The following is a 288,358-nucleotide window of genomic DNA, read 5'->3' as shown; positions in this document are numbered from 1 at the left end:
TTGAAGTAAAAATGTTAACGCTGATTCTGTTATAAGTAATGACGGTTGATAAAGTTTATGTTCTTTGTTATTTAAAGAGTTGCGGATAGTTTGTGTTGATGTATTTAAAGCCAGTTGATGGCGTAAGTAGATTCTGACTGTATGTTGTGCTTTAATGTAATATAGTTTCTTGTATTTTTACTTTTACAAGTACTTATGATGTAAATGCGATGCCAAGAAGGAAACAAATACTGTATATATTTTGTATTGTTTTATCAACAGTTTACACCATACGTTAATGTGGAAGAGTGAACAGTAAACGGTTAATCTTACTGGGATCGCGCCTCATTGACTCCGCTTTATACTTAGTGTTTAGATCAGAGTTTTTATACCTGTGCGAGAATATATTGTAGTCATATAAATAGTTGGTGAGGCTGCACAGACTATTATGTATAGTTGTGTTCACACTACTATAGGAAAGATATTATCAATCTAGAGACGGTGCAGAACAGATTGCTGAAGATGCTGCCTGGACTAGAGGGGCGAGTCATAGGAAGAGGTTCGCCAAACTGGATCATTCCAGAGGAGAATGGAGGTGACATTGTAGGAGTTTTTAAAATCAAAAGGGAGTTTAGATAATGTGGTTGGTTGTGGTATTTTTCCCAGGGTTTATGATTCAAGATTGTTTAAAATCATTCCAGTACACTGGTGTATAGGAGAACGAAATAATTGTTACTCTGGGTCCAAAGCAGGACAGGAAAAAGGAAACAAAATGATAGAGACCACAATAATAAAAAAAAACACGGTATATACAGTATGATTATTTTAAAAAAAGCATTGATTGTATGTCCATTAAATGATGTTAGGCACAGGAGAGTCTGGACATTTGAGACTGACATTTATTCTATGTCCATAAAGTGACGTTAGGCACAGGAGTGTCTGGACATAAGTTGATTGATAGGGAATGTTAAATTAGTGGTGAGGGTGTGGAGGGGTGGGCTGGTGAGTGTGGAGGTGTTGATCAGGTTTATTGTTTAGGGGAATAGCTGTTCTGAGGCTGATTGTCCTGGTGTGGATGTTATGTAGCCTCTTCCCTGATGGGCTGATGTGAGTGGGACAAACAATCCCTGATTGACCCTTGATGATGGCACTTTTCCAGCAGCTTTATGTTGGGTAGGCCTTACTCGGGTGTTTGGATTTGCAATCGCTTGTGAACAGAGTGTAGAGCAATGGTCTCAGCACAAGGCTGAGGGTCACACAGGTTGACAATGATGGGAAGGGAGGACCAGTTGTGCACCCTGACTGTCTGTCGTCTATTGGTTAGGAAGTCCACCACCCAGTTGCACAGTTTAGACAGAGGCGTGGGAATTTGTTCACCAAGGTTTGTGGGAAAACAGTGTTGAATGCCGAAATGAAATCCAGAAACAACATTTGGACCTAATTGTCTCTTTGTTAGGCATGTCAGGCCAAGGGAAATGACAGATGCAATGTCATCTGCCACTTAGCGATTCAGTCGGTAAGCATATTGGTGAGTGCCCAGTGAGCGAGGATTGGAGTTTTTGATCCGTGCTGTTATCAGCCGTCAAAGCACTTAATGCTGATTGGCGACAGCACCACTGGGCAGTAGTCGCGTTGTTCTAAATGTGTAGAGTTCTTTGGTGCAGGGGTGATGGTGGATGTTTTAAAGCACGTGGGAACAGCAGCCTGGATGAGTGAAGTGTTGACGATGGCTATGAAGACATCAATGTGCATATGTACACTCTTTCTGCAACCTCAGCCTGGATGCTTTCTGGCCAGAGTCCTCATTACCTTTGCTGTTACAGACAATGGATGCTCAGCTCTGCAGGGACTAGCTTTCCTGGCTGGCTTGTGTTGCAGCTATATAGGACCCTGGTCTGAACCCACTTGGAGTACTGTGCTCAGTTCTACTCAACTCACTACAAGACGGATGTGGAAACCATAGAAAGGGTGCAGAGGAGATTTACAAGGATGTTGCCTGGATTGGGGAGAATGCCTTATGAGAATAGGTTGAGTGAACTCGGCCTTTTCTCCTTGGAGTGACGGAGGATGAGAGGTGACCTGATAGATGTGTACAAGTTGATCGTGTGGATAGTCAGAGGCTTTTTCCCAGGGCTGTAATTGTTGCCACAGGATGACACAGGGTGAAGGTGCTGGGGAGCAGGTACAGAGGAGATGTCAGGGGTTAGTTTTTTTTTACTCAGAGAGTGGTGAGTGTGTGGAATGGGCTGCCGAAAACAATGGTGGAGGCGGATACGATAGGGTCTTTTAAGAGGCTTTTAGATAGTTACATGGAGCTTAGTAAAGTAGAGGGCTATAGGTAAGCCTAGTAACTTCTAAGATAGGGAAATGTTCGGCACAACTTTGTGGTCCGAAGGGCCTGTATTGCGCTGCAGGTTTTCTGTTTTCTATGTTAATGTTATGCTGAACCAGCTAAGAAATAAATCAACCCCCCCCCCCTAAAATCTAATCCATCTTGTTTGCACAATGTCCATATCCTCTCAATCTTCCTCACACGCATGTGCCTATCTAAACGTGTCTTCAAAGACTCCGATGTATTGGCTTCCACCACCATAACAGACAGCTCATTCCAAGCATTCATCACTCCCTCCCTGAGTAAAACAACTTACCCTCACATTCCCTTTGCAACCACCCCCTCACACCTTCATTACATGTCCTCTGGTATTAGAAATTTCTAACCAGCGAAAAGATGCTCCCTGACTACTCTGTCAAAGTCATTCATAATCTTACAAACCTCTAACAGATTTCCCCGCAGTCTCCGCCGCTCAAAGTAAAACAAGACAGGATTTCCAGTAAAAGCCGGGTAATATTTGAATCCATTCTTACTAAAGGTTAAGAAACCGAATTGTTAATTCTGTTCCTGTCCCATGGCAACATTTTAATCCTCCTGCGAATGGAGCAGTGCATCGGCGCTCGTTTTGTGATAGGCTTGAACTGTGCGCAGCTGTCCTGGCTGTGGAAATCGCGGATCTTATCCAGGACGAGCTAGTCTTAGAGCTGGACGATATCAAGTTCTACACAGATAGCAAAGTAGTGCTTGGTTATATTTACAACGAATCAAAACATTTCTACGTGTACGTTCATAATAGAGTTCAACGTATCCGCCTGTTATCAAAGCCTGAACAATGGTATTATGTACGTACAGAGGATAACCCTACAGACCATGCATCGAGATCCTTACCTGCATCCCGTCTGGCTCAGACATCCTGGTTCACCGGACCCCCCTTTCTGTATCAGCCACCAACAGAAAAAAACTCAAATGAGCGAGACATTTGAGCTGATCGAACCCGAAAGAGACTCGAAAATTCAGCAGCAAATACAAACAAGAGTCACCGATCTTGAAGAATCAATACGTACTAATGAGCGCTTTCAGCGGTTCTCCACTTTGAATTCTTTAGTGAGAGGACTTGCGTTCCTCATTCACATGGCCAGAATCACTGCCACGTTCCCTGGTAGGGATGGACATGTCAGCAAGGTTGAGTTGAAAACTTCTGACCAAGGTGATGTGAGAACTTACCAAAGGCCAGTTGCAGAAGTCGTTCTACTTCTCCCTAAGGACTGATTTAGAGACTGAAGTTTTGTATTCTCTTTATTGTGACCTTACGAAGGTCAGGCGTGTGTTGCCTTTAAGGCGTTCATTTAGTTTATTATATTTTCGCTTTAGTAATTTGTTTGTAATTATTTTTTAGTTAAAGTTAAGATTGTTGAAAGTAAATTCGTAGTCTGTGATATATCGCGGCATGCGATGACGTCACACCCGGTTTCGCTGCGTCTTGTTGGAAAATACCGGTTTGGAGAAACGGGAAGGAGGGGGCTTGTGTGTGCAGGATTAGCGCGAGAACAGTTTCATTCTACGCACTAGAAACATCATAGAAGCAACGCCGTAAGTTTATAAGATAATTGATATGTTGAAGTAAAAATTTTAACGCTGATTCTGTTAAAAGTAATGACGGTTGATAAAGCTTATGTTCTTTGTTATTTAAAGAGTTGCGGATAGTTTGTGTTGATGTATTTAAAGCCAGTTGATGGCGTAAGTAGATTCTGACTGTATGTTGTACTTTCATGTAATATAGTTGCTTGTATTTTTACTTTTACAAGCATTTATGATGTAAATGCGATGCCAAGAAGGAAACAAATACTGTATATATTTTGTATTGTTTTACCAACAGTTTACACCATACGTTAATGTGGAAGAGTGAACAGTAAACGGTTAATCTTACTGGGATCGCGCCTCATTGACTCCGTATTATACTTGCTGTTTAGTTCAGAGTTTTTACACCTGTGCGAGAACACTACAATTACCACTCCTAAAAAATTTGTTTCCGATAGCTTATCGTTTTCAACATCATTTATTCTTAGTTTACTATATGAATTTGGTGCACAGTTTCCAAATATTATGACAAATACCTCGGCAGACACCTTGAATCTGCAGCGATCTCGGCCCCGGCCCTGAAGTGTGATTACATAATAATCGATGCAGAGTGACAGTGAGAAACGGGACTGGTTATTCATATTGTCACTTGTTGTCGCCAGTCAGTTCATTGTGTGTGACTGTGAGTGAGTCGGGAGCAGCTTATTTATTCCCGCACGTCAGCAGCAAACACGTTATTAAATTTACATTTGTCATAATGTAATCAATAAACCGCTGTAACTTCCTGTCTTGGTGTCGGACTCCAGTTTTATTTGAGGTTTCTGCTGTCCCCCGCACCTTGTGCACGACAACAGTGGGTCGGAGCTCCTCACACTGACACAGTAGCGTTTCAGCTCCAGGCTGAGGGAGGCCGGACTCGCAGAGTCTGGGTGTCCAGGATCTCATCTCTACCCAGCCCCCTTCCTGCCTAACTGCCCCCCCCCTCCTGCCCCCGCAGACGGTTAAAATAGACTACAACATCAGACGTGATTCCACCAAGGTCAGGAGTACGAGACGGATGGGGGATGGAATACCGGCGTTAAGTATGTGGTGAAGATCCCTCCATACCATCCCAACACACACACCCGGGGTCAGACACGGGGTTATTCTGCCCCCACACCGTCCCATCACACACTCCCAGGGTCAGATACCGAGAGAATCTCCTTCCACACAATCCCATTTCACAATTTTGGAGTCAGACACAGAGTGAATCTCCCTCCAGACCATCCCCTCACGGACTCCAGGGGCCAGGCACAGAATGAAGCTCACTCTGCGCAGTCCAGTCACGCCCTCTCGTGCCCAGACACGGAGAAAATGTATCTGTAGAGTGAGATATATCAGCTAAATTCCTGAGTTGAAACGAATTAGAGAGGACAGTCTCCGTTTGAAGCTGTAGCACAAGGAACCCCACAACCTCTCCCCCCACCACACACACACACACACACACACACACACACACACACACACACACACACACACACACACACACACACACACACACACACACACTCACACACACGAGATGAATCTCTGTCGAGGAGGTCAGAGAGACGAGGAGAGAAGTAGTGGAACGATGGGGAGGGATGCAGGGTGGACGGTTCGGCGAGGGTGTGAGGGCGCACACACGGCCAGGGGAATACGGATGGATATCAGAACCCTAGTGGTTAACAATCACATCTGATTTCTGGGATTGTGAAGTCGCCGAGGGTGAAATCGAATATGAGGATAATTTTGCAAAAACGGGACTTCACCTCTTCCCATCTTCTCCCGCCGTGGGCACTCGTAAGATGGCGCTGTTCTTTCGAGTCATCTCACACGGGCCGCGCTTCCAATCAAACTCGCCCGAACTCCCAATGGACCCCACCTCTTCTCGTTCCCTCTCATCTTTCGCACTCCCAATGGAACCCAGCGCTTCCCATTCACTCCCACCGTCCGCACTCTCAATAGACCCCTTCCCTTCCCATTCGCTCCTACCGCCCAGGCATTCCAACTGGACCCCTTTCCTTCCCTTTCACTCTCATCGCCAGACCTCCCAATGGACTCCACCCATTCCCGTTCACTCCCAATGGGACCCAGCACTTCCCATTCACTCCCACCATCTGCATCTCAATGGGTCCCCTTCTAGTTCATTTCCAACGGGAATGGGATCTGGGAAGTTGGCGGGAACGCCTGAATTCTGTATTTGACAGAACACAGAGTGCGGTTTACGAAATTTGACGATAAGTCCAACGGGTTTATTAGCTAACAAGGAAAGGTCGGGTCTCTGTATCGACACCAGGAATATTACAGCAGATGTTTCCTGGTGTCTGTATCCTCCTCTCTCTACGACATTTTGAGAGATAACGCACAGAGTCCGGAGATGAGGATGTCGGATGGGTGTCTATTGTTTGCGATATATTTATTATTAGTGATAAACAGTCTGCGCAATCAAGTGGAGGGTGGTCGAGAGTGGCTGTCCTGCGAGGGGCTCCTGATTGAAAATGGTGAATAGGGAGGGAACGACAGAAGGATTTAGAATGGTCACTAGAGAGGGAGTGAAAGGTTGACTGAAAATTGTCTGCAGGGAGAAAGTGATGGGCTGAGTGACAATGAACGCCATGGAGGGGGCGATGGGCGGAATTAAGATGGCCGAGGTCACCTTGTTCCTCAGGGAAGGCGTGACACACTGACAACAGATTGGGAGTGACCGGCAGAGTTAAAATGACCGACAGGGTGGGGATGACACACTGATTGAAAATTATAACTGGGAGGGGGTTTATGTTCCGATTAAAAATAGGATTCTAGATTTAAGCCAGAATACAAAATTATCACCAGGTAGGAAGCGACGCGCGCATTGAAAAATGTCACCGGGGGTGGGGGGAGGGATGCACCGATATAAAAGAGACTCCAGGAAGGGAGTAACACACTGACAAGTCCGAGGGAGTGGCTGCCCGATCTGAAATAGTCCCTGAATCCTTTGTTACAATGGCCGACAGGGAGAGAGTGATGGACAGACAACAGAGAGGAAGAGACGCAACGGGTAAAGTGGCCGAAATGGAGACAGTGGCACATTGAGAAGAGGGAGGGGGTAATGGGTCGATATAAAATGATCTATTGCTCTGACAAAAATTGGCAGCTGATTCGCTTAATCTGTCTGACGGGGCAGTTTCCGATTGTGATACCTTGTTTAGAGTGAGCGCCAGGAAGGGAGGAGCTGAGACACCGATTGAAAACGGACGTTAGCTTCGTTAATTCTGTTGAGGAAAAGGGAGAGATGTGGTGACTGAAGGAGACCCCGTTCGGCCGGGTTGAAACGGGACCAAGGAGGGAGAGATGTGGTGACTGAAGGAGACCCCGTTCGGCCGGGTTGAAACGGGACCAAGGAGGGAGAGATGTGGTGACTGAGGAGACCCCGTTCGGCCGGGTTGAAACGGGACCAAGGAGGGAGAGATGTGGTGACTGAAGGAGACCCCGTTCGGCCGGGTTGAAACGGGACCAAGGAGGGAGCGATGTGGTGACTGAAGGAGACCCCGCTCGGCCGGGTTGAAACGGGACCAAGGAGGGAGAGATGTGGTGACTGAAGGAGACCCCGCTCGGCCGGGTTGAAACGGGACCAAGGAGGGAGAGATGTGGTGACTGAAGGAGACCCCGTTCGGCCGGGTTGAAACGGGACCAAGGAGGGAGATATGTGGTGACTGAAGGAGACACCGTTCGGCCGGGTTGAAACGGGACCATGGAGGGAGAGATGTGGTGACTGAAGGAGACACCGCTCGGCCGGGTTGAAACGGGACCAAGGAGGGAGAGATGTGGTGACTGAAGGAGACCCCGCTCGGCCGGGTTGAAACGGGACCAAGGACGGAGCGACGCCTCGGTTAAAGTGAGCGGCAGAGAAGGAGTGAAGGACACCTTGACTTCAAACGGCAGACGCTTCACTTGAAATGGCCTCTGGGGAGATAGTGATGGATTTGGTAGAAGTGAGCACAAGAGAGGGAGGGACGCGTCGATTTAAAATGGGTGAACCCTTGGTTAATGTGGCCGCCAGGGATGGAGTGAGACACTGACTTACAATGGCCACTGTCACACACAGAATCTATGGCGAAGGAGCATGTGGTGCCCATGGAAACAGTCCGGGGATCAAATGTGTAATTGATTGTAATAGCAGTATTTTAATTTGTGTCTTATACCATCCTGGGCGTTGTATAAGTGTTTAAAATCCAATAAATTTGTCATAGAATAAACTAATGTATATATCTCAGATATTCACACATACACATATACATGTGGGTTTTGGGGAGGAGGGGTGAGGGGTTTGGGAGAAAGAGGAGTGACGGGACGAGGAGTGGACTGATGAGACGGTGAGCGTGGCGAAGTCACTGACTCAATAGGGGACGGAAAGGGGAGGGGCGGAATTTCCTGTCACAAACTGGTGACGACATGGAGAAGATAAAGACGGGGTGAGGATGAGTGAAACGACAGGAAGAGAGGGGGAGTGCTGAGACGGGGAGGGAGGGGAAGTGATGGGACGGGGAGGGAGAGGAAGTGATGGGATGGGGAGAGAGAGGATGTAATAGGACGGGATGGAGTGGGTAGGAACAGGATGGGGAGTGTGGGGCAGTGACTTTTTCAATCGTGGAGTAAGGATGGGTGGTAACATTTCCTTCGCAAATAAAGACGAACTACAAGAAAGGGGGTTGTGGACGGGGGAAAGGGGGAGCAAGGAGTCGGGACGCGCGGTCAGAGCTGATTGGACGGAAAGTTGAGTGTCGCAAAAGAGGGAGAGGGGAGCGATTCACTCAACGACGGAGGGAAGGGATTGGGTGGGGGAGTGAAATTTCCCAACAGAAAATGTTCACCCCTCAGGATTGGTGGATGACGAGAGAGAGGACAAGAGGACAGAGAGGGGAGGCGAAAATTGACTCGCAAAATGGCAGGCAAACAGCATAAGGTGCACAACATCAGGGTGGCGGGGAGAGGAACGTGATGGTGAGTGTGAGGGAGTGACACACTTAGTGGTGGAGGAATTGGAAGGGAAGGTTTCACCCTGCCACAAAATGTCTCTCCGCAGAAGGCGAGTTTGGAGAGCGATGGGGGGTGGGGGGCAGGAGGAGAGGAGGGACGAAGAGCTGAGATCGAATATACAGGGAAGGAAGTGAGTGGAAGGTGAGGAAAAGTGTATGACTCATTCTACGATGCTGAGAGATCGGTTGCCAATTGTAACCATTGCAAAATGGTCGCCAGCCAGGGTGAGAAGGGCTGGTGACAGAGTGGAGAGCGAGGGAACAGAGAGCGAAGTGTTTCAGGAGTGATGGGACGGCGAGACGGGACAGGGCGACTCGGAACACGGGAGCTGTAACTGGGCGGCACCATGTGGAGGAATGGTGGCTAGGGGAAAAGGTTGATACCGTTAAACCGCACAGCCCCACCACCACCGTCTCCAAAATCCCGTCTCGATGATTTTCTTCCCTGCTCTCCTCAGGTCGCTTGGCCCGAATCCTTCAGGCTGTCCCGTGGAGTGGGGAGCGTGTCGTCACTGGGGCCCGACAAAGGCAGGAAGGGGCACGGGCTTGCCGGAGAAGATGGAGGCGAGGGACTGTCAGTGCGGGCTGGTTATCGCGGATCACCACTATTCTCTGCGGGTGGGGCGGGGGGTGAGCGGGAGGTATCAGGTTGAGGAGGAGAGGGGAGAAAGAAAAGGTGCGGAGAGGAAGTGAGATGAGTAAAACCATAACAACACACACAAAATGCTGGTGGAAAGCAGCATGCCAGGCGGCATCTATAGGGAGAAGCACTGTCAACCGTCCTGACGAAACCGTCTCGGCCCGAAACGTCGACAGTGCTTCTCCCTATAGATGCTGCCTGGCCTGCTGTGTTCCACCGGCATTTTGTGTGTGTTGTTTGAATTTCCAGCTTCTGCAGATTTCCTCGTGTTTGCTGAGTAAAACCATCATCGCTCCTCCGTCTTCCATTCCTCACACCCTCAGCCTCTCTCCCCCTCACTCCCCTCTTTCCCCCTGTGTTCCCTTTTCTCTCTTCATCTCTCTCCTCCACCTCTCTCCCTCACACTATCCTACTCTCTCCACACCCTCACCGCCTTTTTCCCTTTCTACCCCCTGTTCCTGACACTCTCTCTACCCCTCCTGCTGTTCTGTTCACACACGTCTCTTCCTACCCTCTTTTACTCTCCAGGCCCCCCAGTCTTTCTATCCCCACACCCCCCCTTCTCCGTCTCAGTATCCTCGGTCTCATCCCAAATCTCTCCCTCACCTCGCTAATCTCTCATATACAATTTTTCTCCCTCTCCCCTGGTCTATCTCCCGTCTTGGACTCTTCCTCTCCCTCACTGTCCTTTCTCTCAGTCTCACTCTCCTCCCTCCCAATCGTTCTCATCTCCGCCCTCCCAGATTCCCTCTCTCCAACAGTCTCTTTCAAAGGTAAAACAAATTTATTATTAACTATATCTACGGTCACCACATACAACTCTGAGATTCATTTTCGTGCAGGCGTACACAGAAAATCAACATAAAATTATAACCATAATAGAATCAATGAAATATATCTGCTGATGGCAATTGGGCAGGGTTTTCTTCCTCCAGTCTCCGGGCATCCGGACATCGTTCCCTTCTCCACTCTCTCCTCATCCCCGACTTTCTGCCACCGACACTCAGTCCCTCTCCAGACTCTTTCGTTCTCTCTGTCTCTCCCGTCTACCTCTGGCGTCTCCCCCTCTTTCCCCATCACCTAGACTTGGTGAAGTTGTGTGTGAGGTGTGGAGGGATAAATCTCTCTCTCTCCTCTCTCTCTCTCTCTCTCATCTCTCTCTCTCTCTCCTCTTTCTCTCTCTCCTCTCTCTCTCTCTCTCTCTCTCTCTCTCTCTCTCTCTCTCTCTCTCTCCTCTCTCTCTCTCTCTCTCTCTCTCTCCCCCCCCCCCCTCTCTCCTCTCTCCTCTCTCTCTCTCCTCTCTCTCTCTCTCTCTCTCTCTCCTCTCCTCTCTCCTCTCTCTCTCCTCTCATCTCTCTCTCTCTCTCTCTCTCTCTCTCTCTCTCTCTCCCCCCCCCCCATTCTCCCTCTTCCCGCAGTCCTTTTCTCTCAATCCCAAACCTTAGACTCTCTTTCTCCCACGGAAAGAGGTGCGAGAAGAGAGAGAGAATGATTGTTATAGAAAAGCATTTAGAGGCAGTTGGAAAAAAAAGAGAGGGACAGTCAGAAAGCCAGAAAAATACGGAGAGACACAGAAAAAAGAAACAGAAAGCAAATCCGAAAGGGAGAGAGTGAGAGAGACAGAGATAGAAAGACACAGAGAAATCAAGTGAATGGGGGGGGGGGCGGAGAGAGAGAAAAAGTAAGAGTAAAAAAAGAGAGTGATAGATAAAGAGAGAGAGGGAGAGATACAGAGAGAGACAGTGAACATCCGGATCTCTGTCAAACGGAGACGAGATTCGAACGGAACTGCGACGCGTGAAAGGCTCAATTCTGAGCAGCAGAAACTCGAACCACAGCTCGGGAACAGGAGGAACTGGCGAACAGAACGAGAATGGGAAACTTCAGACCGCTCCCCTTGTGCTGTCTTGGTTACTGTGTTTGGGGTCAGAGAGAATGGAACTTCCCAATCCCCTGTCTGAGTGTGTGTAGCTCCCTCACCTTCTTCTCTCCTCTGTCCACACGCCTCAACTACTCCATCTCCTCCTCACCCGTCACCATCCTCACACTCCAGAATGTCAATAAATCTCCAGAAAAGCTCAATACTGACAACCATTTAAATAGTCGGAAAGTTCTGAGCAATTGAGAAATGAGTGTGCCCGGACCTCTGGTTTTATCAGCTTGAGCCGAGAAAAACAAAATAATACATGTTGACGTGTATAACACACATATCACATAATATCCCGGTCTGAAAACCGATCTGGAAAACTTACAAAGGAAAATAAGGACTGAAATGAGGAATTTTAGAAAACACCATGTACACTCTAACCCATTTACATTAACTCCCACCTGGGAAAGAAGGATGAACAGAATTAGACATAAATACTTTACACAACAGTCAGGTAAAACTTCTAAGGATATATTTTCATTAATGGAAACATGATTAACCACTCCAACGAACATATACTATTCTGATAAGAAGTACACGGAACTGAAATTAAATGAAAGCACAAGGATGAAAAAATGAAGGAAGTATCACGACAGTAGACACTGTTAACCAATGGAAGAACATGAACTCCAGACCTGGCAACATCCTTGTAAATTTCCTCAAAATGTATCACACTACTTCAGCGTGACGTCCCATCTCCTGTACTTAACTCTTTGATACATGGCCAATGTGCCCAAAGCTTTCTTTACGACCCTATCTACCTATGACGCCACTTCCAACAAGTTATGGACCTGTATTCCCAGCTCCCTTTGTTCTACCGCACTCCTCAGTGCCCGACCGTTCAACCTCCCCTGGTTAGTTCTACCGAAGAGCAGCACCTCGCATTTGTCTGCGTTAAATTCCTTCAGCCATTTTCAGCCATTTTCCCAGCTGGTGTGGATCCCGATGTAAGTCATTACAGCCTTCTTCGCTGTCCACTACACCTTCAATCAGGTTGTCATTAGCAGATTTCCAGTAAACCACATTATCATTCAGATGGGGTGATATAGACGAGAAACAAAAACGTACCCAGCGCTGCTCCCTCCGGCACTGTAGGAGTCACAGGCCTCCAGTCAGAGATGCAACAATCTCCCTCCACTCTCTGGCTTCCACGACAAAGCCGATGTCTGATCCCATTTACTACCTCATCGTGAATGCCAGAGCGACTGAACCTTCGTGACCAGCCTCCCGTGCGGGAGCTTCTCATCTGGTTACTGACACGGACACAATCACGGGCAAACAATCATTCACCGAAATGTTTGCTCTAAAACAGAAAACTCATAAAAGGTGCCATACATTACTATAAATACAATCTTCGTCCTGTTTTAGAATCAGAGACCTACAATAACATGACGAGCGATCCAGTATTGCGGGTAGGGCAATCCATAATGCATGAGATATCACACCAGGACACCCTGTCGTGCGCAGGAAGTAGAGGTGAGAATACGTGTGGAATTCGGAGATAGGTGTACGAATAATAATCGCTATAATAGCAATAATGATAGAAGTAGTAGCAATACTTGAAGAATTCCTCCCAAATATTGCCCGAGACTGCCGAAGTGCCACCAATGTAGATCGGGTCAAATGTGTTATGTGACTCCGGGACCGCTTTGAGAAGTGAAATGAAGATGATACTGAAAGTCAGACCGTTACACTCGATCAGTTGTGAGGGGACGAGACTTTTCACGTCGCTCCTGTGTCAGTGGGGAATTCATTCGTGACCAATGACCATCACTCCACTAGTTTCCAGGTTGTTAGACAGAAGAGAGAGAACAGACATTTCAGTCAAAAATTTAATAGGTGTGAATCCTACTTTCGGTGGCATAGGGAAGGAGCAATGGGTCAACATGCACGAAACAGCGCCCCCTAACGCCCTTCACCGGCGATTTGGGCGATGTTAACCAGGCCAGTCTGAAAAAAAATCACCAAGCAATTACCATCAACAGATCACTTGCGGTACCAGCGGAAAGCACACACTGGACCAGTCTGACACCACCATCTACCGTGCGGTTTCCACTCCCTCACTTCGGGAAGTCTGATCACCTGGCTGTACTTCTGCTCCCTGAGTCTAGGCCGAGACTGAAGACCGCAGCACCAGTAGTGAGGACCAAGAACGTTTGGACCAGGGAAGCACAGGAGAGCCTAGAGGACTGCTTTGGATCGGTGGGCTGGACTGTATCCAGCGATTCATCTTCCAACCTGGATGAGTATGGTGTAGCTCTTACGGACTTCATTAAAACCTGCGTGGATGAGTATGTTCCTACAAAGAATTACTGTACAATCCCAAACCAAAGGCCGTGGATGAAACAGAGGGTACGCCGTCTGCTGAAGTCTAGATCAGTGGCATTTAAATCTGGCCTCCCGCGCCTGTTCCAGAAATCCAGGTATGATTTTCGGAGGGCCATTTCAAGGGTCAAGAGGGAATTTCGAACGAGGTTGGAGGCGACATCGGATGTACGACAACTCTGTCAGGGTTTGAAAGACATTACTTCCTACAAAGCGAAACCAAATAGCATGAATGGCAGCCATGTTTCACTACCAGATTCACTACCAGATGCGCGCTTTGAAAGGGAGAATATAACTACAGCTGTGAAAATCCCTGCTGCACCTGGTGACTCTGTGATTTCTGTCTCAGAGGCCGATGTTAGGCTGTCTTTAAAGAGGGTGAACCCTCACAAGCTGAAAGGTTCTGATGGAGTTCCTGGTAAAGCTCTGAAAACTTGGGCCAACCGACTGCCGGAAGTAGTTACGGACATTTTCAACCTCTCACTGCTGCGGGCGGAAGTTTCCACTTGCTTCAAAAAGGCAAAAATTATACCATTGTCTCAGAAGGTTAATGTGAGCTGCCTTAATGACCATCGCACGGTAACACTCGCATCTACAGCGATGAAATGCGTTGAGAGGTTGGGCATGACCAGACTGAACTCCTGTCTCAGCAAGGACCTGGACCCAGTTCAGTCTGCCTATCGCCACAACAGGTCAACGGCAGATGCAATCTCAATGGCTCTTCACACGGCCTTAGACCACCTGGACAATGCAAGTTGCTGTTCATCGACTATAGCTCAGCATTTAATAGCATCATTCCCACAATCCTGATTGGGAAGTTGCAGTGGTCTGGGCATCCGTACTTCCCTCTGCAGTTGGATCCTCAACTTCCTAATATGAAGACCACAGTCTGTGTGGATTGGTGATAACATCTCCTCCTCTCATCCCGTCTTTCCCATGTCTATGCCCGACCATTTCCCTCTCTCTCCACCCCAGTCTGACTCTTCCACACACTTTATCTTCTTTCTCTACTTCTCCCCCCGTCTCTCTCCTTTCTCTCTCACTTTCTCTCACTCTCTAATGATATTCCCTCTCTCACATCCAGTAGCTGTCTCACTCCCATTTCTTTCTTTCCCCCAGTGTCTCTCACCCAGTCCCCGCTGCACATGCCTCTCTCCTCCTGGGTCCCTTTCCCTTTCGTCACTTTTCCCCGCGTCATCAACGCACAATCTCTCTCCCTCTCTCTCCAATTTCACTCTGTCTCCCTGTGTCTCTCTCCCGTGTTTCTGTTCCCAGTCTTTCTGCACTGACTCTTTCACCACAGTCTCCCTTTCCCTTCTTACCCTCTCTTTCTCTCAGTTTTCCCTAAGTCTGTCTCCCTCTGTTCTCCCTGTCCCCTCAGCCTCTCTCCCTGGTCTTTCTCGCTGACGCGTCTCTCTCTCTCTCCCCCATTTCTCTCTCTCCACCAGTCCCTCTCTCACGCAATCTTTCCAACAGTCCCGCTCACCGCCAGTGTCTCTCTCCCCAGGCCCTCTCCCTCCACCAGTTCCTCTCACCTCCAGCGTCTCTCTACTCAGTCTCGCTTCCAGTCTCTCTCTGCCTCCCTCTCCAACAGACTCTTTCCCCAGTTACTCTCTCTCGTCTCTCTCCCCCAGTCTCTCACTCACTCACCCTCTCTCTCCCTCCAGTCTCAGTTTCACCAGTCTCCCTCCGCAGTCTCCTTCCTCGCAGTCTCTCTCTCTTCCTAGCCTCTGTCTCCTCACTCTCTCTCTCTCCTGTCTATCTGTTCCCTAGTCCCCGTCTCACCTGTTTCTCTCTCTACCCATTCACTCTCTCCCCTGCATTTCACCCCAGTCTTCCTCTCTCTGCCCCCGTCTCTCTCTCTCTCTCCCTTAGTCTCTGTCTCACCAGTCTCTCTCTTCCTGGCTCTCCTGTTCACTCTCTCTCACCATTCTCTCTCTCCCCAGTCATCCTCTCTCAAGTCTCTCTCCCCTCAGTCTGTCTCCCCATAGTCTCTCGCTGCACGTAATCTTTCTCTTCTCCAGAATTTATCTCTTTCTCCCCAAGTCTCTCTCAGCTTATTTCCTCTCTCTCCTTCCACTCTCTCTCTTTCCTCACTGCTTCGCTCCCAATTCTTTCCCTCTGCCAATGATCCTCCTCCAGTCTCTCGCTCCCGTATTTCCCTCACACTCCTTCTCTCCTCATTCCACTCTCCCTTCTTTCTCTCCTCTCTCTCTCCTTCCGATTCTGCCTCCCACTACCTGCGTCTTTCACCGTCTCCGCGTGACTCTCTTCCCCCAGTGTGTCGCTCTCCGTTTATTTCTCACCCACATCCATGAGGTTTCCCGCAATTCCTTCCCTGCCTTTTCACCTCACCTGCCTCTCTTCCCCGTTTTCCCTCCTGACACTCTCTTTCCCAAACTTTCACCCATTCCTCCTTTTTCTCTCTACCCCTCCCACTCTCAGTCATTCTGTACCACCATCCAGTCTTCCTCTCTGGTCCCGCTGTCCTCTTTCTGTTCGCCCGTTTCTCTCTGTCCACAATCGGTATCATCCCAAAGCCACTACACAATGACTTTAAACAATTACGCCCGCCCGGCGCAATGTAAATCTCAAGAAAGCCACAATAGGAAACACCGCTAGAATGGTCCGAAAGTTTATAACACTTGAGAAACCGGTGTACTTATCTCTGTCAATCTCTGAAGTTTTACCAGCTTTAATGAAAATAATATATCTGATAATAAACATACCATTGTACTGAGGTGAATGCAGAGGAGATTCAGCATGCAGTTTGCTCGGACGGAAATTTATTACAAATCAGGAAGTGAGAAGACATTCCATCCTTGAAGCAGAGTTCGCATTATGAAGCGAATGCACCTGTTCTCTAGTGTTAAACATTTCTTCATAACAGGTCTCTCTAATGCGAAGGGCAAATGTAAGGTTTTCTGTAAGTTCGTGCAGACTGTTAATTGACTTTTTCATTTCATTATAGTGCAAAAGACTAAAGTAACAATTTTCAGAAGGCATTTGATAAGGTCTCACATAGGAGATTAGTGGGTAAAATCAGAGCTCATGGCATTGGGGGGAAGATATTGACATGGATAGAAAACTGGTTGGCGTATAGAAAGCAAAAGGTAACGGTGAATGGGTGTTTCTCGGAATGGCAGGTGGAGACTAGTGGGGTGCCACAGGGCTCGGTATTAGGACCACAGCTGTTTACGATTTACATTGATGATTTAGATGAAGGCATTGAGAATAACGTCAGCAAGTTTGCTGATGATACTAAGCTGGATGGCAGTGTGACATGTGATGAGGATGTTAGGAGAATTCAGGGTGACTTGGATAGGCTGCGTGAGTGGGCAGCTACTTGGCAGATGAAGGTTAATGTGAATAAGTGTGAGGTTATCCATTTTGGGAGTAAGAACAGGAAGGCAGACTATTATCTGAACGGTGTAGAGTTAGGTAAGGGAGAAATACAAAGAGATCTCGGAGTCCTTGTTCATCAGTCACTGAAGGTGAATGAGCAAGTGCAGTAGGCAGTGAAGAAGGCTAATGAAATGTTGGCCTTTATTACAAAGGGAATTGAGTATAAGACCAAGGAAATCCTCTTGCATTTGTACAGAGCTCTGGTGAGACCACACCTGGAGTATTGTGTACAGTTTTGGTCTCCAGGGTTAAGGAAGGACATCCTGGCTGTAGAGGAAGTGCAGCGTAGATTCACGAGGTTAATTCCTGGGATGTCCGGACTGTCTTACGCAGAGAGGTTAGAGAGACTGGGCGTGTACACGCTGGAATTAAGGAGATTGAAAGGGGATCTGATTGCAACTTACAAGATTATTAAGGGATTGGACAAGATAGAGGCAGGAAATATGTTCCATATGCTGGGAGAGTCCAGTACCAGAGGGCATGGATTGAGAATAAGGGGTAGGTCATTTAGGACAGAGTTAAGGAAAAACCTCTTCTCCCAGAGAGTTGTGGGCGGCTGGAATGCACTGTCTCGGAAGGCAGTGAAGGCCAATTCTCTGGATGCTTTCAAGAAGGAGCTGGATAGGTATCTTATGGATAGGGGCATCAAGGGATATGGGGACAAGGCAGGAACCGGGTATTGATAGTAGATGATCAGCCATGATCTCAGTATGGCGGTGTAGGGTCGAGGGGCCGAATGGTCTACTTCTACACCTATTGTCTATTGTCTATTCTAACAAATGAGCTGCTTTTTCACCGATTTGTTCTCAGATGTCCTCAGATCCCGAAGCGCTCCGTCATTATGGAAACTGGTGTGGCTGTGACGGAAGCGGAGATGTAGTGAAACAAATAAAAAATAAATAATAGTTTGAGTTTAATAATTGGTAGGAGGTGGATGTCTCGGGCTGCGGGTGACGTAGGGTCTGTTCACGTGTTGTGTTTCTCTCGGGCTCTAAACCAGATTTATTCTCCCTGCCGCCACGTTCCCCGTTGAATTGTGAAGATGGAGAGCTCTCCGACCCCACTGAGAAGAACTTATATATTACGTTTGTTTATTAGTTGAGTAATTGACGTGAGCGGATATTTTACTGCTCTGATGAACTGCTCTCTGAACTTGGACTGAGTTACCCCATAAATAAACGTGTTTGTGCAGCAACTTAATAGCATCAGCATATATCCGGTGTGTTTAAATATGAATTCTGTTTCGTTGTAATTACTTTGATTCAATCCCATACTGATGTAGTAAAGGAATTCAGCAACATTCACCGACCAGAGGATGATGAAGCTTCCGGAGATGGAGAGAAGTAAGATCACAGACCTCCGCCTGCTCTCCATCTCCGGGTCACTGCGGTTCGCCGCCTTGTTCTGGCCCCTCAGCCCCTTACGGACGCGACTCGTCACTAAAATGTGTCTGACTGTCAGAGCGTTGAACAGTAGTATTAACACAAACGGGAGTAATGGCATTAGAACAGTACAAAGCCAGCTATATCCCACCCAGCCGGGGTCAGTATAGTAGTTCGGCTTTATAAGACAGTCCCAGGGTATATTGTCAATCACTTTCAGAGGACGATATCTAAAGAATTCGGGCACATTTTTAAAACAGAGGAGAACGCCGGTTGTTGTCAGAACAACAACCCCAGTTTTCCCGGTGCAATACTTTGCTTTCCACTTCTGGCAACAGATGGCGACAAACCGATCAAATGTAAAAGTGACGGTGAACCAGACAGAACAGTGAGTGGCTGACTCCCCCACGGCAGCGATCGCAATGCATACGGGGGTGATGTCCAGAAAAGTCCCGGGGAAGTAATAATAACTGAGACGCCACAGTATGACATCAAAGATGATGGTCAGTAGATCCGCCGCTGCCATGGCCACCAGGTAGCGAGTGGTGCAGGTGGAGAGGCCGCACTTTCCCCGGGACAGGATGACAATCGCCACTAAATTCACTGGGGAAACAGCAAACAGAATGAGTGAATTACTGTCTCACCACTCTGTGGGTCTCTGAGCAAAGCTCAGCAAAAAATTGAGAACAATCAAACTTCGCAGCCAGCTCATTTTTGGAGTTTTAAAAGGCGTAAAGCACGAGACAGAGATGCCTCAACCGCGTGCATGTTGGGTGAAAGGGAGCGGTGAATCGGTACTGGAAATGGAACTGTGTTTGGGAAGGACACACTGTCAACTGGTCACCGAGAGCGTTCTGGAGAAATCAATTAAACCCTCCTAGCATCAGGTTTCGACTGACGTGTAAAGGCTGCATATATCGGCAACTTTTTCAGCGATGGTTATGGCCGCGTTCCCGACACTTATGTTTTATCACTCTCCCCGTACAGCGAAGCCGCTCCTCTGCCCAGTTACATAGTTCAAAACAATTCATTTCCCTCATTCGCCTACCTCGTCTCCTCCAGGACTCCCCGCTCCTCACCTGTCCACGGAGGTCCCATTTGGCTCGCTTCTTTTACATTCTGAAACCACTCTGGACACCCCGCTCCTCACCTGTCCACGGAGGTCCCATTTGGCTCGCTTCTTTTACATTCTGAAACCACTCTGGACTCCCCGCTCCTCACCTGTCCACGGAGGTCCCATTTGGCTCGCTTATTTTACATTCTGAACCACTCTGGACTCCCCGCTCCTCACCTGTCCACGGAGGTCCCATTTGGCTCGCTTCTTTTACATTCTGAAACCACTCTGGACTCCCCGCTCCTCACCTGTCCACGGAGGTCCCATTTGGCTCGCTTCTTTTACATTCTGAAACCACTCTGGACTCCCCGCTCCTCAACTGTCCACGGAGGTCCCATTTGGTTCGCTTCTTTTACATTCTGAAACCACTCTGGACCGGAGTTCCTTCGCAGCATTCGGTCAGAAACTTCCAATTTTCGCTCTTAGAAATTTTTGCCTGATTCGCAGAATGTTTCATGGATTGTGCGTAATCGTCCCAATATGCAAAGGAAATACAATGCAGGTACTTTAAATAATCTGCATTTAGTGGTTGTTCCAAGCTACTGCATCGTTTTTTTTTTTCTGAATGGTTTTGATGCATATCATTCCAGGGCGGAGATTCGCATGAAACTTACCCCACCCAAATGACCTCTATTTTGTTTATTAATTAGTTGAATAATGGACACGAACGCCTATTTCGCTCCGCTGATGAACTGCTCTCTGAACTTGAACTGATTTACCACATAAATAAACATGGTTATGCAGCAGCTTAATATCAACAGCATGTATCCCGACTGTTGAAATATTAATTCAGAATCGGTATAATTATTTGGATTCAATCCGGCAGTGGTGCAATAAAGGAATTCAGTAACATTCACAGACAACAGGATGATGAAGCTACTGGAGATGGTGAGAAGTAAGATCATAGAACTCCTCCTGCTCTGCGTCATCGGGTCACTGCGGTTCGCCGCCTTGTTCTGACCCATCAGCCCCTTACGGACGTGACTAGTCACTAAAATGTGTCTGACTGTCAGAGTGTTGAACAGCAGTATTAACACGAACGGGAGTAATGGCATTAAAACGGTAGAACACCAGCTATATCCCGACCACCCGGGATCCGTACAGTAACCGGCTTTCCAATACAATCCCAGGGGATATTTTCAATCGCTTTCAAAGAATGATATCTCAGGAAGTAAGGCACATTAAATCGAGTTTAAAGCTTGTTGCGTTATCGATGCGGAATAATGCTAGGGTGTCCAGCGCGCTGAACTATCGGAATTTCGTTTTCCATTGATAAATCCAAACGGCCTGCCATGAATCCGCAACATGGATCAATCTCCTCGATCTTCCACTTCACTTCTGTTTCAACTACAGGTTTATTTACAGCGGGGGTGGGGGAGGGGGGCGGTCACGAATTAAAATGCAAGGGAACTTCGGAACAAGCAAAGAGTTTTGCCACAACGTCTGCACCGCACTCTCTGATACCCTGGGATCACAGCGCGTCGGTCACTGAACGAGTCCGAAGACTGTGCACACGGAAAAACAAATGTTCGTTCGCCTCAGTTCTTACCGGGAAACCAATAACGGCAATGATCATGAACCATATCTTCCTCACACGGAAAAATATCTGAAGCATGTTGTGTGAGATTCAGCCTGTCTTCCAGCTGCCCGCGATCTCGCTGAAGAAACTCTGAGCTGATGAATCTCCACGGTCATTCATTTATACTCACTCCAGCACACGGAATATTCAGATCTACACAGGGCTGACGTGTCTTCCAACAGCTGGGGGTAAAAATAAACATGAGTTAATTCAATTAAAATCCCAATTGTGATGAGGTATGGATAACTTGACACGAAATTGCAAAATCTCAATGACGAAGAAACGACGATTCGAGAAGTCAGTGAATGTTGTTGTGAAACGCTGTCATGCTCACCTCTCGAATTCATGATTTTTATTATTGATCTTGTCCATTCCGAGACTCCATAGACTTTGTCATCATAGACTAATTCCGCACTGTTATTGGCTGCTCTGTTTCACTTTTCGAATTTTCTCTGTTATAAATCTTGAAATAGAAATTGAAAAAAATAAACAATATGTTGTTTGCACGTTCCTGGAATATCGCAAAAAGCCTTAAACTAATATCGCATCCAGATTGCTAACTACATTAATTGGAACGCACACAAAATGCTGGACGAACTCAACAGGTCAGGCAGCATCTATGGAAATGAATAAAGTGTCGTCGTCTCTGACCGAGACAACGAAAAGTAGATATTCCCGGTGGCCAAACATTTCAAATCATAATCCCATTCTCTGTCCGGGATGTCGGCCAATGGCCGCCCTCTCTGTCACGGCGAGGCCACTCTCCGGCTGGGGGAATAACATCTTACTTTTCACCTGTTGACGGGGAACGGCCCGAAACGTCAATTCGTTATTCTTTTCCATATATGCTGCCTAACCCGCTGAGTTCCTCCGTGTACATGACATAGATTATTATTTATTGTAAATAAATGTTGACGTTTATTATTTATTGTAAATTGCAAATGCCTGCACTGTTTTGTGCACTTTATGCAGTCCTGTGTAGGTCTGTAGTCTAGTGTAGCTTTCTCTGTGTTGTTTTTTTAAATTACGTAGTTCAGTCTAGTTTTTTCTACTGTGTCATGTAACACCATGGTCCTGAAAAACATTGTCTCATTTTTACTATGTACTGTACCAGCGGTTATGGTCGAATTGACAATAAAAGTGACTTGACTTGACTTGAAGTATAATGCAGTCTCTCACAAGGTAAACCAGCTCCCATCAAATTTCGTACCCGTATGCAGCAAAGTAACTCAATCAGCGTACACATGACCTTCGAATCCGACAGGGCGCCTGCATTCATTACATCTGTACCAGCAATGAGAATTGATTTGCGGATACACTTATTTGGTAACGATATAAGTAACGCGGTGATAGTCGTATTGACTTGTTTAACAATCTGAACTGCACTTCCACTGGAAATATAACACAACATTCTATTTTCTGCTTTAATTTCCCGTGTTGCTACCTCAGTGTGCTTATGCTTTGAACGGATTGAACTAAACAGCACACAAGTAGATCCTGTCACGTGTCGCGATACCGGTTGCAGGAAAAGCCAATGGTTTGCCAACAGCCAAGCAGGCTCGATGGGCTGAATGGCCTAATTCTGCTCCTAGGTATTCTGGTAATATGACTGATTTGGCAAATGAAGGGCGAAATCGGGTCTTGGTAATTATCGAGATACATTGTGGTTGTCTTCCGTAGGTGAGTAGGGCTGGGATGTTCACAAAGTGTGACGGGGTTCACCACAGTGCTGATTAGAGACGGACAAGGAAATGGAATTTCAAACATCAATGAGGGCGAGGATGCGGATTGATAATGTGGTGACAAATACATTGGAAATACCTGCCTTCACTGACGGGAAAGGTCCCGATGTAACGATATATAATTTTGGTCAGATTCGAGTTTTTCAGCATTTGTTCGGCTCCCCATCAGTAAATGATATGGATGCAGTGGAGCCGATGAAGAGGGATTTCCGCAGGAAGGTGCCGGAAAAAAAACATTGTGGAGATCAGTGGAGAATCCGTCATTCTGTCCTTGAAGAGGAGAGAAAAGGATTTCATGCAGAAGGTTTTATTTGGTCAGCGGTGGTAACCGTTTCCCCACATCAGGTGCATCTGAAGCGAAGAGCACAGGTTTAGTGGAAGGGCAAGTTTGAGCGCGCAGTGTTGACGTTCCCGATGTTAGGAAATGACGCAGTGATTGAGTTCCAAACCTGCCAACATAGGCTGCTGCACTTTCAATATTCACAGTGATGGCACCACGACATCAGAGGGAGAGAGAAAATATCAACCGAATTTGCATGCGCGGACGACCGATAATTTTCCCACAGACCACGTGGTTGATCCTGTGTTCCCTGGTTCATCACACGTTGTGATTAATCTACTGATACTCGGTGACATTTTCCCCGTCTACGGCCTTCTCCCCTGCCATCGTGAGGCAGAACAAAAATGGGAAGAACGGGCTCTCATCTTCCAACTGGATGCCTTCCAATAATGAATTGCACTCCAGTACACCGGCTGAACTGCGCTCTCTGGTGAGGTCCTCGCACTTTCTCGCCTCTGTACAATAAAATCCTGACGAACAGTCAATATTTCACGCTCCACAGAATAAACCCCCATGGTCTAATTTATCTTTCACCGCCCCCCCCGTAATCTCCATGTTAGAAATTGACACGCTTGCGTTTCTGACCCAGTTCCGAGGGTGAGTATTAACCACTTTCTGTCTCGATGGTGTCTGTTTCACTGGATGAGTTCTACCAGTCTATGTTTCTCTTTCAGATTTTGGAATAATATCTGTCACGCGGCTCACACCGGATAGAGCAATGGATCATAAATGTCTAAATGCCTACGGCCAGAGCAGGCCGGTCTATTTAAAGGAATAAATGGAGCCACTGCTATACGTGGTCCACTGGCTGGTGAATCACATATAAACAACATCCGAGAGTTCTTCGAGGATGAAGTTCACCCGGTGGAACGCGGCCGAGTTACAAATGTGGAGTAAATCCCTGCAAGTACTCCCATCAGCTTCCCAGTACCCTCCAGAAACAGTCAAATAATAGGAATGGTAACCGCTGGGAAAAGGAGACTACGTTGGCCAGGCGTTCCTCTCGATCCTGATGTAATCTTAAACTTTCCGACTTGAGGTTATCCATTCCTGCGGTGGTTGGTCTCCACAAAGTTGCCGCCGGCTGCTGCTGAAATCCTCTGTTTCGATCTCTTTCCTTATCAGATCTCTCTGTTAAGTTTCAATTTTGTTAGTTCAAACTTTATGCTTCTTTGCTCCAGAACTGTGATCTGGACAGCTGTTTGTTGTCACATCGAAATCAGACGGGTTCAAACCAAACATTGTGCGCAGACCACCAGACCACAATCTGTTCTGTCCACAAGTCTGCCATTTTAAATTTCTCTTGTCTGAAAATGACCCAGGTTTCGCAGATCGCCAACAAATCTAAAACCGAAACAAATTGTGCCCATTTGTCGCTGCTCTGATTAATCAATTACTGAATAAGAACCTGTATTCCTACGAGCACATGGCAAGAACAAATATCTTTCTTTGTTTTGACAGTTCGGCTGTCTGTCTATCTAACTGTCCATCTAGCTTACTGTCTAACTATTCGCGTTTCAGTCTGCCTGGTTCTTTGTCTGTCTCTTCACCTGCTGCTATGACAGATAATGCGACTTCCATCGAGCGGATTGCACAAGGAGATGGACAATGAGAAGCAGTTATAAAGATGGAAATGCCTCTTTTCTCAATATTACTGCATCGATATCCACAAGATAAATACTCTGTGACATGGGAATGACCCCAGTTTACCATCTCATTGTTGCTTCAAGGGTATTTACAAAGGCGACTGAATTTCATGATCCATTAGCCAGTGAGTCAGTGGATGGCAATCTCTCACTGGGTGTCCCAGTTTTATCTGCATTGATGATATATTGTTTGCTGGACATGGAGTGCAAAAACTAATTGAAGACTCCCGTGAACTGGCTGAGAAAATGAAGCACTGTTATTTGTAAATCTACTCAAATGAAAGCCAATTCTCAATATGGCGTTTGTGCATAAAACGCACTAATGGAAAATAATAATAATAATAATAATAATGATGAGAATGAGGATCAATATCAAGCACCCTGCAGTCCACAACCAGGGAAGACCTCCACTGTCATTGTCCAGGCTGAACAGCGGTCGGCATCGAGGTTTCGGCACTCCAGTTCCCTGGAGTATGGTGAGATGCCGCTGTCCCTGACTGCCAGTTATTGACCGCCGCATTCATTCGTAGAAACTCTGTATTTAAAGGCCCCAAGCTGAGCACTCAGTGCTCAATAGTAAGAGTTAAATTTATAGTCCTACTGTCTGTGAGTGACATTTTGGAATGGGTTGCTGCTATCTTGCTAATTTCTCGCCTTAGTCTGAGTTAATTCTGGACCTTACACTGCACTTTGCTTCATCACCGTCCGGAGATCTCTCGCTACATCCACAAGATCATCAGGTTCCGATGTCAACCAATCACAAGATCCGCGTGACGTTCTTCTGACAAATGATGCAAAATTTGATCAGGAAACGGTGAACTTTTGAATGGATCGCGACCAAACACCCGATTGTGGCCTCTAACGAAAGAACCTTGAATGAATCCCAGCACGTCTTTTGAATATTGGAGGAAAATGCAACACCCATCGGAAGCACGGAACATCGCATAACGAAAATGGTGAACAACGAAACTCCGGGGTCAAGATCCAAGGTGATCGCTGAAACTATGTTGTCGCGTTTTCACACGCTGCGACACCCCGTCTCCATTTGCAATAATATTGATTATTCATGATAATAGACACACACACACACACACACACACACACACACACACACACACACACACACACACACACACACACACACAAATACATGGTAGTTGAGGCATTTTGCATTTTTAGCTTTTTCATTGTTGAACATGAATTATTTTTACACATTCAATTGCATACAAATCTTTCCATCAAAGGGATTTATTTATATTTTACAGAATATGAGGACTTCACGCACTGACATGCCGAGATTCACTTTCAATCGTATTAGGTCTGCAAACTCTGTTTGGTGTTACTCTTCTTGGAGCCTTATGACCCGCCACGAAGAGTAAATAAATAAACGTGGCAAATGTGCAGGCGATATAATCGTAGAGTTCAACAGAGGTTCTCCAATGAGACAGGGAAAGGATGTTAGAGTACGGGAACCATGGTGTGCAAAAACTCTTGAAAATCTACTCAAGAAAAAATTAAGAGCATACAGAAGATTCAGAAAACTAGTCAATCAGAAAGATCAAGAAGATAATGCGGCTAGCAGGAAGGAGCTTAAGAAACAAATTAAGAGAGCCAGAAGGGGCCATGGGCAGGCCTTGGCAGGCAGGATTAAGGAAAACCCCAAAACATTCTACAAATATATGAAGAGCGAGAGGAAAAGACGTCAGAGAATAGGACCGATCAAGTGTGACAGTGGAAAAGTGTGTCAGGGACCGGAGGAGATAGGAGAGGTACTTAATGAGTGCTTTGTTTCAGTATTCACTACGGACAAGGATCTTGGTGATTGTAGTGATGACTTACAGCGAACTGAAAAGCTTGAGCATGTAGATATTAATAACGAGGATGAGCTGGAGCTTTTGGAAAGCATCAGGTTGGATAAGTCACCGGGACCGGACGAGGTGTACGCCAGGATACTGTGGGAGGCGAGGGAGGAGATTACTGAGCCTCTGGTGATGATCTTTGAATCATCAGTGGGGACGGGAGAGGTTCCGGAGGATTGGAGGTTTGCGGATGTTGTTCCTTTATTCAAGAAAGGGAGCAGAGGTAACCTAGGAAATTATAGGTCAGTGACTCTTACTTTAGTGATTGGTAAGTTGATGGAGAAGATCCTGAAAAGCAGGAGTTATGAATATTTGGAGCGGCATAATATGATTAGTAATGGTCAACATGGCTTTGTGAAAAGCAGGTCGTGCCTTACGAGCTTGGTTGAATTTTTTGAGGATGTGACTAAACACATTAGAAACATAGAAACATAGAAAAACTACAGAACTATACAAGCTATTCGGTCCACAAAGGTGTGCCGAAAATGTCCCTATCTTAGAAATACCTAGGCTTTTCCCATAACCCTCTATTTTTCTAAGCTCCATGTAGCCATCCAGGAGTCTCTTAAAAGACCCTAATATTTCCGCCTCCACCACCGCCGACGGCAACCCATTCCACGCACTCAGCACTTTCTGTGTAAAAAAACTTAACCCTGACATCTCCTCTATACCTACTTCCAAGTTCCTTAAAACTATGCCTTCTCGTGTTAGACATTTCAGTCCTGGGGGAAAGCCTCTGACTATCTACATGATCAATAATCTCATTATCTTGTACACCTCTATCAGTTCACCTCTCATCCTCCGTCGCAACAACCTTGTAAATCTCCTCTACACCCTTTCTATGGTTTGCACGTCCTTCCTGGAGTGAGGCGATGAAAACTGAGCACAGTACTCCAAGTGGGGTCTCACCAGGGTCCTATATCGCTGCAACATTACCTCTCGGCTCTTAAACTCAATCCCATGATCTTTCCAGCTACTTCCTTCCGAACCCGAGGGTGCATTCCATCAGGTCCCGGAGATTTATCCTCCCTCAGACCATTAACCTTCCCGAGCACCTTCTCAGTCGTAATTTTCACTGCAAATTCATCACTTCCCTGACACTCTTGAATATCCGGTATACTGCAGTTGACTTCCAATGTGAAGGCTGATGCAAAATAAGTGTTCAATTCTTCTGACATCTCAGTGTCTCCCATTGCATTATCTCCAACATCATATTCCATTGGTCCGATGTCTACCCTCGACTCTCATTTACCTTGCATATACTTTAAAAAACGTTTTGTATCTTCTTGTATATTAATCGCAGCTTATATTCATAATTTATTTTTTCTTTCCTAATGACCTTCTTAAGGCCAATTTATACTTGTTCGTCAAATTGACGCCATATGTACGGCGTAGCCTCGTACCCTACGCCATACCCTACGTAGTAGCCTCAGGCGCACCTCCCCAACAATGTAAATATGCGTGGCCACCACGCAGACCGCAACAACTGTGATTGGTCCGTTTGGTAGCATCTCATTTCCTCCTACGCTGCAGTAGCATCCCATTGGGCGACTGAAGGGCAGGGAGGGAACTCTGGCTGCAATGCTTCCCATAAAGCTCCGAAGTTGGACCTCCGAAGTTATGGAGGACCCTGTGCTTAACGCTAGTTTGTAGCTGGCCGCTACAGCCTGTTGACTTCCACCTGAAGCTAAATCTCGAATGGTGATTGCCAGTCTCTGAGTATACTGTGCGTACACTGATACGAACTGATCGTATCATTTGATGGTGATCGGTTGGAGCTTAAAAGAGTTCAGAAGGAACTCAGAGTACAGATAAGGGGGGCAAAGGAGCAGTATAGGAGGAAGCTAGAACAAAAGCTGCAGAAAAAAAGCATGAAGGAGGTGTGGGATGGGATGTAGATCATCACCGGATACGGTGCAAAGCGGGGGGCAAACATAAGTGGAGATGTGGAGAAAGCGAATCAGCTGAACAACTTCTTCAATAGGTTCGACAGCACAATCTCATCCTCACCGCAGAACTCCACACCAGGCTTACTTCCCTCACAGGAAAATAGCCACTCACAGGAGACCTTGCCCACGCCCAGGATTAAGGCTGCATAGACGGAAGGTCAACTGAGGAAGATCTGTACCAGCAAGGCGGCTGGACCGGATGGAGTTACCCCACGATTACTGAGGGCCTGTGCGACTGAGCTGGGAGAACCACTACAGCGCATCTTCAACATGAGCCTAGATCAGAGAAGAGTACCCAGACAGTGGAAAACATCCTGTATTGTCCCGGTACCGAAGAAACCACAACCAAAGGAGTTGAATGACTTCAGACCTGTTGCATTGACGTCGCACGTGATGAAGACCATGGAGCGGCTGATAATACAGAATCTGAGGCCACAAACCAGGCACGCCCGGGATCCTCTTCAGTTTGCGTATAAGGAGAAGGTGGGAGTGGAGGATGCTATCACGTATTTGCTGCACAAATCACTCTCTCACCTAGATGGGGTCAGTTGTGCTGTGAGGATTACATTCCTTAACTTCTCTAGTGCCTTTAACACCATCCAGCCCATGATCTTAAGGCACAAACTAACGGAGATGGGAGTAGACTCTCACATGGTGGATTGGATAGTGGACTACTTGACAGATAGACCTCAGTATGTGCGGTTGGGAGACTGTAGGACTGACACGGTGGTCAGCAGCACAGGAGCGCCGCAGGGAACCGTACTCTCTCCGGTCCTGTTCACGCTGTACACATCAGACTTCCAATATAACTCGGACTCCTGCCATGTGCAGAAGTTCGCTGATGACACGGCCATAGTGGGGTGTGTCAGGAATGGACAGGAGGAGGAGTATAGGAAACTGATACAGGACTTTGTGATATGGTGCAACTCAAACTACCTGCGTCTCAATATCACCAAGACCAAGGAGATGGTGGTGGACTTTAGGAGATCTAGGCCTCATATGGAGCCAGTGATCATTAATGGAGAATGTGTGGAGCAGGTTAAGACCTACAAGTATCTGGGAGTACAGTTAGACGAGAAGCTAGACTGGACTGCCAACACAGATGCCTTGTGCAGGAAGGCACAGAGTCGACTGTACTTCCTTAGAAGGTTGGCGTCATTCAATGTTTGTAGTGAGATGCTGAAGATGTTCTATAGGTCAGTTGTGGAGAGGGCCCTCTTCTTTGTGGTGGCGTGTTGGGGAGGAAGCATTAAGAAGAGGGACACCTCACGTCTTAATAAGCTGGTAAGGAAGGCGGGCTCTGTCGTGGGCAAAGTACTGGAGAGTTTAAGATCGGTAGCTGAGCGAAGGGCGCTGAGTAGGCTACGGTCAATTATGGAAAACCCTGAACATCCTCTACATAGCACCATCCAGAGACAGAGAAGCAGTTTCAGCGACAGGTTACTATCGATGCAATGCTCCTCAGACAGGATGAAGAGGTCAATACTCCCCAATGCCATGAGGCTTTACAGTTCAACCGCCAGGACAAGAACTTTTTTTATAGCTATTAGTAATGCTTTTTGAGATAGTGATTTAGATGCATATCATATTTTTACTGAGTTAAGTATTGTATGTAATTAGTTTTTGCTACAACAAGTGTATGGGACATTGGAAAAAAGGTTGAATTTCCCCATGGGGATGAATAAAGTATCTATCTATCTATCTATCTAAATAAATAGTTGGAGACGATGAACCAAATCGTCAAATCCACCAGCCGACATCCGAAAATATTTGAAATGCATTGCCTCGTCCATGTCTCTCAGTGGTCGGACAAGCACAGAAAATTCACCCTCATTCAGTTTCAGTCGCCATTGTTTGAAGTTTGAGTTTCTTCCTGTTGAGTTTCAACACGAAGAAACTCAACACAGTGGCGTAGAAAACCCAGCGCCAACTAGCGTTTTGGCAGTGAATTGCAGAGCGACGCAGAAACCGCAACGCACAAGTATAAATAATCCTTTAGTTTCCCTCTAAAAGTTTTTAAAAGCTTCCCAATACTCTACCTTCCCACTAGCTTTGGCTTCCATCTATGCCCTCTCTTTTGCTTTTACATCGGCTCTGGATTCACTTGTCATCCACGAGAGTGTCCTTCTTCCATTCGTAAATTTATTCTTATTTGGAATATATCTGTCTTGCACTTCCCTCATTTGTCGCTGAAACTCCAGCCATTGCTGCTCTGTTGTCTTTTCTGCTTGTGTCTCTTTCGAGTCAACTTTGTCCAGTTCCCCTCTCATGCCATTGTAACTTTCTTTATTCCACTGAAATAGCGATGCTTTTGATTTTAGTTTCTCCCTCTCTGACTTTACAGTGAACTCGATCATATTATGATCACTGCTTCCTAAATGTTCTTTAACCTGAAGCTCTTTTATTACCTCCAGATCATTGCCCAGTAACCAATCCCCACATTTGATCCCCTGCTGGGCTCAACAACAAGCTGTTCTCAAAAGCAATCCCTTGGACATTCTACAAATTCTCTGTCATGAAGTCCAGTACTGACCTAGTTTTCCCAATCCACTTTCTTGATAAAATCCCCAACGATTATCATGACATTTCCCTTCTGACAGGCCTTTTCTATCTCCTGCTGTAATTTGCAATCCACATCCCGGCTGCTGTTTGGAGGCCTGTGTACAGCAGCCATTATGGTTCTTTTAACCTTGGCATTTCTTAACTCAACCCCTAGAGGCTCTGCAACTTCCGATCCTATGTCATCCTTTCTAATGATTTAATATTATTTCTTATACACAGGGTCACACCACCTTCTTTGTCTACTAACCAAACTTTCCATTACACCGTATATCCTTCGGCGTTCAGCTCTCCATGGCAACCATCCTTCTGCCATGTTTCAGAGCACGTAGCATGTAGCACAGTCAACAATCCTGAGATTACTACCTTAGTGTTCCTGCTTTACAGGTTTTTACCCAATTCCCTGAATCCTCTCTTCAGGAAGTCCTCCCGTTTTTCTACCTATGTCATTGGCACCGACGTGTACCAGGACTTCTAGCTCTTCACTCTCTCCGTCCATAATAGTCTGCACCCGATCGGAGACATCCCGTACCCTGGCACCTAGGAGGCAACACACCATGCGGGTATCTCTATCGGGCTGACAGAACCTCCTGACTGTCTCCCCCACCATGGAATCCCCTATGACTACCGCATTTCTCATTTCCTTCTTTCCTTTCTGCACCATATGTCAATGATATTGGTGACGGGATTTGTGATTTTGTGATTTGGGACGATAGAAATTGTGCTGAGGAAACAAGGACTCCGTGGAAGGACTAACACAGCAGAGGAGAACAGGCAAGTAATTGACTGATGGTATATAGAGCAGGGAAGAGCGTTGCCATGCACTTTAATACAAGGAATAAAAGTGTAGACAATTTCTTAACGTGAAGCTATTCAGAAATCAGAAATGCAGTAGGACTGGGGGAGACAATATCGCAGAATCTCCATCACAGATCCTGCACATTAAAGCAATCGAGAGAGCATGCCAGGTGCTTTACAACATTAGCTGCTTCATTAAATACAGCATATTACGGATATCCGAAAACAGTGAAGCTCTCTCGACACTGTCCCATCACACACTCTCCCGGGGTCAGACACAGAGTGTAGCTCCTGCCTCACTGTCCCATCACACACTCTCCCGGGGTCAGACACAGAGTGTAGCTCCTGCCTCACTGTCCCGTCACACACTCTCCCGGGGTCAGACACACAGTGTAGCTCCTGTCCCAATGTCCCATTACACACTCTCCCGGGGTCAGACACAGATTGTAGCTCCTGCCTCACTGTCCCGTCACACACTCTCCCGGGGTCAGACACAGAGTGTAGCTCCTGTCCCAATGTCCCATCACACACTCTCCCGGGGTCAGACACAGATTGTAGCTCCTGCCTTACTGTCCCATTATACACTCTCCCGGGGTCAGACACAGAGTGTAGCTCCTGCCTCACTGTCCCGTCACACACTCTCCGGGGGTCAGACACAGAGTGTAGCTCCTGCTTCACTGTCCCATCACACTTCATAAAAAATGCAGGACACATTTCTGTCCAGTATCAGAGTTAAATTGAAATGAATTTGATATTATTTATGAATGGGACCGCTGGAATAGATTGATACTCTGATGCACATGGTGGAAGGGATAACAACACAAACATAAGAGTGCAGAGATACACGGTGAACGTAGCAACATAGAATTGCTCAGAGGAATGTATTCATGTAAATGCTGCTGGAACATAAACGCGCTGTTTCTGAGAGTTTTATTCGTTCAAATTATGAATTCACGCAGTTATTCATTTAAATTAATCAATCTCATTATTTTGTTTATTTCCATTCAATATCCAAGAAGTTGTGTTGCCAAGCCACAGAAAGTTACAGATCAGGCGTTTTTCAGTTGGCTCTTTGTGATTGAGCAACGAATAGTGTGCACAATGAAGTCGGGCCGAACGGTCTGTTTGCCATATGACTCTATTCCGAAGGATGTGCTGCTCCATACAACCATCATCATTCATCAGTGCACTGTCCATCTCACAATTTTAACATAAACCAACTGCAGAAGACTTGTTCTAATAATATCTCAGGAATACAGAATCTATTTTAAGAATATTTACTCGATTTGAGGAACAACGAGAAAAATATAGAAAAAAATTACACCCGCTCACAATGAATCAGAGTTTCACAGGTGCAGTACTGATACGACACACTGAACGCTCTATTAGAGACTGCTGATACAGAATGAACCCCGCACTCTCACACTGAACCCGAGAGTAACACCGACAGAAGCCCACACTCTCAGTCTGTACCAGAGACTGATTTCTACATAATGAACCCCACACTCTCATATTGCACCCGAGACTTGTGGATAAAAATGAACACTCCTCTTCACACTATACTCGCGACAAGTAGGTACAAAATAAAATACACAGTCTCATATTATCCGACTGAATTTCTCCCGTTTGTTGATTGTCTCTGACGCCGTCGTTCTCTATCTCTAATCTGTATTTTATGTGAATTATAATTCAACCTTCTCTTCATTTTCGGCTTGAAACGTACTGCATCCTGAAGCCTCTGTTCCCCAACACACTGATCATTTTTCTTTCATGCTCCTTTGTATGTCGCTTTCTGCAACGTGTCGCTTCTCTTTTTTTCTGTCCCTTAATCTATCTGCAGACTCTGCCGTAAAATATGTTGTTTAGCGCGTTCAGTGACGGAAGAGAAAGTCATGAACTGGGACATCAGCAAAGAATTCAATACATTTACTGCAAGAGATCGAAAGAAGAGTGAGAGCTCGAGAGAAGAGAGTGAAAGAGAGGGGGGAGAGGGAGAGAGAGTCAGCGAGATAGAGAGATGGAGGAAGTGCATGTGAGCGAGACAGATAGAGAAAGTGTGTGTGTGTGTGTGTGTGTGTGTGTGTGTGTGTGTGCGTGCGTGCGTGCGTGTGTGTGTGTGTGTGAGTGTGTGTGTGTGTGTGTGTGTGTGTGTGTGTGTGTGTGTGTGTGTGTGTGTGTGTGTGTGTGTGTGTGTGTGTGTGTTTGAGTGTACCTCTTGTAATTTATACGTATAAAATTTCCTACTCGTGCTGTGGATTTTGAAACGGTAAGATGATTGATTGAATGTGTGTGTGTGTGTGAGTGTGTGTGTGTGTGTGTGTGTGTGTGTGTGTGTGTGTGTGTGTGTGTGTGTGTGTGTGTGTGTGTGTGTGTTTACTATGGTTTCTAAATTGAATTTACTTGATGTGTGACCTTATTTGGCGATCCTGCATTTATTTCTAACAGGGCACTGCGCAGGTAATCCCAAATACACAGGTAATTTATGTTAAAGCAGGAGATGAAGACATCTGTTTACCGAGTTAATCTATAAAAGACTGAAAATATCATGCCAGTATTTACACCAGAGTCAAACGTGTTGGTGGCTGTGCTCGTAGCCCACAGGACAGTGAATGGCAGCCTTATCAGCCCATTATATTCCAACAGCGAATTGAACACCACAATATTTCAGCATCTTACTGTTGGTCAGGTGGATTCAACAGCGGCTTTGTCCGTCACTTCACCGTTTCAACATCCACAGCACGAATAGGAAATTGTATTCATATACTTTATAAGACACGCTGTATAACAGGTATTTCAGTACACACACACGCATATACATATACACTCTCACACACACATGCACACACGAACAAACAAATGAACACACAGACACACAGAAATAAACATACCCACGCACACACAGGCACACACACCTACTACAGATATGGAGAAGATATTTTAAGAGTTGGAGGGAACTGCAGACAGCTCTGGAATTCAAATTATCGAAAATAAGTATTATACAGAGAGGCTGATCGAAATGAAGTAAACGTCGATGTCGTCCAGGGCTGATGGAGAACTGGACAGAGTGTCTGTGTACCCAGCGGGTATATTTTATATCTGGTGGCACATAGTGGGATGGGGTGGGGTGTTTTTTTGGTCTGAGTGGTGACGACAGTTTCTCAGTTTTTCATCATTCCAGCTGCATGAATCATTTTGGAACATTGGATTATTTCCTGACCTTCCCTCACACCATACTGACAAACTCTCTCACTGCTGCACAGAACAAGGCTGTCTCTACTTTGTCAGTAAAACATGTGCGGCGTGATACAGACCAGTCTGAAGTTCACATCAGAAAATCAAAATGATTATTACATTATTTATGAGTGGGACACCATTCTAATAATCTCACACAGTTCTGCACATTAAAGAACGGATAAAGGAATCGGTAACATTAAGAGAGCAGAGATAATCGGTGAATGTAGCAATTTTGAATTATTGAGGGAAATCTATTCAAATAAATGCTGCTGGAACATGAAACATTCTGCCCCTGTGGGTTTTATTTCTATAACTATTTCTATTGGCGCTGCCAATCCATAGAAAATTACAGATCAGGTGCTGCTCGGATCGCTCTATGTGACTGAGTAACGAACAGCATGCGCAATGGTTCCGGGCTGAATGGTCTGTTTGACCAATGACTCTATTAAAACTGTTGGACAGACTTGTTGCAAAAATAGCTCAGGGGAGACAGTAACTATTTTAAGAAGTACTACTTTAAAGTAGGAGAAGTAAATACACCCGCACCCTTTGAATCAGTGGCTTCCGGGTACAGGACTGAGACAACACACTTAACGCTCGAGCAGAGACTGACAGATACAGAATGAAACCCACACTCTCACACTGTAGCAGAGACTGGCAGATACAGAATGAAACCCACACTCTCACACTGTAGCAGAGACTGGCAGATACAGAATGAAACCCACACTCTCACACTGTAGCAGAGACTGGCAGATACAGAATGAAACCCACACTCTCACACTGTAACAGAGACCGACAGACACAGAATGAAACCCACACTCTCACACTGTAACAGAGACCGACAGATACAGAATGAAACCCACACTCTCACACTGTAGCACAGACCGACAGATACAGAATGAAACCCACACTCTCACAGTGTAACAGAGACTGACAGATACAGAATGAAACCCACACTCTCACACTGTAACAGAGACTGGCAGATACAAAATGAAACCCACACTCTCACACTGTAACAGAGACTGGCAGATACAGAATGAAACCCACTCTCTCACACTGTAACACAGAGTGACAGATACAGAATGAAACCCACACTCTCACACTGTAACAGAGACTGACAGATACAGAATGAAACCCACAGTCTCATTGTGTGTGTGTGTGTGTGTGTGTGTGTGTGTGTGTGTGTGTGTGTGTGTGTGTGTGTGCGCGCGCGCGTGTGTGAGTCTGTTGATTATACTTTTTAATATGGCCTTATTTGATGACGTGGCCTGATTTGACGGTCCTGCGAAAGGCACTCCAAATCAAATATAATCATATAACAATCACAACACGGAAACAGGCCATCTCGGCCCTCCTAGTCCGTGCCGAACTCTTAATCTCACCTAGTCCCACCTACCCGCACTCAGACCATAACCCTCCACTCCTTTCCTGTCCATATACCTATCCAATTTTACTTTAAATGACACAAATGAACTGGCCTCTACTACTTCTACAGGAAGCTCATTCCACATAGCTATCACTCTCTGAGTAAAGAAATACCCCCTCGTGTTTCCCTTAAAGTTTTGCCCCCTAACTCTCAAATCATGTCCTCTCGTTTGAATTTTTGCCAAAGATATGCGAAAGATGGCATTTTTATGTTAAACCATGAAATCAAATCGGAATGGAATCTATACAGGGCAGAAAATATTTTATTAAATCATGCCGGCATTTGCACCATGGAGAAACCTGTTGATGGTGGGGTTGTAACCCACAGGACAGTGAATGGCAGCCTTATCAGCCCATTATATTCCTACAGCTAACTGAACACGACAGTATTTCAGTGTCTAACTGTTCATCAGGCGGATTCAACAGCGGCTTTGACCGTCACTTCACCGTTTCAAAATCCACAGCACGAATAAGATTTTTTATGCATATACATTATAAGATATACAGGAGTTACACACAGAGATACACATGCGCACACACACATTAAAACACACACATGCACACATAAACACACGCGCGCGCATATACGCACAAATACACACACACACACACACACACACACACACACACACACACACACACACACACACACACACACACACACACACACACACACACACATACTACAGATGTGGAAAAGGCAGTTTAAGAGATGTAGGGAGCCGTGGACAGTTTTGAACTTATGGAGGGTGTCGATAATAAACATTATACTGGGAAAGATGATCATAATGACGTAAACATCGATGTCGTCCAGGGCTGAAGGAGAACTGGACCGAGTGTCCGTGTACACAACAAGTATGTTTTGTATATGGTGACACATAGTTGGACATGGTGGGATGGGTTTGGTGTCTGAGCGGCCAAAGTGGAACCTCTGAAATAAGAAATGTGAAAGATATTAAATGAAAGTCTGCAGGAGGAGACCGAGAGGAGTTTTCATGTGTCCCTGGATCCAGAGCACACTGAAGGGAAACCGGATCTATTTCTAGATGAAACAGTAGGCGTGACAGTGAAAAGTGCAAAAAAAATGCTGGAAACATCGATTCCGGAATGCTTGTGGAAAGAGAATCACGTTGAAAGTTTCAGATTGTTAAATGGGAACAGTCGTGACCGCTGCCAATACAACTGTGGAATGTTGTAAATGAAGCCGCTCATTGCTCACTTACTGGTCTCATTACACATTTTGGTCGAATTACACAGAGGGATCTGACTGAGGTGACCAATGATATTGACGTGTTCGTGTTACATGCCATCAGCATTCACACCTGAGACACTGCCGGTGATGTAATTTGTTTGTTCAGTAACAATGGTGGGAGGTGGGACCTTGTCACTGGAGATCGATCCCCTGTATAAATCAGAGCCTGTTGCAGTACGTCAGCCCAGAGTGTCTTGCCGAGCTGCGGAATTCAGAGCAATAGCGTTCACTACGTCACTCAAATGGGATATCCAGTAATCTGGCGGATAGAAGTCATTTACTACCCTGTTATTTCAGCCGTTGGAATTCCCGGTAAGCCGCTGTCACACCTGCAAACGGCAGAAACTGAGAGTTAATTCCGATATTCTGAAATGTTTCTGTCGCTACTTGTTTCCACAGCCACCTGCAGCAGGCAGCGTTCCCGATTGGAGCCGAGATGCTGCCTTTAACTGATATCCTCTCCGCTGTCTCGGTATCATGTAATAATTGTGAATCGAAATGTCTGCACAGGGGGACACCGGGCTAAACTGCATCCGTGGGAGCCAGCCGACCTTCTGTTCTGTCCGTATAAATCGACTGTGAATTGCCTGACTGGGTGATGGAACAACGCGAATGGCTCATTTATGTTAGAAATATGAGCAGAGGGAACCGCCGATGTGGATTTCATTTCATTCCTGTGCGGCTCAGACCAGTGACGTTGGTGTATCATACCCATTCCTTACTGCGGTCAGGAAGCGTTTAACCAGCTGTCATATGGTCGGTTTGGGAATTCACCCAGATTGAACCCATTTACAAAACTCGAGGAGAGTTCTCTGTCACGCCGATATGGCACACTGTCAGGGGGTTCATATGTTCTGAGTCCAGTTTCCACCATTTGAAGCAGAAATTAAGCCAAGGTGAAGTCTAATAATAATAATTTTGCTCTTTTGCCCTGACGGGTCAGCAATTTCTCTGCTTCTTTCCCTCTCTCTTGCAGTTAACCTGGTGGCAATTGCTATCCTGTCCCGAGGAAAGTGCGGTCTCTCCAAATGCATCACTCGCTACCTGCTGGGAATGGCAGCGGCCGATCTCCTGGTCGTTATCTCTGACCCTCTGCTGAGATGGACTGTTGACATATACTTTATGTCTTCCTTCCTCAATCGGACACCCGTTTGCAGGGTCGCCCGTTGCCTGCTTTTAGCAAGCACCGGGGTCTCTGTCTGGCTGACAGTCGCGTTCACCTGTGACAGATTTGTAGCCATTTGTTGTGAAAAGCTGAAAACAAAATATTGCACCGAAAGAACGGCGGCTGTGGTTATCGGGACAGTAAGTGTTCTGGGCTGTTTAGAAAGTGTCCCTTTCTACTTTACATTGGAACCTTTGATGATAATTAATGGAGTTTCCTATGGCTGTGTGTCAACAAAGAGTTTCTATACGTCGCCCTCCTGGGCCGCATTTGAGATGATTCGTCGCATTTTCATGCCTTGTCTCCCGTTTGTTCTGATTTTATTGTTCAATGCTCTGACAGTCAGACGGATTTTGTCCGCTAATAAAGTCCGGATGGGGCTCCGGGGCCGCAGCACCGGAAACAATGACAAGGACCCGGAGATGGAAAACCGAAGGAAATCGGTCGTTTTACTATTCAGTATAACCGGTAGTTTTATATTTCTGTGGATAACACGGGTGGGTTTTGATATCTGCCGACGGGCTGCAAATATCCCTTTCTACTCGTATACGGATCCGATTTATATCGCAGATGGCACGGCGACGATGCTGCAGATCCTCAGCTCCTGCACCAACACATGTATTTACGCCGTGACTCAGAGCAAGTTCAGAGAGGAGCTGAAAAACGCAGTGAAATACCCGCTGAGACTGTTAACCAATTTCGTTAAATCATAGAGCGACCAGCTAGTTTCAGCAGAAGAATTAAATCAATCGCCATTTCCCTCCTTAAACTATCAGCTTTCCGATATGTAGAACCACGGCCAACAACTGAGCGCTCTGACATACGCATGTATTTACTGTAGATATATTTCACTCGTTCTCTACTCTGTGCAGGTGAATTTTTCTTTTCATCAGATTCTTCTCAAATATGTACGACGTGCTCCAGCTTTAATTCCCTCAGAAGAACGCTCGGTCGAGCGCGGGAACTGTCGGGGAAAATCCACTGATGTCCCGCCCGTTTTTTTCTTCATTCCCTCCGTTACGCCTCGTTTTTCAATTTCTTGATGGGAGGATCGTTTTACTCTGCTTTGTCCAGTCAGGATGGATCCGACCCCGTTTCTCCACCCTGCGCCATCTCCGCTATTAATCAGTCTTCCATATAGTGAAGTTCACGGTGTTTCGCTCCCAATGTCCCTCACAATGCCCTCGATTCCACTATAAATGCCCCGCTTATTTCCTCTCCCACGCCGGTACCACAGATTCGATTTCTGAGTTTCACCGTGAGGGGAACATGATCGGACTGGAACATGGCGGAGTCGTGTGTGTTTTATGTTTCTTTTTCAACTCAGTCTCCAACACCGGACCGCTCCCTCTTTGTCCCTGCATATCTGCATCTTTATCCCTGTTCACCTCCCGAGGCCGCGTCATCATCTGCTTCCTTCCCCGTCCACCATCTGGTCCGCTACTCAGCAAAATAAATCTCACTGCAGTATGTAGGAACATATACTGACACTGATGATAAATGTACGCTGACCTTTAAAGAACTTCCAATGCAATAGATTAACTTTCTCTATCTGGAACTGAGATCTATCCGAAAGTGCAGTCGATTTTTTGTAAAAGAAATTAGAATAATATTGGAAATCGAAATAAAAACAAAAATGACTGAAAGCGCTCAGCTGGTAAGGTAGGATAGATTAAAATATTTATTTATATTTCAGGTATCTCTGCTTCCAGCTCATCACAGAGTGAGTATAATCAAACACCTCTGTGGATGCGAGGACTGTATCTTTCACATCGCTGCGGCAAGCCACACATAGAAATATCGCAGATTGCTTTAAATGTTGTCGAATGAGGTGGCATTTGCAATTTTCCAATCATTTGCAAAGACATGCCAGAATCTATTGATACTTGACGGATCAGTACTAATTCATCCGCAATCTCTTCCGCCGCCACCTGGAGAACCCTGTGGTGTATTCTCATCATTTTTATTTTCTGGACACCTTTTCCTCAATCAAAGCAACAACACTCACCTCTGCCCACTGGCAGTTTGCAACTCCCTGGCGGACCAATCGAATCGTAGAGACAGAGAGAGTTTCCCAAAGGTCTGGAGAAGAGTTTTTAAAAACGAGTTTAATGCGGCTCGGCGCTTTGGAACAGTGGGTATGACTGCGAGGCAAGTTTCCTGCTCTGACCGTCAGATGTGCGATGTCCGGTACACTTTCAGCCTCCCTGACGGCCGGATATGCACCACGTACATCAACCTCCAGCTCCTTCCAGACCGACTTAGGGAACTGGAGCGGCAGCTCGATGACCTTCGGCTCGTTAGGGAGAGTGAGGAGGTGATAGACAGGAGCTACAGACAGGTAGTCACCCCGGGACCACAGGAGACAGATAAGTGGTTGACCATTAGGAGAGGCAGTGGAGGGCGTCAGTTCGTGGAAAGCACACCTGTGGCTGACCCCTTAAAAATAAGTGCTCCATTTTGAGTGCTGTTGGTGGGGGGCGGGGGCGGGGTGGTGCTACCTACCTGGTGGAAGCAACAGTGGCCGTGTTTCTGGCACTGACCCTGGCCCTGTGGCTCAGAATGGTAGGGAACTGATGAAGAAAGCAGCGGTAATAGGGGACTCTATAGTTCGGGAGACGGATAGGCCATTCTGTGAAAGTGAAAAAGAAACAAGGATGGTAGTTTCACCCCAGTGGCCAGGGTTCGTGATGTTTCTGATCACATCCGCAATATCCTGAAATGGGAGACTGAGCAGCTATGGGACATAGCACATGCTGGCAACGACGTAGGGAGGAAAAAGATGGAGGACCTGAAAGCAGAATTAGGAACGAAGCTGAGAAGCAGGACCTCAAGGATAGTAATTTCCGGATTACTGTCTGTGCCACCCGACAGTGAGTATAGGAATAGAGTTAGGTGGAGGATAAATGTGTGGCTAAAGGATTAGAGCAGGGGGCAGAGATTCCGATTTTTAGATCATTAGGTCTACTCCTAGGGTAGGTCTGAACTGTACAAAAAGTACTGGTTGCACTTGAATACGGGGGGGGGGGGCAATATCCTGGAAGGGAGGTTTGCTAATGCTATTGGAGAGGGTCTAAAATGGATGTACAGGGGGTTGGACACGAACTGAAGAGACAGAGGATGGGGAGTTTGCAGCACAAGTAGATACGGCTTGTAGGGCGTTTGTGAGCAAGGATAGGCAGATGATAGAGCAAGAATATACTCAGCGTGATGGCTTGAGATGTGTCTATTTTAATGCAAGCAGTATCATATACAAGGCGGATAAACTCAGGACGTCTATCGATACGTGGAACTGTGACATTCTGACCATTACAGCGACCTGGATGTCTCAGGAACAGGAATGGCTGCTGAGTGTGCCGGGGTTTAGGTGTTTCAAATAGAACAGAGAGGGAGGCAAACGAGGTGGATGCGTGGCATGGTTCATTAGGGATATTGTCACAGCTGCAGAAAAGGAGAAATTCATGGATGCATGGTCTACTGAGTCAGTGTGGGTGGATGTCAGAAACAGGAAAGGAGCAACAACTCTTCTGGGTGTTTTCATAGCCCCCCCCCCCAATAGTCACAGTGATATCAAGAAGCAGACAGAGAGGCAGGATCTGGAATGGTGCAATAATAATGGGGGTATCGTGATGGGAGATTTTAACTTTTATAATATTGATGGGCATCTCCGTAGCGCAAGGGATTTAGCGGGGTGGAGTTTGGTGTGTGTGTTCGGGAAGGAACCCTGACGCCAAATGTGGATAGGCCAATTAGAGGAGAGGTTATACTTCATCTGGCATTGGGAGATGAATCTGGTCAGGTGTCAGATCTCTTGGTGGAAGCGGATTTTGGAGGTAGTGACTACAACACTAGCTCCGTCACCGTAGCGCTGGAGAGAGATAGGAAAAGACAATTTGGGAAAACGTTTAATTGCGGTAGCGGAAATTATGATGCTAGTAGGCAGGAACTTGGGAGCATAAATTGGGAGCAGATGTCAGCAAAATGTATTGTAGAAACGTGACAAATAGTCAGGGAATATTTGCATGGAGTTCTGAATAGGAATTTTCCATTGAGACAGGGAACGGCTGGTGGAGTTAAAGAAACATTGTACATAAAATAGGGAAGTAGAAAATATAGCTGTGAAGAAAAGAAAAGCTTACGAAAATGTTCAGGAAACTGGCTACTGTTAGAGCTCTAGAAAATTACAGGGTTGCTCTGAAGGTGCTTAACAGTGGAATGAAGAGAGTGAGAAGGGTCCATGAGAAGGAAAATCCCTAGACATTCTACAAGTACGTGACGAGCAATCGGATGAGTCATGAGAGAATAGGACCAATCAGGTGCGATAGAGACAACGTGTGCATGGAGTCGGAGGATTTAGCGGAGGTACTTAATGAACGCTTTGCTTCACTATTAATCAAGGGAAAAGGCCTTGGCAATTGTGGGGATGACTTCCAGCGGACTGAACCGCTTGAGCATACAGACGTTAAGAAAGAGCATGTACTGGAGCTTTTCGGAAAGCATCAGGGACGGATGAGCTATACACCAGGGTACCGTGGGAAGCAAGGAAGGAGATTGATGAGCCTCTTGCAATTATGTTCGTGTTATCAATAGGGAGTGGAGAAGTACCGAACGATTGAAGGGTTGCATGTGTTGTTCCCTTGTTCAACAAAGAGAGAGGAGATAACCCAGGAAATTATAGACCAGTTATTCTGACTTCAGTAGTGGGCAAGTTGCTGGAAAAGATCCTGAGTGGCAAGATTTATGCGCATTTGGAGAGACATAACACCCTTAGGGATAGACAGCATGGCTTTGTAAAGTGCAGGTCCTGCCTTACTCGCCTGATTGAATTCATTGAGGATGTCCCAAAAGACGTGCTGAAGGTGGAGCACAGCATGTTATATACATATGGATCTCAGTAAGCAATTTGATAAGGTTCCCCATGAAAGCCTCCTTCAGAATGTAAGAAGGCATGGGATTCCATCCGATGTTGCGTAGTGTGTTCCGAATTGGCTTGCCACGGAAGTCAAAGAGTGGTTGCAGACGGGCCATATTCTACATGGAGGCCGGTGACCAGTTTGTGCCTTAGGGATCTTTTCTAGGACGCTTACTCTTCGTTATTCTTTATATAAATGACCTGGATGAGGAAGTTGTGGGATGGGTTAGTAAATTTGCTCATGTCACAAAGGTTGGGGTGTTCTGGATAGTGTGGAGGGCTGTCAGAGGGTACAGCGGGACATTGATAGGATGCAAAACTGGGCTAAGAAGTGGCAGACGGAGTCCACCCTGATAAGTGTGAGATGGTTCATTATGGTCGTTCAAATATGATGACAGAATATAGTTGTAATGGTAAGACTCTTGTCAATGTGGAGAATCAGAGAGATTTTTGGGTCCGAGTCCATAGGACACTGAACGCTGCTCCGCATGTTGACTCTGTGGTTAAGAAGGCCTTCATCAACCGCGGGATTGAGATTAGGAGCCGAGAGGTAATGTTGCAGCTATATAGGACCCTGGACAGAGTCCACTTGGAGTACTGTGCTTATTTCTGGTCGCCTCACTACAGGAAAGATGTGTAAGACATAGAAAGGGTGCCGAGGTGCTTTACAATAATGTTGCCTGGATTGGGCAGCATGCCTTATGTGAATAGTCTGAGTGAACTCGGCCTTTTCTCCTTCGATCGACGGAGGTTGAAGGGTGACCTGATGGGGGTGTACAAGAAGATGAGAGGCAATGATCTTGTGGATAGCCTGATCTTTTTCCAGGGCTGAAACGGCTGACACAAAAGGGTGCAGTTGAAAGATGCCTGGAGGTAGGTACAAAGGAGAGGTCAGCGATATTGTTTTTTATGCAGAGTGGTGAATGCGCGAATGGGCTGCCGGAGACTCCTAGATAGGTACAAGGAGCTGAGAAAAAATAGAGGGCAATGGGTAGCCCTAGGTAATTTCTAAAGTAAGGTCATAGCACAGATTTGTTGCCCGAAGGGTCTGTATTGTTCTGTGGTCTTTCTATGTTTCGATGTTTCTAAGTTGGCTTGGCAAGTGGCTCTTCGACGCGCTTCATCAGTGTTAGATATTCACTCAGAATTTGCACAGAACGACAAGGGAAACTAAATATTGCTTGTCTCCATGTATTCCCGATGAGCCTAATTCTCCCGTCCAATTCAGCATTGCTCAGTTCCCACACTGACCGTCGCCGTTGTTATGACACATTTCTGTGTATCCATTCGATTATCTGTGCCTGTTGCTCAAACTCAGTCCTCGCTATCGTGACTTTAGAGGTTTCTGACTGCTTGCCAGTGGCAAAACAGTGGTATGTTTAAGATGCAGGTAAGGTTATTCTGTCCATCGTCTCCTAACCCATATTTCTCTCACTTGGTCCCATAAAATTCCAGACGCGACTCCTTGGGGCTGATGTGGTTTGGGCTCGCAGTGCACATTCTCGTAGTGTGCTCCAGAACCTGTTCGCCCTCCGCTTGAGGAAGGGTTTCGGACATTAATTATTACAACGTCTACCCTTTCCCCTGCAGAGATACTCTCTGACTCACTGAGCTCCTGCAATAGGAAACTATAATTTCACTATACATTTACTTCGAGAATGCCCGTATCTGAATTTTGAGAGATACAATGACCGCCAACACTAGAATCTGCAGCATTAAACAATGGAGGAAATGAACGACTTGGACAGCATGTGGAGTGGATTGTCCACGCTTCGGTTCAAGATGTCTTATCTGGCCTTAGTTAGTGAGCATTCGGACGGTACATTCACAGATTAGTCAAACAAGGGGATCAGTACATTCCATATGGATAGGTCAATACAATTAAATTAGCTAAATTGTGTGTAAAATAATACATTTAGAGGAGAATCTGAAGGAATACTGCTGTGTTGCTTTCTGGGCTATGTATTCCCATCATCTCTCTTCAATCAATGACGCGCATCCGCTGGTATTATTGACTGAAATTCGTGACAAATAGGAGGACTGAAGTAATCAGCAACATTCTTTCATCAGCATCAACACTAAACTTGTCATTGTTGTATGCTTACTATACGGGAAGCGATACAGTTGATTTCAGGTGCTAAACGGTAATATACCGGTCCAGAGCACGCCCTTGAGGAGGATGAGAAATTCAAGAGAAAGAAATCAGGATGAAAAAACCCTACATGTTAACTCAGAAGACATGAGTTTGCTCGAGCTAAAGGAGAATGCTAAGTGCTTCTACCGATCTGTTAGGAGCAGAAGGATTGCGGGGGACAACCTTGGTCCGCCGGAAGATCAGAATGATGTTCTATGCGTGGAACCAAAAAAAGGTGGGGGTGATTTTTATTTGGCATCTGTATTTACTCGCGAGACTGTCACAGCGTGTAAGGAGTGAGACAAAGCAATGGCGAGACCATGGACCCGATGCAGATTACAGTGGATGAGCTATTTTGCAGTCTTCAGGCAAATGACGGTGGGCGAATCCCCAGGGCCTGACAACGTTTTCTCTCGGACCCTGTGTGGGGCAAATAGGGAAAATTGCCGGACCATTACTTTCTGCACAGCAAGCGCTCCTTTCTGCAGACAGTCAGGAGTGCCGTGTTTCCTGGGGTGCACATCACAAGTGATATCACATGGTTCCTCAATACCACGTGTTTAGTTACGAGGGCACCGAATTGCCTCGAGTTCCAGGGGAGATTGAGGCAAGAGAAGCTTCCCGCCTCCATTCCAACCAAACCTAAGCGGAACACAGTCGGCAGTGTCCTTAGCAGCTGCATAACCGTCTCACACGGGAATTGCAAAACATCTGCACACGAACATTGTAATGGAGTGTGAGAACCGCTGAGAGAATCATCAGGGCTCCTTCGTCCACATCCCAGAAGCGCTGCGTTCACAGAGACCTCAACATTATCAAAGGCAACTCCCATTAGTTCTGCTGAACCACAACATCATCGACCTCATACCGTCAGGAGGAACGTACCAAGGGATAAGAACAAGGACTGTTGGGTTGGATAACATCTTCCTCGTTCTTTGAGACTTCTGAACACCTGACATCCGTTAATCATTACTTATGGCAAAGTCTGTAGAAATACACATATATATTTAACAATATGTCCTACTGTATATGTATGCTTGCTATCTTGTACGTCTCCAGAATATATTCAAATCTCTGTTAATATTGTTGTGTTAACAATATTTTATGTGATATAGATTTTGTGTTTCACAGCTTGGTTCCAGATAATTAGTTGATTCATTTAGATGTATACATGTTTATGGTTGAATGACAATAAATTTGAAGCTGAATTTGAATGATAAGTTCGAAGAGGTTTAAGTGAAAATGCAAGAGATGGTCCCACAAAACAAATGGCTAACGACACCAATGGTATTCGGATGCACGTTTCCAAAGCAGAATGGATTACCAGTCCATCGCTTTAACTTCACCACCACCTCGTCGGTTATTCAGGGTCTGTATTTCTTTGGAGCACACACAATCTCTGTTTATGGTCCACACGTTTGCTTTATGTTCTATTTCTATTGATGTTGCTTGTCCATGCTTACCGGTATTCACGGACATGGATAAGGAAGGGTTGGAAGGATATGGGCCAACCACAATAGAATGCAAGTAGTTATCATAGCCCCCATAGACTTTATGGTCATGTTGAACATAAGTGTTCTATTCTATGCACAGTAACTCGGAGAACCTGTGAGTATTCTGTATAGTGGAAAAAGATAAAATTATTTTGAATTAACAATGTCCAGTTGTTTCCTTATCACGCTGTTTAAATTGAAGTAAACGGATGTTATAGGAATTCACCACCTGATTCTAAAATAGTAACTTTTCATGTCTTGGGCAATCACGATAACACGGCAGCTAAAGACCCTTGGCCATTTCTAAACAATCTGACCATGTGGCCTAATGGATAAGGCGTCTGAGTTCGGCTCTTGATGTGAGACTATCAGAAGATTGCAGGCTCGAGTCCGGTAACTGTGGCTAACCTGAAGCTCATGGCTTCATGCATCGATTTCGAAGTGTCCGGCGCCGCGTATAAAATGACCGGATTACTCCGCCTTCTTGGGGAGCATAACCTCATCTTGCGTCTTCGTTTCACACAACATTTAAATTTATATTTGTTGTCTGCGATGTATTTAGGAAGGCAAGCTCATAAACAACACGTTAGAGCTTCCCCCAACTGCTGATTGGAAGGCGAAGTGTGCTTCACATTCACAGGTCAGGCCGCACTAGAGGAAACAGTTGAACTTCTTAACAATTGGGAAAAGAGTTTTAACCCACGTTTCCCTTTCATCAACAACATGTGCGTGGTCTGTCCTGATTAGGACCCAAAGTATCCTCACCGGAATCCGGAAACATGACTATTTTTCAAGGAAGAACGATGGGCGATGACAGCCTGATAGCGTTGGAGATGTCAGATTTCAGTCTGAGGTGTGAGAACGCTGTGTTGTCTTGTACCCTGCCCAGTCCCACTGTGAATCTTTGAGAAGTATCACTTTGTTGAGCGTATTTCAAGCAACGATAATACGGAACTAATTGTGTAAAATTTGTTCACACCATCTACAGTAGTCATGTTGACTAAAACAGTAGTCAACACCGTCGGCAGGATCTTTCAAAACATCTCATCTTCAATGTCCGCAATCCTAAACTAGACTAATCCTATCTGCTCGTACCAAGTCCATATAAATCTATTCTCAGCTTCTCTGTCAAAACAGACAACGCCTCCTTCTAAACAGCAGCAGCAAGCTGGGAAAATAAATCTCCGACCCCATCCCCGGAAACTTGAAATCACATTAATCCTGTGATTGGCTGCAGCAATGAAATTAACCACAAGATCATCCACCATGGCCGGGATAGATTAGTGATGTAAGACTTTGTGTTTAGGTAGTTACCCATCCAGTCCATGACAATTCGGCATTCTTCCTCCCTTTCGTTCTTTGTTTTCTACATTCTACACCCGGTTTTGCTGAAGAAAAGTTTCTGTCATTGAGCAAACATCCCCATCCTGTTGTCTTTCACGATTTTCTCCTTTTCCCCTCGACTGTCAACAGGATGTGAATCATCCTTTACACACACTCTCTCATTCCATCTCCATACCAGTTTTTACCGAAACAGCAATGTGGTGACGGCATCGGCGATGGCGATCATACTGGACGTGGAGCGGGGGAATGTGGATGATAGGTTGCACAGTTTGAATGGGAATCCTCTTGTGAGTTTCGACGTAGATGCACCGAAAAGAGGTAAATACAGATAGTAAAGTCGGAAGGTGACGTGACAGGAGTTGGAAGGTCACGTGATGGAACAATGCTTGTCGGTGAAAGGATAATCAGCGGAATGTGAGACGAGCTTGCGAAACACACACAACATGCTGGAGGAACTCAGCAGGCCAGGCAGCATCGACGTGTGAAAATCCGTCCTGAATAAAGTTCTTATTGTGTGCCTTTCATCAAACGTCTCTACTGGTCATGGGACAAATACTTCTGTACACCCGCCTGAAATCATTCTAATTATCCACCGTCCAACAGCCGCCGGGACAGGAAATTTCTGAGAAGCATCACCCTATGCGAGAAAAATATGCTTGGAATTGCGTTTTGAACTAGTGTCCCATGTTTGGGTCCCTTCCATTGCCAAGCGCATTCTAACGTGCACTAGATCAGGGTTCGTTATATTCTTATTTTGAATGAATCAAGTAACGATTACACTTGTAATCTCAAAGGAATACGGGCCCAACATATTTCGATATCAGACTCTCCTCTCAACAACGGAAAGGATAACGGGTTTTCCACCAATTAACTTTAAATGGCTTCGGAGTTCAGTTGTGACGCAATCTGCGAATGCGGGCTCGTTGGTCTAGTGGTATGATTCTCGCTTCGGGTGAAAAAGCACTTGCGAGATGTCCCGGGTTCAAATCCCGGACGAGCCCCATTATTGAATATTATCAGCGATTTGCTTCAGAATGTTTGCATTGACGCGCATAATTGGCTGTATCAAACAGAAACACTGAAGGAGGAATTAGAAAGCAGGTAAGCTTTAAGTGTCACATTTTGGCATGTCAGGCCAACAGAGTCTGAATGATAGAGCACCGGAAGTTCAAATCAGCAGGGAGAGAGAGACGTAGAAGGACATAGTTTGCTTAAACCCCTTCTCATATGCAGACACACTGTAGGATAGGTGTTCGGCACGCTGTCCTTAGGAGGTCAGTGTAGGAGTTGGGAGACTGTGTTGTTGTTGCACTCTGTTATGGAAATGCGTGTAAAATGGAAACAACGCAGCAATATTTGAAAAACGATGGGTCTGCATGCTGATGAGCGCTGTAGACATTACTGTGGAAGAACGAGAAACTGGCAAGTGAACTTATATAGTTTAACCTCTTCCGTTTTCACGACCAGGACACAAGTGCCTCTAACTTGCATAGAATATCGGCTCATACATTTCATAGGGTTGCGTTTCGGTGCGGGATAAAATTAGGTGACAAGCGAAACTGCTCACTCCGGTCAGATTGTTGCGCCAAACGCTTGTGATTTGGAGAGGCGGAAGTTTACCTCTGAACTCATTTTCTGCTGATCCAGATTGAGTCTCAGTTCCGTTCTTCACCAATATCTGTCTTATGGATGTGACTCACTTCAGAATCAGAATCAGATTCGGCTTTAATATCTCCGACAGATGTCGAGAAATCTGTTAAATTAGCGGCAGCAGTGCAATCAATACATGATACATACAGAAATAAAAATCAGTCAAACATTCAATTAGAGTAAATATATGCATATTAATTTGTTAAACTAAATTAGAACAAAGACAGATAAAAGAATGAGATTGTGTTCGTAGGTCGAATGTCCATTTAGACGTTGGATGACAGAGGGAAGAATTTGTTCCTGAATCACTGAGTGTGTGGCTTTAGGCTTCTGCACCTCCTTCCTGATGGTAACAGTGAGAAGAGGAATGTCCTGGGTGATGAAGTCCTTAATGACGGTCGCCGCCTTTCCGAGGCACCGCTACATGAAGATTTCCTGGATACAACGGAGACTTGTCCCCATGGCGGAGCTGAGTAATTTCATAAATTACTACCAGTCTTCCCGCTGTCTTTTAGAGTGCTGTCAAAGAATCAGATGAAGTTCAATGGACGTACGTGAACATCACTGTCAGTTGTTGCCTCACAGTCTGGTGTGGGGCGGGGCTCCAATGCACAGGATCGAAAGCAGGTACAGAAAGCTGTGGTGGCGGGAACGCCTCGCCAATATCGAGGATATGTTCGCAATATGGTGCCAAAAGAAGGCTGCATGCATCATTCAGGACCTTCGCCAGACCAAACATGCCCTCTGAACATTCCTAACCCCTGGGGTGGGGTGGGGGATTGTAGCGTGCTGTGGTGGATGTAGAGGAGTCTGAAAATAGAAAATCACATTTTTATCAAGAGCCACTTCTTCCATTCAGTTTATTCGTTTCTCAACACATGAACACATGAACTCTCCCAGACAATTCCCTTTTAAAATTTCTACTTATTTTATTTATCGCAATTTATAGTGCTGTACAGAAAATAAAAATAATGCTTAGTGAGAGAATAGGATCAGAGGATGGGAGTTACATACAGTCCTCTAGCAGTCGACGTTAAGTACAAATGACAACGGGAGATGCACAAGGCATGTGAAAATGGCAATACTACGGTGGTCATTGTAGGATCTCAATATGTAGGTATTTTGAGAAAGTCCAGTTGTCGCTGGATACTCAGAGAGGGAATTTGTGTAATGCCTTCTGAATGGATTTTTAGAGCACGTTTTGGTTGAGCCCATTAGAAAAAGTCAATTGTGGATTGTGTACTGTTTTGTGTTTCGACCAGGTAGATTAAGATACAGGAATGCTTGAGAGGCAGTGATTGTAATATGATCGAATTTGTCCTGCAGTCTGAAAGCGAGAAGATAAAATCAGAGTTACGAGTATTTCATACAGTAAGTGGAACCGCAGTAACACGAGTGAGGAGAATATAAAGGTTGAAAGGGTTAATTTTATTGTCAAAGTCCGCATGTGCAATACAACTCTGAGATTTGTCTGCTCCAGACAACAATGAAATACCGAGAGACCATCGGTTTTCATGAAAGGACAAACATCAACTCCGGCACGAAAAAAGAAAAGAAAGAAATCTCGCAGACCGCAAAATGCCCCCCCCCCCGAAAAGAAAACAGCGACTATGAAAGTACCGGACCACGTCACTTGCAGAAATAAAGTCAGGAATGATAGGAATGATAACAGCCCTCGACCCCCTCACTCGCATGGAAAAACAAAAGCAACAACAGTCGCAGACCACTTCACTCGCAGAAATAAAATCTGGGACCATAACTGTCCTCGACCCCGTTACTGGCCGAAAATAACAGGGAACTAAGTCTGGAGCCGTCCAGGCGGATTTGAAAAGGGCACTAGCATAGCTGACGGAAAATCCACAATGGCGAGTTCTTTTGGGGGGCAATTGGAAAGGTGCATCCCAAATAAGAATAAATATTCGAAAGGGAGGATGAGGCAACCATGGCTGATACAGTAATGTAAAGACAGAATAAAGGCAAAAGTGAGGAGTTATAATGTAGGAAGCATTAGAGGGAAGCCCGAGGTTTGGGACGCTTTAAAAATGGCTAATAATAGAGAAAATACCATTTTTTCAGACATATGAAGATCACAGGGGATGCGAGTGGATATCAGAAAGCTGGAAAATTAAGTGGAAGAAGCGGTAAGGGGGAGAAAGAGAAGGCGGACAAACTGTATGAATATTTTGCGCCAGGCTGCTCTGTGGAAGACACCAGCATAATGGCACCGAGAAACACGTGTCAGAGGGCACCAGTGAGAGTGGATGCTGTGACCTGGAGGAGGTGCCTGTGAAGCTGAAAGGTCTGAAGTTAGATGTCATCGGGACCAGTTGGACTACACCCAGGATTCTGAAAGTGGCAACTGGAGAGATTCTGTAAGCGCTCCTTCACGTATCATTATATGTACACCAGCTCCATGGCAAAGAAAGCCCAGCAGTGTCTCTACTTTATTGCAAAGGCTGCCACCCCCCATCCTCATCACATTCTACAGGGGTTGTATTGACAGCATCCTGAGCAGCTGCAACACTGCCCGGTTCGAAAATTGCAGCATCTCAGATCGCAAGACCCTGCAGCGGATCGTAAGGTCAGATAAGACGATCATCGGGGTCTGTCTTCCCGCCATTACAGACATTTACATAACACGCTACATCCGCAAAGCAAACAGCATTATGAAGGACCACACTCCCCCTTCATACGAACTCTTCTCCCACCAGCCGTCTGTGAAAAGGCACCGAAGCATTCGGGCTCTCACGACCAGACTATGGAACAGTTTCTTCCCCCAAGCTACCAGACTCCTCAATACCCAGAACCTGGACTGACGCCTTACTGCCCTATTGTCCTGTTTATTATTTATTGTAATGCCTACACTGTTTTGTGCACTATATGCAGTCCTGGGTAGGTCTGTAGTCTAGTGTAATTTTTTTCTTCTGTGTTGTTTTTTACGTAGATTTGTCTAGTTTTTGTACTGTGTCATGTAACACCATGGTGCTGAAAAACGTTGTCTCGTTTTTACTATGTACTGTACCAGCAGTTATTGTCGAAGTGACAATTAAAAAGTGACTTGACTTGATATTCTAGAATAGATCCGGATGGTTGGAAAACTGCGATTGTCACTCCACTCTGAAGGAAGTTAGGCTAAAGAAAGGAAAATATAAGAAATATAGCCTGACTTCAACGTGTTCAAAAACTCAAAAGATTCAAAGCACATTGAAGATCAAAGACAGTTGACGAGAAAGGGAAAAGATTTATCAAATAGATCATCGTGTGGTACGGTGATGCACCTTGGAAGAAAGGATAAAAAAGTCTCTACATGGGGAAGGTTTCAGAAATCAGAGTTGCAAAGAGACCTTGTGCAATATTCCCTAAATGTTTACTTCCAGGCTTAGTCGGCGGTAAAGTAAGGCAAATGCAATTTTAACATTCATTTCGGGAGGAGTAGAATATAAAACAACAATGTAATGTTGACATATGCCCGTCCTTATAAACCAAATTCTGATCCTGATCTTTATCCCTAATACTGGAAATCTCCTTCATTTACGATACTGACGGCAGGGTTACCCCTCCACACTCCCGTTCTGACCTAACGGTGTTGAAACAAATTCCACAGCTGTCCAATTATACTATTTGTATTGGAATAATGATTCACCTTTTCCATTACTAAGCATAAATCAAGTAAAACCCTCACTTCAGGGGCAGTGCTACGGTAGGTGCTGAACATTGATGCGATGCTGAACATTCTTCAGCTGCGATGGCCGAGTGGTTAAGGCGTTGGACTTGAAATCCAATGGGGATTCCCCGCGCAGGTTCGAACCCTGCTCGCAGCGCTCACACCAACAATCCCACTGCCAAAAAAATTTAACGCCCTTGATACTGTCTGAGCGCTGCACCCTCTGTGTTCAGTTGAGAACTGCGTATTTTTACACTCTTCAATACAATACATTTCTACTCAATGTGCAATGTTCATTTCTATTCCGACTCTGATCAATCCACTCGAGGCAGCTTAAACTCTCTGCAGTTCGGAATTTTACTGTCTTGTAAAACTAAAAGAATCAAACTCGGAGAACGGATATTTCAGCGACAGTGTAAAGAAGTGAACTCTGTCCTTTCGCTCTACGATTCGCATGGCGAGGCATTTTCATCCTCTGTCAGATTCTAATCGCACTCAATTCTTGTGTTAATGTAGTTGTGGCAGAGTCCACCCGAGAGCATTAGCGTCTCCCTCAGCAGTAGCTGGAGCTTTCCCCTGATCAAATCTCCGGTACGTCTCTGCAGCTGGAGATGTTGCAGATCGCAGGCAGCAAGCGGTAGAAGCGAGTAATGTATGGCGAGTAACCCACAGTGTCATTGACTACAGATCCCCAATCCCTGAGTTTCGATGTAGTACAGTTCCCGGCAGTGAGACCATTCGTCAGGCCGACCCACAGTGTCATTGACTACAGATTCCCGATCCCTGAGATTCGATGTAGTACATTTTAAGTCGTCGTTCTGTATGCAGGTCAGCCGGGAGACCAGTTCCATGGGTTTACATTGTTGCTGAATAGAACATATCGAAACGTTACTCCCAGTGTAAGGGGACAATGTCAGTTACTGATGGCTCCCGTCCGTTTATGTCATATGATCACGGCTGCACTTCCCCACGTTTCAAACTATCTTCTTTGGCTGTTTTGCAACCCACAATTTCCTTAATATTTTTTAAGCGCCCATATCCTATTTGATTCAGCCCTGTGCTGTAACATCCACAACCCTGCCTCGTCGAGTAGTCTCTGGTATCAGGAATGTATGTACAGATATTCCGCTTTAATTCGTATTTAAACGATAATTCCTCATCCTGGAAATTTTCCTCGGCTCTATGCCTCATCCATCGCCTTAGATTCAGCCCTTATTCTATATTCTGCAGTGTACTGTGTTAACTTCAGTTGTTCGTCATTCATACATTCATCACGGGAGGTGAGTCAGTTAAATTGTTCCGAGCTTCTCCAGTGCTACTGTACCCTTCAGCATATATGGGGAGTGAAATTCCCGTCACCGTATCAGCGCCTACCACAGAAACCTGCACAAATATATTACAATGCTTTATCCATTTCTAATTTCCAATCCAGTTGCAAGAAACTACAATCTGCAGTTGCCTTGCAAAATACCTGATCCACCCATCGGCTCGCCATCTCTGTTTCGTGAACAGTTTCCTTTGACAGTCTCACCGCAACCGATCGTCTTTCATTTAATACCAATCCCAACGAAGTACATGACCTCACACATTCCGGCAATAAACACTTTTGTCCAGTTTGCGCCCTCACTGAACGGACCAATTGCGGCCTAAATATTCTCATTGTAACCCGTTGTCCGGCTACGTCAGGTCATCTGCTCACACAGTAAGGGCAGCTCATTAATGAGGGACGATAATAGACCGTCATGACACTGCCGATGAAAATTCTTCCAATCTGCAAAGGAGCAACGTCCACACAGATGGCACCGGATATCAGGTTTGAACCTGAGTGTCTAAGGTTATGAGACAGAAACACACACTCAGCAGTTCAGGAACAGCTTCTTCCCCTCGGCCATCAGAATCCTGAATGGACTTTGAAGCTTTGAACACGACCACTCTTTTTGAATATACAGTATTTCTGTTTTTGCACATTTTTCATAATCTATTCAAAATACGTAATTGATTTAGTTGTGTATTATTATTATTATTATTTTATTATTATTTTCTCTCTCTGCTAGATTATATATTTCATTGAACTGCTGCTGCTAAGTTAACAAATTTCCCGTCACATGCTGGTGATAATAAACCTGATTCTGATTCTCTGTTCAACGCGGTACTTTCCCGATTCGATTTTCATTAACGACATGGATTCCGATGTACTGAGTTCTGGTACCGTATCCGACACAGATCCGGAGCCAGTAACACGTTCTTCTATAAATCCTGTTCCCCTGGCTGGGGAGATTCGAGAATTTGTGAAGCTGACATCCCATATTTCTGTCAGTTCAATTCTCGCAGCATTTTTAGCTGAAAATATATACCAGATTAGGAGGTCCTGATTCAGTATTTCAACGCAAAGCATTGACACTTTATTCCACCACACTGCCCCTCACACCCGCATATGCTGGTCGACGTCTTGAGGTTCTACTGCGCGAAACCAACTGACAGTGATTCAATTCACCTTTATCTGGTGACGGATCTAACCGAGGGGATCATGCATTATACGCAATTGGTGATTACGTCAAAGTGAACTCAAATTTATATTTATGCGCACATCTATGTGCACACACAAGCGCAATGAAACATGCACTTGCTGATGGGTGGGGACAGGTGGAAACTAGCCAAATCGACATGCCAATACAGACTTTTTAGCTACGATATGTTCATTTTGCAACCGAGTGTCTAACAATAGATTCTGAGTAGAAACAGGGCGATTGATGCCGGTGTGTTCTACAACTGTACGGATGCCGAGCGCCTCGCTTCGTTCACCAACGTACTTCCTTAAGTTAGACAGCGGACAATTTATCGCTCTGAGCAGAATCCTTGCGTCCAAATCAGACAACAACACACACATATTTGAGAGCGAAAAGAGCAGGAAGTCCTTCTCGGAGGTAGAGAGGCTACAGAAGGTTGGAGAATGGACAAAGAAGTGGCAAATGGGATGCAGTGCAGGGAAATATATTGGCACACACTTTGATATCAGAAATGAAGGAGCAGACTTTCTAAAAGGAGAGAAAATGCAAACAAGAAGACTGAGGCGCTATGAGCCTTGGGAGTCCGTGTACACGCCTCCCATTGTGACGTACACAACGGCACCATAATGTCCCAAAGGTTAATTTGCAGGTTGGGTCTGTGATGAGGAAGGCAAGTGCGATGCTCGCATTCATTTCAAGAGGACTGGAATATAAAGCAAGGTTCTGATTCAGAGACTTTATAAAGAACTGGCGAGGACTCGCTTGGAGTATTGTGAGCAGTTTTAGTTCCTTTACCTGAGACAGTATGGCTGAAGCTGGAGAGTGTTGAAAAGAGATACAGAGGAATGATGCTGGGATTGAATGGCGATTGATCTGAAGAGCGTTTGATGGCGCCGGGCCTGCATTCACAGGAATTCAGTAGATTGCGCGGGACCTCATTGGAAGCTGTCGAATGGTGAAAGGCCTTGACAGGGCGAATGTTGAGAGGATGTTTCCTATGGTGGGAGAATCTAAGACCAAAAGGATGCAGAATTGAGATAGAGGAGCTTCATTCACCAACGTACTTCCTTAAGTTAGACAGCGGACGATTTATCGCACTGAGCAGAATCCTTGCATCCAAATCAGAACTAACTATGGAATTTTAAGAATTAATGGCGCTAATTTAATATTAATTGCCTTTATAATTGAAGAAACTGGAAGAATGGCATCAAGAAGTATATAACTTGTGCCCTCTCTTGCTCCCTCTGTTGAAGGGCAATGTGTAAACGCAAGATCCATTTCTCCTCCTCAGTCCAAACGGTGATAATACTTACCAGCTCTGCAGCGTTCGAGTTTAAATGAAGGGACGGAAAGATCCAGGTCGTTTTGTCGGTGAGGTGACTTACTCTGTGGTCAAGAAAGCACTGGGAGGAAAACAGTGGCCGAAAGTGAACATGAAATTGGTAAATTGTCGTGTAACTCTCTCCCTCCAACTGCCTTTCAAACTCCCCCGTTTATTTCTCTTGCCCTGTCAACGATGTGACTCTCTCTCCCTCTCCCCATCCTCTTCCTCCTCCTCACAAGTTCAAGCGAACGGGTGTAAGCTGGTGCTGAAATGTCGGGTTGAACAGGTAATATGACATGAAGGAGTGGCGATTTTTCAAACAAATCTGCTCCTGGACTTTGTTTCAGTGCTCCGTTAAGACACGACCACCATGTGAAATTTCGATTAGCTGAAAACACTTGAATTTTCAACTTATAAAAATATTCACATATTCAATAAGAAATGTTGTTCAGCCGCGGCTGGGAGAGGGGAGATTGAGATTATGACTGTTTCTCTGAAATAGGCAGCACGGTCTCTGAACGCCAAAAGCTTTCGCCGTTTCATATCACTCACTGTACAGACTCCCCATTGCTCTCTTGTCTAGCGAGCGATCCCGCCTATTGCCATAGACAAATCGGTTCGCTGACCTTCCGTCAAAATCATCCTCGCCGATTGTCACTGACACGGTGTAATAGTCCGACATCAACCAATCTCGTCAAACTACGTGCAACCTACCTAGCTCCCATTCGTGTATGCTGTTGTCAATCCAACGTGTTATCCAATTGCGGAAAGGGTTTCATCCTGGAGCTGTTCCCTCCCACAGACTCTGACTGCTTCTGCCTCCCCAAAGTCCCGTCAATACTGAGCAAAACTCAGGACAATGTCCCATTATATAACATTCATATTCATATGCTTCTGATCGAAGCTGGGGGCGCTGTCAGGGCGTCGAAATAAAGGCGGGCGACAGAAGTTTATCTCCTCTCACCTGGGGAGACGGTAGAAGATTTGGTGGAGGACACCGGCCGACTTTTGTCCGGCAACTGCTGTATGGGGAGTAGAATTGAGAAAAAGTCTGGGCCAGCCTGATCTTATTGAATGCCAGGGCTGGCTGAAAAGGACTAGAGACTCGCCCTTCTTTCTGTTGTCTGTCTGTTTAAAGAAAAGTAATAAACAGCCTTTATTGGGCGTGCATGCTCCCCCGTGGGTATAATAGTTCGCAATCTATGTCATCAGTTTGCCTGAGGAATCATTTCCAAATCGGAAACTGGCACGAGATTTGTATCTATTTTTTGTTAATGATGCAGAATTGTACAATTTATGTTCTGCGTACTGTCTGTCTTTTCGAGCCTGCAATGACGCTGCAAGTGTTTCATTGTACCTGTCCCTCACCGTCCCTGTGCACACGGCAATAAACCCGACTGGACCTGACAATACACATTGAGATTTGAGCAGTGATGACCCCGGGCAGATGAGTCAAGGTGATGTCGGCAAACTGAGTGAGTAGGACCAGAGTCCAATATGGGGAATGTATGGTCACCCTCTTCTACAGAGAGACAACATCTCTGAGTGGATTGAGGTGCAGCGAGTAGTGAAGATCAAATCTACATTGTATCGATTGCAAGTTATTGTCTGTAAGACCTCGCACAGTTATTTCCAGCTTTATTGAGACTACACCTGCAATATTTTTTCAAAGTCATGTTTTAATTGTCTAACAAGTGTCAGACAGAACAAATAACGAATCGCTGCAGGAACAGTGGACAGCGGGTCAGGCAGCATTTGCGGGCGGAGAGAGATAGAACACATTTCCGATACACACACTGACGCTGAGCTAAACGTGGAGAGCAGATGACCAGTATGGAGAGTTAAGAAATGGACAAGAGTTGGGCGGGTGCAAGTGAGGGTGTGTGGTAGTCAGCTCGATATGGGAGACTTCTGGTATGACACCGCTCACCATATGCAGAATTCTCAGAGCGAAAAGAGCAGGAAGTCCTTCTTGGAGGTAGAGAGGCTACAGAAGGTTGGAGAATTGACAATGAGATGCAGTGCAGGGGGATATATGGTCACACGCTTTGATATCAGAAACGAAGGAGAAGAATTTCTAAAAGGAGGGAACATGCGCACAAGAAGACTGAAGCGCTAAGAGCCTTGGGAGTCCGTGTACAGGCCTCCCATTGTGACGTACACATCGGCACCATCATGTCCCAAAGGTTAATTTGCAGGTTGAGTCTGTGATGAGGAAGGCCAATGCGATGCTCGCATTCCTTTCAAGAGGACGAGGATATAAAGCAAGGTTCTGATTCAGAGACTTTATAAAGAACTGGCGAGGCCTCGCTTGGAGTATTGTGAGCAGTTTTAGTTCCCTTACCTGAGAACGTATGGCTGAAGCTGGAGAGGGTTGAAAGGAGATTCAGAGGAATGATGCTGGGATTGAATGGTTAGTGATACGAAGAGCGTTTGATGGCGCCGGGCCTGCATTCACTGGAGGTCAGTAGATTGCGAGGGACCTCATTGGAGGCTATCGAATGGTGAAAGGCCTTGATAGGGCGGATGTTGAGAGGATGTTTCCTATGGTGGGAGAATCTAAGACCAAAGGACGCAGCCGCGAGATAGAGGAGCATCCTTTTAGAAGAGAGATGAGGAGTGAGTTGTTCAGCCAGCGAGTGGCGAATCTGTCGGATTCGTTGCCACAGGCCCCTGTGGAGTCCGAGTCTCTTTGTATATTTGTCAGAGATCGATAGATTCTTGATTGATCAGGGCATGAAATTCTACCAGTAGAAAGCAGGAGAATGAGGCTGAGAGGAAATGTCGAAGAAAACCCGATGGGCCAAAAGGCCTAATTCTTTCCTATACTTTGTGGTCTTACGTTGCTGAATCAGGCGGATGCAGGTTAAGCACAGACAGGAATGGGGTTGTAGTGGCAGCAAGTTAATACACACGATAATTCAAAATAAGCGCATTATCCAGTTCGCCTACCAGCCCCAACTAGGAGTTGAGGATGCCATCGTCTACTTACTGAACCGTGTCTACGCCCATCTGGACAAGCCGGCGAGCACGGTGAGGGAGGGTCATGTTTTTTGGCTTCTCCAGTGCGTTCAACACCATCCGCCCTGCTCTGCTGGGTGAGAATCTGACAGTGATGCAGGTGGATGCTTCCTTGGTGTCATGGATTATTGATTACCTGACTGGCAGACCACAGTACGTGCGCTTGCAACACTATGTGTCAGACAGAGTGGTCAGCAGCACTAGTGCTCCACAGGGGACTGTCCTGTCTCCCTTTCTCTTCACCATCTACACCTCGGACTTCAACTACTGCACAGAATCTTGCCATCTTCAGAAGTTTTTTGCTGACTCTGCCATAGTTGGAAGCATCAGCAAGGGAGATGAGGTTGAGTACAGAGCTATGGTGGGAAACTTTGTCACATGGTACGAGCAGAATCATCTGCAGCTTAATGTGAAAAAGACTAAGGAGCTGGTGGTGGACCAGAGGAGGGCTAAGGCACCGGTGACCCCTGTTTCCATTCAAGGGGTCAGTGTGGACATGATGGAGGATTGCAAACACCTGGGGATACGAAATGACAACAGACTGGACTGGTCAAAGAACACTGAGGCTGTCTACAAGAAGGGTCAGAGCCGTCTCTATTTCCTGAGCAGACTGAGGTCCTTTAACATCTGCCGGACGATGCTGAGGATGTTCTACGAGGCTGTGGTGGCCACTGCTATCATGTTTGCTGTTGTGTGCAGGGGCAGCAGGCTGAGGGTAGCAGACACCAACTGAATCAACAAACTCATTCGTAAGGCCAGTGATGTCGTGGGGGTGGAAATGAACTCTCTGACGGTGGTGTCTGAAAAGAGGATGCATGCCATCTTGGAAAATGTCTCCCATCCAATCCATAATGTACTGGTTAGGCACAGGAGTACATTCAGCCAGAGACTCATTCCACCGAGATGCAACACCGAGCGTCATAGGAAGTCATCCCTGACTGTGGCCGTCAGACTTTACAGCTCCTTCCTCGGAATGTCAGACACCCTGAGCCAATAGTCTGGTCCTGGACTAATTTCCACTTGGCATAATTTACCCATTATTATTTAATCATTCATGGATTTATATTGCTATATTTCTACACTATTCTTGGTTGGTGCGACTGCAACGAAACCCAAGTTCCTACGGGATCAATAAAGTATATGTGTCTGATTAAATTACAGCAGGCAATATTTTAATTCCCTGACCGGGAATCGAACTCGGGCCGCGGCGGTGAGAGCGCCGAATCCTAACCACTAGACCATCAGGGAATCTGACGAAACATTGCCTACAGCAATAGACAACTATCAAACCCAGCAAAATGTAAAACAAAACTTGCAGAGAAATAATAATAATGAATAAATGTGATAAATATTGCCACGTATCTACTGCTCAGCACTTTGCAGATCTCTTCTTTACCCAGTGCTTCTGGTTAAAGAACACTCTGGGCTCTGAATTAATCAGTGGGAAACACTCGTTGTCCAGTGTTTTTATGAAGATGGTGACATTCATTTTCTCCTATGAGCCCTCAGTCATTTTTGTTTCCGTCTATCGCCTCGAAGCAGTTCAGTAGTTGGCCCTCCGATTCCCGCGATTTTGTTGCCGATACATCTGTTGTCTTGTTCCTTACCCTCCGCCTGGGTGGAGGTAGGAGAAAGAAAACCAGACGTTCATAATGCCCGAAATATGTTCTGAGGGTGGAATGGTTGGCTTTCCTGATCTTGCTCTAGCAGTGGTCGAGTGTGTGGGAACCCCTGGTACTGAGGATGACGTGCTTATGACAAATGAGCTTAGAATTCATTAAATAAGCCTGATAGAAACCCCGCAATGATTTGAAAGTCCTCAGCTTAGGCAGTTCCTTGTTTGCTGGTCGCGGCACTCAGTACATGGTATGCTTGCTTAACATCTGCTCTGGCGGTATGTGAAGTGCCGTCCGGATCAATGAGGAGAAACTCTCGGTAGCAGCACCGACAGAACTCAATCATTGGATGTTGTGATTGGGAGAACAAGGGTGCGGCAAGACCGCTATATACGGAGAGCATGAAGAATTTATCACGAAACAACACCGCCGTTCCAGCCCCCGCCCACCCACCAGCACCACAATACCTTCTTATCATCTCCGAACGGTGGATTGAGCCACCGAACTGAGCCATGTCTCCATGAAACAGAGAAGACAGCAGTCCCTCATTTTCCTCCGAAACTGCAATGTTGTGCTTACGTAATGTATTGTGTTTTCAAGTAATTCGCCTTTGGCTAAGAAGATGCCGGGTAAAGGATGCTTCATAGCCCGGCGATTTAGTCTGGCTTGAAGTCTTCCGAACCGACCTCTTTTCCGGCAATGGTAATAGCTGACCTTCGCTGATCGCTGAAAGGTGCCGCACCTGCATTCCCGAGAGTCAAGTCCATCTGGTCCTTCAGCAGCTCGTTAAACTGCTGAGTAATTTAGACAGATCAACAGTACGTTTCTTAAAGGGAAATTAGGGGTTTCACATTGCAGCGACAATGGTTCAGCTGATATAAATCTAGACATTTTGCGAGCTGTCGGCAATACGTCACGTGTATCGCCAGTGCCATCGTGGATCTTTGGATTTATAAACAATTCTCAAAACTACTAAATCCTTATCAATAATGTAGACATCCTGCTCTTACTTGAGTCTACAAAACGCATCACCTCGCAGGTCATCTCTCTCCCGTCTATCCCCCTCCCGCTTTCTACCGACACCAAACACGCGACTCCGATCTCTCTCCCCATCGAAAATCTTTCAGCAACCCCCGATCTCTCTCCACACCAGATCCCTCGACTTTCCCGGCCTCCCTCCCCATGGTCTTTATCTACCCACTTCTTTCTCTCGCTACCTCACCAGTCTCTGTCCCGGTCTCTTTCTCCCCAGTCCCTCCCTCCCGTCACTCTGGCCAGAGTCGACTCCTTTCCCCGGTAATAACTTTTCTCCTCATTGACTGCTCGTGGAGTGTCATGGAGTGAAGATGGCGGCTGAACCTACGTGCATTCTGGTTGAAATAATTAAATTTACTTGCTGATCAATGCAGATTCTCGGTACCTCACTGTTCATTATTATAACGGATGATTTTTGTAACAGTAGCGTCCATCATTAAAGTTGCCCACCAACAGGACACGCCCTCTAAACAGTGTTACCATCGAGAAGGCGATTAATTGTACTGTTACCGTCAAGTTAACAAGTTTGACGACGTATGCCTGTGGTATTAAGTTTGTTTCTAATTCTGATTCAGTTGCAGCAGGGATGTGTCAGTTTGAATTAGTTGAAAGCCTGTCAGAAACTCATGAGACGATGGGCTGTACTGTACTGTAATATTCTATATTCTATGCTCTATCTCGTGTACCGCATCTCACTATTTAAGTCCAATCGATTAATTATTCTTTAGTAGTTAATTATTAATTAACTACTCTCAATACGCCTGATAATATTGTAGGATAATTTAACAACAATAGGACATAAATGTAAATACCGGCCACAGGATGATAATGATAATTTTGCTCAGAATGGACTCGTCAACTATTATGTAATCAGGAATTGTCCTCGGTGTTCAGACTACGCTGGTCATGCTACCCACCCACACACACACAGCCGGGTCTCGGGGTCTCCCCTTCCGAGTTCTCTTCCAATCTCCCTCCTCACCCCGATTCCCAAATATCTCTTCTCACCCCAGATCTGTCGACATCCTCCGCCCCTTCGTCTTTCTCTAAACCCTCGACCTCTCTCGACTTCCCCGGTCTCTCTTCCAGAGTCTGTCCTCAGACCCTCCGTCCCAAATCTCTGCCTTATCTCTCTACCCTTGCTCTGTCATACAATTCTCCCTCTACACTGTCCACTCTCTGTCTCCCTCCGTTTCCCTCTCCCTCTGCCGATTCTATTCTCCGAGAATCTGGGCTGCATCTCTCTCTATCTCTCCTGTCCTTTTCTCAGACTCTCGCCATCGTCTCTTTACATTTCCCAGTCTCTTTCTCCCCAACCTGTCTCCGATATTCTCTCTATCCGGTCTCTCCGTAACCCCAGCCTCTCTTTCGCAGCCTTTCTCTCTACCTACGCCAACCCCTCGCCCTCCTCTGGACTTTCCCTCCGCCATTCTGTTTCTCATCCAATCACTCCATCGGCTCCCGCTCTCTGCACAGTTCCCCTTTCCGTCCGCGTTTCTCTCTCCCGGCTATACACCTCCCGCTTTCTACCGACACCAAACTCCCGAATCCGATCTCTCTCCATATCTAATATCATTCTCCAGTCCCCGAACTCTCTCCACACCTGATCCCTCGACTTTGCCGGTCTTCTCTACCCTCATCTTTCGATCGCTACCTTATCAGTCTCTGTCCCCGTCTCTTTTTCCCCAGTCCCTCCTTTCGCCTCTCTGACCAGCGTCGACTCCTTTCCCTGGTAATGCCTTGTCTCATCATTGACTGTTCATTGGAGTGTCATGGAGTGAAGATGACGTGTGAACCTATCTGCTTTATAGTTGAAATAATAAAAGTTTCTTGTTGACAAATGCAGATTCTCGGTTCTTCACTGATCATTATTACCAGGGGTGATTCTTGTAACAGTGGCGTCCATCAGTAAAGTTGCCCACCAACAGGACATGCCCTCTGCACGGTGTTACCATCAGGATGGAGATACAGAAGCCTGAAAGCTCACGCTCAGCGAATCAGGAGCAGCTACTTCCCCTCTGCCACCTGCAACTCAGGTTTGTTTGTTTTTTCTTTATATATATATATATATATATATATATATATATATATATATATTTAATTATCCTGCATTTCATTGTACTGCTACAGTAAAGTTCACAAGTTTCACAGCATATCCCGATGATATTAAATCTGGTTCTGATTCTGATTCAGACGCAGCGGGGATGTATTAGTTTGAACTTAAATTAGTTGAAAGGTTATCAGAACCTCGTGAGACGATGGGCTGTACTGTACTGTAATATTCTATGTTCTATCTAGTGTACCGTATCTCACTATTTAAGCCCAATCGTTTCATTATTTAAAGCTACGACGCCTTTCTTTTCCAGATTACTCTCAATGCGTCTATTAATACTGCAGGAGAATTTAACAATGCGTCCGTTGTTGTTTGTCATCTATATCAATGACTGGACAATAATGGCGTTAACTGGATCAGCAAATTTGTCGGTGACACCAGCATTGCGGGTGTAGTCGACAGTGAGGAAGAGTACCGGAGAATGAAACGGGATCTGGACCAGCTGGAAAAATGGGCTGAAAAATGTCAGATCGCATTTAACGCACACAATTGTTAGATGTTGCCCTTTGGGCGGACCAGCCAGGGTTGGTCTGACACAATGAGAAATAGGGCACTGAGGAGTTCGATAGAACAAACGAATCTGGAAATGCAGGTCGATAATTCAATGAAAGTTGCGGCGCAGTTACACAGGGTCGTAGAAACAGCTTTTCGCACTTTCGCCTTCCGAGACCAAAGTACTGAGTACAGGAGTTGGGATGTCACGTTGCTGTAGTTTAAGGCTTTATTGGGGCTCAATTTGGAATATTGTGTGGGGGTGGGCTCAACTGCCTGCTGGAAAGATGCAAATTAGATTGAATGAATGAGAAAAAAAATCTAAACGGCTATTGCCGGGAATGGATGTTTTTTAAATAAAAGGAAAGATTACATATGTCAGCACGTTATTCCGTGCGGGTAGAAGACTGAGGGGAGATTTGACAGAGGTATACAACAGTATGAGGCGTATAGAGAGTGTAAATGCAAGCGGGCTTTCTCTGCTGATGTTGGGCGACAATACAACTGGAGATCATGGGTGAAGGGTGAAATGTGAAATGTTTAAGGGAAACATGAGAGGAAACTTCTTCACTCAGAGGGTGGTCAGAGTGTAGACAGTGCTGTCAACACAAATGGTAATTGAGATTCCGATGTCAACGTTTAAGAGATGATTAGAGAAGTACACGGATGAGAGGGATATGGATGGCCACGGTCCGGGTGAGGTCGATGGGAGTAGGCAGTTAAATAATTCCTCACTGACTGGACGGGCTGAAGACCCTGTTTCTGTGCGGTGGTTTCCTATGTCTGTCTGATGTGTATCTGGGTTAGAGCGTTAATGTCTCACAGCACCGACCAATCTAGAAAGTCGTTGATACTGTTCGATCCCTCTGTCCTTGCACACACTGAAGCATAGAGACTGAGTTAATGGATGGTTATAACATGAGGAGATGGAAGCTTTGGAAATTGTTTATTCTCTATTCTCCAACAGTCTGCGATGGTTTTCAAGAAAGACAAGTTTGAGACCGGGTACTTGCTTTGCCTTCGCTGCGTTTTTAGTTTGTGTAGTTTTATGTGTTTCATTTAAAACTGATTTCAGAGGGAGACACGGATTCCACACCGGTCATGTGGATTCAGGGTTAAATGGAGCGAAATATGAGCGTATCTACACCAGATACGATAAAACCACGATTCCGAGGTTGATATTAGGATAAAATGGTGTGTACTTGAAGTGGGAATTTGGAATTGGCATTTTGGAAGGCTGGTTCTTTTCATGAGCAGCAAGAGCTGCTGCTGATCAGTTTGAAATGCTGGTTTTAAGTTGTAGGGCGCCACTGGAAAAGATGCTTTGAAGTCATTGCAGCATTTGCCCTGCAATATGTAAATAACAGGTCAGTTCAGAAACGCGCTGGTCCAGTCAATCGCTCAGCGATTTGCTTACGTCATCAGCCCTAATTCCATTAATTATCCGGGTGCTGTAGGGTGATCAGATTAAATCGGTTATTTCCTCAACCCTATTTCTTGCAGCACTGTAACTGCAGACTCGCAATTGAGTTGTAAAGTGTACCGAAGTTTCGACTCTCCATGCGGAACACGGCTGCCCTTTGTCTTCCAGCCAGAATTCACTCTGTCTACTACATCATCCACCTTCTGTTAGGAAGCCAATTCTGAATCAACGCAGCCAGGTTTCCCTGGATCCCATGCCTTCTGACTTTCTGAATGAATCTACTATGGGGAACTGATCAAACGCCTGACCAAAATTAAATCACCCACATCGACTATTCTGATTCTTCTGTTTGTTTTATTTTCACTGTTTCAAATAATTCAATCTGACTCATTAAGGACAACATGCCATGTTGACTCTCCGTAGCCAGACTACGTTTCTCCAAATACTCTTAAATTCCCTCTTCAATACTCCTCTCCAATAGTTCAACCACTACTGATGTAAGACGCCCTGGTCTATAATTCCAAAAACTATCCCTATTATCTTTCATCAACAAATGAATAACATTTTTCACCCTCCAATCATTTAGTTCTACTTCCGTGGCCAGAGAAGACATTAATATCCTGTTCAAAAGCGCAGCAATGTCTTCGCTCGCCTTCCAAATTACCTGGAGTATATCCCCTCCGGTATCGGGGAATCATCTATTACCTGCACTATATCCTTTCCGGTATTGGGGAATCACCTATTACCTGCACTATATCCTTTCCGGTATTGGGGAATCATCTATTACCTGTACTATACCCCTTCCGGAATCGGGGAATCATCTATTACCTGCACTATATCCTTTCCGGTATTGGGGAATCATCTATTACCTGCACTATATCCCTTCCGGTATCGGGGAATCATTTATCATAATGTTTTCCAAGTTTCTATCGCATCCTCTTTCTCAGCGTCGGCTTGTTCGAGCATATCTGCCTTTTTACACTGTGTTCACATTGATCAATGTATTCAGTGAGGAGCTTCACTGCCTCAATTGGACTCCAGATACAGGTTTTCCTCTTTTACCTCTGATCTGCCCACATTCTCTCTAGTCATCCTTCTGTTCTTCATTTATCTTAGTGCATCTCTAATCTCCTTCTAACTTTGAAGTCCATTGTAAAATTATTTTTCTGTCTACATGCTGACTCACCATAACCCTATCTGATCCGTTCAACTTGAACCTGAAGTATCTTCCTTTCTTCACCTTGACGAGCTGTTCCATATTTCTTGTCAGCAAGGGTTACTTTACGCTATCACCCTTTGCCTGCCTCAATGAGACAAGCTTATACTGAACCCACGTAAGTGTTTTCTGAACAATTTCCACATATCTGTTGTGCATTTCCTTATTTAACTTCCCAAGTTCTGGACAGGAAGCACCACACATCGCAGATCTCCAGTTAAATACATCCCATGCTCCCTAGTCATATCCCCGTGTACGTTAAATAGAGGGGAGTTCTGCCCTATTGTTCTGACATGCTGACACTCGGAGAGACCTGTCACCTGATCCGTTCTCTTTTCTAATATTAGATCCGGTCTGGACTGTTCGCTAGACCGCCTTTTTTTTTATATTGACATGAATCCTTCCAGCACACAACTGAGAGATTATGCCAGAACTTTTACCCTGGGAAGGTGCCAATGAATATTGTGGAATTTTCACTTACCCGTGCCAATAACATTGCACATGTCCAAGATCCGCTTCCCGATTGGTTCCTCACCGTTCCCGTTGCAATTTGTTTTTCTTTTGTAAATCTAGTGGGCGGCTGTACAGAATACTCCAAATGGGGTGATCGCGCCGTTCATGTTTCTGTGTTCGTCTCACAGTCCATTAACAAACAAACGTTCCACGTTTTCCTCCCTTTCTGCAGCTGCGATACTATCCCTGGTTTCCTATCGCACTCACTTTACACTCTGTTATCCGGCCCTGTCCATTTTGAAACATCTAAAACCCGGAAATTCTTGAAGCCATCCCTGCCCTTGTGACAGTCGAGTGTCTGTGATAGTTTGGAAAATAATTCAACCAAAGTAACAATCACGCCAGCAGCACTGAGCGTTTGTATTGCTACCGACCTGAACTGTATGAGGTCAGCAATCTTCCGGCAATTCTGCAATTTCCGGATGGCCAGGCATATGATTGTTTGAATTAATGACATATTTGCCAAACCGGTTCATTGTAAAACGGCTTTATTTGAAAACTCCGCTGAATTGTCATTAGACGCGGGCGTTATCTACACAGATGGCCATTTAATGTAAACACATACTTCATTCCATTCCTCAACTCTTCTCTGAATTTCCTCTGTGTCAGTGTATAGATACAAGTATTGGTACACATGCTGAGAAATTGTAACATGTACCCAAATTGTTGTAGAATGTATACCGGGGAACTCAAATATCTGTCCTCGTAAAAATAGTTCTGCACTTGCCATTTTAGAGAACGGGCTACATAGGGCATCCACAATAATATGAAATTAGCTGATATAGAAAACAGCAAAATCATCGATTTTCTGCGTTTTTCCACCTCGGCATCTTTCTGATTGTCGCTGCTGTGCCGAAGCCTTCTACGGACTCTATTTGTCACAACGATATGCCTTACGGTTAACCCGTTAAACACCAGGATTAAGCCGATTGGTAGCAATGGTGTTAAAATGCTCTGCAGTAATGCGTATCCTCTCCACACGGCTGAAGTAGCGTATTCATATGTGAGGGCGCAACGCCACGGCGTGTTGTCAATGATGACGTAAGGTTCAATGGCAAAGTATAACGGGACACATTTCCCGCAGCTCACTATAACCACGGTCACAATAACCACCGTTGCTGTTCTCTCGATGCAGTATCGTTCCCGCAGCTTTCGGCAACATATTGCGATGAAGCGATCGAAGGTAAAACTGACCGTAAACCAAACAGAGCAGTCCTGCGTTATAGCCGCAAATACAAGTGTCAGAGCGCATACAGGAGTGATGAGCAGGGATCTGGAATAAATGTAGATATTGTTGGTCTGATCCACTAAAGCAACAATGATAACCACCATCAGATCCGCTGTTGCCATTCCAACCAGGTAACGGGTGATGCATTTGGAGAGTCCGCATTTTCCCCGAGAAAGGATCACAATCGCCGTTAAATTAACTGCAAGAAATTTGGAAACAAAATAGAAATACGGTCAGCTCCCTGAATGCCCCCATTCTACCGATGCTATGCAGGGTATGGTCTATTTGGAAGTGGAAAGCGTGAACCCAGTGCGTGCGGTCTCGGTCGCTGCACTCCGGCTGGAGGACAATGACGGATGTGAGTGTCAGTGGATTGTCGACCTTCCCACAGTTTAGAGCGAGGCATCCGAGTTCCACGGCTGACGTACCGGTGAGCTGTCGATCGCTCCTGTAAACAACACCATTTCCATTATTAAAGGTGAAAGAGTTGAAGGGATTGTTTGTAGCGGTGAGAAAGTGGAGTCAATGAGATATAAAGCACGAGTTCACATTACTGACTTACAGAAGAACAGACCTACGTGTCGAAAATAGACTGGACCGTCATATAAATAAGCTGCCACGTTGTTATAAGGTCGAAGTGTCTGCACTGATAGAAACTCGGACCTGGAAAAACAGATATCACTTCAGGAAGCCCAGCGAGGTGAAATTATGAAACAATGTCAATATCAGCACGAACATATTTAACAATAAAAGAGAACACTATGATCAAAGTATGGAAAATGGAAATAAAACCATTGGATGCCTGAATCCTCCATTCCAGAAACACGTTTCAGTCGACGGTAGCATCTGTGCTCAGTAACAGTGCGGATACCGCAGAAGAGTAACGACGCCACCATACATAAAGTGACCAGCTCCGGCATCTTACCGGGGACACCAACTGCTACAAATGTGGGATAGTAAATGGCCGCGATGTAGTAAATCGCTGGATATCCCATATTCCGTCAGAAGCAGCGTTCAGTTGTACGGAGCGTTTCAGCTGCTCAGCTGGACTGGTGATCGGTTTAGCAGACTTTTATTGAGGTGAGAGTAATTTCACTGAGGCAATTAGCGTGGTTGTCACGCCAGCGACATTAGTGACAACCAACTGCACAAACACTTACGTTAAACTATTTTTACTCACTGTTCCCCTGTCATGAATTACACTCCTCAAGGGATATTGCGATCTATGTCCAGGTACCTTACTACAAAATATTATGTGCTTTTTTCCAGGTTATTTTCCATTTTACCTTGCTTCAGCTATATCTGTGTTGCTTTTAAAGTAGGTATTTATCTTGAAGTCATTTAATTTGTAACATTTGCCGAAGCACATTCGCTTCTGAAATTGAGGGAAGGAGTTTGTTCTGGCGGGTGAAATTGAGAACACTTCTTTATTAAAGGGGAACATTCGTTCATTCTTTTCTTTCGTTCGTTCCAGTCATTCCGGGCGCTTTAAGTGTTGGAAATCACAGTGACTTCTGACATGTGTCACAATAAAGTACATAGCACTCATGTTCCTCGAAATAATTTAAAAGATCCACTGCGATATTCCAGAGTTCTGTGATCAAAAAGGGTACATGCCTCCGGGAGATTAGCGAGGGCTGTGGACAGTTTGAAGAACAATGTTTTCCAGCGCACACGTGGGCCGTTTGCAGGAACTGACCTGGGCCAGTGAAAGACCTGACCACCCCGTACCCGTGACATGCCATGCAGTCTATTTAACTTGAAAGATATTCGCAAACTTGGGACAATTCTACCACAATTTCTCCATCCATTCTCTGTCTGAACAAAAGCAGCAAGTAAAATCTTTGAACAATCCGCAGGTTCCTGATTTACTGTCGGGTATATTGACTTCCGATCGTCGCTATAAGTGTGTGCAGAACAGCAGAAGTGTTCAATCTCTCCTTTCAATCACATTTCTTCCTGCTTCTGCAATGCACCTCTCCTTGCCTATTGTGATACTCGTACCGATAAGCGGCCCTCGGCCTATTGGAGAAAGTCTCATCACTCTGTTTCCATTGTGGAGCTCGTACTAATGTGCGGCCCTCGGTAGAGTCGAGAAAATATCACCTCTGTCTTCAAATTCATCCTTCCAAATTGAATCACTTCGTACCTTTCCCGTTTGAGCTCCATCTGTAACTTCTCAGCGCTGCTCTGCGTCCTGTCACTGTCCTCTTGTAATCTGTGACTACCTTTTATGCCATCCATAATTCCATCAATCTCCACATCATTGCAAATAAGCGACCCCCTCCACCTCTTCATCCAAATCGTTCATAAAAATACAACAATCCGGGGGTCTCCGATCTGTTCTCTGCAGGACGCCACTGGTCACCGACATCCGGAGTGAAACCGCTCCATCCACAACTATCCTCTGCTTCTGTGGGAGTCATTTCTGAATACACCAGCCTACTTTCCCTCGATACCAAACCTTCTGACATCATGAATGGTCCTACCATGGCTAGGGTTAGGGTTATTAAAATGCATTTACACCAGATCCATTAACTCCCACTTTATTTGCAGAAGACCACGTAATAAACCCGTTCTCCCATCCGTTTCTCTCTCCCATTTTCCCCGCTTTGACTCGGGCGAGTGCAAACATGTGAACAATCCTTCTCCTCCGGGTACAAACCGGAATTAGTTGCCCAATTCACTGAGTGGACAACCGCTCTTAATCCGCATTACCGTCGATTGCCTGAAACGTGAATCTAAGAGTATGATCTCATCTCGGTCCAGAGCATCCCTTTGACAAGATGCTGTCTAGAACTGAGCTACTAGATGACATTGACTATCTCCAAGGGGTTTGCGTGGGTTAATATGATACCAGTCCAACTTGTTTGGAACAGTCTGAATTCAATATACTGGTGAACTGGCTCTGTCAGCGATACCACATGTCCCTACAAATCTCGAAGCTGTAAAGGGGCTTGGCTGATGGAAAGACATTATAACCTTCTGTCCGATTTCCAACTCCCGCGGTTCTGTTCGCACCTTGAAATAAGCTTTGCTCTGCTGTTTCTTCCGTCTCCATTTATGCGCAACGACATAATAGGCCTACTTAATAGAGTCAATTAATTGCTGGTAGCATGTGTCCTTTCCAATGCCAACAAACTCAGTTGATGATAAATCCAGGCAAAACAAGGATTCTAACCCTTTTATTTTCGCATTTCCTTTAAAGTCCCACTCATCCATTCAACAATTGCACTGTATTGTGGTCGATAAGGGATACCAACCTATGTTTTTCCCCAGACAGTTTCATTACATTTTGTATCGCCTGTGCGGTGTATCGGGGACCATGATCCGATTCTAGAATCCTCGGCAATGCACGACGGGTAAAAACTCTCTCCAAACAAAATCCTGACTGCAACGTCAGCGGTTTTCATTATCTAGTTGGGAAAGTCTCTATCCACTTGGTGAATGCATCCACTATCTCGGGGATATAGTTCAGTCTTCCAGGGATGGAGGTGAAGATCAAACAAAGCAAACCTGCAAGTTAACACATGGTCCCCCTATGGGGCGTATCCTGAAACTGCTTTTCTAGCCGATTTATCTGTGTTATCACTGTTCACAAATCAAACAATTCTTACAATAATGTACATCTCCTCGCAGTTTTGGCCACCGACACAGATTCTTCAACTGTTCCACAGTTCTATCTGATCCTTGATGCCCACAAATGTCATGGTGCCAATACATCATCTGGTTTCTTTCACAATTCCGCAACTCAAATTTACCACTATCAAGTATAATCCAAATCCGTGCCTGTATCCATCGATATTTCCCATAATCTTCAGAATCCTCTCCTGTGTGTATCTTTGCTAACTCCTGATCATGTTGCTGTGTCATGACTAAGTCTGTATGTGAACAGTATATGTACAGTATGTGTACAGGCTGGTTTTCTGTCATTCCTACCTCTATATCTGGATTCCATTTCACCACCCAAGTTTATTCCAGTTACGACTAGCTCACCAGCCCTCCTGTTCCTTTTTGGGGATGTCTTTAAGTTGCCCTCCACCTTTTTAAGCCATCAGTGTTTTCTTTTGCCTTCTCAAATATTTACTTCATCAAGGGAGGTGATGGCAAAGGTTCGCCTTCTATTCGGATATAACCTCTAGATTCCCATAACGGTAAATATTCGGTCAAAGCACATGAGCATCCAGTGAATGAAGGGAGATGGGTCATGTACAATAATCAGAATTTAGTCTCATTCGGTATCTTGTTCAGCGCAGGAGTAGTGATTCACAGGGCTTGTTCCTGTTCTCTGCTGTTCCATGAACCCAACATGTCCAGGTGATGTGTTCACATTTTAATGTGAATCTATTCGCCATCCGCTGTCCATTCACCTACTTTCAACTCGTTCTTCTGCACTGACGGGTGTAACATAGGACACGGTGTCTTGCATCACCGGAACAAGGTCTCCCGCCAGCCATGTCCCTGACGAGCGGAACATTCCCGGCTGTGCAGTGACGTACCAGTGACTGCAATTTCCCAGAGTTCATCAGTCAACCGCCTGCTGCAATGTGAACCTTTGGATAATTCCAGATGTCAAACTGGAGCTTCCCTCGAATTCCTGCTCCCAAACTCTCAGTGCTGCACAGAACAACGTAGTTGCAATTTTCCAAATCAAAATGCATGGCATATTGCAGAGGAGTCCGAAACTGTCATCAGAAAATCAAAAAGATTCTTATAAGGTTCATGAGTGGGATATAACTCGATTAGATTCACGCACCGGTTCACATTGAGGAATATGTGACAGATTCAGCAAACGCAAGAGTGCCGAGATACACGGTGAAGGCAGCAATTTAGAATTGCTGAGGGAAATGTATTCATATAAATAATGCAGGTATATGAGACAGGCTGCTTTGGTGGGTTTTATTTCGATCAATTTATGAAATTAATTACGCACTTATTTTTTAAAAATAATTAATATATTTATTTTGCTTATTTTCATTCAACGTTTCAGAAGTTGTGTTGCCGAACCACAGAGGTTTACGGATCAGATGTTGCTCACTTGGCGCTGCGTGGTTTAGCAGCGAATAGCAGGCAGAATTATGCCGGGCCGAACGGTCTGTTTGCCATATGACCCTATGACGCTGAATGTGCTGCTCAACACAACCGTCATTATTCATCAGTTCACAGTCCCTCTCACAATTTTAACATCTTCCAACTGCCGAAGACTCTTGTTCTAAGAATAGCTCAGTGAATACAGATTCTATTTTAAGAGTATTCACTAGATTGGTGGAACAGCGGGAAAGAAGGAGAAAAAAACCCACCGGCTCACACTGAGTCAGATATTCACAGGTACGGGAATGAGACAACATCCGTAACGCTGGAGCAGACAGATACAGAACGAAACCGAAACTTACACGATAGTAGAGACTGACAGATACAGAATAAAACCCACACTCCCACACTGTAGCACAGACTGACAGATACAGAATGAAACCCACAATCTCACACTGTAACAGAGACTGACAGATACAGAATGAAACCCACTCTCTCACACTGTAGCAGAGACTGACAGATACACAATGAAACCCACACTCTCACACTGTAGCAGAGACTGACAGATACAGAATGAAACCCACACTCTCACACTGCAACAGAGACTGACAGATACAGAATGAAACCCTCACTCTCACACTGTAGCAGAGACGGACAGATACTGAATGAAACCCACACTCTCACACTGTATCAGAGACTGACAGATACAGAATGAAACCCACACTCTCACACTGTAGCAGAGACTTACAGATACTGAATGAAACCCACACTCTCACATTGTAGCACAGACTGACAGATACAGAATGAAACCCACGCTCTCACACTGTAACAGAGAATGACAGAAACAGAAAGAAACCCATACTCTCACACTGTAGCAGAGACTGACAGATACACAATGAAACCCACACTCTCACACTGTAGCAGAGACTGACAGATACAGAATGAAACCCACACTCTCACACTGTAACAGAGACTGACAGATACAGAATGAAACCCACACTCTCACACTGTAACAGAGACTGACAGATACAGAATGAAACCCTCACTCTCACACTGTAGCAGAGACTGACAGATACACAATGAAACCCACACTCTCACACTGTAACAGAGACTGACAGAAACAGAAAGAAACCCACACTCTCACACTGTAGCAGAGACTGACAGATACACAATGAAACCCACACTCTCACACTGTTGCAGAGACTGACAGATACAGAGTGAAACCCACACTCTCACACTGTAACAGAGACTGACAGATACAGAATGAAACCCTAACTCTCACACTGTAGCAGAGACGGACAGATACAGAATGAAACCCAGACTCTCACACTGTATCAGAGACTGACAGATACAGAATGAAACCCACACTCTCACACTGTATCAGAGACTGACAGATACAGAATGAAACCCACTCTCTCACACTGTAACAGAGACTGACAGATACAGAATGAAACCCACTCTCTCACACTGTCGCAGAGACTGACAGATACAGAATGAAACCCACACTCTCACACTGTAACAGAGACTGACAGATACAGAATGAAACCTACACTCTCAGACTGTAACAGAGACTGGCCTGTACAGAATAAAATTCACACACTCACAGAGAACCAGAGAATGACAGAACCCCACACTCCCAGTCTGTGGTAGGGACTGCTATCCACAAAATGAATACGCCCCCCACTCTCACATTGCACCCGAGACCGGTGGGTAGAGAATGAAGCACCCTTTTCACTTTATACCGGCGACTAGCAGGGGAAAATGAAACACACATCCTCATATTATCCATCTGAATGTCTCTCCCTTGCTGATAGTCTCTGCACTGCTGTCGTTCTATCTCACTAATTCTACATCTTATGTGAACTACATATCAACCATCTCTTCATTTCCAGCTTGAGACCTACTGAATCAAGAATCCTTTTGCTCTCTGGCAGCCTGGGATATTGCTCTCTGCTCAACCAGTTTACACACACACACACACACACACACACACACACACACACACACACACACACACACACACACACACACACACACACACTTTTTCTTGGGCTGCCCATCAATTTTCTTTTTTTTAATACTTTATTTACAATTTTCAGTTTTACAAAGACAAAACATATTGAAGACGTACAAAACAATACAAAGGGAATGCAGCTCCAGGTGGAGCACAGACACAACAAATCAAAAACAAGAACAAAAAGGCTGCCAGACAATTTACAAGATTACATAAATATACTTTCAAAAAAAAGTTGAAAGAATAGTGGTATCACGGAAGCAATGTGAAATAAATTGAATAAAGGAATCCGGTTATGCACCACACCCACTCATGGGACTAGACAGGTCAAGGTCACAATGTATGTGAGGTAATATGACACTGAGCCAAGAAAGGTCCCCTTATTCTCTCAAATATATTCCGTGTATTGGGGTTGTGCAGATGCGCAAGTTCAACCTTCCAAATTCACAATTTTTCACTGTCTGCAAGTTAGACACTCGTTAAGGAAAAGTGCCCACACTTCGAGCCTATTTCCACCACACATCCCTTTCTCGAAAACCTCTTGCTCCCTCCAGACCCCAAACAGTTAATATCAAAATTTGTGAATTGTTTTACTCCTTTGGTTTCTACAGATTTTATTAGGGAAGCCTGGGCTAGGGACTTGAACTCAGAGATATCAGCGGAACTTTGGGAGGAGGTAATGTCCCGGGTTTACTGTTGTTCTATTAACGCTGCAGGTTAATCCAGTACAAGGTGATGCATAGATTGCATTATTCAAAAACAAAACTGAATCGCATCTTCCCATCTGTGTCTCCTGATTGCGACAAGTGCCGCTCTACTGAGGGCTCACGAGCACATCTTTTCTGGTTTTGCCCTACATTATACAACTTTTGCACTGCAATGTTTGAGTGGCTCTCAAAAGCCTCTTGTAGAGACATTCAGCCGAATCACGACCTCGCCATCTTTGGATGCTCTGCACTGACTCTTGAGTTGCCGCACGACATGCGGATTGCTCTGCATCTAGGAATGGTGGTGACTAAGAAACTTATTCTTCTGACCTGGAAGTCTACTACTCCACCCACCTTTGCACACTGGCTCAAGGAGGTGTCCATCGATTTTCGATGTTGACTGAGGCCTTCGCAAGTTTGTATGGGAGACCGGCAGTTGCCCATGCTGCAAGTCTCCCCTCTTCACGCCACCGATGTTGTCGAAGGGAAGGGCATTAGGACCCATACAGCTTGGCACCGGTGTCGTCGCAGAGCAATGTGTTGTTAAGTGCCTTCCTCAAGGACACACACGCAGCTAAGATCGAAACAGCGATCTTCAGATCACTAGACCGACTCCTTATCCACACACGCCGCCCACGCACGCACACACACACACACATTCACACATATGCATACACACAGAGATACACACTCACACAAATATACACACAGACATACATACACATCTACACATAAACACACAGATGTACAGACTCAAGCAAACACACACACACACACACACACACACACACACACACACACACACACACACACACACACACACACACACACACACACACACACACACACACACACACACCAGATGTAGAGAAGATAGTTTAAGAGATGGAGGGATGGAGAGATCCGTGGACAGCTCTGAGCTTCAAGATATCGAGAATATATATTGTACTGGGAACCTGATAAAAATGACTTCAACATCGATGTCGTCCAGGGCTGATGGAGAACTGGACAGAGTATCCGTGTACACAGTGGGGATGTTTTATATCTGGAGGCACATAGCGTGACGGGGTGGAGCAGCTGAATTTAAAAAAATGTGGAAGATATTAAACTGAAGTCTGTAGGAGGAGAGTGGGAGGGGTTTTCATGTGTCCCTGGATCCAGAGCACACTGAGGGGAAAGCGGATTTATTTGTAGATGAAACAGCGGGCGTGACAGTGAAAAGCGGCAGAAAATGGTGGAACCACAGTGAAAGTTTCTGTTTGGAAAATAGGAACAGTCGTGACCGCTGCCAATACAACTATGAAAAGTTGTAAATAGGGCGGCTCATTGTTCACTTACTGGTCTCATTACACGTTTTGGTCAAATTACACAGAGGGATCTGACTGAGGTAATGTCAATGGCATTGACGTGTTCGTGTTACATACCAACAGTATTTGCACCTGAGACACTGCCGGTGATGTAATTTGTTTGTTCAGTAACAATGGTGGGAGGTGGGACCTTGTCACTGGAGATCGATCCCCTGTATAAATCAGAGCCTGTTGCAGTACGTCAGCCCAGAGTGTCTTGCCGAGCTGTGGAATTCAGAGCAATAGCGTTCACTGCGTCACTCAAATGGGATATCCAGTAATCTGGCGGATAGAAGAGATTTACTTCCCTGTTATTTCAGCCGTTGGAATTCCCGGTAAGCCGCTGTCACGCCTGCAAACGGCAGGAACTGAGAGTTAATTCCGGTGTTCTGAAGCGTTTCTCTCGCTACTTGTTTCCACAGCCACCTGTCCAGTCCCCGCATTTCAGTTATGGGCGGAAGGCGCTGACAATATTAATCCCATTGCTTTCGTAGCAGACAGCGCTCCATATTGGAGCCGAGATGCTGTCTTTGACTGAAATCCTCTCCGCTGGCTCGATATCATGTAATAATTGTGAATCAAAATGTCTGCACAGGGGGACACCAGGCGACACAGCATCCGTGGGAGCCAGCCGACCTTCTGTTCTGTCCGTATGAATCGACTGTGAATTGCCTGACTGGGTGATGGAACAACGCGAATGACTCATTTATGATAGAAATATGAGCAGAGGGAACCGCCGATGTGGATTTCATTTCATTCCTGTTCGGCTCAGACCAGTGACGTTGGTATATCAGACCCATTCCTTACTGCGGCCAGGAAGCGTTTAACCAGCTGTCACCTGGTCGGTTTGGGAATTCACCCAGATTGAACCCATTTACAAAACTCGCGGAGAGTTCTCTGTCACGCCGATATTGCACACTGTCAGCGGGTTCATATGTTCTGGGTCCAGTTTCCACCATTTGAAGCAGAAAAAAAACACAAGATGAAGTCTAATAATAATAATTTTGCTCTATTGCCCTGACGGGTCAGCAATTTCTCTGTTTCCCTCCCTCTCTCTTGCAGTTAACCTGGTGGCGATTGTTATCCTGTCCCGAGGAAAGTGCGGCCTCTCCAAATGCATCACTCGCTACCTGCTGGGAATGGCAGCGGCCGATCTCCTGGTCGTTATCTCTGACCCTCTGCTGAAGTGGACTGTTCTCTTATACTTTCGGTCTTCCTTCCTCTATTGGACTCCCGTTTGTAGGATTGTTCTTTGCCTGCTCATAGGAAGCACCGGGGTCTCTGTCTGGCTGACAGTCGCGTTCACCTGTGACAGATTTGTAGCCATTTGTTGTGAAAAGCTGAAAACAAAATATTGCACCGAAAGAACGGCGGCTGTGGTTATCGGGACAGTGAGTGTTCTGGGCTGTTTAGGAAGTGTCCCTTTCTACTTTACATTGGAGCCTTTGATGATAATTGATGGAGTTTTCTATGGCTGTTTGACCAAAGAAAGCTTCTATACATCTCCCTCGTGGGCCGCACTTCTTATGATTCATCGCATTTTCATGCCTTGTCTCCCGTTTGTTCTGATTTTATTATTCAATACTCTGACGGTCAGACGGATTGTGTCCGCTAATAAAGTCCGGATGGGGTTCCGGGGCCGCAGCACCGGAAACAATGACAAGGACCCGGAGATGGAGAACCGAAGGAAATCGGTGGTTTTACTATTCAGTATAACCGGTAGTTTTATATTTCTGTGGTTAACTCTGCTGGTTTCTGATATTTACGTTCTGATTGCAAACATCCCTCGTTACTCGGACACGGGTCCGATTTATATCGCAGAATCCACGGCGACGATGCTGCAGATCCTCAGCTCCTGCACCAACACATGTATTTACGCCGTGACTCAGAGCAAGTTCAGAGAGGAGCTGAAGAACGCGGTGAAATACCCGCTGAAACTGTTAACCAAATTCCTTAAATCATAGAGCGACTCGTTGGTTTCTGCCAGACATTTAAGTCAAACACCATGTTTCCTTCATAATCTATCCACCTGCCGATATGTAGAACTAAGGGTAACAACTGAGCGCTGTGAAATACGCATGAATTTTGTGATGATATATTTCACTCGCTGTTTTCCCCGTAAAGGTGAAATGTGTCCTTCATCAAATATGTAATATGTAGCGGTCACCTCAGCTGTAATTCACCCCGATGGAGGGTCTATAGTCAGATCCCGTCCGTTTTACTTTAATAATCTCCATCACATCTGACAGCGTTTTACTCTGGGTTGGTCCAGTTAGGAAGAATCCTCTCCCTTTTCTCCATTCTCTCCGTTGTTTCTGATTCATCCTTTTCAGTGACGCTCACAGTGTTTTACTCCCAATATCTCTCACGTTGTCCTCGCTCACTCCTTCCCCCACGCCGGTGAGGGGAACGTGATCAGACTGAAACATAGCGGAGGTGTGTGAGTGTGTGTGTGTGTGTGTGTGTGTGTGTGTGTGTGTGTGTGTGTGTGTGTGTGTGTGTGTGTGTGTGTGTGTGTGTGTGTGTGTGTGTGTGTGTGTGTGTGTGTTTCTTTACTTTTCCACCTCCTTTTCCATCTCCGGACTGCTCCGCTTTGTCCTTTCATATCTGCCTCTTTATCTCTGGTCACATCCTGAGGTCCCGAGAAAATCTGTTTCCACTGTTTCCTGTTTCTCTCTGTCCGCACGTCCGGTCCCGTTCGGAACAGAATTTAATCTCCTTGCAGACTAGTGAGTTTCACTTTGAGGGAGACATGATCGGGCTGGAACATAGCGTATGTGCGTTCTTTTCCTTCTTTGTCAACTCCGTCTCCATCTCCGACCTGCTCCCTCGTTGTCCCCGCATATCTCCGGCATTATCTCTGTTCGCATCCCGAGGCCCCGTCACAGTCTGTTTCTTTCCCTCTGTTTCCCTCTGTTCTCTGTTTCTCTCTGACCACAACTTCCGTCCCGTCGTGTACTGAGCAAAGGAAATCTCATTGCAGGAACGTATGTTTATATTGATCATCAATGTACGCTGAAATTTAATCAGCTACCAGAGCCACGGGTAAAAAAAAAAGTTATTTGTTTATTTTTTCTCTCTCCAACTAACTATGCTCTACCTGGAAGTTTTATCGATGTATGAAAAATAAAAGAATGATACTGGAAATCCGAATTAAAATTAGTTTCAAAGACGTTGTACCGCTTTCTGACGGACCATTACTCACTCTGTTACATTTCCAGTTCCGTCTCACTGATGTCTGTCCTGCAACCGATCAGCGTTACACAACACCGGTGATTCTCCTCGCCCGGAGATGACGGAAGTAAGAGTCGACACGACAGATATCTTTTTGAGCGCACAATTGATTTATGCATCTCGCGTCGGTTATTACCAACTCAACGCTTTATCATAAATAATGTTTCCAGTGATACTTAAGGATTGTGTCCCATCTCCGGCCACCGTAAACACAAAAGCAGCGTGAATCCCAAGCGACGTCATTCTAGTCTTGTCCAATTTAACTCCCAATCAGATTGAGTGGCTTAAAGACTACGACATAATTGCCTGGCAAGATTAAATGACAAGGGCATCGCATTCCGGAGTTGGTAATGACCTCGGGTTAATTTGCCTCGTGTAGGCAGCGCAGTTTCCAATGTTGTTGACTGTTGTCCAAGTCTAATCGCAAACTGGAGAACATCTGCAGACGCTGGAAATCAAAGTAATACCCACACAATCCTAAGGAGCTCAGCAAGCCGGGCAGAATCTATGCAAAAGAGTAAACAGTCAATGTTCCGGGCCGACACACTTCATCAGGGAGATCCCATTTAATAGGATCGGACGTTTCTGCTATAGTTATATGTATAAGATGATGAGCGGCATTGATCGTGTGGATAACCCATGGCTTCTTTCCCCGGGACAAAATGACTAACACGCGGGGTATACTTTTAAGGTGCTTGGGAATAGGTACCGTGGGAATGTCAGAGTCCAGTTTTCACACAGAGAGTGTTGGGTGCGTGGAATACACTGCCGGCGGCGGTGATGGAAGCGAATACAATAGGGTCTTTAAGAGCCTCTCGGGCAGGTACATGGAACTTTGAAAAGTAGAAGTCTGTGCACCAGGGAAATCCAAGGCAGTTTCTAGAGTGAGTTTCATGGTGGGCACAACATTGTGGGCCGAACGGCCTGTAATGGGCTGTAGGTTTCTATGTTCTGTGTTTTTTAATTGTAGTGTCGGCGACAGACGTTAGACACCCAGACATGCCTCTTACAACTGTTGGCAATTGAGCAGAGCACTATGCATTGGGTTGTCTGCGGCCCCGTGTCGTTCTGCTAAATTGCCATCAGTAAACCCTTGACATGCTATCCTGCTAATCGCCCTTAAATATTTCAAAAAAAAAGTCACTCATTATCACAACCTGGTTTCGGAAATGGTAAAATAAGAGAATTCCAGGGACTACAGGTTGGTACAAACCCTTCCTGATCGAAAAGTGCTTTATGACAGGTTTCATTCTTTACATTGTCGCCAGTGACAAATCATATTTCCGTATAGAGGGTAGAATAGCATCGGTCTTCCCGTGTGGGGCAGAATGTATAAGTCCTTCGAGATTTTTGCTTATCGCCCACCGAGAGGGAGGTGCCTGCGAAAGCAATAAAACTACAACATACTCAGGCAAAACGGGTGGAGCAAACAGATCAATCTTTGTTTTAACGATGAAGAAGGAAATATTATACACCCAGCCTGAGGGGAATGAAGTTGTCGAGCAGCGTTAGTATTAGGCAGAGTTATACACCTGTAAAGTCTGAAGCGCGGGTCCGAGTAGTTCAGGAGTTGCAGGGGGTTTGATGGCAATTTAAATCGAAAACCCTTCTTCCACTTTGTCCTTTGGACCATAATAGATGTGTTCAGTTAGAGAAAGATTTTCTGCTCTGTTAAAGCACGGAAAGGACCTTTTGGTGATTGCTCGGCTGAGATGTTTCAGTGTATCAGGCGGTGCAGTGTAAATTCATCAGAGTTTGGCATGTCAGGATAAGCTGTCGTTGGTTAACATCTTAGTCCAGGTGTATTTTCAATTCTGTGTATGGCAAAGCAGAGCTTCTCTGCAAGTCTACTCTACCATGTGTCAGGGAAAAGGGAAATGAAGTTAGTTATATTGCCTCCTGATTTTTGCCTGCACCTGGTTCCCTCTCCAAAGTCACCCTGCTGACGGATTGCCCCACACGGGCAGACGAACACGGTCCCCTTTAACCACGTCTCCATGGTAACGGAATATCCATCATTATCGTTTCCCCCTCTATTCCCCTGGGGAATTCAAACGTTCTTTGTACTTCAGGCCAAGTGGGTTCCACACATCAACTTTCATAACATCTGAACATTTCCAGGCAAGGAGTTATAAATTTCACAATTTTGTCACATAGACCGAACTTCATACAGGGTCTATAGCCCAATTACTGCGGTGGTGCCAAACATAATCTTTTAGACATGATGTAACAGGATCGAGTTCTGAATTCGCTTCTTTTTATTTCTCCCCGTTTCCTGTTCCAATACGCAAATTAGTCATGTCCATTTTTTAAGACACATCGACGGTTCAGAAGCGGCCCTAAAAATGGGCTCATCTTTCCTTGCATAGTTCTTTGTCTTGCCGTTTGTCCCTCCCCTGCCCCTCTGCTTCGGTTGCCTAAGAGTTAACAGGCGGGGTCGGGGTGTTTGATTCTGTCGTGTAGCTTCTGCTGACATGAAAACTTTGTCCAGACCTGATTCCGGCCTGGGCACAGGCTGTCGAGGTGAGGATAGAGACTTTGAGATTCCTCACCTTTCTTTTGTTTGGACGTGGTCTGAACAGTCAGTCTATTTTTGTTGTTGTTGTTGTTGTTGTTTCGTAGGTTGGTGTCGCTCAGCTACCTCCAGCACTTATTCAACTCAAGTCGACTTTACTGTCAGTTAACAACACACATGCTCACCGACAAACACCACAATGTTTCTCCGAGCCGGGTTGTAAAGAACAGCAGCACAAACAACACACACAACACACAACCACTTATGAAAGAAAGGGCAGCATCCTCCGATGAGCCACGCACAAATAAACAAAGTTGCATAAATCAAAACACGTTATTATATAATCATAATCCCGCGTAGGGTCTCCGTCTCCGCTACCAGTTTCTTGTTTAAAATATTTAATTTTCTTTATCTCAAAAGGCCCCGATAGTGCCACCGCCCTTGTGTCCAATCGCACACGCTACTTGTAAAAGGAATCACATACCTACAATACAAACACGAGGAAATCTGCAGATGGTGGAAATTCAAGCAACACGCACAAAATACTTTTGGAACACAGCAGGCCAGGCAGCATCTATAGGGAGAAGTACTGTCGACGTTTCGGGCCGAGACCCTTCGTCAGGACCATCTGAAAGGAAAGATAGTAAGAGGTTTGAAATTAGGAGGGGGAGGGGAAGATGCGAAATGATAGGAACTGCAGAAGCTGCTTTTGCTAATCACCTTTCCAGCTCATAGCTTCAACCCTCCCCCGTCTCCTCCTGTCATTTCGTATTTCCCCCTCCCCTACTTTCAAATCTCTTACTAGCTTTCCTTTCAGTTAGTCTGACGAAGGGTCTCGGTCCGAAACGTCGACAGTGCTTCTCTCTATAGATGCCGGCTGGCCTGTTGTGTTCCACCAGCATTTTTTGTGTGTCACATATCTACTATATCCACTTTCCAACGAGACCTTATCAGCAGAGGAAGTTGGCGGCGTCAGCGGATCTCCCAGGGATTTCTTTACTAGTTCAAACTTATGGTGTTTCTTTCTCGGTTTCTTCTATACCTTTACAGAGACAACTCTCCTCGCATTTCACTCATAAACTTTACTATCATTACTTACTATCTTCCATCAATCTACTTACCTGGTTTTCATCTTTGTCTTTACAGGGAACTCTCTCCCCGCATTCCTGATCAACTTTACTCTTACTATATTCCATCCTTCTTAAATCCACTTACCTGCTCCTGCAAAAGAAGGACAGTCAGTCTCAAGCACAAGCGCGAATGAAATTTCGTTCCGTTCGCCTCTTGACGTCTTATTTATATTTACTACTTTTATTTACTAATCGGAGAAAATCTTAGGTGGGTCTAGGCCCCAGATCCGGACTTCCTTATTTCACACAACACTTCACATAATGCTGCGGTCTTTCCTACCTCGTCTCGCCGATCCCCTGCTTTCTACACGGTCATGGGCCAGGGTCATGACGAACTCGTTCTTGCCTTTGCTGCCCTCAGTTTATCTATCGTTCGGCCGTTATGTCGGAATCCTGCTCGACTACGCCAATTTGCCAAAAATTATTTTAAAATGAAATTCAGTGCCAGACTTAAATTGGGGAATCTTTCATGTCGTGGAGAGTCCGCGTCTGTGGAAATTTGAGGTACAATTGGAAAGCTTGTCTTTATAGCTAGTAGCAAAAAGCGCGCCAGACCTTCCCAGAACAGTGGAATTAGTTCATAATGTTCTTCTCGCGATTTGTAGTCCATCCGCTTACACTCTTCGCACTTGTGTAGCTCTGTTATCGTTCGAAGGTGTAGCAGTGCCAAGCACGATATTCACCTGGAAAGTCCGCTATATCACTGAGCTACAGCAACATACAGCCCTGTAAAACTTATATTCGGAAATTTCATCCACGTGCAGGGAGGTTGGAGGTCAGACAGTGAGGGAGAGTGATGGTGGCGAAGAAGGCTTGTAGGGAGGGAGATTGTGGATGCGAGTTGGAAGGAGAGGGGTCGAGGGAAAGAGTCACCGAGACGGGAAGGATTGTATGTTTCGGCAGCACTTTACAATGGGGGGACAGCAATCCCAAAATGCAAAGCATGAAGGAAAGCCCTCTAGCTCCTCACAGTACATTTTCTTCCTGGATTTTGAGACACTCCCTTACACACCCTCTTCCCAGGCACCCCGGCTACGGAACCTTTCTCTGCCCAGCCCCTGTCTCATTCTCGGACCAGTCTCTTTCGGTACACCCCGTCTATCTCTTTACCAGGCTCTATTACCCATCGCGCCGCACACTGAGTGCCCTCTCTTCACAGTGTCTGTTTCCCAACTCGTTCACTCACCGTCTCGATACCGTTCCTGTCTCTCTTCTCCATCCACCGGTGTCTCCTCAATCTTATCTTCGGACCCTCCCCCACTCAGATCTCTCTACCCATTCGAAATCTCTCTCATAACCCTGGCATCGCTCTCTACCAAATATCCCTCTCTCCCGATCTTTTCCTCATTGTTTTCCCGTCCGCACTCTGCCCGACAGTCGCTCTCTCCCAGGTTCTTCCTCTCCCCAGTTTTTCTACCCCCAGATCTCTCTCTCTTCACACTCGCTTTCTACCTAATTTCTGTCTTTCCCCACTTTCTACTCCTTCCCCATGCCTACTTCTTAACCATCACCTTCCCTCTCTCTCTGACCTCCAACTTCCTTCCCTGTGGATGAAATTTCCGAATATGTATGTTACAGGGCTGAATGTCTCTGTAGCTCAGTGACATTGCGGACTTCTGTGTTTTCCACCGGAATATCGTGCTTGGCACTACAGCTCCTCAGAACGATAACACGGCTGCACAAGTGAAGTGTATGCAATCGGATGAGCCACAGATCAGGAAAACAACATTATGAACTATCTCCATTGTTCTGGTAACGTCTGGCACGCTCTTTGCTACTAGATATAAAGACAAGTCTTTTGCTTATATCTCAGTTCCACACGTGTGGACTCTCTATGATATCATAATCAAATAAAAGATTCGCCAATTGACGTCTGGTATTGAACTTTATATTAAAACAATTTCTACCCTTGGCGTAGTTGAGGAGGATTCCTACAAAAGGAGGTCGAACGATGGCGTATCTGAGGGTCGTAAAGGCATCTTCGAGTTCGCTCCTGTTTGAACCTTCCTGAACTTGGGCCACGGACGGGAAGAAAGGATTGGAAAAGTGCTGGGGGTACAAAAGCGACATCAACATTGTTGACAGATAAAAATAGACTGTCTGACCAAACAAAGTCCAAACAAAAGAAAGTGGAGGCGTCTCAATTCTTCTATCCTCACCTGGAGAGCCTGAGCCCAGGCCGGATTCAGGTCTGGATAAAGATTTATTGTTAGCAGAAGCTGTACGACAGAATCAAACACCCCGACCCTGCCTTATTACACTCAGGCAACCGAAACAGAGGAGCAGGAGGGGAACAAACGGCAAGACAAAGATCTATCGAAGGAAAGGTGAATCTTTTTTTTCGGGTCACTTCTGCACAGGTCGAGGGGACTGAAAAATGGGACGACTATAATTTGCGTATTAGAACAGGAAACGGGCAGAAAGAAAAAGAAGTGAAATCAGAAGTCGGTCCAGTTACACAATACCCAAAAAATAAATTATGATTGGCACCTCCGCGGTAATCGGGCTGTGGACTGTTTCTGGAGTTCGGGCTAGGGGACAGATCTGTGACATTTGTAACCCCTTGTCTGTGGACGTTCTGAAAAGTGTGTAGAACCCACTTGTCCTGCAATACAAAGCGCGTTTGGATTCCCCAGAGGAATAGAGGGAGAAACGACAATGACGGATATAACGTCACCATGGGGACGTGGTTAAAGGTGACCGTGCTCGGCTGCCGATATGTGGCAGTCCGTCAGCAGAATGATTTTGGAGAGCGAACCAAGTGCAGGCAAAAATCAGGAGACAATCTCACTGACTTTATTTCCCGTTTCCCTGATATGAGTCAAATGTGTTATGTGACTCCATGACCGCTTTGAGAAGTGAAATGAAGATGATCCTGAAAGTCAGACCGTTACACTCGATCACTTGTGATGGGACGAGACGTTTCACGTCGCTCCTGTGTCAGTGGGGAATTCATTCGCGACCAATGACCGTCATTCCACTACTTTCCAGGTTGTTAGAGAGAAGAGAGAGAACACACATTTCAGTCAGAAACTTAATAGGTGTGAACCCGACTTTCGGTGGCATGAGGAAGAAGCAATGGGTCAACGTGCACAAAACAGCGCCCCCTAACGCCTTCACCAGCGATTTGGGGGATGTTAACCAGGCCAGCCAGAAAAAAAATCACCAAGCAATTACCATCGCTTACAGTACCAGAGGAAACCACACACTGGACCACTCTGACACCACCATCTACCGTGCGGTTCCACTCCCTCACTTCGGGAAGTCTCATCACCTGGCGGTACTTCTGTTTCATGAGTCTAGGCCGAGACTGAAGACCGCAGCACCCGCAGTGAGGACCAAGAACGCTTGGTCCAGGGAAGCACAGGAGCGCCTAGAGGACGGCTTTGAATCGGCGGGCTGAACTGTATCCAGCGATTCATCTTCCAACCTGGATGAGTATGGTGTATTTCTTACGGACTTCATTAAAACCTGTGTGGATGAGTATGTTCCTACAAAGAATTACTGTACAATCCCAAACCAAAGGCCGTGGATGAAACAGAGGGTCCGCCGTCTGCTGAAGTCTAGATCAGTGGCATTTAAATCTGGCCACCCGCGCCTGTACCAGAAATCCAGGTATGATTTGCGGAGGGCCATTTCAAGGGGCAAAAGGCAATTTCGAACGAGGTTGGAGGCGACATCGGATGTACGACAACTCTGGCAGGGTTTGCAAGACATTACTTCCTACAAAGCGAAACCCAATGGCATGAATGGCAACGATGCTTCGCTACCAGATATACCCAACGCCTTCTATGCGCGCTTTGAAAGGGAGAATATAACTACAGCTGTGAAGATCCCTGCTGCAGCTGATGACCCTGTGATTTCTGTCTCCGAGGCCGATATTGGGCTGTCTTTTAAGAGGGTGAACCCTCGCAATGCGAATGGTTCCAATGGAGTTCCTGGTCAGGCTCTGAAGACTTGTGCCAACTGACTGCCGGAAGTATTTAATGACATTTTCAACCTCTCACTGCTGTGGGCGGAATTTCCCACTTGCTTCAAAAAGGCAAAAATTATACCAGTGTCTCAGAAGATTAATGTGAGCTGCCTTAATGACCATCGCACGGTCGCACTCACATCTATAGTGATGAAATGCGTTGAGAGGTTGGTCATGACTAGACGGAACTCCTGTCTCAGCAAGGACCTGGACCCACTGCAGACTGCCTATCGCCACAACAGGTCAACGGCAGATGCAATCTAAATGGCTCTTCACACGGCCCTAGACCACCTGGACAATACAAGCAGCTGTTCATCGACTATAGCTCAGCATTTAATAGCATCATTCCCACAATCTTGATTGAGAAGTTGCCATTCCTAGGCATCTGGACCTCCCTCTGCAATTGAATCCTCAGCCTTCTAACATGAAAACCACAATCTGTGTGGATTGGTGATAATATATCCTCCTCTCATCCGGTCTTCCTTTCCCCGTCCCTCTCTCCCATGTCTTTTCTGCCGCTCTTCCCTCTCTCCGCCCCCAGCCTGATTATTTCAACACTTTCTTTTCTCTCTCCACTTCTCTCCCCCTCTCTCTCCTTTCTCCCTCACTTTCTCTCGCTGCAACTATACTTTCTCACATCCAGTAGCTGTCTCAATCTCCATTTCTTTCTTTCCCCCACTGTCTCTCACCCAGTCCCTCTGCACAAGTCTCTCTCCTCCTGAGTCCCTTTCCCTTTCGTCACTTTTCACCGAGTCATCCACGAACACTCTCCCTCTCTCTCCAATTTCACTCTGTCTCCCTGTGTCTCTCTCCCGTGTTTCTTTTCCCAGTCTTTCTGCACTGTCTGTTTCACCCTCTCCCTTCTTACCCTCTCTTTCTCTCAGTTTTCCCAAAGTCTGTCTCCCTTTGTTCTCCCTGTCCCTTCAGCCTCTCTCCCCGGTCTTTCTCGCTGACGCGTCTCTCTCTCACCCCCCTCGCTACATTTCTCCCTTTCCACCAGTCTATCTCTCACGCAGTCTTTCCCTTTCCAACAGTCCTGTTCACCGCCAGTCTCTCTCCCCAGTCCCTCTCTGCCCACCAGTGCCTCTCACCTCCAGCGTCTCTCTACTCAGTCTCGCTTCCCAGTCTCTCTCTGTCTCTCTCTCTCCAACAGACTCTCCTTTCCCGTTTCTCTCTCTCCTGTCTTTCTCCTCCAGTCTCTCACTCTCACCTTCTCTCTCCCTCAGTCTCAGTTTCACCAGACTCCCTCCGGTCTCCTTCCTCGCAGTCTCGCTCTCTTCCCAGCCTCTCTCCCCTATCTCTCTCTCCCCCATCTCTCTTCCCCAGTCTCTGTCTCTCCAGTCTCTGTCTCCCCATTCTCTCTCTCCGCACTCTCTCTCCCTCTTCTTTCTCTCTCCCCTAGTCTCTCTCTCTCTCCCCAGTCTCCCTCTCCTCCCGTCTCTCTCTCTTCCCTAGTCCCTGTCTCTACATTATCTCTCTCCCTAGTTTCCCTCTCTCCAGTCTCTCTCCCCTCAGTCTTTCTCCCTTTAGTCTCTCGCTGCAGGTCATCTTTCTCTTCAACAGATTTATCACTTTCTCCCCAGTCCCTCTCTCTCGTTCTAATCTCTCTCTTTCCTTGAGAATCAAGGAAAAAGCAATGAACTTTTGAGAATCGTTAAGGAAATTATATCCTGAGAAGATTCTCCCTGCATTACTCCCATTCTCCCAGTTTCACCTGTCATCTACCACTTCTTCCATCCCTCTCACCCCCACACTTCTTCCTCTGACGTCTCATCTTTTTTCCCCTGTCCTGATGAAGGGTCTCGGCCCGATACGTCGACTGTTTACTATTTCCCATATACGCTGCCTGGCCTCCTAGGTTCATCCAGCATTTTGCGTTTATGTTGCTTGGATTTCCAGCATCCACAGATTTTCTCCTGTTTTTGATAAAACAAAAGCGGTATCACGTAATATAGCAAGAAAACAGTGGGAAGTTAGAGGATTGGAAATTACATAACCAACAGGAGACATCGAAAAAAAGACGCACAGGAGAGACAAGATGAAAAATTAAAGTAAGTGAGCCAATAATGTCAGTTATCAAGAGCTGTTCATACATACAAATAGTAAAAGAGGGCGAGTTGATATTGTACCGCTGGAAGATGATGCTGCCGATCGAGCAAAGAAATAGCGGCTGAACGTAACAAGTATTTTGTGTCATTCTTCACTGTATAAGACTATAAGACATAGGAGCAGAAATTAGGCCATTCAGCCCATCAAGTCTGTTCTGCCGTTCTATCATGGATTATCCCGCTTCTCACTCAACCCCATGCACCTGCCTCCTCGGCATATCCTGTAATGCCCTGACCGATCAGCAAGCTTCTGGATTCTGCCTTAAATGTACTCACAGACGTGGCCCTCACCGCCGTCTGTGTCAGAGAATTCCACAGATTCACTGCTCTCTGACTGAATAAGATTCTTTTTAACTAATCTGAAAGGTCGCTCCTCAGTTTTGAGGCTGTGTCCTCTGTTATGGCTACCCCCACCATACGAAAAGTCCAGTCCTCATCCACCTTTTCTAGACTTTTCCCACATTCGGTTGGTTTCAGTGAGATTTGCCACCCCACCACCCGCATTCATTAAACTTAAGTCAGTGCAGGAGTACAGGCCCAAGGTTGGCAAACGTTCCTCGTATCTTAACCCCTTCATTCCCGGAATCATCATCTTGAACATCCTCTGGACTCTCTCCAACGACAGAACATGTTTTCCGAGATATGGGTCCCAAATGCTTTAAGTGTGGCCTAATGGGGTCTTATAAACTGCCGGCATTATCTGCTTGCTTATATCTTCCACTTCACTATAAATAAATGCCAGTATTGCATTTGCCTTCTTTACATAGGCTCATCCTGTAAATTAACCTTCTGGGAGTCTTGCCCGAGGACTCATATTTCCTTCTGTACTTCTGTTGCTTGAACCTTCTCCCCAATCAGATAATAGTTCACTATTGTTCCTTTTGCCAAAAAGCACCATCGTACATTTCCCAATATTGTATTCCATCTGCCACATTTTTGCCCATTCTTCACATTTGCCTGTGTCCTGCTGCAATCACATTGCTTCCTCAGCCCTACCAACGCCTCCACCTATCTTTCACAAATTTGTCCCATAGCCCGAACACCTATCCACGTCCGGATTACCTCGGTTCTGTCAATCATAATTTTTCAACAGTGCTAACCAGGATCTAATTCTAACTTCGCTTGTTTTTTGTTTCTCCGATTGGTCCAACCACAAAAGTTACCGGTAAAAGGAATCACCTATCTAGTATATCCACTTTCCAACCAGAACTGATCATCCGGGGAGACTGAGGGCACCAGCGGATCTCCCAAGAATTTCTTCACTTATTCAATCTTCTGGTGTTTAATGTGGAATCCTGCCGGACAGATCTTCTGAAAATTGTTAAAGAAGTTACACGCAGGTTAGATTCAGGAGAATCGTTGGATTTGTGTACTTGGATTTTCAGAAGGTCTTTGAGAAGGTGCCGCTCATGAGGCTGTTTAACCAGTTAATATTCAATGACATAAGACCATGAGACCATAATTGTAGGAGTGGAATTAAACCATTTGTTACACCGATTGTGCTTCGCCATTCCATCATGGCTGATCCAATTTTCCTTTCAGCTCCAGTCTTCTGTCTTCCACCCACATCCACTCATGTCCTGAACAATCAGGAATCTGTCACACTGTGCATTAAATATACAGAAACACATTTGTCTGCACTGATGACTGTGGTAAAGAATTCCACTGATTCACCACTCTCTGGCTGAAGGAATTCTTCCTCATCTCTATTTTAAAAGGATTGCCTTCCATAAAATCTTCTCCACACCCACTCTATCAATGCCTTTCACTATTCCATAGTTTTCAATGAGGCTACTCCTAATTTTTCTGAATTCCAGTGAATACAGACCCAAAACGATCAAACATTTTTCAGACGGCACGCCATCCAATCTTGGAATCACTTTCGTGAAACTGATCTGAGCCATCTCCAGTCAAACAAGGGGCCGGAAACAGCTCATTACACTCCAGGTGAGACCCCACCAGTTCTTTATAAAGTGTCCGCATTATCTTCTTGCTTTTATATTCTGGTTCTCTGGAAATCCACGCTGACATTGCACGCCTTCTTCACCGCAGACTCAACCTGCAAATTCCCCTTTATCGACTGTTACACAGGACCTCCCGTGTCCCTTTCCCCCTGAGTTTCTGTTTGTATTTTCCCTCCGTTTAGAAAAGAATCAATGCTTTCATTTCCCCTACCAATGTGCATGACCAGAGACGGTACTAACTTCCATCTGCCATTTCTTTACCCATTCTCTTAATCTATGTCGGTGCTTCTGTAGCCTCTCTACTTACACAAAGCTCCCTGCCCATCCACCTGTCTTCATATCATCTGCAAACATTGCAAATAAAAGCGATAAATTCCATCATTGAAATCATTGGCATAAAACGTAAGAAGAATCGGTCCCAACATGGAGCCCTGTGGAACCCCACTCTTCACCGGCAATCATCGTTTCGATTATTTGACACTTTTCCCAGGTTTATAGAAACTTAGTCGGCTGTGTACGTTCACGTGCTGATTTAGCTCAGACAATAAAGGCACTTATCAATAAATACAAACTCCTTCTGTACCTAACTGATCATTATTGCTGATGGGTAATCATTGTAACACATTCTCTCAATTGTGAAAGCTACATCTGACATCATCCGAAAGTCAGCACATAGCAGCATTAAACAATGAGGCCTACACAGCAATACTGATGTCAGTCTCCAGAACACCATGATAGTTTACACGAATAGAGTGGCACGGAAGTTCGCACGAATTGAGAAGTAGGTGTGTGAGGTTCGCTCGTGCCTCAGGGTTTAGCAGCCGGAGCTGAGAGCAAAAGGAAAAAAAATACCATTGATAATAATTTACCTGTTTAAAAGCAGGATATATAATTGTAGCATCATGCATCCCACAGCTATTTGACACTCACTGAGATAATCGCAATATACTTACAGAAGAGCAGAAAGTATGCCGTGAGGGTGTGAAAATATGTAAAGATAACTGATAATAGATTCTGTAATTCTAAATCAAGCCCGAATGAATATCTGAAAGCTTTCATGTGGTTATGTTGACTACCAAAAATCATTCAATTCTGCACCACACTAGAGAAACATGTCATTTGGACTGGACAACCACAGAACATTAAACATAATGAAAGGTGCAATAGAGCGAGTAGAGCAGCAAGTTCCGATACTCCCCATGGATGGAAATGAAACAGATAAACACCTGGGATATCAAAATGCAAGCAAATTAGATCATTGTGTGATAAATGGAAATAAACCACTTCAGGGCTTAAGAAAATTCGCCAGAAAGAGCTCAATAGTGAAAATATTACAAAGGCAACACACAGGTTTGCTGCAAATACATTATATTTGTTTGTCAAAACCTATCTGGAAAACTGATAAAGAAAAATAGCAACTGAAATGAAAATTTTAGAAAATACTACATGCACTTGAGAGCAGGTACCTCGGTCAGAGGCGGAAGAGAAATAACAGACGTAATAAGTTTACACACTACCCAGATGAAACTTAAAAAGGTAACTTTTCATCAAGGAAGACAAGCTTTAGTAATCAACGCGAACATGTGGAATTCTGATATGGAGACCACGCCATTAAACTTAAATGAAATTACAATATAGGAAAAATAATAAAATTGCCACTTCAGAACAGAAAGTTATCCGATGGAAGAAAATGACCTTCCACGGAGGACATCCCCACGATCTGAACAGAGTCGATGTCGACAAGGAAACGGCGAAGGTTTGGCTCAGAGTTGGAGTCCTTTTCCCAGGAACGGTGCAACACAAGGTGGTGAACTCTGAACCAATATTAAATACAGAAGAAGAGAACAACAATTTCAAGACGACAATGTCACGAGAAAGCAGAAACAATCGATCGCAGCACAGGATCCTGCAGCAGATTAACTCAGTTTAATTACTGATACAGGAGAAATCAGGTGGCAAGCGTCATTCACCAAGTTCTTGCTTTAAAATGCTAACTCCTAAAAGGCAGCGTACGTTACTACAAATAGAACCTAATCCAGTTTTAGAGTCGGAGTCCTACAATTACATTAAGGCTGGTCCATTATTACAAATAGGGCCAATACGTGACGCCCGTCCGTCAATCACCCCTCGTACCTCATCCTCAGCACGAACATTCCGGTTCCCACCCCCGCCAAATTAGTTTAAACCCTCCCGAACAGCTCTAGCATACATTGTCTAGTATACATTGTCCCAATAGTAATATTCACAACTGGTCTCATCCCAAACACACTATACAGTATTTTTAAACAGTTAGGCCTTCACAGCAATATTTATGTAAGTCTCCAGAAAGCCACAATAATAAACAACTCTAGAATGCTCCTAAAACTCCCCGCAATTAAGAAAATAAGTGCCCTCGGCTGTGGACATGCCGCAAGTTTGACCAGCTTGAGCTGAGAAAAAAAAAACTTAAATAGTAATCAGAATGAAAAGCTTCATTATGCGTGTGATAGACGGGGTTGGTAATGCTGATTAACTCCCACTACACAAAACATCTCTCAATGGCGTGTTTCTCACACACCGTCTGGGTTGTCTACCGCGTCTGAACAAGCCCAGCTCCTGACCTTCACATGAGGTTTAACTACTAAGTCCGGCGGAACCATTTCTATTGACAGGATGAGGAGCAAAGGCGGCTCACCATGGCTTCGGACGGATGGGGCTTGTCAGCCGGGGTTGGCACTCATCATGTGATGGAAAATTCTGTTCTCAAACCTACGACAAAACCCAGTCCTGGGGAAAGCTTCGGTAGCAAACTACGAGGAAATGTTGGGAACAACAGCTACGGGGCAACAACGTGCTTTGCGTGTCCTGTTGCAATGGCTTTGCATATTGGCTTGCGTATCAGGGAGACAACTCGGTCACATCAGCCACGGTCAACACTGGCCAACGGAGTGAATCATGAACAATGAAAAACAGTAAATGAATAAATAAATAAATATAAGTAGATAGGGAGTCGGATATACAGGGAAATAGATAACTTGATAGATGAATACATCACATCAATATTACGAGAACATGACTTTCAGAGCCATTGAAAGTGTGTCCATGGTTGTGGAATCGGTTCAGTATTGCGGTGAGTGAAGTAATCCGCGTTGTTTCAGGTGCCTGATGGTCGGAGTGAAGAACTGTTCCTAAACCTGGTCTTGTGTCTCTTTCCGATGGCAGTCGGGATAAAAGAGCATCACCTGGAAGGTGGGCGCCCTTGTTTATGCCTTCCGCTTCCTTGTGACGTCACACGCTGTAGATGTGCCGCTAGTTCCCTGTGTTTTCACCTGTCGGGTGTGTGGGGCTTTTCCTGTGATGGGATGGGAAGCATCCACTACCTTGTGCAGGTGTTTCCGTTCTGCGACATCGGTGTTCCCATACCGGGCCGCCATGCAACCGGATCAATACTGCACTCAGTGCGGAGATTTATAGCGCACTCCAAGCCCAGATTAGCAAACCAATGGCAAACGGCTCATTATTCTATAACTCAAAATAAAATTTCAACATGCTTTCATTATCACAATCTGCCGGCGTGTTGGTTCCGCCGCATTTGCGTCTGCCGAGGTCTGTCACGTGTCGGGTGCCTGAGAACTGGATGGTTGCTAATGAATTCTATTACCTAAGAAAGATTCTGGGACTAAGTCCTTGAACACGACGTCAGAAGTGGGAACATTATTAGCAGATTAGCTAAGGGATCGAATATGTAAATATTTGGTTAGACCGGGACTGATTAGGTCTGTGCGTGTTACGTAGTGCCTCACCAATCTTACAAAGTTTTTCGCGGAGGTGACCAGGAAAGCTGATGAAGGAATTGCAGTGGCCCATGTCCGCCTGGACTTTGGAAAAAGCCTTTGTCAATGTCGGGCCTGAAAAGTCGGTCCGGAATGTTCCGTCTTTTGGCACTGTGAATGCGGTAGTAAATTGGATGCAACATTGGCTTTCTGCAGGGGTTCCCTTCCTCGTATCCACGGACCCCTCGGTTAATCGTAGGGCTCCATGCAATAAAAATATTGGAAACCCTGTACTAGACGCAGAATGCAGAGGGTGGTAGTAGGTAGTGGCCTCTCTAACTGGAGGCCTGTAGTTACTGGTGTACCGCAGGGGCTGCACTGGGTCCATTGTTGTTTGTTAAAGATATCATTGATCTGACTGAAAATCTGATAAATACACTCTGCAGATTTGCGAATGATACGGATATTGGATGACTGGTAGACTGCGAGAGTGGCTGATGGTCTTGAATACAGGTCAGTGTGTGGTGTATCACTTAGGGAGGACAAACCGTGGTAGGACTTACAGTGTAAAAGGTGGTGGGGGGCATTGAGTACTGCGGTATGACAGAGGGACCTGGGAGGACTGATCCATAATCCCTTGAAGGTGGCGTCGCAGGCAGATAGGGTTGTAAAGAGAACTATAGGGACATCGACCTTCAGACATCGAAGCGACGAGTACAGGGGCTGTGATGCTATGCTGAAGTTGTATAAGTCGTTGGTAATGTCTAATATCGGGTATTGTATGTGTTCTGGTCACCAACCTGCATGAACGATATCAATAATTTTGACGGAGTACATAGAAAAATTAGAAGGATGATGCCGGAACATGAGGAGGGGAGTTGGAGGGAAGGTTTGAGTAGGTTAGGAAGAGGTTCGCATTCACCCAAGAGTTGGAGTGAGAGGAAAGGTTTTTAAGAGATGTTCCAATTTATGAAGGGTGTAGATAGCGTAGATACAAGCAGGCATTTTCCACTGAGGTTTGACTAGAGTAGTGAGCTACGGGTGAAAGGTGAAATATATCCGGGCAATATGAGGCGGGACATCTTCTTGAGGCAGCGAGAGTGTGGAACGGGCTTCCAACGGAAATGGCGGATGCGGGACCGATTTCAACATTGAAGAGGAAATTGGATCCGACACGAATGGGAGGGTTATGGACGACATGGTCCAGGTGCAGTGTCCACGGATCTAGGGAGAGGATCAGTTCGGCGCTGGAGGATGAGCAGAAGAGCCTGTTTCAGTGCCGTACTGCTCGATGACTCTGTGACCAAATGCCACTGCGGGATGTTCTCCAGCGGGGTATGGGTACTCCCGTCAGGCTGGGTGTGGCGAGGCATCGATATGGGACCACTGACCATTTCTCTCATAGTCTGCTGTAGGCAGAAATAATTACCGCACTTTTGTGTAATTCTAGTCAGTCTTAAGCAATGATTTGGCAAAACAACATATTATATTCCAAAAAGCAACTTGGATTTAACCTCTGAATTTGGCGACTCTTGATCTGGCCTTGAGAAAGCTCAGAAACTCCGGTGACTGAATCTATGAGCGACCGGCACGATGGTGAAAGAACTCCATGCAATAAAAACAATGGGAACCCCTGTCTTCGACACAGAATCCAGAGAGTGGTGGGAGACGGTGGCCTCTCTAACTGGTCCTGTAGTTACTGGTGTACCGCAGGTGTTGCACTGGGTCCATTGTTGTGTGTCATATGTATGAGTGATCTGACTCATGAGATGATAAACTGAATCTGCAGATTTGAAAATGACACAAATATTGGATGAGCAGTAAACAGCAAGAGCAGCTAATGGTCTTGAATACAGGTAAATGTGTGGTGTATCAGTTTGGGGGGGGGGGGTGGAGAGACAAACCGTGGTAGGTCTTACGCAGTAAAAAGTAGGGCATTGAGTAGTGTGGTATAACAGAGAGACCGGGAAGACCGATTCATAATTCCCTGAAAGTGGCTTCACAGGCAGAGTAATGTGTACAGGAGCTGTGATGCTATGTTGAAGTTGTATAAGGCGTTGGCAATGTCCTATATCGAGTATTGAATGTGTGTTCTAGACACGTACTTGCATGGACGACATCAATGTGCATAGAGAAGTTAGAAGGATGATGCCGGGACTGGAGGGCCGGAGTTAGAGCTAAAGATTAAGTCGGTTAGGAATAGGTTCGGGTTCCCTCAAGCGTTGGAGGAAGAGGGAAAGTTTTGGAAGAGAAGTTCCAGTTTATGGAGTGTATGGATAGCGTAAACATAAGCAGGCGTATTTCACTGAGGTTTGACGAGAGTAGTGAGCTACGGGTGAAAGGTGAAATATATCCGGGCAATATGCGGCGAGACATCTTCTTGAGGCAGCGAGAGTGTGGAACGGGCTTCCAACGGAAATGGCGGATGCAGGACCGATTTCAACATTGAAGAGGAAACTGGATCCGACATGAATGGACGGCATGGCCCAGGTGCAATGTCCCCGGGACTAGGGAGAGGATCAGTTCCGCACTGCCGGATGAGCAGAGCAGCCCGTTTCCGTGCCGGACTTCTCCATGATTCTGTGCTTTGTGACTCGGTTACCGAATACAACTGCGGGATGTTCCCCAGCGGGGTAAGGGTACTTCCATCAGTCTGGGTGTGGCGTGGCATCAGTATGGGACACTAACCATTTCTCTCATAGTCTGCTGTAGGCAGAAATAATTACCGCATTTTTGTGCAATTCTAGCCAATGAATTAAGCAATGAATGGGCAAAACAACATTTTATTCCACAAAGCTACTTGGAATTAACTTTTGAATTCGGCGGCTCCTGACATGGCCTTGAACAAGCTGAGAAACTCCTGTAAAAGAATCTATGAGGAACCTGCACGATGCTGGAGGAACTTGTTATGTGGACAGTGTCAGCTGAGGAATATGGACAGATGACCTTTTGGGTGGAGGCACCTTATCTTCGCATTCATTGAATCCATAGTATACCTGTCCTCGAGGAGGAGAGTGCTGCACACAATTAACCATTTCATTCTCATGCACATACAAAGGGGTTCGACAGTTAGTGCCAGAAGGCTCCCTGATATACCATTAATCCCCTTTCCCCGGCACTCAGATATAGAAACAGCTGTAATTCCAAACCACTGTACGGCCAAAATCTCAGTTATTGATGCTGGTTTCAGAATGTTGCTTTCTTTCGAAAGCGTCTCCCCGGATGTTCCTAACGTCCGGTAGCTGAATTGACGCAGAATTTTATTCTCATGCACATAGAAAGGGGTTCGACAGTTACTGCCAGAATCCTCCCTGATTTACCATCAATCCGCATTCCCCGGCACTCAGATATTTGCGGCGCTCTAATCTGAAGCCACTGCACGCCCGAAAGCTCAGTTACTGATGCTGTTCATAATGCTGCGTTCTTTCCAATGCGTCTCTCCTTGGACCGTCACTCTGTTCCTGATGTGCTGTAGCGGAAGTGACGCAATTGGCCTGTTGTAAATTATGTTTCATGAAATGTCAAAAAACCCCTGTCCCCTGCTTCTCCATATTTCTCTGTCTAAACACGAGAACAGCGTGTTTCAGGAACAGCTCTATTTCTATATCCTGATACTTCGCTGTGCACGCGTATTGATGTTCCACTGCGCAGTTCATCTCTGTTTAGCACCTCAATATGTACTTTTTCCCTGAATTAATTTCTTTCTGAAATCTAACTTCCAAAATCATCTGGTGCCTCTGTAATATCGTTACTGGTACTTATTTGCATAAAAACCGATGTTGACAGAATGTTTTCTGTTTTCCTCTGTCTGGTACAGCAGCGGACAATGTCTGTAATGCTGGGATCATTGATTTGCATTTCGCGCCGCATACTTGCCAACATCTGTGTTTGCGACTGACTCCGGTAACAGTGCAAACAGTGAGGGTTTGCGCCAGAAATCATTCATGTTAATGTCCAGTAAAAAATAAATCCCCACAAGCAAAGTGCAGTGAATCACATGAAAGGTGCGTCATCACGGCGATGTGACAAGACAGAGACTCCACTCGCAATGTGAGAGTGGAATCAGCGCTGATGAGGTGGACAAACCCACAGGATTACAGACTACTGTCGTCACCAGCGATGCGCAGATAATGTCCTGTCATTACACGGAGTAGTTTGACAACATCGCATCTGGTGTTGCCATCCCAGCATCGACCGTCTCTTGAGGCTTCATGACAGGTGTTGCGTTCAGTTCAATGAAATCAGGCGTGTTATTTCCCCAATGGCATTACGGTTCGTCAGAGCAGAGATATTTTTGCTAACTAGCGGTAATTAGCACCAGTCACTGTACAAGTTGTTTTCATTATTGGTGACCGATTGCTCTATAAAAGTACGTCATTCTGAGCTTCAGCTACATTGAGGACGGAAACATCCAGACGCGGTGGGCTCTCAACAACGTGTGATCCGTGAAGAGTTTTACCCAGTTGGCGCAAAGGAAATTTGCTCTCTGGGCGTTGTTATAACTGTTTGAGTTCATTTACTGGCTACTTACAACTTTTATGAAATTTAGAAATTGGGAACATTCCAAACGGAACAGCCTTGGATTAACAATGTTTCTAGAGAGTGCTATTTGTTACACAGTCATTGTAACTGTCGGCATCCCGGGTAAGTACTTTTTGATTGTTTATACGGAAGCACAGACCTCACGCCGCCCTCAGTTACTGCTGATGTGATTTTAATCGGTGTTCATTAAAAATCCTAAAAATGTTGTTCCGTTCCTCTCAACCTCCTGCCTTGTTGTTGTTTTAACCTGGTTCATGCATACTTGTCACTGGAACTGCTTTACCAATTTCTACTAAAAAAAAAATTCTCTTCCCTCTTTCTGAAAGTAAACTCATCTATTCCACTTCTATTCCTCCAGACACTGTTCATTTAATGGCCGTTCTACTTTCTATTCTTCGACAATTCCCATATTTTTTCCCGTCACCAAATTCTTATCTGTGTTCCTTGGTGTCAGCACCGTTCCCTCTAAGATGCGCGGGTGCACAGCCTCGCCATAATTGAGACTCCCCCGCGAACATGGCATTTGTGGACAAGCAGTTGGAATTTCTTTTACACCATGTTAACATCATTTTGAAATTATGCTAAAAATCTTTCGAAATCTTTGGTAATATAATTATGAAATTCTCTGAAATTAACTGTATTAATGAATATAATCCATAAATGTGCTAAACTCTAAAGGTACCACATTTACATTGAAAAATTGTAAGTTCAGCGTACTTGTATTTACATTGCTTCATGTTACAACACTGTCAAAAATGGTCACAATAAAAACAGAATGGAACTACCAACTACCAACGCCGTCCCGTCAGAACATTTCACTGTTGCATCCTCCCTGTCAATTGTGACTGTCTGACAGTGTTTATGTGTGTTGTGTGTTATGTTTTGTCATCGTTTGACTTGAATATTACAGATTTAAAAAAAACATTACAAGTGCCGAGCACTTTTAAGACCGTGTAACGATGTTCTGCTCAGAGCAATGGTTTGTCCCCGAAGCAGTAAAATAAAACAGAGGGAAGGTGGCTGCGGTGCAAGATCTTGTTTTCAGAATCTGACCCTGCAATCGGATAGTAACTCAGACTTTCGGAAAGAAGCGTAGATGCGCACTTCAATTACACTCCCCCTCTCCTTGGAGATACCGCGCTTGGAGTTCTGTGAACAGTCTTGGTCGCCCTGTTATAGGAAAGGCAGAAGTCCGCTGAAAAGAGTGCAGACAGTATTCACAAAGATGCTGCAGGGACTCTCGGGGTTGAGTTACAGGGAGAGGTTCGGCCGAGGGGCATTTTATTGAGGGGTCGCCCTGTTATAGGAAAGGCAGAAGTCCGCTGAAAAGAGTGCAGACAGTATTCACAGAGATGCTGCAGGGACTCTCGGGGTTGAGTTACAGGGAGAGGTTCGGCCGAGGGGCATTTTATTGAGGGCAGAAATGTAGCTGGATTACGAGCGACGTTTCCTCACATAGAACCTGCTCTGTGTATTGAACAGCCTGAGAAAGGAAATGGGAGAAACAGAGTCGTTAACAATATTTAAAGTACACATGGACAGTTTGACGAATCTGACCCAATCACGGACAACGGCATCAGATGACCATGTCGGTCAGCATGGAGATATTGGGCCGAAGGACCCGTTACTGTGCTCTATCATTCCTGGACTCCGCTCATCGCTGCTGCATCGGTGAACTTGAAGAGATTAATGTGAGCATGCGCTCCTGTAAAACGCTTTATGCTGCGGTCAGGTGCTCAAACAAAGTATCTTTTTACTTCCACTGCTAATGTCCAGCAGAGATTTAATTTCAAGAGACCAATTGACGGCTGTGTTTCTACAAAGAATACGTTTGCATTTCTTTATTCTTATTTTTGGTCTTTTTTGTCTCACTGTAGTTAACCTTGTGGCAATCATCATTCTCAGCCGAGGAAACTGCGGTCTCTCCAAATGTGTCACACGTTCCCTGGTGGCGATGGCTGCGGCGGATCTAATGGTGGTGATTATCGAAGTCCTGTTCTACCAAATGGGTCAAGCAAACAGACTTCACAGATTCCTGGACAACGCTCCGTTCTGCCTTGCCCACTACGTCCTGTGTCACGTGGCCGTTGACTGTTCCGTGTGGTTTACTGTCGCTTTCAATTTCGATCACTTTGTGGCCATTTGCTCCGCTCAATATAAAACAAATTACTGCATCCCCAAAACTGCGGGTAGAGTGATTGGCGCAGCATCTATCGGTTTCTGTTTAAAAAACATACCATTTTATGTCATATACATGGAAGGCGTTGTTGGTGAGGGGTATCTGGGTCTGTTTCGATAGGTCCGTACTTCTTTTCTCGGGATCGTTTGAGGGGTTTTATTGGGTGGACCGTCTGCTGAATCCGCTACTTCCTTTCTTCCTCATTTTGACCCTCAATGGTCTGACCGTCAGACAGATACTGGCTGCGAGCAGAGTCCGCAGGGGACTGAAGGGACGGGGAAATTGCGGGAAACAGGGGGATCCGGAGATGGAGAGTCGGAGACAATCCATCATTCAGCTCTTCAGCCTGTCGGCGAGTTTCCTTCCCTGTTGGGCGACAACCACTCTGGTCTTCATTCTCATGCGATGCCTCTACACCGACCTGGAAATGTCAATCTGGCTTTTTCAGGCACAGTTTTGGGGTTCTTTGATTCAGAATTTCAGCAGCTGCACAAATACATTTATCTACGGAGTGACCCAGACCAGATTCAGAGAGCAGGTGAAAGCTCTTCTGCTCTCCCCCATTACCTCAGCTTTGAATTTTTTTAGAAGTCTGTACCGCTCAGATGAACGCGTCAAATAATGTTCCAATATCGGAAGTAATCCCACACCTGATCCACAGGGATGGTAATAAATTGAACTCCCTGATATCGTTATTCTCAGTGATTACATTTCTTCCCAGCAGGACTGCATCGCCTTTCATTCAGACTCTCCTTTCCCGTTATTGATAACGGCGTTTGATTACATCCCTCCCGTAGCAATGTATGTTCCTTTGCAGATTAAATCACCCGGGTATCTAATACCGGGTATCTAATATTGAAAACACATATATCCATTCTCGAGGTGTGTATTACCTAAACGTTTGCAGAGTGCTGGTCGTGGCTGCCGAACCGGACACCCAACGTTCATTCTCTCTCTCTCTTGTTCGGTGTTTTCGCTAAATTTATTTCTGCAGGGTGATTGTTTTTTTTTCTTTCTCTGTCTGGCTGAAGCTCTCTAGTTTCGGCACAAGTCGAAGCCCACAGTATGAATGAGAAATCATTTTGCTTCGGCCCAACTTCGCTGTAATTTGACAACACATCGGGACACATTTCCCATTGGCCTGACAGTATTTCCATGCAGTAAATACAGGTTATCCTTGCTATAGTAGATTTGCAGCACCGGCCCTTCACAGTCATGATGTCGAACATGGGGAACGATCAGAAGCAAGTTTAAAGACCTTACGCTTTGTTCCTTACACTAATTCTAAAATGTATACATTCACATTGAGTTCGAGCCATTACTGCCCTGATCATTCAAGCTAATGTCCTGCTTTATATATTCCGGGTTTCATTGTTTCCCAGGGCTGTTGGACTGTGATGATATTGAACTGTGACCTCTTTGCAGTGTCATGTGTCGCACGCAAATGGGTTGTAAACAATTCCTGTGAATTGATGGCTCCGAGTCTGTATTCGCGGGGGTTCAGAAGAATGAGGCGGGATCTGATTGAAACATTTCGAATGTTGCAATGCCTCGATAGAATGGAGTTGAAAGGGCATTTTCCAGTAGTGGGGGAGATTAGGAGGGGAGGATACAGAATTGAGAGACGTCAATTTATAACACGGATGAGGATTTTTTTCCTTTAGCCACGCACGGTAAATCTGTGAATCGATTGGCACAGTCGGCGGTGCAGGTCAAGACACTGGATGGATTTAAGGCAGAGTTTTATAGCTTCTTAGTTAATCAGGGCGTCAAAGGTTAGGGGCGCGAAGGCAGAAAAATAACTATAAATCAACCATAACGGAATGGCGGAGCGGATTCGACTGGCCGAATGTCTAATACTTTTCAAGGGTCTTATGGTCTTATTAAATTTATTCTGATTCAAAGACACATCACACCGGTTTCTCAAGCCTTCAACGCCTGTTCTTAGATTTTAAAATGCAAGTTCAAAGTCAGAATCATCTGGCGACTTTCTGTCCGGTTTTCCTGCGGGACTGAATATATTCGTCATCATTCTCCAATTTCAAAAGAGCGCGATACGTCTGGAAATTCAGAGTCTGTCCTTGTCCCACTGACACGTTGGCAGCCGGTATATTAAAATAAGCACGAACAGTACAGATTATCTAATTAAGAGCGTTCAATTAACTATGTTTGACTCTACCTACCCGGGATTAACTCAATATAAAGCTGACGTGCTGATTTTGATCTCTGCCCGGTTTGCAGCATTTAAAGACACTCTCCGGAGAAACGTCCCAATCAGCGGAGCGACTTCATATCTCGATCGAGTCCCCGCCATTGAAATTGCTCCTTCGTCTGATTCGGGATTTCTGGAAACATACTACGCAATCCGATTTGGTGTATCACTGATAAAGCGTTAGGTCAATGAGAAGTCGTTTCTAATCACTGAAACATCAGAATTGTCTCGAAATTCCTGCACAGGTCGTGCCGCTTTGTTTCCCGTAACTTTTTCCGAGGAAAATTTTCAGAAAAGGTGGAGTTGCCGTATGTTCAGTTCAGTGATCCCCATTAGAATGTTTTAAACTTGATATGCAGCAAAATCCTGAATTCACTTCTACTCGCAGGTACCGGCAGAGTCTGATTACTGATTTAAAATTCAGACCTATTCCTTTGCGTATTTCGTTCCTGACCTGAGTGACCCCGTGTTTTCATTGCTTAGGAAAATAATTCTGAAATGCCGAAGCTACTCGAAGATGCTGGGTCTCCTTTTCTGATTCTACCTGCATGATCAGACGGTAAAATAAGCCGAACACAATCGATTATGGTGCTGTGTAACGGCCCAGTGGGGTTAAATGTCTTTCAGTGAAGAAAGCGCATTCAATGTTACACAATTAGAGCAAATGATCGTTCAGTGGTGATGCAGCCCCGCTCTGTGAGTTTATCCGTAGGTGTAGTGTTTGGAATTAGGGAGTGTCAGTGCGATTCCAATAAATGTAAACTCATTTCATTTCAGTGTTTTCCGAGATTAAAACGGACGAAAGATAAAACTTGAAGAATGTAGAAGAATAATTAATAGCAATGGAGATCTGACGTCATAACCGGCATTGTGGACAGAGGAAATGAGTTAAATCCAAATTTTCCGGAGTTGCTCGCTCTCCTGCAGTTCCGTTTCCAGCCCCTCGCTCTCCAAAGCCATCGTTTAACCCCTTCACACATTTCCCCTATCGCGTGGTGCAGGGTCGCTGACACAGTCGGCAACAACCACAAATATCAATTGTAAATGAACGGAATAAATTGCTTGTACATGTCAGTCGGCAGTGAGAGCGGTCTCGTTGTTTTTGCTCAGGAACAGGCCGGACGCTAACGTTCTTAGGCTATGAATGCATTCCCCATGCTCAATGCTGACTATATGACGGGAAATCATTTCCACCAGATTTCACGAATACCGCGGTCAATGGCGATTTCTAGATGTTTATATTCCGTGCAGGGAAGGTTTTAGAAGGAAGTTCGTGCAGCTGATGCACTTCTTGTCGAATTACAGGTTCCACACACAAAATTCTGGAGGAACTCAGCAGGCCAGACAGCATCTATGGGAAAGAGTAGAGTCGACGTTCCGGGCCGGAAGCTCTTGCTGGTCTACTGAGGAATAAAACATGAAATGAATTGGACGAAAGGGCATGCGTTACTCCAACCATTCCTGAAGGGGGCAGTCACGAGTCATTTATTGTTATGAAGCTGCCTGGTTTTCACCTTTGACATTATCTTCAGTCGGACTAATGTGTGTCGGGCCATTTTGCTTTAGTAAGGTCAATCACAGTATTTTTTTTATTATTTATGTTGTCTTCTTATCATGACAATCAAACGATAAACTTGCAACATAATTGCTAAGAGTGTTTGCTATCAGTGATACGGGTGATTTGCAGAGAGGGGTGAGATTATCCTTGGAAGACGGGAGGTTGTGATGGAATCTGCCAGGATGATATTGAGGTTTGAAGAGCAGTCAAATGCTAAGTACGTTGGCTTTCAGTTATATGGACGATTTGGAGAGTAGAACTGACAATAAATTATCCTTAGAAGAAAGAAGATGTGGAGCATCTGCCGGGATGATATGAGAATTTGGAAGGCAGAGTCAGAGCCGGAGTAAGGACTGTGGACGGTGGGTACCGGAAGAATACAGTGAATGTGTCTCGAAGAATCTAACCGGGAATCAAAACACATTCCACACAGAGGATGGAGATGCAGGGAAGGGGCTCAATTTGCATTCACGCGGACAATTGAGATATATGTTAGAACGAAGTTGTTAAAAATAATCGCTTCTTAGTTACACGGAAGAACCCTTCAGTGAAGCAGAAGATGCGCAAGCTAATGCAACGGGGCAGTTACTGACTCCCAAAAGCTGCTGGATAATCGGGTTGCAATGGAGATTTGATAACGTGCAATAACGGGGAGCGCGACTCCGTAGAATCAAGCCCTGAAATGTTGCTGTTTCTCCGGACCGGTGAAGGATTCACACTGGACTTCCTCAGATGTCAGTAGCATTTGCAAATTTTTATGATCACTAATGGAGAGCGGGAAAACTTTGGGAGAACATAACCGTGATATAGACTAGGAAGGTTAATGGGAAATATAGCAGATGAAATAAAATACTGAAGATAGTGACTCCCGATAATGAAACACGCCTCTTCCACGACACTCACTCACTGACTACGCGTCTCTCCAAGTAGCTACAGATACTGACCATCGGGATCGCTTAGCCCCCACAGACACCATAACTCCTCCTCTAACCTATTCCAATCACCCAGCGCCTTTTGTACAGGCTGTACCCACATCCCTCCACCAGAGACCATTCCCCCTCAGCTCGCCTGCTCATTAAACACACCTCCCAATACACACACGTCTCCCCCAATACCCTGTCCGAATGAGCCCAGTCCTCCTACACAGAAACCCCCCGAGTCCATTCCATCAGCACAGGCCCTTCGCATTGAAATCACCGACACCCACCGCACACGTTTTACACACATCCAAAGACCACACACCACCTCACTGAACCCTACTTCTGAATCTTCTTCTTCGCCACCGACACCCGGCAATGTCTCTGATCCTCCCCATCAGCTTGTGCCAGTGGGTGTTCCACCCTCAGACTAATGGGCAGGCTGAGAGGACGGACCCGGACCTGGAGCGAGCCCTTCTCTGCCTTCTGTCCGGGAATCTGTCCTCTTGGAGTGACCATTTAATCCGGGCCGAGTCCGCCCACAATACCCTTCAGCATTCACCGCTGGCTATGACCCTATTCGAATGTCAAATTGAGTTTCTGCCCGCTCAGTCTCCTGATCAGGAATTAGATGTCGGGGTCCCCTCCGCCGAGTAATTTGTTCAAAGGTGTCTCAAGGACAGAGACTCGGAAAGGAAGTTCAGCCGGGCTGCGGGCCAAGGCCAACAGACACAGGCGGCTTGGCCCTTCTTTCAATATTGACAAGCGGGTCTCTGTTCAAGTAAAGATCGTCCACTCAAAGTGGAATGGCGGAAACTAGCCCCTCGCTTTATCCGTCTCTCTAAAGTCATGAGGGAAACTGCCCCGGCAACATACACATCACATGTTCCCCGTTCTCTAAAAATTCATCCCGCCTTACATGTATGGGGATTTAAACTTTTACGTTGTCCCTACTTGGCCCCGAATCGGAAGCCACACATGCCTCTCCCTCCGCCCCTCACCACCGAGGATCATTTCACTTGTATGGGAGGGATGTGGTCCGGAGGAACCAGGGATATTTTGGATTCTGTCCTTTATTCAGAATTCCAGTGGACATTCCGGGCAGGACTGGGCCGTCAGATGCCGGCCATGGTGGTACGGGATTTGCCGCACCCTCGGGTCGGCGGCAGAGTATTCTCAGCTCTCTGTTTTTCCCTTTGCTGTTTTTGTAATCCTCTGCTTAGTTGCTGCCTGAACTGCAGAGTTCCTCCACCATTGTGTGTGTGTGCGTCTCTGTATTTCCAGCAACTGCAGAATCTCCTGTGTTTTATATCTGCCTTTGTGGATTGGACTTGGGCATTAGATTGACTTTGATAGTGAGTATATTGTTTATGGGAGCCGCTTTCTGCGTTAAAACAGCTCCTGAGTTTTCTATATACAAAAAAAACCTGAGGTTTGGAGATGGAACGGAGCTTGCAGAAACTTTTAACGGCACCTTGATTACCGATAATGCCCTGCATTAAAAATTTCGCCGGCGCTGAAGCATCGATCACATGCGCAGGCGTCAAGATTGATGACGTTTGCGAATATCACGCACGCGCGCAGTTCACCAAAGGCCTCGGGAGCACGGCTTCTGCATCGGACTCAGTCAGGTGATTATCTCCGGGCGACGGTCCTAAACACCGACTGAGGGACAATTGCTGTGACCTTCCGACACTGTACCCCGCAGTCCCGGGACGGTCCTGCTCACCTCCCTGTCTCTCAGCCCCACGATCCGTACACCGACTGATGAGGGAATGGGAACCGATGGATCTCTCAGACAGAGCTGAGCTCCAGCTATCTAAATGCAAGGATTAGGAACTCGGAGAAAGGGAACAAATTCGGGTCTTTTACATAACCAGTTGAGAAAATCACCAGAAACTCAGCATTAGTACACTTTTCCCTAGATGCTGCCTGGCCTGCTGAGTTCCTCCGGCATTTTGTGTGTGTTGCTTGAGCTACCTCCGTTTGTTCTGGACTTTTCTGCCCGTGACGACATGGTTTGACCCATTCTCTCTGGGAAGATAATGACATCAAAAACCTTTGTCCTTGACCAACAAGTAGCTTTCACATCGCAAATGTGCCAGACTCCAATGAGACAGACTACTGCCCTTCCCTTCATATTCATTGGCATTGCCATCACTGAGTTCACCACTGTCAGTCATTGGGGGAGGCTTCAGGGGAAATATTTATGTACAATACAGAAACTGATGTGTGTATTGTGGCGATGCAAACGTTGCTGGAGAATTTACAAGTGGGAAGAAGTGGAGTGATATTTGGAAATCTGTCTTTTTAAAGTGTAATTTAGCAGGCAAACCACATATAGGCAATGTGCAAATCCTTCATTACCCATTACAGGCCTGCTACATAGGTTCTGTGAGAGTGCAGATGAACTCGAACGAACCCAAAGGAGATCCAAGTTCCTACCTCTCCAGATAAAACTCACTGTGCACATGTCGTCACTGGGTGAAAGAATGCACAGTACATGGTTTATGTGCACACTGGTCATTACAAATTAGAGGGGACACTGGTGGGAGGGTGGGGAGACATCCAGTGTCCCTGATGCCCTCACCTACAAGATGTGTGTCCAGCTGCAATTTAAGGAGTTGGAGCTAGAAATGGATGAATTCTGGATCATCCAGGAGTTGGAGGGGGTGATGAATATGACATGAAGAGAGGTGAGTTACACCCAAGGTGCAGGACACAGGAAACGGGATGAGAGTCAGGAAGGGGAATGAGGGTAAATAGCCATTGCAGAGTACTCTTGCGGTCATCCCCAACAACAACAGGTGGACCACTTTAGAAACTGTTGGGGGGGATTACCTGGCAGAGGAAAGTCAAAGGGGTGATAGGGGATTCGATAGTTAGGGGAACAGAACAAGAGGGGACTAATATCCTAGTGGTAATGGTTGCTAGTGGTAGGGCGGGGTGAGGGGTAATGTGGTTAAAATAAGTTGTAGGGGGAATGGGTGCCAGAATGACAGAACAGATAGTGGAGAGGGTGAATTGAATTGAATTGACTTTATTATATCGATCCTCCCTATACATTATGTCTCCGTCTAAATTTGCAATGTGTAAAATATAGCATTTATGATAAATAGTTTGTACATATGACAGTTAATATAACATACAAATGCAACTGTATCAGCAGGAATTAATCAGTCTGATGGCCTGGTAAAAGATGATGTCCAGGAGCCTGTTGGTCCTTTTGCTGTGGTACTGTTTCCTGGATGGTAGCAGCAGGAACAGTTTGTGGTTGTGGTGGAATTGGTCCCCAATATCCTTTGGGCCCTTTTTACACACCTGTCTCTGTAAATGTCCTGAATAGTGGGAAGGTCACATCTACAGATGTGCTGGCCTGTCCGCACCACTCTGTGCAGGTTCCTGCAATTAAAGGAAGTACAGTTCCCATACCAGGCAGTGATGCAGCCAGTCAGGATGCTCTCAATTACATTCCTGTAGAAAGTTCTTAGTATTTGGGACCCCATCCCAAACTTCTTCAGCTGTCTGAGGTGAAAGAGGTGCTGTTGTGCTTTTTTCACTACACAGCCGGTACGTACACACGAGGAAATCTGCAGATGCTGGCAATTCAAGCAACACACACAAAATGCTGGTGGAACACAGCAGGCCAGGTAGCATCTACAGGGGGAAGCACTGTCGACGTTTCTGGCCGACACCCTTCGTCAGGGCACCATGTGAGATCCTCGGTGGTGTTTATACCAAGGAACTTAAAGCTCTTCACCTTCTTAACGACAGATTGATTAATGTTAATAGGGGTTAGTCTGTCTCCATTCCTCCTGTAGTCCACAATCAGCTCCTTTGTTTTTATGATAATGTGGGAGAGTTTCTTTTCTTGACACCAGTCAGATGTTGTTCAGACCTCAGACAGAGTCAGCAATCAAATGGTTGAGCATGGTGCGATGAATGTGCTGAGCTGTGTATATCACAATGCAAGAAGCATCTTAGGAAAGCCAGATGAGCTCAGGACAGGGAATTCTGATATTGTAGTCATTATTGGGACTTGTTTACACCCAACAGTCCGAGGGATTTAGAGAAACAAATTCGTAGAGAGATTGTAGACCATGTCAATAAACTTAGGTTTATTCAGTAAGTGGTTTTAACTTTACATATATTGACTGGGACTCCCATACTGTAAAAGGACTAGATGGGGTAAAGTTTGTCAAATGTGCCTTTAATCAGTATGTAAAATTCCCGATGTAGAAGTGTGCAATAAGCTGTTAGGAAATGATCCAAGGCTGGTGACAGAATTTAGTGATCATAATGCCATGAGATTCAAAATAAAGTTGGAAAAAGAGAGGTCTGGAGCACAGGATGAGATGCTAAATTGGAGAAAGGTCAATTTTGATGGTATGAGAAAGGATCTAACAAGTGTGGTTTGGGACAGGCTGTCCCCTGGCAACAGAGTACTTGTAAGTGGAAGGCCTTCAGAAGTGAAATTTTGAGGGTGTAGAGTTTGTATGTGCCTGCCAAAATAAAAGTTGAGTGATAACTGGTGCAGGGAACCTTGGTTTTCAGAGATATCGAGGCCCCAGATATTTTGTTCCTCTAAATCCCTCAGACTGTTAGGTGCTACCAAGACCCATTAATGACTACAATATCAGGATTCCACGCACTGAGCTCATCTGAGTTTTTTTAGTTGTCTGCCGTTGGTTGCTAAAAGTTTTTGCTCTATTATGTGCCCTCTATGTTGGCTTTATGTTGGCTTTGGCTTCTCATTTTAGCCACGGTTGTGTCCTCCTGTCTTTCTAATATTTCCACTTCTGTGGAATCACTCAGCTCCCGAATTACTCCCAGAAACTCCAGCCATTGTTGCTCCGTTGTCACTCCTACCTTTCCCTTCCAAACAAGTTTGGCCAGCTTCTCTGTCATAGAAACATGGAGAAGTTCAGTACGGAAATGGGCTATTTGGCCCATCTAGTCAATGCTGAAAAAAACATTTAAGCTGTCTAATGCAACCACCTGCACTGGGACCATCGCCCTTCATACCCCTACCATCCAGGCTCCCATCCAAACTTCTTGTAAATGGTAAAACCGAGCTCATATTCACCACTTGTGCTGGCATCTCATTCCACACTTTCACAACCATTTCAGTAAAGAGCTTTTCCAAATGTTCCCATTAAATATTCACCTTCCCCACTTACCCATGACCTGTGGTTGTAGTCCCAGCCAACCTCAGTGGAAAAAGCTGCTTGCATTTAGCCTATCTATACTCTCATAATCTTCTATACTTATAACAAATCTCCAATCCAATGTATAATTTCCTTCTTTATGTTTAGAGCCTTTTTTAGGTGTATAAGATGATGAGAGGCATTGATCTTGTGGATAGCCAGAGGTTTTTTCTCAGGGTTGAAATGGCTAACACGAGGGGGCATAGTTTTAAGGTGCTTGGAAATAGATACTGAGGGATGTCATGGGTAAGATTTTTACACGTGTGTGAAATGCACTGCCAGCAGCGGTGTTCCAGGCAGATACAATGGGGTCTTTTAACAGCCTATTAGAAAAGCTTAGAAAAACAGAGGGCTGTGTGCTAGGGAAATTCTAGGCAGTTACTAGAGTAGGTTACATGGTTGGCACAACATTTTCGGCTGAATGGCCTGGAATATGCTGTAGATTTCTATCTTCTATTTTGAACAGTGAAGTAACTACTCTTCTTTAATCTGTACAGGGTCCACGATTTTAATGCCATTTTCCACACTCCCATAGACTCTTTGTCCATCTCCTGAGTAAACAGAGATGAAAAAATATTTAAGAATTAAGATCTCCCCCTTCTGCTTTGGTTCCACACGTGGATTGCCATTCCGGTCTTCCAGAGGACCAACTTTGTGCCTTGCAATCCCTTTGCTCTTAATCTATCACTAGAATCTCAGAGAATTATCCTTCACCTTTTCTGTGAGGGCAACCTTATTCCTTCTTTTAGCCATACTGGTTTATTTCTTATGTGTTCTCTTGCATTTCTTATACTCCATAAGATTCTGTCTGCCTATACCTTTGCCATAAAGCAGACTGTCCCAATCCACAGTTGCTAGATTCTAGTATATTAATTCCAGCTGTTGATCCATACCCTGAACACATCCACCTTTCCTACAATGCTCGTTGTATTGAAATATACAGGGCTCAGCATATTTACTGCATCATGCTCAACTTTTTCATTCCTGACTTTGAGGACTGAACAACAACTATCTCCACAAACACTCCACTCTCTGTTCAGTTATTCGGGCTCCCATTCCCCCTGCAACTTTCTTTTAACCACGCCCCCCCCCTTACCCCCACCTCCCAGCATGCAGCTCTATCATCCCTTTGGCTTTCCTCTCCCAGATCAATAAAAAGGAGGTGCATACCAGGTACAGGCAGATAGGAACAAATGGGGTCCTTATGAAATACAGGAAATTCAAGTGAAAACTTATGAAAGAAATAAAAGAAGGCATGAGGTTGCCCCAGCAGACAAGGTGAAGGGGAATCCTCAGGGAATCTGCAGCTATGTTAAGAGCAAAAAATATTACATGGGAAAAAATTAATCCTCTGCAAGATCAGATTGGTAATCCATATGAGGAAACAAAATAGATGGGGAGGTCAAGGCAGTGGATGTTGTCTACATGGACTTTAGCAAGGCACCTGACAAACTCCCTAAGGGAGTTTGGTCAAGAAGGTTCAGTCACTCAGCATTCAAAATGAGATAGTAAATTGGATGATCAAACCTTGGCAACTCAAGTAATCTCATTTGAAATGTTGTCCTACACCCATTGATGTATTTTGTAAATCTTTTTACAGGTTAAAAATGAGAAGGAATTTCTCTCCAGGGATCTCAAACACGGCATGCCAGTTTTGCTGTCTCTGTCTAGAAGTCTAAAAAGTGGAGCAAGGGATTCAATCGACCATCCTTCCTGCTCAGACTGTGGGGAGGGAATCACTCGGGCACTTGACCAACTGGCATGCCCGTCATTTTACACAGGAAAAAGGCCGTTCACCTGCTCAGACAGTGGGAATGGATTCAATCGGTCATCTCAACTGAAGGTAAGTTCACACTGGGCAAGGCCATTCACCTGTTCTGTGTGTGAGAAATGATTCAGTCAGTCTTCCCACCTGTGGACACTCCAGTCAGTTCACACCGGGCAGAGGTTGTCATCTGCTGAATTTCTGGGAAAGAATGCACTGAGTCATCTGACCTAATGGCACACCAGTGAGTTCACATTGGGGAAAAGCCGTTCACTTGCTCAATCTGTGGGAAAGGATTCACTCGGTCATCCAATCTGCAGAGTCATCAGCGAATTCACACTGGAGAGAGGCCATTCAGCTGCTCAGTCTGCAGGAAGTTATTCACTCATTCATCTCACCTACAGAGTTACCAGCGAGTTCACACTGGAGAGAGGCCTTCACCTGCTCAGAGTGTGGGAAGTGATTCACTCGGTCATCCCAATTACTGGCACACCAGTTAGTTCACACGGGGGAAAAGCAGTTCACCTGCTCAGAATGTGGGAAAGGATTCACTGAGTCATCCACCCTACAGATACACCAGTGAGTTCACGCTGGGGAGAAGCCATTCACCTGCTCAGAATGTGGGAAGGGATTCTCACTGGCATCCCACCTACAAAGACACCAATCAGTTCACACTGGGGAGAGGCCATTCCTCTGCTCAGAATGTGGGAAGGGATTCACTAAATCATCGCATCTGAAGGTACATCAGCAAGTTCATGCCGGAGAGAGCCCATTTACCTGCTGAGAATGCGGGAAAGGATTCACTGAGTCATCCCAACTACTGGCACACCAGTCAGCTGTTATGAATCCCTAGGTTTTGTTTGCCGTGGACTGTCATTTTAAGAGAGAGAGAGATTAAGAAGGTGAATCAGTCTGACTTGCAGCTTGTTTACATCGCTCGCAGCTTGTTTAGTTTTAACCGAGGGCAAAGACACTCAGAGTCAGACTGAGATGAAGGAGGGAAAATAGGATCGAAACCAGGGAACTAGTGGCCAAGGGTCACTGATTACAACTTTCCTATGCCCACAAGGGTGGGTTAATTATCGATTCAGCATACATCGAATGCGTGGATGTCACCTCATTTGATCCATAGGAGTGGATCTGATTTGGGGTATCCTGTGAAGACCACTAATGTGTTAACCCTTGCCTGGGTGTAGTGTGGTAATTCACTTGAAGACGATACCCCTTGTGACAAGTCACTTTCGGTGATAATTCATATGTGGATTTGGAACGAAGACAGATAAAATCTACAGCAACTGTTGTCTCGTTTTACCACCATGAAACCTGTGGTATTAAACACAATTGCCTTCTCTCAACATTTACGCTGGATTACAAATATCTCTCTCATCACCTATTCCATGGTTGAACTGAACTTTCATACTTTGCCATCTCAAGACTCCAAGTCTTGTTTCTCCCGAGCTCAATAGTTTTGGAGTTATATTTACACATATATATACACATAACAATGTTCACTTTTGTTTATCTTGCTTGTTACTATGTTATAAGTATATTCTAATAAAGATTGTTTTAACTTCAAAAACAGACTCCAGGTGTAGTCTGTTGCTGCTGGTACGTTTCTAAAGCGTTATGATTCATAACAAAATTGGGCCTGCGTCCGAGATATTAACAGTTTTGGGGCATTGTCATTAATTATCAATTTCATTGAGGAAGTCCATTTGATTTATTTGTGTGTGGAAAATCAGCAGCAATGGATGTTGATAGATGTCAGGAAGCGCCAACCTCTGAGGCATTAGGGTTGAGTTGTTGGGTCTTGCTAGAAGGTTAAAACTTGCTAAGGTGAAATTGACAATGAGGAGGGCACAGATGCAGAGGATAATAGCTGAACATTATGTATCTGAGGGAGTGTTTAAAGTGGAGGAGTTGGAGGTGTTTCCTTAAAGTAAACCTCATGAGCTTGTGCTGCAGCACAAGTGAGAAAAATTAAAGATGGAGGCTGCGGAAGGCAGAGGCAGTTTGAGGGTAGGGAGGCAGAAAAACAGGGAGGAAGCAGAAAGACAGCGGCTGTTTGAGCTGGAAAAGATAGAGAGATTGCAGCAAAGGGGTCTAGAGTTAGACTCTAGTGTTAAGTTTAAGGCCAGTCAGGAAGTTAAATCGGTACCTCCATTTGACGAGGCAGAGGTTGATATATACTTTCAGCATTTTGAGAAGGTTGCTCAAAGTTTAAAGTGGCCAAAAGAGGGTTGGCTCTTTCTCTTACGAAGTGTAATTAAGGGGAAGGCTCAGCAAGCCTATTCTGCTTTGACAGTTGATGAAGCAGCTGATTATGACCTAGTGAAACAGTCTGTGCTCAAAGCTTACGAGTTGGTCCCAGAATCATACAGGCAAAAGTTTGGAAATTTGAGGGAATCTGTGAAACAGACTTATATGGAACTTGCTTATGAGAAGTTTGTGTGTTTGGACTGCCGGTGCCCATATAAAAATATAAATGATGATTGTAACAGCTTTAAAGTGTTGCTTTTAATTGAAGGATTCAAAAGGTGAATTCCTGATGACATAAAGACCTATTTAGATGAAAAGGATGCTGCCACTTTTCAGGAGTCTGATAGAATAGCAGATGAGTTTGTTTTTGCTCATAAGGTTAAGATTATCCCGAATAAGAGCTTCCAAAATAGTAGCAGGGATCACCAGGGTAAATCTGAAATTAAAGCTGGAATAGTGACAAGAGTAAGGATGAAGGGAAGCAGTTGAAGGAGAAATATTCTGGTCTCACTTGTTACTATTGTAAGAAAGCTGGTTATATGATGGCTAATTGTTCCATCCTGAAGAAGAAAAAGGAAAAGGAGTCAGTCCCGAATGCCTGTGTTCAGTATGTTGAAGCACCTATCAACCCACAGGGTTCTGAACATTCTGTTTCAGGCTGAGTTAAGGTCTGAGAGGTCTGAACGAGTTAAGAAGGGATTCGATCATTTTATGTCAGATGGGTTTGTATTAGTAAAGGAAGGGTCAACCCCGGTACCAGTGAAAATTCTTCGACTTACTGGGGCTTCTCAGTCACTTATATCAGACAGCGTTCTAAAGTTTGGTGATGAGACTAACACTGGTGAGGTAAATCTTATTAAATTCATTGAGGCGACGTGTTTTCCGTGCCATTGCACAAGGTAACTTTACAGTCAGGGTTGGTTTCGGGACATGTTAAGATCGGAGTATGCTCCAGTTTACCAGAGGAAGATGTTAATTTGCTGTTAGGGAATGACCTGGGAGATGGTAAAGTTGTTCCTGCAGTGCAGTTAACAACTAACCCAAACACTGATGACCAACAGATGGATTTTAACATTTATCCTTCCTGCACAGGAACTCGAAGTATGGCTAAAATGTCTGCCGACGCAGCCGAGTTTATCGCAGAACAGAACCAAAACCCTAAGTTTGAAGCTTTAAAAGAAACAGCTTTCTCAGATGATGAAATTAAGAAAGTGCCAGTAGGGTATTATCACAAGGATTGAGCGATAATGAGGACATGGAGGCCACCTGCTATACCAGCGAGTGAGGAATGGGCAATTGTTCACCAAGGTGTAGTTCCTAAAGTTTATAGGACTGAAATTTTAACTTTGGCCGACATTCTGCCCTCAGGTGGCCATTTTGGAGTGAATAAAACTGTAAACAGGATTATGAAATAATTTTACTGGCCTAATCTGAGGAAAGATGTTGTGACCTTTTGCAGAACCTGTCACATTGGTCAAGTTGTTGGTAAACCTAATCAGATCTCCACAGTGCCCCACTGCAGTCTATGTACAACTGCATTTGGTGAACCCTTTTCAAAATTTATAGTGGATTGTGTTGGCCCATTGCCAAAGACTAAATCTGGCCATCAGTATCTGCTAACTATTATGTGTATTGCATCCAGATTCCCAGAGGCAAAACCTCTCAGAAATATTAAAGCTAAAACTGTGGCGAAGGCTCTTACCGAGTTTTTTACTTTATTTGGTTTGCCTAAAGAAATCCAGTCTGACATGAAGTAATTTTACATCTGGATTATTCCAGCAGGTAGTTGATTAACTGGGTGCGAAACAAATTACATTGTCTGCGTACCATCCAGAATTACGATGGATTCTAGAAAGATTTCATTCTGCCCTCAAAACAATGATTAAGACACAATGTGTTCCACACTGTCTCTCTCTCTCGCTCCGTGCCTTGGAAAGTCTTGAAAAATACATCATCGGACGCACGCACCCACACGCCAAAAAAAAACATACTGTGTTGAAAATGGAAAGGACTGACATGAAGGAATATATTTGCTTTTGTTCGCAGTAAGAGAGTTGGTACAGGAATCACTGGGCATTAGTCCATTTGAATTTGTATTTGGTCATAGTGTGAGGGGACCTTAGACCTTGTTAAAGGAACAATGAATTGATGGGGATGTGCATGTTAACTTGTTAGACTAAGTTTTGAAGTACAACAATGAACTACTCCAGGCCTGTAGTCTAGCGAGACAAAACTTAAAGATTTCTCAAAACAAAATAAGTGTTTGTTTGATAAGCGGGCTTGCGAAATAAAATACCAGGTGGGGGATAAGTTGCTTACCTTATCTCCAATGTTGACGAATCCACATCAGGCGAAACTCAATGGACCGTATGAAATAGTCGTTCAAATTAATAATGTGAGTTATGTTATCAAAACACCCGACTGACGTAAACTAACACAGGTGGTGCAGATAAATATAATAAAGTCTTATTTTGACAAGCAGGCACCATCTGTGTGTGTTGTTGTCAAAACATATGAATCTGGTAACCCTGAGAATGAAACAATTGACTCGTCTGAGAATTTTCACAAGCAAAACATGGTCCCATTAAGCTAATGAACTCGGTTGTTCCAGAAAATATTGATAACAGGTTGGCTCATCTGCAGCCAGAGCAACAACAACAGCTGAAGAAATTAATTCTGAAGGTTAAAGATTTATTTCCCGATGTTCCCAAGCAAACCACGGTCGCAATACATGATGTAGATATTGGTCAAGCCAAACCGATTAAACAACACCAATATTGCATGAACGTAGAAAAGTGTAAATAAGTTGAGCAAGGAATTGAATATATGCTGGAAAATGGTATTATTAGTCCTTCAGCATCAGATTGGAGCTCACCCTGCGTTATTGTGCCCAAACCTGATGGTAGTGTTAGATTTTGCACTGATAAAAGGAAGGCAAATGTCCTACCCTAGGGTAGATGATTGCATCAATAAGGTTGGAAAATCTAAATTTCTTACAAAGATTGATCTGTTGAAAGGGTATTGGTGTGTTCCATTGACGGACAGAGGTAGAGAAATTTCTGCGTTTGTGACAGCATCTGGGTTGTATGAATACAATGTTTTGCTGTTTGGAATGAAAAATGATCCAGGAACATTCCAGAGAACGTTTGATTCTGTAATTCGAGAATTAAAACACACAGATGTCTATATTGATGACTTAGTCACAGGGAGTGACACTTGGGAAGAGCATATCTCTGCAGTAGAAAAGCTGTTTGACAGGCTTTCCCAGGCCAGCCTTACAGTTAACTTGGCTAAGAGTGAATTTGGCCATGACACTGTGACCTGTCTTGGCTATGTTGTAGGTCAAAGCAAGTTGGCTCCTGTTCGGGCAAAAGTCCAGGCAATTTCTCAAGTTCCTATTCTGACTGCTAAGAAGGCTCTTAGAAGGTTTCTGGGAATGGATGGATATTATCGTAAGTTCTGTAAGAACTTTGCTGCTATCGCTCTTCCTCTGACTAATCTCCTGAAGAAGGTTGAAAAGTTTGTTCGGACCGAACCTTGTCAGTCGGCATTTGATCGGTTGGAAGTTATTTTTTGAGATTAGACCTATCAATGTAGTATTGTCAGCAAATTTAATTAGCAGATTGGAGCTGTGGGTGGCAACACAAGTCATGTGTGCACAGAGAGTAAAGGAGAGGGCCAAAGAGACAACCCTGTGGGGTATGTATGCTGAGGGTCAGAGAGACTGAGGTGAGGGAGCCCACTCTTACCACCTGCTGGCGATCTGACAGGAAGTCCAGGATCCAGCTACACAAGACAGGGTGAAGGCCGAGTTCTCTGAGCTTCTTGTCGATACTTCATGCTTTGTATGGCTACTGCTCTGCCTATGACTGCAAGGAACTGCAGATAACTTTCGAGAGTAGAGAACATCAGAGAAACAAGCCTCAACTCCATGGACTCTCCCTACACTTCCCCTCCATCGGAAAAGCAGGCCATGTACACAAAGAAGCTCATAACCTGGACATTCTTGCTGCAAATCCGCTCCCACATTGGCGGAGAGATACAAAACCCTTAAAGTGCGGACCACCAGGCTGAAGGACGGCTTCCTGTCTGCAGTTATAAGCCAAATGAATGATAAAATGGACTCGACCTAACAATGTAACTCGACTTGACCCTGCACCATATGTCTATCTGCACTGCACTTTCTCTGCAGCCATAATGCTTTGTTACAGTTATTGTTTTGTCGTATATTAGCTCAATGTACTGTTGTAATGTATCTATCTGTGTGGATGGTACGTCAGGCAAGATTGTCACTGTAGCTCAGTACATGATGATAATAAACAAATTTCCCCATTTTAATTGTGTGCAAATATTAGACAGACTGAGCTTCTGCTCTGGAACCACAGAAGGAAACTGAACTGTTGTCATTTCTGAGGAAAGCAAATATATGGAAAATGCTTCAATCTCACATTACGATCTGCAGTAACTGGGATCTGGTGACCGGTGGTGGGTCTCCCATATCAATATCAGAATCAGGTTTAATAACACCGGCATATGCCTTGAAATTCTTTTTCTCTGCGGTAGCAGTAGAACCTAATTCTTAACAAAAGATTTTAACAATTGTGATTTAAAATAAGTATATATATAGTACAAAAATAAAAATGTAATAAACCATTTTAATTGTGTGGAACTATTTGACTGACTGCGTTGTTGCTTTGGAAATTCTGAAGTGAAGCTGAATTAAGGGGTACACATTTATGAGAAGCTCAGATAAATATAAATGGCTAAATTCTCACATAAATGGGTCATACACTCAGAAACATCGGCTGCACTTCAGCACGTTGAAACAGTGAATGAAACATGCAGAAAATATTGCAGGGAAAAAAAAACATTGTCCACCCACAACGAGAGGACGTGACAGATCCGGATCTCACTGCCTTGTCTGAACGGGGAAAGGTGAAGCTACACGGACACGTAGAGCAGTGACCCGCAGATGCTGCAGATCTGCAGAAAAACGTGAACAGGAAACGGGATCACGTGACGGGTGGAGGGTCTCCCACCTGAACCGGTGACTCTGCTCTTCGCCCATCACACACTGCCCGACCCATCCGCCGCATTCCCCACATTGTTCCATATTTACACCAGATACATGTCTACCTTTCCACACCATATCTACACCGATCCCTTTCCCTCCACCCCAGGTCACAGAGTCACGGGTTCGATTCCAATCCCGTTCCTAAACATAATTCAAGCCCAAACAGGAAGTGTTCACGTTTCATTTTAATCGGTTCTGTGTTTATAAACACTCATTTCTATTCACATTCCTCCGGCCTCAGTGGACAGGAACTCTGAAACATCAAGTGAGAAACAGCAGGAGGTGGCCATTCGGCCCCTCTAACCATCAACAAGATGGCGGCTGCTCTTCCATCTCAGCCACATTTTTCTCTCCGATCCTCATTTCTTCTATCCCTTCGGTCTCCACACATCTGCCGGCCTCTTTTCTACGTGATGATGATCACTGAGTCTTCACCGCCCTCTGTGGTGGGGATTTACAGACATTTACCACCCTCGGAATGGAGACATTTCCCCTCATCACAGTCCCGGACAGTCCACCCCCTTTTTCAGAGACTGGGATGCCTGGTTCAACCGGTAATGATGTTGTGCATTTCAATGTGTTCGCCTCTCAGTCCTCGATTCTCTAAATGAGATTTGGAGTTATCACATTTGATCGTTCTTCATATGATGACCCCACCGCTCCAGGGATCAGTCAGGTGAATCTTCATTGCGCTCTCTTTAACAAATACTCTCTAACCTCTTTGTTCATCCTCTATGGAATTAATTTCCATCTTCTGCAGCCCCGTGTTGCCCCAACCACTCACCTCCCACCCTTGTCACTATTTTCACCTTCCACATCCCCCCTAACCTGGATCCACATCTACATCCCCAGCTCTTGCCCCATCCCCACCCCTCACCTCTTTTCTCTGACTATTTCCCGTCCACTCTCAGTCCAGAGGGAGGGTCTCGGCCCGAAATGTTGACGGTCCATTTCCCTCCACAGATGCTGCCCGACCCACTGAGTTCCTCCGGCAATTTGTTCTTTGGTCAGTATAACCCGTGTTGGTATGGGGAGCGGGATTTTACACCATATTGCAGGGTTAGGGTTAGGGTTAATGGACTTTTCGGTGAGACAACAACATTAATCACGGGTTTCATCACTGAATCCGGTGTTGTGAGATGTAAAGTCCCCTGTTATGTGTCCAGCTGTGCCGTGTTGTTGGTGGAGTGGGCAGCGTGGTGTTTGTCTCGATTCGGGTCACAACACCAGAATTGCCAGCGGGGTCCACACACAGTGTATTAGTCAACAGAAAACCTCTCGTCCCTGCAGTCTTTGTCTCCTGGTAAACTCAACACCCTGACAGTGTGGATCATAGATACCCCTTCCTCTCAGAGTCAGGGAATCATTCAGACAGCTGATCGCTGAGATGAATTATATTTATTGGTCATTAAAGTTCCCCAGATTCGTTTGGACGGATTTGATGTGGGGTTCGGGGTGTCACAGTGAAAGGGCGGGACGACCGATCAATCTCCGTTGCTAAACCTCCTTCCAGGTGAGGCGACACTTCACCTGTGAATCTTCCGGGGTCGCCTATTGTGTCCGCTGCATCCGATATGGCCACCTCGGCACTGGTGACACCGGCTCCTCCTCAGTTGTTCCGGGTAGGAATGTTTTTTTTAACGAGTGTCGATATTTTTCTTCCCTTTTGTGCGGGAGGGGTGGGTTTTGTTGGTTGATGATCGGAATGCCGTCCTTTTTGATGCGGGGGATAGGGATGGAGTTTCATTTTTTTTTCTCTCTGAACGACTTTCATGTTTTCCTTGTTCCGTGGTTCTCTGGAGAAGGAAAAAAAACTCAGCGTTATTTATGAATACCTGCTTTGAACTTTTAACCTTTAAAATTAACCTTTGAACTATCCACTCCGAGCGGGACTTACTTAGTTAGTCACTCAGATAGGAACAGTCTGTGAATGCTCCCACCCAGTTCACCAATTCCCCTTACACCACAGATATATCTGTCCAGATACTCTCCACACAAGTCAGGCTGGAGCCAAAAATATTTACTACATTACAGACCCTAAAGACAAATTACAAAATAATCATAATGGCTTACACACACAGAACAGACAGAAGCTGTCCCATCTCTACACATGTGTGCACAAGGAGATAAGCATCCTGAAACCCTAGCTAGCTACCCTGAAGAAGAAATAAGGCTCAGCACGGCTTAGCACATTGGCTCATCATCAGAAGTTTCTTTCAGAAAAACAGGCTGCTATTGTTTAATGTAGTGTTAACCATTTTACATACTTTATCATTCCTTCCTTTAGATCATTACATGATCAACAAAGCAGTAACCTTTTACAGAGAAAGCAACCAAGTACAGCATTGACTTCTCAGTGGGTAAAAACGGCATACATCAGTAATTATAACAATGATATTTACAACCATTTGGACATAATGCAATATCATGCCCCACATATTACCGACAGGTCTTCGAAGATCACCATTTCGACCCTTCGGTGAACCCGTGTAAATCCTGCCCTACTCTCTTGATGCTGTCAGTCTCCTTGGCAGTGTGCTTGGAGAGGGATGTAACGTTAGTAGACCATTCAGGGATATAGGTGCAGCATTCTGTGTCAATAATAGCACAGGTTCCCCCTTTCTCAGCTGGGATAAAATCTAAAGCCGTACGATTCTGTACAACTTTTTGCCGGATTGCAATCATTTCAGTGGATATTTCTGTTACTTGGGCCTGTGTTTCTGTCAGGGCCCCTGCAGTATTGTGGCCAGCACCTCAAGTGCTGTATCCAAATTGATTATCACTCATGAATTCCTGGCTACTCCATAGGAGAAAAAAGCGATCATCCAAAATCGCTCAGTCTCAGTTATTCCTCTCGGCTGCTGGGTAACTGCGGTTCTGGCCAGGATGCATGTTTCCCAGTATAGGAAATTCAGTTTAGTGGGGGCCTGCGATACCATCCCTCAAAACACCGACAGCCACACTCATCTCTGACTGGACCACAGTTCCTCACTCTCTTCCCCAGGTGTTATTTGAGGAAGCCCAGGCTGAGAGTTCCTCACTCTGGTTGAGCAGGATTACAGACATTGGAATCATAGTTTTACCCAGCAGGCCCCTAGTTCTACCTGTTTGGCAAGGTGTGACAGAGAGAGAGAAAGGTGTTAACATGGGGGCCCCCAGAAAGACATAAACACGAACACCTCTGTTACATTCCTGTAACGGTTTAAATGAACCAGCAGCAATAGACCACACCTGGAGTGTGATTTTGATGTTAAAACCACTGTCTCTATTCGTATCTACTTATAATATAACAAATTAAGCAAAATAATCAAAAGCTAAAAGTGTTATGAGGACACACATGTGTACATATAACTCCCAAACCACTGAGCTCAGGGAATACCAAGCTTAAAGTCTTGAGATGGGAAAGTATGAAAGTTCAGTTCATCCACGGAATCAATGACGAGAGAGAGATATTTATAATCAAGGGTGAATGTCATGAGAAGGCAATTACGTTGAATTCCACAAATTCCACAGTGGTAAAACAGGATAACAGTCGCTGTAGGTCTTATCCGTCGTTGTTCTAAATCCACATACGAATTATCTCCGAAAGTAGCTTATCACAGGAGTTCTGTCTTCAGAAGGAACTACCACCCAGGCAAGGGTTAACGCACAGGTTGATTCTGCAATGTACTCCCAATCCAGACCCAACACACAAAGTAATACCGACAGTGATTTCCACAGAATATCCCTTCTCACTAGTGTTTACCACATAACACACCCGAATCAAGCTAAGGGTTAACAAAAGTGGTAGCCACGGGATACTCCAACAAAATCCCCATATGGATTATACGAATTATCACCAACAGTGATTGGTCACAGGGGTACCTCTTCAAGTGAATTACCACCCCCAGGCAAGGGTTAGCACAGGTGGTCCTCACATGATACTCCCAAACCAACAGATTCACTCCAATGGATCAAACAATGTGACAATCACACATTCGGTATAGGCTGAATCAATAGTCAACCCACCTTGTGGGCATAGGAGAGTCCAAACAGTGGCCTTTGGCCTCTAGGAACCTTTGTTTCGAACTTTCCATCTTCTTTCTTTCTCTCTGGCTGACTGTTTGTGACTGTCCTTGCTTAAATAAAACAAACTGTGAGCTATGTAAACACAAGTTGCAAGCAAGTGTAAACACGCTGCATAGTCAAATAGTTCCGCCCCTCTCTCTCTCTCTCTCTCTCTCTCAGTAAGAACCAAACAGGAGCCGGGAAAGCCAGGCTTGTATACACAGGAATTTAGAAGGAGAGTTTAGAATTTAGTATTTTCTCCGTGTGTCGCTTTTTTAGTTATCTTCTGTTGCTCTTTAAAAGTTTCCAAATCCTCTGGCTTCCCACTCATCTTTGCTATGTTACACATCTTCTCTTTTATTTTTATACTGTCCTTGACTTCCCTTGTCATCCATGGTCGCCCCCTACTCCCCTTAGCTGGCTTTTACCACAGAGATTGGGTGCGACTACAACCAGAGGCCATGGGGTAAGGGTGAAAGGTGAAATGTTAAGGTGAACATGGGAGGAAACTTCTTTACACAGACAGTCATCCGGGTGTGGAATGAGCAGCCAGCACAAGTGGTGCATGCGAGCATGTTTTCAATATTTAAGAGGTTCGTGTAGGTACCTGGATGGTAGGGATGTGGGAGTGGGCAGTTTAATTAGTTCAGCACAAACCAGATGGCCCAAATGGCCTGTTTCTGTATTGTAATTTTCCACAAGAACCTGAAGTAATACTAATATTCACTCTAAGTCCTTTTAACAGCTGTGCAGACCAACCATTCACCTCAGCAGGGATTTTTTATATGGCGTTAAAATTGTGGAACTTTAAGTTAATAATACGTCACAGAAAATCCCAGATGCACGTCAAGAAAGACAATTTGCATGAGAGTGTTTCAGTTACTGTGGGGCCAGGCACCCATGCAGCTCAGCCGGAAGATGGAATAATACAAATGGAGAGAGTCAAACTGAGCCAGGGTACAAATTACAGGTGGCAGAAATGCCCCATTCTTATAGAGACAGGAAGAGCATCGGGGAATTGATGGTCATTCCAGATACCAGCACTCTGCCAAGTCAGGAGATGATTTCTCTCAACTTGGGTTCAACCTCATTGTAACAGTGAGCAACAGCCAGATCAAAACTTGGCGACTCCAACAATCTCATCTGAATTGTTGTCCTACAGCCATTGATGGACTTTGTAAATCATTTCACAGGTTAAAACGAGAAGGAATTTGTCTCCAGGAATCTCAAACACAGCACGCCAGTTTTTCTGTCTCTGTCCAGATATTTAAGAAGTGGAGCGAAGGATTCTATCGACTATCCTTCCTACTCAGAATGTGGGGAGGGGGGAGGATTTATTCGGTCATCTGACCAACTGGCACGCACGTCATTTTACACAGGAGAAAGGCCGGTAACCTGCTCAGACAGTGGGAATAGATTTACTCGGTCCTCTCAACTGAAGGTACATCAGCAAGTTCACACTGGGCAAGGCCATTCACCTATTCTGTGTGTGAGAAAGGATTCAATTGGTCTTCCAACTGTGGACACACCCGTCAGTTCACACCGGGCAGAAGCTGGTGATCTGCTGAATTTGTGGGAAAGGATTCACTCAATCATCTAACGTAATGGCTCACCAGCGAGTTCCCACAGGGGAGAGTCCATTCACCTGCTCAGTCTGTGGCTCGGGCTTCACTCAGTCTTCCAACCTGCAGAGACACCAACGAGTTCACAGTGGGGAGAAGCCATTCACCTGCTCAGTCTGTGGGGAGAGATTCACTCGGTCAGACAACCTACAGATACATCAGCGAGTTCACACCGGGGAGAAGCCATTCACTTGCTCAATCTGTGGGAAGGGATTCACTCAGTCATCCACCCTACGGAGTCATCAGCGAGTTCACACTGGGGAGAAGCCATTCACCTGCTCAGTCTGTGGGAATGGATTCACTCAGTCATCCACCCTACGGAGTCATCAGCGAATTCATACTGGGGAGAAGCCATTCACCTGCTCAGTCTGTGGGAATGGATTCACTCAGTCATCCACCCTACGGAGTCATCAGCGAGTTCACACTGGGGAGAAGCCATTCACCTGCTCAGTCTGTGGCGCGGGATTCACTCAGTCTTCCAACCTATACAGACACCAGCGAGTTCACAGTGGGGAGAAGCCATTCACCTGCTCAGTCTGTGGGGAAGGATTCACTCGGTCAGACAACCTACAGAGTCATCAGCGAGTTCACACCGGGGAGAAGCCGTTCCCCTGCTCAGAATTACGGAAAGGATTCACTCAGTCATCCCAAGAACTGGCACATCTGTCAGTTCACAATGGGGAGTGGCCGTTGTTATGAATCCCTAGGTTTCGTTTGCTGTGGACTGTCATTTTAAGAGAGAGAAATTAAAAAGTTATTTCAGTTTGAATAGCTTGTTTACATCGCTCGCAGCTTGTTTAGTTTTAACCGAGGAGACAGGCACTCAGAGTCAGACGGAGACGAAGGAGGAAAAATGAAAGGATGGAAACCAGAGAACTAGTGACCAAGGGTCACTGATTACAACTTTCCTATGCCCACAAGGGTGGGTTAATTATCGATTCAGCGTACTCAAATATGTGGTTGTCACCTCGTTTGATCCGTAGGAGTGGATCTGACTCGGGGTATCCTGTGAAGACCACTGATGTGTTAACCCTTGCCTGGGTGTGGTGGGGTAATTAACTTGAAGACGATACCCCTTGTGACAAGTCACTTTCCGTGATAATTCGTATGTGGATTTGGAATGATGACGGATAAAATCTACAGCAACTGTTGTCTCGTTTTACCACCATGAAACCTGTGGAATTCGACATAATTGCCTTCTCTCAACATTTACGCTGGATTACAAATATCTCTCTCATCACCTATTCCATGGTTGAACTGAACTTTCATACTTTGCCATCTCAAGACTCCAAGCCTTGTTTCTCCCGAACTCAATAGTCTGGGAGTTATAGTTACACACATATATACACATAACACATTTGTTTATCTTTTTTAAGTTACTATGTTATAAGTAGATCCTAATAAAGATGGTTTTAACATCAAAAACAGACTCCAGGTGTAGCCTATTGCTGGTGTTCGTTTCTAAAGCGTTACAATTCATAACAAAATTTGGATATGCGTCTGGGATATGAACAGATTTGGGGGCGTAGTCATTAATGATCGATTTCATTGGGGAAATTCCATTTTGATTTATTTGTGTGTGGAAAATCAGTAGCAAACGATATTGATAGATGTCTCGAAGTGCCAGGCACTCGAGGACTCCAGAAGGGTTGAGTTGTTATGTATTGCTAGAAGGTTAAAACTTGCTAAGGGGAAATCGACAATAGGGAGGGCACAGATGCAGAGTGTAATAGCTGAACATTATGTATCTGAGGGTGTGTTTAAAGTGGAAGAGTTGGAGGTGTTTCCTGAAAGTAAACCTCGTGAGCTTGAGCTCCAGTACAAGTGAAAAAAATTAAATGCGGAGACTGCGGAAAGGCAGAGGCAGTTTGAGGCTAGAGAGGCAGGAAAACAGGGAGGAAGCAGAAAGGCAGAGGCTGTTCGAGCTGGAAAAGATAGAGAGATTGCAGCAAAGGTGTCGAGTGTTAGACTCTGGTGATAAGTTTAAGGCCAGTCGGGAAGTTAAATTGGTACCTCCATTTGACGAGGTAGAGGTTGATAAATACTTTCAGCATTTTGGGAAGGTTGCTCAGAGTTTAAAGTGGCTAAAATAGGGTTGGCCTATTCTCTTACAAAGTGTAATTAAGGGGAAGGCTCAGCAAGCCTATTCTGCTTTGACAGTTGATGAAGCAGCTGATTATGACATTGTGAAACAGGCTGTGCTCAAAACTTACGAGTTTTTCCCAGAATCATACAGGCAAAAGTTTAGAAATTTGAGGAAGTCTGTGAACTAAACTTATATGGAACTTGCTTATGAGAAGTTTGTGTGTTTTAACTGCTGGTGCACATATAAAAATATAACTGATGATTTTAACAGCTTGTAAGAGTTGGTTTTAATTGAGGAATTCAGAGGGTGCGTGCATGATGACATAAAGAGATATTTAGATGAAAAGGATGCTGCCACTTTGCAGGAGCCTGCTGGATGAGCAGATGAGTTTGTTTTTACTCATAAGGTTAAGTTTATTCCGAATAAGAGCTTCCAAAAGAGTAGCAGTGCTCAACAGTGTAATCCAGAAATTAAAGCTGGGACTAGTGACAAGAGTAAGAATGAAGGGAAGCAGTTGAAGGAGAAATATTCTCATGTTACTTGTTACTATTGTAAGAAAGCTGGTCATATGATGGCTAATTGTTGCCTCCTGGGGAAGAAAAAAGGAAAAGGAGGCAGTCCCGAATGCCTGTGATCAGTCTGTTGAAGCACCTGTAAACCCACAGGGTACTGAACATTCTGTTGAGGCTCAGATAGGAAAAAGGAAAAGGAGGCAGTCCCGAATGCCTGTGATCAGTCTGTTGAAGCACCAGTAAACCCACAGGGTTCTGAACATTCTGTTTGAGGCTCAGATAGGAAAAAGGAAAAGGAGGCAGTCCCGAATGCCTGTGATCAGTCTGTTGAAGCACCGGTAAACCCACAGGGTACTGAACATTCTGTTTGAGGCTCAGATAGGGAAAAGGAAAAGGAGGCAGACCGGAATGCCTGTGATCAGTCTGTTGAAGCACCTGTAAACCCACAGGGTTCTGAACATTCTGTTGAGGCTCAGATAGGAAAAAGAAAAAGGAGGCAGTCCCGAATGCCTGTGATCAGTATGTTGAAGCACCTGTAAACCCACCGGGTTCTGAACATTCTGTTTGAGGCTCAGATAAGGAAAAAGGAAAAGGAGGCAGTCCCGAATGCCTGTGATCAGTCTGTTGAAGCACCAGTAAACCCACAGGGTACTGAACATTCTGTTTGAGGCTCAGATAAGGAAGAAGGAAAAGGAGGCAGTCCCGAATGCCTGTGTTCAGTATGTTGAAGCACCTGTAAACCCACAGTGTTCTGAACATTCTGTTTGAGGCTCAGATAAGGAAAAAGGAAAAGGAGGCAGTCCCGAATGCCTGTGATCAGTCTGTTGAAGCACCTGTAAACCCACAGGGTTCTGAACATTCTGTTGAGGCTCAGATAGGAAAAGGGAAAAGGAGGCAGTCCCGAATGCCTGTGTTCAGTCTGTTGAAGCACCTGTAAACCCACAGGGTTCTGAACATTCTGTTTGAGGCTCATATAAGGAAAAAGGAAAATGAGGCAGTCCCGAATGCCTGTGATCAGTCTGTTGAAGCACCTGTCAACCCACAGGGTACTGAACATTCTGTTGAGGCTCAGATAGGAAAAGGGAAAAGGAGGCAGTCCCGAATGCCTGTGATCAGTATGTTGAAGCACCTGTAAATCCACAGGGTACTGAACATTCAGTTTGAGGCTCAAGTAAGGAAAAAGGAAAAGGAGGCAGTCCCGAATGCCTGTGATCAGTCTGTTGAAGCACCTGTCAACCCAGAGGGTTCTGAACATTCTGTTGAGGCTCAGATAAGGATTTGAGAGGTCTGACCCAGTTAAGAAGAGATTCGATCATTTTACGTCAGATGGGATTGTATTATTAAAGGAAGGGTCAACCCCGGTACCACTGAAAATTGTTTGAGATACAGGGGCTTCTCAGTCACTTATATGAGACAGCATTCCAAAGTTTGGTGATGAGACTGAAACAGGTGAGGTAAATCTTATTAAAGGCATTGGGGGCGTTGTGGTTTCTGTTCCATTGTACAAGGTAACTTTACAGTCAGGGTTGGTTTCGGGACCTGATAATTCGGATTGTGCTCCAGTTTACCGGTGGAAGATGTTACTTGGCTTGTTAGAGAATGACCTGGCAGATGATAAAGTTGTTCCTGCATTGCTGTTGACAACTAACCCAACCACTGACGACCCACAGATGGATTTTAACATTTATCCTTCCTGCGCAGGAACTCGAAGTATGGTTAAAAAGGCTGCCGACACAGACCATTCTGTGCAGCAAGATTCTGATACCCATGATAGCCAAAATCGGGATGCAGGTTATGATGAATGTCAGGGACTTTTCTGCCTTCATTGTTTCAACAGGATTCAGGTAGTAAGTCTGATGAGAAAGATTTATCCCTGTCCAGGAAGGAGTTTAAAGCAGAACAGAACCGAGACCCTGAGATTGAAGCTTTAAAAGAAACAGCTCTCTCAGATAATGAGATGAAGAAAGTGCCAGTGGGGTATTATCTCAAGGATGGAGTGTTAATGAGGAAGTGGAGATCACCTGCTATACCAGCGAGTGAGGAATGGGCAATTGTTCACAAAGTTGTAGTTCCTAAAGTTTATAGGGCTGAAATTTTAACTTTGGCCCACAGTATGCCCTTAGGTGGCCATATTGGAATGAATATAACTGTAAATAGGTTTATGAAATAATTGTACTGGCCTAATTTGAGGAAAGATGTGAGCTTTTTCAAACATGTCACACTTGTCCATGTGTGAGTAAACCCGACCAGGTCACCCCAGTGGCCCCACTGGGGTCTATATCTGCATTCGGTGAACCCTTTTCTAAAGTTATAGTGGATTGTGTTGGCCCATTGCCAAAGCCTAAAGCTGGCCATCAGTATCCGCTAACTATAATGTGTACTGCATCCAGATTCCCAGACGCAATACCTCTCAGAAATATTAAAGCTAAAACTGTAGCGGAAGTTCTTACCAAGTTGTTTTTTTTTTACCATTTCTGGATTGCCTAATGAAATCCAGTCTGATCAAGAAAGTAATTTTACACCTGGATTATTTCAGTAGGTAGTTTATGAACTAGGAACTGAACAAATAACATCATCTGTGCACCATCTGGAATCACAAGAGCTGTAGAAAGTTTTGATTCTACACTCAAAGCAATGATTAAGACATACTGTGTTGAAAATGGAAAGACTGGGATAAAGGAATATACTTGCTTTTGTTCTCAGGAAGAGAGTCGGTACAGGATCACTGGGCTTTAGTTCACGAACTATTTGGTTGTAGACTGACGGGACCTTTGACCTTGTTAAATGAACGGTGGATTGATGGGGATGTACATGTTAACTTGTTAGACTATGTTTAGTAGTTCAATAATAAACTACACCAAGCGTGTAGTCTCGTGAGCCAAAACTTAAAGATTTCTCAAAACAAAATGAAGTGTTGGTTTGATAAGCGGGCTTGCGAAAGAAAATACCAGGTGGGGGATATCTTATCTTACCTCCAAAGTTGACGAATCCACTCCAGGTGAAATTCAATGGACCGTATGAAATAGGCTCTCAAATTAATGATGCGAATTATGTTATTAAAACACCCGACTGACGTAACTAACACAAGTTGTACACATAAATATGATAAAGACTTATTTTGACAAACAGGCACCATCTGTGAGTGTTGTTGTCAAAACATATGCATCTGGTAACCCTGAGAATGAAACAATTGACTCGTCTGAGACTTTTCACAAACCAAACATGGTCCCAGTTAGGCTAATGAACTCGGTTGTTCTAGAAAACATTGATAACAGGTTGGCTCATCTGCAGCCAAAGCACCAACAACAGGTGACGGAATTAATTCTAATGTTTAAAGATTTATTTCCTGATATTCCCAAGCAAACCACGGTCGCAGTACATGATGTAGATATTGGTCAAGCCAAACCGATTAAACAACACCCATATCGCATGACCGTAGAAAAGTGTAAATTAGCAGAGCAAGAAATTGAAAATATGCTGGCAAATGGTATTATTAATCATTCAGCATCAGATTGGAGTCACCCTGCATTATTGTGCACAAACCTGATGGTAGTGTTAGGTTTTGCACTGATTATAGGAAGGTAAATGCAGCAACAAAAAGAGATGCCTATTCTATCCCTAGGGTGGATGATTGCATCGATAAAGTTGGAAAAGCTAAATTTCCAACAAAGATTCATCTGTTGAAAGGGTATTGGTGTGTTCCATTGATGCAGAGAGGTGGACATTCCAGAGAACGTTTGATTCTGTAATTCGAAGATTAGAACACACAGGTGCCTATATTGATGACTTAGTCACAGGGAGTGACACTTGGGAAGAGCATATCTCTGCAGTAGAAAAGCTGTTTGACAGGTTTTCCCAGGCCAGCCCTACAGGTAACTTGGCTAAGAGTGAATTTTGCCATGCCACTGTGACCTATCCTGGCTATGTTGTAGCTCAAGGCAAGTTGGCTCCTGTTCAGGCAAAAGTCCAGGCAATTTCTCAAGTTCCTATTCTGACTGGTAAGAAGGCTCTTAGAAGGTTTCTGGGAATGGTTGGATATTATCGTAAGTTCTGTAAGAACTTTGCTGATATCGCTCTTCCTCTGACTAATCTCCTGTAGAAGGGTGAAAAGTTTCTTCGGAGTGAACCTCGTCAGTAGGCATTTGATCGATTGAATGCCGTTTTTATGTTATTCACCTCTGCTCTGACTTTACAAAGCCATTTTCTATAGCTGTGGATGCCAGTGATGAAGCTGCCGGGGCAGTGATATTAAAAGATGATGGTGATGTTGAACATCCTGTAGCTTACTTTTCGAGAAAATTCAATGAGCATCAAAGAAATTATTCCACCTTAGCGGGTTATTTTTGACATTTAAAAAAAAACCTGGACAGGTATATGGATGAGAGCCGTTTGGGTTCATATGGCCCAGGCGCAGGTCAGTGGGACTAGGCAGAAAAATGGTTCGGCACAGCCAAGAAGGACCAAAAGGCCTGTTTCTGTGCTGTAATGTTCTATGGTTCTTAGAGAAAGAGTTGTTGTCACTCATCTTGGCTTTGCGGCATTTCGATGTCTGTGTTTGTCCTGAGAAGGAACCTCTTGCAGTTTATACTGATCATAATCTGTTGGTGTTTTTGATTCAAGTAATGGGCAAAACCAGATGATTGTTAAACTAGAGTCTGATTTTGCAAGAATATGGTATTGTGATAACGCATATGAAAAGCACGGACAATGTCATTGCCGATTGTCTTTCCAGATAAATGTTTTGTGTGAGGGGAAGTGTTATGAATCCCTAAGTTTCGTTTGCTGTGGACTGTCACTTTAAGAGAGTGCCTGAGTGAGGTGGGGACTAACAATGACGTCAGCCGCTGACTTTCTCAGGTCACTTTCGATTTTTACAGAGAGAGAGAGCTCAAGGAGGCGGGACTGTCTGACTTCCAGCTTGTTTACATTACTTGCAGTTTGTTTCGTTTTAAGCGAGGACACAGACACTCACAGTCAGAAGGACGCAAAGAAAGAGAACGAAAGGATTTAGACAAGGAAGCTAGTGGCCAAGGGTCACTGTTTGGAACTCTCCTGTGCCCACAAGGGCGGTTTGATTATCAATCCAGTGCACATCGAATGTGTGGCTGTCACCACGAATAATCCACAGGAGTGGATTTTGTTTGAGGAATCCTGTGGTGATCACTTACGTGTTAACCCTTGCCTGGGTATGTGGTGTGGCGATTCACATGAAGACGATATCCCCTAGGAAATCTGAAATTCAAACAACAACACAAACAAAATGCTGGTGGAACACAGCAGGCCAGGCTGCATATATAGGGTGAAGCGCTGCCGACGTTTCGGGCAGAGACCCTTCGTCAGGACAAACCGAAAGGAAAGATAGTAAGAGATTTGAAAGTAGTGGGGCGAGGGGGAAATGCGAAATGATAGGAGAAGACCGGAAGTGGTGGGCTGAAGCTAAAAGCTGGAAAGGTGATTGGTGAAAGTGATACAGAGCTGGAGAAGGGAAAGAATCATGGAACGGGAGGCCTCTGGAGAAAGAAAGGGGGGGGGGCAGATGGAGAACTGGTAATCAACTAAATATGTCAGGGATAGGGTAAGAATGGGAGGAGGAGCATTAACGGAAGTTAGAGAAGTCAATGTTCATGCCATTAGGTTGGAGGCTACCCAGCCGGTAGATAAGGTGTTGTTCCTTCAACCTGAGTTTGGATTCATTTTGACAATAGAGGAGCCCATAGATAGACATATCAGAATGGGAATGGGACGTGTAATTAAAATGTCTAACTTCCTTTATTGCTCCTCCTCCCCTTGTTACCCTATCCCTGATATATTTAGTTGATTACCTGCTCTCCATCTGCCCTCCCCCTTTCTCCCGAATCCTCCCGCCCCATGATCCTTTCCCTTCTCCAGCTCTGTATCACTTTCGCCAATCACCTATCCAGCTCTTAGCTTCATCCCACCTCCTCCGGTCTTCTCCTATCATTTCTCATTTCCCCCTCCCCCCACGACTTCCAAATCTCTTACTATTTTCCCTTTAGGTTAGTCCTGACGAAGGGTCTCAGCCCGAAACTTTGACAGCGCTTCTCCCTATAGATGCTGCCTGGCCTGCTGTGTTCCACCAGCATTTTGTGTGCGTTGTTGATCCCTGTGACAAGTCACTTTCGATTATCATTCGTATGTGGATTTGGAACGGCTGTTCACGTACTGTGAATTTGGGAAGCGATTCGCTTATTCATCTAGCCTTATGTAACTCTCGCTTCGGCTGGCAGCTTAAAATAGGAGGTGATAGTCCCCTCCCCACCCATCCAAACTTAAGAAATCTCATTTGCGTGGATGCTGCGTGATGTGTCCACTGTTACAAATCAGTATTGTACCCCGAAATAACAAATGGTACACAACATTTGATTAAACAATTGACTTTTATAATTCTTACTTTGACTGAGGCAAAGATGTACAGTGTATCGGTAAAGTTTCCTGTAACATTTGACTTCATTGTGAAGTCTTATCTTGCACCTTCTATCTCACTGAGTTTTCCAAAAATCAGTTTCTGTTTGCTAGAACGACAAAAGGTTTAATTGAATGCAGCACCTGGTGGGTTAAGAGTTATAAGCTACGATCGTAGGGCATGGCAGGATAGATTCTAGCATTTTGTTACGAACAGTAACACTTTAGAAACGAACCAGCAGGAACAGACTGCACCTGGAGTCTGGTTTTAGAAACATAGAAACATAGAAACATAGAAAATAGGTGTAGAGGTAGGCCATTCGGCCCTTCGAGCCTGCACTGCCATTCAGTATGATCATGGCTGATCATGCAAATCAGAACCCTGTACCTGCTTTCTCTCCATACCCCCGATCCCTTTAGCCACAAGGGCCACATTTAACTTCCTCAAATTTAGCCAATGAACCGGCCTCAACTGCTTCCTGTGGCAGAGAATTTCACAAAGTCACCACTCTCTGTGTGAAGAAGTTTTTCCTCATCTCGGTCCTAAAAGGCTTCCAATTTATCCTTAAACTGTGACCCCTCATTCTGGACTTCCCCAACATCGGAAACAATCTTCCTGCATTTAGCCTGTCCATTCCCTTTAGAATTTTATATGTTTCCGTAAGATTCCCCCTCAATCTTCTAAATTCCAGTGCGTATAAGCCTAGTCGATCCAGTTTTTCTTTATATGAAAGTCCTGCCATCCCAGTAATCAATCTGGTGAACCTTCTCTGTACTCCCTGTATGGCAAGAATGTATTTCCTCAGATTAGGGGACCAAAACTGCACACAATATTCTAGGTGCGGTCTCACCAGGGCCTTGTACAACTGCAGTAGAACCTCCCTGCTCCTGTACTCAAATCCTTTTGCTATGAATGCCAGCATACCATTCGCCTTTTTCACCGCCTGCTGTACCTGCATGCCTCCCTTCAATGACTGGTGTACAATGACACCCAGGTCTCGTTGCACCTCCCCTTTTCCTAATCGGCCACCATTCAGATAATAATCTGTTTTCATATTTTTGCAACCAAAGTGGATAACCTCACATTTATCCACATTCAATTGCATCTGCCATGAATTTGCCCACTCACCTAACCTATCCAAGACACCCTGCATCCTCTTACCATCCTCCTCACAGCTAACACCACCGCCCAGCTTCGTGTCATCTGCAAACTTGGAGTTGCTGCATTTAATTTCCTCGTCTAAATCATTAATATATATTGTAAACAACTGGGGTCCCAGCACTGAGCATTGCGGTACCCCACTAGTCCCTGCCTGCCATTCTGAAAAAGTCCCATTTACTCCCACTCTTTGCTTCCTGTCTGCCAACCAATTCTCTATCCACATCAATACCATACCCCCAATACCGTGTGCTTGAAGTTTGCACACTAATCTCCTTGTGGGACCTTGTCAAAAGCCTTTTGAAATCTAAATATACCACATCCACTGGCTCTCTCCTATCCACTCTACTAGTTACATCTTTAAAAAATTCTATAAGATTCGTCAGACATGATTTTCCTTTCACATATCCATGCTGACTTTGTCCGATGATTTCACCTCTTTCCAGGTGTGCTGTTATCACATCTTTGAAAACCGAATCGAGCATTTTCCCCACCACAAACGTCAGACTAACCTGTCTGTAATTCCCCGGTTTTTCCCTCCCTCCTTTTTTAAAAAGTGGGGTTACATTAGCCACCCTCCAATCCTCAGGAACTAATCCAGAATCTAAGGAGTTTTGAAAAATTATCACTACTGCATTCACTATTTCTTGGGCTATTTCCTTAAGCACTCTGGGATGCAGACCATCTGGCCCTGGGGATTTATCTGCCTTTAATCCCTTCAATTTACCTAACACCACTTCCCTACTAACATGTATTTTCCTCAGTTCCTCGATCTCACTGGACCCTCAGTCCCTTACTATTTCCGGAAGATTATTTATGTCCTCCTTAGTGAAGACAGAACCAAAGTAGTTATTCAATTTGTCTGCCATGTCTTTGTTCCCTATGATCAATTCACCTGTTTCTGACTGTAAAGGACCTACATTTGTCTTGACCAATCTTTTTCTTTTCACTTATCTATAAAAGCTTTTACAGTCAGTTTTTATGTTCCCTGCCAGTTTTCTCTCATAATCTTTTGTCCCTTTCCTAATTAAGCCCTGGTCCTCCTCTGCTGGTCTCTGAATTTCTCCCAGTCCTCAGGTGCGCCTCTTTTTTTTTTTGTTGCTAATTTATATGTTTCTTCTTTGGACTTGATACTATCCCTAATTTCCCTTGTCAGCCACGGGTGCACTACCTTCCCTGGTTTATTCTTTTGCCAAACTGGGATGAACACTTGTTGTAGTTCATCCATGCGATCTTTAAAAGCTTGCCATTGCATATCCACCGTCAACCCTTTAAGTATCATTTGCCAGTCTATCTTAGCTAATTCACGTCTCATACCTTCAAAGTTACCCTTCTTTAAGTTCAGAACTTTTGTTTCTGAATTACCTATGTCAATCTCCATCTTAATGAAGAATTCCACCATATTATGATCACTCTTACCCAAGGGGCCTCGCACGACAAAATTGCTAACTAACCCTTCCTCATTGCTCAATACCCAATCTAGAATGGCCTGCTCTCTAGTTGGTTCCTCGACATGTTGGTTCAGAAAACCATCCCGCATACATTCCAAGAAATCCTCTTCCTCAGCACCCTTACCAATTTGGTTTACCCAATATATATGTAGATTGACGTCACCCATTATAACTACTGTTCCTTTATTGCACGCATTTCTAATTTCCTGTTTAATGCCATCCCCAACCTCACTACTACTGTTAGGTGGCCTGTACACAACTCACAACGGAGTTTTCTGCCCCTTAGTGTTATGCAGCTCTACCCATATCGATTCCACATCCTCCAGGCTAATGTCCTTCCTTTCTATTGCGTTAATCTCCTCTCTAACCAGCAATGCTACCCCACCTCCTTTTCTTTCCTGTCTATCCCTCCTGAATATTGAATATCCCTGGATGTTGACCTCCCATCCTTGGTCACCCTGGAACCATGTCTCTATGATCTCAACTATATAGTATTCATTAATAAATATCTGCACATTCAATTCACCCACCTTGTTACGAATGCTCCTCCCATTGACACACAAAGCCTTTAGGCTTGTTTTCACAACACTCTTAGCCCTTATACAATTATGTTGAAAAGTGGCTCTTGTTGCTTTTTGCCCTGGATTTGCCTGCCTGCCATTTTTACTTTTCACCTTACTACTTTTTGCTTCTACCCTCATTTTACACACCTCTGTCTCTCTGCACCTGTTCCCATCCCCCTGCCACGTTAGTTTAAATCCTCCTGAACAGCAGTAGCAAACGCTCCCCTAGGACATTGTTTCCAGTCCAGCCCAGGCGCATACATACCGGTCCCACCTCCCCCAGAACAGGTTCCAATGCCCCAAAAATTTGAATCCCTCCCCCTTGCACCATTTTTCAAGCCACGTATTCATCTGAAATATCCTCCTATTTCTGCTCTGACTAGCACGTTTTTGATGTTAAAACCACTATCTTCATTAGTATCTACTTACAATATAGTAACTTAAGCAAGATATGTGTGTATATGCATGTGTAAATATAACTCCCAAACTATTGAGCTTGGTGGTGGGTGGGGGGGGGGAGCAAGGCTTAGAGTCTTGAGATGGTAAAGTATGAAAGTGTAGTTCATTCACGGATTAAGGGATGGGAGAGAGATATTTGTAATCCAGGGCAAATACAGAGAGAAGACAATTACGTTGAATTCCACAGGTTCCACGGTGGTAAAATGAGAGAACAGTCGCCGTAGATTTTATCCGTCAGCGTTCCAAATCCACATACAAATTATCACCGAAAGTGACTTGTCACAGGGATCAACAACACACGCAAAATGCTGGTGGAACACAGCAGGCCAGGCAGCATCTATAGGGAGAAGCGCTGCCGACGTTTCGGGCCGAGACCCTTCGTCAGGACTAACCTAAAGGGAAAATAGTAAGAGATTTGAAAGTCGTGGGGGGAGTGGGAAATGCGAAATGATAGAAGACCGGAGGGGGTGGGATGAAGCTAAGAGCTGGAAAGGTGATTGGCAAAAGTAATACAGAGCTGGAGAAGGGAAAGGATCATGGGACGGGGGGCCTCAGGAGTAAGAAAGAAGGTGGGGGGGGGGACACCAGAGGGAGATGGAGAACAGGCAAAAAACTAAATATGTCAGGGATGGGGTAAGAAGGGAAAGAGGGGCATTAACGGAAGTTAGAGGTCAATGTTCATGCCATCGTGTTGGAGGCTACACAACCGATTATAAGGTACTGTTCCTCCAACCTGAGTTTGGATTCATTTTGACAATAGAGGAGGCGATGGATAGACATATCAGAATGGGAATGAGATGTGTAATTAAAATGTCTTTCTGTTAATGTCCCTCCTCCCCTTCTTACCCCATCTGTGACACGTTTAGTTGTTTACCTGTTCTCCATCTACCCCCCCTCTTTCTTTCTCCCGAATCCTCCCATCCCATGATCCTTTCCCTTCTCCAGCTCTGTATCACTTTCGCCAATCACCTTTCCAGCTCTTAGCTTCATCCCACCCCCTCCAGTCTTCTCCTATCATTTCGCATTTCCCACTCACCCCACGACTTTCAAATCTCTTACTATCTTCCCTTTCGGTTTGTTCTGACGAAGGGTCGCGGCCCGAAACGTCGACAGCGCTTCTCCCTATAGATGCTGCCTGGCCTGCTGTGTTCCACCAGCATTTTGTGTGTGTTGTTGTTTGAATTTCAGATTTCCTCGTGTTTCTCACAGGGATATCGTCTTCAAGTGAATCGCCACACCACATGCACAGGCAAGGTTTAACACGTAAGTGGTCTCCACAGGATTCCCCAAACAAAATCCACTCCTGTGGATTATTCGAGGTGACAGGCACACATTCGATGTACACTGGATCGATAATCAAACCACCCTTGTGGGCACAGGAGAGTTCCAAACAGTGACCCTTGGCCACTAGCTTCCTTGTCCAAATCCTTTTGTTCTCTTTCTTTGTCTCCTTCTGACTGTGAGTGTCTGTGTCCTCGCTTAAAACGTAACAAACTGCAAGTAATGTAAACAAGCTGCAAGTCAGACAGTCCCGCCTCCTTGAGCTCTCTCTCTCTGTAAAAATCGAAAGTGACCTGAGAAAGTCAGCGGCTGACGTCATTGTTAGTCCCCACCTCACTCAGGCACTCTCTTAAAGTGACAGTCCACAGCAAACGATACCGAGAGATACATAACACTTCGCCCCCCACAAAGGAAATTTCTTTCTGAACTAAAAGAGAAAAATTTTAACTGCAAGCTACAGTATGTAAAATAATGCATGTATGGTTATCATGTAACACATTGCAGAATCGTATGCAAATACCAGATTCTGCTTCACTATTAAAACTGTAAGCTTCCATCTGGAAAGACAATCGGCAATGATATTGTCCGTGCTTTTCATATGTATTATCACAATACCATATTATTGCAAAATCAGACACTAGTTTAACAATCATCTGGTTTTGCCCTTTACCTTGATCAAAAACACCAGCAGATTATGATCAGTATAAACTACAAGAGGTTCCTTCTCAGGACAAACATCGAGATCAAAATGCCGCAAAGCCAAGATGAGTGACAACAACTCTTTCTCTAAGAACCACAGAACATTACAGCACAGAAACAGGCCTTTTGGCCCTTCTTGGCTGTGCCGAACCATTTATCTGCCAAGTCCCACTGACCTGCACCTGGGCCATATCCCTCCAAGCCCCTCTCATCCATATATCTGTCCAGGCTTTTCTATAATGTCAAAAGTGAGCCCGCTAAGGTGGAATAATTTCTTTGATGCTGATTGATTATTCCCGAAAGGTAAGCTACAGGATGTTCAACATCATCATCATCTTTCTGTAATATCACTGCCCCGGCAGCTTCATCACTGGCATCCACAACTATAGACAATGGCTTTGTAAAGTCAGGTGCCCTGAGCACAGGTTAATGACATAAAAATGGCTTTCAATCAATCAAATGCCTCCTGACAAGGCTCGGTACAAACAAACTTTTGACCCTTCTTCAGGGGATTAGTCAGATGAAGAGCGATATCAGTAAAGTTCTTGCTGAACTTCATCCAACCATTCCCAGAAACCTTCTAAGAGCCTTCTTACCAGTCGGAATAGGAACTTCAGAAATTGCCTGGACTTTTGCCTGAACAGGAGCCAACTTGCTTTGATCTACAACATAGCCAAGATAAGTCACAGTGGCATGGCAAAATTCACTCTTAGCTAAATGAAAGGCTGGCCTGGGAAAGCCTGTCAAACAGCTTCTCTACTGCAGAGATATGCTCTTCCCAAGTGTCACTCCCTGTGACTAAGTCATCAATATAAGCATCTGTGTGTTCTAACCCTCGAATTACAAAATCAGTCGTTCTCTGGCATGATCCTGGACCATTTTTACATTCCAAACGGCAAAACATTGTATTCATACAGCCCAGAAGGTGTCACAAATGCAGAAATTTCTCCGCATCTATCCATCAATGGAACACACCAATACCCTTTCAACAGATCAATCTTTGTTGAAAATTTAGCTTTTCCAACCTTATCGATGCAATCATCTATCCTAGGAATAGGATAGGCATCTGGTTTTGTTACTGCATTTACCTTCCTATAACGGTGCAAAATCTAACACTACAATCAGGTCTGGGCACAATAACGGGGGGGGGGTGACTCCAATCTGATGCTGAAGGACTAATAATACCATTTTCCAACATATTTTCAATTTTTTGCTCAGCCAATTTACACTTTTCTACTTTCATACGACATGGGTGTTGTTTAATAGGTTTAGCTTGACCAATATCTACATCATGTACTACGACCGTGGGATCATCAGGTAATAAATCTTTAAACTTCAGAATTAATTCCTTCAGCAATTTTTGTTGCTTTGGCTGCAGATGAGCCAACTTGTTATCAATGTTTTCTAGAATAACCGACTTCATTAGCCTAACTGGGACCATGTTTGGCTTGTGAAAAATCTCAGACGAGTCAATTGTTTCATTCTCTGGGTTACTAGATTCATATGTTTTGACAACAACACTCACAGATGGTGCCTGTTCGTCAAAATAAGGCTTTATCATATTTATGTGTACAACCTGTGTTAGTTTACGTCAGTCGGGCGTTTTAATAACATAATTCACATCATTAATTAGAGAGCCTATTTCATACGGTCCATTGAATTTCACCTGCAGTGGATTCGTCAATATTGGAGATAAGATAAGATAAGATAAGATATCCCCCACCTGGTATTTTCTTTCGCAAGCCCGCTTATCAAACCAAAACTTCACTTTGTTTTGAGAAATCTTTAAGTTTTGTCTCACTCGACTACACGCTTGGTGTCGTTTATTTTTGAACTTCAAAACATAGTCTAACAAGTTAGCATGTACATCCCCATCAATCCACTGTTCCTTTAACAAGGTCAAAGGTCTCCTCAGTCTACAACCAAGTACAAGTTCAAATGGACTAAATTCCAGTGATCCAGTACTGACTCTCTTACTGAGAACAAAAGCAAATATATTCCTTCATCACAGTCTTTCCAATTTCAACCCAGTATGTCTTAATCATTGTTTTGAGTGTAGAATGAAAACTTTCTACAGCCCTTGTGATTCCAGATGGTACGCAGATGATGTTATTCCTAGTTAATAAACTACCTACTGAAATAATCCAGGTGTAAAATTACTTTCCTGATCAGACTGGATTTCTTTAGGCAATCCAGAAAAAGTGAAAAAAAAACAACTTGGTAAGTACTTTCGCTACAGTTTTAGCTTTAATTTTTCTGAGAGGTATTGCCTCCGGGAATCTGGATGCAGTTTACATAATACTTTGTAGTTACTGATGCCCAGGTATAGGCTTCGGCAATGGGCCAACACAATCCACTATAACTTTAGAAAAGGGTTCACCGAATGCAGGTATAGACGACAGTGGGGCCACTGGGGTGACCTGGTGGGGTTTACCCACAACTGGAAAAGTGTGACAGGTTTGCAAAAGGTCACATCTTTCCTCAAATTAGGCCAGTAAAATTATTTCATAAACCTGTTTACAGTTATATTCACTCCAAAATGGCCACCGAAGGGCATACTGTGGGCCAAATTTAAAATATCAGCCCTATAAACTTTAGGAACTAGAACCTGGTGAACTATTGCCCATTCCTCACTCGCTGGTATAGGAGGTGGCCTCTACCTCCTCATTAACACTCCATCATGAAATAATACCCTACTGGCACTTTCTTAATCTCATCATCTGAGAGACCTGTTTCTGTTAAAGCTTCAGTCTCAGGGTCTCGGTTCTGTTCTGCTATAAACTCCTTCCTAGACAGGGATAAATCTTTTTTTCATCAGACTTACTACCTGAATCCTGTTGAAACAATGAAGGCAGAAAAGTCATCATAACCTGAATCCCGATTTTGGCTATCATGGGTATCAGAATCATGCTGCACAGATCCGTCTGCGTCGGCAGACTTTTTAGCCATACTTTGAGTTACTGCGCAGGAAGGATAAATTTTAAAATCCATCTGTGGGTCGTCAGTGGTTGGCTTAGTTGTCAACAGCACTGCAGGAACAACTTTACCATCTGCCAGGACATTCCCTAATAGCAAAGTAACATCTTCCACCGGTAAACTGGAGCATAATCTGATCTCAACAGATCCCGAAAACAACCCTGACTGTAAAGTTACCTTGTAGTACGGCACAGAAACAACACCGCGCCCAAAGCCTTTAATAAGATTTACCTCACCAGTTTCAGTCTCGTCACCAAACTTTAGAACGCTGTTTAATATAAGTGACTGAGAAGCCCGTGTATCTCAAACAATTTTCAGTGGTACCGGGGTTGAACCTTCCTTTAACAGCACAATCCCATTTAACATAAAATGATCGTATCTCTTCTTAACTAGGTCAGACCCCTCCGTCCCTATCTGAGCCTCAACAGAATGTTCAGAACCCTGTCGGTTGACAGGTGCTTCAACAGACTGATCACAGGCATTCGGGACTGCCTCCTTTTCCTTTTTCCTTATCTGAGCCTCAACAGAATGTTCAGAACCCTGTGGGTTTACAGGTGCTTCAACATACTGATCACAGGCATTCGGGACTGCCACCTTTTCCTTTTCCCTATCTGAGCCTCAACAGAATGTTCAGAACCCTGTGGGTTTACTGGTGCTTCAACATACTGAACACAGGCATTCGGGACTGCCTCCTTTTCCTTTTTCCTATCTGAGCCTCAACAGAATGTTCAGAACACTGTGGATTTACTGGTGCTTCAACAGACTGATCACAGGCATTCGGGACTGCCTCCTTTTCCTTTTTCCTTATCTGAGCCTCAGTCAGAATGTTCAGAACCCTATGGGTTTACAGGTGCTTCAATAGACTGATCACAGGCATTCGGGACTGCCTCCTTTTCCTTTTTCCTTATCTGAGCCTCAAACAGAATGTTCAGAACCCTGTGGGTTTACAGGTGCTTCAACAGATTGAACAGAGGCATTTGGGACTGCTTCCTTTTCCTTTTTCCTTATCTGAGCCTCAGTCAGAATGTTCAGAAACCTGTGGGTTTACAGGTGCTTCAATAGACTGATCACAGGCATTCGGGACTGCCTCCTTTTCCTTTTTCTTCCCCAGGAGGCAACAATTAGCCAGCTTTCTTACAATAGTAACAAGTATGACCAGAATATTTCTCCTTCAAATGCTTCCCTTCATCATAAGTCTTGTCACTAGTCCCAGATTTAATTTCTGGTTTACCCTGGTGATCCCTGCTACTCTTTTGGAAGCTCTTACTCGGGATAAACTTAACCTTATGAGTTAAAGCAAACTCATTTGCTAATCTAGCAGACTCCTGCAAAGTGGCAGCATCCTTTCCATCTAAATACCTCTTTATGTCATCAGGCGCGCACCCTCTGAATTCTTCAATTAAAACCAACTCTTGCAAGCAGTTAAAATCATCATTTATATTTTTATATGTGCACCTGCGGTCAAAACACAAAAACTTCTCATAAGCAAGTTCCATATAAGACTGGTTCACAGACTTCCTCAAATTTCTAAACTTTTGCCTGTATGATTCTGGGAAAAACTCGTAAGCTTTGAGCACAGCCTGTTTCACTATGTCATAATCAGCTGCTTCATCAACTGTCAAAGCGGAATAGGCTTGCTGAGCCTTCCCCTCAATTACACTTCGTAAGAGAAAAGGCCAACCCTCTTTTGGCCACTTTAAACTTTGAGCAACCTTCTCAAAATGCTGAATGTATTTATCAAACTCTGCTTCGTCAAATGGAGGTGTCAATTTAACTTCCCGACGGGCCTCAAACTTATCACTAGGGTCTAACGCTAGACCCCTTTGCTGCAATCTCTCTATCTTTTCCAGCTCGAACAGCCTCTGCCTTTCTGCTTCCTCCCTCTGTTTTTCTGCCTCCTCTCTGTTTTTCTGCCTCTCTAGCCTCAAACTGACTCTGACAATCCGCAGCCTCCGCATGTAATTTTTTTCACTTGCACTGGAGCTCAAGCTCACTAGGTTTACTTTCAGGAAACACCTCCAACTCCTCCACTTTAAACACACCCTCAGATAGATAATGTTCGGCTATTACACTCCGCATCTGTGCTCTCCTCACTGTCGATTTCCCCTGAGCATGTTTTAACCTTTTAGCAATACATAACAACTCAATCCTTCCGGCGTCCTCCAATGCCTGGCACTTCGAGACAGCTATCAACATCCATTGCTACTGATTTTCCACACACAAATAAATCAAAAGGAATTTCCCCATTGAAATCGATAATTAATGACTACGCCCCCAAATCTGTTCATATCCCGGATGCAGGCTCAAATTTTGTTATGAATTGTAACGCTTTAGAAACGAACACCAGCAATAGGCCACACCTGGAGTCTGTTTTTTATTGTAAAAACCATCTTTATTAGATTCTACTTATAATATAGTAACTTAAACAAGATAAACAAATGTGTTATGTGTATATATGTGTGTAAATATAACTCCCAGACTATTGATTTCGGGAGAAACAAGGCTTGGAGTCTTGTGACGGCAAAGTATGAAAGTTCAGTTCAACCATGGAATAGGTGATGAGAGAGATATTTGTAATCCAGCGTAAATGTTGAGAGAAGGCAATTGTGTCGAATTCCACAGGTTTCATGGTGGTAAATCGAGACAACAGTTGCTGTAGCTTTTACCCGTCATCATTCCAAATCGACATACGATTTATCACGGAAAGTGACTTGTCTCAAGGGGTATCGTCCTCAAGTGAATTACCCCACAACACCCAGCAAGGGTTAACACATTAGTGGTCTTCACAGGATACCCCAAATCAGATCCACTCCTATGGATCAAACGAGGTGACATCCACACATTTGACTACGCTGAATCGATAATTAACCCACCCTTATGGGCATAGGAAAGTTGCAATCAGTGACCCTTGGCCACTAGTTCACTGGTTTCGATCCTTCTATTTTTTCCTCCTTCGTCTCCGTCTGTCTTTGAGTGTCTGTGTCCTCGGTCAAAACTAAACAAGCTGCACGCGATGTAAACAACGTGCAAGTCAAACTGATTTAACTTTTTAATTTCTCTCTCTTAAAATGACAGTCTACAGCAAACGAACTCTAGGGATTTATAACAACGGCAACTCACCATTGTGAACTGACTGATGTGCCAGTAGTTGGGATGACTGAGTGAATCCTTTCCCACATTCTCAGCAGGTGAATGGCCTCTCCCCAGTGTGAACTCGCTGGTGTCTCTGTAGGTGGTCTGACCGAGTGAATCCCTTTCCACAGACTGAGCAGGTGAACGGCTTCTCCACAGTATGAACTCGCTGATGACTCTGTAGGTTGGATGACTGAGTGAATCCCTTCCCACAGACTGAGCAGGTGAACGGCTTCTCCCCGGCGTGAACTCGCTGATGTCTCTGTAGGTCGGATGACCGAGTGAATCGTTTCGCACATTCTGCACAAATGAAGGGCCTCTCCCAGTGTGAACCCGCTGGTGTGCCATTACGAACGATGATTGAGTGAATCCTTTCCCAAAAATTCAGCAGATCACCAACCTCTGCCCGGTGTGAACTGACTGGTGTGTCCGCAGGTGGGAAGACCAATTGAATTCCTTCTCACACACAGAACAGGTGAATAGCCTTGTCCAGTGAGAACTTGCTGATGTACCTTCAGTTGAGATGACGGAGTGAATCTATTCCCACTGTCTGAGCAGATGAACGGCCTTTCTCCTGTGTAAAATGACGGGCGTGCCAGTTGGTCAGATGACCGAATAAATCCCTCCCCACAGTCTGAGTAGGAAGGATAGTCGATTGAATCCCTCGCTCCACTTCTTAAATATCTGGACAGAGACAGCAAAACTGGCATGCTGTGTTTGAGATTCCTGGAGACAAATTCCTTCTCGTTTTAACCTCTGAAATGATTTACAAAGTCCATCAATGGCTGTAGGACAACATTTCAGATGAGATTACTTGAGTCGCCAAATTTTGATCTGGCTGTTCCTCACTGTTACAATGAGGTTCAACCGAAGTTGGACAGAGAAATCATCTCCTGACTGGGCAGAGTGCTGGTATCTGGAATGACCATCAATTCCCCGATGCTCTTCCTATTTCTATAAGAATGGGGCATTTCTGCCATCTGCAATTTGTACCCTGGCTCAGTTTGTCTCACTCCATTGGTATTATTCCCTCTTCCTGCTGAGCTGCATGGGCACCTGGCCCCACAGTAACTGAAACACTCTCATGCAAATTGTCTTTCTTGACGTGCATCTGGGATTTTCTGTGACGTATTATTAACTTAAAGTTCCACAATTTTAACGCCATATAAAAAATCCCTGCTGAGGTGAATGGTTGGTCTGCACAGCTGTTAAAAGGACTTAGAGTGAATATTAGTATTACTTCAGGTTCTTGGGGAAAATTACAATACAGAAACAGGCCATTTGGACAGGTTACTGTCGATGCAATGCTCCTCAGACAGGATGAAGAGGTCAATACTCCCCAATGCCATTAGGCTTTACAATTCAACTGCCAGGACTTAAGAACTTTTTTTAAAGCTATTATTAATGCTTTTTGAGTTAGTGATTTAGATGCATATCATATTATTACTGAGTTAAGTATTGTATGTAATGAGTTTTTGCTACAACAAGTGTATGGGACATTGGAAAAAATGTTGAATTTCCCCATGGGGATGAATAAAGTATCTATCTATCTATCTATCTGGTCTGTGCTGAACTAATTAAACTGCCCACTCCCACATCCCTACCATCCAGGTACCTACACGAACCTCTTAAATGTTGAAAACATGCTCGCATGCACCACTTGTGCTGGCTGCACATTCCACACCCGGATGACCGTCTGTGTGAAGAAGTTTCCCCTCATGTTCACCTTAACCTTTAACCTTTCACCCTTAACTCATGGCCTCTGGTTGTAGTCCCGCACCATCTCAGTGGTAAAAGCCAGCTAAAGGGAGAAGGGGGAGAACGTGGATGACAAGGGAAGTCAAGGACAGTATAAAAATAAAGGAGAAGATGTATAACATAGCTAAGATGAGAGGGAAGCCAGAGGATTGGGAAACTTTTAAAGAGCAACAGAAGATGACTAAAATGGCAATACTGGGAGAAAATACAAAATTCTAAATTCTCCTACTAAATTCCTGTGTAAACAAGCCTGGCTTTCCCGGCTCCTGTTTGATTCTTACTGAGAGAGAGAGTGAGGGGCGGAACTATTTGACTATGTAGCATGTTTACACTTGCTTGCAGCTTGTATTTACATAGCTCACAGTTTGTTTTATTTCAGCAAGGACAGTCACAAACACAGTCAGCCAGAGAGAAAGAAAGAAGATGGACAGTTAGAAACAAAGGGCCTAGTGGCCAAAGGCCACTGTTTGTACTCTCCTATGCCCACAAGGTGGGTTGATTATTGATGCAGCGTATACCGAATGTGTGATTGTCACTTTGTTTGATCCATTGGAGTGGATCTGTTGGTTTGGGAGTATCCTGTGAGGACCACTTGTGCTAACCCTTGCCTGGGTATGGTAATTCACTTGAAGAGGTACCCCTGTGACCAATCACTGTTGGTGATAATTCGTATAATCCATCTGGGGATTTTGTTGGAGTATCCCGTGGCTACCACTTTTGTTAACCATTAGCTGGATTCGGGTGTGTTATGTGGTAAACACTTGTGAGAAGGGATATTCTGTGGAAATCACTGTCGGTAATACTTTGTGTGTTGGATCTGGATTGGGAGTACCTTGCGGAATCTACCTGTGTGTTAACCCTTGCTTGGGTGGTAGTTCCTTCTGAAGACAGTATTCCTGTGAAAAGCTACTTTTGGAGATAATTCGTATGTGGATTTAGAACAACGACGGATAAGACCTACAGCGACTGTTATCCTGTTTTACCACTGTGGAATTTGTGGAATTCAACGTAATTGCCTTCTCTTGACATTCACCTTGGATTACAAATATCTCTCTCTCGTCATTGATTCCGTGGATGAACTGAATTTCATACTTTACCATCTCAAGACTTTAAGCTTGGTATTCCCTGAGCTCAGTGGTTTGGGAGTTATATTTACACATATGTGTATTCATAACACTTTTAGCTTTTGATTATTTTGCTTAATTTGTTATATTGTAAGTAGATACGAATAAAGACAGTTGTTTTAACATCAAAACCACACTCCTGGTGTGGTCTATTGCTGCTGGCTCATTTAAACCGTTACAGGAATGTAACAGAGGTGTTCGTGTTTATGTCTTTCTGGGGGGCCCCATGTGAACACCTTTCTCTCTCTCTCGGTCACACCTTGCCAAGCAGGTAGAACTTGGGGCCTGCTGGGTAAAACTATGATTCCAATGTCTGTAATCCTGCTCAACCAGAGTGAGGAACTCTCAGCCTGGGCTTCCTCAAATAACACCTGGGGAAGAGAGTGAGGAACTGTGGTCCAGTCAGAGATGACTGTGGCTGTCGGTGTTTTGTGGGAGGTTTCCCAGGCCCCCACCAAACTGAACTTCCTATACTGGGAAACATGCATCCTGGCCATAACTGCAGATGCCCAGCAGCCGAGAGGAATAACTGAGACTGACCGATTTTCGATGATCGGTTTTCCCTGCTATGGAGTAGCCAGGAATTCACGAGAGATAATCAGTTTGGCTACAAGCACTTGAGGAGCTGGCCACAATACTGCAGGGGCCCTGACAGAAACACAGGCCCAAGTAACAGAAATATCCACTGAAATGATTGCAATCCGGCAAACAGTTGTACAGAATCGTATGGCTTTCGATTTTATCCCAGCTGAGAAAGGGGAAACCTGTGCTATTATTGATACAGAATGCTGCACCTATATCCCTGATGAGTCTACTAACGTTACATCCCTCTCCAAGCACACTGCCAAGGAGACTGACAGCATCAAGAGAGTTGGGCAGGATTTACACGGGTTCACCGAAGGGTCGAAATGGTGATCTTCGAAGACCTGTCGATAATATGTGGGGCATGATATTGCATTATGTCCAAATGGTTGTACATATCATTGTTATAATTACTGATGTATGCCGTTTTTACCCACTGAGAAGTTAATGCTGTACTTGGTTGCTTTCTCCGTAAAAAGTTACTACTTTGTTGATCATGAATGATCTAAAGGAGGGAATGATAAAGTATGTAAAAGGGTTAACACTACATTAAAAAATAGCAGCCTGTTTTTCTGAAAGAATCTTCTGATGATCAACCAATGTGCTAAGCCGTGCTGAGCCTTATTTCTTCTTCAGGGTAGCTAGCTAGGGTTTCAGGATGCTTATCTCATTGTGCACTCATTTGCAGAGATAGGACAGCTTCAGTCAGTTCTCTGTGTGTAAGCCATTATGAATATTTTGTAATTTTTCTTTAGGGTCTGTCATGTAGTAAATATTTTTGGCTCCAGTCTGTCTTGTGTGGGGAGTATCTGGACAAATATATCTGTGGTGTAACGGGAATTGGTGAATTGGGTGGGAGAATTCACAGACTGTTCCTATCTGAGTGACTAACTAAGTAAGTCCCACTCGGAGTGGATAGTTCAAAGGTTAATTTATTATCAAAGCAGGTATTCATAAATAACGCTGTTTTTTTTTCTTCTCCAGAGAACCAAGAAACAAAGAAAACATGAAAGTCGTTCAGAGAGAAAAAAAATGAAACTCCCTCCACACCCCCCGCATCAAAAAGGACGGCATCCCGATCATCAACCCCCAAAACCAACCCCTCTCGCACAAAGGGGAAGAAAAATATCGACACCCGTTAAAAAACATTCCTACCCCGCACAACTGCGGAGGATCCCGTGTCACCAGTGTAGAGGCGGCCGAATCGGGAGCAGCGGACACAATAGGCGACCCCGGAAGATTCACAGGTGAAGTGTCGCCTCACCTGGAAGGATGATTGGACAACGGAGAGAGTTCGGCCGTCCCGCCCTTTCACTGTGACACCCCGAACTCCACATCAAATCCGTCCAAACGAATCTGGGCGAACTTTAATGACCAATAAATATTATTCCTCTCAGCGATCAGCTGTCTGAGTGATTCCCTGACTCTGAGAGGTAGTGGTATTTATGGTCCACACTGTCAGCGTGTTGAGTTTACCAGGAGACAAAGACTGCAGGGACGAGAGGTTTTCTGTTGACTAATACTCTGTGTGTGGACCCCGCTGGCAATTCTGGTGTTGTGACCCGAATCGAGACAAACACCACGCTGCCCACTCCACCAACAACACGGCACAGCCGGACACATAACAGGGGACTTTACATCCCACAACACTGGATTTTGTGATGAAACCCGTGATAAATGTTGTTCTCTCACCGAAAAGTCCATTAACCCTAACCCTAACCCTGCAATATGGTGTAAAATCCCGCTCCCCATACTAACACGGGTTATACAGACCAAAGAACAAACTGCCGGAGGAACTCAGTGGGTCGGACAGCATCTGTGGAGGGAAGTGGACCGTCAGCATTTCGGGCCGAGACCCTCCCTCTGGACAGAGTGTGGACGGGAAATAGTCAGAGAAAAGAGGTGAGGGGTGGGGATGGGGCAAGAGCTGGGGAGTGAGAGGTGGATCCAGGTGAGGGGGAGGTGGAATGTGAAAATAGTGACAAGGGTGGGAGGTGAGTAGTTGGGGCAACACGGGGCTGCAGAAGATGGAAATTAATTCCATAGAGGATGAACAAAGAGGTTAGAGAGTATTTGTTATAGAGAGTGCAATGAAGATTCACCTGACTGATCCCTGGGGTGGTGGGGTCATAACTTGAAGAAAGATCAAATGTGATAACTCTGAACATCATTACCGGTTGAACCAGGGATTCCAGTCTCTGAAAAAGGGGGTGGACTGTCCGGGACTGTAAAGAGGGGAAAAGTCTCCATTCCGAGGGTGGTGAATATCTGTAAATCCCCTCCACAGAGGGCGGTGAAGACTCAATGGTCGTCCTCACGTAGAAAAGAGGCCGGCAGATGTGTGGTGACCGAAGGGATCGAGGAAATGAAGATCGGACAGAAACGTGGCTGAGATGGGAGAGCAGCCGCCATCTTGTTGATGGTTAGATGGGCCGAATGGCCACCTCCTGCTGTTTCTCACTTGATGTTTCAGTGTTCCTGTCCACTGAAGCCGGAGGAATGTGAATAGAAATTAGTGTTTATAAACACAGAACTGATTTAAATGAAACGTGAACACTTCCTGTTTGGGATTGAATTATGTTTCGGACCTGGATGGGAATCGAGCCTGTGACTCTGTGACCGGAGGGGGGGGGGGGGTAGAGGGAAAGGGTTCGGGGTAGATATGGTGTGGAAAAGTAGACATGTATCTGGTGTAAATATGGAATAATTTTTGGAATGCGGCGGATGGTTCGGGCAGCGTGTGAGTGGAGAGGAGCAGTGTCACCGGTTCAGGAGGGAGACCCTCCACCCGTCACCTGATCCCGTTTCCTGTTCACGTTTTTCTGCAGATCTGCAGCATCTGCGGGTCACTGCTCTACGTGTACGTGTAGCTTCATCTTTCCCCGTTCAGACAAGGCAGTGAGATCTGGATCTGTCACGTCCTCTCGTTGTGGGTGGACAATGTTTTTTTTTCCTGCAATATTTTCTGCATGTTTCATTCACTGTTTCGACGTGCTGAAGTGTTGCCAATGTTTCTGGGTGTTTGACCCATTTATGTGAGAATTTAGCTATTTGCATTTATCTGAGCTTCTCGTAAATGTGTAAAGTTTAATTCAGCTTCACTTCAGAATTTCCAAAGCAACAACCCAGTCAGTCAAATAGTTCCACACAATTAAAATAGTTTATTACATTTTTATTTTTTCTATTTTTGCACTATATATATTCTTACTTTAAATCACAATTGTTAAAATCTTTTGTTAAGAATTAGGTTCTACTGCTACCGCAGAGACAACGGATTTCATGGCACATGCCGGTGCTATTAAACCTGATTCTGATATTGATATGGGAGACCCACCAGCGGTCACCTGATCCCAGTTACCGCAGATCGTAATGTGAGATTGAAGCATTTTCCAGATATTTGCTTTCCACAGAAATGACAACAGTTCAGTTTCCTTCTGTGGTTCCAGAGCAGAAGCTCAGTTTGTCTAATATTTCCACACAATTAAAATGGGGAAATTTGTTTATTATCATCACGTACTGAGCTACAGTGAAAATCTTGCCTGACGTACCATCCACACAGATTGATACATTACAACAGTGCATTGAGCTGATATACGACAAAACAATAACTGTAACAAAGCATTATGGCTGCAGAGAAAGTGCAGTGCAGATAGACATATGGTGCAGGGTCATGTCGAGTTACATTGTGAGGTCGAGTCCATTTTATGATTCATTTGGCTTATAACTGCAGACAGGAAGCCGTCCTTCAGCCTGGTTGTACGCACTTAAAGGGTTTTGTATCTCTCCGCCAATGTGGGAGCGGGTTTGCAGCAAGAATATCCAGGTTGTGAGCTTCTTTGTGTACATGGCCTGCTTTTCCGAGGGAGGGGAAGTGTCGGGAGAGTCCATGGAGTTGAGGCTTGTTTCTCTGATGTTCTCTGCTCTCCAAAGTTCTCTGCAGTTCCTTGCAGTCATGGGCATAGCAGTAGCCACCTCGGTTGTCTCTTTGGCCCCCTCCTTTACTTTCTGTGCACCCATGACTTGTGTTGCCCACAGCTATAATCTGCTATTTAAATTTGCTGACAGCACTACATTGATTGGCCTAATCTCAAATACTGGTAACAATCGATCAAATGCCTTCTGACAAGGCTCTGTCCAAACAAACTTTTCACCCTTATTCAGTAAATTAGTCAGAGGAAGAGCAATACCAGCAAAGTTGTTACAGAACTTACGGTAACATCCATCCATTCCCAGAAACCTTCTAAGATCTTTCCCAGCATTTCTAGAACAACCAAGTTCATTAGTCTAACTGGGACCATGTTTGGCTTGTGAAAAGTCTCAGACGAGTCAATTGTTTCATTCTCAGGGTTGCCAGATTCATATGTTTTGACAGCAACACTCACAGATGGTGCCTGCTTGTCAAAATAAGGCTTTATCATATTTATCTGTACCACTTTTATCCCCACTCATGGGGTCTCAGGTGTCAATCAGGTTTGACTGACGTAACCCATCAAACCAACCCACTCTGGCTGTCCCCTGAGGGATTTCAATGAATAGAACAGTACCAAGTAAGCAATCCTTCTCCAAAAGACAATAGCATTAAATCTCCTCTTTTGTCAGTAGGAGACGTTCCTCCTTAGCTGTGTCTCTCAGCTGTCTCTCTCTCTCTCTCTCTCTCTCGTTCCCTTTCATGAGCTGTTATCAATAACAACTGCCCTGGCAGATTTCCTTCTGTCTCTCTTACTTCCTTGGTAGCAGCATCGAAATAGTAGTGATTTGCGATTCTCCAAAAGGGGGGGGGGGCAGGGGCCACTCTGCACCCTTCTGCCCATCAGAGTTGTTCATTCTTCGTAACAAAACCAGCACTTCATTTTGTTTTGAGAAATCTTTAACTTTTGTCTCGCCAGACTACAGGTTTGGAGTAGTTCATTGTTGAACCTCAAAACATAGTCAATCAAGTTAACATGTACATCCCCATCAATCCACTGTTCCTTTAACAAGGTCAAACGTCCCCTCACTCTATGACCAAATACAAATTCAAATGGACTAAAGCCCAGTGATTTCTGTACCGACTCTCTTACTGCGAACAAAAGCAAATATATTCCTTCATCCCAGTCTTTTCCATTTTCAATACAGTATGTCTTTTTTTGGCGTGTGGGTGCATTCGTCCGATGATGTATTTTTCAAGCCCTTACAAGGCACGGACTGAGAGAGAGAGACAGTGTGGAACACATTGTGTCTTAATCATTGTTTTGAGGGGAGAATGAAATCTTTCTAGAACCCATTGTAATTCTGGATAGTACGCAGATGATGTAATTTGTTTAGCTCCCAGTTCATAAACTACCTGCTGGAATAATCCAGAAGTAAAATTGCTTCCTTGATCAGACTGGATTTCTTTAGGCAAACCAGATAAAGTAAAAAAAACTTGGTAAGAGCCTTCGCCACAGTTTTAGCTTTAATATTTCTGAGAGGTATTGCCTCTGGGAATCTGGATACAGTACACATAATAGTTAGCAGATACTGATGGGCAGCTTTAGTCTTTGGCAATGGGCCAACACAATCCACTATAAATTTTGAAAAGGGTTCACCGCATGCAGGTATAGACCGCAGTGGGGCCACTGGGGTGACCTGATTAGGCTTACCCACAGCTGGAAAAGTGTGACAGGTTCTGCAAAAGGTCAAATCTTTCCTCAGATTAGGCCAGTAGAATTATTTCATAATCCTGTTGACAGTTTTATTCACTCCAAAATGGCCACCTAAAGGCATACTGTGGGCCAAAGTTAAAATTTCAGTCCTATAAACTTTAGGAACTACAACTTGGTGAACAATTGCCCATTCCTTACTCACTGGTATAGTAAGTGGCTTCCACTTTTGCATTAACACTCCATCCTTGAGATAATACCTATCTGGCACTTTCTTAATCTCATCATCTGAGAGAGCTGTTTCTTTTAAAGCTTCAATCTCAGGGTCTCGGTTCTGTTCTGCTATAAACTCGTCAGCGTCGGCAGACATTTTAGCCATACTTCGAGTTCCTGCGCAGGAAGGATAAATGTTAAAATCCATCTGTGGTCGTCAGTGGTTGGGTCAGTTGTTTACTGCACTGCAGGAACAACTTTACCATCTGCCAGGTCATTCCCTAACAGCAAAGTAACATCTTCCACCGGTAAACTGGAGCATAATCCAATATTAACAGGTCCCAAAACCATCCCTGAATGTAAAGTTACCTTGTGCAATGGCACAGAAACCATGCCGCCCCCAATGCCTTTAATAAGATTTACCTCACCAGTGTTAGTCTCATCGCCAAACTTTAGAACGCTGTCTGATATAAGTGACTGAGAAGCCCCAGTAACTCGAAGAATTTTCACTGGTACCGGGGTTGACCCTTCCTTTACTAATACAAACACATCTGACATAAAATGATCGAACCCCTTCTTAACTCAGTCAGAACTCTCAGACCTTAACTGAGCCTGAAACAGAATGTTCAGAACCCTGTGGCTTTACAGGTGCTTCAACATACTGAACACAGGCAATTGGGACTACCTCCATTTCCTTTTTCTTCTTCAGGATGGAACAATTAGCAATCATATGACCAGCTTTCTTACAATAGTAACAAGTAAGACCAGAATATTTCTCCTTCAACTGCTTCCCTTCATCCTTACTCTTGTCACTAGTCCCAGCTTTAATTACTGGTTTAACCTGGTTATCCCTGGTACTGTTTTGGAAGTTCTTACTCTGGGTAAATTTAACCTCATGAGTTAAAGCAAACATCTGCTAATCTAGCAGACGCCTGCAAAGTGGAGGCATCCTTTTCATCTAAATACGTCTTTATGTTATCATGGGCGCACCTTTTGAATTCTTCAATTAAAAGCAACACTTTCAAGCTGTTAAAATCATCACTTATATTTTTATATATGAACCAGCCATTAAAACACACAAACTTCTCATAAGAAAATTCCATATAAGTATGGTTCACAGATTTCCACAAATTTCTAAACTTCTGCCTGTAGGATTCTGGGACCAACTCGTAAGCTTTGAACACAGCCTGTTTCACTGTGTCATAATCAGCTGCTTCATCGATTGTCAAAGCATAATAGGCTTGCTGAGCCTTGCCCTTAATTACAATTTGTAAGAGAACAAACCCTCTATTGGGCACTTTAAACTCTGAGCAACCCACTCAGAATGCTGGAAGTATTTATCAACCACCGCCATGTCAAATGGAGGTACCAATTTAACTTCACGACTGGCCTCAAAATTATCACCAGCGTCTAAGGCTAGACCCCTTTGCTGAAATCTATCTTTTCCAGCTCGAACAGCCTCTGTCTTTCTGCTTCCTCCTTCTGTTTTTCTGCCTCTCCAGCCTCAAACTGCCTCTGCCTTTCCGCAGCCTCCTTCTTTAATTTTTCTCATTTGTACGGGAGTTCAAGCACACTAGGTTTACTTTCAGGAAACACCTCCAACTCCTCCACTTTAAGCACACCCTCAGATACATAATGTTCAGCTATTATCCTCTGCATCTGTGCCCTCCTCATTGTCGATTTCCCCTTAGCAAGTTTTAACCTTTTAGCTCAACAACTCAATCCTTTTGGCGTCCTCCGATGCCTCAGAGGCTGGCACTTCCCGACATCTATAAGCATCCATTGCTGCTGATTTTCCACACAGAAATAAATCAAAAGGGATTTCTCCAATGAAATCGATAATTAATCAATACGCCACTAATCTGTTCATATCCTGGACGCCGGCCCCAATTTTGTTACAAACCGTAACGATTTAGAAACGAACTAGCAGCAATAGATATACGTGGAGTCTGTTTTTGATGCTAAAACTATCTTTATTAGAATCTACTTATAATATAGTAACTTAACAATGTTAACTTTTATTAATCTTGCTTATGTGTATATATGTGTGTAAATATAACTCCAAAACTATTGAGCTCGGGGGAAACAAGGCTTGGAGTCTTGAGATGGTAAAGTACGAAAGTTCAATTCAACAACAGAATAGGTGATGAGAGGGAGATATTTGTAATCCAGGGTCAATGTTGAGAGAAGGCAAATATGTCGAATTCCACAGGTTCCATGGTGGTAAAACCAGAGAACAGTCACTGTAGATTTTATCGGTCTTTGTTCCAAATCCACATACGAATTACCACCTAAAGTGACTTGTCAAAAGTGGTATTGTCTTCAAGTGAATTACCACACCACACCCAGGCAAGGGTTAACACATAAATGGTCTTCACAGGATACCCCAAATCAGATACACTCCCATGGATCAAAAGAGGTGACAACCACACATTCGATGTATGCTGAATCGATAATGAACCCACACCTGTGGGCATAGGGAAGTTCTAAACCATGAGCTTTGGCCATATTTCCCTTGTTTTGAACCTTCCATTTTTCCTCCTTTGTCTCCGTCTCACTCTGAGTGTCTGTGTCTTTGGTTAAAAATAAACAAGCTGCGAGCAATGTAAATAAGCTGCAAGTCTGACTGATTCACCTTCTTAATCTCTCTCTTTCTCTCAAAATGACAGTCCACAGTAAACGAAACCTAGGGAATCCTAACAACGGCCACTCCCCATTGTGAGCTGACAGGTGTGCCAGCAGTTGGGATGACTGAGCGAATCCTTTCCCACATTCTCAGCAGGTGAACGGCTTCTCCCTGGTGTGAACTCGCCGATGACTCTGTAGGTGGGATGACTGAGTGAATCCCTTCCCACAGACTGAGCAGGTGAATGGCCTCTCCCCAGTGTGAACTCGCTGGTGTCTCTGTAGGGCGGAAGAGTCAGTGAATCTCTTCTCACAGACTGAGCAGGTGAATGGTTTCTCCCCAGTGTGAACTCGCTGGTGTTTCAGTAGTTTAGATGACAAAGTGAATCCCTTCCCACAGTCTGAGCAGGTGAACGGCCGCTCCCCGGTGTGAACTCGCTGGTGTGCCATTAAGCTAGCTGAAACAGTGAATCCCTTCCCACAGTCTGAGCAGGTGAATGGCTTCTCTCCAGTGTGAACTCGCTGATGACACTGCAGGTTGGATAACAGAGTGAATCCTTTCCCACAGACTGAGCAGATGAACGGCTTCTCCCCAGTGTGAACTCGCTGGTGACTCTGTAGGTAGGATGAATCAGTGAATCTCATCCCACAGACTGAGCAGGTAAACGGCTTCTCCCTAGTGTGAACTCGATGGTGTCTCCGTAGGGTGGAAGAATGAGTGAACCCCTTCTCACAGACTGAGCAGGTGAATGGCTTCTCCCCAGTGTGAACTCGCTGATGACTCTGTAGGGTGGAAGAGTTAGTGAACCTCTTCTCACAGAATGAGCAGTTGAATGGCTTCTCCCCAGTGTGAACTCGCTGGTGTCTCTGTAGGTGTGATGACTCAGTGAATCCCTTCCCACATTCTGAGCAGGTGAATGGCTTCTCCCCAGTGTGAACTCGCTGATGATTCTGCAGACTGGATGACTGAGTGAATCCCTTCCTACAGACTGAGCAGGTGAACGGCTTCTCCCCAGTGTGAACAAGCTTGTGTCTCTGTAGCGTGGAAAAGTGAGTGAATCTCTTCTCACAGACTGAGCAGGTGAACGGCTTCACCCCAGTGTGAACTCGCTGATGTGTCAGTAAGCGAGAAGATAAAGAGAATCCCTTCCCACAGTCCGAGCAGGTGAACGGCCGCTGCCCGGTGTGTACTCGCTGGTGAGCCATTAGGTCAGATGACCGAGTGAATCTCTTCCCACAGTCTGAGCAGGTGAACGGCTTCTCCCCAGTGTGAACTCGCTGGTGACTCTGCAGGTTGGATGACTGAGTGAATCCCTTCCCACAGTCTGAGCAGGTGAACGGCCTCTCCCCAGTGTGAACTCGCTGGTGACTTTGTAGTTCAGACGACCAAGTGAATCCCTTCCCACAGTCCGAGCAGGTGAACTGCCTCTCTCTGGTGTGAACCCGCTGGTGTGCCATGAGGTCAGATGATGGAGTGAATCCTTTCCCAGAACTTCAGCAGATGACTAGCCTCTGCCCGGTGTTAATTGACTGATATGTCCAGAGGTGGGAAGACCAATTGAATCCCTTCCCACACACAGAACAGATGAATGGCCTTGCCCAGTGTGAACTCGCTGATGTACCTTCAGTTGAGATGACCGAGTGAATCCATTCCCACTGTCTGAGCAGGAAGGATATTTGATTGAATCCCTTGCTCTGCTTCTTAAATATCCAGACAGAGACAGCAAAACTCGCATGCCATGAGTGAGCTTTCTGGAGACAAATTCCTTCTCGTTTTGAACCTGTAAAAACATTTTCAAAATCCATCAATGGGTTTAGGACAACATTTCAGATGAGATTACATGAGTTGACAAGGTCTGATCTGGTATCACACTGTTACAGTGAGGTTCAACCCAAGTTGGACAGAGAAATCATCTCCTGACTGTGCAGAGTGCTGGTATCTGGAATGACCATCAATTCCCTGATGCTCTTCCTGTCTCTATAAGAATGGGGCATTTCTGCCATCTCCAATCTGTGCCTTGGCTCAGTTTTACTCTCTCAATTGGTATTATTCCCTGTTCCTGCTGAGCTGCATGGGTGCCTGGCCCCACAGTAACTGAAACAGTCTCACACAAATAGTCTCTTGACGTGCAGCTGGGATTTTCTTTTATGTATTATTAACTTAAAGTGCCACAGTTTTAATGCCATATAAAAAATTCCTGCTGAGATGAATGGTTGGTTCGCACAGCTGTTAAAAGGACTTATAGAGTGAATTTTTGTATTATTTTAGGTTCTTGTCACAGTCCAACACTGAAACAGGCTCTTTGGGCCATCTGTTTTGTGCTGAACTATTTAAACTGCCCACTCCCATACCCCTACCATCCAGGCACCTACACGAACCTCTTAAATGTTGAAATTGAGTTTGCATGCACCACTCGTGATGGCTGTTCATTCCACATCCGGATGACCGTCTGTGTGAAGAAGTTTCCCCTCATGTTCCCCTTAATGTTTCACCTTTCACCCTTAACCCATGGCTTCTGGTTGTAGTCACACACCATCTCAGTGGAGAAAGCCAGCTTGCAGTTACCTCCATCAAAATCAAGTCTCCCCCAAATCTCTAATTTTCCAAGGAATAAAGTCCTGACCTGTTCAATCTCTGCTTATAACCCAAGTCCTCCAGACCTGGCAACATCTTTGTGAATTTTCTCTGAACTCTTTCAACCTCTTTTACATCATTCCTGTAGGTTGGTGACTAAAACTGCACACAATACTCCAAATTAGGCCTCACCAATGTCTGCTACAAGTCAACATAACATCCACTTATTGTTGCCAGTACTTTCGTTCATGAAGCCCATTGGGCTGAAATCTTGCTTTCAATCACTATCTAACTGTGACACCACTTTCAGTGAATTAAGGACTTGTATTCCCAGGACTCTTTCTTCTACAACACTCCTCCATGCCCGACCAGTCACTCTGAAAGACCTCCCTTGGTAGGTCATACCAAAGTGCAACACCTCACACTTATCTGCATTAAATTCCATTTTCCATTTCTCAAACCATTTTCCCAGCTGGTCCAGATCGCACTGCAAGCCATGATAGTCTTCCTCACTGTCCACTACACCACCAATCTTGGTGTCATCCACAAATTTGCTGATCCAGTTAACCACACTATCATCCAGATTACTGATATAGATGACAAACAACAACAGATAAAGCACTGATCCCTGTGGCAACCACTGGACACAGGCCTCCAGTCAGAGAGGCAACCATCTGCTACCACACTCTGGCTTCTCCCAAAGACCGTGTCTCATCCACTTTACTATCTCATCTTGAATGCTGAGTGACTGAACCTTCTTGACCAAACTCCCAATGAGACTTTGTCAAGTGCCTTCCTCAAGTCGATGTAAACAACATCCATTGCCTTGTCTTCATCCACTTTCTTGATAACTTCCTCAAGTAGCTCCATGAGATTGGTTAGACATGACCTACCATGCACAAAGCCATGCTGTCTATCCTTAATCAGTCCACATCGATCCAAATACTTATATATCCAGTTCCTGCACATATGTTCTAATAACTTTCCCACTACTGATGTCAAGCTCACTAACGTAACATTTTCTCATTTATCCTTAGAGCCCTTCTTGAACAGTGGAACAACATCGGCTGTCCTCCAATCCTCCAGTACCTCACCTGTCACTAAGGATTATTTAAATATCTCTGCTTGGACCCCGACAATTTCTGCACTTGTCTTCCACAGGGTCCTAGGGAACAACTTGTCAGGCCCTGGGGATTTATCCACACTAATTTGCCTTAAGACAGCAAACACCTCCACCTCTGTAATCTGTACAGGGTCCATGAAGTTGATGCTGCTTTGCCTCACTTCTATAGACTCTGTGTCCATCTCCTGAGTCAATACGGATGCTAAACTACTATTTAAAACCTCCCCCATCTATTTTGTCTCCTGTATAGATTACCATTCTGATCGTCCAGAGTGGGCATGTTTCTGTTCTGACCTTCTCCATGTTTCTGTGACAGAGAAGCTGGCCAAACCTGACTGGAAGGGGAATCTGGTAGGAGTGACGATGGAGCAGCAATGGCTGGAGTTTCTGGGAGCAACTCAGGAGGTGAGTGATAGACACATCCCAAAGAAGTGGAAGCATTGGAAAGGCAGGAGGACACAACTGTGGCTGAAATGAGAAGCCAAAGCCAACATAAAAGCCAAAGAGAGGGCAAACAAAAGAGCAGAAACTATTGGGAAGCTTTTAAAAACCAAGAGAAGACAACTGAAAAAATTGTCCGATGAGCTCACAGTGTGGAACTATGATATTGTAGTCATTAATGAGTCTTGGTAGCACCCAACAGTCTGAGGCATTTAGAGGAACAAAATATCCAGGGCCTCAATATCTCTTGAAAACCAAGGTTCCCTGCACCAGTTACCTTTTAACTTTTAGTTTTGCAGGCACGTACAAACTCTACACCCGCAAAATTTCACTTCTGAAGAACTCCCACTCACCAAGTACACATTTGCCAGAAAACAGCCTGTCCCAATCCACATTTGTCAGATCCTTTCTGACGACATCAAAATTGACCTCTCTCCAATTTAGAATCTCAACCCGTGGTCCAGACCTCTCTTTTTCCATATTTACTTGGAATCTCATGGCATTATGATCACTATTTTGTGTCACCAGCCCTGGATCATTTCTTAACAGTTATTGCACACTTCTACATTGGGAATTCTACATCCCGATTAAGGGCACATTTGACAAACTCTACCCCAACGAGTCCTTTTACAGTATGGGACTCTCAGTCAATATATGGAAAATTAAAATCACTTAATATATCAACCTTTGTTTCTTGGCATAGTCTGCGATCACTAGAGAAAAAATTGTCCCTCTAAATTCCTCAGACTGTCGGCTGGAACCAAGTTCCGGTCATGGCTACAATGTCACAATATATGGTCCATACATACTGGTTGTGTGGTGAAAAAAAACACAACAGTGCCTCTTTCACGTCAGAGCATTGAAAAGTTTGAAATGAGGATCTAAATCCTAAGAACTTTCAACAGGGTTACAATTGAGAGTATTGTGACTGGCTGTGTCACTGCCTGGTATGGGGACTGTACTTCCCTCAGTCGCAGGACTCTGCAGGGAGTGGTGCGGACATCCCAAAGCCAGGACCAGCAGGCTCCGGGACAGCTTCTTCCACTAAGCCATCAGGCTGATTAATTCATGCTGATACAACTGTATTTCTATGTTATGTTGACTGTCCTGTTGTACATACTATTTATTATAAATTACCATAAATTACACATTGCACATTTAGTCAGAGACGTAATGCAAATATTTCTACTCCTCATGTATATGAAGGATATAAGTAATAAAGTCAATTCAATTCAATTCAATTCCATTCACCCCTCCATTATTTGTTCTGTCATTCTGGCTCCCTCCCTGCCTGCAACTTTAGTTTAACTTCCCCACTAGCACTTGCAAGCCTTACCACTAGGATATTAATCCTCTTTTAGTTATGTTCCCCTAACTATCGAATCCCCTATCACACCTGTGACTTACCTCTGCCAGATAATTCCTCCCCCAACAGTTTCTAAAGTGGCCCACCTATTGTTGTGTGGGATGGCCACAAGAGTACTCTGCGATGGATATTTAACCTCATTCCTCTTCCTGACTCTCAACCAGTTTAATGTGTCCTGCACCTTGGGTGTAACTCACCTCTCTTCATGTTGTATCTATCACCCCTTCCGACTCCCAGCTGAACTGGAATTCACTCATTTCAAGTTCCAGCTCCTTAAAGTGCAGGGTTACAAGCTGCAGCTGGATGCACATCTTGTAGGTGAGGGTATCAGGGACACTGAAGGTCTCCCCACCTTCCCACCAATGTTCCCTCCAATTTGTAATCACCAGTGTGCACAAAATCCTTGTGCTGTGCAAATTTTTGCCTAGTGACAACAATATGTACACTCTGAATTTTATATAGAGAGGTATTTATTTCTACAGCTAGCAAATCACTGTTAATAAGCACTTTGATCTCCTCTGGGTTTCACCGACTTCATCCGCACTCTAACACAGCCTATGTAACAGGCCTGCAGCAGTACTGAGGGATTTTCTCGCCAATGCTTTTGCACACCATATATACATTGGTAGGCAAAAGTTTGGGCACCCCGGTCAAAATTTCTGTTATTCTGAATAGTTAACTGAGTGGAAGATGAACTGATCTCCAAAAGTCATAAAGTTAAAGATGAAACATTCTTTTCAACATTTTAAGCAAGATTAGTATATTATTTTTGTTTTTACAACTTTAGAGTGAGAAAAAAGGAAAGGAGCACCATGCAAAAGTATGGGAACCCCAAGAGATTTGAGCTGTCAGATAACTTTTACCAATTACCTTTTTCATTACCTTGTTAGGGCTATGGCTTGTTCACAAACTTCATTAGGAAAAGCCAGGTGTTGCAAATTTCAAAGCTTTATAAATACCCTGACTTCACAAACCTTGTCTCAACAATCAGCAGCCATGGGCTCCTCTAAGCCCCTGCCTAACTCTCTGAAAGTTAAAATACATGATGCCCACAAAGCAGGAGAAGGCTATAAGAACACAGCAAAGTGTTTTCAGGCAGCCGTTTCCTCAGTTCGTAATGTAATTAAGAAATGGCAGTTAACAGGAATGGTGGAGGTCAAGTTGAGGTCGGGAAGACCAAGAAATCCTTCCGAGAGAACTGCTCGTAGGATTGCTAGAAAGGGAAATCAAAACCCCCATTTGACTGCAAAAGGCCTTCAGGAATATTTAGCAGACTCTGAAGTGGTGGTGACACCTGCACAAATATGACCTTCATGGAAGAGTCATCAGAAGAAAACCTTTCCTGCATCCTCACCACAAAACTCAGCATCAGAAGTTTGCAAAGGAACATCCAAGCAAGCCTTATGCATTTTGGAAACAAGTCCTGTGGACTGATGAAGTTAAAAAAAGTACTTCTTGGCCGCAATGAGCAAAGGTATGTTTGGAGGAAAAAAGGTTCAGAATTTCATGAAAAGAACACCTCTCCAACTGTTAACCATGGGGATGGATCGATCATGCTTTGGGCTTGTGTTGCAGCCAGTGGCACGGGGAACGTTTCACAGTTAGAGGGAAAAATGAATTAAATTCAATACCAGCAAGTTCTGGAAGCAAACGTCACAGCATCTGTAAAAAAGCTGAAGATGAAAAGAGGATGGCTTCTACAACAGGATAATGATTGTAAACAGACCTGAAAATCCACAATGGACTCCCTCAGGAAGCGGAAGCTGAAGGTCTTGCCATGGCCCTCACAGTCCCCCGACCTAAACATCAACGAAAATCTCTGGATAGACCTCAAAAGAGCAGTGCATGCAAGACGGCCCAAGAATCTCACAGAACTAGAAGCCTTTTGCAAGGAAGAATGGGCAAAAATCCCCAAACAAGAATTGAAAGACTCTTAGCTGGCTACAGAAAGCATTTACAAGCTGTGATACTTGCCAAAGGGGTTGTTACTAAGTACTGACCATGCAGGGTGCCCAAACTTTTGCTTCGGGCCCTTTAAATTTTTTGTTATTTTGAAACTGTAAAAGATGGAAATAAAAGAGTAATCTTGCTTAAAATATTAAAGAATGCATCATCTTTAACTTTTGCCTTTTGGAAATCAGGTCATCGTTTTACTCGCTTAGCTACTCACAGGAACAGAAATTTTGACCAGGGGTGCCCAAACTTTTGCATATCACTGTATGCAATTTTCTTGCTAAATGGTGTTTCAAAAAGTTGGACTTCCAAATATCACTCCTCTTCTTCCCACTTGCAAATTATCCAGCAACTTTTGCATCACAACAATACACACAGGTAACACCAGTTTCTGTACTGTACATAAATATTTCCCCTGAACCCTCCCCCAATGACTGACGGTGATGAACTCAGTGATGGCAATCCCAATGAATATGAAGGGAAAGGCAGTAGTCTGTCTCATTGGAGTCTGGCACATTTGTGATGTGAAAGCAACTTGTTGCCCAGTGTTTGATATCATTATGTGCCCAGAGAGAATTGGACAGAACATGTTCTCACCGGTAGAAAAGTCCGGAGCAAGCAACACACACAAAATGCCGGAGGAACTCAGCAGGCCGGACAGCACCTATAGGAAAGAGTACTAATGCTGAGTACATCCGTCATTTTGTGTGTGTTGCTTGCATTTCCAGCAGCTGCAGGTTTTCTCTTGCTGCGGTTGGAGATAGAGCAAAGGTGATTTTCTCAACAGCTGATAGAAAGATTTTGTTCTCTTTTTTCCGAATTCCTAATCCTTGCATTCAGATAGCTGGAGCTCAGCTCTGTCTGTGAGATCTATCTGCTCCCGTTCCCTGATTAGCCGGAAGCTCCCCGGGGCCGGTGTACGGATCGTGGGGCTGAGAGAGAGGAAAAAGACCTTGCCTGTACCGAGTTTACGGGCCACAGTTCTCACAGCAATTGTCACTCAATTAGAGCCAGAAAAGCCCTTACCTTTCCGCTCCTCCCGACATTTTGTATACTGCACGCATGCGTAGTTATCGGAGACGGCAGCAACCCTGCGCCTGCGCATTTGATCGGCGCTTCAAACGAGAGCGAAATTTTAATCGCGCGGCTTTATGGGTAATCATGGTGCCATTAAAAATGTCTGCACGCACCTGTTCCATGCCCATATCTCAGTTTTTTTTGTGTGTGTAGATAACTCAGCAGCTTTCTTAACGCAGAAAGCGGATCCCATAAACAAAACACTAAATATCAACAGGCATTTCGTGTATCTCATGCCAAAATACAATCCTCTTACAAATGCAGATGTGAAACAAAAGAGATTCTGCATTTGCTGGAAATACAAAGACGCACACACACACAATGCTGAAGGAGCTCTGCAGTTCAGGCAGCAACTAAGCAGAGGAGTACACAGTCTAGACATGCTGAAGGGTCTCGCATGAAATGCTGCCCATTTATTCCTCTCCACATTTGCTGCCTGATCTGCTGATTACCTGCAATGTTTTGTAGAAATTAACCATTCTGTTTTTCAATTAACCAGTTTCCAAATGTTTCTCATCTTTCAATCATAGCCACATCCTGCTGGTCTGGTTCCTCTTCCTCCTCCCACTCGTAACTCGAAAGACACTGCACAGATTGATCAGGTGGTTAAGAAGGCAAATGGCGTGGTTGTCTTTATTAGTTGAAGCATTGAGTTCAAAAGTCGGGAAGTTGTGTTGTGGCTGTTACGAGCCTACGGTCGAACTGTGACTGTTTCTTTAAGAGCGCCGGCGTGAGGAGGCGGGACTATGACGTCAGTCACAGGCTGACAGCGCTGACTGTGGACTGAACCATAAGAGAGAGAGAGCGATCTGCAGACAGGCAGTCGGCCAGTCTAAAGAGAGAGAGAGAGAGAGAGAGACTGGAAAAGCTGATCGCTTCAGTTAGTCGCAGCTGAGGCTTGGAACTCTCCTCTGCCCACAAGAGTGGGTTGATCATCGGTACACGGAACCACAACGAATGTGTGTGGCTGTCACTTCGTATAATCCATAGGAGTGCGTTTTGGAATATCTTGTATTAACCCTTGCCTGGGTATGTTGTGTGGCAACCCCCGGAAGACGGTATTCCTGTGACAGGTTACTTTCGCTGATAACTTGTATGTGGACGGATTCAACAGATAAGAACTTCGTCGACGGTTATTTTGAAGTAACGGCCTTTTCTCTACGTTTCACCCTGGATCACAAATATCTCTCTCCCATCATTTATGCCGTGGATTACTGAACTTTCCTACTTTACCATCTCAAGACTCTGAGCTTTGTTCCCTCAGTCTGTATAGTCTGGGAATTATAACACTGCTAACTTTTCTTTATTTCGTTAAGTTACTATATTATAAGTATATACGAATAAAGAGAGTGGTTTTAATATCAAAACCAGACTCCAGTGTGAACTCTATTGCTGCTGGTTCGTTTCTAAAACGTTTCAGTTCGTAACACAGTTTTATAAAACTAGTTAGCTCACATCTGGAGTGTTTCATACAGTTCTGGTCTCCCCCATTCTCGGAAGGATGTCGGGACTTTGGACAGGGCGCAGAAGAGGTTTACCAGGACACTGCCTGGATTAGAGGGCATGAGCTATAACGAGAGGCTGGACAAACTTGTGCTGTTTTCTCCAGAGCGGCGCAGGCTGGGGTGAGACTGGATGGACGTTTATAACATTACGAGAGGAATAGAGAGAGTGGACAGATTATATATTTTTCATGGGGGTTGAAATGTCTAATACATTTAAGGTGAGAGGAGATGTGAGCGGGAATTTTGCTTCTGTCCACGGAGTAGTGGGTAACTGGACATCTGACTGGGGGTGGGAGACCAAAGCGGCCACGTGATCCCGTTTCCTGTTCACTTATTTCTGCAGATCTGCAGCATCTGCGGGTCACTGTTCTACGTGTACGTGTTGCTTCACCTTTCCCCGTTCAGACAAGTCAGTGAGATCCGGATCGGTCACGTCCTCTCGTTGTGGTGGACAATATGTTTTTTCTGCAATATTTTCAGCATATTTCATTTCACTGTTTTTATCTGCTGAAGTGCAGCCGATGTTTCTGGGTGTCTGACCCATTTATGTGAGAATTTAGCCTTTTCTATTTCTCTGAGCTTCTCATAAATGTGTACAGTTCAGTTAAGCTTCACTCCACTACTACCAAAGCAACAACCCAGTCAGTCAAATAGTTCCACACAATTAAAATAGTTTATTACATCGTTATTTTTAATTTTGTACTATTTATATAATTCAACTATGTAATATTTATATTCTTATATTAAAACATAATTGTTAAAATCTATGGTTATGAATTAGGTTCTACTGTTGCCGCAGAGACAACGAATTTCATGACATATGTCGGTGCTATTAAACCTGATTATGATATTGATATGGGAGACCCACCACCGGTCATCTGATCCCAGTTACTGCAGATCGTAATGTGAGATTGAAGCATTTTCCATATATTTGCTTTCCTCAGAAATGACAACAGTTCAGTTTTCTTCTGTGGTTCCAGAGCAGAAGCTCAGTCTGTCTAATATTTCCACACAATTAAAGTGGGGAATTTGTTTATTATCATCATGTACTGAGCTACAGTGAAAATCTTCCCTGACGTACCATCCACACAGATCGATACATTTCAACAGTACATTGAGCTGAGATACGACAAAACAATAACTGTAACAAAGCATTATGGCTGCAGAGAAAGTGCAGTACAGATAGACATATGGTGCAGGGTCACGTCGAGTTACATTGTGAGGCCGAGACCATTTTATCATTCATTTGGCTTCTAACCACAGACAAGAAGCCGTCCTTGAGCTTGTCATTACTAATAACTCCAGCTCTTCTTTTTTTCTCTCACTTTCTCGTGGAACTAGACAGGGATGTCCATTAACCCCTTTATTATTTAATGTTGTATTGGAGCCTTTAGCTATAACACTACTTGAAGCTAAAAATATTCTCGGTATCTCTATGAATGGAACCATACATAAGCTTTCTCTTTATGCAGATGATCTTTTGGTTTTTATTTCAAATCTTGAGGAATCAATTCCTAATCTTTTGGAAACACTTAAAGATTTTAGTAAATTTTCAGGATATAAACTTAACTTGAATAAAAGTGAATTGTTTCCATTAAATGTCCCTGTTAGTATATATAATGATATTCCTTTTAGAATTGTTAATACCTTTAGATATTTAGGTATTATAATTACTAAAAAACATAAAGATTTCTATGAAGCGAATGTAGTTCCTTTAATGGACTCCATGAAACAACTATTTTCTAGATGGAATCCACGTATTTTTTCTTTAATAGGTCGTATTCACGCTGTGAAAATGATGATTTTACCTAGATTTTTATATATTTTCCAAAATATACCTATCTTTTTAACTAATTTTTTTTCGATCAAATTGACTCTCTTATTTCTTCCTTTATTTGGAACAATAAAAGTCCAAGAATTAATAAGTATCATTTACAAAAATCTAAAAAAATGGTTGACTTGAACTTCCTAATTTAAGACGGTATTAGTGGGCTGTGAATATTAGACTATTATGTTTTTGGTTATATTGGGTTGATAATAACCAAAAATCATTATGGGTTGATTTGGAATTAAAAGTTCTGAAACAATTTTATTTAACTTAAATTTTAGGAGCTCCATTACCTTTACAGCTCTCTAAAATTCCAAATTTAAATCTTTACCCGGTTATTAAACAACCCCTACGGATTTGGGTTCAGTTTCGTTTTTTAAAAATTTTTAAACAATTTAAGTTGTCTAGTTTTTATATCGAAACTTTTCATTTAAACCTTCAACAACTGACCCCATTTTTTCTCCTATGGAAAAATAAAAGGATCCTTTGAAGAGTTAACTAATAAATTTTCTCTCGCTCATGCACATTTTTTGCAATACGTTCAGGTGAAACATTTTTTACAACAATGTTTACCTAAGTTTCCATATTTACAAGAATCTGATTTGTTCGATATCATTTTGAAATTGAATCCCTTAGTGAAAGATTCCATTAGCAGAATTTATAATTTATTTTTATTACAAAAAGAGAACGTATCACTAAAGATTAAACAATATTGTGAGAGAGAACTTAATATGACCTTTGTTAATGAAGATTGGCTTCGAGTTTTGAAAAACGTAAATTCTTCTTCTGTATGTGCCAACCATTGTTTCATTCAATATAAAAATGTTCATGATTATTATTTAACAAAGGAGAGACTATCTGAAATATTTCCTACTATAGACCAATGCTGTGATAGATGTGAAACTAAAGTAGCTACTTTGTCACACATGTTCAGGTCATATTCTTCATTAAAATCGTTTTGAAAATCTTTATTTTGTACAATTTATAAAGCTCTGAAAATTAATTTACAACCTAATAGATTGACTGTTCTATTTGGAATAGTTCCACATCATATTCAGGGTATTTCATCTTCAGATCTACCTGTAATTTCATTTGTTACACTACTGACAAGAAGGGCTATTTTATTAAAATGGAAAGATATTTCTTCCCCTACATTAATTGAATGGTTTTCGCAAGGAATGTTATGTCTTAGTTTGGAAAAAATTAGAAGTAGAACTTTTGATCCTCTATTCGATTTTGAGGGAAGTTGGGGTTCTTTTGCCAAATATTATCATTTAATTTGAATTACGCTATATGGTTTCCTTCCAATTTTATTTTTTTTATAAATATGAAATGACGGTTGATGTTTCTTATTTTCATATTTAGATGATGGTCAAATGTGTGTTACTTATATAGTTAGTGTTTTTTTTTCCTAGTTAGATGGGGTTCTTTTTTTCCCTTTTATATATATATTTTTAATATTATATTTTACGATCAGTTCTTTCAGCTTTATTAAATGTATACATATTAATCTATTGAAGTTTTGTATCATTTTATAGCTGTAGAAGATTATGTACCTATAAAAAATTTATAAAAATGAAAAAAAATGAAAATGCCAAAACAATAACTGTAACAAAGCATTATGGCTGCAGAGAATGTGCAATGAAGATAGACATATGGTGCAGGATCACGTCGAGTTACATTGTGAGGCCGAGTCCATTTTATCATTCATTTGGCTAATAACCACAGACAGGAAGCCGTCCTTGAGCCGGGTGGTTCGCGCTTTAAGGCTTTTGTATCTCTTCCCCGATGGGGGAGGCGGGTTTGCAGCAAGAATGTCCAGGTTGTGAGGATCTTTGTGTACATGGCCTGCTTTTCCGAGGGAGGGGAAATGTAGGAAGAGTCCATGGAGGGGAGGCTTGTTTCTCTGATGTTCTCTGTTCTCTAAGTTCTCTGCAGTTCCTTGCAGTCATGGGCAGAGCAGTAGCCATACGAACGCGTGAAGTATCGACAAGAAGCTCAGAGATCTCGGCCTTCACCCTGCCTTGTGTAGCTGGATCCTGGTCTTCCTGTCAGATCGCCGGCAGGTGGTAAGAGTGGGCTCCCTCACCTCTGTCTCTCTGACCCTCAGCACACATACTCCACAGGGTTGTCTCCTTGCCCCCTCCTTTACTCTCTGTGCACCCATGACTTCCGTTGCCACCCACAACTCCAATCTGCTAATTAAATTTGCTGACGACACTACACTGACTGGCCTGATCTCAAATAATAACGAGGCAGCCTGCAGAGAAGAAGTCATCACAGTGGTGTCAAGAAAACAACCTCTCCCTCGTTGTGACAAAAACACAGGAGCTGGTTGTGGATCTCAGGAGGAATGGAGACAGGGACCAAATTCAACATTTCCAAGTCTGTTATTGACACAAAATGCACATTTTAATATTGATCATGACACAATGTATTTTATATATCGTTATTAACATAAACATATTTATAGATTGTTACTGACAGAGAATCGTATAATTTATGTTCCGTGTGTTATCTGAATGTACTTGCCTGTGATGCCGCCACAAGTCAGTGTTTCTCTGTACCTGTACCTTCCCGTACTTGTGCACTTGGCAATAAATTCAACAGGACCTGAGAAATCTCATTGAGATTTGATTAGTGATGATCATCTTGGCAGCTCGGTAGGTTGAATGTATGAGACAGTACACTGTTAAATGCAAAACCCTGAACAGTGTTGATGATCGGAGGGATCTTAGACTCCAAGTTCATCGCTCCCAGAAAGAGACTGCACAGATTGACCGGGAGGTTACGAGGGCAAAGGGCATGGTTGTCTTTATTAGTTGAAGCATTGAGTTCAAAAGTTGGGAAGTTGTGTTGCGGCTGTTACGAGCCTGCGGTCGTACTGTGACTGTTTCTTTAAGAGCGCCGGCGTGAGGAGGCGGGGCTATGACGTCAGTCACAGGCTGACAGCGCTAACTGTGGACTGAACCATAAGAGAGAGAGAGCGATCTGCAGACAGGCAGTCGGCCAGTCTAAAGAGAGAGAGAGAGAGACTGGAAAAGCTGATCGCTTCAGTTAGTCGCATCTGAGGCTTGGAACTCTCCTATGTCCACAAGAGTGGGTTGATAATCGGCACACAGAACCACAACGAATGTGTGTGGCTGTCACTTCGTATAATCCATAGGAGTGGGTTTCGGAATGTCTTTCGGAATGTCTTCTATTAACCCTTGCCTGGGAAGGTTGTGACAGGTCACTTTCGCTGATAACTCGTATTTGGACGATTCAACGGATAAGAACTTCGTCGACGGTTATTTTGAAGTAACGGCCTTTTCTCTACGTTCCACCCTGGATCACAAATATCTCCCGACGATCATTTATTCCGTGGATTACTGAACTTTCCTACTTTACCATCTCAAGATTCTGAGCTTTGTTCCCTCAAGCTCGATAGTCTGGGAGTTATATTTACACATATATACACTTAACACTGTTAACTTTATTTCATTTAAGTTTCTATATTATAAGTAGATACTAATAAAGAAAGTGGTTTTAACATCAAAACCAGACTCCAGTGTGAACTCTATTGCTGCTGGTTCGTTTCTAAAACGTTACCGTTCGTAACACAGTTTTATAAAACTAGATAGACCACATCTGGAGTGTCTCATACAGTTCTGGTCGCCCCCATTCTCGGAAGGATGAAGGGGCTGTGGAGAGGGCGCAGAAGAGGTTTACCAGGACACTGCCTGGATTAGAAGGCATGAGTTATAACGAGAGGCTGGACAAACGTGTTGTTTTCTCCAGAGCGGGGCAGGCTGGGGTGAGACTTGATGGACGTTTATAAGATTACGAGAGGAATAGATAGAGTGGACAGACGATATATTTGTCCTGGGGGTTGAAATGTCTGATACATTTAAGGTGAGAGGAGATCTGAGAGACAAGTTTGCTTTTTTCCGCAGAGTAGTTAGTCACCAATCCTGTCACGTGATCCCGTTTCCTGTTCACGTTTTTCTGCAGATCTGCAGCATTTGCGGGTCACTGCTCTACGTGTCCGTGTAGCTTCATCTTTCCCCGTTCAGCCAAGGCAGTGAGATCCGGATCTGTCACGTCCTCTCGTTGTGGTGGACAATATGTTTTTTTCTGCAATATTTTCAGCATGTTTCATTTCACTGTTTTTATCTGCTGAAGTGCTGCCAATGTTTCTGGCTGTCTGACCCATTTATGTGAGAATTTAGACTTTTCTATTTCTCTGCGCTTCTCATAAATGTGTACAGTTTAGTTAAGCTTCACTCCACTACTTCCAAAGCAACAACCCAGTCAGTCAAATAGTTCCACACAATTAAAATAGTTTATTACATCGTTTTTTTTTCATTTCGTACTATTTATATAATTTAACTATGTAATATTTATATTATTATATTAAATCACAATTGTTAAAATCTATTCTACTGCTGCCGCAGAGACAACGAATTTCATGACATATGTCGGTGCTATTAAACCTGATTCTGATATTGATATGGGAGACCCACCACCGGTCACCTGATCCCAGTTACTGCAGATCGTAATGAGAGATTGAAGCCTTTTCTATTTTTTTGCATTCCTCAGAAATGACAACAGTTCTGTTTCCTTCTGCGGTTCCAGAGCAGAAGCTCAGTCTGTCTAACATTTCCACACAATTAAAACGGGGTATTTGTTTATTCTTATTACGTACTGAGACACAGTGAAAATCTTGTCTGACGTACCATCCACACAGATCGATACATTGCAGCAGTACATTGAGCTGATATACGACAAAACACTCACTATAACTAAGCATTATGGCTGCAGAGAAAGTGCAGTGCAGATAGACATATGGTGCAGGGTCACGTCGAGTTACATTGTGAGGTCGAGTCCATTTTATCATTCATTTGGCTTATAACTGCAGACTGGAAGCCGTCCTTCAGCCTGGTGTTACGCACTTTAAGGCTTTTGTATCTCTCCGTCAATGTGGGAGCGGGTTTGCTGCAAAAATGTCCAGGTTGTGAGGATCTTTGAGTACATGGCCTGCTTTTCCGAGGGAGGGGAAGTGTAGGAAGAGTCCATGGAGTGGAGGCTTGTTTCTCTGATGTTCTCTGCAGTTCCTTGCAGTCATGGGCAGAGCAGTAGCCATACGAAGGCGTGAAATATCGACAAGAAGCTCAGAGACCTCGGCCTTCACCCTGCCTTGTGCAGCTGAATCCAGGAATTCCTGTCAGATCGCCAGCAGGTGGTAAGAGTGGGCTCCATCTCCTCTGTCTCTCTGACCCTCAGCACACATAACCCACAGGGTTGTCTCTTTTGCCCCCTCCTTTACTCTCTGTGCACACATGACTTGTGTTGCCACCCACAGCTCCAATCTGCTAATTAAATTTGCTGACAGCACTACATTGATTGGCCTAATCTGAAATACTGATAACAATCGATCAAATGCCTCCTGACAAGGCTCGGTCCAAACAAACTTTTCACCCTTCGTCAGGAGATTGGTCAGAGAAAGAGCGTTAGCAGCAAAGTTCTTACAGAACTTACGATAATATCCATCCATTCCCAGAAACCTTCTAAGAGCCTTCTTAGCAGTCAGAATAGGAACTTGAGAAATTGCCTGGACTTTTGCCCGAACAGGAGCTAACTTGCTTTGCCCAACAACATAGCCAAGACAGGTCACAGTGTCATGGCCAAATTCACTCTCAGCCAAGTTAACTGTAAGGCTGGCCTGGGGAAACCTGTCAAACAGCTTTTCTACTACAGAGATATGCTCTTCCCAAGTGTCATTCCCTGTGACTAAGTCATCAATATAGGTATCTGTGTGTTCTAACCCTCGAATTACAGAATCATTCATTCTCTGGAATGTTCCTGGAGCATTTTTGTATTAAGATATTGTATTCACACAAACCAGATGGTGTCACAAATGCAGAAATTTCTCTACCTCTGTCCGTCAATGGAACACACCAATACCCTTTCAACAGATCAATCTTTGTAAGAAATTAGCTTTTCCAGCCTTATCTATGCAATCATCCACCCTAGGGATAGGATAGGCATCTGTTTTTGTTACTGCATTTATCTTTCTATAATCAGTGCAAAATCTAACACTACAATCAGGTTTGGGCACAATAATGCAGGGTGACTCCAATCTCATTTTGAAGGCCTAATAATACCATTCTCCAGCATATACTCAATTCCCTGGTCAGCCAATTTACACTTTTCTACATTAATGCGCTTTGGGAGTTGTTTAATCTGTTTGGTTTGACCAACATCTACATCATGTTCTGCGACCGTGGTTTGCTTGGGAACATAAGGAAATAAATCTTTAAACTTCAGAATTAATTCCTTCAGCTGTTGTTGTTGCTTTGGCTGCAGATGAGCCAACTTGTTATCAATGTTTTCTGGAACAACCGAGTTCATTAGCCTAACTGGGACCACGTTTGGCTTGTGAAAAGTCTCAGACGAGTCAAATGCTTCATTCTCAGGGTTGCCAGCTTCATATGTTTTAACAACAACACTCACAGATGGTGCCTGCTTGTCAAATTAAGGCTTTATTATATTTATGTGTACCACCTGTGTTAGTTTACGTTGGTCGGGTGTTTTAATAACATAATTCAGATTATTAATTTGAGAGATTATTTCATGCAGTCTATTGAATTTCACCTGAAGTGGATTTGTCAACATTGGAGATAAGGCTAGCACCTCGTCTCCCACCTGGTATTTTCTTTCGCGAGCCTGCTTATCAAACCAACACTTCATTTTGTCTTGAGAAATCATTAAGTTTTCTCTACAGGATTGGTGTAATATATTTTTGAAATTCAAAACATAGCCTAAAAAGTTAATATGTACATCTCCATCAATCCACTGTTCCATTAACAAGGTCAAAGGTCCTCTCACTCTATGACCAAATACCAGTTCAAATGGACTAAAGTCCAGTGATTCCTGGACCAACTCTCTGACTGCGAACAAAAACAAATGTATTCCTTCATCCCAGTCTTTTCCATTTTCAACACAATATGTCCTAATCATTGTTTTGTGGGTAGAATGAAAATTTTCTACAGCACCCTGTGATTCCGGATGGTATGCAGACAATATAACTTGTTTAGCTCCCAGTTCATAAACTACCTGCTGGAATAATCCAGATGTAAAGTTACTTCCTTGTTCAGACTGGATTTCTTTAGGCAAACCAAATAAAGTAAAAAGCTTGGTACGAGCCTTCGCCACAGTTTTAGCTTTAATATTGCTGAAAGGTATTGCCTCTGGGAATCTGGATGCAGTACACATAATAGTTAGCAAATACTGATGGCCAGCTTTAGTCTTTGGCAATGGGCCAACACAATCCACTATAAATTTTGAAAAGGGTTCACCGAATGCAGGTATAGGCCAGAGTGGGGCCACTGGGGTGACCTGATTAGGTTTACCCACAACTTGACAAATGTGACAGGTTCTGCAAAAGGTCACAACATCTTTCCTCAAATTCGGCCAGTAAAATTATTTCATAATCCTGTTTACAGTTTTATTCACTCCAAAATCTCGACCTAAAGCCATACTGTGGGCCATGGTTAAAATTTCAGTCCTATAAACTGTAGGAACGACAACTTGGTGAACAATTGCACATGCCTCACTCACTTCTATAGCAGGTGGCCTCCACTTCCTCATTAACACTCCATCCTTGAGATAATACCCTACTGGCATTTTCTTGATCTCATCATCTGAGAGAGCTGATTTTTAAAACTTCAATCTCAGGGTCTGGGTTCTGTCTGCTATAAACTCCTTCCTAGACAGGGATAAATCTTTCTCATCAGACTTACTACCGGAATCCTGTTGAAACAATGAAGGCAGTAAAGTCCCTGACAAGTCATCATAACCTGAATCCCGATTTTGGCTATAACATATAACAATCATATAATCCTTACATATCATATAAACCATATAACCATATAACAATTACAGCACGGAAACAGGCCATTCCGGCCCTCCTAGTCCGTGCCGAACTCTTAATCTCACCTAGTCCCACCTACCCGCACTCAGCCCATAACCCTCCACTCCTTTCCTGTCCATATACCTATCCAATTTTACCTTAACTGACACAACTGAACTGGCCTCTACTACTTCTACAGGAAGCTCATTCCACACAGCTATCACTCTCTGAGTAAAGAAATACCCCCTCGTGTTTCCCTTAAACTTTTGCCCCCTAACTCTCAATGGCTATCATGGGTATCAGAATCAAGCTGCACAGACCATCTGCGTCGGCAGACTGTTTAGCCATACTTCGAGTTACTGGGCAGGAAGGATAAATGATAAAATCCATCTGTGGGTCGTCAGTGGTTGGCTTAGTTGTCAACTGCACTGCAGGAACAACGTTACCATCTGCCAGGTCATTCCCTAACAGCAAAGTAACATCTTCCACCGGTAAACTGGAGCATAATCCGATTTTAACAGGTCCCGAAACCAACCCTGACTGTTAAGTTACCTTGTACAACGGCACAGAAACCATGCTGCCCCCAATGCATCACCAAACTTTAGAACACTGTCTAATCTAAGTGACTGAGAAGCCCCAGTAACTCGAAGAATTTTCACTGGTACCGGGGTTGACCCCTCCTTTACTAATACAAATCCATCTGACATAAAATGATCGAATCGCTTCTTAACTCGGTCAGACCTCTCAGTCCTTATCTGAGCCTTAACAGAATGTTCAAAACACTATGGGTTTATAGGTGCTTCAACATACGGAACACTGGCATTTGGGACTGCCTTCTTTTCGTTTTTCCTCTTCAGGATGGAACAAATAGCCATCTTATGACCAGCTTTCTGGCAATAGTAACAAGTAAGATTAGAATATTTCTCCTTTAACTGTTTCCCTTCATCCTTACTCTTGCACTAGTCCCAGCTTTAATTTCTGGTTTACCCTGGTGATCCCTGCTACTCTTTTCGAAGCTCTTATTCGGGGTGTTAGGGGTAACCCTACTTAGTAATGGGGTCCAAAATAGACCCCATGAACTCTGCTGCTATTATGAGAGAGAGGGGGAGGCGTCCAGAGCGATGAGAGAGAGAGAGAGAGAGGGACAGAAACTTCTCGAAAGATGATGCTGGAAGTATTTATCAACCTCTGCCTCGTCAAATGGAGGTACCAATTTAACTTCCCGGCTGGCCTCAAACGTATCACCAGAGTCTAACACTCGACCCCTTTGCTGTAATCTCTCTATCTTCTCCTGCTCGAACAGCCTCTGTCTTTCTGCTTCCTCCCTCTGTTTTTTTTTTTTTGCCTCTTCTCTCTGCTTTTGTGCCTCCCTAGCCCCAAACTGCCTCTGCCTTTCCGCAGCCTCCATCTTTAATTTTTCTCACTTGTACTGGAGCTCAAGCTCACTAGGTTTACTTGCAGGAAACACCTCCAACTCCTCCACTTTAAACACATCTGTGCCCTCCTGATTGTCAATGTCACCTTATCAAGTTTTAACCTTTTGGCAATACTCAACAACTCAAAAGTTCTGGCGTCCTCTAATGCCTCAGAGGTTGGTGCTTCCAGACATTTATCAGCATCCATTGCTGCTGATTTTCCATACACAAATAAATCAAAAGGGATTTCCCCAATGAAATCGATAATAAATCAATACGTCCCCAAATTTGTTCATATCCCGGACGCAGGCCGCAGTTTTGTTATGAATCGCAACGCTTTAGACACGAACCAGCAGCAATAAACTACACTTGGAGTCTGTTTTTGATGTTAAAACTACCTCTAGTAGGATCTACTTATAATATAGTGTTGCGTACCCCGTAACTGGGTGTCTTACCAGCAAAGATAGAAGTATCCGTTGGAGTCTGGTACTATTATCAAAACAGTGTTTATTAGTAAAATATACAAATCAATATCAACAATGCAAATATACAGATAATACACAATAGCAATACTAAACCTAAAAGTGTGGGTATAATAATAATCAATGATAAACAAGCTCTATCGTTGTCTAGGGGATAATGAATTGTCATATGTGAGTATAAAGTTCAGTTCTGTTCATACAGGCTGAGGTAGTTGTTGGTCGATGTGTTGTAATGGTTGGAGAGAGAGAGGGAAAGAGAGAGAGCGAGCAAACAGTGACAGCCAGTCAAACCTTCCTTTACGTTCTTGATCCGTCGGTGTGTTGTTCTGGCCATTCAGGTATGACCCCTCTGTCCTTTAGCTAGACCGTTCTTCTATGATGGACTCGTCACCCAGGCAAGTGTGGACACACACACAAGCCCCCACCGGCCTCGCTATAAACACTATGAGTTAAAATTGACCGATCCTTCGTTCGGTCTCCGATGCCCCACTCTTTCTCGTGGGTTCCAACACTTAAGCAGTGCTCACTAGTGTGTCTCTTGGTGCGTCTGAGGGGTGTCTCCCCAGATCTCACTTTTATCCCTACTCACTGGGTCTCAGGTGTCAATCAGTTTTGAATGGCTTAGCCCATCAAACCAGCCCACTCCTGCTGTCCACTGAGGAATTTTAATGAACAGAATAGTACCAAGTAAACAGCCCTCTCCGGAGCCATAAGTCGTACAGGAGTCATAATATGGTGGAACAACAAGTCTCTTCCTCCCTGCGTTATCTCTCCCTTATCTGAAGCAAATGTTCCAGACCAAGTATGTTTTTGTTCCATCTCTTTCTCTCTCATTTGCAGCCTGGCAAAGGTAACGGTTTGTAATTCTCCCAGGGGAGGGGGACATGGACAACCCTGCACCCTTCTGCCCATCAAAGCTGTTCATCCTTCGTAACACCCCCATCCTTCTAGGAATTTTCACCAAAGGGGAACATTAACTAGTACAGCGTTTTACAGGATTACAGAGTTTAGCAAAAAAAAAAACAGAAGTGTTCTTAACTATAAAGCAATACAGATATACCTTCACTTAGCATCTAGATAAACAGCCAGCGATTACATTGTCACTTCCTTTAATAGGTTGTATCTGAATATCAAACTCTTGTAGCATCAGACTCCAATTTAATAATCTCCTGTTTTTATTTTTCATGTTAGCCAGGAATACCAAAGGGTTGTGATCTGTATAAACAATTAAAGGTCTTTGTGCTGAACAAATGTACACTTCAAAGTGTTGCATTGCCAAAACAAGTGCCAACAATTCTTTTTCTACGGTAGAGTAATTCCTCTGGTGTACATTGAACTTCCGAGAGAAATATACTCCTGGGTGTTCCACTCCATCCCCTGCTTTCTGCAATAGGACTGCCCCTGCAGCCTCATCACTTGCATCAGTCGCCAGGGAGAAAGGTTCTAACAAGTCAGGTGCCTTTAACACAGGGTGATGGCACAGTATGGTTTTTAACTTGTCAAAAGCATCCTGACAAGAATTGTTCCACTCAAATTTTTCTTCCTTCTGTAGGAGTTTTGTAAGCGGGAGGGCGATATCAGCAAAGTTCTTACAAAATTTTCGATAGTACCCCACCATGCCCAAAAATCTTCTCAAGGCTCTCTTATTTGTTGGTAGAGGAACCTCAGAAATAGCCTGTACTTTTGCCTGCACAGGATCCAACTGCCCCTGCCCTACCACATACCCCAAGTAGGTGATTGTGGCATGCCCAAATTCACTCTTTGCAAGGTTCACTGTAAGTTGGGCTGCAGACATTCTTTTGAACAGGTTTTCTACAGCCTCAATGTGCTCATCCCAGGTGTCATTCCAAACTACCAATTCGTCAATATAAGCCTTGATATTTGTTAACCCTTTTATCACCATGTCAATCATCCTCTGGAATGTCCCTGGTGCATTTTTCATTCCGAACGGCAAGACGTTGTACTCGTAAAACTCGGATGGGGTGACAAAGTCTGGAATTTCTCGAGCCCTGTCCGTTAAAGGAACGCACCAGTATCCCTTTAACAAGTCAATCTTAGTGATGTACCTCGCTTTCCTCATTTTATCAATGCAATCGTCCACCCTAGCGATAGGGTAAGCATCTGTCTGCGTGACAGCATTCACCTTTCTGTAATCGGTACAGAATCTTATGGTACTGTCCGGTTTCGGTACTACCACGCAGGGAGAGGCCCACGCAGAAAAGGATTCACGAATTATACCAGCAGCTAGCATATGTTCAATTTCTTTTTCTACTGGCTTGCTCTTTTCCAAATTCATCCGGGAAGGGGATTGTTTAATAGGCTGGTTCGAGGTAATGATGACATCATGCTCTGTTCCTTTACACCTCCTTGGAACATCTGGACATAAATCTGTATGCTGTTTAATGAGCTGTGTTAACTGCTCTCTTTGTTCAGGCTCTAAGTGATTGACTTTATCAGCAAGGTTGGCTATAATAACAGTTCTCTAGTCTGGTGGGTATTATACTTACCTTTTCAAAACGCTCTGGGTCCTACTCAACACTCTTCTCTTCCTCATCAGTTTTCGTGACTGCACCGACCTCCGCGGGGGTCGTTTCAGGATAACCTTTCAGCATGTTTACATGAACCAACTGGTTCGGCTTGCATCTATCAGGGGTTTCAATCACATAGTTCAGCGAGTCTATTTTCTTAACTACTTTGTATGGTCCTTGAAACCTCGCCTGTAGGGGGTTGGTAACTACAGGGATTAGGACCAAGACCTTATCGCCCACGTGAAATTCTTGCTCTCGGGTACATTTGTCATACCATTGTTTCATTCTCGTCTGGGAGTCTTTTAAATTTTCCTTTGCCAAGGCGCATACTTTATGGAGTCTTTCCCGGAATTTTAAAACATAGTCAATCACACTGACTTGAACGTTCGGGCTAAACCACTTCTCTTTAAGTAGGGTTAAAGGTGCTCTGCGCCTGTGACCAAAAACGAGCTCAAACGGACTGAACCCCAGAGATTCCTGAACCGTGTCCCTCACTGCAAATAACAGAAGTGGTAATGCATCATCCCAGTCTCGAACGTCTTCCTGACAGTAAGTTTTAATCATAGTCTTTAGTGTAGCGTGGAATCTTTCCAACGCTCCTTGAGATTCCGGATGGTATGCAGAAGCTAAAATTTGTTTAACTCCCATCTGTGTCATCATTTGCTGAAATGCTCTGGATGTAAATGTACTCCCCTGATCCGATTGTATTTCCTTAGGTAGCCCCACTGTGGTAAAGAATTTAATGAGGGCCTTCACCACCGCAGGGGTCCTAACATTCCCCGGAGGCACAGCCTCTGGAAATCGTGTAGTGGCACACATCATGGTCATGACGTACTGCCGCCCACTCGCTGTTCTAGGCAAAGGTCCCACAAAATCCACAACGATTCGGGAGAAAGGCTCCTCAAAAGCGGGTATCGGTCTGAGAGGTGCCTTGGGGATAACCTGGTTCGGCTTTCCTACCACCTGACACGCATGGCACCTTTTACAATAGTCAGCAATATCCTTCCTCATTTTTGGCCAATAGAAATCTTTCATAACCCTATCCACTGTCTTCCTTACTCCCAAATGTCCACCTAGAGGTCCCTTGCGAGCTAAGTTCAAAATTACATCCCGATACACCTTCGGTACTACCACCTGATGTACCACCGCCCAGTCATCATCGACTGGCACCGTGGTCGGCCTCCACTTCCTCATCAACACTCCCTCCTTCAGGTAGTAACCCTCTGGTTCTTTATCCAGTTCTGTCTCAGAAAGAACGGACTCTCTCAATGCCACAAGCTCCTCGTCACGTCCTTGCTCCTTTATAAATTATTTTCTTGCTAAGGGTAGGTCTACCTCCTCTCCTTTATTCTCTTTCACCTCCCTATTCTCCGCTTTACCATCCCCTAACCCCTCTTGGTACAGGGTCGGTAAAAACGTCTCAGCCAAATCAACACAGGACTCATTTAAACTGTCCTCATTCTCAGCCGCCTTTCTCGACATGCTGCGAGTGATTGCGCATGCGGGATAGATCATAGAATCCAGGGGCGTGTCCTCAGCCCTCACAGGCTTGCTCGTTAATTTCACTGCTGAACACACGTCACCACCTGCTAAATCATTACCAAGAAGGACGTCCACGCCGTCTCCCGGTAATTCTGACCGCACCCCTACTTCGACTGTCCAGATACCAGGTCACATTTTAAAATGATCCCATGCAAAGGCACAGCTTCTGTCCCTTTCCCTATACCTCTTAAAACCACCTCTCCAGTCTCAGGACCAAAATCTAGCACCTTACTTAGGATCTATGACTGATCAGCCCCAGTATCTCTCCAGATTCTCACTGCAACTGGGGTCTCTCCTTCTTTCACAGACACCGTCCCTTCTGAAATAAATTTCTCACGCCGCTCTCGTACTCTATCTACCTTTGCCTTCCTCGTCGATTTGCTGATCGACTCAATACACCCTGTAGGGACTGCCGTTTTCCCTTATCCTGTCTCCTTATTCGGAGCAAAGCACTTAGATGCAATATAACCAACCTTTCCACAATTATATCAGGTCAAGCCAGAAACCTTCCTGCCAGCTTGCTTGTCCTCCTCCTTACCTTTACCACTAGCTCCCGGCTTATTCTCGACCTTAGCCGGTGGACTTTCTTTACCGTCCCTACTGCCTTTCTGTTAACTCTTATTTGAGGAAAACTTTGTCTTGTGGGTTAGGGCTTATTCATCTGCGAACCTGGCAAATTCCGATATAGACTTATTCGTCTTCTCGTTCAGATACATCCTGATATTATCCAAAACACAACCTTTAAATTCCTCAATCAGAATTAACTCTCTGAAACGAGGGAAGTCCTCCTCCACCTTTTCTGCAGCACACCAGCGATCCAAGAGCACAGCCTTCTCATAGGCAAACTCTGCATACGTCTGATTCCACAGTTTCTTTAAATCTCTGAACTTTTGTCTATAGGCCCGAAGGATAGCCTCCTTTACTTGCTCATAATCCTCAGACTCGTCCATGGACAATGCTGCATATACCCGTTGAACCTTACTTTTTAATGCACTTTGTAACAACGCCACCCACTGATCTCTGGGCCACTTCTGAGTCACTGCCACCTTTTCAAAATGCAAGACGTAACTATCAACATCCGTCTCCTCGAACGGAGGTACTAACCTAAACTCCCTACTAACATTAATCTCCTCTCTTGAGCCTTCCCTTCGGTCTTTTCCCTGTTCCTTTAACCTCTCCATGTCCAGTGCATGCTGCCTATCTCTCTCCTTTTCCCTTTCCTCCATCTCCCTTTCGGCCTTTTCCTTCTCCCTTTGTGCCTCCCAGGCAGCTCTTTCCCGCTCCCTTTGCGCCTCTAACTCCTTTAGCAGGAGCTCATACTCCCTTTTCTTCTGTTCTGCATCCAACCTTAATTTTTCAAACTCTAACTGAACCACCCCAACAACTGGTTTCTTTTCAGGGATAAGTTCCAATACCCCCGGCGTGAACACACCCTCGGATATGTAATACTGGGCTATGGCCCTCTGTATCTCCCACTTTTTCATTGACGACTTCACCTCTGGGAGATTTAAACCTTTCGCAATATTCACCAAGGCCGTCTTTTTGGCACTCTCCAGCACCTTCAAAGTCGAGTTTTCTATAAATTCATCTATATCCATCTTTGCTCGTTTCCCGTCTGGTTACCCACGCAACCAGAACAAATAATGGACTTATAGCTCAGTTCACTGGCCCCCCAATTTGGTATCAAATCTCGAGACGAGGCCCCAATTTGTTACGTACCCGTAACTAGATGTCTTATCAGTAAAGATAGAAGTATCCATAGGAGTCTGGTACTATTATCAAAACAGTGTTTATTAGTAAAATATACAAATCAATATCAACAATGCAAATATACAGATAATACACGTTAGCAATACTAAACCTAAAAGTGTGGGTATAATAATAATCAATAATAAACAAGCTCTATCGATGTCCAGGGGATAATGAATTGTCATATGTGAATATAAAGTTCAGTTCAGTTCATACAGGCTGAGGTAGTTGTTGGTCGATGTGTTGTAATTGTTGGAGAGAGAGGGAGAGCGAGCAGTGACAGCCAGTCAAACCTTCCTTTACAATCTTGATCCGTTGATGTGTTGTTGTGGCCATTCGGGTATGACCCCTCTGTCCTTTAGCTAGACCGTTCTTCTATGGTGGACTCGTCACCCAAGCAAGGGTGGACACACGTACAAGCCCCCACCGGCCTCGCTATAAACAGTGAGTTAAAATTGACCGATCCTTCATTCGGTCTCTGATGCCCCACACTTTCTTGTGGGTTCCAACACTTAAGCAGTGCTCACTAGTGTGTCTCTTGGTGCGTCTGAGGGGTGTCTCCCCAGACCTCTCTTTTATCCCTACTCACGGTGTCTCAGGTGTCAATCAGTTTTGAATGGCTTAGCCCATCAAACCAGCCCACTCCAGCTGTCCACTGAGGAATTTTAATGAACAGAATGGTACCAAGTAAACAGCCCTCTCCGGAGCCATAAGTCTTACAGGAGTCATAATATGGTGGAACAACAAGTCTCTTCCTCCCTGTGTTATCTCCCCCTTATCTGAAGCAAATGTTCCAGTCCAAGTATGATTTTGTTCCATCTCTTTCTCTCTCATTAGCAGCCTGGCAACAGTAACCGTTTGTAATTCTCCCAAGGGAGGGAGAGATGGGCAACCCTGCACCCTTCTGCCCATCAGAGCTGTTCATCCTTCGTAACAATAGTAACTTAAACAAGATAAACAGATGTTAACAGTGTTATGTTTATAGATGTGTGTAAATGTAACTCCCAAACTATTGAGCTCAGGGGTAACAAGGCTTGGAGTCTTGAGATGGTAAAGTATGAAAGTTCAGTTCATCCACAGAATAGGTGATGAGAGAGATATTTGTAATCCAGGGTAAATGTCAAGGGAAGGCAATTATTTCGAATTCCACAGGTTCCATGGTGGTAAAACAAGAGAACAGTCACTGTAGATTTTATCTGTCATCCTTTCAAATCCACATACTAATTATCACCCAAAGTGACTTGTCACAAGGGGTATCGTCTTCAAATGAATTACCACACCACACCCATGCAAGGGTGAACACATTAGTGGTCTTCACAGGATACCTCAAATCATATCCACTCCTATAGTTCAAACAAGGTAACAACCACACATTTGGTGTACGCTGAATCGATAATTAACCCACCCTTGTGGGCATAGGAAAGTTGCAATCAGTGACCCTTGGCCACTTGTTCCCTGGTTTCGATCCTTCCATTTTTCCTCTTTCGTCTACGTCTGACTCTGAGTGTCTGTCCTCAGTTAAAACTAAACAAAGCTGCGAGCGATGTAAACAAGCTGCAAGTCAGACTGATTCACATTCTTAATCTCACTCTCTCTCTCAAAATAACAGTCCACAGCAAACAAAACCTAGGGATTCATAACAATGGCCACTCCCCATTGTGAACTGAATGATCTGCCAGTAGTTGGGATGACTGAGTGAATCCTTTCCCACATTTTCAGCAGGTGAATAGCTTCTCCCCAGTGTGAACTCGCTGATGACTCTGTAGGTTGGATGGATCAGTGAATCCCTTCCCACATTCTGAGCAGATGAACGGCTTCACCCCAGTGTGAATTCGCTCATGCCTCTGTAGGCTGGATGACTGAGTGAACCTCTTCCCACAGACTGAGCAGGTGAACGGCCTCTCCCCAGTGTGAACTCGCTGATGACTCTGTAGTTGGGATGACTGAGTAAATCCCTTCCCACATTCTGAACAGGTGAACGGCTTCTCCCCAGTGTGAACTCGCTGATGACTCTGTAGGTTGGATGGATCAGAGAATCCCTTCCCACATTCTGAGCAGATGAGCGGCTTCTCCCCAGTGTGAATTCGCTCATGCCTCCGTAGGCTGGATAACTGAGTGAATCTCTTCCCACAGACTGAGCAGGTGAACGGCCTCTCCCCACTGTGAACTCGCTGATGATTCTGTAGTTGGGATAACTGAGTAAATCCCTTCCCACATTCTGAACAGGTGAACGGCTTCTCCCCAGTGTGAACTCGCTGATGACTCTGTAGGTAGGATGGATCAGTGAATCTCTTCCCACAGACTGAGCAGGTGAATGGCTTCTCCCCAGTGTGAACTCGCTGATGACTCTGTAGGTTGGATGGATCAGTGAATCTCTTCCCACAGACTGAGCAGGTGAATGGCCTCTCCCCACTGTGAACTTGCTGGTGTCTCTGTAGTTGGGATGACTGAGTGAATCTCTTCCCACAGTCTGAGCAGGTGAACGGCTTCTCCCCAGTGTGAACTCGCTGATGACTCTGTAGGTTGGATGGATCAGTGAATCTCTTCCCACAGATTGAGCAGGTGAATGGCCTCTCCCCACTGTGAACTTGCTGGTGTCTCTGTAGTTGGGATGACTGAGTGAATCTCTTCCCACAGTCTGAGCAGGTGAACGGCTGCTCTCCAGTGTGAACTCGCTGATGTCTCTGTAGGTTGGATGAGTGAGTGAATCCCTTCCCACATTCTGAGCAGATGAACGGCTTCTCCCCAGTGTGAATTCGCTGATGTCTCTGTAGGCTGGATAACTGAGTGAATCTGCTCCCACAGTCTGAGCAGGTGAAGGGCCTCTCCCCAGTGTGAACTCGCTGATGACTCTGCAGGGTGGATGACTGAGTGAATCCCTTCCCACAGACTGAGCACGTGAATGGCTTCTCCCCTGTGTGAACTCGCTGGTGTTTCCATAGGGTGGAAGAGTGAGTGAATCTCTTCTCACAGACTGAGCAGGTGAACGGCCGTTCCCTGGTGTGAACTCGCTGGTGTGCCATTAGGTCAGATGACTGAGTGAATCCTTTCCCAGAAATTCAGCAGATGACCAGCCTCTGAGCAGTGTGGTGTGAACTGACTGGTGTGTCCACAGGTGGGAAGACTGACTGAACCCCTTCTCACACACAGAACAGGTGAATGGCCTTGCCCAGTGTGAACTTGTTGCTGTATCTTCAATTGTGATAAACGAGTGAATCCATTCCCACTGTCTGAGCAGGTGAAAGGCCTTTCTCCTGTGTAAATTACAGGCGTGCCAGTTGGTCAAATGACCAAGTGAATCCCTCCCCTGAGTCTGAGCAGGAAGGATGGTCAATTGGTTTCCTTGCTCTACTTCTTAAATATCTAGACAGAGACAACAAAACTGCTGTGCCATGTTTGAGCTTCTTGGAGACGAATTCCTTCTCATTTTTAACCTGTAAAAAGATTTACAAAATCCATCAATGGGTGTAGGACAACATTTCAGATGAGATTACTTGAGTTGCCAAGGTTTGATCTGGTATCACACTGTTATAGTGAGGTTCAACGAAAGTTGGACAGAGAAATCATCTTCTAACTAGGCACAGTGCTGTTATCTGGAATGACCATTAAACTCTCTGATGTTCTTCCTGTCTCTATAAGAATGGGGCATTTCTGCCATCTCCAATCTGTGACCTGGCTCAGTTTGACTCTCTCCATTAGTATTAATCCCTGTTCCCACTCAGCTGAATGGGTTCCTGGCCCCACGGTAACTGAAACACTCTCACACAAATAGATTTTCTTGACGTGCAGCTGGGATCTTCTTTTATGTATTATTAACTTAAAGTGCCACAGTTTTAACACCATATAAAACATTCCTGCTGAAATGACTGGTTGGTTCGCACAGCTGTCAAAAGGGGTTAGAGTGAATTTTTGTATTATTTCAGTTTGTTGTCACAATCATAGAAAATTTCAACACAGAAAAAGGCCCTTTGGGCCATCTAGGTTCTGCTGAACTATTTGAACTGCCCACTCCCACACCTCTACCATCCAGGTACCAACACAAACCTCTTAAATGTTGAAATCGAGCTCACATGCACCACTCGTGCTGGCTGCTCATTCCACAGCTGGATAACCGTCTGTGTGAAGAAGTTTCCCCTCATGTTCCCCTTAACATTTCACCTTTCACCCTTAACCCATGGCCTCTGGTTGTCATCCCACCCAATCTTCGTGGAAAAAGGCAGCTTGCATTAACACTATCTGTGCCTCTCTATCACAATCAAATCTCCCCTCAATCTTCTGCAATCCAAGGAATAAAGTCCTGATTTGTTCAATCTTTCCTTATAACCCAGGTCCTCCAGACATGGCAACATCCTTGTGAATTTTCTTTGAAATCTCTGAACTTCGTTTACATCTTTCCTGTAGGTAGGTGACCAAAACTGCACATAATACTTCAAATTAGGCCTCACCAATGTCTTCTAGAAGTCAACATAACATCCATCTATTGTTATCAGTACTTTGGTTCATGAAGGGCAATGGGCTGAAATCATTCTTTCCATCCCTATCTACCTGTGATACCTCTTTCAGTGAATTAAGGACTTGTATTCCCAGGTCCCTTTCTTCTACAACACTCCTCCGTGCCCGACCAGTCACTGTGAAAGACCTCCCTTGGTAGCTCATACCAAAGTGCAACACCTCACACTTGTCTGCATTAAATTCCATTTTCCATTTCTCAAACCATTTTCCCACCTGGTCCAGATCACACTGCAAGCCATGATAGTCTTCTCGCAGTCCACTAAACCCCCAGTCTTGGTGTCATCCACAAATTTGCTGATCCAGTTAACCACACTATCATCCAGATTACTGATATAGATGACAAACAACAACAGATTCAGCACTGATCCCTGTGGCAACCACTAGTCACAGGCTTCCAGTCAGAGAGGCAACCATCTGCTACCACACTCTGGCTTTTCCCAAAGGCAGTGTCTCATCCAATTTACTGTCTCATCTTGAATGCTGAGTGACTGAACCTTCTTGACCAACCTCCCATATGAGACTTTGTCAAGTGCCTTGCTAAAGTCCATGTAGACAACATCCACTGCCTTGCCTTCATCCACTTTCCTGATAACTTCCTTGAGAGACTCTATAAGATTGGCTAGAGCCATGCTGTCTATCCTTTATCAGTCCACACCTATCCAAATACTTACAGTATATACTTGGTTCCTACACACACTCTCCAATAACTTTCCCAGTTCTGATGTCAAGCTCACCAACGTATAATTTCCTAGTTTATTTTTACAGCCTTTTTTGAACAGCAGAACAACATTGTCTGTCCTCCAATCCTCCAGTACCTCACCTGTCACTAAGGATGATTTAAATATCTGTGCTTAGGCCCCAATAATTTCTGCACTTGTCTTCCGCAGGGTCCTAGTGAACAACTTGTCAGGCCCTGGGGATTGATCCACACTAATTTGCCTCAAGACAGCAAACCCCTCCACCTCTGTAATCTGTACAGGGTCCATGAAGTTGATGCGGCTTTGCCTCACTTCTATAGACTCTGTGTTCATCTCTTGAGTAAATACGGATGCAAAAAAAATCTCCCCAAGTCTATGTTATCCCTTCATATGGATTACCATTCCGATCTTCCAGAGAATTAATTTTTCCCTTGCAATCTTTTTGCTCTTAACATATCTGCAGAATCCCAGATGATTCTCCTTCAACTTGTCTGCTGGTGCAACTTCATGCCTTTATTTCTTTCATAAGTGTTCACTTGAATTTCCTGTATTTCATAAGTACCCCATTTGTTCCTATCTGCCTGTACCTGGTATGCACCTCCTTTTTATTGATCTGGGAGAGGAAAGCCAAAGGGGTGATAGATCTACATGGTGGGAGGTGGGGGTAAGGAGGGTTAAACTAAAGTTGCAGGGGGAATGGGAGCCTGAATAACAGAACAGATAGTGGAGAGGTTGTGGAGACAGATGTTGTTCAGGCCTCAGACAAAGTCAGGAATGAAAAAGTTGAGCATGGTGCAGTGAATATGCTGAGCCCTGTATATGTCAATACAAGGAGCAGCATAGGAAAGGCGGATGTGTTCAGGGTATGGATCAACACCTGGAATTATGACACTAGGATCTGGCAACTTTATGGCAAAGGTGTGCTTGGTAAATGGGAGGTCTTCAAAGCAAAATTTTGAAAGTAGTAAGCGGGTATATCAGAATAAAAGGTAAAGATAGAAACTGTAGGGAAACTTGGATTGCAAGTGATATTGAGACCCTGGTAAAGCACAAAATGGAATTGCACAACAGGGATAGGCAGTCAGTTTCTTATGGAGTATAAGAAATGCAAGAGAACACATAAGAAATAAATCAGGATGGCTAAAAGATGGCATGAGGTTGCTGTCACAGAAAAGGTGAAGGATAATCCTCAGGGATTCTAGTGACAGATTAAGAGCAAAAGGATTGCAAGGCAGTAAGTTGGTCCTCTGGAAGACCGGAATGGCAATCCACGTGTGGAACCAAAGCAGATGGGGAGATCTTAAATATTTTTCCACTCTCTATTTACTCAGGAGATGGACAAAGGGTCTATGGGAGTGTGGAAAAGCGGCATTAACTATTTCAACCCTGGGGAAAAAAAACACTCCTCTGGCCACTCACACGCTCAATACCCCTCATCATTTTATACACCAAAAAATGTCTCTAAATATAAACAAGGAAATTATACATTGCACAATCTACTTTCCACGATTCAGTACATTTACACGGACAGGTGTGTAAAAAGGGCCCAAAGAATATCAGGGACAAACAGGCCCAATTCATCACAACCACAAACTGTTCCTGCTGCTACCATCCAGGAAACGGTATCACAGCAAATGGACCAACAGTCTCCGGGACATCATCTTCTACCAGGTCATCAGACTGATTAATTCAGGTTGATACAATTGTATTTCAATGTAAGATTGACTGTCCTATGTACAAACTATCTATTATAAATTACTATAAATTACACATTGCACATTTAGATGATGTAAGGTAAATATTTCTACTCCTCATGTTTATGAAGTATGTATCTAATAAAGTCAATTCAATTCACCTTCTCCACTATCTGTTCTCTCATTCTGGCTCCCATTCCCCCTACAAATTATTTTAACCACATCACCCCCTCCCCTGCTCACTACCACTAGCAAGCCTCACCACGAGGATATTCATCCCCTCTTGTTCTGTTCCTCTAACTAACGAATCCCCTATCAGCCTTTCGACTTTCCTCTGCCAGGTAATTCCCCCCAACAGTTTCTAAAGTGGTCCACCTGTTGTTGTGTGGGATGGCCACTAGAGTACTCTGTGATGCCTACATAACCTCATTCCCCTTCTTGATTCTCACCCAGTTTCCTGTGTCCGGCACCTCGGGTGTAACTCCCCTCTCTTCATGTCATATCTATCACCCCCTCCAACTGCTGGATGATCTGGAATTCACCCATTTCAAGTTGCAGCTCATTGAAGTGCAGGGTTACAAGCTGCAGCTGGATGCACATCTTGTAGATGAGGGCATCAGGGACACTGGAGGTCTCCACTCCTTCCCTCCAATACCCCCTATAATTTGCAATAATCTCCCCTAAAATTTATAATAACCAGTGTGAAGATAAATCTTGTACTGTGTATTTTTTACCCAGTGACAAGATGTGCACAGTGAATTTTATATAGAGAGGTATTCATTTTCACAGCTAGCAAATCACTGTCAATAGGAACTTTGATCTCCTCTGGGTTTGATCGAGTTCATCTGCACTCTCACACAACCTATGTAGCAGGCTTGTAACAGGAAATGGAGGATTTTCTCACCAAAGCTTTTTCACATTGTCCATATGTGGTTTGCTTGCTAAATTATGCTTTAAAAAGTCAGATTTCCAAATATCACTCCACTTCTTCCCACTTGCAAATTCTCCAGCAACTTTTGCATCACCAAAATGCAAACAGGCATCACTAGTTTCTGTACTCTACATAAATATTCCCCCTGAACCCTCCCCCAATGACTGACGGTGGTGAACTCAGTGAATGAAATCCCAATGAATATGAAGGGAAGGGCAGTTCTCTGTCTCACTGGAGTCTGGCACATTTGTGATGTGAAAGCTACTTGTTGCCCAGGGCAAAAGTGTTTGATATCATTATGTACCCAGAGAGAATGGGACAAAACATGTCCTCACCGGTAGAAAAGTCCAGAGCAAGAGGAGGTAGAGCAAGCAATACACAATCTATGGAAAAGAGTACTAATACTGATTTTCTCAAATGGTGATGTAAAAGATTTTGTTCCCTTTCTCCGAGTTCCTAATCCTTGCATTTAGATAGCTGGAGCTCAGCTCTGTCTGAGAGATCGATCGGCTCCCATTCCCTCCGCGGCCGGTAGCTCCCCGGGGCCAGTGTACGGATCGTGGGGCTGAGAGAGAGGGTAGAGAGCAGGACTGTCCCGGGATTGCTGGCCACGGTATCTGAAATTCAGAGGAATTATGCCGAAGTCATAATTCCGGCGCCGACCTGAGCGGCAGCCTTTTCCAGCTGCTCCCGAGATTCGATAAATTGATCATTCTTTTTTTAGCTTGTTTTCTTTTTTAGTCATAGTGTTATGTTTAGTATTTATTTAATATTGAGATGGAGAGAAAGGTGTATTCGAGAGACCAGCTACTTGCGCTGAGAAATGCGCAAGTCAGTGTTGCGCAACAGATCCAGATCCCAAACGAAATTAAACGGAGGTTCCGTGGCTCCAGGGCTGGAAAACTGCGCAGGGATAAGTGGACGGAGAGGAAGAAGAGTTATAAACCCGCTGTTCCTTCGGTCATTATGGGGAACGTGAACTCGCTGCCAAATAAAGTGGATGAGCGAGCCTCACTAGTAAGGAATGTTAAAGCATACAAGGAATGCAGTTTAATGTGCTTTTCCGAAACATGGCTGACGGCTAACATCCCGGATGTAAATGTAGAATTACCTGGTTTTACTACAGTAAGATTTGACAGAGATGCCAAAAAGTGTGGGAAGAAGAAAGGAGGGGGACCGCTCTCTACATTAACGCAAGATGGTGTAACCCCGGGCATGTGAGTACAAAGATCTCCGTTTGTGAAAGGGATATTGAGATGATCGCCGTGAGTATGAGGCCATATTACCTGCCGCGAGAATTCGCAAGCGTCATTGCGGTGAATGTGTATGTCCCGCCGCGTGCCGACGCAACGGTAGCGTGTGACGTCATCAGCTCCGAGGTTGCTAAGCTACAGACACAACACCCTGAGGCACTGGTGTTAATTACAGGAGACTTCAACCATGTGACTTTGGACAAGACACTACCTGCTTTCTCACAGTACGTGGATTGTTACACCAGGGGTAATAGGACTATTGACCTGCTGTATGCAAACGTTCAGGATGCATATAGTGCATCCCCGCTGCCTGCACTGGGGAAAGCTGATCACAACCTGGTTTTGTTACAGCCCAGATATAAATCAATTGTGATGAGGCATCCCACTACCACACGCTCTTTTAGAAAGTGGACTCCTGAAGCTGAACAGGCCCTGAGAGACTGCTTCGGTACTACTAACTGGGATGTACTGCAAGGGGGGCTCTGTGGGGGCGTTGAGGAGGTCACTGATTGCACAACGGACTATATTAATTTTTGTGTGGATGCCGTTGTTCCTGTTAGAACTGTTCGCTGCTATCCCAATAATAAGCCCTGGATCACTAGTCACATCAAAGGCCTCCTAAACCAGAAGAAGAGGGCCTTTAAAGATGGTGATCGGTTGGAGCTTAAAAGAGGTCAGAAGCAACTCAGAGTACAGATAAGGGGGGCAAAGGAGCAGTATAGGAGGAAGCTAGAACAAAAGCTGCAGAAAAAAAGCATGAAGGAGGTGTGGGATGGGATGAAGATCATCACCGGATGTGGTGCAAAGCGGGGGGCAAACATAAGTGGAGATGTGGAGAAAGCGAACCAGCTGAACAACTTCTTCAATAGGTTCGACAGCACAATCTCATCCTCACCTCAGAACTCCACACCAGGCTTGTCTTTCTACTCGTCCTCCCTCTTACTTCCCTCATAGGAAAATAGCCACTCACAGGAGACCTTGCCCACGCCCGGGATTACGGCTGCACAGGTGAAAGGTCAACTGAGGAAGATCTGTACCAGCAAGGCGGCTGGACCGGATGGAGTATCCCCACGATTACTGAGGGCCTGTGCGACTGAGCTGGGAGAACCCCTACAGCGCATCTTCAACATGAGCCTGGAGCAGAGAAGAGTACCCAGACAGTGGAAAACATCTTGTATTGTCCCGGTACCGAAGAAATCACAACCAAAGGAGTTGAATGACTTCAGACCTGTTGCCTTGACGTCGCACGTGATGAAGACCATGGAGCAGCTGATAATACAGAATCTAAGGCTACAAACCAGCTCTTCCGTTTGCATATCGGGAGAAGGTGGGAGTGGAGGATGCTATCACAAATCCCTCTCTCACCTGGATGGGGTCAGTGGTGCTGTGAGGATTACATTCCTGGACTTCTCTAGTGCCTTTAACACCATCCAGCCCAGGATCTTAAGGCACAAACTAACGGAGATGGGAGTAGACGCTTACATGGTGGATTGGATAGTGGACTACTTGACAGATAGACCTCAGTATGTGCGGTTGGGAGACTGTAGGTCTGACACGGTGGTCAGCAGCACAGGGGCGCCGCAGGGAACCGTACTCTCTCCGGTCCTGTTCACCCTGTACACATCAGACTTCCAATATAACTCGGAGTTCTGCCATGTGCAGAAGTTCGCTGATGACACGGCCATAGTGGGGTGTGTCAGGAATGGACAGGAGGAGGAGTATAGGAAACTGATACAGGACTTTGTGATATGGTGCAACTCAAACTACCTGCGTCTCAATATCACCAAGACCAAGGAGATGGTGGTGGACTTTAGGAGATCTAGGCCTCATATGGAGCCAGTGATCATTAATGGAGAATGTGTGGAGCAGGATAAGACCTACAAGTATCTGGGAGTGCAGTTAGACGAGAAGCTAGACTGGACTGCCAACACAGATGCCTTGTGCAGGAAAGCACAGAGTCGACTGTACTTCCTTAGAAGGTTGGCGTCATTCAATGTTTGTAGTGAGATGCTGAAGATGTTCTATAGGTCAGTTGTGGAGAGCGCCCTCTTCTTCGTGGTGGCGTGTTGGGGAGGCAGCATTAAGAAGAGGGACGCCTCACGTCTTAATAAGCTGGTAAGGAAGGTGGGCTCTGTCGTGGGCACAGAACTGGAGAGTATAACATCGGTAGCAGAGCGAAGGGCGCTGAGTAGGCTACGGTCAATCATGGAAAACCTTGAACATTCTCTGCAGAGCACCATCCAGAGACAGAGAAGCAGTTTCAGCGACAGGTTGCTATCGATGCAATGCTCCTCAGACAGGATGAAGAGATCACTACTCCCCAATGCCATTCGGCTTTACAATTCAACCGCCAGGGGTAAGATATGTTAAAGTGCCGGGGTTAGAACTGAGCTTAAGTTACCATTCAATGTATTTTAGTAAACTATTTAAGAACTTTTTAAAAGCTATTTATTAATGCTTTTTGAGAGGGTGATTTTAGATGCATATCATATTTATATTGGATTAAGGATTGTATGTAATTAGTTTTGCTACAATAAGTGTATGGGACATTGGAAAAAATGTTGAATTTCCCCATGGGGATGAATAAAGTATCTATCTATCTATCTATCTATCTATCTATTCACCCAGGATTACAAATATCTCTCTCCCATCATTTATTCCGAGGATTACTTAACTTTCCTACTTTACCATCTCAAGACTCTGAGCTTTGTTCCCTCAGGCTCGATAGTCTGGGAGTTATATTTACACATATATACACATAACACTGTTAACTTTCCCTTATTTCGTTAAGTTACTATATTATAAGTAGATGCTAATAAAGGCAGTGGTTTTAACATCAAAACCAGACTCCAGTGTGAACTCTATTGCTGCTGGTTCGTTTCTAAAACGCTACAGTTCGTAACACAGTTTTATAAAACTAGTTAGACCACATCTGGAGTGTTTCATACAGTTCTGGTCGCCCCCATTCTCGGAAGGATGTCGGGGCTTTGCAGAGGGCGCAGAAGAGGTTTACCGGGACACTGCCTGGATTAGAGGGCATGAGCTATAACGAGAGGCTGGACAAACTTGTGTTGTTTTCTCCAGAGCGGCGCAGGCTGGGGTGAGACTGGATGGACGTTTATAAGATTACGAGAGGAATAGATAGAGTGGACAGGCGATATATTTTTCCTGGGGTTTGAAATGTCTAATACATTTAAGGTGAGAGGAGATCTGAGCGGCGTTTGCTTCTTTCCACAGAGTAGTGGGTAAATGGACATCTGTCTGGGGGCGGGAGACCAAAGCGGCCACGTGATCCCGTTTCCTGTTCACGTTTTCCGCAGATCTGCAGCATCTGCGGGTCACTGCTCTACGTGTACGTGTAGCTTCATCTTTCCCCGTTCAGACAAGTCAGTGAGATCCGGATCGGTCACGTCCTCTCGTTGTCGGTGGACAAAATGTTTTTTTTCGGCAATATTTTCAGCATGTTTCATTCCACTGTTTTCACCTGCTGAAGTGCTGCCGATGTTTCTGGGTGTCTGACCCACTTATGTGAGAATTTAGCTTTTTATAATTATCTGAGCTTCTCATAAATGTGTACGCTTCACTCCACTACTTCCAAAGCAACAACCCAGTCAGTCAAACAGTCGGCACAATTAAAATAGTTTATTACATCTTTTTTTTTTCATTTTGTACTATTTATATGATTTAACAATGTGATATTTATATTCTTATATTAAATCACAATCGTTAAAATCTATGGTTAAAAATTAGGCTCTACTGCTGAACGAATTTCATGACATATGCCTGTGCTATTAAACTTGATTCTGGTATTGATATGGGAGACCCACCACCGGTCACCTGATCCCAGTTACCGCAGATCGTAATGAGAGATTGAAGCATTTTCTATTTATTTGCGTTCCTCAGAAATGACAACAGTTCAGTTTCCTTCTTTGGTTCCAGAGCAGAAGCTCAGTCTGTCTTAATATTTCCACACAATTAAAATGGGGAATTTGTTTACTATCATCACGTACTGAGCTACAGTGATAACTTTGCCTGACGTACCATCCACACAGATCGATACATTGCAGCAGTACATTGAGCTGATATACGACAGAACAATCACTGTAACAAAGCATTATGGCTGCAGAGAAAGTGCAGTACAGATAGACATATGGTGCAGGGTCACGTCGAGTTACATTGTGAGGTCGAGTCCATTTTATCTTTCATTTGGCTTATAACTGCAGACAGGAAGCCGTCCTTCAGCCTGGTGTTACGCACTTTATGGCTTTTGTATCTCTCCGCCAATGTGGGAGCGGGTTTGCAGCAAGAACGTCCAGGTTGTGAGGATCTTTATGTACATGCCCTGCTTTTCCGAGGGAGGGGAAGTGTAGGAAGAGTCCATGGAGGGGAGGCTTGTTTCCCTGATGTTCTCTGCAGTTCCTTGCAGTCATGGGCAGAGCAGTAGCCATACAAAGGCATGAAGTATCGACAAGGAGCTCAGAGACCTCGGCCTTCACCCTGCCTTGTGTAGCTGGATCCTGGACTTCCTGTCAGATCGCCGGCAGGTGGTAAGAGTGGGATACATCTCCTCTGTCTCTCTGACCCTCAGGACACATAACCCACAGGGTTGTCTCTTTGGCCCCCTCCTTTACTCTCTGTGCACCCATGACACTGTATTGCCACCCACAGCTCCAATCTGCTAATGAAATTTGCTGACAACACTACATTGATTGGCCTAATCTCAAATAATAAATTTCAATCGATCAAATGCATCCTGACAAGGCTCGGCCCAGACAAGCTTTTCACCCTTCTTCAGGAGATTGGTCAGAGGAAGAGCGATAGCAGCAAAGTTCTTACAGAACTTATGGTAATATCCATCCATTCCCAGAAACCTTCCAGCAGCCTTCTCAGCAGTCAGAATAGGAACTTGAGAAATTGCCTGGACTTTTGCCCGAACAGGAGCCAACTTGCTTTGACCTACAACATAGCCAAGACAGGTCACAGTGGCATGGCCAAATTCACTCTTAGCTAACTGTAAGGTTGTCCTGAGAAAGCCTGTCAAACGGCTTCTCTACTGCAGAGATATGCTTTTCCCCAGTGTCACTCCCTGTGACTAAGTCATCAATACAGGTATCTGTGTGTTCTAACCCTCGAATTACAGAATGAAACGTTCTCTGGACTGATCCTGGACCATTTGTTTTTCATTCCAAACGGCAAAAGATTGTATTCATACAACTCAGAAGGTGTCATAATCAGTGCAAAACCTAACACTACCATCAGGTTTGCGCACAATAACGGGGGGTGAGCTCCAATCTGATGCTGAAGGACTAATAATACCATTTGCCAGCATATATTCAATTCCTTGCTCAGCCAATTTACACTTTTCGACGTTCATGCAATATGGGTGTTGTTTAATTGGTTTGGCTTGACCAATATCTACATCATGTTCTGCGACCGTGGTTTGCCTGGGAACATCGGGAAATAAATCTTTAAACTTCAGAATTAATTCCTTCAGCTGTTGTTGTTGCTTTGGCTGCAGATGAGCCAACTTGTTAACAATGTTTTCTGGAACAACCGAGTTCATTAGTCTAACTGGGACCAGCTCTGGTTTGTGAAAATTCTCAGACGAGTCAATTGTTTCATTCTCAGGGTTGCCAGATTCATATGTTTTGACAATAACACTCACAGATGGTGCCTGCTTGTCAAAATAAGGCTTTATTATATTTATGTGTACCACCTGTGTTAGTTTACGTTGGTCGGGTGTTTTAATAACATTATTCAGATCATTAATTTGAGAGACTATTTCATGCGGTCTATTGAACTTCGCCTGAAGTGGATTCATCAATATTGGAGATAAGGCAAGCACCTTATCTCCCACCTGGTGTTTTCTTTCTCAAGCCCACTTATCAAACCAACACTTCATTTTGTTTTGAGAAATCTTTAAGTTTTGTCTCACTGGACTACAAACTTGGTGTAGTTTATTCTTGAACTTCTAAACAAAGTCTAACAAGTTAACAAGTACATCCCCATCAATCCACTGATCCTTTAACAAGGTCAAAGGTCCCCTCACTCTATGATCAAATACAAGTTTAAATTGACTAAAGACCAGTGATTCCTGTACCGACTCTCTTACTCCAAACAAAAGCAAATTTATTCCTTCATCCCAGTCTTTTCCATTTTCAACACAGTATGTCTGAGTCATTGTTTTGAGAGCAGAATGATATCTTCCTAAAGCCCCTTGTGATTCCGGATGGTACACAGCCGATGTAATTTGTTTCGCTCCCAGTTCATAAACTACCTGCTGGAATAATCCAGATGTAAAATTACTTCCTTAATCAGACTGGATTTCTTTAGGAAAACCAGATAAAGTAAAGAACTTGGAAAAAGCCTTCGCCACAGTTTTAGCTTTAACATTTCTGAGAGGTATTGCCTCTAGGAATCTGGATGCAGTACACATAATAGTTAGCAGATACTGATGGCCAGCTTTAGTCTTTGGCAATGGGCCAACACAATCCACTATAAATGTTAAAAAGGGTTCACCGAATGCAGGTATAGGCCTGAGTGGGGCTACTGGCGTGACCTGATTAGGTTTACCCACAACTTAACAAGTGTGACAGGTTCCGCAAAAGGTCACAACATCTTTCCTCAAATTAGGCCAGTAGAATTATTTCATAATCCTGTTTACAGTTTTATTCACTCCAAAATGTCGACCTAATGGCATACTGCGGGCCAAAGTTAAAATTTCAGCCCTATAACTTTAGGAACTGCAACTTGGTGAACAATTTCCCATTCCTCACTCACTGGTATAGCAGGTGGCCTCCACTTTCTCATTATCACTCCATCCTTGAGATAATACCCTACTGGCACTTTCTTATTCTCATCATTTCAGAGAGTTGTTTCCTTTAAAGCTTCAATCTCAGCGTCTTGGTTCTGTTCTGCTATAAACTTCTTCCTACACAGGGATAAATCTTTCTCATCAGACTTACGACCTGAATCCTGTTGAAACAATGAAGGCAGAAAAGTCCCTGACAAGTCATCATAACCTGAATCCCAATTTTGGCTATCAGGGGTATCAGAATCATGCTGCACAGAACTGTCTGCGTCGGCAGACTTTTTAGCCATATTTCGAGTTACTGGGCAGGAAGGATAAATGTTAAAATCCATCTGTGGGTCGTCCGTGGTTGGCTTAGTTGTCAACAGCACTGCAGGAACAACTTTAGGTCATTCCCTAACAGCAAACTAACATCTTCCAATGATAAACTGGAGTATAATCCGATTTTAACAGGTCCCAAAACCAACCCTGACAGTAAAGTTAACTTGTACAACGGCACAGAAACCATGCCACCCCCAATGCCTTTAATAAGATTTACCTCACCAGTGTTAGTCTCATCACCAAACTTTAGAACGCTGTCTGATATAAGTGACTGAGAATCCCCAGTAACTCGAAGAATTTTCATTGGTACCGGGGTTGACCCTTCCTTTACTAATACAAACCCATCTGACATAAAATGATCGAATCCCTTCTTAACTCGGTCAGACCTCTCAGACCTTAACTGAGACTCAACAGAATGTTCAGAACCCTGTGGGTTTATAGGTGTTTCAACAGACTGATCACAGGCATTTGGGACTGCCTCCTTTTCCTTCTTCAGGACAGAACAATTAGCCATCATATGACCAGCTTTCTTACGATAGTAACAAGTATGACCAGAAAATTTCTCCTTCAACTGCTTCCCTTCATCCTTACTCTTGTCACTAGTCCCAGCTGTAATTTCTGGTTTACCCTGGTGATCCCTGCTACTCTTTTGGAAGCTCTTTTTCTGGGTAAACTTAACCTTGTGAGTTAAAGCAAACTCATCTGCTAATCTAGCAGACTCCTGCAAAGTGGCAGCATCCTTTTCATCTAAATACGTCTTTATGTCATCAGGAGCACACCTTTTGAATTCTTCAATTAAAACTAACTCTTTCAAGCTATTAAACTCATCATATATTTATCATCACCATATATATCATCATATATGTGCACCAGCGATCAAAACACACAGACTTCTCATAAGCAAATTACATATGTCCGGTTCACAGATTTCCTCAAATTTCTGAACTTTTGCCTGTATGATTCTGGGACCAACTCATAAGCTTTGAGCACAGCCTGTTTCACTATGTCATAATCAGCTGCTTCATCAACTGTCAAAGCAGAATAGGCTTGCTGAGCCTTCCCCTTAATTACACTTTGTAAGAGAATAGGCCAACCCTCTTTTGGCCACTTTAAATTCTAAGCAACCTTCTCAAAATGCTGGAAGTATTTATCAACCTCTGTCTCATCAAATGGAGGTACCAATTTAATTTCCTGACTGGCCTCAAACTTATCACCAGAGTCTAACGCTAGACCCCTTTGCTGCAACCACTCTATCTTTTCCAGCTCAAATAGCCTCTGTCTTTCTGCTTCCTCCCTCTGCTTTTCTGCCTCCTCTCTGATTTTCTGCCTCTATAGCCTCAAACTGCCTCTGCCTTTCCGCAGCCTCCATCTTTAATTTTTCTCACTCGTACTGGAGCTCAAGCTCACGAGGTTTACTTTCAGGAAACACCTCCAACTCCTCCACTTTAAACACACCCTCAGGTATATAATGTTCAGCTGTTATCCTCTGCAACTCTGCCCTCCTCATTGTCAATTTCAACATAGCAAGTTTTAACGTTTTAGCAAGACTCAACAACTCAATCCGTCTGGCATCCTCTAATGCCTCAGAAGTTGCCGCTTCCAAACAATAATCAGCATCCGCTGCTGATTTTCCACACACAAATCAATCAAAAGGGACTTCCCCAATGAAATCGATAATTAATGACTACGCCCCCATAGCTGTTCATATCCCGGATGCAGGCCCCAATTTTGTTATGAATCGTAAAGCTTTAGAAACGAATCAGCACCAATAGACTACACCTGGCACAACACACACAAAATGCTGGTGGAACACAGCAAGCCAGGCGGCATCTATAAGGAGAAGCACTGTTGAAGTTTCAAGCAGAGACCCTTCGTCAGGACTGCCTGAAACGTCGACAGTGCTTCTCCTTCTAGATGCTGCCTGGCCTGCTGTGTTCCACCAGCATTTTGTGTGTGTTTGAATTTCCAGCATCTGCACATTTCCTCGTGGAGTCTACACCTGGAGTCTGCTATTGATGTTAAAACTATCTTTATTAGAATCTACTTAAAATATAGTAACTTAAGCAAGATAAACAAAAGTTAACAGTGTTATGTGTATATATGTGTGTAAATATAAATCCAAAACTATTGAGCTCGGGGGAAACAAGGTCTGGAGTCTTGAGATGGTAAATTATGAAAGTTCAGTTCAACCACAGAATAGGTGATTAGAGAGATATTTGTAATCCAGGGTAAATGTCAAGGGAAGGCAAATATGTCGAATTCCACAGGTTCCATGGTGGTAAAACAAGAGAACAGTCACTGTAGATTTTATCTGTCATCCTTCCAAATCCACATACTAATTACCACCCAAAGTGACTTGTCACAAGGCGTATCGTCTTCAAATGAATTACCACACCACACCCAGGCAAGGGTTAACACATAGTGGTCTTCATAGGATACCCCAAATCAGATCCACTCCTATCGATTAAACGAGGTGACAACCACACATTCGATGTACGCTGAATCGATAATTAACCCACACTTGTGGGCATAGGAAAATTCCAAACAGTGACCCTTGGCACCTATTTCCCTTGTTTTGATCCTTCCATTTTTCCTCATTCATCTCCGTCTGACTCTGAGTGTCTGTGTCCTCAGTCAAAACTAAACAAGCTGGGAGTGATGTAAACAAGCTGCGAGTCAAACTGATTCACCTTCTTAATCTCTCTCTCTCTCTTAAAATGACAGTGCACAGCAAACAAAACCTAGGGATTCATAACAACTGACTGGTGTGCCAGTAGTCAGGATGACTGAGTGAATCCTTTCCCACATTCTCAGCAGGTAAATGGTTTCTCTCCAGTGTGAACTTGCTGATGTCTCTGTACGCTGGAAGACCGAGTGAATCTCTTCCCACATTCTGAGCAGGGAAACAGCCTCTCCCCAGTGTGAACTCGCTGGTGTTCCAGAAGGTGGGATGACAGAGTGAACCGTTTCCCACATTCTGTGCAATTGAATGGCTTCTCACCGGTGTGAACATGCTCATGTCTCAGTAGGGTGGAAGATTGAGTGAATCTCTTCCCACATTCTGAGCAGGTGAATAGCTTCTCCCCAGTGCGAACTCGCTGATGTCTCTGTAGGTCAAATGACTGAGTAAATCCCTTCCCACATTCTGAGCAGGTGAACGGCTTCTCCCCATTGTGAACTCGCTGATGTCTCTGTAGTTGGGATGACTGAGTAAATCTCTTCCCACATTCTGAACAGGTGAATGGCTTCTCCCCAGTGTGAACTCGCTGATGACTCTGTAGGTTGGATGGATCAGTGAATCTCTTCCCACAGACTGAGCAGGTGAATGGCTTCTCCCCAGTGTGAACTCGCTGATGACTCAGTAGTTGGGATGACTCAGTGAATCTCTTCCCACATTCTGAACAGGTGAATCGCTTCTCCCCAGTGTGAGCTCGCTGGTGTCTCTGTAGGGTGGATGAATGAGTGAATCTCTTCCCACAGACTGAGCAGTTGAATGGCCTCTCTCCAGTGTGAACTCGCTGATGACTCTGTAGTTGGGATGACTGAGTAAATCTCTTCCCACATTCTGAACAGGTGAACGGCTTCTCCCCAGTGTGAAATCGCTGATGACTCTGTAGGGTGGATGAATCAGTAAATCCTTTCCCACATTCTGAGCAGGTGAACGGCTTCTCCCCAGTGTGAACTCGATGATGACTCTGTAGTCTGGATGACTGAGTGAATCCTTTCCCACATTCTGAGCAGGTGAACGGCTTCTCTCCAGTGTGAACTCGCTGATGTCTCAGCAGGCTGGATAACTCACTGAATCCTTTCCCACATTCTGAGCAGGTGAATGGCTTCTCCCCAGTGTGAACTCGCTGATGTACCTGTAGGTTGGATGACTGAGTGAATCCCTTCCCACAGACTGAGCAGGTGAACGGCCTCTCCCCAGTGTGAACTCGCTGATGTCTCTGTAGGGTAGATGACAGATTGAATCCCTTCCCACAGACTAAACAGGTGAATGGCTTCTCCCCAGTGTGAACTCGCTGATGTCTCCGTAGGTTGGATGGATCAGTGAATCCCTTCCCACAGACTGAACAGGTGTATGGCTTCTCCCCAGTGTGAACTCGCTGGTGAGCCATTAGGTCAAATGACTGAGTGAATCCTTTCTCAGAAATTCAACAGATCACCAGCCTCTGCCCGGTGTGAACTGACTGGTGTGTCCGCAGGTGGGAAGACTGACTGAATCCTTTCTCACACACAGAACAGATGAATGGCCTTGCCCAGTGTGAACTTGCTGATGTACCTTCAATTGTGATAACCGAGTGAATCCATTCCCGCTGTCTGAGCAGGTGAACAGCCTTTCTCCTTTGTAAAATGACAGGCTTGCTATTTGGTCAAATGACCGAGTGAATCCCTCCCCACAGTCTGAGCAGGAAGGGTGGTCGATTGAATCCCTTGCTCCACTTCTTAAATATCTAGACAGAGACAACAAAACTGTTGTGCCGTGTTTGAGATTCCTGGAGACAAATTCCTTCTCGTTTTTAACCTGTGAAAAGATTTACAAAATCCATCAATGGGTGTAGGACAACATTTCAGATGAGATCACTTGAGTTGCCAAGGTTTGATCTGGTATCGCACTGTTACAGTGAGGTTCAACCCAAATTGGACAGAGAAATCATCTTCTGACTGGGCAGAGTGCGGGTATCTGGAATGACCATTAATTCCCTGATGCTCTTCCTGTCTCTATAAGAATGGGGCATTTCTACCGTCTCCAATCTGTGACCTGGCTCAGTTTGACTCTCTCCATTGGTATTATTCCCTGTTCCTGCTAAGCAGTATGGGTGCCTGGCCCCACAGTAACTGAAACAGTCTCACGCAAATTGTCTTTGTGGATGTGCATCTGGGATTTTCTTTTATGTATTATTAACCGAAAGTGCTACAGTTTTAACACCATATAAAAAAATTCCTGCTGAGATGAATGGTTGGTCTGCACAGCTGTTAAAAGGGGTTAGAGTGAATTTTTGTAATATTTCAGGTTCTTGTAGAAAAGTACAACACAGAAACAGGCCCTTTGGGCCATCTAGTTTGTGCTGAACTATTTAAACTGCCACCCCTACCATCCAGGTACCAACACAAACCTCTTAAATGTTGAAAACATGCTCGTATGCACCACTTGTGCTGGCTGCTCATTCCACAGCCGGATGACAGTCTGTGTGAAGAAGTTTCCCCTCATGTTCCCCTTAACATTTCACCTTTCACCCTTAACCCATGGCCTCTGGTTGTAGTTCCACCCCCATCTCAGTGGAGAAAGCCAGCTTGCATTTACACTATCTATGCTGCTCTATCACAATCAAATCTCCCCTCAATCTGCTACATTCCAAGGAATAAAGTCCTGACCTGTTCAATCTTTCCTTATAACCCAAGTCCTCCAAATTTGGCAACATCCTTGTGAATTTTCTCTGAAATCTCTGAATCTCTTTTAAATCTTTCCTGTAGGTAGGTGACCAAAACATCACACAATACTCCAAATTAGGCCTCTTTTACAAGTCAACATAATATCCATCTATTGTCAGTATTTGGTTCATGAAAGCCAAAGGGCTAAAATCTTTTTTTTCCGTCACTATCTAACTGTGATACCACTTTCAGTGAATTAAGGACTTGTATTCCCAGGTCCCTTTCTTCTAAAACACTCCTCCGTGCCCGACCAGTCACTGTGAAAGACTTCCCTTGGTAGGTCATACCAAAGTGCAACAACTCACACTTGTCTGCATTAAATTCCATTTTCCATTTCTCAAACCATTTTTCCCAGGGGGTCCAGATTGCACTGCAAGCCATGATAGTCTTCCTCACTGTCCACTACCCCCAGTCTTGGTGGTCATAAATCTGCTAATTCAGTTAACCACACTAACATCCAGATTACTGATATAGATGACAAACCACAACAGATCCAGCACTGATCCCTGTGGCACACCACTAGTCACAGGCCTCCAGTCAGAGAGGCAACCATCTGCTACCACACTCTGGCTTCTCCCAAAGACAGTGTCTCATCCAATTTACTATCTCATCTTGAATGCTGAGTGACTGAACCTTCTTGACCAACTTCCCATATGAGACTTTGTCAAGTGCCTTTGTAAAGTCCATGTAGACAACATCCACTGCCTTGCCTTCATCCACTTTCCTGATAACTTCCTCGAGAGACTCTCTAAGACTGGTTAGACATGACCTACCATGCACAAAGCCATGCTGTCTATACTTAATCAGTCCACATCTATCCAAATACTTATATTTCCGATTCCTGCACATACGTTCCAGTAACTTTCCCACTATTCACCACTCCGTGGGTTTGGAGATTTCCCTTGAATTTCATAGAATCATAGAAATCTACAGCACATTACAGACCCTTTGGCCCACAGTGCTGTGCCGACTATGTAACTGACTCTAGAAACTGCCTGGAGTTTCCCTAGCGCATAGCCCTCTATTTTTCTGAGTTCCATGTAACTATCTAAGAGAGTGTTAAAAGTCCCTGTTGTATCCGCCTCGACAACCACTGCTGGCTGTGCATTCGACACATCCAACACTCTCTGTGTAAAAAACCTACCCCTGACATCCCCTCGGCATATATTTCCAAGCACCTTAAAACTATGCCCCCTCCTGTTAGCCATTTAACGCTGGGAAAAAATCCTCTGGCTATCCACACACTCAATGCCCCTCATCATCTTATACACCTAAAAAAGGCTCTAAGCATAAACAAGGAAATTATACATTGCTTTGAGGATTTGTTAGAAGTAAACAAAATTATGAGGGTATAGATAGGGTAAATGCAAGCAGCTTTTTCCACTGAGGTTGGGTGGGACGACAACCAGAGGTCATGGGTAAGTGGGGAAGGTGAAAATTTAATGGGAACATTTGGAAAAGTTCTTTGCTGAAATGGTCGTGAGAGTGTAGACTGAGATGTCAGCACTAGTGGTGAATATGAGCTCGACTTCACCATTAAGAGAAGTTTGATTGGTACCTGGATGGTAGGGGTATGGAGGGTGATGATCCCAGTGCAGGTGGTTGCATTAGAGAGCTTAAATGTTTTTGGCATTGACTAAATGGGCCAAATAGCCTGTTTCTCCACTGAACTTCTCCATGTTTCTGTGACAGAGAAGCTGGCCAAACTTGTTTGGAAGGGAAAAGGTAGGAGTGACAATGGAGCAGCAATGGCTGGAGTTTCTGGGAGCAATTCGAGAGCTGAGTGATCGATACATCCCAATGACATTGCAGCATTGGAAAGGCAGCAGGGCACAACCGTGGGTTAAATGAGAATCCAAAACCAACATAAAATCAGAGGAGAGGGCAAACAAAAGAGCAAAAGACCATTCGGAAGCTTTTAGAATCCAACAGAAGACAACTAAAGGAAAGTCAGATGAGTTCGGGAGTGGAATTATGAAATGGTTGTCATTAATGAGTTTTGGTTGCACCCAACAGTCCGCGGCATTTAGAGGAACGAGATATCCAGGGCCTCAATATCTCTTGAAAACCAAGATTCCCTGCACTAGTTACCATTCAACTTTTATTTTGTCAGGCACGTACAAACTCTACACCCTTAAAATTTCACTTCTGAAGAACTCCCACTTACCAAGTATTCCTTTGCTAAAAAACATCCTGTCCCAATTAACGCTTGTCAAATCCTTGCAAATATCATAAAAATTGGCCTTTCTCCAATTTAGAATCTCAAGAGAGGCCCAGGCCTCTGTTTTTCTGTATTTACTTGGAATCTCATGATCAGTAGATACAAAGTGTTCCCATACACTAATTTCTGTCACTAGCCCTAGATCACTTCCCAATAGCTTATTGCACACTTCTACATCGGGAATTTTACGTACTGATTAAGGTAGATTTGATAAGCTCTACCCCATCTAGTCCTTTTACAGCCTAGGAGTCCAGTCAATAAATGGAAAGTTAAAATCACTCACTTTATCAACCTTTGTTTCTTGGCATAGTCCATAATCTCTCTACAGATTTGTTCCTTGAAATCCCTCAGACTGTTGGGCGCAAGCAAGTCCAAGTAATGGCTACAATATCATAATTTCATGCCCTGAGGTCTGAACGACATCTGTTTGGTGTCAAAAAAACAACCTTGCCCTCAATGTCACTGAAACAAAGGAGCTGGCTGTAGACTACAGGAGTAATGGGGACAGGCTGACCCAGGATCTGGGGTTGAGAGGGTGAACAGCTTTAAGTTCCCTGGCATACACAACACCGAGGATCTCACCTGGTCTGTACATACTGGCTGTGTGGTGAAAAAGGCACAACAGCACCACTTTCACCGCAGGCGGTTCAGGAAGTTTGGGATGGGGCCCCAAATACTAACAACTTTCTACAGGGGCACAATTGAGAGCATCCTGACTGGCTGCATCACTGTCCGGTATGGGTGCTGTATTTCACTCAGTTGCAGGACTCTGCAGAGAGTGGTGCGGACAGCCCAGCGCATATGTAGATGTGAACTTCCCACTATTCGGGACATTGACAAAAACAGATGTGTAAAAAGGGCCACTGTGTAAAAAGGATCATTGGGGACCAGAGTCACCCCAACCACAAACTGTTCCAGCTGCTACCATCTGGGAAACGGTACCACAGCGTGAAAGCCCGGACCAACAGGCCCAGGGACAGCTTCTTCCACAAGGCCCTCTGATTGATTAATTCATGCTGATACAATTGTACTTTTATTTATCCTGACTGTCCTGTTGTACATACTATTTATTATAAACTATTATAAATTTCACATTGCACATTTAGACAGAGATGTAACATAAAGATTTCTACAACTCATGTATATGAAGGATGTATGTAATAAATTCAATTCAATTCAATTCACCCTCTCCACTATCTGTTCTGTCATTCTGGCTCCAATCCTCCCTGCAACTTTAGTTTAACCACCCACCCCACAGGGAAGCACTAGCAAGCCTTGCCACTAGGATATTAGTCCCTTTCTAGTTCTGTTCCCCTAACTAACGAATCCCCTATCACCCCCTTTGACTTTCCTCTGCCAGGTAATCCCCCCCATCAGTTTGTAAAGTGTCCACCTGTTGTTGTATGAGATGGCAACAAGAGTACTCTGTGATGGCTATTTAACCTCATTCTCCTTCCTGACTCTCACCCAGTTTCCTGTGTCCTGCACCTAGGGTGTAACTCAACTCTCTGCACGTCATACCTATCACACCCTCCGACGCTTGGATGATGCGTAATTCATCCATTTCCAACTCCAACTCCTTAAAGTGCAGCTGGATATATACCTTCTATGTGAGGGCATCAGGGACACTGGAGGTCTCCCTGCCTTCCCACCAATGTCCCCTCTAATTTGTAATGACCAGTGTGTGCAAAAATCTTGTGCTGTACAATTTTTACCCAGTGACAACAACATGCGCAAACTGAATTTTATATAGAGAAGTATTCATTTCAACAGCGAGCAAATCACTGTCAGTAAGAACTTTGATCTCCTCTGGGCTTGATTGAGTTCATCTGCACTCTCATACAACCTATGTAACAGGTTAACACCTATTTGTGATTTTCTTGCTAAATGATGCTTTAAATTTCAGATTTCCAAATATCACTCCACTTCTTCTCCAGCAACTCTTACATCACCACAAGACACACAGTATTGTACATAAATAGTTCCCCTGAAGTCTCACCCAGGTGACTGACGGTGGTGAACTCAGTGATGGTAATGCCAATGAATATGAAGGGAAGGGCGGTACTCTGTCTCACTGAGTCTGGCACATTTGTGATGTGAAAGCTACTTGTTGGCCAGGGCAAAGGTGTTTGATATCATTATGTAGCCAGACAGAATTGGTGGAAGCATGTTCTCACTGGTAGAAAAGTGCAGACCGAGAGGAGGTAGAACAAGCAATGCAAACAAAATGCTGGAGGAAATCAGCAGGCCAGGCAGCATCTATGGAAAAGAGTACTAATGCTGAATTCCTCCAGCATTTTGTGTGTGTAGCTTGGATTTCCAGCATCTGCAGATTTCCGCTTTGTGATTGGAGGTAGAACAAAGATGATTTTCTCAACTGGTGATGTAAAAGATTTTAGAGCCATAGAATAGAACACTACAGCACAGTACAGACCCTTCAGCCCTCCATGTTGTGCCGACCCATATAAACTTTAAAAAAACGAACTAAACCCACACTACCCCGTAACCCTCCATTTTTCTTTCATCCATGTGCCTGTCCAAGAGGCTCTTAAATACCCCTAATGTTTTAGCCTCCACCACCACCCCTGGCAAGTCATTCCAGGCACTCACAACCCTCTGTGTAAAAAAAAACCTTACCCCTGTTGTCTCCCCTAAACTTCCCTCCCTTAATTTCGTACATATACCCTCTGGTGTTTGCTATTGGTGCCCTGGGAAACAGGTACTGACTATCCACCCCGTCTATGCCTCTCATAATCTTTTAGCCCTCTATCAAGTTCTAGACCTTTCAGATTATTTCACGTTTCATAAAGATTGAAACAGAATAGGCTGAAGCACACCGTTCAAAAGTGCTGGCTTTCAATCCACGGTGCATTGACTCATAACATTTTTTGGGTGTATGTTTGTCAGAAACACATGCCACAGATTTCCCATCAGAAGTGCAGGTAAATTCTGGACCTGATTTCAAATGAACCACTGAGCACTCTAAAAAAAAGGTGCTGCAGAGGCCGATTTCTCCCTTGTGCTTTTATTTTTAGTGTGAACTATGTAACATTGATGGTGATTAATGATCATTACTTTCAGGTGACAGCCCTCCAAACCTGTGACTAACCACAGTAAAATTTAGTGAACCTGCCATGATTGGGTCTTGGGTGTCGGACGAGCAGATTTTCTGTATTATTAGATGTTCTCATATTAGTACATCATACCTCACTTCCAAATCACTGTTTTTAGACATCACATTATAGAATGATGCATTCCACATAACCTGCAAGTTTAAAAGAAGCTCAGAAAATAAGGTCAAAGTAAGTTTCAAAAGCATCTGGGAAACAGAAACGTGCAAGTTTAGAGGGAGCAGAGATACCTGACTGACCTGCATGAGGTGTTGAGCTACCTAAAATGCATTCTTGAATGTATAATGTAGATTTAAAGCAATAATTTGATTTAAATTATTTTATTAAATACACATTATCTTGGATCTCTTAATCACAATTCACATTTAATGTAGGATTAACCTTTCTACATTTGGATAACTACAATTTTTGTTCTTTTCTTTCGAAAAATGCAGTCACATCATAACACTATTCAAACTTCGGACCCAAAGCCTTTTTCCCAGGAAAAAATATACTATAAACTTTTTGCTATTTAAAATTGGTAACATTTATCAATTCATGCTATTGTTTAAAATTAAATTGCTTAACTCCCTGAAGCAAACTTGTAAGTTCACTAGCTAATAAAGATTTGAACAAAGAGGATTGTATATTTTACATACAAAGCAGCATAATATCAATGCTCCTACATCATAAATTGGGAGATGAATATACACATCCCAAACTTATTAGGTATTTGGACTCAATTTTTCCCACAGATGGTGAACTGCTAATCTTGACTGGTTCATCAGCCACAGCCCGGAGTAGATCTGAAGGGAGGTGGGGTGGTTTGTGTATTTGCGGCAGTGCTGGGAGGAAAAATCAGCATGAATGATGAATGTCTTTAATGTCCCTTCCTATAAAATGCTCTACAAATGTTTCACACTTATTTGACCTTGAGCTTTTTTAAAAACCATATTACACTTTAGTCAGGATTACTTAGAATTTCAAAATCTATTTTCCAGCAAAAATAATAAGTGGGAAGGGGTATAATTTAAAGATCCTATATATTCAGTTTAATCCACCCCATTCTAATGAAATGTTTATTCAGTTATTCATGCTATTGACAAGGCTCTGAATAAAGCAAATGAGGACCAATAGGTGTGGTCCATTCTTACAACCAGTTCGATGGCATAATTTTAAACTCACTTCTCCATGTCTTCACATTTAGGAGCAGAATCACAAGAAGAGGTGGCAAATGACCAGGTGGTAAAAGCTCTCATTTCCTTTCCAATTCTATTTGAAAGTACTGTCTTAGTCTTCAACAATACTGTCCTGTGGATATCCAGTAAGTGTACTCTGGAAGTCCAACCCAAAGTAGAATCCTTGCTAATCTACAATGCTAGCACTGTACCTCACCATACTTTATGTCTGGTAATTTAGCCAAGATTCCTATTTTCTAATCACAGGAAAGACTAAGTGTTAATTTAAAACAAAGGCTAAGATTTAAACTTTCATCTTATGGTGATGATCATCTAATGTTATACTGCTTTTCCCTATATAAAAGGGGTGATAGATAAGTTTGTGGCCTAAGGTTGAAGGAGTCAATTTTAGAAAATCTAGCACATCTATTTTTCAACATAGTCCCCTCCTACATTTACACACTTAGTCCAGTGGTCGTGGAACATACGTATCTGGGACCTCCAGAAAGTGTCCACAGATGGGTTTTGTTCCCTTTCTCCCAGTTCCTAATCCTTGCATTTAGATAGGTGGAGCTCAGCTCTGTCTGAGAGATCCATCGGTTTCCATTCCCTCATCAGCCGGAAGCTCCCCGGGGTCCGTGTACGGATCGTGGGGCTGAGAGACAGGGAAGAGGGCAGGACTGTCCCGGGATTGCAGGCCACGGTGTCAGAAATTCACAGGAATCGTCCCGAAGTCGGAGTTTAAGATAAAAACACAGAGAATCGCTCTTACCTGCATCCGACATTTTAAAAGCCTTCTGTGTTCTGCACGCATGCGTGATACTCGGGGACATCATCAGCCTGACGCCTGCGCAGTTCATCAGTTCTTCAGTGCCTGACAAACATTATTACCGCAGGGACCTATGGGTAATAACGGTGCCATTAAACATTTCTTGAAGCACCGGTTCAATGTCCATATCTCATTTTTTTTCGGGTGTATCGAAAAAATCTGCAGCTCTTTTAACGCAGAAAGCGGCTCACGTAAACAATGTACTCAATATCAACGTGTATCTAATGCCAAAGTAAAATGCAGATATAAAACAGGAGATTCTGCAGTTGCTGGACATACAGAGACGCTCACACACAAAATGCTGGAGGAACTCTGCAGCTCAGGCAGCAACTAAGCAGCGGAGTACACAGTCTAGGTATGCTGAAGAGGCTCGGTCTAAAAGTTGTTTATTTATTCCTCTCCACAATTGTTGCCTGATCTTTTGATTACCACCAGTATTTTGCAGAAACTAACCATCTTTTTTTTTGGGTCAACCAGTTTCCAAATTTTTCTGATCTTCCTTTTGTAGCCATATCCTGCTGGTCTGTTTCCTCTTCCTCTTCCTCCTCGTAAACTCTAGACCATTCTCTCTCTGGAGCCCCAAAGCCCTGACTCAGGCTGGCAAATCTTTGGTTTCTGATTCTGCAACACCGAAGTTTCACTTGCTAGTCTGCTGTCAGACTTTAGAGGTACATTGTGTTGCGAGATCGCAGATTCGTTTACTGTGAGTGTCGCTTTAAGTGCCTGCGTGAGGCGGGGCTGTGACGTCACACACGCGCTGCAGCAGAGACAGTGGGGGGCGGGGGCGAGGGAGAGGAAGAGAGAGAGAGTGAGAGAGACTTCAGCTGGTCACTGCTATGCCCAAAAGATTGGGTTGATCATCGGCACGCAGTGCACAACGGATGTGTGACTGTCACTTCGTATCATCCATATGTGTGGATTTGTTGGAGTATCCTGTGGTATCACTTTTGTTGGCACTTACCTGGAATCGGGGTGTTCTGTGGTAACGACTTGAAGACGATATTCCTGCCACTGTCACCTGGTGATATTTCTAAGTGGATTTCGGAACGAATCGACGGATAAGATCTTCGGCGACTGTTATTTCGTTTACCCAGCGTGGAATGTGTGTGGAATTCTTCGTAATTGCCTTCTCTCCACAACTTCGTGTGGATTTACAAATCTCTCCTCTCACTCATTTATTCCGTGGATTACTGAACTTTTCCACTTTATCATCTTAAGAATTTAAGCATTGTTTCTCAAGCTTGATAGTTCGGGAGCTGTATATACGCAAATAAACTGTTTATTTCATTTAATCTTTTATATTTGTAGCAGATACTAATGAGAGTGGTTTTAACATCGAAACCAGACTCCATTAGTGATCTGTTGCTGCTGGTACGTAACAATTGCAACAACCCAGCTGTCTGAGGCACAGTCCTTTAAAATTGGTGAAAATGACCCAAAACGTTGAAAAGAGCGGGGAAGAAGGAGTTTAACCAACTTCGTCCAGAGCCCTGAAGAACGTCTCAACCACAGTGAGCTCATCGTCTTATTCAGCCCGGAGAAAATCATGCAGGGAATTCATGCAGGTATATAAGATGATGAGAGGCATTGGTCGTGTGGATAGCCAGAGGCTTTTTCCCAGGGCTGAAATGGCTAACACGAGGGGGAATAGGTTTAAGCTGCTTGGAAGTAGGTACAGAGGAGATGTCACAGATCAGTTTTTTAAGCAGAGTGGTGTGTGTGTGGAATGCACTGCCAGTGACGGTGGTAGAGGCGGATACAATGGTGTCTTTTAAGAGACCCTTAGATAGGTACATGGAGCTTAGGAAAATAGGTGGCTATGCGGTAGTTTAATTCTTGGCAGTTTCTAGAGTAAGTTACATGGTCGGCACAGCAATGTCGGCCAAAGCGTCTGTAATGTGTTGAAGATTTCTATGATTCTATGAAATACAAGGGAAATCTTCGATCCCACGGAGTGGTGACTAGTTGCAACCTGTCACACAGGGAGAGTGAGAGGGGAACGGCAGGGGTAGATTTTCATAAACTGATATGGAACAGAAACATGGGTAAGGATCTGATGGGCCGAGTGGCCTCTCTCGTGTACGTTTTGAGTGTGATAGAGACAGTAAGTACCTGACACACGGGATTTGATAAAATCTGATTTATCTTTCACAGATCCACTGTATTAAACGCCAGTCTAGTTTAAGTCTAACATCAGCAGAACAGACTCCTCCAATGCTCAGTGACCAGGGTTCAGTCCTGGGTGTGATGAGCAGCCGCAAGAACTGCAGAATCTGACAGTAACAGTCCCTCATGAACCTGCAGCTGCCTTCAGTCACCGTGATGGTTAAACATTTAACACGGAGCTGATTTGAACTTCCTCCCTGATGTGAAGTTGCTGGTGTTGCAGCAGCTGTGATGATTGAGTAAAACTCTTTGCTCACTCCGGACAGAAATGTGGCCTCTATTTATTGTGAACTCACCTGAGCATCACAAGGTGGGTTAACTGAATGAGTCTCTTCGCACACACGGAGCAGGTGAACGGCCGCTTCCCAGTGCGAAGTTGTCCGTGTATCTGCGATGGCCGGATGAACCCCTTCCGAAATGAGAGTCAGTGAATGACGTCACGGTGCTATAACGTCATGGCAATGTATCCAATCAGATCACTGACATGGACACGTGTTCGAGCTCTCCTTTTAGCGAGTGAGGCGCTGCTTTCTCCAGCATCTCCGCCTCCACATTCAAGGATCGGCGGCATTCAAGCGCTGGTGAACTGACAGATACAGCGGAACTAACGAGCTGTTGTGTTTGTGAGTCCCATAGACAAATCCTTTGACTTTTCTACACAGTTAAAAGTTTACAAAGCTTGTCAGTGGATGAAGGACAACATTTCATTTTTCAAAATGTTCTTGAGACGAGCGGGGTAATTTAGTGAAGGTTTATAACCTTCGTTATATAACGCAGCCATGACTTTTTTTTATACATAAAACGTTCATTTAATACCCCGGGCAAATAATCAACGACCAGCCTTATCTTATCATCTTCAAAGTTAATCATACCTAACGGACAAGATGGCGAATTATAGTAACTTTTCTTTTCAAGAAACGCAATGATCACAGGTGGAGGTTTCTGCTGAGAAGAGGATTTAAACACTGGGGCTCGGTGTGCCCGGGCTATTCTAGGCGGAGTCTCCAAAACATCAGAAAACATACGAGCCAACAGCTTTGCAAAAAATTCTGAAGGTCGATTGCCTTCGACCAACTCAGGAAGACCCAAAATACGTATATTGTTCCTTCTTGATCTATTCTCAAGGCAACAATCTTTCGTCTTAGAGATTCAACGATTTTCGATTGTTTATCTCCGAACTTCCCCAACTCATCCGTCTTAGTATCGAGTCTCGTTAAAGCATCTTCATGTTCCTGAATCTGAGTAGTCTGTTCCTGCAAAGTGTTTTGAATAGTCTGCAGCAGAATCTCAATTCGTTTAAGCTCTGTGGTAACCTTTAAACACACATCCGAATGTGGTTCAGACGTTTCGCTCTGAGCTTCCGAATTAGCTCCGCAATAGCTTCCACAGTCACAGAAGGATCCTCTTCTTTTTTCCAGAAGTTTTAGCACGAGACATCAACGCAGATTGGATTCAGTAACTTAAAAAGAACGAAGCTGTTCGAGAAACACGTCTACTCCATGCAATGCCATGAGGGGAAGGACAACATTTCAACTCAGGTAATTTTAGTCCCCATAGTGCCTTCTGATAAAAACACTGTCACAGCTCCAAACAATTTGGAGAAATAATACTTCATCTTCAAACTGACCGCAGTTCCGGCATCAGGGACAATATCAAACTCTCTGCTTCCCTCTCTGTATCAAAATGGATCATTCCTCCCCTTCATCAGTCTGTGACTTGGCTCAGTTTGTCTGTCTCTTTCGCATTCTGAGCATGCTCCACACACCGACTGAGATCACATTTTATTTACACGGCTGTGATAGAGACTTTCTGATTATTATGTCCCTCCCGGCATTTGACGGTGGTAAATTCAGAGTCAGCAATGCTATTGAACATTGGGAGTAGGTGATTAGGCTTTTTCGTTGGAGATCGATAAACTGCCGGTAGTGTGTGGCTGGATGAGTGGGTCGTTTTCAGACTGGAAGGAGGTAGCGTTTGGAGTACCCCAGAGATCAGTCCCTGACCACAGTTGTTCACAGTTTAATGTCCTGGCGGAGGCAGCGAGATATAAGGTGCCCCAGTCAGCTGCTGACGCAGAAAGAGTGGAGTTGGGGGAGGCTATTCACATGCAATTTCGTAGCTTTGCAATCAGTACATAGTGCACTGTGGGGCTGCAGTGGCGGGTTCCAATCTGCTAATTAGATTTGCTGAACAGTGTCGATGATCAGAGGGATCGCAGACTCCAAGGAGGCGGGGCATTGACGTCAGTCACAGGCTGACAGCGCTGACTGTGGACTGAACCATAAGAGAGAGAGAGCGATCTGCAGACAGGCAGTCGGCCAGTCTAAAGAGAGAGAGAGAGAGAGACTGGAAAAGCTGATCGCTTCAGTTAGTCGCAGCTGAGGCTTGAAACTCTCCTATGCCCACAAGAGTGGGTTGATCATCGGTACACGGAACCACAACGAATGTGTGTGGCTGTCACTTCGTATAATCCATAGGAGTGGATTTTGGAATATCTTGTGTTAACCCTTGCCTGGGTATGTTGTGTGGTAACCCCTGGAAGACGGTATTCCTGTGACAGGTCATTTTCGCTGATAACTCGTATGTGGACGGATTCAACGGATAAGAACTTCGACGACGGTATTTTGAAGTAACAGCCGTTTCTCTACGTTTCACCCTGGATTACAAATATCTCTTTCCCGTCATTTATTCCGTGGATTACTGAACTATCCTACTTTACCACCTCAAGACTCTGAGATTTATTCCCTCAGGGTGGATAGTCTGGGAGTTATATTTACACATATAGGCACTTAGATAGATAGATAGATAGATAGATAGATAGATACTTTATTCATCCCCATGGGGAAATTCAACATTTTTTTTCCAATGTCCCATAGCTAACTCGTCTAACAGTGTAAACTTTCCTTTACTTCGTTAAGTTACTATATGACAAGTAGATACTCATAAAGAAAGTGGTTTTAACATCAAAACCAGACTCCACTGTGAATTCTATTGTTGTTGGTTCGTTTCTAAAACGTCACAGTTCGTAACAACAGTTTTATAAAACTAGTTAGACCACATCTGGAGTGTTTCATGCAGTTCTGGTCTCCCCCATTCTCGGAAGGATGTCGGGGCTTTGGAGAGGGCGCAGAAGAGGTTTCCCAGGATACTGCCTGGATTAGAGGGCATGAGCTATAACGAAAGGCTGGACAACAGTTCAGTTCAGTTCAGAAATGAAAACAGTTCAGTTTCCTTCTGTGGTTCCAGAGCAGAAGCTCAGTCTGTCTAACATTTCCACACAATTAAAATGGGGAATTTGTTTATTATCATCACGTACTGAGCTACAGTGAAAATCTTGCCTGACGTACCATCCACACAGATCGATACATTACAACAGTACATTGAGCTGATATACGACAGAACAATAACTGTAACAAAGCATTATGGCTGCAGAGAAAGTGCAGTGCAGATAGACATATGGTGCAGGGTCACGTCGAGTTACATTGTGAGGCCGAGTCCATTTTATCATTCATTTGGCTGATAAACACAGACAGGAAGCTGCCTTTGAGCTTGTCATTACTAATAACTGCAGGTCTTCTTTTTTTCTCACTTCCTCGTGGCACTAGACGGGAATGTCCATTAAGCCCTTTAATTTTTGAAACTTGTATTGGAGCCTTTATCTATAACACTACGTGAAGCTGAAAATATTTTCGGTATCTCTATGAATGGAACCATACATAAGATTTCTCTTTATGGAGATGATCTTTTGGTTTTTATTTCAAACCTTGAGGAATCAATTCCTAATCTTTTGGAAACACTTAAAGATTTTGGTACATTTTCAGGATATAAACTTAACTTGAATAAAAGCGAATTGTTTCCATTAAATGCCCATGTTAGTATATATGATGATATTCTTTTTAGAATTGTTAATACATTTAGATATTTAGGTATTATAATTACTAAAAAACATAAAGATCTCTATAAAGCGAATATAGTTCCTTTATTGGACTCCATGAAGCAGCTATTTTCTAGATGGAATCCACTTACTTTTTCTTTAATAGGTCGTATTCATGCTGTGAAAATGATGATTTTACCTAGATTTTTATATATTTTCGAAAATATACCTATCTTTTTAACTAAAAAAATTCGATCAAATTGACTCTCTTATTTCTTCCTTTATTTGGACCAATAAGAGACCAAGAATTAATAAGTATCAATAACACAAATCTAAAAAAGATGCTGGACTTGCACTTCCTAATTTAAGACTGTATTATTGGGCTGTGAAAATTAGACAATTATGTTTTTGGTTATATTGGCTTGATAGGAACCAAAAATCATTATGAGTTGATTTGGAATTAAAAGCTGTTAAACAATTTTATTTAACTTCAATTTTAGGAGCTCCATTACCTTTACAGCTCTCTAAAATTCCAAATTTAAATCTTTACCCGGTTATTAAACAATCCCTACGGATTTGGGTTCAGTTTCGTTTTTTAAAAAATTTTAAACAATTTAAGTTGTCCAGTTTTTTATATCGAAACTTTTCATTTAAACCTTCAACATCTGACCCAATTTTTCTCCTATGGAAAAATAACGGGATCCATTCTTTTACAGATTTATTTTGTGATTGTCGATTGATGACCTTTGAAGAGTTATTTAACAAATTTTCTCTCGCTCATACACATTTTCAGCAATATGTTCAGATTGGACATTTTTAACAGCAATATTTACCTAAGTTTCCATATTTACAAGAATCTGATTTGTTGGATAACATTTTGAAATCGAATCCCTTAGTGAAAGGTTCCATTAGCAGAATTTATAATTTATTTTTGTTACAAAAGGAGAACCTATCACTAAAGACTAAATAAGATTGGGAGAGAGAACTTAATATGGCCTTTGTTAATGAAGATTGGCTTCGAGTTTTGAAAAACGTAAATTCTTCTTCTGTATGTGCCCACCATCGTTTAATTCAATTTAAAATTGTTCACCGTTATTATTTAACAAAGGAGAGACTATCTAAAATATTTCCTAGTATAGACAAATGCTGTGATAGATGTAAAACTCAATTAGCTCTTTGTCACATATGTTCTTGTCATGTTCTTCATTAAAATCGTTTTGGAAATCTTTATTTTCGACAATTTCTAAAGCTCTGATAATTAATTTACAACCTAATAGATTGACTGTTCTATTTGGAATAGCTCCACATCATATTCAGGGTATTTCAGCTTCAGATCAACATGTAATTGCATTTGTTACACTACTGACAAGAAGGGCTATTTTATTAAAATGGAAAGATATTTCTTCCCCTACATTAATTGAATGGTTTTCTCAGGGAATGTTATGTCTTAGTTTGGAAAAACATAGAAGTAGAACTTTTGATCCTCGATTCGAATTTGAAAGAAGATGGGGTTCATTTGCCAAATATTATCATTTAATTTGAATTACTCTGTATGGTTTCCTTCCAAATTTATTTTTTTTATAAATACGAAATGGCGGTTGATGTTTCTTATTTTCATATTTAGATGATGGTCAAATGTGTGTAGTTATTGGATTTTTCCCCCTAGTTAGATGGGGTTCCTTTTTTTCCAAATACTTTTATATATATGTAAATAATTTCCAATTTTATATTTTACGATCAGTTTTTATCAGCTTTATTAATTGCATACATATTAATCTATTGAAGTTTTGTATCATTTTATAGCTGTACAAGATTCTGTACCAATAAAAAAGATTCTAAAAATTTAAAAAAATGAAAACGACTAAACAGTAACTGTAACAAAGCATTATGGCTGCAGAGAAAGTGCATTGCAGATAGACATATGGTGCAGGGTCACGTCGAGTTACATTGTGAGGCCGAGTCCATTTTATCATTCATTTGGTTTATAAACACAGACAGGGAGCCGTCCTTGAGCCGGGTGGTTCGCGCTTTAAGGCTTTTGTATCTCTTCCCCGATGGGGGAGCGGGTTTGCAGCAAGAATGTCCAGGTTGTGAGGATCTTTGAGTACATAGCCTGCTTTTCCGAGGGAGGGGAAGTGTAGGAAGAGTCCATGGAGTGGCGGTTTGTTTCTCTGATGTTCTCTGCTCTCCAAAGTTCTCTGCAGTTCCTTGCAGTCATGGGCAGAGCAGTAGCCATACAAAGGCGTGAAGTATCGACAAGGAGCTCAGAGACCTCGGCCTTCACCCTGCTTTGTGTAGCTGGATCCTGGACTTCCTGTCAGATCGCCGGCAGGTGGTAACAGTGGGCTCCATCTCCTCTGTCTCTCTGACCCTCAGCACATATACCCCACAGGAGTGACACCTTGCCCTCTCCTTTACTCTCTGTGCACCCATGACTTCCATAGCCACCCACAGCTCCAATCTGCTAATTAAATTTGCTGTCTATACTACACTGACTGGCCTAATCTCAAATAATAACGAGGCAGCCGACAGAGAAGAAGTCATCACCCCGACAAGAAAACAACATCTCCCTCATTGTGACAAAAAGACAGGAGCTGGTTGTGGATTACAGGAGGAATGGAGACAGGGACCAAATTCAACATTTCCAAGTCTGTTGTTGACACAAAATGCACATTTTAATATTGATCATGAGACAATGTATTTTATATATTGTTAATGACTGAAATCATATTTACAGATTGTTACTGACAGAGAATCGTATAATTTGTGTTCCGTGTGTTATCTGAATGTACTTGCCTGTGATGCTGCCACAAGTCAGTGTTTCTCTGTACCTGTACCTTCCCGTACTTGTGCACTTGGCAGGACCTGAGAAATCTCAGTGTGATTTGATTAGTGATGATCATCTTGGCAGCTCGGTAGGTCGAATGTATGAGACAGTACACTGTTAAATGCAAAACCCTGAACAGTGTCGATGATCAGAGGGATCTCAGATTCCAAGGAGGCGGGGCAATGACGTCAGTCACAGGCTGACTTCGCTGACTGTGGACTGAACCATAATTGAGAGAGAGCGATCTGCAGACAGGCAGTCAGCCAGTCTAAAGAGAGAGAGAGAGAGAGAGAGAGAGAGAGAGAGAGAGAGAGGGAGAGAGAGAGAGAGAGAGAGAGAGAGAGACTGGAAAAGCTGATCGCTTCAGTTAGTCACAGCTGAGGCTTGGAACTCTCCTATGCCCACAAGAGTGGGTTGATCATCGGTACACGGATCCACAACGAATGTGTGTGGCTGTCACATCGTATAATCCATAAGAGTGGGTTTTGGAATATCTTGTGTTAACCCTTGCCTGGGTATGTTGTGTGGTAACCCCTGGAAGACGGTATTCCTGTGACAGGTCACTTTGAGCTATAACGAGAGGCTGGACAAACTTTGTTGTTTTCTCCAGAGCGGCGCAGGCTGGGGTGAGACTGGATGGACGTTTATAAGATTACAAGCGCAACAGATAGAGTGGACAGACGATATATTTTTCCCGGGGGTTGAAATTTCTAATACATTTAAGGTGAGAGGAGATGTGAGCGGCAAGTTTGCTTCTTTCCACAGACTAATGTGAAGATCACATTCCTTAACTTCTCTAGTGCCTTTAACACCATCCAGCCCAAGATCTTAAGGTACAAACTAACGGAGATGGGAGTAGACTCTCACATGGTGGATTGGATAGTGGACTACTTGACAGATAGACCTCAGTATGTGCGGTTGGGAGACTGTAGGTCTGACACGGTGGTCAGCAGCACAGGAGCGCCGCAGGGAACCGTACTCTCTCCGGTCCTGTTCACCCTGTACACATCAGACTTCCAATATAACTCGGAGTCCTGCCATGTGCAGAAGTTCGCTGATGACACGGCCATAGTGGGGTGTGTCAGGAATGGACAGGAGGAGGAGTATAGGAAACTGATACAGGACTTTGTGATATGGTGCAACTCAAACTACCTGCGTCTCAATATCACCAAGACCAAGGAGATGGTGGTGGACTTTAGGAGATCTAGGCCTCATATGGAGCCAGTGATCATTAATGGAGAATGTGTGGAGCAGGTTAAGACCTACAAGTATCTGGGAGTACAGTTAGACGAGAAGCTAGACTGGACTGCCAACACAGATGCCTTGTGCAGGAAGGCACAGAGTCGACTGTACTTCCTTAGAAGGTTGGCGTCATTCAATGTCTGCAGTGAGATGCTGAAGATGTTCTATAGGTCAGTTGTGGAGAGCGCCCTCTTCTTTGTGGTGGCGTGTTGGGGAGGAAGCATTAAGAAGAGGGACGCCTCACGTCTTAATAAGCTGGTAAGGAAGGCGGGCTCTGTCGTGGGCAAAGAACTGGAGAGTTTAACATCGGTGGCTGAGCGAAGGGTGCTGAGTAGGCTACGGTCAATTATGGAAAACCCTGAACATCCTCTACATAGCACCATCCAGAGACAGAGAAGCAGTTTCAGCGACAGGTTACTATCGATGCAATGCTCCTCAGACAGGATGAAGAGGTCAATACTCCCCAATGCCATTAGGCTTTACAATTCAACTGCCAGGACTTAAGAACTTTTTAAAGCTATTATTAATGCTTTTTGAGTTAGTTCTTACTGAGTTAAGTATTGTATGTAATTAGTTTTTGCTACAACAAGTGTATGGGACATTGGAAAAAAGGTTGAATTTCCCCATGGGGATGAATAAAGTATCTATCTATCTATCTATCTATCTATCTATCTAATGAGTAGCTAGAGTCTCTGCCTGGGGGGGGGGGGGGTCGCCAATCCTGACACGTGATCCCGTTTGCCCCTCCCATTTAACCGCAGATAGGCAGCATCTGGCGTCTGTTTCCGAGGCCCCGCCTCCCGATGATGTAATAATCTCTTCGCGCATGTTCACAGTCTCCGGGTGGACGGTGTTTTCCTCTCTGCTCACAGCTGAAGTGGGTCGGCTGTGTGTTCGTGAAAGACTTTCGTCTCTTCCGTCGGTATCTCTGTCTGCGGGCCGAAGATATCACTTTCCCATCGGTGAGTATTGAGACCGATCCCGAGCGGGGAGATCCGATGTTGACCGTGAGCCCCGAACTGTGGGCCAGGAATTCATTTGTTTCCCAACTATCTGGGCTCGTCAGAAATGTGTCGACTTCACTTAATCTGCATTGAACGATCCAAACCAGGAGCCCAGGCTGTCTGTTTCCACAGAATTGAAATGGAAGTCCCGCCGTCAGGTCACGTGAGGCTGTGTGCCGCAGATTCGCCCCGCCCTCCGCTTTGTGACGCCAGATCACGTGGTGTGATTTTGGCCGCTGAGTCCCATTAACTTCCCCGAACTCGCCTCGTTTACTGAGGCTTCTCGCATTTGGCCTGGAGCTTTATGGCTGTTGTGTCTTCTCCCGGAGTGGGGTGGGTGAGAAAGGAGAACGTCCCAGGTTGTGGGGATCTTTGGTTTCACTGCCTGCTTTACCGAGGGACTGGGAAGTCTAGGGGGAGAATGGTTCGAGCCTCAGCTCCCCGCAGTAGAGCTGAGCCATACATTACTCCTGCACGTTCATAGCCCAGCGAGGGCGGTCGGTCCAGTATAGACAAGACAAGATCTGTATCCTAGGATCTGTAATACAAATTTCCTGAAATGGTCCTGTTTTCACCTGGAAATGGAGTGATAGTATAACAGTAAAGGAAGCACAACTTTTCCCTGTAAATTATCCTGGAACCGATTTGTCTGTTATTCCTGGAAATGTGTACAGTGCAGTCGTTGCTAATGAGGTTCACATGAATAATCTCAGGAATGATCGGATTTATATATGAGGAGCATTTGATGGTTCTGGACCTGTGCTCAATGGAGGTCAGAGGGGCGGTGGGGGTGGTGGAGGGATGTATGGTTAAGTAAACCTACCGAATGCTGAAAAGCCTGGATACAGTGGACATGGAGAGGATGTTTCCATTAGACAGAGAGTCTGTGATCTGAGAGCACCGTCTCAGAATAAAGATGCTTTCCTTTAAAACTGAGATGAGAAAAAATTTTTGGCCACAAGATGTCTGATCTGTGGAATTTGTTGCCGCAGAATTTGTTTGAGGCTGCCATTTGGGTATATTTGTGAAGATTAATATACTGATGATTGCTGAGTAGTTTCAGGGTTACAGGAGGAAGGCAGGAATATGGTGTTGGAATAAAAATTGGCCATGATTGAATGGCTGAGTGGTGGAGCAGACCAGATGGATTGAATCACCTAATTCTGTTCCTGTGTCTTGTGTCTTACCATGACTGAATGATGGCTCCTTCTTATCCCATATTGTTTTGTGATGTGTGAGGGACAATTAAAGATTGTTCACTGACATCATTATATTTGCCAACGTTTAAATTTCAGTGAGTTTTGTTCCTAGTAACATTCAGCAGATACGTTTGGTCCTCCTTTTCATTGTTAACGTGCTTCATTATCTTTCATGTTTAAGTTAGACCTGCAAAGAGAGATTTATTGGAAGAAAAACCACGACTGAAGACGAGGGAACAGCAACAAGTGAACCAGCCCGAGGATTGAGAGCATCAACTGGAGAGAACCCATCTGACTTGGAGATTCCAGTGATTCAGTCAGGAGAAAGTTTGGTGAGTCTCATTTACTCAAACACTGGTCCTTTAGACATTACGTACCTGTACAAAGGAAGGTAGGAAATAGTTGGGAGTGAGACTGAATGTGCCCAGAAGAACCAGTTATGCCAGTACCAGTCAGACTCAGTTATGAAGAACCCCCCCCCCAATTTTCCCTTTAAACTTTTCACCCTTCACCCTTAACCCATGTCCTCTGGTTTTTTTTCTCCCCTAGCCTCAGTGGAAAAAGCCTGCTTGCATTCACTCTATCTATACCCATCATAATTTTATACATCTCTATCAAATCACCCCTCATTCTCCTACGCTCCAGGGAATAAAGTCCTAAACTATTCAACCTTTCTCTGTAACTCAGTTTCTCAAGTCCTGGCAACATCCTTGTAAACCTTCTCTTGCACTCTTTCAACCTTAGTATTATCCTTCCTGTAATTCAGTGACCAAAACTGCACACAATACTCCAAATTTGGCCTCACTAATACCTTATACAACCTCACCATAACATTCCAACTCTTATAATCAATACTTTGATTTATAAAGGCCAATGAACCAAAATCTCTCTTTACTACCCTATCTACCTGTGATGCCACTTTTAGGGAATTTTGTATCAGTATTCTTAGATCCCTCTGTCCTAGTGCACACCTCAGCGCCCTGCCATTTACCTTGTATGTTCTACCTTGGTTTTTCCTTCCAAAGTGCAATACCTCACACATGTCTATATTAAACTACATCTGCCATTTTTCTAGCTGGTCCAGATCCCTCTGCAAGCTTTGAAAACCTTCCTCACTGTCCACTACACCTCCAATCTTTGTATCATCAGCAAATCTGCTGATCCAATTTACCAAATTATCATCCAGATCATTGATATAGATGACAAATAACCATGGACCCAGCACTGATCCCTGTGGCACACCACTAGTCACAGGCCTCCACTCAGAGTAGCAATCCTCCACTACCACTCTCTGACTTCTCCCATTCTCAATTCCCAATCAAATTTACTACCTCACCATGTATACCTAGTGACTGAATCTTCCTAACTAACCTCCCATGCGGGACCTTGTCAAAGGCCTTACTGAAGTCCACTACATCCACTGCCTTGCCTTCATCCACTTTCCTTGTAACCTCCTCGAAAATCTCTAATATATTTGTTAAACATAACCTACCATGCACAAAGCCGTGTTGACTCTCCCTAATAAGTCCCTGTCTGTCCAAACAATTGTCAATCCTATCTCTTAGTACTCCTTCCAATAATTTACCCATGACCAACATCAAACTTACCAGCCTATAATTTCCTGGATTACTTTTTGAGCCTTCTTTAAACAATGGAACAACATGAGCTATCCGCCAATCCTCTGGCACCTCACCCATAGATAGCTACTTTTAAATATATCTGCCAGGGCCCCTGCAATTTCAACACTAGTCTCCTTCAAGGTCCGAGGGAATACCCTGTCAGGTCCTGGAGATTTATCTACTTGCCTCAAGGTAGCAAGCACCTCCTCCTCTTCTATCTGTATAGGTTCCATGACCTCAATACTTGTTTGCTTCATTTCCATTGACTCCATGCCAGTTTCCTTAGTAAATTCAGACACAAAAAAATCATTTAACATCTCCCCAATTTCTTTTGGTTCCATACATAGCCGACCACTCTGATCTTCAAGATGACCAATTTTATCCCTTAACTATCCTATTGCTATTAATATACCTGTGGAAGCTCTTACTATCCTTCACCTTGACTGCCAACGCTACCTCATGTCTTCTTTCAGCCCTCCTGATTTCTTCCTTAGGTATTTTTTTGCACTTTTTATACTCCTCAAGTACCTTATTTGCTCCCTGTTTCTTACACATGTCATACATCTCTCTCTTCTTTATCAGAGTTCCAATATCCATCGAGAACCAAGGTTCCTTATTCTTATTCACTTTGCCTTTAATCCTGAGACTTTGTCCCTAGGGTGTCCTCATGGGCTGTCCAGAAATGATTTCAGCTGGTGACAACCCTGTTTTCCCCTGTGGGGTAACCCTTATGTGGAATCGGGCTAATGGTCGGACCTTCAACCAAGTGGGTCCAGTCTCCGCTGTTAGTCTGGCCAGTTTACTCTTCAGAGTGCCATTGGCTCTTTCCACTCTGCCAGCGGCCCGTGGGTGGTGTACAAACTGGAATTGTTGCTTGATAGCTAGTTTGTTACATACTCCTTCATTTACTTTCACCATAAAGTGTGGGCCATTGTTGAACTCAGCATCTCTGGCAGGCCATACCTGGGAATTATTTCCCTTAATAATACCTTCACAACAGTCACAGCAGTATTAATGGTAGTTGGAATAGCTTCAATCCATCTACTAAACACATCTATAATAACTAAGCAGTATCTATAGCAATGGACTCTAGGCAATTCAATAAAATCAACTTGTAGACACGAAAAAGATCCACCTGTCAAGGGAGTCGTACCCGGTGTGCAGGGTACAGGATACCAACCATTCCCTCCTTTCCCAGGAGTGTACAATTATGTATATAATCGACCAGTATTGGTAAAAACTGTATAGGAACACAAACCTGTCCCGCTGGGGTGATCCAAAAACCCAGGTCGGGGTCTTTCTGGCACCCCATCTGGGACCACAGTTTTCACTCCTCCTCAGAGGCGTCCCCCTGAGAAGAACAAAACTCGAGGTAGCTGTAGAGCGGTGAGTAAGTTGTTTACAAAGGTGGCATTACTAATGGGGTGGCCAGAGGAAGTCAGGAATCCCCATGTTCCCAGAGAGCCGTGTAGTCATGCACAATTCCAAATGCATAACAGGAGTCTGTGTAAACGTTCCCACTTTAGTCTGTTGCTGGGATACAGGCACGAGTCAGAGCAAACAGCTCAGCCTTCTGGGTGGAGACAGCTGCTTCAAAAGAGGCTTGCTCAATTACTTCACTGTCCATCACTATCGCATAGTCAGAATATTGTTTTCCTGATGGATCCACAAAAGAGTTTCCATCCTCATAAAACGTTGCCTCGGGCTAGAGGGGGTATTGCTAAATGGATGGGAGAGTCTGTCCTTCTTTCACTGTGATCCGGAAGGGCTAGAGCGGGTATTGCAGAATGGATGGGAGAGTCTGTCCTTCTTTCACAGTGATCCGGACAGGCTAGAGGGGGTATTGCAGAATGGATGGGAGAGTCTGTCCTTCTTTCACTGTGATCCGGACGGGCTAGAGGGAGTATTGCAGAATGGATGGGAGAGTCTGTCCTTCTTTCACAGTGATCCGGACAGGCTAGAGGGGGTATTGCGGAATGGATGCGAGAGTCTGTCCTTCTTTCACAGTGATCCGGACAGGCTAGAGGGGGTATTGCGGAATGGATGCGAGAGTCTGTCCTTCTTTCACAGTGATCTGGACAGGCTAGAGGGGGTATTGCAGAATGGATGGGAGAGTCTGTCCTTTCACAGTGATCCGGACAGTCTAGAGAGGGTATTGCAGAATGGATGGGAGAGTCTGTCCTTCTTTCACTGTGATCCGGACAGGAGGGCTGACTTCATGGACTGAAATTGCCCAGAGATGGGGTATAACGTCTTGGGTTCGGTCACTGTTAAAAGAATGTCTTACCAGATGTCCTGTTTTCACCTCAAACTCCTTCCAGTATCGGAGTTGGCCCACGGCAAAGTCTTGCCAGTCTCCCTCGGTGCTGGAGGCCTGTTTCATCAGAGTGTAGGCAAGGAGCCCTAGGCTCTTTGGCTTGAACCCAGGGCAAACCCTGAAGGTGGTATGGGGAACCACCAATCCTGTCTGTCGCCAAAAGAAATCTGGACCTTCAGTAAGAAATGCAATGCCGTCTCTTCCTTTAACCTCTCCAATCACCATGACTGGGAATTTCTGTCCCTCGAGGGGTGCATAATATTAGCTTTCCTCAGTTGAGCACCACGTAGGGTCATAACACAGAGTCACATGAGAGTCGGCCGCTGGCAGAAGGTGTTCAAATGTACTGGAGTCCAGATAAAGTGCCCACCCCTGGGTGGTCAGAAACTGAGGAAGCTATCAGTTGTTCGCAGTTCCAGCGTGATATCCTTGTCCGTGCATAGAATCTCGACTTCCAACGGACAGAGGAAGTCTCTCCCTACGAGATTACACCCCCGTCTGGTGGTGACTGTAAATGAAACCTCACACTGGTTCCCCTGGAATTCCACCTGCAGTGGCTGGGTACGTGAATACGTATGTTCCGTGCCTTTGAACCCTGACAGAGTGATTGTAGCGTCTGATAGCTGGAATCCCTTTTCCGATACTATTTCCTGATCGAGAGTCGTTGTGGTTGCCTCATATCAGTCATAAATGGAATTGGATTTCCAGCAACTTGCAATATTACACTGGGCTCTTCCTGAGGGTTGACACTCATGGTTGGAAGCATCTTCTTGTCAGTTTCTAAATGGGTTGTTGTCCCCACCTGTCCCTTGGTCGGTTTTTGTTCCCATTTCTGTTTCTCAGATATAGCCCGCTCGCGTCCTTCTTCCCGCTGAGCATATTCACCTTTAATATTAGTTCCCTTCGGGGTTGATGGGGATTCGATAGTTGGGTCCTAATGATATGTCAAAGCTCGTCGCATTCGATTTCGGTCATTGTCAGGCCAATCCATATTATTTGTTTTAATCATATTGGCTAACTTAGTTGGTAAGCATTGGAACAGTAGGGCATTGAACTGGGGGGACAGATTCCCATCATTAAAGTCTTGGTCTCCTGCGAAGGTGCCGTAGCAGGACACAAATCGCTCTCAATAGTCTGGTCCCCATTCCCCAGGTTTAGGTTTGCATTCAGGTACTTTAGTGATGTTTACAGGTTGCTGGAGAGCCCTTTACAAAGCTTGAATGATCTGGTCTGTCTGTTCATTCTCATTATGGTTTCTCGCCTGTAACTCCTGATAGGTTTGGTATCTCAATTCTGCCTTCCATTTCCACCCCTCATCAGCTGAGAGAATCATGCAGGAGAGACCGAATAAATCTTGCAGAGTCGCATTAAACATTTGTGTAGTACTGTGGACACACTGAGCAAACTGTGCTGGTTTTTCTTTTCTATCTGGGGCATGATTCATGATCATTATCATTTCTTGAGGCTTCCAGTCTGCATACACAGGATTCACTGAGGGCTGTCCCTTCTGCTAGTCCTAGGGGGAGCATTTGCTACTGCTGTTCAGGAGGATTTAAACTAATGTGGCGGGGGTATAGGAACAAGTGCAGAGAGACAGAGGGGTGTAAAATGAGAGTAGAAGCAAAAAGTTGTAAGGTGAAAAGTAAAAGTGACAGGCAGTCAAATCCAGGGACAAAAATCAAAAAGGGACACTTTTCAACATAATTGTATAAGTGTTGTAAAAACAAGCCTGAAGGCTTTGTGTGTCAATGCAAGGAGCATTCGTAATAAGGTGGATGAATTGAATGTGCAGATAGTTATTAATGAATATGATATAGTTGGAATCACAGAGACATGGCTCCAGGGTGACCAAGGATAGGAGCTCAACATCCAGGGATATTCAATATTCAGGAGGGATAGACAGGAAAGAAAAGGAGGTGGGATTGTGTTGCTGGTTAGAGAAGAGATTAACGCAATAGAAAGGAAGGACATTAGCCTGGAGGATGTGGAATCGATACGGGTAGAGCTGCGTAACACTAAGGGGCATAAAACGCTGGTGGGATTTGTGTACAGGCCACCTAACAGTAGTAGTGAGGTTGGGGATGGCATTAAACAGGAAATTAGAAATGCGTGCAAAAAAGGAACAGCAGTTATAATGGGTGACTTCAATCTACATATAGATTGGGTGAACCAAATTGGTAAGGGTGCTGAGGAAGAGGATTTCTTAGAATGTGTGCGGGATGGTTTTCTGAACCAACATGTTGAGGAACCAACTAGAGAGCAGGCCATTCTAGACTGGGTATTGAGCAATGAGGAAGGGTTAATTAGCAATCTTGTCATGCGAGACCCCTTGTGTAAGAGTGACCATAATATAGATAGATAGATAGATACTTTATTCATCCCCATGGGGAAATTCAACCTTTTTTCCAATGTCCCATACACTTGTAGCAAAAACTAATTACATACAATACTTAACTCAGTAAAAATATGATATGCATCTAAATCACTAACTCAAAAAGCATTAATAATAGCTTTAAAGATGGAGAGTGACATAGTTAATTCAGAACCAAATGTTCTGAACTTAAAGAAGGGCAACTTTGAAGATATGAGACGTGAATTAGCTAAGACAAACTGGCAAATGATATTTAAACGGTTGACCGTGGATAGAAACATAGAAAATAGGTGCAGGAGTAGGCCATTCGGCCCTTCGAGCCTGCACCGCCATTCAGTATGATCATAGCTGATCATCCAACTCAGAACCCTGTACCTGCTTTCTCTCCATACCCCCAATCCCTTTAGCCACAAGGGCCATATCTAACTCCCTCTTAAATATAGCCAATGAACTGGCCTCAACTGTTACCTGTGGCAGAGAATTCCACAGATTCACCATTCTCAGTGTGAAGAAGTTTTTCCTTATCTCGGTCCTAAAAGTCTTCCTCTTTATCCTTAAACTGTGACCCCTCATTCTGGATTCCCCCAACATCGGAAACAATCTTCCTGCATCTAGCCTGTCCAATCCCTTTAGAATTTTATACATTTCAATAAGATCCCCCCTCAATCTTCTAAATTCCAGCGAGTAAAAGCTTAGTCGATCCAGTCTTTCTTCATACGAAAGTCCTGCCATCCCAGGAATCAATCTGTTGAACCTTCTTTGTACTCCCTCTATGACAAGAATGTCTTTCCTCAGATTAGGGGACCAAAACTGCACACAGTACTCCGGCTGTGGCCTCACCAGGGCCTTGTACAACAGCAGTAGAACCTCCCTGCTCCTGTACTCAAATCCTCTTGCTATGAATGCCAACATACCATTTGCCTTTTTCACCGCTTGCTGTACCTGCATGCCCACTTTCAATGACTGGTGTACAATAACACTCAGGTCTCGTTGCACCTCCCCTTTTCCTAATCGGCCATTCAGATAATAATTTGTTTTATTGCATATGAATGTTGAGGAACAAACTAGAGAGCAGGCCATTCTACATTAGGTATTGAGCAACGAGGAAGGAAATGTTGTCGTGTGAGACCCCTTGGGTAAGAGTGACCATAATATGGTGGAATTCTTCATTAAGATGGAGAGTGACATAGTTAATTCAGAAACAAAAGTTCTGAACTTAAAGAAGGTTAACTTTGAAGGTATGAGACGTGAATTAGCTAAGATAGTCTGGCAAATGATACTCAAAGGGTTGACGGTGGATATGCAATGGCAAGCATTTAAAGATCACATGGATGAACTACAATAATTGTTCATCCTAGTTTGGCAAAAGAATAAATCAGGGAAGGTAGTGCACCCGTGGCTGACAAGGGAGATTTGGGATAGTATCAAGTCCAAAGAAGAAACATAAATTAGCCAGAAAAAGCGACATACCTGAGGACTGGGAGAAATTCAGAGACCTTAATTAGGAAAGGGAAAAAAGGTTATGAGAGAAAGCTGGCAGGGAACATAAATTACAGCTTTGTGAAAAGAAAAAGATTGGTCAAGACAAATGTAAGGACCTTTACAGTCAGAAGCAGGTGAAATGATCATAGGGAACAAAGACATGGCAGACCAATTGAATAACTACTTTGGTTCTGTCTTCACTAAGGAGGACATAAATAGTCCTCCGGAAATAGTAAGGGACCGAGGGTCTAGAGAGATGGAGGAACTGAGGGTAATACATGTTAGTAGGGATGTGGTGTTAGGTAAATTGAAGGGATTAAAGGCAGATAAATCCCCAGGGCCAGATGGTCTGCATCCCAGAGTAGCCCAAGAAATAGTGGATGCATTAGTGATAATTTTTCAAAACTCCTTAGATTCTGGATTAGTTCCTGAGGATTGGAGGGTGGCTAATGTAACCCCAGTTTTTAAAAAAGGAGGGAGAGAAAAACCGGGGAATTATAGACCAGTTAGTCTGACGTCAGTGGTGGGGGAAATGCTAGAGTCGGTTATCAAAGATGTGATAACAGCACATTTGGAAAGAGGTGAAATCATCGAACAAAGTCAGCATGGATTTGTGAAAGGAAAGTCGTGTCTGACGAATCTTATAGAATTTTCTGAAGATGTAACTACTAGAGTGGATAGGGGAGAGCCAGTAGATGTGGTATATTTAGATTTTCAAAAGGCTTTTGACAAGGTCCCACACAGGAGATTAGTGCGTAAACTTATAACACACGGAATTGGGGGTATGGTATTGATGTGGATAGAGAATTGGTTTGCAGACAGGAAGTAAAGAGTGGGAGTAAATGGGACCTTTTCAGAATGGCAAGGAGTGACTAGCGGGGTACTGCAAGGCTCAGTGCTGGGACCCCAATTGTTTGCATTATATATTAATGATTTAGATGAGAGAATTAAATGCAGCATCTCCAAGTTTGCAGATGACATGAAGCTGGGCGGCGGTGTTAGCTGTGAGGAGGATGCAGGGTGACTTGGATAGGTTAGATAGATAGATAGATAGATAGATAGATACTTTATTCATCCCCATGGGGAAATTCAACCTTTTTTCCAATGTCCCATACACTTGTTGTAGCAAAAACTAATTACATACAATACTTAACTCAGTAATAATATGATATGCATCTAAATCACTAACTCAAAAAGCATTAATAATAGCTTTAAAAAAAAAAGTTCTTAAGTCCTGGCGGTTGAATTGTAAAGCCTAATGGCATTGGGGAGTATTGACCTCTTCATCCTGTCTGAGGAGCATTGCATCGATAGTAACCTGTCGCTGAAACTGCTTCTCTGTCTCTGGATGGTGCTATGTAGAGGATGTTCAGGGTTTTCCATAATTGACCGTAGCCTACTCAGCGCCCTTCGCTCAGCTACCGATGTTAAACTCTCCAGTACTTTGCCCACGACAGAGCCCGCCTTCCTTACCAGCTTATTAAGACGTGAGGCGTCCCTCTTCTTAATGCTTCCTCCCCAACACGCCACCACAAAGAAGAGGGCACTCTCAACAACTGACCAATAGAACATCTTCAGCATCTCACTGCAGACATTGAATGACGCCAACCTTCTAAGGAAGTACAGTCGACTCTGTGCCTTCCTGCACAAGGCATCTGTGTTGGCAGTCCAGTCTAGCTTCTCGTCTAACTGTACTCCCAGATACTTGTAGGTCTTAACCTGCTCCACACATTCTCCATTAATGATCACTGGCTCCATATGAGGCCTAGATCTCCTAAAGTCCACCACCATCTCCTTGGTCTTGGTGATATTGAGACGCAGGTAGTTTGAGTTGCACCATATCACAAAGTCCTGTATCAGTTTCCTATACTCCTCCTCCTGTCCATTCCTGACACACCCCACTATGGCCGTGTCATCAGCGAACTTCTGCACATGGCAGGACTCCAAGTTATATTGGAAGTCTGATGTGTACAGGGTGAACAGGACCGGAGAGAGTACGGTTCCCTGCGGCGCTCCTGTACTGCTGACCACCGTGTCAGACCTACAGTCTCCCAACCGCACATACTGAGGTCTATCTGTCAAGTAGTCCACTATCCAATCCACCATGTGAGAGTCTACTCCCATCTCTGTTAGTTTGTGCCTTAAGATCTTGGGCTGGATGGTGTTAAAGGCACTAGAGAAGTCAAGGAATGTAATCCTCACAGCACAACTGACCCCATCTAGGTGAGAGAGTGATTTGTGCAGCAAACACGTGATAGCATCCTCCACTCCCACCTTCTCCTTATACGCAAACTGAAGCGGATCCCGGGCGTGCCTGGTTTGTGGCCTCAGATTCTGTATTATCAGCCGCTCCATGGTCTTCATCATGTGCGACGTCAAGGCAACAGGTCTGAAGTCATTCAACTCCTTTGGTTGTGGATCCACTGTCTGGGTACTCTTCTCTGGTCTAGACTCATGTTGAAGATGCGCTGTAGTGGTTCTCCCAGTTCAGTCGCACAGGCCCTCAGTAATCGTGGGGAAACTCCATCCGGTCCAGCCGCCTTGCTGGTACAGATCTTCCTCAGTTGACCTTCCACCTGTGCAGCCGTAATCCTGGGCGTGTGCAAGGTCTCCTGTGAGTGGCTATTTTCCTGTGAGGGAAATAAGCCTGGTGTGGAGTTCTGCGGTGAGGATGAGATTGTGCTGTCGAACCTATTGAAGAAGTTGTTCAGCTGGTTCGCTTTCTCCACATCTCCACTTATGTTTGCCCCCCGCTTTGCACCGCATCCGGTGATGATCTTCATCCCATCCCACACCTCCTTCATGCTTTTTTTTCTGCAGCTTTTGTTCTAGCTTCCTCCTATACTGCTCCTTTGCCCCCCTTATCTGTACTCTGAGTTCCTTCTGAACTCTTTTAAGCTCCAACCGATCACCATCTTTAAAGGCCCTCTTCTTCTGGTTTAGGAGGCCTTTGATGTGACTAGTGATCCAGGGCTTATTATTGGGATAGCAGCGAACAGTTCTAACAGGAACAACGGCATCCACACAAAAATTAATATAGTCCGTTGTGCATTCAGTGACCTCCTCAACACCCCCACAGAGCCCCCCTTGCAGTACATCCCAGTTAGTAGTACCGAAGCAGTCTCTCAGGGCCTGTTCAGCTTCAGGAGTCCACTTTCTAAAAGAGCGTGTGGTAGTGGGATGCCTCATCACGATTGATTTATATCTGGGCTGTAACAAAACCAGGTTGTGATCAGCTTTCCCCAGTGCAGGCAGCGGGGATGCACTGTATGCATCCTCTACGTTTGCATACAGTAGGTCAATAGTCCTATTACCCCTGGTGTAACAATCCACATACTGGGAGAAAGCAGGTAGTGTCTTGTCCAAAGTCACATGGTTGAAGTCCCCTGTAATTAACACCAGTGACTCAGGTGAGTGGGCAAATTCATGGCAGATGCAATTTAATGTGGATAAATATGAGGTTATCCATTTTGGTTGCAAGAACAGGAAAACAGATTATTATCTGAACAGTGGCCGATTAGGAAAAGGGGAGGTGACCTGGGTGTCATTGTACACCAGTCATTGAAGGGAGGCATGCAGGTACAGCAGGTGGTGAAAAAGGTGAATGGTATGCTGGCATTCATAGCAAAAGGATTTGAGTACAGGAGCAGGGAGGTTCTACTGCAGTTGTACAAGGCCTTGGTGAGACTGCACCTAGAGTATTGTGTGAAGTTTTGGTCCCCTAATCTAAGGAAAGACATTCTTGCCATAGAGGGAGTACAAAGAAGGTTCACCAGATTGATTCCTGGGATGGCAGGACTTTCATATGAAGAAAGACTGGATCGACTAGGCTGATAATACAGAATCTGAGGCCACAAACCAGGCATGCCCGGGATCCGCTTCAGTTTGCATATAAGGAGAAGGTGGGAGTGGAGGATGCTATCACGTATTTGCTGCACAAATCACTCTCTCACCTAGATGGGGTCAGTTGTGCTGTGAGGATTACATTCCTTGACTTCTCCAGTGCCTTTAACACCATCCAGTCCAAGATCTTAAAGCACAAACTAACGGAGATGGGAGTAGACTCTCACATGGTGGATTGGATAGTGGACTACTTGACAGATAGACCTCAGTATGTGCGGTTGGGAGACTGTAGGTCTGACACGGTGGTCAGCAGCACAGGAGCGCCACAGGGAACCGTACTCTCTCCGGTCCTGTTCACACTGTACACATCAGACTTCCAATATAACTCGGAGTCCTGCCATGTGCAGACGTTCGCTGATGACACGGCCATAGTGGGGTGTGTCAGGAATGGACAGGAGGAGGAGTATAGGAAACTGATACAGGACTTTGTGATATGGTGCAACTCAAACTACCTGCGTCTCAATATCACCAAGACCAAGGAGATGGTGGTGGACTTTAGGAGATCTAGGCCTCATATGGAGCCAGTGATCATTAATGGAGAATGTGTGGAGCAGGTTAAGACCTACAAGTATCTGGGAGTACAGTTAGACGAGAAGCTAGACTGGACTGCCAACACAGATGCCTTGTGCAGGAAGGCACAGAGTCGACTGTACTTCCTTAGAAGGTTGGCGTCATTCAATGTCTGCAGTGAGATGCTGAAGATGTTCTATAGGTCAGTTGTTGAGAGCGCCCTCTTCTTTGTGGTGGCGTGTTGGGGAGGAAGCATTAAGAAGAAGGACACCTCACGTCTTAATAAGCTGGTAAGGAAGGCGGGCTCTGTCGTGGGCAAAGTACTGGAGAGTTTAACATCGGTAGCTGAGCGAAGGGCGCTGAGTAGGCTACGGTCAATTATGGAAAACCCTGAACATCCTCTACATAGCACCATCCAGAGACAGAGAAGCAGTTTCAGCGACAGGTTACTATCGATGCAATGCTCCTCAGACAGGATGAAGAGGTCAATACTCCCCAATGCCATTAGGCTTTACAATTCAACTGCCAGGACTTAAGAACTTTTTTTAAAGCTATTATTAATGCTTTTTGAGTTAGTGATTTAGATGCATATCATATTATTACTGAGTTAAGTATGTATGTAATTAGTTTTTGCTACAACAAGTGTATGGGACATTGGAAAAAATGTTGAATTTCCCCATGGGGATGAATAAAGTATCTATCTATCTATCTATATCTATACTCACTACAATTTAGAAGATTGATGGGGTATCTTATTGAAATGTATAAAATTCTAAAGGGATTGGACAGGACAGATGCAGGAAGATTGTTTCCGATGTTGGGGGAGTCCAGAACGAGAGGTCACAGTTTAAGGATAAAGAGGAAGACTTTTAGGACCGAGATGAGGAAAAACATCTTCACACAGAGAGTGGTGAATCTGTGGAATTCTCTGCCACAGGAAACAGTTGAGGCCGGTTTATTGGCTATATTTAAGAGGGAGTTAGATATGGCCCTTGTGGCTAAAGGGATCGGGGGTATGGAGAGAAAGCAGGTACAAGGTTCTGAGTTGGATGATCAGCCATGATCATACTGAATGGCGGTGCAGGCTCGAAGGACCGAATGGCCTACTCCTGCCCCTATTTTCAATGTTTCTATGTGTGGAAAATTAGAATCTCCCACAATCACAACCTTGTGCTTACTACAAATATCTGCTATCTCCTTACAAATTTGCTCCTCCAATTCTCGCTCCCAATTAGGTGGTTTATAATACACCCCTATAAGTGTTACTATACCTTTACCATTCCTCAATTCCACCCAAATAGGCTCCCTAAATGAGCCCTGTAATCTATCCTGTCAAAGCACCGCTCTAATATTTTCTCGGACAAGCATTGGAATACCTCCCCCTCTTGCCCTTCTGATTCTATCACACCAGAAGCAACGAAATCCAGGAATATTTAGTTGCCAATCACACCCCTCCTGCAACCATGTTTCACTAATAGATACAACATCATATTTCCAGTTATCAATCCATACTGTAAGCTCATCCACCTTTCTTACAATGCTCCTAGCATTAAAACAGATGCATTCAAGAAACTTTCCACCTCCTCCTCTCTGTTTATCCCTAAACAACTTTATTATCTCTTTTTTTTCCTTCTCCCCTACATCTTCAGTCTGAGCGCTCCTACACCAGGGAGGAAGTTCAAATCATCTCTGTGTTAAAAGTTTAGCCATCATGGTGACTGAAGGCAGCTGCAGGTTCATGAGGGACTGTTACTGTCAGATTCTGCAGTTCTTGCGGCTGCTCATCGCACCCAGGACTGAACCCTGGTCACTGAGCATTGGAGGAGTCTGTTCTGCTGATGTTAGCCTTAAACTAGACTGGTGTTTAATACAATGGATCTGTGAAAGATAAATCAGTTTTTATCAAATCCCGTGTCTCAGGTACTTACTGTCTCGACCACACTGACAATGTACGCTAGAGAGGCCACTCGGCCCATCTGGTCCCTGCCCATGTTTCTGTTCTATATCAGTATATCAAAATCTCTCCCTGCCGTTCCCCTCTCACTCTGCCTGAGATGACAGGTTGCAACTGTTCACCACTCCGTGGGATAGGAGATTTCCCTTGAATTTCATGGGAACATATAAATGCACAACACATTACAGATGCTTTGTCCCACATTGCTGTGCCGACCATGTATCTTACTCCAGAAGCTGCTTAGAATTACCCTGCCACATAACCAACCATTTTCCTAAGCTCCATGTACCTATCTGAGAGTCTCTTAAAAGACCCTATTGTATCTGCCTCTACCACCGTCACTGGCAGTGCATTCCACACACACACCACTCTTTGTTTAAAAAACTTAGCTCTGACATCTCCTCTGTACCTACTTCCAAGCAGCTTAAACCAATTCCCCCTCGTGTTAGCTGTTTCAGCCCTGGGGAAAAAGCCTCTGGCTATCCACACGACCAATGACTCTCATCATCTTATACACCAGCATGAATTTCTTCAGGGTGAATAAGACGATGAGCTGACTGTAGTTTTGACGTTCTCTCTCTCTCCCTCTCTCTCTCTCTCCTTGTGTCTGACGTCACAGTCCTGCCTCACTCAGGCACTTAAAGCGACACTCACAGTAAACGAACCTGCGGTCTCGTAACACAATGCGCATCTAAAGTCTGACAGCAGACTAGCGAGTGAATCTTCGATGGTGCAGAGTCATAAACTGAAGAGTTGCCAGATTGAGTCAGGGCTTTGGGGTTCCAGAGAGAGATGGGGTCTAGAGTTTACGAGGAGGAGGAATCAGACCAGTAGGAAGTGGCTACAAAAGAAAGATCAGAAACATTTGGAAACTGGTTGACCAGAAAAAAAAGGTTAATTTCAGGCAGCAATTGTGGAGAGAGGAATAAATAGAAAACGTTTAGACAGAGCCCCTTCAGCATGCCTAGCCTGTGTACTCCTCTGCTAAGTTGCTCTCTGAATTACAGAGTTCCTCCAGCGTTTTGTGTGTGTGCGTCTCTGTATTTCCAGCAACTGCAGAATCTCCTGTGTTTTATATCTGCATCTTACTTTGGCATTAGATACACGTTGATATTGAGTATATTGCTTATGGGAGCCGCTTTCTGAGTTAAAGCAGCTGCAGATTTTTCTATACACACGATTAAAAAAATGAGGTATGGACATTGGACCGGTGCTTGCAGAAATGTTTAATGGCACCGTGATTACCCATAGGGCCATGCGTTAAGAATTTCGCCGGCGCTGAAGCGCCGATGAAATGCGCAGGCGTCAGGCTGAGGACGTCCCTGAGTTTCACGCATGCGCGCAGTACACAGAAGGCCTTGAAAATGTCGGCTGCAGGTAAGAGCGATTCTCCGTGTTTTTATCTTAAACACTGACTTCGGGACGATTCCTGTGAAATCCGGACACCGTGGCCAGCAATCCCGGAACAGTCCTGCTCTCTCCCCTCTCTCTCAGCCCCACGATCCGTACACGGGCCCCGGGGAGCTTCCGGTTGATGAGGGAATGGGAACCGATGGATCTCTCAGACAGAGCTGAGCTCCAGCTATCTAAATGCAAGGATTAGGAACTCGGAGAAAGGGAACAAAATCTTTTACATCAGCAGTTGAGAAAATCGGCATTAGTACTCTTTTCCGTAGATGCTGCCTGGCCTGCTGAGCTCCTCCAGCATTTTGTGTGTGTTGCTTCCTCTACCTCCTCTTGCTCTGGACTTTTCTACCGGTGAGAACATGTTTTGTCCCATTCTCCCTGGCTACATAATGATATCAAACACCTTTGTCCTGGGCAACAAGCAGCTTTCACATCACAAATGTGCCAGACTCCAGTGAGACAGAGAACTGCCCTTACTTTCATATTCATTGGGATTTCATTCACTGAGTTCACCACCGTCAGTCATTGGGGGAGGGTTCAGGGGGAATATTTATGTAGAATACAGAAACTAGTGATGCCTGTGTGCATTGTGGTGATGCAAGAGTTGCTGGAGAATTTGCAAGTGGGAAGAATTGGAGTGATATTTGGAAATCTGACTTTTTAAAGCGTAATTTAGCAAGCAAACCACATATGGACAATGTGCAAAAGCTTTGGTGAGAAAATTCCCCATTTCCTGTTACAGACCTGCTACATAGGTTGTGTGAGAGTGCAGATGAACTCGATCAAACCCAGAGGAGATGTAAGTTCCTATTGACAGTGACTTGCCAGCTGTGAAAATGAATACCTCTCTATATAAAATTCACTGTGCACATCTTGTCACTGGGTAAAAAATACACAGTACAAAATTTATCTGCACACTGGTTATTACAAATTAGAGGGGTATTGGAGGGAAGGAGGGGAGACCTCCAGTGTCCCTGATGCCCTCACCTACAAGATGTGCATCCAGCTACAGCTTGTAACCAACCCTGCACTTCAATGAGCTGCAACTTGAAATGGGTGAATTCCAGATCATCCAGCAGTTGGAGGGGGTGATAGATATGACATGAAGAGAGGTGAGTTACTCCCAAGGTGCAGGACACAGGAAACTGTGTGAGAATCAAGAGGGGGAATGAGGTTAAATATCCATCGCAGAGGACTCTTGTGGCCATTTCACACAACAACAGGTGGACCACTTTAGAAGCTGTTAGATAGATAGATAGATAGATAGATACTTTATTCATCCCCATGGGGAAATTCAACATTTTTTCCAATGTCCCATACACTTGTTGTAGCAAAAACTCCTTACATACAATACTTAACTCAGTAATAATATGATATGCATCTAAATCACTAACTCAAAAAGCATTAATAATAGCTTTAAAAAAAAAAAGTTCTTAAGTCCTGGCAGTTGAATTGTAAAGCCTAATGGCATTGGGGAGTATTGACCTCTTCATCCTGTCTGAGGAGCATTGCATCGACAGTAACCTGTCGCTGAAACTGCTTCTCTGTCTCTGGATGGTGCTATGTAGAGGATGTTCAGGGTTTTCCATAATTGACCGTAGCCTACTCAGCGCCCTTCGCTCAGCTACCGATGTTAAACTCTCCAGTACTTTGCCCACGACAGAGCCCGCCTTCCTTATCAGCTTATTAAGACGTGAGGCGTCCTTCTTCTTAATGCTTCCTCCCCAACACGCCACCACAAAGAAGAGGGCGCTCTCAACAACTGACCTATAGAACATCATCAGCATCTCACTGCAGACATTGAATGACGCCAACCTTCTAAGGAATTACAGTCGACTCTGTGCCTTCCTGCACAAGGCATCTGTGCGGGAATTACCTGGCAGAGGAAAGTCAAAAGGCTGATCGGGGATTCGTTAGTTAGAGGAACAGAACAAGAGGGGATGAATATCCTAGTGGTAAGTCTTGCTAGTGGTAGTGAGCAGGGGAGGGGGTGATGTGGTTAAAATAAGTTGTAGGGGGAATGGGAGCCAGAATGACAGAACAGATAGTGGAGACGGTGAATTGAATTGACTTTATTAGATACATATTTCATAAACATGAGGAGTAGAAATATTTACCTTACATCATCTAAATGTGCAATGTGTAATTTATAGTAATTTATAATAGATAGTTTGTACATAGGACAGTCAATATAACATGGAAATGCAATTGTATCAGCATGAATTAATCAGTCTGAGGGCCTGGTAGAAGATGATGTCCTGGAGCTTGTTGGTCCTTTTGCTGTGGTACCGTTTCCTGGATGGTAGCAGCAGGAACAGTTTGTGGTTGTGCTGAATTGGGCCTGTTTGTCCCTGATATTCTTTGGGCCCTTTTTACACACCTGTCCGTGTAAATGTACTGAATCATTGAAAGTAGATTGTGCAATGTATAATTTCCTTGTTTATATTTAGAGACATTTTTTGGTGTATAAAATGAGGTGTATTGAGCGTGTGAGTGGCCAGAGGAGTGTTTTTTTCCCCCAGGGTTGAAATGGTTAATGCCACTTTTCCACACTCCCATAGACTCTTTGTCCATCTCCTGAGTAAATAGAAATGGAAAAATATTTAAGATCTCCCTCATCTGCTTTGGTTCCACACGTGGATTGCCATTCCGGTCTTCCAGAGGACCAACTTTGTGCCTTGCAATCCTTTTGCTCTTAATCTATCACTAGAATCCCTGAGGATTATCCTTCACCTTTTCTGTGACAGCAACCTCATGCCATCTGTTAGCCATCTTGATTTATTTCTTATGTGTTCTCTTGCATTTCTTATACTCCATAAGAAACTGACTGCCTATCCCTGTTATGCAAATCCATTTTGTGCTTTACCAGGGTCTCAATATCTCTTGCAATCCAAGTTTCCCTGCAGTTTCTATCTTTACCTTTTATTCTGACATACCCGCTTGCTACTTTCAAAATGTTGCTTTGAAGGCCTCCCATTTACCAAGCACACCTTTGCCATAAAACAGCCTGTCCCAATCCACAGTTGCCAGATCCTAGTGTTGATTCCAGGTGTTGATCCATGCCCTGAACACATCCACCTTTCCTTTTTTTTTTAAACTTTTTTTATTGTTTTCAAATAGTTACAGAATAAATGTGCGTGGAAAAAAAAAGTGTTACCCAGCCCCCCTCCCCTTAACCCCTCCCCCTAACATCCCTATTAAAAAAAATCAGAAAGAGAAAAAAAAGGGGATGCCTGGATGTTGGAAGATCCCCACATGCTCCACGGAGTTCTCATTTTTTAAAAAAATATATGTTAAAATTCTTTTTCTTTTCAATCTATAATAATACCTAATCTTTCCACTTTCGTGGTATCCTGGGAAATCTTTATAAAAGTCTCCATGTTGCTATGTGTGTCCCCACCAATCATCCAGGCAAAAAGATAGAAAAAAATTAAAATATAAAGGAAAAAAAAAATACCCCCCTACTAATGTTGTGGAAAAAAGACACAACATTACCCCCCTCTGCTGTACGGGTCATGGCAACCGCCATGATTACACACGTGAATCCCGCAGTAACCGATCCACAGCCTCCCAGCTCCCCCGCAACATAAAAAAGTATATATATAAGAAGAGAAAAAAAAATACTGTTCTCATTTAGTATTTCTAAAATTTTGCTTTTCTCTTCTGTAATATCCATAAATGTCCATCACTTCTGTTCCTTGGGTCTATCTTCATCTTTAATCCATTACGTTTGGAAGCCTCTATGTGTAATTAGCGAATAGATGGAAGTTCTTGTACAAACTCCTCCGCTTTTCGATAATCGGAAAAAAAATTTTTTCCGTCCTCCAAAAAAATTATCAGTGTTGCTGGATGACGCATTGTAAATTTATAACCCTTTTCCCATAAGGCTTTTTTCGCTGGGTTAAATTCCTTCTTTCTCTTCAACAGGTTGTGACTTATATCCGGATAAAAAAGAATTGGTTTCCCTGCTATCATCAGTGGCCCGTTTCTATTTTTGGCACTTTGGGCAGCGGCCTTCAGGATCTTTTCTTTGTCTTGGTATCGTAAGCATTTTATCAAAATTGATCGAGGGTTTTGATCAGCTCGAGGTCTTGACCTTAAAGATCTATGCACCCTTTCAATCTCAATTGGAGTTTCTCTTTCCATTTCCAATTTTTCAGGAATCCATTTTTGAAAAAAAATTATTGGATCTTCTCCTTCTATATCTTCTTTAAGTCCAACAATTTTAATATTATTTCGTCTACTGAGATTTTCAAGCTTATCAATTTTTTCCATAAATTGTTTTCTTTCTGATGTCCAAGCAGTATTTTCCTTTTCCATTTTGTCCATTCTTTCAACCATGTCTTCCGTTGTAGTTTCCAAGTCCGTAATTCTTTTTTCCATTTTTTCCTGTCTCTTTGTCATTTTATCAAGCATAGCCTCCATATTGGTAATTTTTTTTTTCGAGTATTTTTTGATTATTTTTAATTACTTTTAATGTGTCTAATTTACGCATTATTTGCCTCAAAGTCTTTTCTATATTTCTAGAAGGACTTTTACCTCCTTCAGCTGATCCTTCCGAGAGATTTGATTCTCCCTCCGATTCGCTATCACTTTCAGTTGCAGTGGTAGCTGGGCTTTGTAGTTCTTTTTGCTCCCGTTTGCGCATGCTCCATCCTTCGCGTTTGCGCAGTTCACGATGTTTTTTTCCTTTGGAAGTGGCCGGTGTTGCCACCATCTCCTGTTCCGTATCACCGGTGATATAATGTACCTGAGATCGCGGTTCCTCGGTAGACGTAGGCCTTGTTCTTGTTCCAACTTGCGTAGTCTTCCCGGTATTAGTTTTCTTCATCTTCCTTCCTTGAGGCATAGCTTGACACAGTCCGGAGACGTTTATAAGTAACTTTTAAAAAGTATTGACTAACTTTTCTTCATTTAAACATTAATTTATTAACTTTTTACGGGAGAGCTGGGTCCCTGCGTCTCGATCCTACGTCATCACGTGATGTCCCCCACATCCACCTTTCCTACGCTGCTCCTTGTATTGAAATATACAGGGCTCAGCATATTCACTGCACCATGCTCAACTTTTTCATTCCTGACTTTGTCTGAGGACTGAACAACATCTGTCTCCACAACCTCTCCACTATCTGTTCTGTTATTCAGGCTCCCATTCCCCCTGCAACTTTAGCTTAACCCTCCTTACCCCCACCTCCCAGCATGCAGCTCTATCACCCCCTTGGCTTTCCTCTCCCAGATCAAAAAAAAGGAGGTGCGTACCAGGTACAGGCAGATAGGAACAAATGGGGTCCTTATGAAATACAGGAAATTCCAGTGAACACTTATGAACGAAATAAAAGAAGGCATGAGGTTGCCCCAGCAGACAAGGTGAAGGAGAATCCTTAGGGATTCTGCAGATATGTTAAGAGCAAAAAGATTCCAAGAGAAAAAATTAATCCTCTGGAAGATCAGAATGGTAATCCATATGAAGGGATAACATAGACTTGGGGAGATATTTTTTGCATCCGTATTTACTCAAGCTATGAACACAGAGTCTATAGAAGTGAGGCAAAGCCGCATCAACTTCATGGACCCTGTACCGTTTACAGAGGTGGAGGTGTTTGCTGTCTTGAGGCAAATCAGTGTGGATCAATCCCCAGGGCCTGACAAGTTGTTCACTGGGACCCTGCGGAAAACAAGTGCAGAAATTATTGGGGCCTAAGCACAGATATTTAAATCATCCTTAGTGACAGTTGAGGTACTGGAGGATTGGAGGACAGACAATGTTGTTCTGCTGTTCAAGAAAGGCTGTAAAAATAAACTAGGAAATTATACGTTGGTGAGCTTGACATCAGAACTGGGAAAGTTATTGGAATGTGTGTGCAGGAACCCGATATATACTGTAAGTATTTGGATAGTTGTAGACTGATAAAGGATAGACAGCATGGCTCTGGCCAATCTTATAGAGTCTCTCAAGGAAGTTATCAGGAAAGTGGATGAAGGCAAGGCAGTGAATGTTGTCTACATGGACTATAGCAAGGCACTTGACAAAGTCTCATATGGGAGGTTGGTCAAGAAGGTTCAGTCACTCAGCATTCAAGATGAGACAGTAAATCAGATGAGACACTGTCTTTGGGAGAAGCCAGAGTGTGGTAGCAGATGGTTGCCTCTCTGACTGGAGGGGGGTGTCTAGTGGTTGCCACAGGGATCAGTGCTGGATCTGTTGTTGTTTGTCATGTATATCAGTAATCTGGATGATAGTGTGGTTAACTGGATCAGCAAATTTGTGGATAACAACAAGACTGGGGGTTTAGTGGACTGCGAGAAGACTATCATGGCTTGCAGTGTGATCGGGACCAGGTGGGAAAATGGTTTTAGAAATGGAAAATGGAATTTAATGCAGACCAGTGTGAGTTGTTGCACTTTGGTATGACCTACCAAGGGAGGCCTTTCACAGTGACTGGTTGGGCATGGAGGAGTTTTGTGGAAGAAAGGGACCTGGGAATACAAGTCCTTAATTCACTGAAAGTGGTATCACAGGTAGATAGGGATGGAAAGAATGATTTCAGCCCTTTGCCCTTCATGAACCAAAGTACTGATAACAATAGATGGATGTTATGTTGACTTCTAGAAGACATTGGTGAGGCCTAATTTGGAGAATTCTATGCAGTTTTGGTCACCTACCTACAGGAAAGATGTAAAAGAAGTTCAGAGATTTCAGAGAAAATTCACAAGGATGTTGCCATGTCTAGAGGGCTTGGGTTATAAGGAAAGATTGAACAAATCAGGACTTTATTCCTTGGAATGCAGAAGATTGAGGCGAGATTTGATTGTGATAGAGAAGCACAGATAGTGTTAATGCAAGCTGGCTTTTTCCATGAAGATTGGGGGGTACGACAACCAGAGGCCATGGGTTAAGGGTGAAAGGTGAAATGTTAAGGGGAACATGAGGGAAACTTCTTCACACAGATGGTTATCCGGCTGTGGAATGAGCAGCCAGCACAAGTGGTGCATACGAGCTCGATTTCAACATTTAAGAGGTTTATGTTGGTACCTGGATGGTAGAGGTGTGGGAGTGGGCTGTTTAAATAGTTCAGCACAAACCAGATGGCCCAAAGGGCCTGTTTCTGTGTTGAAATTTTCTATGATTGTGACAAGAACCTGAAATAATACAAAAATTCACTCTAACCCCTTTTGACAGCTGTGTGAACCAACCAGTCATTTCAGCAGGAATGTTTTATATGGCGTTAAAGCTGTGGCACTTTAAGTTAATAATACATAAAAGAAAATCCCAGCTGCACGTCAAGAAAAACTATTTGTGTGCGACTGTTTCAGTTACTGTGGGGCGAGGAACCCATGCAGCTCAGCAGGAACAGGGAATAATACCAATGGAGAGAGTCAAACTGAGCCAAGGCATAGATTGGAGATGGCAGAAATGCCCCATTCTTATAGAAACAGGAAGAGCATCAGGGAATTGATGGTCATTCCAGATACCAGCACTCTGCCCAGTCAGGAGATGATTTCTCTGTCCAACTTGGGTTGAACCTCACTGTAACAGTGTGATACCAGATCAAACCTTGGTAACTCAAGTAATCTCATCTGAAATGTTGTCCTACACACATTGATGGATTTTGTAAATCTTTTTACAGGTTAAAAATGAGAAGGAATTCGTCTCCAGGACGCTCAAACACGGCACAGCAGTTTTGTTGTCTCTGTCGAGATATTTAAGAAGTGGAGCAAGGGATCCAATTGACCATCCTTCCTGCTCAGACTGTGGGGAGGGATTCACTCAGTCATTTGACCAACTGGCACGCCTGTAATTTACACAGGAGAAAGGCCTTTCACCTGCTCAGACAGTGGGAATGGATTCTCTCGGTTATCACAATTGAAGGTACATCAGCAAGTTCACACTGGGCAAGGCCATTCACATGTTCTGTGTGTGAGAAGGGGTTCAGTCGGTCTTCCCACCTGTGGACACACCAATCAGTTCACACCACACTGGGCAGAGGCTGGTCATCTGTTGAATTTCTGGGAAAGGATTCACACAGTCATCTGACCTAATGGCTCACCAGCGAGTTCACACAAGGGAGCAGCCATTCACCTGCTCAGAATGTGGGAAGGGATTCACTCAGTCATCCAACCTACAGAGTCATCAGCGAGTTCACACTGGGGAGAAGCCGTTCACCTGCTCAGAATGTGGGAAGGGATTCACTCACTCAGGCAACCTACAGAGACATCAGCAAGCTCATACAGGGGAGAGGCCATTCACCTGCTCAGTCTGTGGGAAGAGATTCACTCAGTCATCCAACCTACAGAGACACCAGCAAGTTCACACTGGGGAGAAGCCGTTCACCTGCTCAGTCTGTGGGAAAGGATTCACTCTGTCATCTACCCTAATGGTACATCAGCGAGTTCACACTGGGGAGAAGCCGTTCACCTGCTCAGTCTGTGGGCAGAGATTCACTAATTTATTCAGCCTACAGAGACATCAGCGAGTTCACACTGGGGAGAAGCCATTCACCTGCTCAGTCTGTGGGAAAGGATTCACTCGGTCATGTACCCTACTGGTACATCAGCGAGTTCACACTGGGGAGAAGCCGTTCACCTGCTCAGTCTGTGGGAAGGGATTCACACAGTCATCTACACTACTGGTACATCAGCAAGTTCATACTGGGGAGAGGCCATTCACCTGCTCAGTCTGTGGGAAGGGATTCACTCTGTCATCTACCCTACTGGTACATCAGCGAGTTCACACTGGGGAGAAGCCGTTCACCTGCTCAGTCTGTGGGAAGGGATTCACTCAGTCATCTACCCTACTGGTACATCAGCAAGTTCACACTGGGGAGAAGCCGTTCACCTGCTCAGTCTGTGGGAAGGGATTCACTCTGTCATCTACCCTACTGGCACATCAGCGAGTTCACACTGGGGAGAGGCCGTTCACCTGCTCAGTCTGTGGGAAGGGATTCACTCTGTCATCTACCCTACTGGTACATCAGCAAGTTCACACTATGGAGAAGCCGTTCACCTGCTCAGTCTGTGGGAAGAGCTTCACTCATTTATCCACCCTATGGAATCATCAGCAAGTTCACACTGGGGAGAGGCCATTCACCTGCTCAGTCTGTGGGAAGGGATTCAGTCAGTCATCTACCCTACTGGTACATCAGCAAGTTCACACTGGGGAGAAGCCGTTCACCTGCTCTGTCTGTGGGAAGAGCTTCACTCATTTATCCACCCTACAGAGACACCAGCGAGTTCACACTGGGGAGAAGCCGTTCACCTGCTCAGTCTGTGGGAAGGGATTCACTCAGTCATGTACCCTTCTGGTACATCAGCGAGTTCACACTGGGGAGAGGCCGTTCACCTGCTCAGTCTGTGGGAAAGGATTCACTCAGTCATTCACCCTACAGGGTCATCAACGAGTTCACACTAGAGAGAGGCCGTTCACCTGCTGAGAATGTGGGAAAGGATTCACTCAGTCATCCCACCTGCTGGCACACCTGTCAGCTCACAATGGGGAGTGGCCATTGTTTTGAATCCCTGGGTTTTGTTTGCTGTGGACTGTCATTTTAAGAGAGAGAGCGAGAGAGAGAGATTAAGAAGGCAAATCAGTCTGACTTGCAGCTTGTTTACATCGCGTGCAGTTTGTTTAGTTTTAACCGAGGACACAGACACTCAGAGTCAGACAGAGACGAAGGAGGAAAAATGGAAGAATCGAAACCAGGGAACTAGTGGCCAAGGGTCACTGTTTGGAACTTTCCTTTGCCCACAAGGGTGGGCTAATTATCGATTCACCGTACATCGAATGTGTGGTTGTCACCTCATTGGATCCATAGGAGTGGATCTGATTTGGCGCATCCTGTGGAGACCACTTATGTGTTAACCCTTGCCTGGCTGTGGTGTGGTAATTCATTAAGACGATACCAATTATGACAAGTCACTTCGGGTGATTATTAGTATGTGGATTTGGAAGGATGACAGATAAAATCTACAGCGACTGTTGGGCTCGTTTTACCACCATGGAACCTGTGGAATACGACATAATTGCCTTCTCTCAACATTTACCCTGGATTACAATTATCTCTCTCTCATCACCTATTCTGTGGTTGAACTGAACTTTCATACTTTACCATCTCAAGACTCCAAGCCTTTTTTCCCCTGAGCTCAATAGTTTGGGAGTTATATTTATACACATAACACTGACGAGGAAATCTACAGATGCTGGAAATTCAAACAACACACACAAAATGCTTGTGGAACACAGCAGGCCAGGCAACATCTATAAGGAGAACTGCCGACGTTTCAGGCTGAGACCCTTCATCAGGACTAACTGAACGGAAAGATACTAAGAGATTTGAAAGTAGTGGGGGGAGGGTGAAATGCGAAATGATAGGAGAAGACCGGAGGTGGTGGGATGAAGCTAAGAGCTGGAAAGGTGATTGGCAAAAGTGATACAGCGCTGGAGAAGGGAAAGGATCATTGGACAGGAGGCCTCGGGAGAAAGAAAGGTGGGGGGGAAGCACCAGAGGGACATGGAAAACATGCAAAAAATTAAATATGTCAGTGATGGGGTAAGAAGGGGAAGACGGGCATTAACGGAAGTTAGAGAAGTCAATTTTCATCCCATCAGGTTGGAGGCTACCCAGCCGGTATATAAGGTGTTGTTCCTCCAACCTGAGTTTGGATTAATTTTGACAGTAGAGGAGGCCGTGGATAGACATATCAGAATGGGAATGGGACATGGAATTAAAATGTGTGGCCACTGGGGGTAGTCTGTTGCTGCTGGTTCATTTCTAAAGCGTTACGGTTTGTAACAAAATGGGGCCTGCATCTGGGATATGAACAAATTTAAGGATTGATTTATTATCGATTTCATTGGGGAAATCCCTTTTGATTTATCTGTGTGTGGAAAACCAGCAGCAATGGATGTTGATAGATATCTGGAAGTGTGAACCTCTCAGGCATTAGAGGACACCAGAAGGATTGAGTTATTGAGTATTGCTAAAACGTTAATACTTGCTAAGGTGAAATTGACAATGCGGAGGGTACAGATGCAGAGGATAATAGCTGAACATTATGTATCCGACGGTGTGTTTAAAGTGGAGGAGTTCGAGGTGTTTCCTGAAAGTAAACCTCGTGAGCTTGAGCTCCAGTACAAGTTAGAAAACTTAAAGATGGAGGCTCCGGAAAGGCAGAGGCAGTTTCAGGCTGGAGAGGCAGAAAAGCAGAAAGAAAATTCTCTTACAAAGTGTAATTAAGGGGAAGGCTCAGCAAGCCTATTCTGCTTTGACAGTTCCTGAAGCAGCTTATTATTTATTTATTTATGCTGCCCCAATCATCACCACTGGACTATAAACGTGCAGGAGCAGTGTGTGGTTCAGTGCTTTGCTCAAGGACACACACGCTGCCTCGGCTGAGGCTCGAACTTATGACTTTCAGATCGCTAGTTCAACACCTTAACCACATGGCCACGCACCACACATTATGACATAGTGAAACAGGCTGTGCTCAAAGCTTACGAGTTGGTCCCAGAAGCAGACAGGCAAAAGTTTAGAAATTTGAAGAAATCTGTGAACCAGACATACGGAATTTGCTTATGAGAAATTTGTGTGTTTTGACCGCTGGTGCACATCTGAACATGTAAATGATGATTTTAACAGCTTGAGAGAGCTGGTTTTAATTGAAGAATTCAGAAGGTGCGTCCCTGATGACATAAAGACGTATTTAGATGGAAATGATGCTGCCACTATGCAGGAATCTGCTAGATTAGCAGATCAGTTTGCTTTAACTCATAAAGTTATGTTTACCCTGAATAAGAGTTTCCAAAAGGCACTTGTCAAGTTGTGGGTAAACCTAATGAGCTCACCCCAGTGGCCTGTACCTGCATTCGGTGAACCCTTTTCCAAAGTTATAGTGGATTGTGTTGGCCCATTGCCAAAGACTAAAGCTGGCCATCAGTATCTGCTAACCATTATGTGTACTGCATCCAGATTCCCAGAGGAAATACCTCTCAGAAATATTAAAGCTAAAACTGTGGCGAAGGCTCTTACCAAGTTTTTCACGTTATTCGATTTGCCTAAAGAAATCCAGTCTGATCAAGGATGTAATTTTACATCTGGATTATTCCAGCAGGTAGTTTCTGAACTGGGAGCAAAACAAATTGCATCATCTGCATACCATACAGAATCACAAGGGGCTTTAGAAAGATTTCATTCTACCCTCAAAACAATGATTAAGACATATTGTGTTGAAAATGGAAAAGACTGGGATGAAGGAATACATTTGCTTTTGTCCAGATGAAGGAATACATTTGCTTTTGTCCACAGAAAGAGAGTCAGTACAGGAATCACTGGGCTTTACTCCATTTGAACTTGTATTTGGTCACAGAGGGACCTTTGACCTTGTTAAAAGGAACGGTGGATTGATGGGGATGTACATGTTAACTCGTTAGACTATGTTTTGAAGTTCAAAAATAAACTACACCAAGCCTGTAGTCTAGCGAGACAAAACTTAAAGATTTCTCAAAACAAAATGAAGTGTTGGTTTGATAACAGGGCTCGCGAAAGAAAATACCAGGTGGGAGATAACGTGCTTGTCTTATGTTGACGAATCCACTTCAGGTGAAATTCGTATGACATAGTCTCCCAAATTAATGATGTGAATTATGTTATTAAAACACCCAACTGACTTGAACTAACACAGGTGGTACACATAAATATGATAAAGCCTGTTTTGACAAGCAGGTACCATCTGTGTGTGTTGTTGTCAAAACAAATGAAACTGGCAACCCTGAGAATGAAACAATTGACTCGTCTGAGACTTTTCACAAGCCAAACATGGTCCCAATTAGGCTAATGAACTCGGTTGTTCCAGAAAACATTGCTAACAAGTTGTCTCCTCTGCAGCCAAAGCAACAACAGCAGCTGAAGGAATTAATTCTGAAGTTTAAAGATTTATTTCCCGATGTCCCCAAGCAAACCACGGTCGCAGTACATGACGCAGGTATTGGTCAAGCCAAACTGATTAAACAACACCCACTTCGCATGAACGTAGAAAAGTGTAAACTGGCTGACCAGGGAATTGAGTATTTGCTGGAGAATGGTATTATTTGGCCTTCAAAATGAGATTGGAGTCACCCTGCATTATTGTGCCCAAACCTGAAGGTAGTGTTAGATTTTGCACTGAATATAGAAAGGTAAATGCAGTAACAAAAACAGATGCCTATTCTATCCCTAGAGTGGATGATTGCATCGATGAGGCTGGAAAACCCAATTTCTTACAAAGATTGATTTGTTGAAAGGGTATTGGTGTGTTCCATTGACGGACAGAGGTAGAGAAATTTCTGCGTTTGTGACACCATCTGGGTTGTATGAATACAATGTTTTGCCTTTTGGAAGGAAAAATGTTCCAGTAACATCCCAGAGAATGATTGATTTTGTAATTCGAGGGTTAGAACACACAGAAACCTATATTGATGACTTAGTTACAGGGAGTGGCACTTGGGAAGAGCATATCTCTGCAGTAGAAAAGCTATTTGACAGGCTTTCCTAGGACAACCTTACAGTTAACTTGGCTAAGAGTGAATTTGGCCATGCCAGTGTGACCTGTCTTGGCTATGTTGTAGGTCAAAGCAAGTTGGCTCCTGTTCAGGCAAAAGTCCAGGCAATTTCTCAAGTTCTTATTCTGACTGCTAAGAAGGCTCTTAGAAGGTTTCTGGGAATGGATGGATATTACCGTAAGTTCTGTAAGAACTTTGCTGCTATCGCTCTGCCTCTGACTAATCTCCTGAAGAAGGGTGAAAAGTTTATTTGGACTGAGCCTTGTCAGAAGGCATTTGATTGATTGTTATCAGTATTTGAGATTAGGCCAATCAATGTAGTGCTGTCAGCAAAATTTAATTAGCAGATTGGAGCTGTGGGTGGCAACACAAGTCATGGGTGCACAGAGAGTAAAGAAGGGGGCCAAAGTGACAACCCTGTGGGGTATGTGTGCTGAGGGTCAGAGAGACAGAGGAGATGGAGCCCACTCTTACCACCTGCCGGCGATCTGACAGGAAGTCCAGGATTCAGCTACACAAGGCAGGGTGAAGGCCGAGGTCTCTGAGCTCCTTGTCGATACTTCATGCCTTTGTATGGCTACTGCTCTGCCCATGACTGCAAGGAACTGCAGAGAACTTTGGAGAGCAGAGAACATCAGAGAAACAAGCCTCCACTCCATGGACTCTGCCTACACTTCCCCTCCCTTGGAAAAGCAGGCCATGTACTCAAAGAACCTCATTACCTGGACATTCTTGCTGCAAACCCGCTCCCCCATCGGGGAAGAGATACAAAAGCTTTAAAGCGCGTAACACCAGGCTAAAGGATGGCTTCCTGTCTGCAGTTACAAGCCAAATGAATGATAAAATGGACTCAACCTCACAATGTAACTCAACGTGACCCTTCAGCATATGTCAATCTGCACTGCACTTTCTCTGCAGCCATAGTGCTTTGTTACAGTGAGTGTTTTGTCGTATATCAGCTCAATGTATTGTTGTAATGTATCGATCTGTGTGGATGGTACATCAGGCAAGATTTCCACTGTAGCTCAGTACATGATGATAATAAATAAATTTCCCATTTTAATTGTGTGGAAATATTAGACAGACTGAGCTTCTGCTCTGGAACCACAGAAGGAAACTGAACTGTTGTCATTTCTGTGGAAAGCAAATATATGGAAAATGCTTCAATCTCACATTACGATCTGCAGTAACTGGGATCAGGTGACCGGTAGTGGGTCTCCCATATCAATATCAGAATCAGGTTTAATAGCACCGGCATGTGTCATGAAATTTGTTGTCCCTGCGGTAGCAGTAGAACCTAATTCATAACAATAGTTTTTAACAATTGTGATTTAAAATAAGAATATACATATCTAGTACAAAAATAGAAAAAAATTAAAGATATAATAAGCTATTTTAATTGTGTGGAGCAATTTGACTGACTGGGTGTTGCTTTGGAAATTCTGAAGTGAAGCTGAATTAAACTTTCCACATTTACGAGAAGCTCAGATAAATAGAAAAGGCTAAATTCTCACATAAATGGGTCAGGCACCCAGAAACATCGGCTGCACTTCAGCACCTCAAAACAGTGGAATGAAACATGCAGAAACTATTGCAGAGAAAAAAAAAACATATTGTCCACCCACAACGAGAGGACGTGACAGATCCGGATCTCACTGACTTGTCTGAACGGGGAAAGGTGAAGCTACACGTACACGTAGAGCAGTGACCCGCAGATGCTGCAGATCTGCAGAAAAACATGAATGGGAAACGGGATCAGGTGACGGGTGGAGGGTTTCCCTCCTGAACCGGTGACTCTGCTCCTTGCCCCTCACACGCTGCCCGACCCATCCACCACATTCCCCGCATTATTCCATATTTACCCCAGATACATGTTTATTTTTCCACACCATATCTACACCGATCCCTTTCACTCCACCTCCAGGTCACAGAGTCACGGGCTCGATTCCCATCCCGGTCCAAAACATAATTCAGACCCAAACAGGAAATGTTCACGTTTCATTTAAATCAGCTCTGCGTTTATAAGCACTCATTTCTGTTCACATTCCTCCGGACTCAGTGGACAGGAACACTGAAACATCAGGCGAGAAGCCACAGGAGGCCATTCAGCCCCTCTAACCATCAGCAAGGTGGCGGCTGTTCTCCCATCTCAGCCACATGTTTCTGCCCGATCCTCATTTCCTCGATCCCTTCGGTCTCCACACATCTGCCGCCCTCTGTTTTATGTGAGGACGATCACCGAGTCTTCACCGCCCTCTGTGGAGGGGATTTACAGATATTCATCACCCTTGGAGTGAAGACATTTCCCCTCATCTCAGTCCCGGACAGTGCATCCCTTTTTCAGAAACTGGGATCCCTGGTTCAGCCGGTGTTTGCCCCCAATGTGGTGAATCCCTCTGCTGGACACCACCGTGGGTTCAGACATTTCCACAGATGAGCCCCTCCTGTCCCCACCGGGACAAACATCCTGTCCGCCCCCTCTCTCACCATCTTCACCCTCTCAATAAAATCCCCCCCTCCCCGGGGAACCGGCATCAAACCGACGGGCCGAGCGGCCTCCTCCTACCTCTCGGCGATACATCAGACTCCGGCCGCAGGAGACGCTTCACAAAAGCCCCCAACTTCCCTCGGAGGGAAATGGAAATAAATCAGAAAGCGGACATTTACTTTGAGGTTTTCTCCGCTCTGAAGAGGCGGTCGGCGCTTGAGCGGGAGACGGACTCAGCGGGGTAACGCCCACTCGGCTTGTCCGCCTCCGCGACTGGTTGTAACCAGTGATTGACATCGCTTCGCACCAATGGGAATAGCGCAGCTCCTGAATCCTCTGTTGACAGCGGTGGGGGAGGGGCTGGTCACGTGATTATTAGCCCAGCCGTTAAACCGATAAAGCTCGAGCACAGAAGCGCGTGGGTGACGTAAGACACCGCGCACGTGAGGGCAGATCCCGGTGTGGGGAGCCCATGTGTGACGTCAGGCGCGTGGGGAGCTGTGTCTGACGTCACCTGTGGGAGAGCGCTGGCATTTAAAAGCACCTTAATGGACTTTTCAGTGGGACAACAACATTAATGACGGGTTTCATCACTGAATCCAGTGTTGTGGGATGTAAAGTCCCCTGTTATGTGACCGGCTGTGCCGTGTTGTTGGTGGAGTGGGCAGCGTGGTGTTTGTCTCGATTCGGGTCACAACACCAGAATTGCCAGCGGGGTCCACACACAGTGTATTAGTCAACAGAAAACCTCTCGTCCCTGCAGTCTTTGTCTCCTGGTAAACTCAACACCCTGACAGTGTGGACCATAGATACCCCTTCCTCTCAGAGTCAGGGAATCACTCAGACAGCTGATAGCTGAGAGGATTATATTTATTGGTCATTAAAGTTCACCCAGATTCGTTTGGACGGATTTGATGCGGAGTTCGGGGTGTCACAGTGAAAGGGCCGGACGGCCGAACTCTCTCCGTTGTCCAAACATCCTTCCAGGTGAGGCGACGCTTCACCTGTGAATCTTCCAGGGTCGCCCATTGTGTCCGCTGCTCCCGATGCGGCCGCCTCCACAGTAGTGACACCGGATCCTAAGCAGTTGTGCGGGGTAGAGTTGTTTTCTTTTTATCGGGGGTCGATTTTATTGTTCCCTTTTGTGCGGGAGGGGTGGGTTTTGGGGGTTGATGATCGGGATGACGTTCTTTTTTATGCGGGGGGTGGGGTGGGAGTTTGATTTTTCTGTCTGATAGATGCTGCCCGGCCTGCTGAGTCCCGCCAGCATTTTGTTTGTGTTGCTCTGAATTTCCAGCATCTGCAGACTTTGTCGTGTTTGTGATTTACCTCTCCGTTGTCTCTCCCGCCTCCGGCCACTGGTCCCTCTGTAGGGACCTCCGGCCACTGGTCCCTCTGTAGGGACCTCCGGCCACGGCTGGTGCAGCCCAGAACCTCCTGCTAAACGCAGGCGCAGTGCCGACCGTAGCTATTATTCTGTTCAGGCGTCCGTGAAGAAGGGTCTGATCTCGGGTTTGGTGGAAATCGGGGGCCGGCTGCCGTGGAAGCACAACTTTGTGGGCCGAAGGGCCTGTATCGTGCTGTAGGTTTTCTATGTTTCTATGAAAAGTGCTCTCCGGTCCCGCAGCCCCGGTTTTAGCTTTGCGCCCGAGCCCGGGCTGTGGGATCAGTTAGTTGTGGTTCCCAGGCTCGGAGGGGTTTGGGGTGAGGGGGATCTGTCTGTGTGTGTGTGGTTGTGGGTAGAGGTTATGGGTGGACTATGGGTGTGGGGAGAGGAGGGAAGGGTGCGGGGCCGTAGTCGGGGGGGGGGGGGTTGGGGGTTGGGGTTGCTGTTGTGAGAAAGTGGGATGATCGGACGTTCCGTGACCCGGGTCAAATAAAGTTGTGAACGGGGGAGGATTTGCTCCGTTGTATCGGACGCTCGCGTGTCCTTTCAGGAAGCAACAATTCTCTCTTCAAATGAATTACTGTCTAATCTTGCTGCTAACATGGTGTTTGTTACAAAGCCCCAGTGCCTGGAAGAGCTGTCACGGTCATGGGCTGTTGATGCAGACTGGGATGGCGGTGGGGTGTCAGTGACCTCTGTATCAGAGAACAACACGGGTTTCTACATCCTCCTGTGAGATATAAATATCCTCACAGTGGATTCGCATCAGCTGGCATATCTGGAGTTTGCAAAGGGAAAGGGAATGGGTAAGGGGCTGAGGAGAGACAGTTTTAATCAGGAAACCAACGTCCGGGGTGGAGGGGTACAGGAGCTGCCTGATAGATCGTTCAACAGTAATTGTGTTTTAATATAATCTCACAGACGGTGACTGAGGAAGGAGCTTGTTGATGGAGGATACCCGGAGGTGAGCAGGTCAGACACGGTATCAGGAGAGTGACAGTGATGTGATTTCCTGTGTCACGGGTACAGACAGTCGTCTCCAGTGAGGAGTTAGTGTGGAGATGCAGCTTCCCTGGAGGTGGAGGAAAGAGGACACACCAACAGGTGGAACCAGCTGTGGGAAGACATGGTTTGTCAGGTCTGACGACGAGCTGAATGTACAATAACCTTCAGACTGAATCAGAAAACCGTTCTGAGGGTATTTGAAATGTCAGAAGCAGGGGAGATGTGATCCCATGTCTCCATCAGACCCTCAGTGAGATGGTTCCAGTTATAACGTGCAGGGATGAAAGCACAGTGTTTGGAGTCTGATTTAATCACTGATTCTGACACAGTGAGAGGGTTAGTTTTACTGTAAGGCAGCAACATTAATGGAAGACACAGAAACTTCATCAATTGCCAGTTGTTTAGCAAAAGTGATCAATTTGTCTATTACCTTGACAGAAATAGCTATTTCCAGTGGTGACAAAGGGGTTCAGTCTGGTTTACTTCAGGTTAGAGAGGGGTGTGGAGTTTTGAAATCAATGCCTTGCGGTGCCACCATCGTTAATTTAGCATGTCCAGAGTGGTGGATCACACAGCACGGAAACAGGCCTTTGGCCGGCCATACCTGTTCTGACCATCCACTCACTGTCTACACTGGTCCCATTTATCAGCACTTGGTTCATAGCCGACTGTATCTCGGCAGTTTCAATGCTCATCCATTTCATAAATGTTGTGAAGGGACCTGCCTCCACCACCACCTCGGGCAGTGTGTTCCAGGTTTCAGCTACTCTCTGAGTGAGAAATCTCCTCCTCAGATCCCTCTAAACCTCTTCATCCTCTGATTAAATCTATGCCCTCGGATCTGTGACACCTCTGTCCCAGGATCGTGGCCGATATGGGCATCAGTGAGGCCTTTGATAAGGTTCACATGGTAAGTTGCTGTGGAATGTCAGACCACACGGGATCCAGGGAGAGCTGGCTCACTGGATGCACAGTTGTCCTGATGGTAGGAAGCAGAGAGTGATGGTGGGAGGCTGTTTATTGGACTCGAGGCCCGGGGCTAGTGAGGTTCCCCAGGGTTACACCCCATTGCGCTCATTATTCATTGATATTTAATGATATTTGCATTTGCACAGTTTGTTGAATTCTTTGAACATCAACCATTGCTACGTCATCTAGATCAATAATTTGGTTAAGAATGTACAGGATATGGAGAGTAGGTTTGCAGCAAGTTCAAACAATTAGGTTTTCTTAAAGATATTAAGTATAAACTCTCCGCTCTGTTTCCCTCTGCGCATTCGACCACCCCCTCCCCTTACTGTCTTCCCTCTCTGCCCCGTCCTCCCTCTCACCCTGACATTGGACATACGTTCAGGGTGAAAGTGAATTATTTTCGGGGAATCTGAAGGGGGATTCTTCACTCAGAGGTTGGTGAGAGTGTGGAATGAGCTGCCAGTGGAAGTGGAGGATGTGGGTTTGATTTAGACACTAAAGAGGAATTTGGGTGAGGACGTGGATGGGAGGTGTATGGAGGCTCTGGTGCAGGTAGCTGGAAGTAGGCAGTAACAACAAAAACAGGTCGGCATTGACTGGAGGGGCCGAAGGGCCTGTTTCATTGCTGTTGCTCTCTGTGACTCTAATAATATTCTAATTTGTAATTTCCACATCAGTACTTTGCTGTTTATGACTGAACCCAGACATTTACCTAAACAAGAATTGTAAGACTCTTGGCTGGCTACAAAGAGCATTTACAAGCTGCATTTCTTGCCAAATGGGTTGTTAATAAGTACCGACCATGCAGGCCGCCCAAACTTTTGCTTCGGGCCCTTTTCCTTTCTTGTTATTTTGAAACTGTAAAAGATGGAAATTAAAATCTAATCTTGCTTAAAATATTAAAGAAATGTGTCATCTTTGACTTTATGCCTTTTGCAAATCAGGTCATCTTTTACTCGCTGAGCTATTCACAGGAACAGAAATTTTGACCAGGGGTGCCCAAACCTTTGCAAGCCACTGCTGGACTAAGTGTGTAAATGTAGGACGGGACTACGTTGAAAAATAAATGTGCTAGGTTTTCCAAAATTGACTCCTTCCACCTGAGGCCACGAATATATCAATCACCCCTCCTATATATTTTCATCAAAAATGAACAGGATTCAGCACTCCATGTGTGTATATGTAATCGTGATGAGAAATACAGACCAGAACACGTACATGAGAGGCCAACTCAGAAAAATAAATCATCACTCTGGAAGAAAACATTAACCAGTGGAATGAGTATGACCCTCCATGGGAGACATCCCAACGATCTGAGCAGACGAGATGGTGACAAATGAGCCCTGAATAAGGACGTTCACTCCCAATGTCATTCTTCCTCAGCCTGAGATCTGAGGAGTGAAGAACATCTCAGACAGAACTGCAGTCAGCTCGACTTCTTCAGTCTGCAGGAAATTCAAGGGAAACCTCTTCTTCCAGAGTGATGACAATTTGGAACCCATCACCACAGGGAGAGTGAGAGGTGAACAACAGGGGAGGATTTGAAAGATCTGTTGTGGAACAGAATCAGGTCCAGCCGGCCTGAGTTGACTCTCTACTGTACACTAGGTGTGTTATAAATTCACTAAGTACCAGAGATAGTGATTAAAATAGAACTGATTTATTTGTCACAGATCCAGAATATTAAACTCCAGTCCTATTAAAAGTGAATGTGCAGCAGAAGAAACTCCTTCTATGCCCAGTGACCTGGATGGAGAACTGGGTGTGGTGAGCAGCAGCAATAATTGCAGAGTTCAACACCTACAATCACTCTCAAAATTGCATTCAGCAACGGTGATGGACAAATATCCAGCATGCAGCTTATTGAAACTTTCTCCCCAGTGTGAACCCGGTAGTGTGTCACAAATGTAACGCGCTGTAAGGTTTCACTGCTGATGCAGTGGACTCTCTGCAATGTTTCACTGCTGAGTTAATGGCTTCTCTGCAGCAGCAATGTTTAGGGTAAGACTAGAGATAACAGGGTTTTGGAGTGTTCGGCTATCCAATGACAGAAATGTTCTTCCTTGTGAGTCTGGAAGAGAGATTTTCATGGCCTTTTGCTGGCGAGAGATGAGAAGAAGAGCGTGGGCCCTTTTTCTTTCTTTTTGATTACTTCACTAATCATCTAGTCAAAGTAAGAATTATACATCTCAGTCATTTATTCACATATTGTGTACTGTTTGTTATTTCAGGGTACTGATTTGTAACAGGGCACACATCACACAACATCCACCCAAACAAGATTTCTTAAGTTTGGCCGGGCTGGGGGGTTATCACCCCCTATATTTAGCTGCGAGCTGAAGCAAGAGTTGCATAGGGTTAGATTACTGAGTGAATCGCTTCCGAAATATACAGCAGGTGAAGGGTCTCTCCCCAGTGTGAACTCAGTCATGCACATCAGGTTGATTTCGCTGAGAGAATCTCTTCCCAAAGTCTGAGCATGAGATCGGCCTCTCCCCAGTGTGAACTCGCTGGTGTCTCTGCAGTTGAGATGTCCAAGTGAATCACTTCCCACACACTGAAGCCTGAATTATGCTTCACCGTGTAAGCTACGCCATACGCTCCGCATAGCCACGTACCTGACGCGGCACCCTAGGCCATACCGTACGCCATAGCCTAATGCGCACCTTACGAAAATGTAACTGTGCGTCACAGACCGTGAGAACTGTGATGGGTCTGCTTGGTAGCAGCACATTTCCTCCTAGGGATTTCCTGTTGCTTCGAAGTTGGAAAATGGGCCAAATCGAGGAGAGGTTAAGTGAGGAAGTCAGAAAATATTTACATTTGTACGACTCTTCATTGGTATATTATAAAGAATGGCAAATGACATGAAATTCATGCAAATAAATTTCCACAAACATCGGTTTGGACGTCACGAACTACACTAAGAAATGGAAAAACTTCTCTCTTTTCTGCGCTGCAGTAATTTCAATAAAAGTAACTCTTGTTCAACATCTATTAGCTCCAACTCCAACAAGATGAACTCAGCAGTCGCCATCGTTCCCAACTCCACGAGTCAATTCAACACAGTGCCATAGAACCTCAACACCAACTAGCGTTTTGCCAGAGCAACGCAGACACACAAACTCACAAGTAAAAATGCTCACAACGACATAGGCCACTTGCGTGGGCTACTGTGTATGCTACACTGTAGCGTCTGCACAGAGGGATAATTCAGGCTTGAGTCTGTGAACGGCCTCTCCCCAGTGTGAACTGACCAGTGTGCTTGTAGGTGGGCTGACTGAGTGAATCCCTTCCCACAGTCTGAGCAGCTGAATGGCCTTGCCCAGTGTGAACTCGCTGATGTACCTTCAGTTGGGATGACTGAGTGAATCCCTTCCCACAGTTTGAGCAGGTGAACGGCCTCTCTGCAGTGTGAACTCGCTGATGTACCTTCAGTTGAGATGACTGAGTGAATCCCTTACCACAGTCTGAACAGGTGAATGGCCGCTCCCCTGTGTGAACTCGCTGGTGTGCCAATAGGTGAGATGACCGAGTGAATTCCTTACCACAGTCTGAACAGGTGAATGGCCGCTCCCCTGTGTGAACTCGCTGATGAACCATTAGGTGAGATGACAAAGTGAATCTCCTCCCACAGTCTGAGCATCTGAACGGCTGTTCCCCAGTGTGAACTCTCTGATGTACCTTCACTTCAGGTGAAGAAGTGAATCCCTTCCCACAGACGGAGCAGGTGAATGGCCGCTCCCCAGTGTGAACTCGCTGGTGAGCTATTAGTGTGGATGACTGAGTGAATCCCTTCCCACAGTCTGAGCAGCTGAACGGCCTCTCCCCAGTGTGAACTGACTGGTGTCTCAGTAGCTGCGATGACAAAATGTATCCCTCCCCACAGTATGAGCAGGTAAACGGCCTCTCCCCCGTGTGAACTGACTTGTGTGCTTGTAGTTGGGATGACTGTGTGAATCCCTTCCCACAGTCTGAGCAGGTGAATGGCCTCTCCCCAGTGTGAACTCGCTGAAGTACCTTCAATTTAGATGAGCATGTGAATCCCTTCCCACAATCTGAGCAAGTGAACGGCCTCTCTCCAGTGTGAATTCTTTGATGTACTTTCAGTTGTTATGAGCAGGTGAACAGCCACTCCTCAGTGTGGACTTGCTGGTGAACCATTTGGTCAAATGACCGAGTAAAACCTTCCACACAAATTCAGTAAATGACCAGCCTCTGCCCCAGTGAGAACTAACTGGTGTGTCCACAGGTGGGAAGACCAACTGAATCCTTTCTCACATACAGAACAGGTGGATGGCCTTGTCCCAGTGTGAACTTATTGATGTCCCTTCAGTTGAAATGTCCATCTGAATCCATTCCCACTGTCTGAGCAGATGAATGGGCATTCACCCGTTGAAAATGACAGACGTGCCAGTCGATCAGATGATAGAGTGAATCCGTCTCCGCAGTCTGAGCAGGAATGATGATCAAGTGAATCGCTTGCTCCACTTCTTAAATATCTGGACAGAGACAGCAAAACTGGTGTGTTGTGTTTTAGATTCCCGTAGAGAAATTTCTTGTGATTCGTAACCTGTAAAAAGATATACAAAATCCATCAGTGGGTGTAGGACACCATTTCAGATGAGATCACTGAGTTGTCAAGGTGTGATCTGACATCACACAGTTACAGTGAAGTTCAACCCAAGTTGGAGAGAGAAATCATCATCTAACTGGGCACAATGCTGGTATCTGGAATGACTATCAAACTCTCTGATGCTCCTCCTGTCTCTATAAGAATGGAGAAATTGACTAAACTGATAGCTAATGAAGAAGAAAAAAGAAGCAAAAAAAGAAGAAAAAAGAAAAACTTGAAAAAGAAAAAAAAGGGTTGTTTATAATATCTCACAAGAATACATAATCATCAGTGTCGTCAATTCCGATCCTCTCAACATAAATAAGATTAAAGCTGAAAAATCCAATAAGCTTGGAACAGGGTCATATTACATCATATGAAAATATTGAATAAATGGTCTCCATATCTTTTCAAATTTAATAGAAGTATCGAGTACATGACTTCTAATCTTTTCTAAATTTAAACATAACATAGTTTGAGAAAGCCAGTGAAATACAGTGGGAGGATTAATTTCCTTCCAATTCAACAAAATAGATCTTGTAGCCACCAAAGTGAGAAATGCAATCATTCGACAGGCGGAAGATAAATGAAGTGAGTCCATCATTGGTAAACCAAAAATTGCGGTAATAGGATGGGGTTGTAAATCGATGTACAATACTGCAGAGATAATATCAAAAATATCTTTCCAATATTTTTTCCAAAAGCGGACATGACCAAAACATATGAGTTAAAGACGCGATTTCAAACTGACATCTATCACAAATAGGGTTTATATAAGAATAAAAATGAGCTAATTTAGCCTTGGACATATGGGCCCTATGTACGACCTGAAATTGTATTAATGAATGTTTGGCACATATAGATGATGTATTAATTAATTGAAGAATTCTATCCCAATTCTCAATAGGAATAATAAGATTAAGCTCTATTTCCCAAAAATTTTTTGTCTTATAAAGGGGCTCTGAACGTATCTTCATAATTACATTATAAAGTTTTGATATAAGCCCTTTTTGAAAAGGGTTTAATTCAAACAAACTCTCCAAAATATCTGAAGACACAAAATTTGGAAACGTAGGAAGTACCGTACTTAAAAAATGCCTAATCTGTAAATATAAAAAAAAATGAACTCTAGGCACATTATATTTATTAGATAATTGCTCAAAAGACATAAAACAATTGTCCGAAAATAAATCAGAAAATTTTAGTAATCCCTTAGTTTTCCAAGCCGAAAAAGCTTGATCTATAATTGAAGGGTGGAAAAAGCAATTAGGTACAATAGGAATATTTAAAACGAATTGAGTCAACCCGAAAAATTTCCGAAATTGAAACCATATACGTAAAGTATGTTTAACTATCGGGTTGTCAATTCATTTCGGCAATTTAGAAAGAGCAAAAGGGAGAGAAGTCCCTAAAATAGAACCCAGAGCATAACCTGGTACCGATTTAATTTCCAACCTCACCCAATGAGGGCCAAAAGATCCATCCCAGTCTTTCAACCAACATAACAAATATCTAATATTAACTGCCCAATAATAAAATCTGAAATTAGGTAATGCCAACCTACCTTCCTTCTTTGTCTTCTGTAAGTATATTTTACCTAACCTGGGATTTTTATTCTGCCATATATATGAGGAAATTTTTGAATCAACATTAGTAAAAAAAGATTTCGGAATAAAAGTTGGTACCGCTTGAAAAATATATAAAAACTTAGGTAAAATAACCATCTTATTAGCATTAATCCTACCTATCAGAGATAAAGATAATGGTGACCACTTAGTAAACAAGCTTTTAATCTGATCAATTAAAGGTAAAAAGTTAAACCTAAATAATTCTTTATGGTTTTTTGTGATTTTAATCCCTAAGTAAATAAAAGAGTCATTAACTAATTTAAAAGGTAAATTTCCATAACTTGGGACCTGTCTATTCAAATGAAACAATTCACTCTTATTAAGATTTAACTTATACCCAGAAAACTCACTAAATTGAGCCAACAATGATAGAACTGCTGGAATAGATTTCTCAGCGTTAGAAATGAATAATAATAAATCATCTGCATACAAAGATACCTTATGAATATCTGTCCCACGATTAATACCCGAAATATCCTGTGATTCTCTGATGGCAATTGCCAAAGGTTCTAAAGCAATGTTTTATAGTAATGGGCTAAGAGGACAACCTTGTCTAGTGCCCCGAAATAAACGAAAGAAGGGAGATCTTTGATTATTAGTAAACACCGAGGCTACTGGAGTGTGATAAATCAGTTTAATCCAAAAAATGAATGTCGGACTAAAATTAAACTTCTCCAACACATAAAATAAGTAAGGCCATTCAACTCTATCAAATGCTTTCTCCGCATCTAATGAAATAACACATTCTGATGTGCTATGTGAAGGAGTATAAACAATATTCAGTAATCTCCTAACATTGAAAAAAGAATAGCGATTTTTAATAAAATCGATTTGATCTTCCGAAATAATTTGGGGTAATACCTTCTCCAGCCTGGAAGCCAGTAACTTGGAAAAGATCTTGGAGTCCACATTCTATAAAGATATTGGTCTATAGGATGCACAGTCAGTAGGGTCTTTATCTTTCTTCAGTATTAAAGAAATGGAAGCTCTATAAAAAGATTGTGGCAAATTCCCCAATCTCATTGCTTCTTCAAAAACCCTGCATAACCAAGGAGAAAGAGTAGCGGAAAAACATTTTAAAAATTCTACTGTATGCCCTTCTGGACCTGGTGCTTTCCCAGAATTCATTGAGGAAATAACCCCTTTAATTTGTGCATCCGTAATAGGAGTATCTAATATTGAAAGATCATCGGATGATAATTTTGGAAAATTCAATTTCCCAAGAAAATCACACATGGTATTATGATCCTGAGGGAATTCAGATTGATACAGGGAGGTATAAAAGTCTTGAAATGACTTATTTATCTCATCATGGTTAACTGTCAAATCCCCATTCTGCTGACAAATCTTAGTGATTTGACGTTTAACCAAAACATTCTTCAACTGACTAGCTAACAGTTTACCCGATTTATCACTATGTATATAAAAATCAGATCTGGTTTTCATTAATTGATTTTCAATCGGAGATATAAGTAATAAACTATGTTCCGTTTGAAGTTCAACCCTTTGTTTGTAAAGCTCCTTACTAGGAGTGATCGAATATTTCTTGTCAATCTCTTTAATTTTATCAACCAATAAAAGAGTTCCCTTCTTAATGCATTTTCTCAGACCAACAGAGTAAGAGATGATCTGTCCACGTATATACGCTTTAAAAGTGTCCCAAAGTGTTCCGCAAGAAATATCATCCGTGGAATTAGTTGAAAAGAAGAAATCGATCTGCTCCTTCATAAATTTAATAAAGTCCGGATCTTGCAATAAGTTAGAGTCAAATCGCCATTGTCTAACATTAGAAGCTGTATCCATAAATTTAATAGAAAGTTTTAATGGAGCATGGTCAGAGATAGCTATAATATCATAATTACAACCAATTACCGATGGAATAAAACAAATCAATAACAAAATAGTCAATTCTCTAATAAGAATGATAAACATGTGAGAAAAAAGAAAACACTTTGTCGTTAGGATGCCGAAATCTCCAAATATCAAAAATTCCATTATCAGTCAAAAAGGAGTTAATACAAGTGGCCGACTTATTCGGTAAAATCTGAATAGATATAGATTTGTCCATCAAAGGATTTAAACAACTATTAAAGTCACCACCCATTATTAACTTATATTCATTTAGATTAGGTAAAGAAGTAAATAAGGACTTAAAAAAATCAGGACAATCCACATTTGGAGCATAAACATTAACCATAGCAACCTTTTTATTACAAAGTAAACCCGTAATTAACAAAAATCTACCTTTCATATCCGAAAGGATATCGTGTTGAATAAATGCAATAGAGGAGTCAATAAAAATTGAAACTCCCTTAACTTTGGCATTCGAATTCGAATGATGCTGTTGACCCCGCCAAGAGATAAAAAAGCGATATTTGTCCTCCTTCCTCACATGAGTTTCTTGTACAAAAATGATATGAGCATTAAGTCTTTGGAATACTTTGAAAATCTTCTTTCATTTAATCGGATGGTTTTAACCATTAGTATTCCAAGACACAAAATTAATGGTCTGAGCCATGCTTCTAAAATCAACCCTTTGGTATAAAAAGGGTTAACCAAATTATAAACTCATGCACCTGGAAGAGGAACAAAAATAAAGAGCGGACCCGGAGGTGACGACACCGTAGACATATCTGTAGTTCAAAAACAGCCCAAATGAAAAAACTAAAACAAACTGGTAAAAGAAAAATTAAATTAGAAAACAGACCATCCCCCACCCCCACAAGAAAAAGAAAAAAAGCCAAAATATGGCTAGAAAAAGGAAAAAAAATGAGACTAATTCTACCCCCATATCAGCGGAAGACCACTCTGTATATAAAGGATATATATAAAAAAACCACCCCAACTTTAAAAATTATAATCACTATACTAAAAACCATACTTCTTAATATACTTAGTTGTAAAAAAAAGAATAAAATCACTAAAAGCTTATAAATCGGGTTATAACCCAAACAAATCAAGAAATATTTAAACTATGATAAGCGATACATTATAGGAAGAAGACGAGAAAAGCAAAAATAACGCCATTTTAAACAAAACCAAGAATATTTTTCCAAAAAACCACCATCTTAATAAAAAAGAATTCACCTTCGAAGGGTTAAAAATATACCTTCGAGGGAACAAAAATAATAGTCAAAAATATAGTATAATGGTTAAAGTGTATAAAACAGAGCGATTAATATAACGAAAATACACTTTAACTTAAATATAAAGTATAGGATAAACCTACACCAATAACCAGAGACTAACTCTGGTTTGAGGAATCAAAAACCATCTTACACGATCAGAATCACTCATTTATTAGAGATCAGTGTCTGTACCAGTAGGGAAGTTCTCCTCCAGATACTTTCTCGCTTCAGATGTAGAAAGGAAAACCTGGCGTGGAGCATTCGATGGAGAGATTCTAAGCTTTGCAGGGTATAAGAGCGCAGGTTTTAGATTTTTCTCATAACATTCAGACATCAGAGGTTTAAAAAGAAGCCTTTTCTTCATAACTTCAGGACTAAAATCTTCAACCAAACGGAAATGGTAATCTCGAAATTTAACCATTCCAACCCGCCGAGCCACACGAATAAGTTGTTCTTTGTCGTGTACATAATGAAACCGGACAATTACAACTGAATTTTTAGCTGGAGCACTCGATGAACAACGCCAAATTCTATGTGCTTGATCAAGTAACGGGGAGTTATCTGGGAAAACCGTGGGAATGCATCTTTTAAAAGTTGAGCAAAATATTTCGAAGGGTCGTCTTTTTCTATGCCGTCTGGGAGACCAAGTATACGTAGGTTCTGTCTTCTGGACCAATTCTCAAAGTCGACACTCTTGGCTTTAAGTGTTTGCACCAACTTAGTGGTCGAAATTAAATCCTGTTGCAATTTTTCAATTGTCAAATCTCGTTTCCGAGCTTCTTCTTACAGAGACGCGATAAGAACTTGTTGCTGGTTAATTAATAAATCCATCTTAACCATATCATCTTGAAAAGCCTTTATATCTTGTTTAAAAATTTGTTGTAGTTCATCAAATTTTTTATCCAAAACCTCCATAAACAGTTCATAAGTTAACTCAGTGCGTTGCGGTTGAGCTTGCTTCTTTCCATTACCATTCAGGTTGCACCCAGGTTCTCGTCCTTTAGATCTAAGAGCCATTTCTGTTTGCATATCTTCAAAAATTCACAATAAACTCTTAACAATAAGCCCAAGAAAATAGCAAGAATCTTTTGGTGTTGGTAAAAATAAGTTAGATAAGGGTGATCAAAGGTTAAAAAAAGTAAAGGTTATGGAGCGAATCTAAAACAGTACTCACTCCATGAGCGTCTCCCGCTGACTGTGCATCACAGACTGCGGGAACTGTGATCGGTCTGCTTGGTAGCAACACATTTCCTCCCAGGGATTTCCTGTTGCTTCGAAGTTGGAAAATGGGCCAAATCAAGGAGAGGTTAAGTGAGGAAGTCAGAAAATATTTACATTTGTACAACTCTTCATTGGTATATTATAAAGAATGGCAAATGACATGAAATTCATGCAAATAAATTTCCACAAACATCGCTTTGGACATCACGAACTGCACTAACAAATGGAAAAACTTCTCTCTTTTCTGCGCTGCAGTAATTTCAATAAAAGTAACTCTTGTTCAACATCGATTAGCTCCAACTCCAACAAAATGTACTCAGCAGTCGCCATTGTTCCCAACGCCACGAGTCAATTCAACACAGTGCCATAGAACCTCAACACCAACTAGCATTGTGCCAGAGCAACGCAGACACACGAACTCACAAGTAAAAATGCTCACAACGGCATAGGCCACTTGCGTGGGCTATTGTGTATGCTACACTGTAGCATCTACACAGAGGGATAATTCAGGCTTGAGTCTGTGAACGGCCTCTCCCCAGTGTGAACTGACCAGTGTGCTTGTAGGTGGGCTGACTGAGTGAATCCCTTCCCACAGTCTGAGCAGCTGAATGGCCTTGCCCAGTGTGAACTCGCAGATGTACCATCAGTTGGGATGACTGAGTGAATCCCTTCCCACAGTCTGAGCAGGTGAATGGCTTCTCTCCAGTGTGAGCTCGCTGATGTACCTTCAGTTTAGATGACCGTCTGAATCCCTTCCCACAGTCTGAGCAGGTGAACGGCCGTTCCCCAGTGTGAACTCTCTGATGTACCTTCAGTTCAGATGACTGAGTGAATCCCTTCCCACAGTCTAAGCAGGTGAATGGCCGCTCCCCGGTGTGAACTCGCTGGTGTACCAATAGGTCGGATGACCTAGTGAATCCCTTACCACAGTATGAGCAGGTGAATGGCCGCTCCCCTGTGTGAACTCGCTGGTGTGCTAATAGGTGGGATGACGAAGTAAATCCTTTCCCACAGACTGAGCAGGTGAATGGCCGCTCCCCGGTGTGAACTCGCTGGTGTACCAATAGGTCGGATGACCTAGTGAATCCCTTCCCACAGTCTGAGCAGGTGAATGGCCGCTCCCCTGTGTGAACTCTCTGATGTATCTTCAGTTGGGATGAGCAGGTGAATCCCTTCCCACAGTCTGAGCATGTGAAAGGCCGTTCCCCATTGTGAACTCTCTGATGTACCTTCAGGTCAGGTGAACAAGTGAATCCCTTCCTACAGTCTGAGCATCTGAATGGCCGTTCCCCAGTGTGAACTCTCTGATGTACCTTCAGGTCACGTGAACAAGTGAATCTCTTCCCACAGTCTGAGCATCTGAATGGCCGTTCCCCAGTGTGAACTCTCTGATGTACCTTCAGGTCAGGTGAACAAGTGAATCCCTTCCTACACAGTGAGCAGGTGAACGGCTTCTCCCCAGTGTGAACTTGCTGATGTCTCTGTAGGGTGGATGACTGAGTGAATCCCTTCCCACACACTGAGCAGGTGAACGGCTTCTCCCCAGTGTGAACTCGCTGGTGACTGTGTACGTGGGATGACCGAGTGAATCCCTTCCCACACACTGAGCAGTTGAATGGCCACTCCCCAGTGTGAACTAACTGGTGTCTCAGTAGCTGCGATGACAAAATGAATCCCTCCCCACAGTATGAGCAGGTAAACGGCCTCTCCCCCGTGTGAACTGACCTGTGTGCATGCAGGTGGGATGACTGAGTGAATCCCTTCCCACAGTCTGAGCAGGTGAATGGCCTCTCCCCAGTGTGAACTCGCTGATGTACCTTCAGTTTAGATGAGCAAGTGAATCCTTTTCCACAGTCCAAGCAGGTAAATGGTCTCTTCCCAGTGTGAACTCTCTGATGTAGCTTCAGTTTAGATGACTTAGTGAATCCTTTCCCACAGTCTGAGCAGGTGAACAGCCGCTCCTCAGTGTGGACTTGCTGGTGAACCATTTGGTCAGATGACCGAGTAAAACCTTCCACACAAATTCAGTAAATGACCAGCCTCTGCCCCAGTGTGAACTGACTGGTGTGTCCACAGGTGGGAAGACCAACTGAATCCTTTCTCACACACAGAACAGGTGGATGGCCTTGTCCCAGTGTGAACTTATTGATGTCCCTTCAGTTGAAATGTCCATCTGAATCCATTCCCACTGTCTGAGCAGGTGAATGGGCACCCCCTATCCATTGAAAATGACAGGCGTGCCAGTCGATCAGATGATAGAGTGAATCCCTCTCCGCAGTCTGAGCAGGAATGATGATCGAGTGAATCGCTTGCTCCACTTCTTAAATATCTGGACAGAGACAGCAAAACTGGTGTGTTGTGTTTTAGATTCCCATAGAGAAATACCTTGTGATTTGTAACCTGTAAAAAGATATACAAAATCCATCAGTGGGTGTAGGACAACATTTCAGATGAGATCACTGAGTTGTCAAGGTGTGATCTGACATCACACAGTTACAGTGAGGTTCAACACAAGTTGGACAGAGAAATCATCATCTAACTGGGCACAGTGCTGGCATCTGGAATGACCATCAAACTCTCTGATGCTCTTCCTGTCTCTATAAGAATGGGGCATTTCTGCCATCTCCAATCTGTGACCTGGCTCAGTTTGACTCTCTCCATTGGTATTATTCCCTGTTCCCACTGAGCTGCCTGGCCCCACAGTAACTGAAACACGCTCACCGAAAAAGCCGGCAGTGCATTCCACACATTTCAGCCCTGGGAAAACAAACCTCTGGCTATGCACACGATCAATGTCCCTCATCATCTTATACACCTAAAAAAGGCTCTAAACATAAACAAGGAAATTACACATTGCTTTGAGGATTTGTCAGAAGTCTACAAAATCATGAGGAAGAAGATTGGGTAAATAAATGCAAGCAGCTTTTTCCACTGAGGTTGGGTGACAACTAGACGGCATGGGTAAGTGGGGAAGGTGAAAATTTAATGGGAACATGTGGAAAAGCTCTTTACTGAAATGGTTGTGAGAGTGTGGAATGAGATGCCAGCACAACTGGTGAATATGAGCTCGGTTTTACTATTTAAAAGAAGTTTGGATGGGAGCCTGGATGGTAGAGGTATAGATTTGTGTAAAAAGGGCCCAAAGGATATTGGGGACTCAGTTCACCACAACCACAAACTGTTCCTGCTGCCACCATCCAGGAAACGGTATCACAGCAAAAGGACCAACAGGCTCCGGGACATCAACTTCCACCAGGCCATCAGACTGAATAATTGATTTCTGTTTTCCTAACTGTCCTATGTACAAACTAATTATTATGAGTTAATTTAAATGACACATTGCACATTTAGATGGTAACGTAACGTAAATATTTCTACTCCTCATGTATATGAAGGATATTTGTAATAAGGTCAATTCAATTCAATTCACCCTCTCCACTATCTGTTCTGTCAATCTAGCTCCCATTCCCCCTACAACTTATTTAAACCACATCACCCCCCCCCCCAACACTACCTCCAGCAAGCCTTATCACTAGGATATTAGTTGCCTCTTGGTCTGTTCCCCTAACTAACAAATCTCCTATCACCCCTTTGACTTTCGTCTGTCAGGTAATTGCCCCCAACAGTGTCTAAAGTGGTCCACCTGCTGTTGTGCAGGATAGCAACAAAGTACTCTGCGATGGCTATTTAACCTCATTCCCCTTCCTGACTCTCACACAGTTTCCTGTGTCCTGCACCTTGGGTGTAACTCACCTCTCTTCATGTCATATCTATCACCCCCTCCAACTGCTGGATGATCCAAAATTCATCCATTTCAAGTTCCAACTCGTTAAAGTGCCGGGTTACAAGCTGCAGCTAGATGCACATCTTGTAGGTGAGGGCATCAGGGAAACTGGAGGTCTCCCCTCCTTCCCTCCTATATCCCCTCTAATTTGTAATATCCAGTGTGCAGATAAATATTGTACTGTGCATTTTTTTACCCAGTGATAAGATGTGCACAGTGAATTTTATATAGAGATGTATTCATTTTCACAGCTAGCAAATCACGGTCAATAGGAACTTTGATCTCCTCTGGGTTCGTAATGGGTAATGAAGGATTTTCTCACCAAAGCTTTTGCACATTGTCCATATGTGGTTTGCTTGCTAAACTATGCTTTAAAAAGTCAGATTTCCAAATATCAATTCACTTCTTCCCACTTGCAAATTCTCCAGCAACTTTTGCATCACCACAATACACACAGGTAACACCAGTTTCTGTATTCTACATAATTATTCCCCCTGAACCCTCCCCCAATGACTGACGGTGGTGAACTCAGTGAATGCAATGCCAATGAATATGAAGGGAAGGGCAGTAGTCTGTCTCATTGGAGTCTGGCACATTTGTGATCTGAAAGCTACTTGTTGCCCAGGGCAAAGGTGTTTGATATCACTAGGTACCTAGACAGAATTGGACAAAACATGTTCTCACCGCTAGAAAAGTCCATTACAAGAACACACACAAAATGCTGGAGGAACTCAGCAGGCCAGGCATCAGCTATGGAAAAGAGTACTAATGCTGAGTTCCGCCGGCATTTTGTGTATGTTGCTTGGATTTCCAGCATCTGCAGATTTTCTCTTGTTTGTGATTGGAGGTAGAACAAAGCTGATTTTCTCAACTGGTGATATAAACGATTTTGTTCCCTTTCTCCGAGTTCCTAATCCTTGCATTCAGACAGCTGGAGCTCAGCTCTGTCTGAGAGATCCATCGGTTCCCATTCCCTCATCAGCCGGAAGCTCCCCGGGGCCCGTGGGGCTGAGAGAGAGGGGAGAGAGCAGGACGGTCCCGGGATTGCGGACTACGGTGCCCGCAGTTCACAGGAATCGTCCCTCAGTCGGTGCTTAAGATAAAAACACAGAGAATCGATCTTACCCGCAGACGCTATTTCCAAGGCCTTCTGTGTACCGTGCGCATGCGTGATACCTGGTGACGTCATCGGCCCTGACGCCTGCGCATCTGTTCGGTGCTTCAGCGCCGGCGAAATTTTAAACGCACGGCCTTATGGGTAATCACGGTGCCATTAAATATTTCTGCAGGCTCTGGTGCAATATTCATACCTCATTTTTTTCGTGTGTGCATAGAAAAATCTGCAGTTGTTTTAACGCCGAAAGCTCCCATAAACAATATACTCAATATCAACGTTATCCAATGCCAAAGTAAAATGCAGATATAAAACACAGGAGATTCCACAGTTGCTGGAAATACAGAGACACACACACACAAAATGCCACATTTTCGAGTGGATTTACAAATCTCTCCTCTCACTCACTTACTTCGTGGATTACTGAGCTTTTCTACTTTACCATCTTACAACTTTAAGCATTGTTTCCCAAGATTGATTGTTTGGGAGCTATATATACGCACAACACTGTTAACTTCTGTTTATTTCGTTTAATCTTTTATATTTGGAGTAGATACAGATAAAGCTAGTGGTTTTCACATCGAAACCAGACTCCATTAGTGATCTATTGCTGCTGGTACGTAACAATTGCAACAACCCAGCTGTCTGAGGCACAGTCCTTTAAAATTGGTGAAAATGACCCAAAACGTTGAAAAGAGCGGAGAAGGAGTTTAACCAACTTCGTCCAGAGCCCTGAAGAACGTCAAAACCACAGTGAGCTCATCGTCTTATTCAGTGTGGAGAAAATCATGCAGGTGCATAAGATGATGAGAGGCATTGGTCGTGTGGATAATCAGAGACTTTTTCCCAGGGCTGAAACAGCTAACACGAGGGGGAATAGGTTTAAGCTGCTTGAGAGGAGATGTCAGAGCTAAGGTTTTTAAACAAAAAGTGGTGTGCGTGTGGAATGCACCGCCAGCGACGGTGGTAGATGCGGATACAATAGGGTCTTTTAAGTGACTCTTAGATAGGTACATGGAGCTTAGGAAAATAGGTGGCTATGCGGTTGGGTAATTCTCAGCAGTTTCTAGAGTAAGTTACATCGTCGGCACAACACTGTGGGCCAAAGCGTCTGTAGTGTGTTGTAGATTTCTATGATTCAATGAAATTCAAGGGAAATCTCCTATCCCACGGAGTGGTGACTCGTTGCAACCTGTCATCTCAGGGACAGTGAGAGGGAAATGGCAGGGATAGATTTTGATATTCTGATATGGAACAGAAACATGGGCCATGACCAGATGGGCCGAGTGGACTCTCTAATGTACACAGTAAGTGTGGTAGAGACAGTAAGTACCTGAGACACGGGATTTGATACAGAACTGATTTATCTTTCACAGATCCACAATATTAAACACCATTCTAGTTTAAGGCTAACATCAGCAGAACAGACTCCTCCGATGCTCAGTGACCAGGGTTCAGTCCTGGATGCGATGAGCAGCCGCAAGAACTGCAGAATCTGACAGTAACAGTCCCTCATGAACCTGCAGCTGCCTTCAGTCACCGTGATGGTTAAACATTTAACACGGAGCTGATCTGAACTTCCTCCCTGATGTGAAGTTGCTGGTGATGCAGCAGCTGGGATGATTGAGTAAAACTCTTTGCTCACTCCGGACAGAAATGTGGCCTCTATTTATTGTGAACTCACCGGAGCATCACAAGGTGGGTTAACTGAATGAGTCTCTTCGCACACACGGAGCAGGTGAACGGCCGCTTCCCAGTGCGAAGCTGTTGGTGCATCTGCGATGAATGACGTCAAACTGCTATAACGTCATGGCAATGTATCAAGTCAGATCACGGACATGGACACGTGTTCGCTCCCTCCTTGTAGCGGGTGAGGCGCTGTGTTCTCTAGCATCTCCATGGTGCCTTCGGATAAAAACAGTGTTACAGCTCAAAACAAGTTGGAGGAATAATACTTCATCTTCAAACTGACCGCAGTTTTGGCATCAGGCACAATATCAAACTCTCCGCTTCCCTCTCTGTATCAAAATGGATCATTCCTCCTCTTCATCAGTCTGTGACTTGGCTCAGTTTGTTTGTCTCCTTCGCATTCTGAGCATGCGCCACACACCCACTGAGATCACATTTTATTTACACGGCTGTGACTAGAGACTTTCTGATTATTATGTCCCTCCCGGCATTTGACGGTGGTAAACACAGAGTCAGCAATGGTATTGATCCTCAGGAGTAGGTGATTAGGCTTTTTCGTTGGAGATCGATAAACTGCCGGTAGTGTGTGTCTGGATGAGTGGGTCGTTTTCAGACTGGAAGTAGGTAGCGTTTGGAGTACCCCAGAGATCAGTCCCTGACCACAGTTGTTCACAGTTTAATGTCCTGGCGGAGGCAGCGAGATGTGAGATGTCCCAGTCTGCTGGTGACGCAGAAAGAGTGGAGTTGGGGGAGTGGAGGCTATTCACATGCAATTTCGTAGCTTTGCAATCAGTACATAGTGCACTGTGGGGCTGCAGTGGCGGGTTCCAATCTGCTAATTAAATTTGCTGACGGCACAACATTGATCGGCCGAATCCCAATTAATAACGAGGCAGCCGACAGAGAAGAAGTCATCACCCCGACACAGTGGTGTCAAGAAAACAACCTCTCCCTCATTGTGACAAAAACAAAGGAGCTGGTTGTGGATTACAGGAGGAATGGAGACAGGGACCAAATTCAACATTTCCAAGTCTGTTATTGACACAAAATGCACATTTTAATATTGATCATGACACAATGTATTTTATACATTGTTAATGATTAAAACATATTTATAGATTGTTACTGACAGAGAATCGTATAACTTGTGTTCCGTGTGTTATCTGACTGTACTTGCCTGTGATGCTGCCACAAGTCAGTGTTTCTCTGTCCCTGTACCTTCCCCTACTTGTGCACTTGGCAATAAATTCAACAGGACCTGAGAAATCTCAGTGAGATTTGATTAGTGATGATCATCTTGGCAGCTCGGTAGGTCGAATGTATGCGACAGTACACTGTTAAATGCAAAACCCTGAACAGTGTTGATGATCAGAGGGATCTTAGACTCCAAGTTCATCGCTCCCTGAAAGAGACTGCACAGATTGATCGGGTGGTTAAGAAGGCAAATGACATGGTTGTCTTTCTTAGTTGAAGCATTGAGTTCAAAAGTCGGGAAGTTGTGTTGCGCCTGTTACGATCCTGCGGTCGTACTGTGACTGTTTCTTTAAGAGCGCCGGCGTGAGGAGGCGGGGCTATGACGTCAGTCACAGGCTGACTGCGCTGACTGTGGACTGAACCATAAGAGAGAGAGAGCGATCTGCAGACTGGCAGTCGGCCAGTCTAAAGAGAGAGAGAGACTGGAAAAGCTGATCGCTTCAGTTAGTCGCAGCTGAGGCTTGGAACTCTCCGCTGCCCACAAGAGTGGGTTGATCATCGGTACACGGAACCACAACGAATGTGTGTGGCTGTCACTTCGTATAATCCGTAGGAGTGAGTTTTGGAATATCTTGTGTTAACCCTTGCCTGGGTATGTTGTGGGGTAACCCCTGGAAAACGGTATTTCTGTGACAGGTCACTTCGCTGATAACTCGTCTGTGGACGGATTCAGCGGATAAGATCCTCGACGGCGGTTATTTTGAAGTAACCGCCTTTTCTCTACATTTCACCCTGGATTACAAATATCTCTCTCCCATCATTTATTCCGTGCAATACTGAACTTTCCTACTTTACCATCTCAAGACTCTGAGCTTTGTTCCCTCAGGCTCGATAGTCTGGGAGTTATATTTACACATATATACACGTACAACTGTTAACTTTCCTTTATTTCGTTAAGTTACTATATTATAAGCAGACACTAATAAAGAGAGTGATTTTCACATCAAAATCAGACTCCAGTGTGAACTCTATTGCTGCTGGTTCGTGTCTAAAACGTTTCAGTTCGTAACACAGTTTTATAAAACTAGTTAGACCACATCTGGAGTGTTTCATACAGTTCTGGTCGCCCCCATTCTCGGAAGGATGTCGGGGCTTTGGACAGGGCGCAGAAGAGGTTTACCAGGACCCTGCCTGGATTAGAGGGCATGAGCTATAACGAGAGGCTGGACAAACTTGTGTTGTTTTCTCCAGAGCGGCGCAGGCTGGGGTGAGACTGGATGGACGTTTATAAGATAACGGGAGGAATAGATAGAGTGGACAGGCGATATATTTTTCCCGGGGGTTGAAATGTCTAATACATTTAAGGTGAAAGGAGATGTGAGCGCAACTTTGCTTCTTTCCACGGAGTAGTGGGTAAATGGACATCTGTCTGGGGGTGAGAGACCAAAACGGCCATGTGATCCCGTTTCCTGTTCACGTTTTCCGCAGATCTGCAGCATGTGCGGGTCACTGCTCTACGTGTACGTGTAGCTTCATCTTTCCCCGTTCAGACAAGTCAGTGAGATCTGGATCGGTCACGTCCTCTCGTTGTCGGTGGACAATATGTTTTTTTTTTCGGCAATATTTTCAGCATGTTTCATTCCACTGTTTTCACCTGCTGAAGTGCTGCCGATGTTTCAGGGTGTCTGACCCACTTATGTGAGAATTTAGCTTTTTATAATTATCTGAGCTTCTCATAAATGTGTACGCTTCACTCCACTACTTCCAAAGCAACAACCCAGTCAGTCAAACAGTCGGCACAATTAAAATAGTTTATTACATCTTTTTTTCATTTTGCACTATTTATATAATTTAACGATGTGATATTTATATTCTTATATTAAATCACAATTGTTAACATCTATGGTTAAAAATTAGGTTCTACTGCTGAACGAATTTCATGACATATGCCGGTGCTATGAAACTTGATTCTGGTATTGATATGGGAGACCCACCACCGGTCACCTGATCCCAGTTACTGCAGATCGTAATGAGAGATTAAAGCCTTTTCTATTTATTTGCGTTCCTCAGAAAGACAACAGTTCAGTTTCCTTCTGTGGTTCCAGAGCAGAAACTCAGTCTGTCTAATATTTCCACACAATTAAAATGGGGAATTGGTTTATTCTCATCATGTACTGAACTACAGTGAAAATCTTGTCTGATGTACCATCCACACAGATCGATACATTTCAACAGTACATTGAGCTGATATACAACAAAACACTCACTGTAACAAAGCATTATGGCTGCAGAGAAAGTGCAGTGCAGATAGACATATGGTGCAGGGTCACATCGAGTTACATTGTGAGGTCGAGTCCATTTTTCATTCATTTGGCTTATAACTGCAGACAGGAAGCCGTCCTTCAGCCTGGTGTTACGCACTTTAAGGCTTTTGTATCTCTCCGCCAATGTGGGAGCGCGTTTGCAGCAAGAATGTCCAGGTTATGAGGTTCTTTGTGTACATGGCCTGCTTTTCCGAGGCAGGGGAAGTGTAGGGAGAGTCCATGGAGGGGAGGCTTGTTTCTCTGATGTTCTCTGTTCTCCATAGTTCTCTGCAGTTCCTTGCAGTCATGGGCAGAGCAGTAGCCATACGAAGGCGTGAAGTATCGGCAAGGAGCTCAGAGACCCCGGCCTTCACTCTGCCTTGTGTAGTTGGATCCTGGACTTCCTGTCAGATCGCCAGCAGGTAGTAAGAGTGGGCTCCATCTCCTCTGTCTCTCTGACCCTCAGCACACATAACCCACAGGGTTGTCTCTTTTGCCCCCTCCTTTACTCTCTGTGCACATATGACTTGTGTTGCCACCCACAGCTCCAATCTGCTAATTAAATTTGCTGAGAATACTACATTGATTGGCCTAATCTCAAATACTGATAACAATCGATCAAATGCCTCCTGACAAGGTTCAGTCCAAACAAACTTTTCACCCTTCTTCAGGAGATTGGTCAGAGGAAGAGCGATAGCAGCAAAGTTCTTACAGAACTTACGATAATATCCATCCATTCCCAGAAACCTTCTAAGAGCCTTCTTAGCAGTCAGAATAGGAACTTGAGAAATTGCCTGGACTTTTGCCCGAACAGGAGCCAACTTGCATTGACCTACAACATAGCCAAGACAGGTCACAGTGGCATGCCAAATTCACTCTTAGCCAAGTTAACTGTAAGACTGGCCTGGGAAAGCCCGTCAAACAGCTTCTCTACTGCAGAGATATGCTCTTCCCAAGTGTCACTCCCTGTGACTAAGTCATCAATATAGACATCTGTGTGTTCTAACCCTCGAATTTCAAAATCAATCATTCTCTGGAATGTTCCTGGAGCATTTTTCTTTCCAAAAGGCAAAACATTGTATTCACACAACCCAGATGGTGTCACAAATGTAGAAATTTCTCTACCTCTGTCCGTCAATGGAACACACCAATACCCCGTCAACAGATTAATCTTTGTAAGA

General features: G+C 44.3%; 4 protein-coding genes and 3 non-coding genes across 10 annotated transcripts; 3 read left to right on the top strand and 4 right to left on the bottom strand.

Moving 5' to 3' along the window:
• Nucleotides 1-50,066: 50,066 nt before the first annotated feature.
• On the top strand, nt 50,067-50,150 carry trnap-cgg (transfer RNA proline (anticodon CGG)). The gene is given in 2 exon segments: nt 50,067-50,102; nt 50,115-50,150. It is a non-coding gene; the product is annotated as a tRNA-Pro (tRNA).
• Nucleotides 50,151-54,538: 4,388 nt separating this feature from the next.
• On the top strand, nt 54,539-54,620 carry trnas-uga (transfer RNA serine (anticodon UGA)). The gene has a single exon. It is a non-coding gene; the product is annotated as a tRNA-Ser (tRNA).
• A 7,871-nt stretch (nt 54,621-62,491) lies between these two features.
• On the bottom strand, nt 62,492-62,563 carry trnae-cuc (transfer RNA glutamic acid (anticodon CUC)). Its single transcript has one exon. It is a non-coding gene; the product is annotated as a tRNA-Glu (tRNA).
• Nucleotides 62,564-161,201: 98,638 nt separating this feature from the next.
• On the bottom strand, nt 161,202-210,639 carry LOC140722100 (uncharacterized). The gene is given in 4 exon segments (XM_073036891.1): nt 161,202-164,197; nt 192,146-192,584; nt 204,000-204,028; nt 209,593-210,639. Coding segments are annotated over 4 exon segments (2,739 nt in total). The 5' UTR covers nt 210,588-210,639; the 3' UTR covers nt 161,202-162,921.
• Nucleotides 210,640-230,175: 19,536 nt separating this feature from the next.
• On the top strand, nt 230,176-266,373 carry LOC140722102 (uncharacterized). Of its 4 annotated transcripts, none has more exons than XR_012097530.1 (3): nt 230,176-230,311; nt 231,734-231,884; nt 265,446-266,373. XR_012097530.1 is itself a non-coding variant. In XM_073036894.1 (3 exons), exon 3 carries the CDS (start codon nt 255,155-255,157, stop codon nt 256,544-256,546), a length of 1,392 nt encoding a protein of 463 aa, XP_072892995.1. In that variant the 5' UTR covers nt 230,176-230,311; nt 231,738-231,884; nt 254,744-255,154; the 3' UTR covers nt 256,547-257,647. The 4 variants fall into 4 exon arrangements, 3 of the variants coding, with proteins under 3 accessions (XP_072892995.1, XP_072892993.1, XP_072892996.1); XM_073036894.1 differs by lacking the exon at nt 265,446-266,373 and adding an exon at nt 254,744-257,647 and having other exon boundaries at nt 231,738-231,884; XM_073036892.1 differs by lacking the exon at nt 265,446-266,373 and adding an exon at nt 254,744-257,647.
• A 1,768-nt stretch (nt 266,374-268,141) lies between these two features.
• LOC140722081 (uncharacterized) lies at nt 268,142-277,120 on the bottom strand. Its single transcript, XM_073036877.1, has 2 exons — nt 277,047-277,120; nt 268,142-270,594 (listed from the first exon to the last, which is right to left on the bottom strand). The coding sequence occupies exons 1-2, from the start codon at nt 277,118-277,120 to the stop codon at nt 269,715-269,717; spliced, it is 954 nt and encodes a 317-aa protein (XP_072892978.1). The 3' UTR covers nt 268,142-269,714.
• Nucleotides 277,121-277,582: 462 nt separating this feature from the next.
• LOC140722079 (uncharacterized) lies at nt 277,583-282,053 on the bottom strand. The gene is given in 3 exon segments (XM_073036876.1): nt 277,583-277,710; nt 277,713-279,493; nt 282,003-282,053. Coding segments are annotated over 2 exon segments (1,497 nt in total). The 5' UTR covers nt 279,082-279,493; nt 282,003-282,053.
• Nucleotides 282,054-288,358: the final 6,305 nt, after the last annotated feature.

The sequence above is a fragment of the Hemitrygon akajei genome, unplaced genomic scaffold (assembly GCF_048418815.1).
Source record: "Hemitrygon akajei unplaced genomic scaffold, sHemAka1.3 Scf000069, whole genome shotgun sequence".
NCBI lineage: Eukaryota > Metazoa > Chordata > Chondrichthyes > Myliobatiformes > Dasyatidae > Hemitrygon > Hemitrygon akajei.
This window is presented reverse-complemented; position numbering and strand designations above follow the sequence as displayed.

Excerpts from the sequence above, each read along its gene's own strand:
- LOC140722102 (XM_073036894.1), top strand. The coding sequence starts at position 255,155 with ATGGCTCACCAGCGAGTTCACACAAGGGAGCAGCCATTCACCTGCTCA.
- LOC140722081 (XM_073036877.1), bottom strand. The coding sequence starts at position 277,120 with ATGTGTTGCTACCAAGCAGACCGATCACAGTTCCCGCAGTCTGTGATG. Across the intron at positions 270,595-277,046 it reads CAGCGGGAGACGCTCATGGA|AATTCACACTGGAGAGAGGC; the intron begins GTGAGTACTGTT and ends AGTACATCAAAG.